The 288,358-nt window shown below is 40.9% G+C and overlaps 1 protein-coding gene across 2 annotated transcripts; it reads right to left on the bottom strand.

Annotated features, from left to right (window-relative positions):
• Positions 1-127,646: 127,646 nt before the first annotated feature.
• spop (speckle type BTB/POZ protein) lies at positions 127,647-253,118 on the bottom strand. Of its 2 annotated transcripts, none has more exons than XM_043675190.2 (11): positions 252,997-253,118; positions 210,723-210,812; positions 189,171-189,319; positions 179,751-179,872; positions 169,306-169,457; positions 165,586-165,713; positions 155,591-155,768; positions 152,186-152,241; positions 151,369-151,491; positions 142,532-142,674; positions 127,647-129,656 (listed from the first exon to the last, which is right to left on the bottom strand). In XM_043675190.2, the coding sequence occupies exons 3-11, from the start codon at positions 189,246-189,248 to the stop codon at positions 129,512-129,514; spliced, it is 1,125 nt and encodes a 374-aa protein (XP_043531125.1). In that variant the 5' UTR covers positions 189,249-189,319; positions 210,723-210,812; positions 252,997-253,118; the 3' UTR covers positions 127,647-129,511. The 2 variants fall into 2 exon arrangements, with proteins under 2 accessions (XP_043531125.1, XP_087834011.1); XM_087977885.1 differs by lacking the exon at positions 252,997-253,118 and adding an exon at positions 252,613-252,633.
• Between the last annotated feature and the right edge of the window lie 35,240 nt (positions 253,119-288,358).

The following is a 288,358-nucleotide window of genomic DNA, read 5'->3' as shown; positions in this document are numbered from 1 at the left end:
AGCCTAGAGAGTAGATCCAGGGCAAAATCAGCTGAAAGTTGTATCAAAGATGATCCATAATATAGATGATAATTGCTGTTTCAAAATATGTTTGGGATTCCACAAGAGACTGAGAAAAGATCTATCTGTACACATGCTTTCGTGCTCTGCTTCACTAACTTTCCAATCAACCCCCGCAACACTGAGCCAGACTTTGGCAGATGCTAAAATTATACAAGATGCAACAGCATCCATCACTTTGCTGTTTTCCAAGATTTGATGCTACACTTGGTTGACTTGCCAGTTGGGATGAGAGGCAATACATAAGGACACTTCTCATTCCTCTTCCCCATCATTTGCTCAGTCTATCCTTGAGGGAACTTGAATAGGAAAGCACTGCTATATTAGGACTATCTTCCTATACTTACAGTTGTGAATCTAAAGCACTAAACCCCCAGGTCATGAAGTAACACAAAATGGTTTATTTCAAATAACATAGAGGGCTGGCAGATGATTGTGATGAATTGAAGAATGTTAAGCTGTTAGAGGAATTGTATGCTGAGCATCCAATCAGCAACTGCTACATGACTTCAATGAGCATTTGCTTACAACTCACCACACTTCCCATCCTGTTTAAATGGCATTCTTCAGCAAAGACATAGAGTCATAGAGATGTGCAGCACAGAAACAGACCCTTCGGTGCAACCCGTCCATGCTGACCAGATATCCCAACCCAATCTAATCTTAACTGCCAGCACCCGGACAATATCCCACCAAACCTTTCCTATTCATATACCCATCCAAATGCCTTTTAAATGTTGCAATTGTACCAGCCTCCACCACTTCCTCTGGCAGCTCATTCCATACACGTTCCACCCTCTGCATGAAAAGGTTGCCCCTTAGGTCTCTTTTATATCTTTCCCTTCTCATCCTAGTCCAATGCCTTCTAGTTCTGGACTCCCCCACCCCAGGGAAAATACTTTGTCTATTTATCCTATCCATGCCCTTCATAATTTTGTAAACCTCTATAAGGTCACCCCTCAGCCTCCAACGCTCCAGGGAAAACAGCCCCAGCCTGTTCAGCCCCTCCCTATAGCTCAAATCCTCCAACCATGGCAGCAAACTTGTAAATCTTTTCTGAACTCTTTCAAGTTTCATAACATCTTTCAGATAGGAAGGAGACCAGAATTGCATGCAATATTCCAACAGTGGTCTAACCAATGTCCTGTAGAGCCACAATATGACCTCCCAACTCCTGTACTCAATACTCTGACCAATAAAGGAAAGCATACCAAAAGCTTTCTTCACTGTCCTATCTAACTGCGACTCCACTTTCAAGGAGCTATGAACCTGCACTCCAAGGTCTCTTTGTTCAGTACATGCTGCATATAAAACTGTAGCTCCACGCGCTTGCCATTTGATCATCTGAGGAGAAAGGGACTGCAGATGCTCAGATCAGAGTTGAGAGTGTGGTGCTGGAAAAGCACAGCAGGTCAGGCAACATCCAAAGGGCAGGAGAATCAACATTTTGGGTGTAAGAGCCTTCATCAGAACCTGACCTGTTGTGTTTTTCCAGCACCACACTCTCGACATTTGATCATCTGATACAGGTTTGTTCAGCATTACATACAGAAAATCCAGCTCCTTGGTCAAGTTCCTTCTGGAAGTATTCTATTTATTTTATTTTATCTTATTCTCTTTACTTGCTACTGAAAGGAGTTACCACACAGTTATAAGAAGCATCTGGATGAATACTTAAAATGCCAGGATTTAATTGGCTATAGACCGAGTGCAGGTAAATAGGATTACTGTAGTTTGATGTTTGTTGGCCAGCATTGATATTGTGGGCTGAAGGACTTGTTCTATGCTGCATGGCTCTATGACCCTCTACATCAATTTCCATTTATCATCTTGATGCCCACTTGTTAACTTTTCACAGGTCTTTGTAGCCTCCTTGAGTCCTCACAGTGTATATTACCATCTGGCTTTGTATCATCAGTGTAGTGATTGTAATGAGGTCAGCTTCATAGAATAGGGACTGTTAACCTGATCTAATCTGGGAGCCCTGGCTGACAGGCATAAACAGGAGTGTCAGAGGTTCTGTTCACTCTGAGGAAGACGTATCAGTATCAAGTACCATGCACAGGTAAATAAAGGGTGTCTTGGTGACCAGATATTGGCCTCTGTGGAGTTATTTCAATTAGTAATTACTCTTGTACATATACAAGATACATTACTCTTGTTCCCTCCATCCAAGTCACTGATATAGATTATATTGGCCAAGGCCTCAACACTACTCCTTGCACCATTCCACCAGTTGGAGTCTAGAGCCTTAAAATGAACCACTTTGTTCTTCATGATTGTTAACACATCCTCCGTTTTTGCAAATATACATTGTACGGCTGAACTTCCCGCAATTATTGTATTCAAAGCAAATTTACTAGAATAGAGATGACCAAACTAAGAAAGCTGAGTGCTTTTGAATGAGCAGCCTTTGTGCTTGTTTTTGGGAAGTTCTGTTTCATGTCCTGTGGGTTTGTTATTGTATGAAAAAAATACATGAACATTTATTCGGGTTCCAGGAAGATTGGAAAAAAAAACTAGCTGAGACCAGAAACAACTCTTTGCTTCCCCAAGAGTTAACTTTAAAGGTTTTTGAATAGTACTTGGTTCATTATGCAATGTTATGGACCCCATTTTAACAGCCTGTTAATTGTAGAGAAATAATGCTACCGTTTAAATCCTGGACTGAGGAGTTTCATGTGAACATGCTCATTTGTTTTTAATAATATTCAGTGTAATTTTAATTACAGAATGGCTGGAATTCTTCAGCCATCTGCAACAAGAAACATGAATAGCAATGTCATCCTAATCTGACTGGTGTCCCACATCATTCCATCAATGTTACTAGAAGGCACATAGTGCTGTAAAGGCAGAAAATAGATCAGTACTTCCCAAGTCCTTGGTGGCGTATCATTTTAGATGCGGTCTGGCTATTTTTAATTAACTCAGTTTTAGTTGTCAGCTACAATGAGCATGTGTGAAATCAATGATTTTCTTTGGAAAAAAAGAGAAGAACCTTTCACAGTCCATTTTCTATTATTGGGAGTGTGTATTTACTCAAGGACAAGACAAGATCTTGTGATGCAGTGGGTAGCATTGCTTACGATAAGCTAGGAGCTCTGAATTTGTTTCAACTCCAAAACTGAGGACCATGAAAAGTGCATGGTCCAAACAATTTATTGGCAACCTATAAATCCTTCCAGAGGCAGGCAGTAGGGGTATGAAAGTCTCCTAGTCAGCTTAACTTGTTGTGAAGTGAAGTGCCTCCAACACAGCATCTGGTGACCTGCACCAGGAAAAAGAAGATGTGGAAACTGACATAGGCATGTACTTTGGCTGGATCCTGTGTCATTGGAAAGCTCTCAGAAAAGCTCTAACTAAGTAACATTTCATGATGGTGAAATGATACAAGAAGACAAACGCACAGTTGCCATGGAGTTTTTCAGTCTTGTTGAGGTTGTGAAGGTCCTCTTTATCCTGGTCTTTAGCTGAAGTGTTAGGGTGTTCTTCCCTGGGACTTCATCAATCCCTTTGGGCGTACCTTCGTTCTAATAAAGACAGCTGGCTAATGAGGACTGACTAACAATGGCTACCCTCTGATCCTGAGCAATTGCTGATCTATCATATTTCTAGGGGTTGAAAATTTACATTGTGTTGTCACCCACACGAATCCTTCTAACCGATGACCAAGGACAGCTACTCATGGCGCCAGGATAACCGTTCCCCGTTTGTTCATCTGAAGGTTATTTGTCAGTCTTTCTAAGAACAGGATGTCTTGTTTTTCCAACATTGCATTGAAAAGACATAAGACCAGGTAAATCATAGGTGTCAATGCATTGGAATATTGGAATCTCAGTGATCCTGGTTGTTTTGGTGACCTTTCGTGTACCCTCCTTTTGTCTTTATTTGTCTTCATTGATCAGACCATTGAGTATAGGAGTTGGGACATCATGTTGAGGTTGTACAGGACATTGGTGAGGTCGCTATTGGAGTACCGTGTGCAGTTCTAATTTGATTTGATTTGTTGTAGCCACATGTACCAAAGTACAGTGAAAAGCTTTATATTCGAGCAGTACAGGCAGATCATAGCAAGCAAGGACATACAGATCATAGGGTACTTTGACATAGTGAGGCATACAAGGTTATGACTGCACAGGAGGCTCTCAAAGCAAGATCAACATTATTTGAACTTAGAGAAGTCCATCAGCAGTCTAATAACAGCAGGGAAGAAGACGTTTTTGAACCTGCTGGTGTGTTTGTTCAAGCTTCTGTATGTTCTGCCTGACAGAGGAAGTTGGAAGAGAGTAATACCAGGGTGGGAGGGGTCTTTGAGGATGTTGGCAGTCTTTCCATGACCATGACAAGTGTAAATGGCGTCAATGGATGGAAGGTTGACTTCCATGATGGTCTGGGCTGTGTGCCCAATTTTTGTAGTTTCTTACAGTCCTGGGCAGAGCAGTTGTCAAACCAGGCTGTTATACACTTGGATACAATACTTCCTATGTATCTGTGAAGATTGGTGAGGGTCCTTATGGACATGCTGAATTTCCTGAGCTGCCTGAGGAAGAAGAGGCATTGTTGTGCCTTCTTGACCATCGCATCTACGTGGGAAGTCCAGGACAGGTGGTAGGTTATCGTCACTCTGAGGGACTTGGCACTCTCCACACTCTCAACCTCCGCTCTATTAATGGAGATAAGAATGTGTTCTCTTCCTTTTTTCCTGAAGTTGATGATCAATTCTTTTGTTTTGTTGACATTGAGGGAGAGGTTGTTATCATTGCATCACATCACCAAGCACTTTATCTCCTTTCTGTATTCTGACTCATCATTGTTTGATATCCATCCGACCACAGTGGTGTCGTCAACAAACTTATAGATGGCATTCTTACAAAATTTGACCACACAGTCATGGGTATACAGGGAGTACAGCAAGGGGCTGAGAATGCATCCTTGTGGTGAGGCAGCAAGGGTTATCATAGAGGAGGTGCTGTTGTCTATCTTCACTGATTGTTGGTCAGGAAGCTGAGGATCCAGTTGCAGAGGGGGGAGCCAATTTATAGGTCCCAGAGTTTTGAGATTAGTCTGGTAGGGATTATAGTGCTGAAGGTGGAGCTGAGTAAGAACCTGACATAGGTGTGCTTGTTATCCAGCTGTTCCAGGGATGAGTGTAGGGCAGGGAAATGGCGTCCGCTGTGGACTTGTTGTGTTGGTAGGCAAATTGTAGGAGATTGAGGCAGGCTGGGAGGCTTGAGTTGATGTGGACCATGACCAGCCTCTCGAAGCTCTTCATGATTATGAAGGCCAGACTTACTGGGCAGTAGTCATTAAGGTAAATTGCATGTGCTTTCTTTGGTATTGCAATGATGGTTTCCCTGCTATAGAAAGGACATTATTAAATTGGAAAGGATTCAGAAAAGATTTGCCAGAGTTTGTGTTATAAGGAAAGGCTGGATTGTCTGGGACCTTTTCAGTGTAGTCTAGGAAGTTTACAGGAGACCTTATAGAGATTAATAAAATCATAGATAGTGTGAATAACAAAGGTCTTTTCTCTAGAATAGGGAAGTTCAAAACTAAAGGATATAACATCAAGGTGAGGAGAGAGATTTAAAAGTGCTTGAGAGGCAACTTTTACACAAAGAGAGTGTAAGGTGCAAGACTTGCGCCCATACCTCCCCCCTCACCTCCCTCCAAGGCCCCAAAGGAAACTTCCATATCCGCCACAGATTCACCTGCACCTCCACACACATCATCTATTGCATCCTCTGCACCCGATGTGGCCTCCTCTATATTGGGGAGACAGGCCGGCTACTTGCGGAGCGTTTCAGAGAACACCTCTGGGACACCCGGACCAACCAACCCAACCACCCTGTGGCTCAACACTTCAACTCCCCTTCCCACTCCACCAAGGATATGCAGGTCTTTGGACTCCTCCATCGCCAGACCACAACAACACGACGGTTGGAGGAAGAGCGCCTCATCTTCCGCCTAGGAACCCTCCAACCACAAGGGATGAACTCGGATTTCACCAGTTTCCTCATTTCCCCTCCCCCCATCTTGTCTCAGTCAAATCCATCGAATTCAGCACCGCCTTCCTAACCTGCAATCTTCTTCCTGACCTCTCCGCCCCCACCCCAGTCTGACCTATCACCCTCACCTTGACCTCTTTCCACCTATCACATTTCCGACGTCCCTCCCCCAAGTCCCTCCTCCCTACCTTTTATCTTAGCCTGCTGGACAAACTTTCCTCATTCCTGAAGAAGGGCTTATGCCTGACCTGCTGCGCTTTTCCAGCAACACATTTTCAGCTCATATATGAAATAAACCACCAGAGGAATGGTAAATGCGGGTATAGTTACAATGTTGGAACAACATTTGGATGAGTGGGACCAAAGGATCTGTTTCTGTGCTGTATGACTCTAAGACTCCATGCTAGGAAAAAGGTTGGTTCCTGGAGTGGTAATGGGGAAAGCAGCACAGTAATGGACACTGGTTCTTATCTGCTGGCCAGAATATTGAGATTTTTGCGTCACCACAGGAATGATCTTCATCAGCCAGGGCACGGGCCTTCTTCTTGTAGAGTGTGAGAAGATGAAAGTTGGGCCCACTGTCTTGGCTTTTTCTGCCCTACTGTGGGCCATTTTCTCCTGGAATGAGACAAAGGGAAGGATTGAGCAAGATGAAAATGCATTGCAATTAGATCAGAGACATGCCATCAGGGTGCAGTGGGGGGTGGAGTCGGGGAGGGGTTTGTGTATGTCTGTGTCTGTCTGAGTGTGTGTCTGTGTGTGTGTGTGTGAGTGTGGCATATGTCTACTGCCAACATCCATTGGCAGAGGGTGGTGCTTGTAGTTGCTGCCCATGCAGTGAGTCTTGAGATTTTGGTGACTGTTGTCCAAGATTGAGATCTGGAAAAGCAAGTGGTCAGCCAGATACCCACTCTGGCTTTCATGTCGGGAATTGTGACTGTCTAGCTTCTAACTGGTGCATGGGAGAATAGGGAAATGCATCTCAATGAGACAAGATTAAGGAATAATGGAATACTTATGATGCAAACAGATGTAAGTAGGTCTCTCGACACTCACAAGCGGGATTCTTGTTTCACCATCTAAAAAGAATCGCTTTTTTTCCCTCTTGACACTGAGAAACTAATTTCTACCAATCTCACTCTAATTTCACAATTGACTCACCAATTGCCCAGAATATTAAAGGTACTGATTGATGCTGCTTGATCTTTCTATTCCTTTCTCCTTCATGTCTTTATTTAAATTCTTCTTAGATTTATCCGTATTATTTATCTGAATTATTCAAGTAATTAACAAGTTATTAATTAGGTAGTATTGATCAAAGAAGTGGGCTGGTAAACTAAAGCTTTGTTATCAATAAGGAGAACTTTACTGACTCTGTTTCACATGGATGGTAGACCAGAGTAATGTCTTTCTCATGACGAAGGAAACCAGATTGTGTTACTCTTGCAAATCTTTCCATCTGTAGTATTCGGCAAAATGGTGCTGTGTTTCATTGATAATTATTGAACAAAATCTCATTTATTCTAAATTGCCTAGAGGCACATAATTAATATAAATGAATGCATTCCTGCACCAAGTCAATTTTACTGATTGATTTCACTTAGATGTAATATTTGACTCAAGAAGTGAAATTTTATTTTATTGTCCAAATCACAGCCCACAATTTCTTTCTTTTTGTAAATTAAAATGATTGATGCATATAGGTCATTTTCACTTTTTGGAAATGGACCTTCACTAGTGAAATACAAAGGAAGATGCAAATGAATCAACATGCCTGACAGCTGATTTCAGAAAGACATTTACAAAGAGATATAAACAGATTTGCTGTCCACAGTCTGAGGTTGGGAGTAATGAATAATGATACATCCAAATGAGTGGAGGAAATAACCTTCAGAACTGAAGTCAACATATTATAATTCCTACATCACTGGGGAATCCAGAGAAATGACTGTCTACTAGGAGCCATCTGGCTGCTTACATTTTCAACTCTCATCCACACCACAACACTGAAACAAAGATTAACATTACAGTAATAATTACAGACAAATATCAGCAGCAACTTCACTGCTACCATGTGCCTCGATGTTACAAAACATGAATATTCAAAACTCCATTTTGAACACTGCTTTTAAAGTGAAAAGCCGTTTTATATTGCATTTGTAACACAGCACAATGACCAACAACATTTTTAATAACATTGCATCTATTAACAAAGAAAAGTTGAAGGCATTTCATTGAACCATAATGACAAAATAAAAGAGTGTTAAAGAAGGAGGAGCTAGAAACCAAGTTCAGCAGTGAATAAGGAAGGCAAATAATATTCTAAAAATAGAGAGTTCTTGTGATAACTATACAAGGCCACATCTGGAATACTGTGAACAGTTTTGGTCCCCTTATCTCATGAAAGATGTAGTGGTCTTGGAGATAATTGAGAGATGGTTCACTAGGTTGCTCCCAGATATGGAGGGATTTTCTTATGATGAGAGGTTGAGTAGATTATGCCTGTCACCATTGAATTGTAGAAGGATGAGAGGTGAGCTTTTTGAAACGTATCAGATTCTTAGAGCACTTGACAGGGCAGAGAGGCTGTTTCTCCTTGTGTGCGAGTCTGGCACTAGACAACAGAAGCTCAGAGTAAGGGGTCATGCATTTAAGATAGAGGTAGAGATGAGGAGGAATTCTTTTCTCTCTGAGGGGAGTGAAACTTCTTCACAATTGTATTCAAGGCTGAGATAGACCGATTTTTAATCAGTAAGGGGATCAAGGGTTTAGATTAGATTAGATTAGATTACAGTGTGGAAACAGGCCCTTCGGCCCAACAAGTCCACACCGACCCGCCGAAGCGAAACCCACCCATACCCCTACATTTACCCCTTACCTTACACTACAGGCAATTTAGCATGGCCAATTCACCTGACCCTGCACATCTTTGGATGGTGGGAGGAAACCGGAGCACCTGGAGGAAACCCACGCAGACACGGGGAGAATGTGCAAACTCCACACAGTCAGTCGCCTGAGGCGGGAATTGAACCCAGGTCTCTGGCGCTGTGCAGCAGCAGTGCTAACCACTGTGCCACCGAGGGGAAAAGGTAGAAAAGTGAAGGTGAGGATTATCAGATCAGCTCTGATCCGATTGATTGGTGGAGCAGACTCAATCAGCCAAAAAGTTAACTTCTGTTGCTACACTTATGTTCATATTTGGAAAAGTGGCCGGCAATCGAGTTAAAGTGAAAGTGGTTTAAAGGGTGTCACAAAGAAGGACAGCAAGGTAGACGGGGTATTAAGAAGGGAATTTCAAAGTTTGCAACCTAGACAACTGAAGCCACAGCTACCACTGGTAGGACATAGGGGTGAGATGGAAAGGGGCCAGGAAGAATGAACAAGAAGCCACAGACCAGAGTTAAGAGGAATGCAGATTTTATGGGGTGTTGGGAGGTAGTAAGCTGTTGACTAAGATAAGGTAAGAAAGGATAACAATGGAAGGACTTAAACAAGATAAGGGTAGGGTCCACAAATGTTTTTTTCTTCATTCCCTCTATCACGTAAACCAATTCTGTTCCCAGTTGAAATCAGCTCTGTGCAAAGCCTATAATTCACTGACACAATTCTATCTGAGGGTAAGCAGTTTCCTAGTTGATCATTAGGGATTTGTTCATTGATAATAGCTTTGCCCTGGCAATTATACACCCCGTGGGAACATATCTGTAAGGCATATCTGTTCCAACATATCTGTTTGAAGTGCAGCCTCCAGTGGAGAGCAGATAAAAGTAAAAATCAATTGTCAAGGGATTTTGTCAGCTTTCTGTAAGCTATACCGGATATTAAATTGCAAGCATAAGTAAATAATGTTATTACTTAAGACAAAAATTTAAAAGGATGATTTTAATTGTGTGCTTAAGATAGGAAAGCCTGGTGGAAACTGGCCAGCTAATTACAATGAATAAGGAAATTGTTAGACTACAGGTACTGATTTGAGACATGCTCAAAGAGCAGTGAAGCATTGGCCAGGAAAAACATAACTAATTATCTTCTGGATGTAGTCTCACACCTTTCGCCGTCATTTAATTTGGCTGGATCCAAGCCCGAGTGATTCTATCACAAACTTTGCAGGGAGCAAATAGACTGATCTGTATTAAGATAAAACATATTTGTGTCAACCAGGTGGACAGGTGAGGAATGGGGAAGGTGAGGCAGAGCCTCAGCCTGAACTGGAGGGAAGGATGGACTGAGTGAGTTCAAATGGAGGGTGGAGGGTGATGAGGTTCTCCCATGAACTGACAGGGTGATGAATAGAGAGAGGGAAGTTGTTGGAGGATAGTATCTGAGGGGGATTTTGGAGAATGCTACTCAATATTCATTTGTCTTCAATTAAAATGCATCTGTTGCAAAATCTAAAGGAATTCAAAATTAATCAGCATGCACATATTAATCTAAGAGTGTCCCTACAAATGCAGCATTATTTCAAATACACCATCGTTTGGAATGCCAATAAGGCTTGAGACAGGAACAGGTTTCAAAAGTGAGTGCATGTTTGGAAATAGGTTACCTACATCCAGACTGCAAGTTAGAAGATTGCATTTATTTTTTGTAAATATGTTTATTAGCATTTTTTTTAACTTTAAAAACATATAAAATTATTGAAAACTACAATCAATAACAAATATCAGTATAATAAAAAGAAAAAAACACAAATTACAATACAACTACTGTCTACTAATTATTACCTTACCGTTTAATACAAAACCAAATCCTAATACTGTGCAAAGCAACACCAAAAAAAAGAAAAGCAAAAAAAACAAAAAAAACCCCACAAAGTACAGAACAGTTATGCCTGGCGCAAAGGTCCCAAACAGAGGAACAGGAGCATTGTACATATACCCGTATTAACTCAGGAGACCCCCTCCAGGGCCCAGCGCTTGACAAATCTAACCATCCTGGTTAAACAAGCGCCCTAGTTAAGATAACTGACAAACCTATATCCAAATAACTCAAGTAGGGCTGTCATGTTTTTTTACAAATGGTCTGTTGTGTGGTGCACCATGTTTGTAAAAAAGTCCAAGGGAATGTGCTCCATAATTAATTTCCGCCATCCCAGCAAACCCAGCAGGTTCTCAGACACCCAATTCATCAGAATATTCTTCTGTGCACAGTATGCAAGAATATCAAATAGTTTCTTCCCATTCCCATTCCGGCTGGTAAATTAGGTAGACCTAAGAGGAGAGATATCGGGTCAACTTTGACTTCAGTCCTCAATACCCTCCCTATCCCTCCCGCCACAGCGCTCCAATAGACACGGAGCCTGTGGCATGTTCAGAAGCAATGGGTAAGAGTACCTACACCTATTTTACATTGGGGCACACTGAAGATGCCCCTTTTTTAAACTTCGCCAGACGGTCTGGTGCCAGATGAGCCCTGTGCAGAACTTTTAACTGCGTAGCATATCCTATTACAGATTGAGATCTTTCGAGTATTCTCCCATATGTTCTCCCATGTTTCAGAAGAGATCTCCACTCCTAGCTCTTGCTCCCAGACCTCACATAACCGGTTAATATCCTGCCAGGCCCTGCCACCCAGCAGGGGATAGAGGGCACTAACCGAAAGGGTGCTTGTGGAACGTAGCAACAACCTCTCTGTATCGGGCTTATTGGGCTTAATGAGAAGCGTAGTCTTCTTCTGGATGAAATCCCTAACCTGAAAAAAACAGAAAAGATCTCTGCTGGGTAACCCGTATTTGCAACTCAGTTGCTCAAAAGACATCATAACCTCCCCCTCAAACAGGTCTCCCAAACTAGAAACTCCTCTTGCTGCCCATAGTTTGAACCACCATCCCTGGTCGGAACCCTGACATGCCAACTATAGGTGTAAGTCTTGGATAAGCAACCCTCACTCTGACGCATCACCCTCCATACCTTGACTGTACTAACAACAGTGGGGTTCCGGCAGTGGTCCATAACTGTCCTCAACTTATCCATGAACAACAGGCTAATAAGAGGGCACTTTGCTTGGGAGGCCTCAATATCCAGCCATATTGAGTTTGGATTGTTACCTACCCAATTGCAGACAAAGGACAGCAGGGAGCTCAATTGATACCTCCTGATGTCTGGGAAATCAATTCCTCCCCCTCCTTGAGGCAACTGCAATTTAGTAAGTTTGATGAGGGGCCGCCCAGGATGCCAGACAAAGGAACCAAACCACCCCACAAGCTTCCGCAGCGTTGACCTGGGGAACATTGTAGGGAAGATATGCATGGGATAAAGCAAACAAGGAAAAACATTCATCTTAATGAGAGATATTCAGCCCAGCCATGAAATTGGAAGAGCCTCCCATCTCTGGAGATCTCGCCTAATGTTGTTGAGCAAGTGAGTAAAATTAGTCCAAAATAACAGATCAAACTTGGTGGTAATAAAAATGCCTAGGTATCGGAACCCTGCCTGTGACCACTTAAAAGGAAATTTAGGGCCACCTTCAACATCTTGTACATCCCTAAGGTTCCCCAAAGGCATAGCCTCTGATTTTGCAAAGTTAATCTTATGTCCTGAAAAAGCCCCAAATGAATTGATACATTGTATCAAATTGGGTATGGAGGTCATTGGGTTCAACAAAAACAGAAGGACACCATCCGTATATAGTATAATTTTGTGTACGCTCAATCCCACTTCCGGAGCGGTTATGTGGACGTTCTGACGAATGGCTTCTGCCAGCAGCTCTATCACCAACGTAAACAACGACGGTGAGAGGGGGCAGCCTTGCCAACTACCCCAACCAATCGTAAAATTCCCAGACATCACCCTGTTGCTGATGACCGTGGCCAGAGGGTGGCAATATAAAACCTCCACCCACCTAGCAAAGACTCCGCCCAACCCAAACTGTTCTAAGACATAAAATAGATATGGCCATTCCACCCGGTCAAATGCTTTCTCTGCATCTAAGGAAATTATCAACCCCTGAATCGATCATTGCTGACAAACTTGGACCATATTCAGCAACCTTCTAATATTATTCGAGGACCTTTAGATTAGATTAGATTACTTTACAGTGTGGAAACAGGCCCTTCGGCCCAACAAGTCCACACCGACCCGCCGAAGCGTAACCCATCCATACCCCTACATTTACCACTTACCTAACACTATGGGCAATTTAGCATGGCCAATTCACCTGACCTGCACATCTTTGGACTGTGGGAGGAAACCGGAGCACCCGGAGGAAACCCACGCAGACACGGGGAGAACGTGCAAACTCCACACAGTCAGTTGCCTGAGGCGGGAATTGAACCCGGGTCTCTGGCATTGCGAGGCAGCAGTGCTAACCACTGTGCCACCGTGCCGCCCTACGGCCCCTTATAAAGCCTGTCTGGTCCTCTTTAATAATATGGGGCAACACCCTTTCCAATCTCAATGCCAGGATCTTGGACAGAATCTTGAAATCTGAATTTAATAGAGAGATGGGTCTGTATGAGGCACAATCCTCAGGAACCTTCCCCTTCTTAAGCATTAAGGAAATATTAGCTTCTCTCCAAGATGGTGGTAGGCATTCATGCATATAGGAGTGACTGTACATCTCCAACATCGGCCCTGACAGAATCCCTATTAACTCCTTATAAAACTCATCTGGGAGACATCAGGGCCAGGCGCTTTCCCACTCTGAAGTTGCCTAGCTGCCTCCTGTATTTTCTGAACTGTCAACAGGACATTAAGGAGAGAGGCCTGTTCCAAGGTTACCCCTGGGAGGTTCAGGTTCTTAGAAAAGGTCTCCATTTTAGCCCTCCTGTCCTTGCAACCTTTAGACCGATACAATTCAGAATAAAAGCTCCGAAAATCGTCATTAACCTTTTTAGCATCGTATGTAAGGACCCCGGCACTGTCTCTGATTGCAGTAATGGATTGGGGAGCACACTTTTTCCTCGTCAAGTACGCTAAATACTTCCCTGGCCTATCCCCATTTTCGAACAGCCTTTGTCTAGCAAAAGCAAGTTCTTTCTTTGTGTTTTGTGTCAGTATAGAATTGAAGGCAGCCCAGAGGGCCGTGATCCGCTGTAGCTTAGTCACCGAAGACGCACAAAATGTGCTGCCTCCACGGCTTTCAACCCGCATCTCAAGTAGATGCTGCTGTTCCCCCTTCTGTCATTTCTGGCTAGCCGAATAGGAAATAGCTAATCCCCTAGCAAAGGCCTTAGCAGTCTCCCATAGCATAGCCGGACTACTAGCCATGCCTGAGTTGATAGTCAAGAATTCCTGAAACTCCTTCAAAAAGTATTCCACAAATTTGGAATCCTTAAGGAGAAAAGGGTCCAAATGCCAGTGCCGCATACCTAGCCCTTCACTCTTGGCCTTAACCTCCGAATATACTGCCGTGTGATCAGAGATAGCTATATTCCCAATTTTACAACCCATAATCAAATCCAGAAGGGCCAAGTGAGCCAGAAAGAGGTCAATCCTCATGTGACATTTATGTGGGTTTGAAAAAAAGGTGAAGTCCCTGCCATTGGGTGAAGACATCTCCAAATACCCACCAGCCCCAACTCCTCGCATAAGTCAACCACCTGCTTGGCTCGCAAAGAAATAGTTGGGGGCCCACAAGGCATCCTGTCCACTGTCGGATCCAAAAGACAATTAAAATCCCCTCCCTATAATAATGTGCCGTGTTCCAAAAGCAGTCCACTTAGAGAAAGCACTAATAAAAAATTTGAGGGGATGCGCCTGAAGACAGTAGATGTTTAAAATGCCATATTCCTCCTCATGTATCAGGGCTTTAAGTATCACAAACCGTCCCTGCTCATCTTTCACCTGCTCTAATAATGTGAACGGAAGATTTTTCTGAATAAGTACTGCCACTCCCCCACCTTTAGTAGTAAAGGATGAAAAGAATACCTGGTCATAACCCCCCTGTTGTAATTTCAGGTGTTCCTCATCATCAAGATGAGTTTCCTGCAACAAAGCAATATCAACCCTTGCCTTCTTAAGGCTAGAAACAGGCGAATGACTTCCCTTAATGTTCCACGTGCACCATTTAATAAGACACTTAGCCATATCCCCTTTCAGAGACCCTTGAACCTCTCGGAGGGAGAACCCTGCTTACAAAGCACTGAGCATAAGTAAATAAAGACTCATAGAATCGAAAAACTATATATACAAAAACTACTCTATCATAACTATAAACAACTATTACTACCAAAAAACTACAAAGAAAACCAACTTTAAAACCTTGACTGGAAGACTCTTCCCCTTGCCCATAGGGGACACTCACCCTACCCATCCCCTCCTTCACAGCTCCTTCAAACCCAGACTGTGTCCCAGCCTTAGGCCAGAAAAAAAAAACGAGGAGATGATCCTTAAATCAACAGAAAAAAAGATAAAGTCAGGATGAGCACTCTACCCATCCCTGCTTCATGTCACCCCGACTTGTGACTAAAAGAGAAGCAGAACAAACAAAAAAAAGGGGGGGAGACACAACAAAGAACATCCACAAAATATCCCATCAGAAAATCCAGTTATTAAAAAAAAAGGAACAATTTTCCAAGGTCTTTTCCCCCCTTTCCAAAAAGGAAATTATTAGGGAGAAAGAAAGAATAAAATAAAGGAAGAGAAAACATGGGGAAATATAGAAAAGAGAACAAACATTAACTGTATTCTTCAGGCCAATCCGTCTATTTTAAAGCGTCCACAAAGTTTTAGCTTTATCCGCTGAGTGTACAAAATCCCATGCAAGGACTGCACAAAACACTATATAGGACAAACAGGAAGACAGCTAACGATCCGCATCCATGAACATCAACCAGCCACGAAACGACACGACCAGCTATCCCTAATAGCCACACACGCAGACAACAAGCAACATGAATTTGAATGGGACAACACTACCATTATAGGGCAAGCGAAACAAAGAACAGCCAGGGAATTCCTAGAAGCATGGCACTCACCCACAAACTCCATCAACAAACACATAGACCTGGACCCAATATACCGGCCACTACAGCGGACAGCTGAAACTGACAACCGGAAGCGGCAGGGACAGGCCACTATAAATGCTGGAGGAAACACCACAGAAGCGCTTCACAGGAGGCTCCCAAGCACTGAGGATGTCACCTAGACAGGGGACGAAATGTTTGCAACAAAAACTTCCAGCTCGGCGAACAGAACCACAGCAACGAGCACCCGAGCTACAAATCTTCTCACAAACTTTGAATTAACAAATATGTGTTCTGTAAGGTTTTAAACTAATAATTCCACCACACAAGTTGGCAGGGATGGCAAAAAAAACACCAGTATGCCTTGGCTGTTAGGCAGAGTTGTCCACAGCAGTTCTACAGAATCGCCGCCATCTTGCCGAGTCAGAAGGTTGCATTTAATTCCGCATTTTTTATTTGTTACTTTCAATCTCTGCTGTTGCTCAGAGAAAATAAAAAATAAAATTAAGAGTTGTTTACATTTATCAAAATACAACATCTATGTCAAGATTAGACAGTAAAATATGAAAATGTAGCAATTAGTGCGGTTTTTGGTGTAGATCAGTGTTTCTCAACAGAGACAAAAGCACCCCCTGAGGGCCGTTTGCCTTCCTTCGGTGGGCATTGAAGTCAAAGGAGGGCAGCAAGGGGGCAACAAACGACTTTGTAGAGAGCTTACCAATCGCTTGGAAGACTGCCATGTCCTTGAAGGACATTACTGTGTGCAGATGGATAGTCACATAACACAAGTATGTTATTTTCCTTGCACCCATGGAGGCATGCGCTCTGATTGGTTGCTGCGCTATTATTGATAGTCTTCTCTGTGAATGGCAAACCATTTGAACTCATTCATAGTTGGCACTGATTCTACTGCCGAGATCAATATCACCAAACTCGTGTCGCTTCTAGGAAGACGAAACGCAGCTTTTCAACTGTTCTACCGGGTGGCAGAATGAATGCACATTATAGCTTTGTGGGCGGCACGGTGGCACAGTGGTTAGCACTGCTGCCTCACAGCGCCAGAGACCCGGGTTCAATTCCCGCCTCAGGCGACTGACTGTATGGAGTTTGCACGTTCTCCCCGTGTCTGCGTGGGTTTCCTCCAGGTGCTCCGGTTTCCTCCCACAGTCCAAAGATGTGCAGGGTCAGGTGAATTGGCCATATTAAATTGCCCGTAGTGTTAGGTAAGGGGTAAATGTAAGGTTATGGGTGGGTTTCGCTTCGGCGGGTCGGTGTGGACTTGTTGGGCCGAAGGGCCTGTTTCCACACTGTAATCTAATCTAGTCTAATCTAATTGGCATTGACTATTTTGCTATCACAGACTAAATTTTATGCAGAGTGAGCCAAAAGTAGGTGGACAGTAAGAACAGTAGTAAATGATAACATTTATTTTTTGCTGTATATAAAATATATTTTCCATTTTCAGCACTGCAGTGTATTGCAATTTAATGTGTAATAACAGACTTTGGGGGCGTTGCATGATTTCAAGGATAAGAAGGGGGCGTTGAATATGGAAAGGTTAAGAAACACTGGTGTAGAGGACTCGTGTATATGGATATATACCTAGTTTCTATAAAGTCAATGCTCCCCACTCAGCATTTGCTAAACACCACCATATTTTCATGTCTGTTGTACGGACACATAAAACAGGCACGATTCCATTAATCATGGGGGTCTTGAATATGGAGGTGGACTGGAAAAATCAGGTTGGTGACGGATCTCAAGAAAAGGAACTTATAGATTGCTTATGAGATTTTTTTTATATAGAGTCATACAGCATAGAAATAGACCCTTCGGTCCAACACGTCCACACCACCCAAGTTTCCCAAACTAAACTAGACCAATTTGCCTACATTTGGCCCATATCATTCTAAACTTTTCCTCTTCATGAACCTGCCCAAATGTTTTTTAAATTTTGTAACTGTACCTGCATCTACCACTTCCTTTGGCAGTTCATTCCACATTCGAACCACCCTCTGTGTGAAAAGGTTGCCCCTCGGGTCCCTTTTAAATCTTCTCCTCTCACTATAAAATATTCCCTCTAATTTTGAACTCCCTACCCTAGGGAAAAGACCTTTGCTATTCATCTTATCTATGCTCTTCGCAGAACAGCTTGTGATGGAGCCCACCAGGCAGTTCACGATTTGGTGCCATGTAATGAGACAGACATGATTAGGGTGCATAAGGTAAAAGAACCCCTAGGGAGCAGTGACCATAATATGATGAATTCACTCTGCAGCTTGAGAGGGAGAAACTGGAATCAGATGTATTACAATTGAATAAAGGTAACAACAAAAGCCTGAAGGAACAGCTGGCTAGAGATATAGAATCATAGCGATGTACAACACGGAAAAGGACGCTTTGGTCTGACTTGTCCATGCCAACCAGATATTCCAACTTAATCCAATCCCATTTGCCAGCACGTGGCCCTTATCCCTCCAAACCCTTCCTATTCATATACCCATCCAAATGCTTTTTAAATGTTGCAATTGTACCAGCCTCCACCTCTTCCTCTGACAGCTCATTCTATACATGCACCATCCTCTGCGTGAAAAAGTTGCCGCTTATATCTTTCCACTCTCACTCTAAACCTATGCCCTCTAGTTCTGGACTGATGGGAACGACAGCCTAGCAGGGAAGATGGTGGAGCAACAATGGCAGGAGTTTCTGGGTGCAACTCAGGAGACACAATAGAAATTCATTCCATGGAAGAAGAAACATACTAAGGGGAGGATGAGGCTATTGGAAAATGAAGCTGGAGAAGGAGTAATGGGGAACAGAGAAATGGGGAGGAATTGACTAGGTACTTTGCATCAGTCTTCACAGTATAAGATACCAGCAGTGTCCCAGAACTTCAAGAGGGTCAGGAGATAGAGGCGAATGGAGCTGGCATCACTAACAAGAAGGTGCTGGAGAGACTCAGAGATCTGAAGGTGGATAAATCACCTGGACTTAGATGGAATACAACCCAGAGTTCTGAAGGGGATAGTGAGGAGATAGTGGAGGCATTGCTGGTGAACTTTCAAAAATCACTGAAGTCAGGGAGGGTCGTGGAGTACTGGAAAATAGCTAACAACATTAACTGGATGATGTGGAATCTGTATGGTTCAAGCTGCAGAGTATTAAAGGAAAGAGATGTTAGTGGAAGTTGCTACAGACAACCAAACAGTCATTGTGAAGTTGGGATTTGCATTAAACAGGAAATTAGAGATGCATGCAATAGGGTGTACATCAGTTATTATGGGTGACATAAATCTTCATATTGATTGGACTAACCAAACTGCTAGCAACATGATGAAGGAGGATTTCCTGAAATTAAGAGGAATGGTTTCCACGCCCAATATGTCAAGGAACAAACTAGAGAGTCAGTCTCTCTAGACTGCATATTGCGTAATGAGAGAGGATTAATTAGCAACATTGGGGAAGAATGATCACAATATGATAGAATTTTCCAATAATCTGAAACTAGGGTCCTGAACTTAAAGAAAGCTAACTTTGATGGTAGGAGGCATGCATTGGCTAGGATAAGCTGGGTCAAGGATACTGAAGGGGTTGACAGTGGAGATGCAATGGCAGACATTTAAAGAACATAAGGATGAACTTCAACAATTGTACATTCCTGTCCGATGTAACAGTGAAACAGAGAAGGTGGCTCAACCACGGATAGTTTTAAAGCCAAAGAGGAGGCATATAAATTGGTCATAAAAAGAAGCAAACCAGACATTGGGAGAAATTTAAAATTCACCAGAGAAAGACAAAGGGTTTAATTCAGAAGGTGAATATGAAATATGAAAGTAAGCTTACGGAAAACATAAAAACTTACTGCAAAAGCTGTGAAGAGAAAAAGACTGGTGAAGACAAGTTTAGATCCCTTGCAGTTAGAATCAGGTGAATTCATAAAGAATAACAAAAAGATGGCAAACCAAATACATTGGATCTTCACTAAATAGGACCCAAATAACTTTCAGGAAATGGTAGGGGACAGGCGGTCAGGCATGAAGAAAGAACTGAAGGAACTCCTTATTTGCAAGCAGTTGTATTGGGGAAATTGATGGGATTAAAACCCAATATGTCCCCAGGGCCTGAAGCTCTGCATCCCAGAGTCTTAAAGGAAGTGGCCCTAGAAATAGCAGATGCATTGGTGATCATTTTCCAGCAACTTGTAGATTCTGGAAGAGTTCCAATGGACTGGAGGGTGGCTAATGTAACCCCACTCTTTAGAAAGCAGAGAGAGAGAAAATGGAGAATTATAGGCCAGTTGCCTGACATCGATGCTGGGGAAAATGCTGGAGTCAATTTTTAACTGATCATTGGGGAAGCCATGATAGGATCGGTCCTAATCAGCATGGATTCACTAAAGGGAAATCATGCTTGACAAATCTTCTGGAATTTTTTTTGAGAATGTGATCAGTAGATCACATATTGCATGGGTAGAGAAACCACCCAGACAGGAAGCAGAGAGTTGGAATAAACAGGTCTTTTTCAGAGTGGTAGGCAGTGACAAATGGGGTGCCGCAGGGTTCAGCGCTGAGGCCCCACCTCTCCACAATATATATTAACGATTTGGACAAAGGAATTTAATGCCATATCTCCAAAGTTGCAGATGACAATGCGTGCCGTGAGGAGGATGCTAAGATGCTGCAGGGTGCCTTGGACAGACTGCCTGAGTGGGCAAATACTTAGCAACTGCAATATAATGTGGTTAAATGTGAGATTATCCACCTTGGTCACAAAAATGGGAAGGCAGATTATTATCTGAATGGTGGCACTTTAGGAAAAGATGAGATGCAACAAGACCTGTGCCACATGGTGGAGCAGTCGCTGAAGGTTGGTATGTAGGTGCAGCAGGCAATGAGGAAAGCTAATGGCATATTGGCCTTCATAGCAAGAAGATTTGAGTATCAGAGTAAGGATGTTTTTGTGCAGTTATATAGGGGCACCATGAGGCCACACCTTGAATATTGTGTGCAGTTTTGGTCTCCTAATCTGAGGAAGGACATTCTTGCTACTGAGGGAGTCCCACGAAGGTTCACCAGACTGATTCCTGGGATGGTAGGACTTGACACGTAAGGGAAGACTGGATCAAATGGGCCTGACCTCACTGGAATTTAGAAGAATGAGGGGGATCTCATAGAAACATATGAAATCCTGATAGGATTAGACAGGCTAGATGTGGGAAGAATGTTCCCCATGTTGGGGAAGTCCAGAACTAGGGGTCACAGTCTAAGAATAAGGGGTAAGCCATTCGGGACTGGAATGAGGAAGAATTTCTTCACTCCTACAAGAGGCTGTTGGGGCCGGTTCATTAGATACATTCAAGAGGGAGCTGGGCGTGGCTCTCATGGTTAAAGGGATCAATGGGATATAGAGAGAAAGCAGGAATGGGATACTAAAACTGCAGGATCAACCATGATCATATTAAATAATGATGCAGGCTCAAAGGGCCAAATGGCCTACTCCTGCACCTATTTTTGATGTTTGTATGTTTCTTTATCAGGTGAAGTGGAGGGAAGCACGCAGGCATGCAATATATAGGCAGAGAGTTAATGGCAACATAATTCCAGGTAGTTAGGAGTATTAACAGGTTAAGTACAAATAGTATGAATAGAGTGTTGACAGGCTGAAAAACTAGTCTCTGCAAGTGATCAAAAGTGTCAAATAGTGTGAATAAACAGCTGAATAGCAAGTGAAGACATGACCTATGAACTAATTAACTAAGGCAGAGAGGTATATACAAAAAAATCAAATCTTATTTTGAAGATAGGGCTTTCTTGGTCTCGTGTAGGAGAGGAAAACCACTTCCTTCTCTAACTAGAAGGGTAGTTGGTAGTTAACTAGCTATAGTTTATCGCATGTTAGCTACTACATATTACATTAATGTGATAGACAATGTTGCAGAGACTTCGAGGAGAACCAATGGTTGGGTCTCACCCCTTCAGATTCATAAACTAATCCAGCCACAGATCCACATGACAGCAACATAGTGGATGGTACTTAAGACACTGCTCTATACTAACCCTTTCATACCCATATACAACAATGAACTAAGAAAAAGTTCAGAAAACAATGAATTAAGTGTATCGACAGCTTCAGCACTTTCAACAAACCCACTTCTTTCCATTCCTAACAGACTTTGATTCATGGCTGTTTTGGAATTCCCAACTGTTTGGACCCATTGGAGTTTTCTAATGTCAGTGTTTTGTCCCGTTTCCTAATGTGACATTTCACAAATATATTTCCACCTTTAAACCAGCAGAGTTCGGACCCGAACAGGACAAACAGTACAGACTACAGATTCAAAAACACCAGCAACAGTTCTCCTTCAAGATCCTCCGCTCCACGCTTGCAGCAATGCGCCGGCACCTAACCTCTCTACAGTCAGCCCTGCCTCAGCTGAGGGCCACACTCTCTCAGAATTGCAAAGGACCCACTCTGTACTACATCCTCAGGAGAATCCATACTCTCAACAAACAGTATTTCAATTCCATCTCAAACATCAAAAACTGTAAGTACAACAAACTTTTATCTACCCACCTCCATAACCAGCGCTCCTCGAACATTCCAGAAGATTCCCCTGGCCTCGGAAACACCATTAGCCATGCGGCTGATGCAGCTACCACCCCCACGCTGATTGATGATGTCACTTCTGGCCCCATCATGGCCACTCCCACAGCCACTTCCGGCCCTCACATCATCGCTGATGCCACACGCTCAGTGACTTCCGCCACCCCTACTGCCGTGTCTGCCACCACTTCCGCCCCCACCAGGGCCACTCACCTGCATTCTGCTGACACGCCCCCCACAGACCCCACTGTAACTATCCCCACCCCCCAGAACCCCGAGGGGAACACTACCCCTGCTCATGACTCTACCCCCATTCCCCCCACCATCACACCCACTCCAGGTACTGGCTCCGACCCCACTCCCAGCTCTACACCCATACCAGCTCCCAGCTCCCAGCCCTGCCGAGTTTTCACCATCCCTCCAGACCTCCCCCTCACTGAGGACGAACGATCAGTCCTCAGCAAAGGACTCACCTTCGTCCCCCTCCGTCCACGCATCAATGAATTTAATACACGCCGTGACATCGAACAATTCTTCCATCGCCTCCGAGCTTACTTTCACAATCAGGATTCCCGCCCATCTTCCGAGGACCCCTTCGCCCACCTCCAACACACTGCACCCCCCTGGACACCCCGTGCTGGCCTATTACCTGTCCTCGACCTCTTCATTTCCAACTGCCGCTGGGACATTAACCGCCTCAACCTGTCGACCCCACTCCAACCCCTCACCCTCACAACGCGCAGCCCTCCAATCCCTCTGCTCCAATCCTGACGTCACCATCAAGCCAGCGGACAAAGGGGGCGCAGTGGTAGTCTGGCGCAATGACCTCTACATCGCTGAAGCCAAACGCCAACTCGAGGACACTTCTTCCTACCGCCCCCTTGACCATGACCCCACCCCCCATCACCAAACCATCATCTCCCAGACCATACAGAACCTCATCACCTCAGGAGATCTCCCACCCACAGCTTCCAACCTCATAGTCCGGGAACCCCGCACTGCCCGGTTCTACCTCCTTCCCAAGATCCTCAAGCCTGACCACCCTAGCCGACCCATTGTCTCAGCATGCTCCTGCCCCACTGAACTCATCTCTACCTTCCTCGACACTGTCCTATCCCCCCTAGTCCAGGAACTCCCCACATATGTTCGAGACACCACCCACGCCCTCCACCTCCTCCAAGACTTCCGTTTCCCCGGCCCCCAACGCCTCATCTTCACCATGGATATCCAATCCCTCTACACCTCCATCCGCCATGACCAGGGCCTCCAAGCCCTCCGTTTTTTCCTCTCCAGACGTTCCCAACAGTACCCCTCCACCGACACTCTCATTCGTTTGGCCGAACTGGTCCTCACCCTTAACAATTTCTCCTTTGAATCCTCCCACTTCCTCCAGACCAAAGGGGTAGCCATGGGCACATGTATGGGCACCAGCTATGCCTGTCTCTTTGTTGGCTACGTAGAGCAGTTGATCTTCCGTAATTACACCGGCACCACTCCCCACCTCTTCCTCCGCTACATTGATGACTGCATTGGGGCCACCTCGTGCTCCCGCGAGGAGGTTGAGCAATTCATCAACTTCACCAACACATTCCTGACCTTAAATTTACCTGGACCATCTCTGACACCTCCCTCCCATTCCTGGACCTCTCCATCTCCATCAGTGACGACCGACTTGACACTGACATTTTCTACAAACCCACCGACTCCCACAGCTACCTGGATTACACCTCTTCCCACCCTACCTCTTGCAAAAATGCCATCCCGTATTCCCAATTCCTCCGCCTCCGCCGTATCTGCTCCCAGGAGGAACACGCATCTCCTCCACATCCCGCACCTCCGCCCTCAGACCCCACCCCTCCAACCATAACAAGGACAGAACGCCCCTGGTGCTCACCTTCCACCCTACCAACCTTCGCATAAACCAAATCATCCGCCGACATTTCCGCCACCTCCAAACAGACCCCACCACCAGGGATATATTTCCCTCCCCACCCCTCTCCTCCTTCCGCAAAGACCGTTCCCTCCGTGACTACCTGGTCAGGTCCACGCCCCCCTACGACCCACCCTCCCATCCTGGCACTTTCCCCTGCCACTGCAGGAACTGTCAAACCTGTGCCCACACCTCCTCCCTCACCTCCATCCAAGGCCCTAAAGGAGCCTTCCACATCCATCAAAATTTTACCTGCACATCCACCAATATCATTTATTGTATCCGTTGCTCCCGATGCGGTCTCCTGCACATTGGGGAGACTGGGCGCCTCCTAGCAGAGCGCTTTAGGGAACATCTCCGAGACACCCGCACCAATCAACCAAACTGCCCCGTGGCTCAACATTTCAACTCCCCCTCCCACTCTGCCGAGGATATGGAGGTGCTGGGCCTCCTCCACCGCCGCTCCCTCACCACCAGACGCATGGAAGAAAAACGCCTCATCTTCCGCCTCGGAACACTTCAACCCCAGGGCATCAATGTGGATTTCAACAGCTTCCTCATTTCCCCTTCCCCCACCTCATCCTAGTTTCTAACCTCCAGCAACATGATCCCCTTGACTTGTCCGGACTTGTCCGACCTGCCCAGCTCCTTTTCCACCTATCCACTCCACCCTCTCCTCCCTGACCTATCACCTTCATCTCCTCCCCCACTGACCTATTGTACTCTATGCTAGTCTATCCCCACCCCCACCCTCCTCTAGCTTATCTCTCCATGCTTCAGGCTCTCTGCCTTTATTCCTGATGAAGGGCTTTTGCCCGAAACGTCGATTTTGCCTGTCCTCGGATGCTGCCTGAATTGCTGTGCTCTTCCAGCACCACTGATCCAGAATCTGGTTTCCAGCATCTGCAGTCATTGTTTTTACCTCATTTCACAAATATATACTAGCTACGCACAGGTTTCGGGTTTATATAAAAGTGGTTTCTCTCTGCTGGCAGTGGTGTCAGTTAACATCATCAACTATGAAAGAAAATAATACTGACCAGGATCTACCCAATGTTAGCAGCTATTTTTGTTTGTTAAATATAACAAGGAGCAGAGAAAATATGATGTATAGTTATATTTCCTTGACCATAAACATCAGGATTCAACAAAAGAAGCTTCTGGTACACTGAGCTGCTCACTAAGGAGAACTTGTCTGGCAAACTAAGAATTCTGGCTGACAATTGTCATTGTATCTATTTACAACCTATGGACTTGGCCATATTTCTGTTTGGTTCCCTTGAAGGGCATGAAACTCCCAGCAGTTTGTCCAGAATGTATAATACCATCCGGTCTGCTGTGATTGATGATCTCTGCAATGTGGAATTTGATCCAGCCATTGTCAAGCAGGCCAGTGAGTCCAGACAAGGCACAGAGAGTGTTGCTTCATGCCATCATGTCTATACTCCAGTGAGTGAACATTAGTAGGTTTTATTAAACATAACTGTATAATGGGATGGTGTAAGGGAATATCTTTGGAACTCGACAGACTCAGGCTTCAGTTCTGTATGATCTGACTTTATGATGATTTGGAGATGCCGGTGTTGGACTGGGGTGTACAAAGTCAAAAATCACACAACACCAGGTTATAGTCCAACAGGTTTCATTGGAAGTACACTATCACCTGATGAAGGAGCGTCGCTCCGAAAGCTAGTGTGCTTCCAATTAAACCTGTTGGACTATAACCTCGTGTTGTGTGATTTTTGACTTTATGATGACAGTGATCCTTACCCACGTGCTCAGGAGCTGTTCTTAGAGTAAGGATATGGTTAATCTTTTCGCCCACACTTCAGCCAGCAGATTGTAATATCTGCAAGGTGCCATACCATGTTTGTATGCACGGCTCAGCATGAAATACACATGTACAACTCCAACGGGAATGTGTGGGATGTTTTTCAGGTTTTGCTCCATCATACCTGCAGTCACAGGATCAGTAAATAAATTCAGGATTAGTAATCATTTCATTTTATGAAAGAGATTGTAACATTTTGTAGATATCACATTGATAGAAAGCAGTGCAAATTGACAGAGGTTTGAGCTAAGTGAGAAAGCTCAGACTGAGGTTTAACTCTTGTGTCCCTATTCTAATGAGCCCTCACTCTCACAGCCCCCCACTCCCAACTCTCTCGGCTGTCATGAAAACAATAAATACTGGAAATCACAGCAGGTCAGACAGCAGCCATGGAGAGAGAGCAAGCTAATGTTTCAAGTCCAGATGACTTCTTCAGAGCTGAAGTGAAGTGCGGAGGGGATGGCATTTATGCTGTAGTGTGGTGGGAGAGGAGGGGAAGGAAGCTGGGAGGTAGTGGAGTGTGGAGTACTGGTGGAGAAAAGATATTGATATTTCAGATTAAGCTGTCATTGACGGTTCGCTGCAACTTTACAAACCTTAAGATGGGATCACACTGAAAAAGATTTGGAGTGTACTGATTTACAAGGATATGTTACACAATGCTCTCTGTGAGAGAAGTCTTATGATGTGAAAGGACAATGGCAACCTTACCTTTTATATAGCATGGGGAGTACTCTTGGGATGTACTGTAGATGGCACACTACCTTGAATCTGAAGTATGGTACGTGGGATATTTTACATGTGTATTATACACAAAATCTGAAGTGTTTTATGTCTGGATTTTGGCATGAATCTATAAAGTACAATTTATTAGTATGTTATATATGTGTTACATTTGGACATTGCAAATAACATATCTAATTGTATATGTGGAGTTTAATTATAGCGGAAGGATATTGTGAAACTTGAAAGGGTTCAGAAAAGATTTACAAGGATGTTGCCAGGACGGTTTGAGCTATAGGGAGAGACTGAATAGGCTGGGGCTGTTTTCCCTGGAGCATTGGACACTGAGCGGTGACCTTATAGTGGTTTATAACATCATAAGGGGCATGGATAGGATAAATAGACAAGGTGGAATCCAGAGCGAGAGGGTTTAGGTTTAAGGTGAGAGGGGAAAGCTTTGAAAGGGACCTAAGGGGCAATTTTTTTCATGCAGAGGGTGGTGCGTGTATGGAATGAGCTACCAGAGGAAGTGATGGAGGCTGGTACAATTACAACATTTAAAAGGTATCTGGAGGGGTATATGATTAGGAAGAGTTTAGAGGGATATGGGCCAAGTGCTGGCAAATGGGATGAAATTGTAAGCTTGCAATGTCAGAATTTTCATCCACTGTTAAATTAATAGATGGATAACTATATCCTGCAAGCCTGACATGTCCTAATCAGAGCTCTATCTGGGCTCAGACTAAACCTTGCTTTCAATGGCAAGGTTTAGTCTGAGATGTGATAAACTGTACTTGTACCTCACAACTTTTAACCTTTGCTACTCTTTGATGTCCAATTAGAAACGGAAAGTTGAAGTCAAATAAAGCTGTTAATTAAAAGCACACTTAAAGGGACATGAACGCAATTCCATGGAAGAACATATCAAAATACAAAACTATTGAAAATTGCACGAGTCTAGTTCTTAGATTTATCACTTCTCTACATAATGAAAAGAGAAGAGTAGACAGTATGAGTTTTCTGATAACAAGTATATACCTATAGTTGGAAGATGTGAACATGTCACAGTATGGTTGGTTTGGATAATATAATCACTTGTACGAACCTGTAATGTAGACTATGTGGACACTGTTGAATAGAGATATGAGTGAGTAAATGTGTAACCTTCTGATTGGAAATTATTATCTGTAGAAATAGTTGATTGGAAGTTTGTTATCTGTAAAAACAGTATAAAAGCTTTGTTTTTGTAATATAATTTGTGCTAGTGCTATTTAATGATATGTATATCTCCCATGCATGCATGAATAAACATTTAAACAAAGAAGCCTGAATTTCATCTGGTCTAAGAGGGAATAAAGGGTTAAAATCACCTTTTATATAATATAAAGACAAGCCATTTAACCCATTAGGTTTAGGCCTATTGTTTACTTTCTGTATAATCAATAATTTGGCTATGAGACACCAATCGCTAACAGATTTAACCTGTTTAGCACTGTTGCCTCACAGCACCAGAGACCCGGGTTCAATTCCTGCCTCAGGCGACTCTCTGTGTGGAGTTTGCACATTCTCCCCGTGTCTGCGTGGGTTTCCTCCGGGTGCTCCGGTTTCCTCCCACAATCCAAAAATGTGCAGGTTAGGTGAATTGGCCATGCTAAATTGCCCGTAGTGTTAGGTGAAGGGGTAAATGTAAGGGAATGGTCTGGGTGGATTGCGCTTCGGCGGGTCGGTGTGGACTTGTTGGGCCGAAGGGCCTGTTTCCACACTGTAAGTAATCTAATCTAATCATGTCTACTTTTATCTGATATCAACACTTTCAATGCTCACCTGACATAAACTAAAATGAAATCACATATTAAGTGGTTTTGATCTGTTAGATATTCCTAGACCTGGGAATAACTGCAGATGTTATGGTCAACTGGCAAGAGAATACATTGTAATTAGTAAACACACTAACAAGCAGAAGTGGTTGATTGTTGTCAGAACTAGTGCATGTGAACCTTTGTTGGATGCTTGTATCATGTTTAGGTTCAATGAGCTTAACTTCGAAAATAGCGAAGTCTGACGTCAGAAGCCATTTGTTAAATTGATGTTTTCAAGATTTGAAATAAATTGGTGAGATTGAGGTTCTTTGAGAAAATAATTATAGATTCAGTTACTGTATTAGGGAGTATCATTGAAGCTGTTGAGATCAATGGGTTCAAGAGACAATTTAAATTGAGAAAGTGAAGAATTTGCCAAGAAAGCAGGTTCCTTCTGTGAAGGATAGAGCATTTCCTTGACCACAATCACCAAAGAAAAACCACCAGAAAGCAACCATTCCATAGTAACTTCATCCAAAGCTCCACACAATACATTACTGATCACTCATGCAATCCCTTAGTGCTTTTCCAGTTTTCTACTCTGTGCTAAGCTGGTTAGCAGCAGCATGATAGGGGAAGAGCTGTGATTTTTCTTTTATTCATTCATGGGATATGAGCGCTGCTGGCTATCTAGAATTTGGTCATATCTATCTGGTCATAGTTACCCTTGAGAAGGTGGTGGTGAGCTGCCTTCCTGAACTGGTCAGTCCTTGTGCTGTTGGTAGACCCACAATGCCTTGAGGGAGGGAACTTCAGAACTTTGACCCAACGACAATGAAAGAATGGTGACAAATGTCCAAGTCAGGATGGTCAGTGGCTTGGAGGGGAACTTGCAGGTGGTGGTTTTCCTATCTATTTGCTCCCTTATCCTCCTAGGTGGAAGTGGTCATGGGTTTGGAAAGTACTGTCTAAGGATCTTTGGTGAATTTCTGCAATGCATCTGGTAGACAGTACACACTGTTGCTACTGAGCGTTGCTGATGGAGGGAGTTGTTTTTTGTGGATGTGGTGCCAATCGAGCAGACTGCTTTGTTCTGGATGGTGTTGAGTTTCTTGAGTGTTGTTAGAGCTGCATCTATTCAGGCAAGTGGGGAGTATTCCAGCATACTCCTGACTCGTGCCTTGAAGATGGTGGACAGGCTCTGGGGAGTCAGGAGGTGAATTATTCCCTGCACTATTCCAAGCCTGTAACCTGATTTGGAGCTGTTGCATTTTAGTGTCAAGCCTAGTTGAGTTTCTGGTCAATGGTAACAGCCAGGGTGTTGATAGTGGAGGATTCAGTGATGCTAGCAAATGTCAAAAGGTGGTGGTTAGAATGCTTCTCATTGGAGATGGTCATTGCCTGGCATTTGTGTGGCACGAATTTACTTGCCATTTGTCAACACAAGCCTGGATATTGTCCAGATCTTGTTGCACTTGATCATGGACTGCTTCAGTATCTGAGGAGTCACGAATGGTGTTGGATATTGTGGAATCATTAGCAAGCATCCCCAATTCTGACCTTAAAATGAAGTGAAGGTCATTGATAAAGCAGGTTGGGCCAAGGACACTAGTGGGCGGCACGGTGGCACAGTGGTTAGCACTGCTGCCTCACAGCGCCTGAGACCCGGGTTCAATTCCCGCCTCAGGCGACTGACTGTGTGGAGTTTGCACGTTCTCCCCGTGTCTGCGTGGGTTTCCTCCGGGTGCTCCGGTTTCCTCCCACAGTCCAAAGATGTGCAGGTTAGGTGAATTGGCCATGCTAAATTGCCCGTAGTGTTAGGTAAGGGGTAAATGTAGGGGTATGGGTGGGTTTCGCTTCGGCGGGTTGGTGTGGACTTGTTGGGCCGAAGGGCCTGTTTCCACACTGTAATGTAATCTAATCTTTGAGGAACTGCTGCAGAGATGTGTGGAGCTGAGATAACTGACCTGCAACAGCCATAACCACCTTCCTTTGTGCAATGTAGGACTCCAGCCAGTGGAAAGTTTGCCCCCTGATACCCATTGATTCCAGTTTTGCAAGGGCTCCTTGATGCCACACTCAACTGAATGCAGCTTTGATGTCATGGACAGTCACTCTCATCTCCCCTCTGGAATTCAGCTGTTTTGTCCATGTTTGAACCAATGCTAAAATGAGGTCAGGAGCTGAGTAAAAACAATGACTGCAGATGCTGGAAACCAGATTCTGGATCAGTGGTGCTGGAAGAGCACAGCAGTTCAGGCAGCATCCGAAAAGCTTCGAAATCGACGTTTCGGGCAAAAGCCCTTCATCAGGAATAAAAGGAGCCCTGGCAGAACCCAAACTGGGCATCACTGAGTGGGTGTTGTTTGATAGCACTGTTGATAACACCTGCCATCACTTTACTGATGATTCAGGGTAGATTGATGGGGTGGTAATTGGTAGGATTAGGTTTGTCCTGCATTTTATTTACAGGACATACCTGGGCAATTTTCTGCATTGTCGGGTTGATGCCAGTGTTGTAACTGTACTGGAAGAGCTTGGCAAGGGGAACAGCAAGTTCTGGAGCACAAGTCTTCAATAATATTGCCAGAATGTTGGTTTTGCCCTATGCTGTGCCTTGAACCATTTGTTGATATCTCAAGGAGTGAATTGTCTTGGCTGAAGATTAGTATGTGTAATGCTGGGGCCACTGGAGGAAGCCAAGATGGATCATCCACTTGGCACTTCTGGCTGAAGACTCTTGTGAGATCTTCAGCCTTATTTCTTGTACTGATGTATTGGGCTCTTCCATCATTCAGGGTGAAGATATTTGTGAAGCCTCCTCCGCCAGTGAGTTGTTTAATTTTCCACCACCATTCATGACTGGATATGGCAAGACTGCAGAGCTTAGATCTGATCTTTGGTTATGGGATCGCTTAGCTCTGTCGATCATATGTTGTTTAGTCCTGTTTGGTAGCTTTACCTTGTATAGCCTGGTGCTGCTCCTAGAATGCCCTCCTGCACTCTCCATTGAATCAGGGTTGATTCCCTGGTTTAGTGAGAATGGTTGAGTGTGGAATATGTCAAAATACGAGGTTACAGATTGTGCTGGAGTACAATTCTGCTGCTGCTGATGGCTCGCAGTGCATCAGGATGCCCAATCTTGAGTAGCTAGATCTGTTCAAGGTCTGTTCCATTTAGCATGGTGATAGAGCTACACAACATGAGGGAGGGCATTCTCAAGGCAGGACTTTATCTTCACAAGGATTGTACAGTGATCACTCTGACCAATAGTGTCATGGACAGATGCATTTGCAGACGACAGACTGAGATCAAGTATGGTTTTCCCTCTTGTTGGTTCCCTCACCACCTGCAGCAGACGCAGTCTAGCAGCTATGTCCTTTTGAATCTGACCAGTTGCCAAGCCATTCATGGTGGCAGACATTGAAAGACCCTGTCCAGAGTATACTCAGTGCCCTTACCATCCTCAGTGCCTCCTCCAAGTGTTGTTCAACATGGAGTAACATCAACCGAGGAATGACAGTATGTGGTAAACAGCAGGAGGTTTCCTCACCCATGTTCAACCTGAAGCCATGAAGCCAGTGTATGAAATAAGGTAAATGACCCTGTGGCACAGATTGAAATTGGCAGGTATGACATGGTGGACATCACGGAGACGTGACTGCAAGGGGATCAGGATTGGGAGCTGAATACTCAAGGATATACATCATATCAAAAAGATAGGCAGGTGGGCAGAGGGGGTGCAGTTGCCTTATTAGTAAATTAGTTGCCTTATTACATTAAAACAATAGCAGGAAACAACGTAGAGTCAGATGTTATAGAATCTGTGTGGGGAGAGTTGAGGAACTGCAAAGGTAATTATGTCTAGGCCTCCAAACAGTAGTCAGGATGTGGGGTACACGATACAACATGAGATAGAAAAGGTGTGTAAGAAAGCCCAGGTTACAGTGATCATGGTGGATTTCAATATGCAAGTGGACTTGGAAAATCAGGTTGGTAGTGAATCGCAAGAAAAGGAATTTGTGGAGTGACTATGAGACAGTTTTTTGGAGCCTATCAGGGAACAGGCAATTTTGGATTTAGTGCTGTGCAATGAAACAAATTTGACAAGGGAGCTTAAGGTGAAGAACTCTTAGGAGGCAGTGACCATCATATGATAGAATTTACTGCAATTTGAAAGGGAGAAGCTTGAATCAGACATAACAGTATCATAGTTGAATAAAGGCAACTACAGAGGCATTGAGGGAGGAGCTGACCAGGACTAACTGGGGTACGAGCCGAGCAGGAAACAGCAATAGCAGGGGTTTCTGGGAGTAATTCGGGAGACAGAGCAAACATTCATCCGAGGAAAAAATTCATCACCTCTCTTCCATTCCTGGATCTCTCCATCTCCATCAACGGTGACTGACTCAACACTGACATTTTCTACAAACCCACTGACTCCCACAGCTACCTGGACTACACGTTCTCCCACCCTGCCTCCTGCAAAAAACCATACGTTATTCCCAATTCCTCCGCCTCCACTGCATCTGCTTCCAGGAGGACCAGTCCACCACAGAACACACCAGATGGCCTCCTTCTCTAAAGACTGCAATTTTCCCTCCCACGTGGTTGATGATGCCTTCCAGCACATCTCCTCAACTTCCTGCACCTCCACCCACTGACCCTACCCCTCCAACCACAACAAGGACAGAACACCCCCTGGTCCTCATCTTCCACCCGACCAACCACCATATACATCGCATCATCCTCTGCCATTTCAGCCACCTACAAACAGACCCCACCACCAAAGATATATTTCCCTCCTCTCCCCTATCCACTTTCTGTAAAGACCGTTGCCTCCACGACTTCCTCACAAGGTCTACGCCCACCACCAACCCACCCTCCTCTTCGGCAGCTTCCCCTGCCACCGCAAGAATTGCAAAACCTGCACACAAAACTCCCCCCTCACCTCCGTCCAAGGTCCCCAATGAACCTTTGACATCCATTAGAGTTTTATCTGCACTTCCACAAATGTAATTTACTGTATCCGTTGCTGCTGATGCAACCTCCTCTACATTGGGGAGACAGGATGCCTCCTCGCAGAGTGCTTTAGGGAGCATCTCCGGGACACCCGCACCAATCAACCCCACCACCCCGTGGTTGAACTCTTCAACTCCCCCTCTCACTCTGCCGAAGACATGCAGGTCCTGGGCCTCCTCCACCACCGCTCCCTCACCACCCAACACTAGAGGAAGAACGCCTCATCTTCTGCCTCGGGACACTTCAGATTTCACCAGTTTCCTCATTTCCCTTTCCCCGACCTTATCCCAGTTCCAACCTTCCAGCTCAGCACCATCCTCATGACCTGTCCCATCTGTCCACCATCCTTCCAACCTATCTGCACCAGCCTCCCCTATCACCTCCACCCCCACCTCCATCCACCTATTGCACTCTCAGCTACCTTTCCCCCAGCCCCACGCCCCTCCAATTTATCTCTCCAACCCCAAGGCTCTCAGCCTCATTCCTGATTAAGGGCTTTTGCCCAAAATGTTGATTTTCCTGCTCCTTGGATGCTGCCTGACCACACTGTTGACTCTCATCTTCACCATCTGCAGTAGTCACTTTCACCTAGAATAGAGGCATAGACAATTTTCTAAATGGGGAGAAAGGTCTAATTTCTGCTCCTGTGTCTTATGAGACTTCATGTGGTCTGGAGTCAATGTTGAGGACTCCCAAGGGCAACTCCTTGCCAACTAGAAAGCTTTGTGCTGCCACCTCTCCTGGGTCTGTCTTGCTAGTGGAAGAGGACCTAACCAGGCATGGTGATGGTGGTTATTGTCTGTAAGGTCTGATTCTGTGAGTATGACTATGTCAGGCTGTTGCTTGATGAGTCTGTGAGACAGCTCTCTGAATTTTGGCAATAGACCCCAGATGTTATTAAGGAGGACCTTGCTGGGTTTAAGGCAGTTTTTACCGTTGTCGTTTCCAGTGCCTTGGTTGATGCCAAGTGGTCTGTCCAGTTTCATTTCTTTATTGAAACTTTACAGTGATTGATGCAACTAAGCAGTTTGCTGGGCCATGTCAGAGAGCAGTTGAGTGTCAACGGCATTGGGCTAGACCAGGTGAGGATGGCAGGACATCAGTTAGAGAAATTGGTTTGTCTGACAATCGACAATTGTTTCATGGTCCTCAGTAGATTTCTAATTGTAAATATTTTTTATTGAATTCAAATTCCATCATCTGCTCTGGTGGGATTCAAACACATGTCCCCAGAACATTAGCTGAGATTGTGGATTAATTATCGAGTGTTAATACCTTAAGGCCATAGCCTCCCTCTATTTCACTGGGAAAGACTGCAGAGGTGTTGGACTATAGTCTTCAGAAGCTGTGCACCTTCAGAATGCACCAGACTCACTCTGAGCAGTGGGCTGTGCCGGCCTGCAACACTAACAGTGCTATTCGAGTGGCAGTAATGTGACTACGATTGCCTTCCATGGAATTACTGTCACTCTCTCCTCTGCCCCCACCCAACGGGCAGTACCTCAACAATCCTGATGTTGTCAGGCCGATTACTGTATCCCTGTGAGGTCCTGAATGTTTCTATGAGCTCTTGCACTTGCAGCAGATAGACAGTAGAGTTTGTGGCACAAGCTGTGCTCACATGCAACAAAGAAGGTTTCATGACATCTACCTGAGTATCCACTGAAGTAGTGAGATATTGGGTGGCTTTGAGTCAAGCACAGAGAATGCTGGAGAAACTCAGCAGGTCTGACAGAGAATGAAACAGAGTTAACGTTTCAAGTCCAGTATGACTGAAGTGTAATCCTGCTGAGTTCCTCCAGCATCCGCAGTATTTTGCCTTTATTTGGGTGGTTTTGGTTTGTGCTGGCTGATGTACCAGCCATCTGACACTGCACATCATTGGTTCTGGTAGTATCCCCATGTTACTTCCAAACTCAATACAAAGCCATTAGCTGATCTGGAACCAGACATATTGATGATCCTTGACATCAATTGTGAACTCACCTGTGCACTGCTGATTTCCCAGGTGGTTCGGCATGCATGCCATCCACATTTTTGATATGCCCACTCACAGAGTCATAGTCATAGAGTTGTGCAGCACAGAAATAGACCCTTCAGTCCAACCGGTCCATGCCAGGCATAATCCCAAACTAAATTAGTTCCACCTGCCTGCACTTGGCCCATATCACTCCAAACATTTCTTATTCATATACGTATGTAAATGTCTGTTAAACGTTGTAACTGTGCCCATCTCCTCCACTTCCTCTGGAAAGTTCATTCCACACACAAACACGTTCTGTGTAAAAAAAATTGACCCCATCTCTTTTTTATATCTTTCTCCTCTCACCTTAAAAATATGCCCCCCCGTCTTGAAATCCCCACAACCGAGGGAAAAGACACCCGCCATTCACCTTCTCCATACCTCTCATCCCTCAAAGTCCACATCGGTGTCCTCACCACTCAATCTCAGAAATGAGGCAGTTCTGAGGAGGAGTCTCTTGATCCAAAACGCCAACCTTGATTTCTCTCCACCAATGCTGCCCAACCTGCCAAACCTTTCCAGCAGTTTCTATTTTTGTCTCAGGACTGAGTTCAAATAGACAAGGTGTTTTCCCTGGGGTGGGGGAGTCCAGAACTAGAGGGCATTGGTTTAGGGTGAGAGGGGAAAAACTTACAAGGGACCTAAGGAGAAAGGTTTTCATGCATGTATGGAATGAGCTGCCAGAGGAAGTGTTGGAGGCTAGTACAATTACAGCATTTAAAGGGCATCTGGATGGGTATATGAATAGGAAGGATTTGGAGGGATATGGGCCAAGTGCTAGCAAATGGGACTAGATTACGTTAGGATACCTGATTGGCATGGACGAGTTGGACTGAAGGGTCTGACTCCGTGCTGTACATCTTTATTACTCTATGATCCAATGGAGAACTAGCACCTTTCCTCCCAGTCTTGCTGCAGCCTGGTTATGCTCAGTGACTCACTGCCCGAGGGTGCCATCTCTCAGGTATGTACAATGCCAATATCTGGGCTAGTTATGTCAGCTGATGTTTCTTCCTCCTCAGTCTGTGTCGCTTTCATCTTCCGTTGACCAAGCAGCAGTTTTCGAGAATAGATAAAGGCAAGGTTGGCATGAGGGATGCCCAGGCTGGGACAACAAGCAAGAGTTGTTTGATTATACTATTTGTAGCTGCTCCAGAATAACAAGTCGAAGGATGAGATCAGTGCTTTGAAGAAGTAGTCAGAAAGTGTGGCGCTGAAAAAGTACAGCAGGTCAGGCACCATCATTCATCGGAAGGGCTGATACCCGAAACATCGATTCTCCTGCTCCTCAGATGCTCCCTGACTGTGCTTTTCCAGCGCCACACTTTTCGACTCTGATCTCCGACATCTGCAGTCCTCACTTTCTCCTAATCACTTTGAAGAAGCATCTTGTGCTGGAGAGAAAGTGGAGCCAGTGGATGGATAGTACTTAATTTCAGAAAGTATTTGATAAGGTGTCCTATCGAAGGTTATCCTGGAAAGTCAAAGCTTGTGGTGTAGGGGCTAACACAGTGGCATGAACAAAAGCTTGGGGCAAGCTAACTGAAACAAAGGAATGAGAATGAGTGGGTCTTTTTAAGTTTGGCAGGATATCACAAGTGCCACAGGAGTCAGTGCTGGGGCCTCAACTATTTTCCAATTTATATAAATGAATTGATGAAGGGTTTCAGCCTGTAATGTTGAACTTCCTACTCCTCGATGCTGTCTGATCTGCTGTGCTCTTCCAACTGCACATCTATTGACTTGCCACCATATGTATGGAGGATCTTAATGCGTTGGAAGCAGTTCAAAAGATGTTCACTCGACTAATACCTGGCCTGAATGGGTTGCCTTATGAGGAAAAACTAGACAGGCCAGGACTTTATGTTGATTCCTGATGAAGGGCTTATGCCTGAATCATTAATTCTCCTACTCCTTGGATGCTGCCTGACCAGCTTTACTTTTCCAGCCACACAGTCTCAACTGTGGTTTCCAGCATCTGCAGTCCTCACTTTCTCCTATGTCTGTCTTCTGAAGTAGAAGAGTCAGAGGTGACTTTATTGAAACGTATAAGATCCTGAGGAAACTTGACTGAGTGGATGCTGCAAGGATGTTTCCTCTTGTGGGAGAATCTAGTTGAAAAATAAGGAGATGAGGGAATGTTTTTTCTCTCAGAGGGTTGCTGTCTTTGGAATTGCCTTCCTCAAAAGGCAATGGATCTTTATATATTTTTAAAGCAAAGGTAGATAGATTCTAGATGACCAAGTGGATGAAATATTATTGGAGGAATGTAGAGTTGAATCAGCCCTTATTGAATGGGGGAAGCAGGCTTAAAGGGCTGAGTGGCCTACACTTACTTCTTGTTTGTATGAAGACAACTTGGGATTTGTGAGGGTGCAGAAGAAACCATGTAGCGTCTGCCTCAGCAGCAGCCATTGGCATTCCATTCATTCCCAGCTGCTGCTGTCATCTACTATAGGGCAGCCTTGTCCTGCAAAAGATGGGGAAGTGAGTGTGGGGCCATGTGTCTGTTGGAGCTGAAGAGTTGACAGCGCACACAACATGTGAGATGCAAGCCTATGGCTTCAGCTGTGCCAGTAACTAATATGGTAAAACACATGGACAGGAACCTTTAGTTACAGTTGACATTCGGTGGTTGAAGGGGATGTGGCAAACTGATCAAGGTATGAGGCTTTCGGTCTATTTAATAGGATTTGACACATAAAGATTGTATGAATTCCTGTGAGGCCATTAATCTTCATTGGGCTCTGCAATCTGACTCAGGAGCTATGTGGCCCTGTGCTTCCACTAACTTCTCAATGTTTGCCCAGAATACCTCCTGACCCCATGAGGTGAATTGCCTTGCAACTGTCCCCATCCTGTACCAAGGTCTTCACTATAGCATCTGAGAACCTCTGGGCATGCTCTTGTTTCCTCCAGATTACCTCAGCTACAGGCAGTCTGGCTTTAAGAGTTTCTAGCATCACCTGAAGCAAAGGCTTCTGCTGAACCCTCTGGATCCTCCAAAGAGTGTTCAACACTTGTCTGCATGCTGCAACCACCGTAATTAGACCAGTACTAAGTTTGTGTGCTGTCTGTATCCTTGAAATGATATAAGATAATTATGCATTGCAATCCCTGCATTAGATTCTGAGCTCTGTGGAATTTAGATCCTTAGTGCAGGTAGTCAATGTGTTCAACATAACTATAGCATCATCGAATCCACACAAGGGGTAGAACTATAAATGTTTGAGTAATTTAAAGAAAAATTGAAAACTGCATTCTCCAGATTACTCAAGATATAAAAATTGAGTAAAACTGCACACTGATTTCCCGAATCATATTCTTTGAATGCATTTTTATATGTTACTTTACCACTTTTAACACGATAACTTGGCAGCAGAAATGAATAGTTACAACTGCTTCCTAACATTACTGTCATGTTACTGCATGAAACACTTGTTTCCCAGTGACTGTTAGAGGAAACCTAATGTCCTGAATAATGTCCCCTATTTCTTGTGGGATTTTACAGCTGGTGACTCATGGATGTGTGAATGGGCTTTGACTCATGTCTCATGCAATGCTGGAGCTTACCTCGCTGGCACTTTCTGCCCTCTCTCATGTATCAGAAACTCACCAGCCCTCATTAAGAACAGAAATTAGATCATAATTAGACATTTACTGCTTGCTTTGGTGTACAGTGACAGATGGTCAGGTAATTCAATTAACACAGTCTCATTACGGACTATCAGAAAAGGCACTTGAATAATGACCTTCAAAGGCCTGTCAACTACTCAGCGCAGTGATTTTGGCAGATTTCATGTTTCTGAAATGATCATTTGCAGTTTGCAACTACTGAATATAACCAAAAATCATCAGAGGCCCATCATGATCTTTTAACGATTTTCAGAAAACATATATGAAGTGGTATGCTTTTGTAGAACACTCAGGATCAGTGAGCAGACGGGTTCTGTAAGCGCAGTGGGTGGAGATCAATTCAACATCACCAACTGGTGCTCCTGCTGAGACCAGGAGTGACCAGGGATCAAATCTTCACTGCTGAAGAAGAGTTATATCAGACACAGAACATTAACTCTGACTCGCTGTCTGACTGTCTCTGTGTCTCTCTCCACCTCTGCTAGCAAACCTGCTGAACTCCTCCAGCAATTTCTGTTTTCATTTTGCATCAAATCGAGGGGTTTCATGCTCCAACATTGGTCTTGACCAACCCAGGCAGTATGAGTTAATCACAAAGTTATCTGATCACAAGATAGGGATTAATCACCTGTTAAATGTGCCATATTGCAAGCTGAAGACAGGCCAATAATGAAGTCAGTGCTCTCCATTCAACCTCCGTGTTTAAAGTTTCTGGGCTGGAATCAAGAGAAATTTGGAGACATTTGCTGATGGGGGGTATCCTATTTGATGGGTCACTCATTCCCCAATGAAATTATAAACTGTTCTGGAAAATAGAACAATGACCTATTTCATTATATTGAAACACGCCCTAATCACTGTTTTATAATACAAACTATTTAGAAATGACCTGTTAGACATCACATACTCAAACTCATTGGAAAATATACTGTAAGAGGTTTTCGTAAAAACCACTTGGTAAATCTTTCCCTTTTATCAGGCAAATCCATAGAAATTAAGTTAACTTGAGCACGTATCTTATTTTTAGTTGTTAGATGGCTAGCTCGCCTCTGATAACTGCAGCCTGTTACTCTGCATCCTGTTAAACAGATCAATTGGAATGCACTAATCCCATTATTGTCTGTCCTATAGCAAGTCAGAAAGTCTCCTGGTTGTTGAATCGTGCGCTCATTTGGGTTCTTTGGATCTTTGTGCAAGTTCATGTCCAGTTTCTCAGTTACTGTTAAACAAAGTTTACCATTGCGCTGTCCATGATGGTAAGGTCAGTGAGCAATATGCTCACTTCCACTTCTTATAGAACACCAGCACATGACTCCTAAGATCATGGTAATATCACAGCCAACCTCAAAGACTCATCTGCATATTGATTGAAGCCGGTCTCTAATGTGGTTAATTGCATTGACACAGTAAAAGAGAACAATCCTTGCTTTACTTCCTTTAGGATGCTTTACATTTCAGAGGGATTGCTGCTCTGACAGGTTGAGGAAGCTGACTCTTTCCATTCTGTATCCAGGGGAACATCTTCAAGGTCTGGCCATTCCCACTGATGTCATTTCCTGTATTTGGATGTTGCAGTCAGTGCTCCTGTGGAGCTTCCTGTCCCTGCCTGTCTAAACCCTGATTTCACAAAAGGAAACTCCAATAAAACGTACGATTGATGCAAACTGGTCTGATGCATCTTGTACACTTCAGTGTGACCAGTATGTTTATTTGCACGTATTCCTGGTTTTTAAATTTTTGTTCCTCCTTTGAGCTAACAAAGGCTTGTAGCTCCTTTCACCAATCCAGCCTATCTTAGACAATGTGGTACATAAGTACACAATGTGACAGTCTCGTCTCTCCAAATGGCCTCAATACAATGGCACCAAGCCCCTCACAAATCAGTATTTCCAAAATTACTGCTTCAAGGAATTGGTACCTGCCTAGTTCTGTGGCTGGTTTTGGGCCCCATATCTCAGGAAGGATGTACTGGCCCTGAAGTTGGTCCAGAGGTGTTTACGAGAATGATTACAAGAATAAAAGGCTTAAGATAAGAGGAATGTTTGCGGATTCTTGACCTATACTCAATGGAGTTTCGAAGTATGGAGTTTCGAGGATTCTGGACTTATACTCAATGGAGTTTCGAGGATCGAATTGAAACTTACAGAATACTGACCAGCCTGGACAGAGTGGATGTTGTGAAGATGTTTCCATCAGGAAGAGAGACTAGGACCTGACGGCACAGTAAAAGGAAGATCCTTTACAACAGAGATAAGGGGAAACTTCTTCACTCAGAGAGTGGTGAATCCATGGAATTTATTACCACAGAATGCTGGGGAGGCCAGGTCATTGAGTATATTTAAGATTGAGATGGATAGGTCCTTGAGCATCAAGGGGATCAAGGGTTACGGGCAGAAAGCGGGAGAATGAGTTTGAAAAACTTATCCAGAGAAAGTGAGGACTGCAGATGCTGGAGATCGGTCAAAAATTGTGTTGCTGGAAAAGCACAGCCGGTCAGGCAGCATCCGAGGAGCAGAAGAGTCAACATTTCGGGCATAAGCTCTTCATCAGGAATGAAAGGGTGGCCCAAGGGGGCTGAGAGATAAATGGGGGATGTGGGTGGGGCTGGGGGTAGGTAGCTGGGAGTGATAGGTAGATGAAGGTGAGGGGTTGATGGTGATAGGTTGGAGAGTGGTGTGTGGAGCAGATAAGTGGGAAGGAAGATGGACACGTTGGACAGTTCAAGAGGGTGGTGCCAAGTTGGAAGATTGGATCTGGGATAAGGTTGGGGTTGGGGAAATGAGGAAACTGGTGAAAGCGACATTGATCCAGTGTGTTTGGTGGGTCCCAAGGCAGAAGATGAGGTGTTCTTCCTCCGGGCATTGGGTGGCTAGAGTTTGGTGGTGGAGATGGCCTAGGACTTGCATGTCCTTGGCAGAGTGGGAGGGGGAGTGAAAGTGTTCAGCCACAGGGCGGTGGAGTTGTTTAGTGTGTGTGTGTCTCAGAGATGTTCTCTGAAACATTCCACAAGTTGGCGTCCTGTCTCCCCAATGTAGAGGAGACTACATTAAGAGCAATGGACACAGTAGATGATGTGTGTGGAAGTACAGGTAAATTTCTGTTGGATGTGTAAGGATCCTTTGGGGCCTTGGACGAAGGTAAGGGTGGAGGCGGGTGCAGGCTTTGCACTTCTTGTGGTGCAGGAGAAGGTGGAGGGTGGGTTGGTGGGCACTATGGACCTAACAAGGGAGTCATGGAGGGAATGGTCTCTGCAGAACACAGATAGGGGAGGGGAATATATCCCTGGTGGTGGGGTCTGTTTGTAGGTTGTGGAAATGGCAGAGAATGATGCGTTTTATCCGGAGGTTGGTGGGGTGAAAGATGAGGATCGTGGGGGTTCTGTCCTTGTTGCATTCCTCCAATCACAACAAGGACAGTGCCCCCTACCCCCCAACCTCTCCTCATCCTCCACCCCACCAGCTATGCTTTTCCAGCTCCACACTTTTTGAAAAATTTATCAGCCATGATTGAATGGCGGAACAGACTCGATGGACTGATTGGCCTAACTTCTGCTCCTATCTCTTGCAGACCATAAGACATAGGAGAAGAAATTTGGTTATTCAGCCCATTGACTCTACTTTGCCATTCAATCATGGCTGATACATTTCTCAACCCTATTGTCCCGCTTTCTCCTTGTAACCACTGATCCCTCTGTTACTCAAGAACCTATCTCTCTCAGTCTTAAGCATACTCAGTGACCTGGCCTCCACAGCCTTCTGTGGCAATGACTTCCATAGATTCACCACTCTCTGAATGAAGATGTTTCTCCATATCTCTGTTCTAAAGGGTCTTCGCTTTACTCTAAGGCTATGCCCTCGGGTCCTAGTCTCTCCTACCAATGGAAACATCATCCCAAAATCCAATTTGTCCAGGCCATTCCATATTCTATATGTTTCAATTAGATGCTCCCTCATCCTTCTGAACTCCATCCAGTATAAATCCAGAGTCCTCAAATATTCCTCATATGTTAAGCTTTTTATTCCTACAGACATTCTCGTGAACGTCCTCTGAACCTGTTCCAGGGCCAGTACATCCTTCCTGAGATATGGGGCCCAAAGCTCCCTATATGGTCTGACCAGAGCCTTATAAGACCATAAGACCATAAGACCATAAGACAAAGGAGTGGAAGTAAGGCCATTCGGCCCATCGAGTCCACTCCGCCATTCAATCATGGCTGATGCGCATTTCAGCTCCACTTACCAGCGTTCTCCCCGTAGCCCTTAATTCCTCTAGACAACAAGAATCTATCAATCTCGGCCTTGAAGACATTTAGCGTCCCGGCTTCCATTGCACTCCGTGGCAATGAATTCCACAGGCCCACCACTCTCTGGCTGAAGAAATGTCTCTGCATTTCTGTTCTGAAATGACCCCCTCTAATTCTAAGGCTGTGTCCACGGGTCCTAGTCTCCTCGTTTAACGGAAACAATTTCCTAGCATCCACCTTTTCCAAGCCATGTATTATTTTGTACGTCTCTATTAAGTCTCCCCTTAATCTTCTAAACTCCAACGAATACAATCCCAGTATCCTCAGCCGTTCCTCATATGTTAGACCTGTCATTCCAGGGATCATCCGTGTGAATCTCCGCTGGACACGTTCCAGTGCCAGTATGTCCTTCCTGAGGTGTGGGGACCAAAACTGGACACAGTACTCCAAATGGGGCCTAACCAGAGCTTTATAAAGTCTTAGTAGTACATCTCTGCTTTTATATTCCAACCATCTTGAGATAAGAGACAACATTGCATTCGCTTTCTTAATCACGGACTCAACCTGCATGTTTACCTTTAGAGAATCCTCGACTAGCACTCCCAGATCCCTTTGTGCTTTGGCTTTATTAATTTTCTCACCATTTAGAAAGTAGTCTATGCTTTTATTTTTTTTGCCAAAGTGCAAGACCTCGCACTTGCTCACGTTAAATTCCATCAGCCATTTCCTGGACCACTCTCCCAACCTGTCTAGATCCTTCTGTAGCCTCCCCACTTCCTCAGTACTACCTGCCTGTCCACCTAACTTCGTATCATCGGCAAACTTTGCTAGAATGCCCCCGGTTCCCTCATCCAAATCATTAATATATAATGCGAACAGCTGTGGCCCCAGCACCGAACCCTGCGGGACACCGCTCGTCACTGGCTGCCATTCTGAAAAAGAACCTTTTATCCCAACTCTCTGCCTTCTGTTAGACAGCCAATCCTCAATCCATCCCAGCAGCTCACCTCGAACACCATGGGCCCTCACCTTGCTCAGCAGCCTCCCGTGTGGCACCTTATCAAAGGCCTTTTGAAAGTCTAGATAGACCACATCCACTGGGTTTCCCTGGTCTAACCTACTTGTTACCTCTTCAAAAAATTCCAACAGGTTTGTCAGGCATGACCTCCCTTTACTAAATCCATGTTGACTTGTTCTAATCAGACTCTGCTCTTCGAAGAATTTAGAAACCTCATCCTTAATGATGGATTCTAGAATTTTACCAACAACCGAGGTTAAGCTGATTGGCCTATAATTTTCCATCTTTTGCCTTGATCCTTTCTTGAACAAGGGGGTTACAATAGCCATCTTCCAATCATCCGGGACCTTTCCTGACTCCAGTGACTCTTGAAAGATCTCAACCAATGCCTCTGCTATTTCCTCAGCCACCTCTCTCAGAACTCTAGGTTGTCTCCCATCGGGGCCAGGAGATTTATCAATTTTAAGACTTTTTAACTTTTCTAGTACTATCTCTTTCGTAATGGCAACCATACTCAACTCAGCCCCGTGACACCCTTTAATTTTTGGGATATTGCTCATGTCTTCCACTGTGAAAACTGACACAAAGTACTTGTTAAGTTCTCCTGCTATTTCCTTATCTCCCATCACTAGGCTTCCTGCATCAGTTTGAAGTGGCCCAATGTCTACTTTTGCCTGTCGTTTGTTTCTTATGTACTGAAAGAAACTTTTACTATTATTTCTAATATTACTGGCTAGCCTACCTTCATATTTGATCCTCTCATTTCTTATTACACTCTTTGTTATCCTCTGTTTGCTTTTGTATCCTTCCCAATCTTCTGATTTCCCACTGTTCTTAGCCACTTTATAGGATCTCTCTTTTTCTTTAATACATTTCCTGACTTCCTTTGTCAGCCAAGGTTGTCTAATCCCTCCCCGGTTAATCTTTCTTTTCTTGGGAATGAACCTCTGTACAGTGTCCTCAATTATACCTACAAACTCCTGCCATTTTTGCTCTACTGTCTTCCCGGTTAGCCTCTGCTTCCAGTCTATTTTAGTCAGTTCCTCTCTCATGCCCTCATAATTACCTTTATTCAACTGTAACACCATTACATCCGATTTTGCCTTCTCCCTTTCAAACTCCAGACTGAACTCTACCATATTATGGTCGCTACTTCCTAAGGGTTCCCTTACTTTAAGATCTTTTATAGAGTCTGGTTCATTGCAAAGCACTAGGTCCAGAATAGCCTGCTCTCTTGTGGGCTCCATGACAAGCTATTCCAAAAAGCCATCCTGTAAGCATTCCATGAATTCCCTTTCTTTAGATCCACTAGCAACATTATTTACCCAGTCCACCTGCATATTGAAGTCTCCCATGAACAATGTAACCTTGCCTTTCTGACATGCCTTCTCTATTTCCCGGTACATGTTGCATCCCTGGTCCTGACCACTGTTAGGAGGTCTATACACAACTCCAATTATGTTTTTTTTGCCTTTGTGGTTCCTCAATTCCACCCACACAGACTCCACATCATCCGACGCTATGTCATTCAATACCATAGATTTAATTTTGTTCTTAACTAACAAGGCAACCCCACCCCCTCTGCCCACCTCTCTGTCTTTTCGATAAGTTGAAAAACCATGGAGGTTTAACTGCCAGTCCTGACCCCCCTGTAACCAAGTCTCTGTGATGCCTACTACATCATAATCATTCACTATTATCTGTGCCATTAGTTCATCGGCTTTGTTATGAATGCTACGAGCATTCAGGTAAAGTGCCTTAATGCTAACTTCCTTATCATTAGAGATGTTGGAAGTCATATGTCCCAAGTTATCCTTGCTTTTTACTGTATTCTCAGTCTGCCTCAATTTTAAATCCGCCTGGAAACATGCTATCCTGCTGCTTATCTTGCCATTTACCTCCATACTCCCTGTCGCTTTCACTTTCCCTTCCCCCCAACTCAGAAGTTTAAAGTCCTACTGACCACCCTATTTATCCTCTTCGCTAGAACATTGGTACCTGATCGGTTCAGGTGGAGACCGTCCCAACGGTATAGATCCCCCCTGTTCAAAAACTGATGCCAATGCCCCATGAAGTGGAATCCCTCTTTCCCACACCAATCCCTTAGCCACGTGTTTACTTGCCTAATTTTCTTTATAGAGCCTCAGAAGTACATCACTGCTTTTATATTCTAGTCCTCTCAAAATAAATGCCATCAATGCATTTGCCTTCCTAACTACTTACTCAACCTGCAAATTTACCTTGACAGAATGCTTGAATAGAACTCCCAAGTCCCTTTGTACTTTAGACTTCTGAATGTTCTTTTCATTTAGAAAATAGTCTATGCCTCTATTCTTACTATCATTGTCTAATGGTCTTATGGTTCATTTACTTCAGGGTTTGCTCTTTTAAAATGCCATAATCGTGGCTATTTGATGCGTCAAAACCTTCCTCCTGAGTACTCACTTTTCTTACCATACCCTGTGCGCCAACCACACTTTCCAGGAAAGAAATCACATATATTTCATATCTTTCCATTGGCTTGAGGTTTGCTTCATGTGTGGAAGTTGCTGACTACACTGTCACCCCTGGAAAAGCTGGGGAAAGATGGGCAGACCTTGATCACTGGCCCAACATCCATTTCCATGATTTTCGCAGCCTCCATTGTCTGTAAAATTCCACCCAATGATAATGTCGTTAATGACATAAATTGTTTCATATCCACAAAGATAGGATCTGGTCGGCTAAAGCCGACCATTTATTTTGTTGATACTGGACAATGCAAAAATTTTAGCCTGAACAATTCCTCGAATTGAGTAGTGAGAATGTTAACACTCACTGAACCAGCAGATAAGGTCCTTCTTACTCAAAGACCTCCTCCACTGTTAATGCAGCATTACCCCAATTCCTACGCCTTGAATTTGAGTTTATGATATTTACCATGTTCTGATTCTAAGACACAAATGCTATCAACTAATTGCAATTTGTTTGGTTCAGAACTACCACTCTTGTTTCTGACTCTAAAGGTTTTTGGTTCAAATTTCACTGCAGGGCCGGAGTAGATACTTCAGTGCAGTAATGAATGGTACATGGCGTGAGCTGATCCTTTGGAATGAGGTGGTAATTTAAGTACCTATCTTCCTATTCAGGTGAATGTAAAAAAAAATCATACAGCACTTTTGGAAGTTAAGCAAGGAGCTAGTATCCTGGAATAATTAGTCCTTTAATCAACACCAGAAGTAGAATACCTGGACATTCATTCTCTTCGGTTGTTTGAATACAAAATGGCTGCTACATATACCTATGGCACAATATGGCTGTTGTCCATTGTAAGCATTTATTGGTTTTGGGGTACCTTGGAAAACTTGAGGATGTGTAAAGTGCTATATAGTGTAAGCTATTTCTTTTTTTTATTTGTGTTGCCATAAATGCAGACATAATCTTTCATCAAAATTAACAAGCATAGATGTATGGATCCAACTGTCTTTTGAACCCATTTATGTTAATTTTTCACTTATTTATTCTGGTAACTTTTCCACATTTCCTTTTTACTCAGTGTTGAATAGCTTTGACTGAATGCCCTATTTACATGCCCTTTTCATAATATTGAAGTAAGTCCTCTGAATCCATACTCAATGTGAACCTTTTACACTGTCTAATTTTATCAATCACCATGTCATTGTTTTAACATCTACTAGCTGGATTTAATTATTTTTCCTTTCTTGCAGTCATATGCTTTTTCTTCAACAATCTAAACTCTGATTCCTGGTACATTCCTGCTTAAAGATCCTTTCTACAATATTACAGATGGGATTAAAATGGGCTTCTCTCCCTCACTTTCTTGTTTTTCCCATCTTGATGGGAATAAAATTTAGTTGAGCGAGGAGATGAAAATAAACTTTTGAAACATAGTGTCATGGTGATGAACAGCCAAGAAACAGACCCTTCAGTCCAACTTGCCCATGCCGACCAGATATCCTAGATTAATCTAGTCCAATTTGCTACATTTGGTCCATATCCCTCTAAATCCTTCCTCCTCATCTACCCATCCAGGTGCTTTTTAAATGTTGTAACTGTATCAACCTCCGTCACTTCCTCTGGCAGCTCATTCTGTACACGCACCACCCTCTGAGTGAAAAATATCCTCCTTATGTGTCTGTTAAATCTTTCCCTTTAAACCTATGCCGTCTGGTTTTGGACTTCCCTAAGCTGGGGAAGAGATTTTGGCTATTCACCTTATCCATCTCCATCATGATTTTGGACATATAAAGTCTCCATAGAATTCAGAGATTTTGCTAATAATGAAAAACATTCCATTTCGACTTGGTCCATTCCTTCTCCTTTTAACAATGTTTCAGCTGAAATTGTGACAGACAACTACCATGTTGAATAAGGTAATATGTGTGGTGCAGCAATGCAGTTGCCAGGGATTAGAGAGATGGAGCTTGAAGGATTTGATGGAAATGCAACACTGTCAAATATAATGTTCGACTAGCTCATCACTTCACCATTAACAAAGATATTCAAAATGGAGAAATTCCCAATTAATTTCACACTAAGTATGATAAATATAAGTTTAATCATTGAAAAGGCTAACTACTGAGCTGTATCATTTTCCACAGAGCTTTACAAGAGGGAAATATTCTGCATATATAAGAATCTAATTTAATTTCTGCATGATCAGTGCAGCTAGAAAAGTATTAATTGTTAAAAAAAAGTCATGGTTCACATCAAGCATATAGGGCTGAGACAATTGTCTACCCAGATCACTGTCATCTGCTTCCAGCTCTGGTGTCAAGTTTAGACTCATCTACACTGTTGAATCAAAACTCTGTTTTCTGAATATTTTCACTGAGTACCTGCTCTTTGCTTGGCAACCACCTCCTCCATTTAGAAGGTGTGTTGTGGAATATTCCACGTCTGTTCCTTTAGTTTTACAATTCCAACTCCTAATTCTATTTTCTTGGTTTAACATAAAGACATTCTGCTCCATTGATTTCTTTCATGATTTTAGAAGTTGGATCACATCCTGCCTTTCGTCTTCATTATTTCCAAATGAGAAAACAGATTTATATCGCTTATCCTTTGTTCATAGCTCATTGGTTTAAGCCCTGCTTGATTAATATCATATTACAATTTTGAGTAAGGCAATTTCACAGACTGCGCACCAATATGCTCATCTAAGCTTCAACATGGCCCCTGGATGCCACCTATACACAACCATGGAATACGTAAAGGATGTACACCTGTGGACTAATTTTAGGAGCCTGAGCTTTTGAAATGAGTCTTTCTTGTCAGAAGTGTGAATTTGAAATCAGGTGTATGTTCGCCATGACTTTCTGACTACTAAGCCAAATTTATAAGCACATTACTAATTTGGCCCTTAGAAGTTCATCACTGATACTGATACAGTGCAGTGTGTTTGAACTCCTTTGCCTTCTGCTTTCAGGTCAGGCATTAAACCAAAGTCCTACCTTGTTTCTGAGGTGAGCATAAAAGATCCAATGGAGCAGTTTTAAAGAAGGGCAATGGAGCCATCTCAAATATTCTAACCAATACCTGTGCCTCAACTAGCATTACAAAAGCAGTTTAACATTGTCTCATTCATTACCTTTAGAAATGATTCATTCTGGACTGGTCTCCAACATTTGCCCTTCACAAACCTGAGACAATCCAAACTTCTGTTGCCTAGAATTAAACGTGCACTACATCCCATTCTCCAACACATTGGCTACCAGTCAAGCAATATCTTTACTTTGAAATTTCTTATTTTTGAATTGTTTCATGGCTTTGCCCCTCACTATCTCTGCAGTAGTCTCCAACTCAACAATCGTTGTATAATGAGAATGCATATGTTAATGATACAAAGACATATAAAATGATGTTACAATGACAACATAAGGTACTTCAGGAACTAACATCACTATTATCTTGCAGAAAATACAGAGTCAATTTGCATATAACAAGTTCTCACTAATGCCAAAATAACAATAATTTGTTTCTATATCACTTATATCGTGACCACAATCAGGGTTTCTTGCCTTTGTGCCTTCACTTCCCTGGCAGTTTCCATGGCTCCATCATCATCCAACTGTCCAAACCACCTTAAATCTTCACTCCCAAACCCAGAGTTTCCAGAGAAAGAGCACTTCTCAATAGCCTCACCACCAAAGCCAGCATCAGAACTTCCATTAATTTTGTCGACCAACTAAGTATCGATTAATCATCACAAAGCCCATATGATTGGTTCCATCGCAGACACTATTCACTGTACAATGAATTGTGCACAAAAATATATCTACCAATATTCTCATCTACAACCCGTACTCAGTCTGCCAGTACGAGATCTCACACCAAACAGGCACCTAGGAGAGACAAGTCAAAAAGTGTGGCACTGGAACAGCACAGCTGGTCAGGAAGCATCTGAGAAGCAGGAGAATCAACATTTCGAGAATAAGCCCTTCATCAGAAAAGAGGAAGAGATTATACTCAAAACATCGACTCTCCTGCTCCTCAGATGCTACCTGGCCGGCTGTGCTTTTCCAATGCCACACTTTTGACTTTCAAGAGACAGCTGTTGGTTTTCATAAACGATATGTATGTTGCAGTGGACAAGCTGTCTGAAAATGTACAGCTCATGACCAGTGGAATAATGGAATCCACTAGCAGTTTGATTCAGAGTCTGGAATTTATAGACACAAGTGCAAAGAGATTGTCCAATTCCAGCCAATGGCTTGTGGAACCATTTTCTGTCGAGTGGTTCAGATTTCCAGCACCTACAACATTTTGCTTTTTTGTTAATTTAGAAGACTCCTCAGTTGGCATTTCCTTAAGGTGATCAGCTCTCACTGGAATGGAGCACAGGGTAAGTGGAAGGGGGAGATCATGAACAAAGAAAATAAAATAAGGGTAACCTTAAGGTAAAGTAATGAGGATTTGAATTTCCCAGAGATTTCAACCCGGATGAAACACAATCTTGGTGCCGAGTCACATTTATTCTACATTTACCTCAGAAAGACTGATTTTAGGTTTTCAAATCCAGCTTCTGGGAGGATGGACAGTTGAGATGGAATTGAATCGAACATCAGAACTAAGGATGTTCAAGTGTGATAAATAAATTAGTATTAGCAATTATAGACAGGGAAGATATTCTCTGTTGTTCCGATTAAATCTCATTTATTTTTGCCTGCAGCTTGATTATAGTCAGTGCACACAAGCTTTGAGTTATTGGATCTCGTACAGTTTTAATGGAATGCCCTGATTTAAGACAACTGCCCGCAAATTGAAATGAAAACTGAGGGCCAAATCTTCATGACGGAAGGGTAAAAGAGAAGTCAGGACTGTTTCCAGATCCTGAACTCATCTTCAGAGGAAGTTGTTAGCTTCACACACTGTTTGTTGGGCAGTTCCATAGCCCCAGTGGGTAAGGGGTGGGGGTGAGAGCAGGGAGCTTATTTCCTTCTTTATTCACCTGCCTCCGCAGGTAGTCACAATGAGATTCTTGAAAACAAACAGTTCACTTCCTTTTCTCCCAGTCTCAAATGTAGTTACGTTCTAAAAGACAATTTAAACATTTTGTTGAATTAACAGTGTGTTTATTAAGTACTAAATGTGAGAAGAATCAGTAATGCAATACACATACAAACAGATGAGAAAAGGTGAGTCCAAAAGGTAAATGTTTATCAAATAAATCAGTACCTGAGTTGCTCACGAAGAGCGAATAGTTGGGGGTTACAGTCTTTGCAGTGGGGGGTTACTGGCAGCTTTGACATTGATTTTGAGATCCCTAGTTTAGCAGGTTTGTTGAAATTTTGCTGTTTTGATTCTTTTATCTGTGACTGAATCCCCAGCATTCAGGGTGAGAGAGAGTGCTTTTGTTGTCCTGTTTTCTTTTGTCTGGTTTACTTGTCCTCAGAGTCAGAGAATCTCTTTTATGTGCAACACTGAGGTGACCAGATGACTAACTGTGACCCTCATAGCATGCTACCACTCAAACCCAGGCTTGGACGCATGAAAACGTTCAGTCTCACTAGTACACTCCGGTAGCGATGAAACTGTCTTTTTAATCCCGATCCTGATGTATTCTTAAAAGGAAAAACACAAAATATATCTACAGTTTGGGGCATAATCTACATAACACAGGACAGAGGATTATTAGCCGTTTGTTGTCTTTATAATCACAAAATATCCCAGCCCAATCTGTTTTGATTTGCCTCTTTCCCCTTAGCAGAGTTGTTGTTTGATGTTCTCTTGGTATCTTTAGATGCAACATTCTCTCTCTCTCTCTCTCTCTCTCTCTCTAGGCTACCACTTAATTTACGTCAACAGTCATTCTGGATGTATTAATTCTCTTTTTAAAAAGTACATTTTAGAATTATAAATTAAAATTTTGACCAACTAGAAGGAATCAGGCTGGGACCAGAGGAGGCAATTCAACCATATCACAGCTGATCTTCTGCCTCAATGTCATCTTCAAGCACGATACCCATTATACCCATATCCCTTGATACCTTTAAGATCGAGAAAGCTAACCAATCTCTAACTTGAATATGCTGAATGATTGGGCTGCCACGGATCAATGGGCTGGAGAATTTCAGAGATTTGTTGGCTTCTGAGTGAAGAAATTCCTTCTCATTTCAGTCTCCAATAGCTTGTCTCTTATTCTGAGCCTATTGGCACTCCCTCAAAAGTCCCAAACAACTAGAGCAAACATCCTTCTTGCATCTGCCCTGCTGATCCCTAGAAGAACGGTTCTCCCTGTGAGCTGACGGCTGTTCTTGTATCATCTCTGTGCACCTCCTTAAAGGTCTTTGTCAAAGGGTTAATAGACACTCCTCTAAAGGGTGTTGTTTGATATTAGAATCTATCATGCTCTGTGGGAATGGGAGTGCTGTTTGAGGCAGCCTGGATGACAGGAGGATGATGATAACTTTACAAATGTTCAGGAAACAGTGCACCAACGGCAGGAAACCACCCCCATCCCCCCACCCCCCCCCTTCGCCACTTGTGGTTGCATAACAGCTGAATATTGAAAGGAGTGGAAACTCTTCCTTAAATTAATCACTTTGGATCATTACTATATCCTTAATGACCACATGGGTGCCTTTGATGATGCCCTGCCCTCAGGGGAATTCAGCAATGGTAGCAAAATCATGGTATTTCATCTTTGCAGCCTCAAATCCGTTAGGGACTGAACATGATGTTCAGATCTTTGAAGTAGAGAGTCAGTGGTCTATGAGGTATGGAGGAATTAATCTACTTGGGAAGTGCCAATAAGATCCATAGCCAATCCTTGGAAGAAGCCAGAGGTATTGATGTTCAAGGCTACAATGATCTTGACCATTATTGGCAGAGAATAGTGACCAGTGCTGCAAGGTTGCAGATCATTGGCAAGGAGGGCAGCCTTGGCTTTGACGATCAATCTGGAGAGTCACAGTTTTGCCTAACATTGGTTCCTGGTCTTCTATAGCTTTGTGCCTTCATAACTGAGGTCATAACGCCCTTCCCGTTCCTCCCCCTCATCCTCCACTAGAAGTGCCCCCAGCATCAGGGGATAGACTTAGGTGTTGTTCCCCTCATTCCAGTGGCCCCCGAATCTGACACAACCACCCTTCCTTAAAACAAAAGATTTCCCTTCAATTTAACTCATGGGGCCAAATGTAATTCTCTCCCACTGATGATATTCAGTTAGTCTGGCAGCATCTGTGGCCAGCTCTGATCTGGTCTGTTAAATGCCAAGGCAGTTCTTTGTGAAACGCATTCTTGTTTTGTGATGTTAACTAAATAGCAGGATTATTCTCCATGTGGACTAGAATGAAAAAGGATTGCAAACTGATTACATTTACTTGCAGTTCATTGTATTCTTGATCCAAGCATAGTGTTTCTTGGCCACTTACTTATGCATTTATCAATACTGAGCTGCGGTGATGAATGAAGTGCTTGTGTCGTTTCAGGAGCTGCACACTGGAGGATTGACTTCTATGTCAGAGCATCCGGCTGAAAGTCAATACATTCAGTCTTCATCATAATTACTTGTGAAGTGGAGATTTGTTCATTGGATCTTTGCAAAGCATGCAGGTTTAATGAAACAAAACATCATTGTGCTGATAATAGTTTAGAAGTTACTTTGAGCAATGCAGATTTTTGTGAAGGCGAAAACAGAGTTAATGGGTCAGAGTTGTGTTGGGGAGACAGGAAGGTAGACAGACACACTTCCTTTAAAAGGTCCTGAGTTGCCATGTATCCATTCCCAGAAGGTGGGAGTGGAATAGAGTCAGGCCTGAGGCAGTAATACCAAACCAGCACTATTGCCAAAACTCCCACTTCTGCTTACTGGGGAATCAGGCCAGTTTTAACAGTGAATGCCAGATCTTCAAACCTTGATCACTCTCAATACCCAGATATCAATCATGGTTCCTCTGTACCCCCATACCCAACCCCATAACTTCTTGTCTCTCCCAATCCCCATTGCAACTCCCTGTACCCCCATGCCACCTCCATGCCTCATCACCATGTCCTCCATTTCTATATAACCCTTCAATTCCACCTCATATCCTTCATGTTCCCAAATTTCCATGTCACTTCCATGCATCCTTTCATACTCCAGTGTCACTTCCACACCCCATCTTATTTCCCATCCCTATAACCCTTGTTGCCCCATAAGTATTCAACACTCACTCAATATCTACTATAGACACACCTTAGGAACCAGGTAAAGATTAGGAAATCTTCTAACAGTCTAATAAAGCTCTCACTCAAATATACTTGATTCCATGAACATCATTTAACATTCATCTATTTTTCTCAAATCATCTCAGGGTGCCAATCTATTATAAAAACAAGTAAAGATCTATTTCAATAACTACATAAAAGATAAGTATTCATTTAATAACTACTTAAACCTCTTAACAGAATGTGAACATAGCTCCTGAGATGTGGTCTTTTAACCATTTGAAATTCAGCCAAGCATTCCCAATAAGCACAATATAATAACAAAGCCCGGGACAAATTTGTTACAACCAGAAAAAAATTGTAAACTTCTCTTATTTCTTTTTAAACTGAACCATGTGGTCTTGCCAATCAGTGCAAGAGCAGATGGGATAATTTCTTTTCCTGAAAGCTGATAATTACCTTTTTTTCAGTTTAAAATGGATTCTGGACATTTATGTCATTTCAGATAATTAGCCTAGAAATCCTAATAATGGCAGTTTAAAAAATCTATTTAGAATACATTGTCTAACACTGAAATCACAAGAACTTTTTTTTAACTGTTTCTTAGCTTGTCAATAACAGAATTCTAGTAATGGGTGATTATTCCTCTTCTGATTCCTCATGTAAGACTGGGATTCCTTCATGGACAACTCCTCCTCTGAGAAGCCGTGGATCATTTATTTACTAATAGGGTCTGTTGGGGTTTGGGGGTAGGTTATATAACCTAGCCACCCCTACAGTGGAACTGGCAGGAGGGAAGATGATAAATACCAGTGTACCTTTAATTTCAATGTATAATTAGGTGGCTTGGGGGAGAACTTTGACTTTTTATGCTCTGTCCTCCACTACAAGTCACAAGACTAATAAGACTTTTTAAATAATTGTTGGAAAAACACATTGCAGGTTAAATATTGCTTCCTTAATTCCTTACTTTGCTGAACATAACCTATAGATTTTAGTTTCCAGGCAGAAAGCACATTAACAAATTTAACTAAGCCTTGCACATACTCAGAAAGGAACTGACAACAGCAATGTGGTTCTGGACTTGCTGAAAGAAACAGAAGTGAAAATCCAGATCATAATTTATTTGCACAATTGGACGTATCTCTTGGTTTCCTTATTCACCCTTGGGTTGTGAGTGTGACTGTCAAGGCCAGTATTTACTGCCCCATTGTAAATTCCTTTTGAGAGGACAGTAGTGATCCAGCTATCAAACTATACATAAGGGAATTGCAGGATTTTAACCAACCCAGACTGAAGGAACAGCCATTTAATTCCAAGTGAGGCTGCATGTGACTTGCAAGTGATGGTTTTCCAATGCGTTTTATGCCCTTGTCTTTCTAGCGGGACATCTTGTTGAGTTCTGAAGATGCTGTTGAAGGAGGCTGGATGAGTTGCTGCCATGAATTGTGGAGATTGTATGCATTGCTGGCACATGAACCAATGCTGGAAAGAATGAAAGTTTAAGGTGTTGGATGCAATGCTGAACAAGGAGGCTGCTTTTTGTGCAGTGGAAGAAAGGGTTTCTCCACCACTGTTTGCCTATTATTTGTCTGTATTTCCAAAAAAAGTACCAAATTACTGAGGGACTACCACATTAGATTCATCTGACTTCCTTAACGAGTTTTTTTCTCTGTTCAATTTCAAAAAACTAGAGGTCACTTAAAAATCATGAATAAACTTCAGATTGGTAACATATGGAAAGTTTTGAGCTTCAGAACAGGAAAATGGAATCACACATTTTGACCATGATTGTTCTACTTTAGGTTTGCATTTGAAAGCAGAGGCCTTCAACACAAATGTGCGAAAAAGACCTCCATTAAAGGTACATAAGTCACAAATTTCCATTGAACCAATAATGCCAAATGCCTGAGATGACAGAGTCAGTGAGATAATGTTTCCTCCAAAATCCCTCTGATTATTGCCTGCTCTGAGCAAACCGAATGCTATGTCATTGCTGGGTAGAAGTGAATCCAGTAGGTAAAGAAGGCGTACAAATAGCCTACATAATGTCCTAGCAATTTTGGGTCGGCTTTTGGTGTATTCTTCATTCTGCAGCCACTCCTACACCATTTGAACCAACACAACTTGTAAAATTGCAACCTAAAACACCCCTCTGTACACAAAAGGCTCACGGAAAGCCATCAAGCCAGCAGATCTCCCGATGCTCTCTGAAAAGGCAGGTTCCTCAGTTGTACCAAACGACCACAGAGAATTCAAAAGGACTAAAACCACATGGATCATTAACCTCAGCCTCAGCAATGAAAAATATAATTGTACATCCTGACTACACTACCCTGCAGAGTCTACCTTCCTGACATTTGATAGTTTGTGCCACAGAATTATCAGCAACATTCTGACACATTTATCAAATCACATTTTCCAGTCAGTATCCCACATTTTTATGTGGCTGCAAAGTCGGTGGCACCGTGGTATACTGGGGTTACCCTGCCAGTCCTCAACATTGACTCCAGATCCCATGAAATCTCATGATGTAAGGTCAATCAAGGAAACCTCATGTTGATTCCCATCTTTTGACAATCAATATCCCTCCATGTTGAACACGTCTGGAAGAAACACTGAGAGTTGCAAGGGCACAGGATGTAATCTGGGTGAGTAACTTCAGTGGTCATCACCAATTGGAACTTAACAACACAGCTACTGAACAAGCTGGCCAAGGCCTGAATAGGACAACTGTCTATAACAGGTGGTGAGGGAGCCAAGCAGGGAAGGGTCTACCAGACCACAACCTCATCAATCTATTTATAGTAGATTCATCTGTCCATTACAATCTTAGAACAAGTACTCACAATGCATTATGTTTATATCTTCACATTGAGAATACTGTCCAATTGTGATGTGTGGCAAGACCACTATGCCAAATGGGATAGATTCAGAATCAACTTAATCACTCAAAACTCAACTTCTTGGGGCATTGTGGGCTATCAGTTACAACAGAATTGTGTGTACCTTCTTGCCCCAGAATATTCCCCAGGTTTATCATTTCATCAAACCAGAGGAGCAATCTTGGATTAATAAAGAGTACACAACAGCACAAGAGGAGGAGTGCCAAGCACACCCAAAGATGCCATGCCAGCCTGGTGAGTCGGCAACACAGGACTACTTGTATGGCAAACACCAGAAGCAACATGAATTAGACAAAGCTAAGTGATCCCACTAGTAATGGATCAGATCAAATCTTCACAGCCCTGCCACAACTCAAAGGACCTAATTGATCTCAGGGAAGTAGAATTAAATAGAGAGAGCATTGGGTGTGTCAAATCTGTCATGATATTTACAGGCAGCTCCATGTATTTGTCCTTCCAAGCATCGTGGAAGAGTCAATTAAGAATAGATATATTTCTCTTTTGTGCCATTCCCTTATGCCATTCACTTAGTTGCCTTGTTCCAACTCAAGTACAAGTGAATGATTACTGTGGTACTTTCTTTCTCTGTAGAAAGCATCAGATTTGTCAAGTATTAGTGTCAGTGTCATGCAAAAGCTCTCCCTTTCGCTCTCTGGCAACTTCGCTGTCAAGACAACAGCAGCAAATAAATTCACTCCATTCCTGGGACACATTTAGCCAAGAGCTGACAGCATTGTGAGACATACATATGGCTCTTATAGGTGCATACTGCAAACAAAGTAAGATATATGGACACTACTAGATGGAAATTGCCATATAAGAACAAGACAAATTATGCTTGTGGTACAGAAGCTACAATTCATTTGTCTACATTTTCAGCTCAGCAAAGGAGCTTTGCCCCTCATGTTCAAATATCACTCTCATAAGAAGTAGTGAGAGGAGGGAACAAGATTTATGTGATCATATTTCTACATGACGCTGATAAATTTATCATGTACAATCATTTGCAGTTACTTACTAAATTTGATTAATTTTATACAGTTAAACTTAATTTCTTAAACATGTAATAATTTGTAAATAATGTGACAGAATAGAATTGACAGTTAGAGGAAAGTTGCTTTATTGCAAATAGCGCTAATAACTGCATGACTCCATGTAACAAAACTGGAGCTGCAAATATATGGTCAACAACATTTTGCCAATGTAATTGTTCTTGAATTAATAAATCTTCATTGGAAGATCAGCTTTGAAGTCATCGTTAACTTAAGGTTAATGTTGCAATGGCAAATGGCTAGACTATTTTAAGTGACTAATTCAAATAATTTTCAATTGAAATTAAATTTAACAGATTTAATAACTGAACCAAAGCTGGCTAATTTGGCTCCTATGTGTATGCTTCACACATATGAATCAAACTGCTGGGAAATTTCCAATATATATTAAATGAGTCTGGATAAGTGAGTCACTTAGAACGGGATCTATCTGCAGAGCTGCACTGTCTAGTAGGAGAGTATGTTGTTCTGCTGGTTTCCTCTAGCTTTCTGAAAAATTAGGACTAAATTTGGGTTTAGTTAAAACTAATTGCTACTACACATTGAACACTGATATAATCTTAGAGTGATCATAGTGATGGTTGGGATGAATACAACAATGGAGGTTGATACTTGGGAGTATTTTTATCACACACTTTATAGTCTCAGATGTTCCGATGTGTGCCAATTCTAATGCAATCAATCTTTTGCAGTCGGACCTCTGAATTTTAAACTCACTACAAATTCCCAAGAGAAATATTCAACAAAATAATAAACTTAAAAATAATTGATCCAACATGGTGAAATTAGACAAACCAAACATTGTTCACAATTCTCAATAACTGTTCTCTCCCTCCTTCTGCTCTGAAAATGATTGCATTATTACCAGAGTAGGTTTCCATGGGCACCACACCCTTTTGTACTTAGTCTAAGTCAGCTGTTATTTATTAGTGTTTTGGAAATTAACCACGCAGGTAGAAACTGAGTCTGAAACAGTCCTCCATTTAACAGTCCATTGTCATTTGGAATGGGCACTCTACCATAGTTTCCTTTCTATAACTCAGGGAGAGGATGCCAGTTCTGAAATTCAATGGTTCATTATGGCAAACTCAGTGAAAATTGAAAATTGATTCTGTTGTTTTCCCATTCTGTACATAGCAGCAGGTCACTGGGTAAAGCTGCTGAGCCACTGAAGAACCTTACCTCGACTCAATGAAAATGGTTGAAGCGACTTATGATAAGATGAACAGAAACTGGTGAAACAAAATTTTAGGCTCTTGGCTTTACTGGATCAGTTATATAATGTTGCACCCTACTTTCTCTCCTGGCATCAGCATCTGAACTTAACATCAGGTAATGGAATAAACGTCTCTTGTTCCTAATATTTTAAAGTACCAAATAAAGAATAAGATTTGGAGATGCCAATGTTGGACTGGGGTATACATAGTTAAAAATCACGTAACATCAGGTTATAGTCCAACAGGTTTAGTTGGAAATATTAATTTTCGAGCGCTGCTCACCACCTGATGAAGGAGCAGCACTCCGAAAGCTAGTGCTTCCAATTAAACCTGTTGGACTATAATCTGGGGTTGTGTGATTTTTAACTTTAAAAGAATAAGAATTGAGGTAGTTTTGCTGTAGTATTTAATGCATGAGACTTCTGAATTACCCTGTTAATGATAAGCAGTCTATTTTGGAGAAAAACACAGCATGAGGAAGTGAGAAATGGAAATTCTATACTGATGCTCTATGAACTGTTCTTCTGAAACTATATTTAAGATGCATTGTTGGGGTAGTGTAGGAGGAGCTTTACTCTCCAACTCCAGTATTCTGAACCAGCAATACTGTTTTTCAGTCTGCAGTTCTAATATCATCGATATGATAAAGTTCCAACTCATCACAAAGTAAACAAAGTGTTTATATCATAACCTTATATCCCTAAGAACTCACATCATAAGAAGTTCTCCAGTTTCCTCCCACAGTCCAAAAGATGTGCAGGTTAGGTGATTCGGGCAAGTTAAATTGACTGTAGTGTTCAGGGGTGTGTAGGTTAGGTGCATTCGTCAGGGGAAATGTAGAGCAATAGAGTAGGGGAATGAGTCTGGGTGGGTTACTCTTCGGAGGGTTGGTGTGGACTTGTTGGACCCAACGGCCTGTTTCCATACTGTGGGAAGTCTATGAAATAAAAGTCTTTGAACATTTCATAACTGAGCCTATTATTTTATTTTTAAGTGATAGAGAAACTTCTACTTTGCTAAGATCATGTTTAATTTCTGACATGAGTAGCAAAAGCTGAGAAAAGACAATGACTACTTGAACCAAGAAAGAAACTTCAAAGGTCGGGTTTGGGACCACTATTCAATATGATTCTGCTTTGACGGTTTGATAAAAACAAGAGTGTAATTTTCTGTTTGTACCATCAGTATAATAAAGACCAGATTTCCTTCGAAGGATACAAAATAGCTTAATCCAGCTCAACTTACACAAAATAATTTTTTATCCAAAACTGTTTCTTCAAATTTGTTTCAAGCTTTTTCTAAAAATATTCTGTTACTCATGCGGCTGGAATTTTATAGAAACGCAACAGCTCTGGAGTCATTTAAAATTGACAATACCTGTACAAACAAACATTGAGTTATTGACAAAAGAAATCACTGAATAAACGCTTATCATCTTAAGCTGCCAATTAATCAGAGTTTTGAATTCTTTGCACCTATGTTAACAAATGTAATCCTTTTATGGGTGTCCAGGCTCTCATCCAAGACTCATGTTGTATGCTCTGCTGAGCTTCCAGGCTTTTATAAAAGGATGTTGTGGTTGAATGTGTTTACACAGGTAAAGATAAATATTGACTCTACTTGACTGACATCTGTCTGAAGTTATAGTTTTATATTGTGATCAATTTGTCAATAGCTCAATATTTATCTGTACAAGAGTAAAACATACCAAGTCCTTAAAGCTAATGTTTCTGATACTTTAATGATCTAGCTGAAAGAAATATCAGTTTCTTTTTCAAAAGGTTACAAACGTATGTTTTCTTTTAGAGAGGTTTCACTGAGTCCTTTATTTCTAAAGGCCTTTGTGTTCTATATATGGAGTATACTGAGTGAATGGGCATGGAGTGACAGTGAGGGACCGCTGGGACTGGAATGGGGACACAAGTTGGCACAGAGTTGGCAATGAGGTCACAAACATGGCATGGGGAGTGTTGGGAATGAGGAGTGATGCAGTAGGTGGGGGTGACAGCTGGACAGCCAAAACTGTAAGCAAGCAATTTGAACAAGTTTCCTGAGAACTGCGGTAGATGTTTCCACCAGCGCACTTCAGCACTTGGCTATCCCTGTGGTCATCTTCAATCTACTTTTGGATCCAACTCCATCATTTCTTCAAGGCTCCTTGAGTGAAAATTGGGTGTGTCAGGGCATTTCTACCAAAGGCCATCTGCCAAGTTGGGAAATTTCCTGACTCCAGTTACTCACCTGGATAGCAAATAATTGAGCCTTTTTATCTCCTCATTACTTTGAAAACATTACCAGTGCAATTATAGAACATAGAACATAACAGCACAGATAGGCCCTTCAGACCTCAATGTTGCACCGACCTGTGAAACCAATCTAAAGCCTGTGTAACCTACACTATTCCACTTTCATATGTCTATCCAATGACCATTTAATTGCCCTTAAAGTTGGCGAGTCTACTACTGTTGCAGGCAGTGCGCTCCACGCCCTTACTACTCTGAGTAAAGAAACTACCTCTGACATTTGTCCTATATTTATCATCTCTCAATTTAAAGCTATGCCCCCTTGTGCTAGTCATCACCATCCAAGGAGAAAGGCTCTCACTGTCCACCCTATCTAACCCTCTGATTACCTTGTATGTCTCAATTAAGTCACCTCTCAAACTTCCTCCCTTCCAAACGAAAAAAGCCACAAGTCCCTCAGCCATTCCCCATAAGACCTTCCCTTCATACCAGGCAACATCCTAGTAAATCTCCTCTGAACCCTTTCCAAAGCTTCCACATCCTTCCTATAATGTGGTGACCAGAACTGTACGCAATACTCTAACTGCAGCCGCACTAGAGTTTTATACAGCTTCAGTATGACCTCATGGTTCCAAAACACAATCCCTCTACTAATAAAAGCTAACATACCGTTTGCCTTCATAACAACCCTATCAACCTGGGTGGCAACTTTCAGTGATCTATCTACATGGACCCTCTGCTCATCTACATTACCAAGAATCTTACCATTAGCCCAGTACTCTACATTCCTGTTGCTCTTTCCAAAGTGAATCACCTCACATTTTTCCACATTAACTCCATTTGCCACCTCTCAGCTCAGCTCTGCAGCTTGTCTATTTTCCTCTGTAACCTAAAATATCCTTCAGCACTATCCACAACTCTACTGACTTTAGTGTCATCCACAAATTTACTAACTCATCCTTCTACACCCTCATTCAGGTCATTTATAAAAATGACAATCAGCAGTGGACCCAAAACAGATGCTTGTAGCACACACTGGTAACTGAACTCCATGATGAACATTTCCCATCAACCACCACCCTCTGTCTTTCAGCAAGCCAATTTCTGATCCAAACAACTAAATCACCCTCAATCCCATGCCTCCATATTTTGTGCAGTAGCCTATCATGGGAAACCTTATCAAATGCCTTACTGAAATCCATACACACCATATCAACCACTTTACCCTCATCCACCTGTTTGGTCACCTTCTCAAAGAACTCAATAAGGTTTGTGAGGCACAACCTACCTTTCACAAAACCATGTTGACTATCCCTAATCAACTTATTCCTTTCTAAATTATTATAAATCTTATCTCTTATAACTTTTTCCAACACTTTACCCACAACCGAAGTAAGGCTCCACTGGTCTATAATTACCAGGGTTGTCTCTACTCTCCTTCTTGAACAAGGGAACAACATTTGCTATCCTCCAGTCTTCTGGCACTATTCCTGTAGACAATTATGACATTAAGATTAAAGCCAAACGCTCAGCAATGTCCTCCCCAGCTTCCCAGAGAATCCGAGGATAAAGTGCATCTTTCCCAGGGGACTTACCTATTTTTACATGTTCCAGAATTGTGAACACCTTCTCCTTATGAACCTCAATCCCATCTAGTCTAGTAGCCTATATCTCAGTATTCTCCTTGAGAACATTGTCTTTTTCTAGTGTGAATACTGAGAAACAATATTAATTTAGCACGTCTCCTATCTCCTCTGACTCCAAGCACAACTTCCCACTATTATCCTTGATTGGCCCTAATTTTACTCTAGTCATTCTTTTAATCCCAATATACCTATAGAAAGCCTTAGAGTTTTCCTTGAGCCTATCTGCCAACAACTTCTCATGCCCCCTCCTGGTTCTTCCTAACTCTTTCTTTAGGTCTTTTCTAGCTAACCTGTAACTCTCAAGCACCCTAACTGAGCCATCATATCTCATCCTAACATAAGCCTTCTTCTTCCTCTTGACAAGAGATTCAATTTCCTTAGTAAACCATGGCTCCCATGCTCAACAACTTCCTCTCTGCCTGACAGGTACATACTTATCAAGGATCCGCAGTAGCTGTTCCTTGAATAAGTTCCGCATTTCAATTGTGCCCCTCCCCTACAGTTTCCTTCCCCATCCTATGCATCCTAAATCTTGCCTAATCGCATCGCAATTGCCTTTTCCCTAGCTATAACTCTTGCCCTGGGTATATACCTATCCCCTTCCACCGCTAAAGTAAACAGAACCAAATTGTGGTCACTATCACCAAAAGGTTCACCTACCTCCAAATCTAACACCTGGCCAGGTTCATTACCCAGTACCAAATCCAATGTGGCCTCGCTCCTTGTTGGCCTGTCTACATACGGTGTCAGGAAACCCTTCTGTACATATTGGACAAAAACCGACCCATCTAAAGTACTTGAACTATAGTATTCCAAGTCAATTATTGGAAAGTTAAAGTCCCCATAACAACTACTGTGTTGTTATCACTCCTATCCAGAATCCTCTTTGCTATCTTTTCCTCTACATCTCTGGAACTATTTGGAGGCCTACAGAAAACTCTCAGGAGGATGATCTCTCCTTTCCTGTTTCTAGCCTCAGCCCATACTATCTCATTAGATGAGTCCTCAAACGTCCTTTTTGCAACTGTAATATTGTCCTTGACTAACAATGAACTCCAACTCCCCACTTCTTTGTTCTTAATGAAACATCTAAATCCTGGAACCTGCAACAGCCATTCCTGTCCCTGTTCTATCCATGTCTCCAAAATGGCCACAACATTTAAATCCCAGGTACCAACCCATGCTGCAAGTTCACCCACCTCATTCCGGATGTTCCTGGCATTGAAGTAGACACACTGTGTTATGTAACTGAAATTATACATTGAAAAATACCTGGATTGTCTGTTGAGTCTTTCATCTGTTCGAATACCATGATAGTTTCACTTCTTTACATCACTTCAGTTACATCACTGTAAATTTTTGCTATAAATTCTGTGCCTTAGAGTTGTGTCCTCCACTATCACCTGATGAAGGAGCGTCGCTCCGAGAGCTAGTGCTTCCAATTAAACCTGTTGGACTATAACCTGGTGTTGTGTGATTTTTAACTTTGTCCACCCTAGTCCAACACCAGCATCTCTAAATCATTTGCTCAGATAATGATTGTTTGGCTAACACTTCTGATTGTAAACAAAGGAAGCCATACTGAACATAATTACGTAAAAAAGCGTGTTTAGAGTTTTTATTTCATTCAATCGATAAAATGCGTACAAACACCAGATGTTGTTTAAACATTCATGATATTTCACAAAAAAAATCACTTTTTGCCTAGCAATTGATTGAAATCTGGGAAATGTTTTGCTGATATTTTCCTTGGTTTTATCCCAGTCCTCGACAGCAGTCGGCATCTTTCTGTTTGGTGTCATCCTGCTGTCCGGACTAACCAAGTGTTGTCCCTCCCTCCTCAGCAACTGCCAAGTCCTTAGAGAGAGAGAGAGAGAGAGAGAGAGGTGCTAGGTAGAGGGGGAACCACTAGAGAGAGGGAAGACATTTTCGCTGACTTCAGCTTCTGTCCTCTCATCAATTTTATTTTAAGGAGGGTAAAGTTTTCCTCATGTTTCATCCCGTTAAGTTTCCTCCTGTTTATTTTCACATGTGCTATAGACTCACTAGGGTTTGGTCTCCCCATCAAAAAATGTTACATTACATTTTCTTGTCAGCTGAAAGATATTGAACTAATTTTTACTTGGAAGAAAAAGAAAGAGTAGTCATGGGACAACAAGAGGAAAAAGCAACAGAAACGAAAACTGCAAGCACATTTTTTTGACTTCACTCTCCAGAGAATGAGCTGAGGAAAACAATTGTTGGGTGAGTCAATGTTGAGAGGGAATCTTGCTGTATTCGTGCACAGCTCAAGCTTGCACATATGTTGTTCTTGAGTGTTCACAGTCACAAACCTTTGACTTCAGGGAGAATAAATACCGGAGAGCCTCTCTATAAAAAACGTAAGACTTAACTCTAACATCATGTCTTGAGTATATATTTGAAGTTAATTATTTATTAAAGCATACTTGCATCTATATTCCTGTTCAAATTTACAAAATGATGCATTAAGTGGATGGGGAATAGAATTTTCCTACTTCAATTGAAGTGCACGTACAGTGCATGTACCTTAATCCTGTTAGGCTAATCCGAAATTCGGATAATTGATGTTCAGATAACCGAGGTTGTTCTGTATCCATGAACTATAATTAATTGTTCCAACATAATAACACCCCAGAAACACACACTTAGCAAAGGCAAATTCAGTGAAACAGATTGTCTCACGTGCAATTCTAGCAGCAGAAAGAGAACCCAAGTTTTTAGCTCGAACTGAGGGAGGAACAAAATCTTCCACATCCTGCTTCAAGACCCCAGCAATTGCTATAAGCTAAAACTAAAAATCCTGGCTCTGTGGGAGCTTGGCCCCACCCATTTAGGCTATTTTTGTAAAAAAAAAACTCCAAGGCCTCAGGCTGTTTATATTATTGGATTCACAGAGGGGTTGGCAACTCTGTTTCAACCTTTCTTCACAAAAAAAAACAAGTGAAAATACATTTCTCAAAGCCATAGAATCATCACACCTGTCCCCTCCTTAAAGAACCATGAAGATGTAAACATGGCTTCATTTTTAAAAACCTTTAGTCTTACTCTTCTAGTACACTACAATACATATATGTTACATTATTCCAAGCATGCAAACATTCACTATACAGTCCATTTCAGTCTGTTTTCTCCCAGCACCGAACACTTCTGTCTTCCTTCAGCAAAGTCGTGACAATGCGTTGGCAATTATGTTCTCTCATCCTGCTACATGTATCATTTTCAAAATGAATGCCTGCAATAAGCTCCATCTGAATGAACTGGACTTTTTATCCTTAATTTTTCTCAAAAACTTTAAGAGGTTATGAACTGTATATACAATTGTCTCAGACACACTATTGGCAATATAAATGGCGAAATGTTGCAATGCTAATCCCAAACTCTCTGTGCTGCTTCTCAATTGTGGAATATTTCTGTTGATGATTACTCAATTTTCTGGAAAAAATATCCAATAGGTCTATCTTCTCTTCATCTTCTTGTAAAAGTAACACACCAACACCCACGTTACTCACATCAATGGCGACCTTGAATGGCTTTGTGTAATTAGGTGTGGCTAACACCGGAGCAATGGTTAACACAGCTTTCAGGTTGTCAAACACCTTCTGACATCCATCCACTGAAATTTTCTGCATTTCTTCAACAAGTCAAGTCATTGAAGCAACCACACTGCTAAAATTTGGTACAAACTTCTGAAAAACACACTCAGTCCTAGGAATGGCAGTACTTCCCTCTTCATTAGTATGGAAAACTCCCCTAGAACCTTTGTTTTCACATGCTACGGAAACATTTGTCCACGTCCAAAGACATGACCCAGGAATGTGACTTGAGTTATTTATTTGTGAGTGACTTATTGTCACATTTATCTGGAAAGATACAGTGAAAAGCTTTCTGTGCCGCAATCTGCACCACTTTGAGTTACATAAAGCATAAAAAGAAATTACATAAGTAGGGTTCACCTTCTGTACAAGGGGTTTTTCAAATGCACCTCCAGGGTCTCTGCAAGGTTGTTCCAGGGCTCAAGAAGCTTAAGGCAACGCCTCCACCACAGTGATTCACCACCGTCACTGTCACTGTCATGTTGGATGCCACCACTGCCACCAATGTTGACCTTACAAGTCCACACTACAGGCTGACTGCAGCCAGGAGTACTCACACCAAACATTGTCAAAGCTGCAGCCAAAGACCCATCAAATCTACGATCTGGGCTTACCACAGCCAGAAATCTTTTTGATGGAAAATTTGACCCTTGATCCAAATGTATGTCTGTGGTCAGCACATATCTAGTAAAATATTTGAGTAACACTTCTAAAATCCCTTTAGCTGTGATACTGCATAATCGAATGCCCTCTGGAAATCTGTTCTGCTCAGCAAATACTGATTCCCACCTTTTATAGAATATAGAATCCCTACAGTGTGAAAACAGGCCACTCGGCCCAACAAGTCAATGCTAACCCTCTGAAGAGTATCCCACCCAGACTCATTCCCCACCCTACCCTATTCCCCCTGCATTTTCCATGGCTAATCCACCTAATCTGACATTCTTGGACAATTCAGCATGGCTATTTCAGCTAACCTGCACAGCTTTCAATTGTGGAGGAAACTGGAGCACCTGAAGGAAACCCACACAGACATGGGGAGAATGTGCAAACTCCACACAGTCACCTGGGGGTGGAATTGAACCTGGGTCAGTGGGACCGTGAGGCAGCAGAGCTAAACATTGAGCCACCATGCCGCCCAGGGCAGGGGTCCTATGCAATCAGTTTAGACTCTTGTAAAAGATTCCTCAAATGCAGGAAACAGTATTAAAGGTGCGGGTTTTATCACCGCGCGAAATTTCCTGATTACCTGACACGTATGTCCGGCAAAATTCAACCATTTTCTTATGCAGTCCAGACCAAACAAAAAATGGTTTTGTACTTTGGCATGAGATTTCCTTACTCCCAAATGACCTACTACCTGGTAATTCATGTGCTATCTGCAACACTTCTTTTCTATAGCCCACCGGTAATACAACTTGATGAACCTCTGCCAATTTTTCATCCACCTCAATATGGTCTCCATTTCCCCATCAAGACTTCATTTTCAAGATAGCAACATTCTGGGATACACCAAGGTTCATCTTCTGTGCATGCTTCAGTTTTCCATCTTTCTGTTGTAATCCAGCTAATTTCTCTGAAATAAAATTATTTACTTTGTTTTCCACCTTTTTGCTTTTGCTTCACAATTTGACCAAACATAGACTCTGATAATTGAACTTCAACGTTCTTATCATTACTCTTTGACTTCTTGGCCTGCTTCACCCTGTGGTCTTGTGACCTTGGTACCACACGGTCAGGAAATATCCCAGTCTTACAATAGTTTTTTTGGCAGAGATGGGAAAGTGTACCTTCAAACAGGGTATTATACAAAGGCTTACACTGGGACTTAGGAAACATGGTTTTTACTATCCAAGGTAGCTGTAGCCATTTCCTACCTACTCCAGCTTGTTTGCCAATTCCAAAAGCTTTACTCACCCTCTGTAAAACTTCCAAAGTGATTTATTCCACCCCGGGTGTTAAGTAAGTATAAGAATGACAGTTTGTAAAATTGACACAACCATCATACCATATTCCAGTATAACATCACCAGAGATGTTCCAAGATCACTCACTCCTTCTCTCACATAGAATGGAGTAGATGATCCTGAAAAATTTCTTGATACAACTCTCCAGTAAGAATCAGATTGCTTTGGTATCTCCCTGAGGAAATGTGTGTGGATCTAACTGCCCAGTTTCTGCATTAAAACGCTGCTGCAGACAAATTTCCTTGTTTGCCTACGCTGCCCTGAGATAAAGTTGTTCATTCGTGTCACTTCATTGTCACACAAAAACCAGCTCGCATGAAGTGCACTGATGCAGATGTGCACTTAAAAAGGTAGGCACAACATCGATCTGAAATCACCTGATGTCAACATTAATGAGGTTTGAGAAACTAGATTAAAAGATCGATAGTCACAGGTGAGGTGCCGGAAGACTGGAAGTTGGCTACTGTGATGCTACTGTTTAAGAAAGGTGGTAAGGACAAGCCAGGGAACTATAGACCAGTGATCAGGACATTGGTTAGGCCACTGTTGGAATATTGTGTGCAATTCTGGTCTCCTTCCTCTCAGAAAGATGTTGTGAAACTTGAAAAGGATCAGAAAAGATTTACAAGGATGTTGCCAGGGTTGGAGGATTTGAGCTAGAGGGAGAGGATGAATAGGCTGGGGCTGTTTTCCTTGAAGTGTTAGAGTTTGAGGGTGACCTTATAGAGATTTATAAAAACATGAGGGGCATGGATAGGATAAATAGGCAAAGACTTTTCCCTGGGGTGGGGGAGTCCAGAACTAGAGGGCATAGGTTTAGGGTGAGAGGGGGAAGATGTCAAAGAGACCTAAGGGGAAATTTTTAATGCAGAGGGTGGTACGTGCATGGATTGAGCTGCCAGATAAAGTGGTGGAGGCTGGTACAATTGCAACATTTAAAAGACAGCTGGATGGGTATATGAATAGGAAGGGTTTGGAGGGATATGGGCCAAGTGCTGGCAGATGGGACTAGATTGGGTTGGGATATTTAGTCGGCATGGATTAGTTGGACCGAAGGGTGTGTTTCCATGCTGTACATCTCTCTGACTATGACTCTATGTGGTGGCAGATGAGCCTTGACATTTAAAGAAATTACGTTCATGTTGAATTTAAAGAAATAATGCATCATTTTCAAATATCTTTCATATGCGGGCAGTCTTTGGTGACTATATTTGTCACAGGATAAATCACGGTGGTTGTGTTTGTGGTAGTCCCTCAGAATGCTGATGGCACGTGGCCATGGCAAGACCTTGTGCCTGGAATCTTTTGACATGACTACACAATTCTAGCTGACCAGGAAACTCACCCACTCTCACCCCCTGTCAAAGGAATATGGGATGGATTTACAAATTGATAATCAACTTATTTGATGCTATTATCATATCCTGAGGTGAAGCTGGAGTTTTGTCTCAGATTCAGCAGCACCACCTTTGTGTCAAAAAACGTCCTCCTCTCTGGGCTACCATCCAAACCGAGCATGTTCAAGCCCCCATGCACCTCAACAGGATATTGTCTCAATTAGTATATATTCCCATTGGGAATAAAGACTCCACAAGTAAAGTGATGCAACTGTGCTACCAAAGGGACTTAAGGATAGTAACGATTAACGAAATTTATGATTCACAGAAAGGGTGGTAAGCCTGGGAATTGGGTGGATTTTAGGATTCAGCAAAGGATAAAGAAATTGATATAAAAAAGAAAAAACAGAATGCAACAATAAACTGGCCAGCGGCATAAAAACAGAATGTAAAAGCTTTCATTTCATACAAAACAAAAGGGCTAGCAAAAGTAAACATGTGTGCCATAGTGAGGAGAAAGTATCATGGGAAACAAGGAACTGGCAGAGATATTAAAAGAATACCTTTCATCTGGCGAGATAGAAAAGGCAAAAATAAACATTCAGGCAATAGTGAGGAAGCAAGCATCTGATGAAAATGAGCAGCAGGAAATAGCACTGGAGAAATGAATGGATGGATCTAAAGCCTGATAATTCCCATAAAGCTCACTGACTACACCTTGAGGTTTTAAAAGAGGAGGTTGCAGAGGAAGTATAAGCATTTGTTTTGATCCATTAGAATTCTCTAACATTTAGAATAGCCCTTTAAGTTGAAAAGTCGAAAATTTCTATTCAGGAAACGAGAGTGAGTGAAGCCAGGCAATTTAAGGTCAGGTAGTCTAACATCTATCATGAGGGAGGTGTGAGCTGTTTGGATCCCTTATTTAAGGAGAGATATCATTTCACTGGAGGCAGTATGGAGAAAGTACACTAGGATGATCCCTGATGTGGAGAAATTGTCACATAGACAAAGGCTAAACAGGTTGGGACACTACTCACCTGAGTTTAAAGGAATGAGCAGTGGTCTGATTGAAACACATAGGATTCATGAAGGGTTTGACAGGGTAAATGGTAAGAGGATGTTTCGCTCATTGGAGGAACTAGGACCAAAGGATAGCCTCAGAATGAAGGGGTGCCAATTTAATACTGAGGTGAAGTGTGAATTTTTGGAACACTTTGCCATGGAGAGCTATGAGAGCAGAGATCTTGTGTATATCGAAGGTTGAGAGAGATCGATTCGTGATCAGTCAGGGAAATCAAGGATTATGAGTAAGGCCAAGAAAATGGACGTGAGGAATGTTGGATCAGCCGTGATCCTGTTGAACAGCAGAGCGGGTTCAGGGCACCGAATGGCCTACTCCTGTTCCTATTTCTTTCAGTCTTAACAGGCCGCTCAGAAAATCATAACAGCACAGATTTTGCAATCAGTGGCAAATCAGAGATGTTTACCACTGACAGCCTGAAGAGGTATGACCAAAACATGACCATAAGCTGCAGGGGAAATTTCTTCTTCCAGATGAAGCCTGAGTCCAACACCGAAGTCAATTCAGAGATGCAATAACCAATCACAGTGCCTGTGAAGGCACATTCCCATTCAGTGCTTCGATCCCAAGACAGGCCTCTTGAGGTCTGTGTTCAACTAAATGACAGGTAATCATTTCTTGATACTTTGCAAAACTATATTACATAATTAGAACTGGTCAATGTGAATGTAGAATACATTTCAACAACTGAATGCGGTCATAAAAGCAAATTACTGCGGATGCTTGAATTTGAAACCAAAAGAGAAAATGCTGGAAAATCTCAGCAGGTCTGGCAGCATCTGGAAGGAGAGTATAAATACCTCCCTATTTCTCCTTTTTTTTAGCTTTGACAAAGGGTCAGATAGACTTGAAACGTCAGCTCTTTTCTCTCCTTACAGATGCTGCTAGACCTGCTGAGATTTTTCAGCACTGACTGCTGTGAGTTGAATATAGTAATTATTACCATTGATCTGTTGGAATTCCTTCCATTTTGACTACATTCTGCTTCATATCGACAGATATAGATTGAAAGTGTTGTTGTAACATTCCAGAAATTTTCTTTTCATTACGAAGACATACTTTAATGACAGCGCCCCCTGTTAACCTGCCTCCTCTCCACCACCATGCAGCACCATGACTTGGCAGCCTTTGCATTGGATAATAAAATTTTAATGTCTTATTACAAATGCACGAGACATCTGTCTTCAAAACAGTTAGGGCACTTTGTACAGGTTAGGTTCCTTTACTTAAGGAAAGTTATAGTTGTGTAGAGAAAATGAAATAAGGAATAAAAGATTTATTGAATGGTACTTGGGATTGCCTGATGTGGTAAGATCTTGTAGATTAGCTTATTTCCTCCAGCATTTAGATAAATGAGAGATAAAAATATGTAGGGGCTTGACAGAGTAAATTAGATTAGATTACCTACAGTGTGGAAACAGGCCCTTCGGCCCAACCAGTCCATACCAACCCTCTGAAGAGTAATCCACCCAGACCCATTTCCCACTGATTAGTGCACCTAACACTACGGGCAATTTAGCATGGCCAATTCACCTGACCTGCACATCTTTTGGATTATGGGAGGAAACCAGAGCACCCGGAGGAAACCCACGCAGACACGGGGAGAATGTGCAAACTCGACACAGACAGTTGCCCGAGGCTGGAATTAAACCCAGGTCCCTGGCACTGTGAAGTAGCAGTGCTAACCACTGAGCCACCGTGCTGCCCCTAAAAACAGAACCATAACATAAATGCTGGAAGAATGTTTTGTCCAGCTGCAGAGACAAGAATTAGGGGTCAGTCACACTTAAGTAATCACTGATGTAGGACAGAGATGTGGAGAAATTCCTTTCCTCAAAGGTTTGTCAACCTTTAAAGTTTTCATGCAAGAGAGTTGGGGATGCTCAGTCATCGAGCATGTTCAAGACCGAGATTAGTAGGTATTCAAGTACTGAGGGAATCAAGGGAGATGGACTGCAGAATGGGAGGTAAAGACTGCAGGAGATAGAGAATGAGCTGAAGCATCTTCAAACTTCACCCTTTCAACCTGCATGGCAGGAGTCTAGCCAGTCAAATGAACAGGATAAAGTACAGGCTGCCATTATGAGAGATATCTGCAGGTTTACCACAGAATCTGTCTGGTTACTACTCTCCCTAAGGCTGTGCTCAGCAATGCTGATGGTCTTTTGGGGAACAATTCACAGTACTGGTATAAGTTGCTATAATTCCAGGATGGAAGGGTGATGCTGAAAAAGCACAGCAGGACAGGCAGCCTTCAAGGAACAGGAGAGTTGACATTTCAGGCAGAAGCCCTTCAACTCTCCTCTTCCTCAGATGCTGCCTGACCTGCTGTGCTTTTCCAGCACCACCCTTTTCGACTCTGACTCTCCAGTATCAGCAGTCCACACACACTCCTAAAATTCCAGGATGCCCCGGAGGCTCCTTTGCGTTGTGCTATCCATAGCCATGAAGGCAGCAGTCTGACCATTCTTTACAGCACACAGAGCTTTGATGGAAGCTGGGACATTGACTATCAGATGTTTATCATGGTCCGTTTCTCTGGAGTGCTGATGGAGGTGACTGCCTGTTCCATTTTGGAATGACTGGGCTGCAAGCTGTACGCTAACGCCTGATATTTGAACTGGGCACCTCCACACTCTTTGACATCAAAAGTCTTGCCAGAAAGCCAGCACTCAGCCAACCAAGCGGCCTTCATCCACAGTCTAGTCCATTGAGGTTCCTCAGCTCGATGCTAATTCCAGGTATACGGTTCTCAAAAAAAAACAAATGGCAGCACTAAAATATCTAATGTTTGGATTGGAATTTGGGGCATTCAATGATTCTGGTTATTTACTCATGTTGGTTGTTTTCCAATCTTGGGGCTGAAATTCTACATCAACATCAAGTTAAAACTTGCGTCACAATTGGAGCTTACAGATTAGATTAGTCATATTAACCCATTTGGCTCAAGAACAGGTGATATTCAGGTTCATATGAATCTTGACAGTTCAGCAAGAAATCCAGAGGTTTTGAGAATTGAAGAACAGCATGGTGACAATTTGAACTAAACCTTTTTCACAAGCATTTTTGTCTCTGATGTAAAACCACCACCTGAAACCACCAGGGCTGGGCATAATCATTTCTGAAAGTGGAATTGATGAAATAAATCAATACAAGTTGTAATTTCAAACAGTGGTGAATCTACCTGACATTTAAGGGGATAATCTCTTTTTCACCAAAGACACTAATGAAAAATCATTCTAGGTGGTTGCTGGGTTCAAAAAATAAATTAATCCTTGACAAAATCTGTTAGACAAACAACATTGCTAATTGAATTTGGGATAATTTTGGAATTATAAATTAGAGGGCATAATTTATTTTTGAGCGAAAATAAAGAACAAATAAAAATTTGCAAATTTGGGGGGAACTATTGCATTAACAACCTTAAGCCAAATGAATTAATTTCCTTTCAACAGAGTCATTGTCACAGCTGTGTTCTGTGAGAAAGACATGAGAAAATTTACAATAAGTTAAAGACAGGAAGCTTTCCTCATGGACTGATCTCCATGAGGAGACACAGAATCCCTACAAGTGCAGATTGAAACCATTCAGCCCATCAAGTCTGCATCACGCCTCCAAAGAGTATCCTACCCAGATTCACACCCTATCCCTGTTAACCCTACATTTACCATGGCTATATTATCTAGCCTGCACATCCTTGGACACTATGGGCAATTTAGCATTGCCAATCCACCCAACCCTCGCATCTTTGGACTCTGGGAGAAAACCGGAGCACTGGGCGGAAACCTACACAGACACAGGGAGAACGTGTAAACTCCACACAGTCACCGGAGACAGGAATCAAATCTGGGTCCCTGATGCTGTTAGAAGCAGTGCTAACCACTGAGCTGTTATGTCACCCTGGAAGACTGTTGCTTGCTCTTTGTGGCACTAAATGGAGGTGATATGGAAGCCGGATGCACATACCCAGCATGTGTAGCAAGTTAAAGAAGAATACTTTGTCCCCATCATTGAAAAGCAGCACAGTGACAGAGATGCTACCTTACACTATAATCTATTTACACCTGTTCATTTCCTTGATGTTAATAGATGAGAGCCAATTCATAATTGTACTTGTGTTCGGTGACTAGATAACGTTTATAAAGTAAATTAAAAGGTGATCTTTATAGACATGCTACAAAATTTTGTCCTAACATTGGATTGCACTTCAAAGGTATATTGCTCTGTCCAAGTAGCCCTTTTATCAATATTAGCTACCTGGACTCCAGACCACGTAGCTGAATAATTTAAAGGCCGGTGTCCAAATGTAAATATTCACCCTTTGGTACGAATCACCTTTACTTGCTGGTGGCAATACAATTCATTGTAGCACTGTACCTACTGATTGCTCTTGCTAGGCAGGCGAAGAAGCAAAAACCCAAAATGACTGGCAGCCCAAGTGCATTCAAATATTAATGTACAAGATCGCCTTGAAAATCATACCAAAAATATCAGAAACTTGGAAGGCACTTCTTGGAAAAAATGGCAAACGTAAATCATGGGTGGCTGTGTGAATGTAAAGGAATTGACCAACTTAGGCAAAAAAAAGGTGTTAATTCAGTTAAAAGGAATATTTCAAATAAAATGCACTATATCCAGTATTTGAATAGATATCCATAAGCATGACACGGAAAATTGTAGGACTTTCAGGGAACTTCCAGGGTAGTTAAATATCTGTTTAAATTGAAATAACTCCACAGAGGCCAGTATCTGTTACCACTTTGCCCTTTATTTGAACATGAAGAGTCCTTGACATGATCTAGCTTCCTCAGAGTGAACAGGATGTCGGGCATTCCTGTTTTTTTTTATTTTATTAAACAAATTACAAAACAGTTTATAAAAAACAGTTAACATTTACAGCTGTATACAACAGCAATTTTACAAGGGAGAGGAGCAGCAAAGCCAGACCCCAAACCCTACCGTTCAACCAGTTTACAGGGAGATGAGGCATTCCTGTTTATTTTTTTTTATTTTTAAAAATTTTTTTCCCCAGCACCCATGGTGTGTGTGTGTGTGTGTGTGCAGGTGTGAGACACAGTGAGAGACACAAAGTGCACGAATCTTTGTTCGATTTCCACCACCAAGTAGATAGGAAAACACCCGGGTGGCCAGTGACAAGCAGTGCCCTTCACATCAAAGGGCAATGCTGTGTGATCAAACAGTGAAGGAGAGGGCAGGGATTAAATCAAAAATAGAGTTGGAGGGGGAAATAATGCACTCCACTCCCTGCGGCACCCACCTCTCCCTGAACAGCTCCAGGGTGTTGGTGGACACCACGTGCTCCTTCTCCAAGGACACCCGAGCCCTAACGTAACCGCAGAAGAGGGGCAGGCAGTCGGCCCTAACGACCCCCTCCACGGCCCGCTGCCTCGACCTGTTGATGGCCAGTTTGGCCAGGCCCAGGAGCAGACCCACAAGGAGGTCTTCAGACCTGCCCTCCCTCCTCCGTACCGGGTGCCCGAAGATCAGGGGCGTGGGACTGAAGTGCAACCAAAAGCAGAGGAGGTGGTTTTTAAGAAAATCAAAAAGGGAGTGAAAATGCCCACACCCAATATATACATGGTCCACGCATTCCTGTTTTTTTTTAAGTGCACGAATCTTTATTCAAATTCCACCACCAGGAAGATAGGAAAACACCCGAGTGGCCAGTGACAAACACTGCCCTTCACATCAAATGGTAGTGCTGTGTGATCAAAACAGTGAAGGGGAGGGTAGGGACTAAATCAAAATAGAGTTGGAGGGAGAAATGATGTACTCCACTCCCTGCGGCGCATTCCTGTTTATTTTTTTTTTTAGGGGCCGGCAGTGATGTCCTCTTTTATTTATTTTTTTAAATTTTTTATTTTTATTTTTTTTTTAATTTTTATTTTTTCCCCACACTACCACCTCAGTGCGGTAGTGCTTATTTTATCCCCAGCACCCATGGTGTGTGTGTATATGTGTGAGACACAGTGAAAGACACAAAGTGCACGAATCTTTATTCAAATTCCACCACCAGGAAGATAGGAAAACGCCCGGGTGGCCAGTGACAAGCACTGCCCTTCACATCAAAGGGCAGTGCTGTGTGATCAAAAACAGTGAAGGGGAGGGGAGGGACTAAATCAAAATAGAGTTGGAGGGAGAAATGATGCACTCCACTCCCTGCGGCGCATTCCTGTTTATATCTGTCAGCCAGGGCTCCCTGACTGGACACTCAGGAAACTCCTATTCTATAAGGTCCCCCCTGTCTGAGCTCATTACAATCACTGCAGAACCATAGGTAATCATGATGGAAACAAGAAAAGAAAAGTGATAAGGCTTCTATTTGCAGACAATCAACTGACAGCCTTTCACTTTCTTCCACAATGTCAAATTATAAAGCTATACACCGATATCACAAACACACCTACAAAAGATGCGTGCTTTAAACAAATTCCAATTAAATGTTGAGACATGGTAATCTAAAGAAATTACACTGAATTGAGAGCTTCCTTCAAATCTATTTAATTAAATATCTTTATTTAGAAGGTGGTTTTGAACATTATCTATGCATGGAAATAGACAATCTATAGCTGGGAAAGTGAACTAAGATCCCTTGATTATCTGAAATTTCTTAGTTGAGGTTTTAAGCTGACAGTAAGTTTGACTGGTTAGACTTCCTTCGATGAAGTATAAAGGTAGCAGAATCTTTAAGAATATGCTTAAAGATGTGGTTGGATTTTCTGTAAAGATGTACTGGAATTGAGTTGAGAGTTCTTGGCACAAATTGTGGGATGACTTGCTTTAAGATCAGCTTGAACTGCGTTTCTCAAACAAACTTGGATACAGACAATAACTCATCACTTCGCAATGATTGTCGAACCACCTATGAAACAGTAAAACTTGAAGGAGATGAAAGGTGAGTGTGCCAGTGGCTTATCAATTATGTACAGGAGGAAAGTGTGGAGGGGGCTGAAGTTTTGGACTAAGTCCAGTTCAGTGTGGACCAGAATCTGATCATGTAACCCAAAAGCAAATTAAGTCGCACAGAGGGTTTGACATGAGGACAGTTGCTTAGTAGTTAAAAGATCAAAGAAGATAAGAATTCTCATCAATACCTACTATTGAAAGTGAGACCATTAAGGAGAGAGATTGATTGATCCTGGTCAGATCAAATCCATTCAATTACAGTCAACCAAAGCCTGATTGTGTAGAGGGTGACTAAATGTTTTCTGAATCACTCTGCAATATTAAGCTAATAACACGGTAGAATTTGAATTAAAATTGTGTCAGTTGTATTTCTCAATCCTGCAGGTATTACAAATAGTAATCTGTAGCACATCTAATCAAGGCAATTTCAGCCTGGGATATGTGATGAAAGCAGTAGATATCAACATTGTGTGAAAGAAAAACATTTATTGCAGTCTCATAGTTAGAGCTCTGCTTTTTGATTAGACTTAACTCCATCATTGTTATTTATTTACATTTACTTTCCCTATGTAACATGTTATTTTGAAAGGCTCCTACCCATGCTTCCTTCCTCAGCCAAACACTAAATAGTTATAGAGGATAACAGATGGCTGGTGACTTTTAAGATTGTAAATGACTCTCAGAGCTCTGATGACATCATAAAACTACTGAAGTGAAGCTTCTGTGCTTGAATATCATCACTGGAACCCTCAAGAGTGCGTTACAGCTGTAATCTTCTGGCAAACACTAATTTGTACAGTTTTTATAAGTACAGTTTTCCATTTAAGTGTCATCACTGGTACTCAGATAAAGAATTCCTGTGCCAGCTACCATTAAAAGCCATCACATTGTTTCATTCAACTTCGAATCTTGATTCAGTCATCAGGCTTATAAAAGTATTGTAGTGTATGTGTTGTAATACTGACATTGGATGGAAAGAGAATGTTTATTGAAATATAATGCATCATCTTTAACTGGCTTGTAACACTGCTACATTTTGTTTCAGTCATTCTGAGCTACATGAGGTGAAGAAACATTTGGCCGCTTTATGTAGAAAAATCTGATGGCTTCACGGCAACTAGCAACCAGTAACTAGTTCAGTTTTTACAACATATTCCCTATTGATTTCTTAGCAAAAACTATGAAGGTTAACTGGATAAAGCATAGATATAAAGTAGTAAACTTGGATTTTCATTAAAATGCCAAAGGTCATATAATTCAGGAAGCATCAGGAAGATGCATAATTTCTGGTGAGGGAATGCAGTTGAATAGAGTTGGGTACCTGGGTGTGAGAGTATCAGAGAAGGGGAACTGTGTTGATGACGACAATATTGAAGGAAGGGTTGGATTTTCTTCTGCTTTTTGAAAATAAAGCAGAAGATGGAAGACAACAACAAATTGGTTAAAAATAAGGCAAAAGGTGAGGGTGGTTAATCCTATATTATGAGGCAACCTGCTGCAACATGATAAACATTGATGAACAAATAACACTAACTTCAGAGGTGAGTTGATTGAGAGGGGAGTACTGGAAGTATCCAGGATTCAAAGAATTTGAAAGACTTTTAATAAAAATGTTTTTTTAAGTTTGAACAAGAAAGAATGCAGAACAGAAGATCCAAAAACAACGATAGGTTTGGCTTGTTTTAAGAATGGAACCACCTAAGATTTCATATATGGCCTCAATCACAGACAGACAAGGAATAAGGAATTAAGGAAGAACTGATCATCATGGATAAGGTTACAAATAATTGACACAGCCTGACTGACTAATTTGAGAACTACAACAGCAGACTGAATTAATTTGGCCTGGTTCATTCTACTGAGCTAACGAGCAAGAATTTAGCAAATATTCACTATTTGGCATGTCGTTCTGCATATTGACTTCTACTTTAGCTGCCTATATTGATCGATACGTAGGAGGTGTCAAAAAAAAACAACCACAAATGCTAGACATTTTTGAAAAACAATAGAAAATACCACAAATTGTCAACGGTTATTCTTACTTTCCCTGGGCCATCAAATTTATTCTGCAGGTCAACAACGGAATATACCCAATGTTCTTTATTAAAGCAAAGTAAACTTCAAGAAATACTGCAAAATACAAACCTATAGTGCTTACAATTACAAATGTACCCATGTACATGGACTATCCAAAGGTCATACGAGAACAGTGATCAGCCCACGCTGTCTCAACTTCCAGCCATTGATAAGACAAGCTCTTCTCGGAGATGGCAAATTGTGTTGTGGGGCAAGCTTGTATTATATCCTCTTTCCATACAAACAAGCCGGGTATTTAACTCTCACACTGTCCAGTCTCTAGCAATGATCAGTTTGACCATTGGCACAGTTTTCCATTTGCTCGCATCTCCTCGGAAAGAGTATAATCACTTTCTTTTAACAAACCGTGATCTTAGTTTTAGCTTAGTTTTTTTTTGTACAATCCAATCCAATTTATGATATTTACACAGTACGATTCCATGACAATGACCAATTCAGCTGATAAAAAGTCCACATTATTACATATAATTCACTATCTGTTTCAAACAAACCTTCAGCTTTTATAGACTTACTGTTACATTACAGTCCATTACTATTGAGTTACCATACTTGATATAAACACATACATATTCTGTCAGCAAAGCAGAGAAATAGTTTAAACCAGTGACCTTTCAAATCATTAGGTCATCACCAGGCTTCATATGTTTTCGCCTCATTTCAACTAACGTAACAAATTTTATGTGACTATCTACATAATGCAAAGCCAATGATCTCTGAAGGAAAAAAGATTGGTTGAAATCATTCAAATCCCAAAAGCTGTTGTCTGATCTTTGGTGGTTAAGTTTGCAGTTTTCTCCACTTTAAAGAGATGTGCAAATAATAGAAAAACTCTTGCTTTGAATTTTTCACGGAGCAAGTAATGAACTACAAATTGCTCTTTCTTGGTAGAAAGTTTCTCGAGCATATTAAGCATTTTATCACACAAATATTCGTGAGAATGAGAGCCTTGCATCTACAAATTATCCATATTAACAGGAGATGGATTATTTTTGCTCTATGCTGTTAATACAGATGTCAAATTTGCAGGGTGTAAAATGACAACTTTAGCAATAAAGACAGAAACACACATCAGTAATGGAAATGTCACTTGACCCAAAGTAACTCTCCTTCTCACATTGACTCTCTCATCACAGCTCTCAACGTTACTTTGAAGAACACCAATATTGACAGGAAGGATAACAAGAGTTAAAAATATGTTTGCAGCCTTCTCCAATCTCATTAAAGTAGCGTTTCCCAGCATCAGGTTTAGATTTCACTAATCACTCATTTCCAAGTATTTTCTCAAGCAATTTTTCTGTCTTCTTTTAAAAGTGGCGTACTGCATTTACATTCTCTGGACAAACAAAATATATAAGCTCTACACTGAAAAATTAGTTATTTTTATCCAATGTTTCCTGTTTACATCTTGTTCTTCTTTACATGAATATAATAAACTTAAATTACAGTGTTCAAATCATCACAAATCGACACAATGAGGATCCTTGGCATAACATTTTGGGGAAAAAAAAACTGCTGCCCAGTGAGAGAAACACACAAGAAATGCACAAGGTAGAATCAAAATTAACTTGGAAGTTAAAAAGAGAAAGGTTGATAAATTGTGTTGCTTGCTTATTTAAGATAAAAAAAAACCTCGGAAGTACATGCATCTTTCTGTGTCTCCTTATCCAGCAATGGCTTCAATGGTGTTTAAAATAAAAATCAGAAAATGTAAGTTAGAACATTTTTCCATTAGACACTTTCTAAATGCTGCGTGTTAAATATAATTAAACATTCAACATGTGCATTCATAAATGCCAGGAGCAATTCAAATTTAATTAGCATAAAGATGTGTAAATACAGGTATAAAGTACAGGGAGCTGCAGGGTGCAGAGAGAACAGCTGATGAAAACAATTTTGCCAAGTATTCCAGACATTGGTGATGCTATTTAAAGAAAAGCAAATTAAAGAGGGTCAGGACACCTGCGCAGTGCAGGCACCACAGACTTTACCGCATTAAACTGCAAGATGTGTCAAGATCCTGTCAGCTGAACATCAGGAAAACAAAGTCATCTACTTGGCTGCTTCTGATCTGTTTAAATTTCTCACCCCGCCATCAATGGCCCGCATTCCCCAACCAACACTTTCATTGCTCGTTTTGTTGATACATTGGGCGTTAAGTTCCTGGTTCAACTGATTGCTGATGGTGGTGTTAAATAAGATAAGAACCAAAGATAAGATAGCGAGTGGTTTGGTCAGGATCCTGCAGGGGATGTTTGTTCTCCTGTGTCTGCTGCATTTGTCCTTCTAGATGGTTGTGCCTTTGGAAGGTGCTGCCTGAGGATCTTTGATAAATTTCTGCAGTGGACCTTGTAGATAGTACACACTGTTGTTATTAGGCGTCAGTGGAGGGAGTTGATGTTAATTTGGTGCCAATCAAACAAGCTGCTTTGCCCTGGATGGTATCAAGTTTCACGAACGGTTTTGGAGCTACACTCAAACGGACCAGTGGAGAGCATTCCATCACACTACTGACTTGTGCCTTGTAGATGGTGGACAGGCTTTGCGAAGTCAGGGCGTGAGTTACTTGTTGCAGTATTCCTAGCCTCTGACCTGTTCTTGTGGCCACTATGCTCATATGGCGAGTCCTATTGAGTTTCTAGACAATGGTAACCCCAGGCTGTTGATGGGTGGAGGACTCATTGATGGTAACACCATTGAATATCAAGGGTGTGGTTAGATTGTTTCATATTGGAGATGGTCATAGCCTGGCATGTGTGGAAATTATTTACCCCTTGTCAGCTCAAGCATGGAAAGCGTCCAGATCTTGGAGCATTTGAATATGGACTCCTTCAGTATCTGAGAAGTCGGGTGCTGAACGTTGTACAATCATTGACAAACCTTTCCCACTTCTGATGGCAGGGAGTCATTGATGAAACAGCTGAAGATGGTTGGGCATAGGACACTAACCCTGAGGAACTCCTACAGAGATGCCCTGGAGCTGAGATGACTGACCTCCAACAGCCCCAAACATCTTCCTCTGTGCCAGGTATGACTCTAGTCAGCACAGAGTTTGCTCCCATTACCCACTGATTCAAGTTTTAGAAACTAGCAGAAAAGACAGTGGAGTAGCAATAAGATCATAAGACATAGGAGTGGAAGTAAGGCCATTCGTCCCATCGAGTCCACTCTGCCATTCAATCATGGCTGATGGGCATTTCAACTCCACTTACCCGCATTCTCCCCGTAGCCCTTAATTCCTTGTGACATCAAGAATTTATCAATCTCTGCCTTGAAGACATTTAGTGTCCCGGCCTCCACTGCACTCTGCAGCAATGAATTCCTCAGGCCCACCACTCTCTGGCTGAAGAAATGTCTCCGCATTTCTGTTCTGAACTTACCCCCTCTAATTCTCAGGCTGTGTCTAGGGGTCCTAGTCTCCTCGCCTAACGGAAACAATTTCCAAGCATCCACCCGCTCCAAGTCATGTATTATCTTGTAAGTTTCTATTAGATCTCCCCTTAATCTTCTAAACGCCAATGAATACAATCCCAGCATCCTCAGCTGTTCCTCATAGGTTAGACCTACCATTCCAGGGATCATCCGTGTGAATCTCCGCTGGACACGCTCCAGTGCCAGTATGTCCTTCCTGAGGTGTAGAGACCAAAACTAGACATAATACTCCAAATGGGGCCTAACCAGAGCTTTATAAAGTCTCAGTAGCACAACAGTGCTTTTATATTCCAACCCTCTTGAGATAAATGACAACATTGCATTCGCTTTCTTAATCACTGACTCAACCTGCATGTTTACCTTTAGAGAATCCTCGACTAGCACTTCCAGATCCCTTTGTACTTTGGCTTTATGAATTTTCTCACTGTTTAGAAAGTAGTCCATGCTTGTATTCTTTTTTCCAAAGTGCAAGACCTTGCATTTGCTCACATTGAATTCCATCAGCCATTTCCTGGACCACTCTCCCAAACTCTGGATCAGTGGTGCTGGAAGAGCACAGCAAAATCGACATTTCGGGTAAAAGCCCTTCATCAGGAATCCTGATGAAGGGCTTTTGCCCGAAACGTCGATTTTGCCTGTCCTCGGATGCTGCCTGAATTGCTGTGCTCTTCCAGCACCACTGATCCAGAATCTGGTTTCCAGCATCTGCAGTCATTGTTTTTACCTCACTCTGCCAAACTGTCTAGATCCTTCTGCAGCCTCCCCACTTCCTCAGTACTACCTGCCTGTCCACCTAACTTCGTATCATCGGCAAACTTCGCTAGAATGCCCCCAGTCCCTTCATCCAGATCATTAATATACAACATGAACAGCTGCAGCCCCAACACTGAACCCTGCGGGACACCGCTTGTCACCTGCTGCCATTCCGAAAAAGAACCTTTTATCCCAACTCTCTGCCTTCTGTCAGACAGCCAATCCTCAATCTATACCAGCAGTTCACCTCGAACACCATGGGCCCTCACCTTGCTCAGCAGCCTCCCGTGTGCCACCTTATCAAAGGCCTTTTGGAAGTCTAGATAGACCACATCCACTGGGTTTCCCTGGTCTAACCTACTTGTCACCTCTTCAAAGAATTTCAACAGGTTTGTCAGGCACGACCTCCCCTTCCTAAATCCATGTTGACCTGTTCTAATCCGATCCTGCTCTTCCAAGAATTTAGAAACCTCATCCTTAATGATGGATTCTAGAATTTTACCACAACTGAGGTTAGGCTAATTGGCCCATGATTTTCCATCTTTTGTCTTGATCCTTTCTTGAACAAGGGGGTTACAACAGCGATCTTCCAATCATCCGGGACTTTCCCTGACTCCATTGACATTTGAAAGATCTCAACCAACGCCTCCACTATTTCTTCAGCCACCTCCCTCAGAACTCTAGGATGTAGCCCATCGGGGCCAGGAGATTTATCAATTTTAAGACCTTTTAGCTTTTCTAGCACTTTCTCTTTTGCAATGGCAACCATACTCAACTCAGCCCCCTGACTCCCTTTAATTGTTTGGATATTACTCATGTCTTCCACTGTGAAGACTGACGCAAAGTACTTATTAAGTTCTCCAACTATTTCCTTATCTCCCATCACTATGCTTCCAGCATCAGTTTGAAGTGGCCCAATGTCTACTTTTGCCTGTCGTTTGTTTCTTATGTATTGAAAGAATTATTACTGGCTAGCCTACTTTCATATTTGATCCTCTCCTTCCTGATTTCTCTCTTTGTTATCCTCTGTTTGTTTTTGTATCCTTCCCAATCTTCTGATTTCCCAGTGCTCTTGGCCACTTTATAGGATCTCTCTTTTTCTTTAATATATTTCCTGACTTCCTTTGTCAGCCATGGCTGTCTAATCCCTCCCCGGATAATGTCTCTTTTCTTGGGGATGAACCTCTGTACAGTGTCCTCAATTATACCCTCAAACTCCTGCCATTTTTGCTCTACTGTCTTCCCCGCTAGGCTCTGCTTCCAGTCTATTTTTGTCAGTTCCTCTCTCATGCCCTCATAATTACCTTTATTTAACTGTAACACTATTACATCTGATTTTGCCTTCTCTCTTTCAAACTTTCTTGGGGTAACTGGGGAGACACAGCAGAAATTCATCCCAAGGAGAAGAAACGTTCTAAGGGGAGAACGGGGCAATCATGGCTGACAGAGGATGTCAGGGACAGCAGAAAAACAAAAGAAAGAGCATACAATAAATGAAGATTAGTGGGAAGCCAGAGGATTGAGAAGCCTTTAAAAACCAGCAGAGAACAACTGAAAAAAAAAAGGTGAGAAGATGAAAGCTAACTAGGTAATATAAAAGAAAATTGCAAGGGATACCTTTTAGATATCTAAAAGGCAACAGAGATATGAGTGGACATTGAACCACTGGGAAACAAGGCTGGAGAAGTAATAATGGGGAACAAAACAATGGCAAAGAAATTGAACAGATATTTTGCATCAGTTTTCACAGCAGAAGACCCCAACAGTATACCAGAAGCAAGAGAGTCAAGGGGCAGAGGTGAATAGTGGCCATCACTGAGAAGGTGCTGGAGAAGCTAAGAGATGTGAAGGTGGAAAATCACCTGGACCAGAACTCCAAAGTTCTGAAGGTGATAGCTGAGGAGATTGTGGAGGCATTGGTGGTGATCTTTCAGGAATCACTGGTGTCAGGAAGAGACCCAAAGAACTGGAAAATGGTTGACAAACATCTCTGTTTAAGGAGGGAGGGATGCAGAATACATGAAACTGTAGGCCAGTTAGCCTGACCTCAGTCAATGTTAAGATTTTAGTACCCATTATAAAGGGTGAGTATGCAGAATTCTTGGAAGTGCATGGTAAAATTGTGTAGAGTCAGCATGGCTTTGTCAAGGGGAGGTCATGCCTGACAAATCTGTTAGAATTCTTTGGAGGAGGTAATGAGCAAGTTAGACAAAGGACAAGCCAACGGACATGACATTAATGGACTTCCAGAAGGCTTTTCACAAGGTGCTGCCTGGAAGGCTGCTAAATAAGAGCCCATGACGTTCAATACAAGCTACTGACAATGTTTAGAGGATTGGTCGACTGACAGAAAGCAGATACCATGGATAAACGGGTACTTTTCAGGCTGGCAGCCATGACTCGTGGAGTTCCACAGGGACCCATATTGGGACCACAACTAGTCTCATTATAGATTAATGATCTGGATTAACCAACTGAGGACATTGTTGCTAAGGTTGCAGATGACAAAGACAGGCAGAGGGACAGGAAAGCAAGAAAGCTGCAAAAGTGGATAGGCTAGGAGAGTGGACACAAAAAACTGGCAGATGGAATACATTATTGGAAAGTGTGGTTATGCACTTTGGTAGCAAGGACAGAGGTAGAGGTTATCCTGTAAACAGGTAAATGCTTTAGAAGTTTGAAGCACAAAGAACTTAAGTGCATCCTGAACTAGGACTCTTAGGTTTAGTTGGCAACTAGGAAGGCAAATGCAATGTTAGCATTCATTTCAAGAAGGCTAGGATGCAAGAGCAGAGATATACTGTTGAGGTTCTAAAGGGATCTGGTCAGACTACATTTGGAATACTGTGAGCAGTTTTGGGCTTCGTACATAAGGAAGGATATGCTGGCACTGAAGGGGTTCAGAGGAGGTTTGCAGGAATGATCTAGAGATGAAAGGCTTGTCATATGAGCAACGGTTGAGGACTCTGGGTCTGTACCTGATTGAGGTTAGGAGGAGGAGGTGGGATCTGACAGAAACTTACAGAATACGCAGAGGCCTGGATGGAGTGGATGAGGAGAAGATGTTTCCACCAAATTCCATATACTGGGATGTCTCATTTTTCCCCCCCTACTCTAGTAGGAGAGACTAGGACCTAAGGGCACAGCCTCAGAGTAAGGCTTGACCTTTAGGACTGAGATGAGGAAGAATTTCTTCAGCCAGAGGGTGGTGATCCTGTACAACTCACTGCTGCAGCAGTCGGTGGAGGCCAAATCATTGAATGTATTTAAGACAGAGATAGGTTCTTCATTGGTAAGAGAAGCAAGGGTTATGGAGAAAAGCTGGGAGAAATATACCAGCCATGATTGAATAGTGGAGAAGACTTGGTGGGCTAAATGGCCTAATTCTGCTCTTATCTCTTATGGACTTATGCCACAAGTTTGATATTATTAAAAACTCAGTATTTAAATATTTATTAAAACTAAATATTAGCAAACAGTTCCTTTTGGATTTTTTTATTGTGAAATTTCATTTCTTTTATTCAAAGATGAGCTCCAAATGTGTTTCCCAATGGAAAATTATATTAAATGATCAATTTGGATTTCCAGAATCAGCTCAGCATATTTCATGAACAGTAATACAGAGCCATTGCATTGTGAGTATATGATCTCTAAGAAATTTAAGCAAATATATTCCATCTAAATTGTAGCGTTGGGTTCTCTACCAAACCTTATTTTGGAACAGTTTTCTGGTAGACCTGTGCTTATGTTTTCAGTAGTTTGCCCAAAAAGCAGGAGTGATCCCATGATGTTGCAACCCTTGGCCCAGCAAGGTCAGGATGCAGTTCCTGAATCCATCACAGTGGAACAGGGAATTGAATTCTGCACTGTTGACACCAGTCATGATCCACCATCTATCCAGCAAATTTAGTTAACTGTTTCCCACAATGCCCCACCTCACTAACTAATCAGGATTGTTGTGGCAATACACACATTTACTTGCATGTTGTTCTCAGAGTTCTGAATAGTAATGATGGTGGCTCATCACATGGCTGGCCAGAAATCTTTGTTTTTCTGTTTACCATTGATGTTTGCTGTTAGGATTTGAAAGTTGGTTTTCAACCTTTATGATAGGCCCATTTCAGGCGCAAGCCCTTCATCAGGAATGAGGCTCGTTTCGGGCATAAGCCCTTCATCAGGAATTAGGCATTTCTCATGAAGGGCTTATGCCCGAAACGTCAACTCTCCTGCTCCTCAGATGCTGTCTGACTAGCTGTGCTTTTCCAGCACCACACTCTTCGACTCTCAACCTTTATGGCTGTGTTGCAAATATACCTTCCCGAGCTGTTACGTCCTGGAGTGGCACTTGAACCTGGAGCTTCTAGTTCTGACGTAAAAGCACTACCCATTCAATCATCACATCAACACATTGGCTTCAGGTTTTGCACATGGACCATGGAGATCCATACATTGGAAGAAAAACAGGGAATATTGCCCGTTAGAAAGCTCCTTTATGAAGTGCTGGACTCTACAATAAACAGGATTATCACCCATCTGGTTAAGATAAGGCAACGTTGATTGAACACGTTACTCAGAAACTTATACAATGAAAACCAGACAATTTGTCTTTAGATATAGAAGTCATTGTATGTCAGATGATGTGAAGAATTGAAGCCAAATCAGAAAACTCTCAAGAAAACGGACAGCCCCAAAAATCTGACCACTCAAGAGCAACTCTAACGTGTGAAAATGAATGGTTACATGGGCTCTGTAACTTGAGCTGCAAATAAGCACAGAATTCCTTTGCTTGTACTCAAGGGAAAGAAAGATCAAATACAAATCTCGAAAAGTCAAAAAGTGAACAAATAATTGATAATGCATTTCTCAAAGGCTAGAGATGAGGTGTCCAGAAAATATTTCTATTAAAAATGGCACTCACATTTTAACACTTCCGATATTTCACTTCTCAGTGAGTTTTAACATTAAAAATGAACAAGAAAATAACCCCTTTTTCATCTAAACCACCATGCCATCAGCTCCCAGTAATGACCAGAGCAGTCACTGTCACATCCCTTACCCCAACCCCAGGTCACATTGACACAACTGCCTGTAAAAGCCAGCTCTCAGAGTGCCTTAAACTTTCATGGAAACATTCTTATTCTCTAACCATCCCAGTAAAGCTAATATTCTTTCAACCTTCTCCCCTATTTCAAACTGTCATATTTCAAGGGGCAATGGCCTAGTGGTATTATCATTGAATTGTTAATCCAAATAACTTTCTGGGTTCAAACTCCACCACAACAGATGGTGGAATTTGAATTCCATGAATACCTGGAATGAAGAACCCAATGGTGACCATGCATCCAGTGTCAGTAACACCCATCTGATTCATTAATGTCCTTTAGGGAAGGAAACTGCCAGCCTTACCTGGTCTGGCCTACAGGGGATTCCTGACCAACAACAATGTGGTCGACTCTCAACTACCTTCTGGGCAAATTAGGGATGGGTAATAAATGCTGCCTAGTCAGCAACACCCTCATCTTATGAATAAAGAAAAAAACCCGATGAAAAATAAGAAACAAAATGGAATTGATTTTATGATTTGGACTTCAGGTGCATGTTTATGCTCCTGATAATGGCACTTTAAAACCTTTTTCTCTTGAATAAATAATCAAAAACAAACTATATTGTCTATCTTCCATTATACGATTTTCTGACGCACACCAACGTCTAGCAAAAGCGCATTACTGGTAGCTACCTAAATACATAATAACTACTTCGCCTGTATCTTGAGAGTTATTTGAAAGTAGGATCTGACTCCTGCCTGACAGCTGTATGTCACCTTGCACAGAAGGGGGTGGCGAGGTGGGTGCAGGGGGGAATGCATGATTTATTTGGACTGAGGGATAGATTGCTAATATTGGCAGAAAGATAGAATTTCTTCTCATATTATTCTTGTCTCACAGCTTGGGCTGATTAGTGTGAACTCACACTCACCACAGAAATGCTAGGTGATGACCATCTCAAGAGAGAATCTAACCACTTCCCCTTACATTCAATAAAATTCTCATCACTGAATCCCACTTATCAACATCCTGGGGTTACCATTGACCAGAAACAGAAATGGACTAGACATATAAGTACATTGCCTACAAGAGCAGGGTAGAAGCTGGCAACTTTCGTGGTGAAAACGTAATTCCTGTCTCCTCAGTGTTTATTTCACACATAGAGTGAAAATCAAGAAAGTAGGAGTACTTTATACTTTCCCCGAGTGGAGGCAGCTTTGACAACAGTCAGAAGACTTAACCACATCCACGATTGATTTGCTGTCCCATCTATCATCTTAAACGTTCACTCTCTCCATTGTCAATGTGCAGTGGCAGCAGTGCGTACTATCTACATGATGCATTGCAGCAACTCATCAAGATTCTTAAGACAACACCTTCCAAACCTACGATCTCTGACACCAAAAAGGACAAGGGGACGAAATGCAACCACCTCCAAATTCCCCTCCATGCAACACACCATCTTGACTTGGAACAGTCAACATGCATCCAGTGTCGCTGAGTCAAATCCTGGAACCCCTTTTCTATCCGCACTGTAGGTGCACCTGTAGCCCGGAACTCCCATTCTAACAGCACTGTGGGTGTACCAATAGCCTGGAACTCCCATTCTAACAGCACTGAGAGTGTACCAATAGCCTGGAACTCCCATTCTAACAGCACTGTGAGTGTACCAATAGCCTGGAATTCCCTTTTAAGACCATAAGACATAGGAGTGGAAGTAAGGCCATTCGGCCCATCGAGTCCACTCTGCCATTCAATCATGGCTGATGGGCATTTCAACTCCACTTACCTGCATTCTCCCCGTAGCCCTAAATTCTTGATGTCACAAGGAATTAATCAATCTCTGCCTTGAAGACATTTAGTGTCCCGGCCTCCACTGCACTCTGCGGCAATGAATTCCACAGGCCCACCACTCTCTGGCTGAAGAAATGTCTCCGCATTTCTGTTCTGAATTTACCCCCTCTAATTCTAAGGCTGTGTCTAGGGGTCCTAGTCTCCTCACCTAACGGAAACAATTTCCTAGCGTCTACCCTTTCCAAGCCATGTATTATCTTGTAAGTTTCTATTAGATCTCTCCTTAATCTTCTAAACTCCAATGAATACAATCCCAGCATCCTCAGCCGTTCCTCATATGTTAGACCTACCATTCCAGGGATCATCCGTGTGAATCTCCGCTGGACACGCTCCAGTGCCAGTATGTCCTTCCTGAGGTGTGGGGACCAAAACTGGACACAGTACTCCAAATGGGGCCTAACCAGAGCTTTATAAAGTCTCAGTAGCACAACGGTGCTTTTATATTCCAACCCTCTTGAGATAAATGACAAAACAAATTGCACTGTCAACGCACCTGCACCCAGAGGACTGAAATGGTCCAAGGCAGGTTCTCAACTGTAATTAAAGATGGCCAATAAGTACTGGTCTACTCAGCAATACCCTCATCTCATGAAAGAATGAAAAAAAATAAATTAAAGTGCACTTCTGACCAAGCATTAAATTGACTGCTTCCACTTAACTACTTTTGGACTAAAACCCATTTGTCTGGGGTATGTGCTGGTAAAATACATAAAATGTATCATGATTGGGTAAGATTGAAAGAGGAGAGCTTTCATATTCTATTTATTTCCAATCACTTGCTTGTTTCTCATATGCCTAGGGCAAAGTACAAAGTGATTTTTTTTCCCCAGAGTCATAAAACCAAGGGACCAACTTATGAACTCCTGATTCTTCCAATATTCCTGCTATTTAAATCCACAGCAACTGTACATACATCAACAACAATACGTTATATGCATCCATTGAGCTTTGACTTTTGCATGCAAACAAAATGTTGGATTTCCGAGGCCCATCTTGTACCAACTCTTGGCAACATGAAATGTTGATGGATGCTAACTGTGTGCGAAGACAGTAGCAACTACCATGACCAACTTCTTTTGCCAAAAATTGAGACAGGAGAAGTCAATGCTATCATTTTTATACTCCATCCAATATCGTATTTGTCCAAAAGACTAGCAAGCGGAACAATAGCAACAGTGATCAAACCATCTGGGCAGGATGATCTAATTTATAAAATATTTCAGGGGATTAGCTCCAATCAAAACACGACTGTGGATTCACGGATGCAAAGACAGAAACAATTCACAGCTCATTGCTTTACTTTACTGAGGTAGTGTCCCTTATGTAGAAGCATATCAATGGTGCTTTACGTAGGTGTGAGAAAACCTGAAGCCTGATACATAATTCCCATTTCCGAAGCTAGAAGAGCTCCACAATAGTGTGTAGGCATACGGCTCGGGGTTCAATTTTCTATGAAAACTTCTATAACTAATGCTTCAGATAGCATTTGAAAAAAAAGGTTGTAAAACGCAACATAAAATTGCAGGTTCTGTATCCCGATTTAAGGAGTGACGTAAATGGCCTAGAAGAGATGTACCAGATTGACACCTGGAACGAGTGGGTTGTTTCATGAGGAAGGGTTAGATAGGATGAAACTGGTTTTAGCAGAGTGCAGGTTGATTTGATTGAAGTGTATAAGATCCTGACAAAGTAGGTGTTGAAAGGATGTTCTCTCTTCTGGGACAGTTCAGAATATGGGATCACTGACAAAAAGTTAAGTCAGAGAGGAGAGAACTTTTTTTTCCTCAAGAGGCATGTGTAACTTTGGAATTCCCTGCCTGAAAAGGCAGTGAAGGTGGGATCAGCGAATAGTTTTGTGGCAGCGGGTGCTTTTCCTGTTAGTGTCCTAGGCTCAATTTTAATCTCAATCTTTAACTCCATCATTAAAGTCAGAAGTGAATATGTTCAAAAATGACTGCACAATGTTCAGCTCTTTTTACCATTCAGGATGGAAATAGTCCATGTATCAAGACTTGGAAAACATCCAGGAATGGGGTGATAAATGTTTGAACCACAAAAGTCAACATAATGATCAACTCCATCATGAGAGGAATCTTACTATTGCTCCTTGATGTTCAATGACATTACTGTTACTTAATTGCTCACTATAACATCTTAAGGATTATCATAGACTAAAAACTGAACTAGACCCACCACATAAATACAGTGACTATAAACAGCTCAGAGAGAGTAATTCTGCAGCAGGTTCCTGTCTCCTGGCTCCTCAATATCCATCCATCATTTACAAGTCACAAATCAGGATTGCCTCAATGAGGGGAGCGCCAAGAACACCCAAAAAGCTTAATACCATCCAGGACAAAGCAGTTTACTTGATTGGCACCATCGTGCATTCTTTACCCAAGTGATGCTCAGTGGGTACTGTGTCTCATGTACAAGATGCACTGCAGTAACTCACCGAAGCTCCTCCAATAGTACCTTCAAAACCTGCAAACTCTTAGAAGGGGCAAGGGATTAAGATGCACGGGAGCAACATCACTGGCGAGTTCTCCTCGAAGATACACACCATCCTGATCTGGAACTATGTTCTCATTCATAAGTTTCTCTTGAACAAGATCATGCCTACAGCACTTCAAGTATCCCCCTAGCCCACAAACTGCAGCAGTTCAAGAAGGCAGCTCAGTACCAATTTCTCTTGGACAATTAGAGATATGCAATATTTGGTGAGCTAGCCAGCAAGACCAACATCTCATGTATGAATGATAAAAAGATAAATAGATCTCATTTGGCAAGGGAATCAAAAAGTGTATCAGGGTAGATGGGATCATGGAATTCAAAACCAAACCAGATTTTTACATTTTTATCATTCATACATAGGATATCAGTCTTGCTGGGTAAAAGTGAGGACTGCAGATGCTGGAGGTGAGAGTCCAGAGTGTGGTGCTGGAAAAGCACTGTAGAGCAGGCAGCATCCAAGGAGCAGGAAAATCGACGTTTCAGGCAAAAGCCCTATCAATCTTGCTGGCTAGCTCAGCAAATATTGCATACCCCTAACTGTCCAGATCATATCTTATTGAATAGCAGAGAAAACGTTAAGGGGCCAAATGGCTTACTTTTGCTCCGAGAATGCGTCTCTAACCTATTTACTGTGGTGGTTTTCCACTGGAGACTAAGGTTATTTGCTCTGATTAAGATGGGTAGGTGAATTGTTTCTGCTGCTCTTGTATATTGCAGTGATCAAATTAATAGGGATCAAGTGAGTGTCAGCAAAAGTGGGTACTGCAGATACTGGAGATCAGAGTCAAGAATAGAGTGATGCTGGAAAAGCACAGCAGGTGAGGCAGCTTCCGAGGAGCAGTAAAATCAAGAGCTTTTGCCCAAAACATTGATTTTCTTGCTCTTCGGATGCTGCTTGACCTGTTGTGCTTTTCTAGCACCACTCTAATCAAGTGAGTGCAGTCTGGCAGCGTTCCACCAGTTCTTCCTTCCTGAGGAAAATATTCTCTCTTTCAACCCCTTCATTAACATTGAGATCAATATTAGCACTGTGGGAACATGGAACCTGAGAGTTTGCATTATTTTTAACACCTGTTATCGAAACAAACACTATAGACCTAAACATATGGTCTCTGTGCTAATGGCCAGCATTGACTGGTGAATGTAGAAGTCCAGAAAGATAGCAAAGGTCATCATCCTGACAACATGCGAGAAACCTACTTCTATTGAAGTGGAGGGGAAGACAGTGCAGTAAAGATGCTACTCTTGAAGAGCTTTTTTCAACAAGTAATCTTTATAGCATTCAAATTAAATATGGCATGTTATCAACACACAAGATCTTGTATGCAACCGTACTTCAACCAAATGAAACTAAAGCTTTATTTATAAAGTGCTGAAGTTCTGAAGGAGGATCACTGGATTCAAAACCTTAACCCTATTTCTCTCTCCACTGATGATGCCAAACATACAGAGCTTCTCCAGCAATCTCTATTTGTTTCAGATTTCCAGTATCTGCAGTTGTTTTGTTTCACCTCTAATACCATTGTTTTGCAGCACACTTGTCTTGATTTTTGCCCTGCACCGAGGTACCTGTAGACATCTCACTCTGACTAAGTGCATTACCATGAGCTTACATGTCTTGGCCATGGGAAAAGATTTGCATTTACCTAACATTTTACCATGTGTTTCAGGGCATCTCATCACACATCTCATTCAGATAATTACTTTGAAATGACTTATGCCAATAATGCAGAAGCTATTTTCTGTAAAGGATGATCTTAAAGCAATGAGAGATGCATGACCTGCTCACCCGCTTTCAGGTATGAGTGGAATGAGGGTGGAGGGTTGGAATCTTAGTCAGTTTATGTAGTGAACTCTTAAATTTCTTAAATAGTTCCATCACATCTTTACCATCCATTTGAAGGGGTAGAAGATATCTTGGGTTAAGGATAATTCTGCAGCAGGTTCCTGTCTCCTGGCTCCTCAATATCCATCCATCATTTACAAGTCACAAATCAGGATTGCCTCAATGAGGGGAGCGCCAAGAACACCCAAAAAGCTTAATACCATCCAGGACAAAGCAGTTTACTTGATTGGCACCATCTGCAGGATAACACTCCTCCTGACACAGTAGCTGTTCAATAGCTGCTCAAACTGAACAGTGGGACTTGAAAGGATAACCTCTACACCCAGCGAGTTATACAATCCAATTGCATCGTCACATCTGACCAGCATGGATGGGGTAATACCTTTTTGCTCTGGGAAAATGGGAGAAACTGGTGGGGATAGAGGGGAAGCAGTTTTTAGACAAAGTGTTTCATCGACTGCTCGGACGCTGTAATACACATGGCTCTTGGTTGTAAAACAACGCAAGTGCAAAGATAATGCCTTTGTTTGCCCCTGCAGCATGCCCGCTGTGAAGCAAGATGAATGATGAATGAAAATGCCAACTGTTCTTTCAGGTGGCAAGCTCTGCCTCTCTGTGTGGTATAGTGCTCTCCTATTTGTATAATAATTCATTTACCCATGACTGTGTTCATGAGGTTATGACAGTATATAAACTAAATACAAGAACATATAGAGGACTGCAAAAGCATTGCTTGTAACTGAAAAAAATTGTTTGCAATGGGAACATTTGGGATACTGTATATTGCATTTATATTCAGATTTACTGACAAATTCTAAATAACCAAATCTCTCCTACGATCATACGTGAAACTACCCGATTTATGATACAATTTCAAAGGGAAATACTTTCTCAATTACATTATTGAAGATATATAATATGACTTATTGAATATAAATGCAAGAGCTGCCAATCATGGGGAATTAAACAATTTTCCATTCACAGTCTTCACTGGTTAGGTGTATTTTGTCTACCACCTCAATACAGTACCTCATCCAGGCAGCTATGTGGCATTTCTACTTTCCAAAGTTGCGAGAGGCTGCAGACTTACCACTGAAATGTAGATAGTGCTCTCGGGCTGATAAGAAAATGGGTTGACACTACCAAGAGCTTTTACAGCTGGCTGATTTTCTCATGTTGCCCTCATTAGACTACAGAACCTGACACTTTATTTTTGTCTTGGCATGTGGGCATTACTGGCAAAGTCAACATTTGCTATCTATTCCTAATCACCCTTGAACTGAGGGGCATGCTAAGCAATTTTGAAGGACAATTAATATTGGGATTCAGTCCAAAACTGTGTGGGTTGAATGGAATGGCCATGCTAAACTATCTATATTGAATGCGCAGACGAGGTGGTTTAGCCATGGTAAATGTAAGATTACAGGGATAGGGTGGGACACTCTACAGAGGGTCTGTGCAGACTCAATGGATCAAATGCCTTCTTTCTGCACTGTAAGGAATCTATGATTCTATGCCAGACTCAGTAATGACGTCAATTTTTTTCTGCCTCTAAAGGACATTAGTACATAAAGTATTGTGGTCGCTATTGTGGAGACTAGCTTTGTGTTCCAGATTTATTAATTAGTTTCAAACCAGCTGTCACAGTGGGACTCTACACAGGCCTGGACATCTGAAGTACTGCTCCAGTGACATTACCACTCTGCCGCCATTTCCTCACAATCAACCCTGAATCTCAAGCAGCTTCAGAACTGGAAGATTGAGAGAGTCACTTCAATTGTCAGTCTAGTAGCTTCAAATGAACAGCCATGAACAAAGGAGATCACATTAACTTCATTCAACTGATCAAATTGTACAAGGATGTGTGCTGAGGCAAACTATTCAAACTGAAGAAAATCAGCTGCCTATCGAAGCTGCTGAGTGTGTTCTTCGCTACATGGTGACAGGATCGAAAGGTTCAGCCATAACAAGGAAATATCTTGAGGCACAGTGGGTTCAAATACGATTGCTATCTGGCACATTTTTCTCTTTGCTGCTATCCATTGTCTCCAGTTCATCTATGGCTATTTACATAGCAGAAACGTATGGGCGGCACGGTGGTACAGTGGTTAGCACTACTGCCTCACAGCGCCAGAGACCTGGGTTCAATTCCCTCCTCAGGCGACTGACTGTGTGGAGTTTGCACATTCTCCCCGTGTCTGCATGGGCTTCCTCCGGGTGCTCCGGTTTCCTCCCACAGTCTAAAAATGTGCAGGTCAGGTGAATTGACCATGCTAAATTGCCCGTAGTGTATGGGACAGGGGTAAAATGTAGGGGAATGGGTCTGGGTGGGTTTGCGCGTCGGTGTGGACTTGTTGGGCCAAAGGGCCTGTTCCCACACTGTAAGTAATCTAATCTAATCTAATCTAATGACAAGAAGCTCTTCAGCCTCGCTCATCCGATATCCAAGACAGGAGTGCTCCTAGTCATCATCGGAGGGTTGCTCTACACTGATGAGGTCATAGCTGGAAATGTGTTGCTGGAAAAGCGCAGCAGGTCAGGCAGCATCCAGGGAACAGGAGAATCGACGTTTCGGGCATAAGCCCTTCAGAAATTCCTGAAGAAGGGCTTATGCCCGAAACATCGATTCTCCTGTTCCCTGGATGCTGCCTGACCTGCTGCACTTTTCCAGCAACACATTTCCAGCTCTGATCTCCAGCATCTGCAGACCTCACTTTCTCCTCACTGATGAGGTCATACCAACAGCCAATACGGAGGAAGATTTTCAGCAGCAAATGGACAGACTATCATGTCTGTGAAGAGACTGAGTTGACTTTTAGCATAATGGAGACAAATCTCACAGCCTAGACTATCATGTTCAATAAATCAGCACTGACTAGGGATGCTGGAGGTTGTTGCTGTGACGATACTGTTGTAGAGAGTTGTCGTCACAGTGGGGATAAAATGTCTCTTTCAGACAGACAGCGGGTAAACAGCCTCGGGCTCCCCCTGGGTGTTTTTTTTTAAAGTAAGACAAAAGCATTACGTGTGAGTGGATTCAAGCTCACACAGACTCAAAAGGAGTTTGGATTTGCTATCAGTGAGTTGAGGTCTCTGCTGTTAGAGTGAAGTCTTCAATCGAAATACTTCCTCTTAAAAAAAAAAATCAAAAGGGCAGATTGCTTTTTTCAGTTTTCTTTGTACTGGACTGGAGAGAGACAGCATGTGAGACTTATAACACTGTTGCGGTATTGCTTTTGCCAAGAAAAGAGTGTAGAGAAAACAAAGGCCAATAAATCCTACACCTTCACAACAGATTGAGGGGGGGGGGGGGGGGGGGGGGGGGGGGAGTTGCTGATGGAGAGGATACTTCAAACCGAGTAATACCCAAAATCCTACAAGTCAATCGATAATATTCCAACATCAAACTTCCCAGTCTCCATTAAGCAGTCTATTTTCAGTTGCTGGTGATGGAGAATCTAATCAACTGTTGTACTACATTGTTTTTACCCAATGACTGCAGATGCTGGAAACCAGATTCGGGCAAAAGCCACGTCGATTTTGCTGCTCCTCGGATGCTGCCTGAACTGCTGTGCTCTTCCAGCGCCACTAATCCCGAATGTTGTACTACATTGCCAAGAACTGCAATCAATCACATGCACAATCCCAAGAGTTGAAAAGATGCTAGATTTGTCTGGGATGCAGCTGTAGTACTGAATTACTTCAAAATAATGGCTTGTATTTGATTTGAATTTTGTTGGCATTTGAAACATGTAGCACAGTCTCTATTGATTGCAAAGGTTAAACATGGGGAATTGGGATGAACAGTGGGAAGAATTCTGATGAAAATAATGCAAATGAAAAAGCTGAAGGCAGCTGGTTCTTTATACTCAGTGCACAAATGTGTAAGTCACCAACTTTTGCAACTTGAAGTCTACAACGACATTTGGAAGAATGGCACTGAGTGTGCAGCTTGGTCAAATGAGTGTGCTTTGGAGTTGGGTGAAAACGGAGTTGGGGAGACAGGAAGTAGGTGAAACTGAAAGACTGAGTGAGATGCTCAGTCTCAGTCCAGGCAGCTCCAAAAGGTAATGCTGCCCCAATGGAAATAGCCAATTATTAACTGGTACCTGCAGAGTATTATCTTACAGTTTTTAAAACACATCAGCTTAAATTAGCTTTGGGGCAGCACAGTGCAACAGTGGTTAGCACTGCAGCCTCACAGCACCAGGGTCCCAGGTTCGATTCCAGCCTCGGGCGACTGCCTGTGCAGAGTTTGCACATTCTCCCAGTGTCTGCGTGAGTTTTCTCTGGGTGCTCCGGTTTCCTCCCACAGTCCATAGATGTGCAAGCCAGGTGAATTGGCCATGCTAAATTGCCCATAGTGTTAGGTGCATTAGTCAGAGGGTCTGGGTTGGTTACTCTTTGGAGGGTTGGTATGGACTAGTTGGGCCAAAGGGCCTGTTTCCACACTGTAGGGAATCTAATATAATCTAAAGGGACCTCAATTAGGATAGAAGTGTTTGAAATGAAGGTCAGTCTCTAGCTTAACTAAATTTTCTTAAAGGGAGTAACTAACTTAATCTAGAGAGAAATGAGGAGAGATCTCAGACCCATGGTGTGCTCCTCTTGCATGATGTGGGAAACAAGGGATGCTTCCAGTATCTCTGATAGCTACATGTATAAGTAGCATATCCATCTGCAGCTACTGGTTAACAGCTTTCAGAGCTGGAGCTGTGGGTGGACTCACTGTGGAGCACCTACAATGACGTGAATGTTGTGGTCAGCACATTTAGAAGATGGCCACATTGCAGGTGAGATTTACACAGGCAGAAAGGGAATGGGTGACCATTAGATAGAATAAAAGGCTCAGGAAGGAAGTGCAGGAAACACGGTGGTCATCTACCACTTAAGCAGATAGACCACTTTACTGTTGGATGTCTGGCCCCTCAGGGGAAAGCAGCATCACCCAAGTTCTCCAGCATGGGTGGCTCTGCTGGACAGAATTGGAGGAAAACAAGCCACAGGGCTATAGCTATAGGGGATTCAACAATAAGGGGTTACAGGTAAGCTTTTCTGTGGCTGCAGACGTGAATCCAGAATGGTATGTTGCCTCTCTGGTGCCAGTGTCAGGAGTGTCACAGAGCAGCTAAGGGGCATTCTGGGCCAGGTGAGTGAACAGCCGGTGGTCGTGGCACACATAGGTATCAACGACATGGGTAAACAGAGGGATGAGGAGCTGCAAACTGAATGTAGGGAGTTAGGAGATTATTTAAAATCCAGGACCTCAAACAGAGCAATCCCAGGATTAATCCCCATGCTAGCAACAGCAGGAATAACAGGATAGATCAGTTGGACATGTGGTTGGAGAACTAGTCTACCAGGGAGGGGTTTCCATTGTTGAGGCATTGGGACTATTTCTGGGGAAGGTGGGACCTGTCCAAGCCTGACAGGTTGCACCTGGGCAGAGCTTGGACAAATACCCTCAAGGGTTTTTGCTCGCTCTGCTGGTGAGATTTTAAACTAACCAAAGTATAGGTTTAGATGGGTCAGATTCAGATCAGGAAATGGGAAGTTAAGCATTAGTTAGTGATGTAGTCAGTGACTCGGATTGACAAATTCAGAAATTAAACAGTGTCCAGCAAAGGAAATAGATGGGCTTGAGCTGTTTCTAATTCAATGCAAGGAGTATCACAAACGAGGCAGATTATCCACAGACACTGAAGTAAACAACAGCACAATGTTATGGCTATTATGGAAACCTTACTACAAATGTAAACTTGACAGCTCAATATCCCTGGAGAGTTTTCAGACAGGATAGAGTGGGTGACAGAAAAAAGATGAGAGGGGTAGCAGTATTTATTGAAGAATTAATTATAATTGAGAGAAGCAGAATGTCCTAACCAGGTTGCTTTATGGGTTGAGCTTTGGATTAAAAATGGGCAGTCACACTACTAAGAGAATACTACAGATTCCCAGAGAGTGGGAGGAAGATACATATATGTAGACAAACGTCTACCTGCAGTTAGAAGACGGCAATAAATAGGAGATTTTAACAGTCCCAATATCAACTGGGTTTCAAATAACAAAGGGGCCTTAAGTGTGAAATATTCATCAGTTGTGTCCAGGGAAATGATTTAAAACAGTACGTGACAAGCCCAACGAGAGGAGATGCAATTTTGGATTTAGTTTTGAGAAGTGAAGATGGGCAAGTGGCTGAAGTACCAGCAGGTGACTATATCCGAGACAGTGACCACAACTCGGTCATGTTTAGTATTATTATGGTAAGGAGACAGAGAGAAACCAGGAGTAAAAGGGTGGGGGGAGGCAAATCTTACAAAAGGGAGAAGCGACTTGGCTGAGGTGGACTGGACAGGACTGCGAAAGGGTAACTCAGTGATAGATCAGTGGGAGGCACTAAAAAAAGTGAAATCCCCAGGGCAGAAAACAGACATGTTCCTCCAAAAATAAGAATGGTACTGCCAAATCTAGACCCCACCCCACCCCCCAATGGTTATCTCGAAAAATACTGGGGAAGATGGTTACAAAAAATAACAGTGTAGAGCCTTGGGGAGTATAGAAAGCCTAAGTTACTCACATTGCAACAATATTTAGATAGCTGATCCAGTCAGTTTCTGCTGAATCATAACCTCCAGGATGTTGATGCTAATGCCATGGAATGTCAACAAGTAGTAGTTATTGAGAAGACGGAAATGGAGAAAGGTATTACCTGCCACTTGTATGGTACAAGTGTTACTTACCAATTACTAGCTCAAGCCTGAATGTTGTCCAGGTGTTGCTGCATACGGACACAGGCAACTTCAGTCTTGGAGGAATTTCAAACATGCACCACTTGTGTCTATATCAATGAACATCCCCACTTCCAACCTTCTCCCAAATGAAAGTCACTGAAGGAGCTGAAAATAGAGGAAATCCTGAGGATGCCGTGATGCCATGGGAGTGAACATTGATTTCCAACATTTCACAGTCTTCCATTGTGCCAGATATGATAACAACTAGAAGAGATTCTTCACCCCACCCCAGCCCTCTCCTGATTACCATTAACTCCTGCTTTTCTTGGGGTTAAATGCTTGCCCTCACATTAAAATAGCAGTCACCCTCACCTCTGGAGGTCAGCTCTATTGTTTCTCCCCAATAAACCGACAAATAGTTTAGACAGCGCCAAATTGGGGACTGCAAGAGAAGATCCAAACCATTAAAGAAACTTACAAAATAACAATGAAAGCAGATACAAATGTAAACAAATGTCATTTCTAAAGAAACCACAGATAAAGTTCAGCTCTGTTTGGATTAATGTTATATTGAGATCAGGAGCTTAGCAGCCCTGGCAGGACTGAAACTGATCTGTGACCTGGTTATTGCTGAGCAAGTGCCACATGATATCGCTGTCTACAACCCTGCCAATACTTTGCTGATGGTTACTTTTCCTAATCTTTCAAGTGTCTGCAGGATGGGAGGTGGTAGAGTGTTGACCTACAATGGAAGACTTTACAGATAGCCTTCAGAGACAACCTTGACCAACTCTCTCCCAAAGGGGGAGCTTTGTACTGCATGAACTGCACTTGAGCTATAAACAGTCTGGACTGGCTGGGTGGGGCAACATTAAAATGACACTGGTAGGGTTGGGAATGCCACGTGCCTGAATAATGGCAACTGTTACATACTCCATAATACCAATGAACACTTCCTGGGGTAGCACCACAGCAAATCTAGTGATATGTTGGGGTAGAGATTGACTGATTGTGCATTGTCCTGTAATTCATAATTTTAAACTGGGATTTACAAAAAGCCCAGAAAAAACTGTTGTTTTAATATTCAAGTGCTTAGTAGTTAATGTCACTAGGTTAGAAATACTGACAAAGTGTTAAATTGCAACATGGCCAATGGTAAAACAAAGCCCAAATGTATCAACATCGTTGTTATCACAAAATAACCATTATCCTTCAGGAAGTGCCATTTAACCCAGTTGCAACTCTTGTTCCATACTGTACTTCTGGCCTGCTGTAGTTGTCATACTTGCGGCCTTTAATATCCTCTAAGTGACCATTCAAGCCACTCAGCGCTGTGCAAAGTTTAATAAGAAATTAAGACACATTACTGATGGCGAACATTGTAATCAGAATGGGATTAATTTCAACTCAGTCAACTCTGCAATGTCTTCCTCACTAATTCAGAAGCAGTCTAATATTGTTAGATTCTGAATTATAGACATCAGCAAACATCCCATCACAAATTTTCCTGACTTGATCACATATTGAAATTCTTTCAGTGTTGCACTTGTCTATCCAGTTGCATTGCAGGAGCCACTGTACTGAAATAGCTCAAGGAAAGACTATTCACTATATTTTCAGTGCTTTGTAGAATTAGATGGGGGCGATGTGGATAAGCACAGTTAGATCAGTTGTTAAATGCCTAGAATGTAGATCCAATCAATCAACACCAACAGCATGGGGTTCAAACCCCTTTCCAGCTGAGATTTGCTCAGTGCCTGCCTCTGCATCCTACCCAGTAGTAAAACCAGAGAAAAGCACATTAATGTATAGGTAAATAATTACCAAGAGACCTCCCTTCAGGTATAGAACTGCAGAGTTAAAAGTGAATGCAGACCTACCTATAACCTCAAAACTTTGAACACAAATAAAAGTGGCATCTATGAGCAAATTTAAGAATCAAAGTCTTTCAATAACTGGAGAAACTCAGCTGGTATGACAGCATCTGTGGAGAGAAAGAATCAACAGTTCAGGTTGTGACCTTTGCTGCCAGAGCTGCTGAGTTTCTCCAGCTATTTCTGTTTTTGTTTCAGATTTCCAGCACCTGCCCTTTTTAAAAAAAAAATGTCTGTTCCTTTATGCCCTGACAGCATCTTGTCTCTACGACTACCATTTCCAGAACAGATGTTTCTCTTAATGAATTCTTTGGGTAATCAATTTTCCTGGCAGCTATGCATCTCAACATATTGTAACCTATGTAACAAACTTCCAGTTTTAAAAATTAGCACACTTTTATTGACAGACATCAGCTAGACCAGATGTACAAAAATAACTAGCTGTCTGCAGACATATCAAGTGGTACCAAAATTCTTATAGTACTTAAGATCAAAAAATTAAACAGTAGACAGTAACTGACAAGTACAAGAGGATCAGAGACAGAGCAATCATAATCATTGCCAAAGTAGTTAAGCTATTTTAGTAGATACTTACTTTATTAAAATAACAAGCCAAATTTTGGTAATAAATTTTGATAATCAGAGATTACATAATAGTGCCAGAAACATTAAAGACTTTCAAAGGAGTGGGCCACCTTGTGGTGAAGCAGATTACACCTCTAAGTGTTGCGCTTTGTTCATTTAATTGGCAAGTAAATGGATGACAGATGTGATTCAACGCAGAGAAATGTGAAGGACGAAGCACAATAAAAAAGTGTAATTTAAATGGTTAAATTCATGAAATTGGAAAAATCTTCGATAGATGGATCCCTATAGATGCAATTATGGCTTAAGTCAGGGTTACAGAATGATTTTTCAAGAACAAGCTTAAAGATGCTATTAAGAAATTACTCAACTGTATTCTTTTCCTGTTATCAGCATACAGCCACTAACTTGGTGACTAATGAACGCCATGCCAGTGATTAAATAATGGAATAAGCCATCTTCCATTATTTTAGTCATCTCCAATGGCAATGGGTAAGAATTGTATTGAACTAAGTCATACAAATCCTACTAGGTCCAAGGGTTCAGATTCAGCTTATAGTTCTGTACTGACAGAATCCCTCGGCGAAAAATTCAATTACAGAAAATAATGAAACTAGGGAGTTATTTATTATCGCTTAAGCCCCAAACACAATCGAGTTTTAATGATGACTGGATCAGTCTTTATGTTCAAAAGGATTACTGACATGAGTAGTTCACATATGAAGAACAGTCACTTGTAAAACTGACCCAGTAGGTGGTGATTTACAAAAGTGTGAAAAACTGGGGCGGGTGTAGAAAATGGTGCTCAGTGAGGTCAATCTGTTGAGTTTCACTGTGATTTTTGAACGAAGACCCCCTTGTCTAGGAGAGTCTATAATAATGTGAATCAGTTAGATTTCCACATGACCGATCAACCGCTGTCCTCCAGTTTCTTTCAGTTGAAGCATGCAGCTCTCTAGTATTCAATTGACAACAGCATTAGGTTATGGGGATTGTGAAAGAGGAAAGAGAGACATACCGGATAGAGGATTTATTGGGATTGTAACCACATGTACGATTTATGGGCAGAGGAGATTTTGAATTTAATCAACTCAAATTAATGTATTCTAAATTATTCATACAAGTGTTATCTATTTTCCAGCACAGACTAATCCCCTGCACTCAATTTAAATAGTGCTAATTATATTCAAATTAATGCCATAGTCCTATTGATTTTTTTTCATGAAAATGAACAGGAATTTTAATAAAATTGCTGAGGACTTCAAAACCACTGATGTTTTCATTTACTAGGTGTATTAATTTACTTTTCAAAATGTGTCACCAAATAAGAAAGGCTGTGAATGTACTGATTACAGTTTGTTTTTGAGCACTTCTACTTACCTACCACATTAAATACTCTTAGGGACCCAAAGCTTACAAATTAAAAGACATTTAAAAACCCTACAGATAAAAATAGGCCAAATTTTGAAAAAGAAATAAGCAAAGCTTAAATCAAATAGCTGTCCACTCAGTCAAATGTGGAAACCTGGGAATTGCTATCAGGGATGTTCTTGCTCCTCCAGAAACACTTTTACAACAGAATCTCAAGATTCAACCATTCAACTACATAGAATCGTGCAAATTTGCTGTCACTGAATAATTGTAAACATTGGCTAAACTCACCAAAGTAGTTGGGGCTTCTGCATTCCGGTGTAAATTAAGTTTAAATGAAGTGCTAAGTCTTCATTTAGGCCAACACCACCTCTGGCATTGAAAATTAACCTTTGCATTGCATCAAATTTTAATTACTGTTGGAAATTTAACAACTTTTGTTTTTTTTTGTTTTATCATCTTTACCTCTCACTTGCATTACAAACCGAGGCACAGAATGCTCAGCTACCTAATGCTATAAAGTATTCAAATCAGGAATAACCAGGAAAGAGTCATCATCATTAATGTAGACCAATGAATGTGATGATGATGAAGTGCACTTTCCAAGTTAGATAGACCTCATCACTTCCTGGTGGTCTATCTGTAACCCAATATCAGCATTGATGAGTGTGTTTAGGAACGTGTCTGATGTTCCTAACTCTTACACTTGCAAGAAGTGAGACCAGCTGCAGCTCATTTGACCACATGACAGCTTTGGAGCTGTGGATGGACTCACTGTTGAGCATCCGCGATGCTGAGGAGGTCGAGGATAGCACATTTAGTGAACTGGTCACACCGCTGAGGGAATTGCTGAGGGAGGCAGTGAATGGGTGACTAAAAGACAGAAAGAGAGTAGGAAGGCAGTGCAGGTGTCCCCTGCGGTCATCTCCCTCCAAAACAGGTATACCATTTTGGATACTGTTGGGGGAGATGGCTCACCAGGAGAGGGCAGCAGTTGTCAAGATCATGGCACCATGGCAGACACTGCTGTACAGAAGACAGGAAAAACACTCGTAGGGCCATAGTCATAGAGGATTCCACTGTGAGGGGAGTAGATAGGCGGTTCTGTGGTTGAAAACGGGATTCCAGGATGGTATGTTGCCTCCCAGGTGCTCAGGTCAGGGATGTTACCAATCGGCTGCAGAGCATTCTAAAAGGGGAGGGTGAACAGCCAGTTGTCTTATGCATACAGACACCAATGATATAAGTAGAAAACGAGATGAAGCCCTGAAAGAATAATTCAGGGAGCTAGGAGAGAAGCTAAAGGGGAGGACCTCAAAAGGTAGTGATCTCGGGATTACGATCAGTGCCACATGCTAGAAATGAAAAAATAGGTAGGATGAACACGTTGACAGGGTTGTCAAGAAGACAGTGTTTTAGCTTTTATTAACAGAGGGATCGAGTTCAAGAACCATGAGGTTATGCTACAGCTGTACAAAACTGTAGTGCGGCCAGAGTATTGTGTACAGTTCTGATCACTGCATTATAAAGGAGGATGTGGAAGCTTTGGAAAGGGTGCAGAGGAGATTTACTAGGAAGTTGCCTATATGGAGGGAAGGTCTTTCGAGGAAAGGCTGAGGGACTTGAGGCTGTTTTCGTTAGAGAGAAGGTTGAGAATTGACTTAATAGACACATAAGATAATCAGAAGGTTAGATAGGGTGAACAGGGAGAGCCTTTTTCCAAGAATGGTGACGGCGAACACGAGGGGGCATAGCTTTAAATTGAGGGGTGATAGATATAGGACAGATGTCAGAGATAGTTTCTTTACTCAGAGTAGCAAGGGTATGGAATGCTTTGCCTGCAATGGTAGTAGATTTGCCAACTTTAAGTACATTTAAGTCGTCATTGGTTGAGCATATGGAAGTACATGGAATAGTGTAGGTTAGATGGACTTCAGATTGGTATGACAGGTCGGTGCAACATCCAGGGCCGAAGGGCCTGTACTGCACTGTAATGTTCTATGTTCTACATGTGGCTTGAGAGATGGTGTAGGAGGGAGGGGTTCAGATTTGTTGGACAGTGGGACCGGTTCTGGGGAAGGTGGGACTAATACAAGACGGATGGTCTACATCTGGACCAGATTGGAACCAATGTCCTTGGGGGGAGTTTTTGCTACCGCTGTTGGGGAGGTTTTAAACAAATGTGGCAGGGGACTGGGAACCAGATGAGAAAATAAGTAGGCAGTGAGGTGGAGACTGGAGACCGCAAGAATCATGAAGAGAGCATGAAGAGAGAGTAGGCAGGGAGCAGATAAGTGCAAAAGAACTGGTGACCTGAAATGCATCTACTTTAATGCAAGGAGGATAGTGTGTAAGGCAGATGAACTTAGGGCTTGGATTAGTGCCTGGGAGTATGACGTTACTGCAATCATAGAGACTTGGTTTTTTTTAGATTTAGATTACTTACAGTATGGAAACAGGCCCTTCAGCCCAACAAGTCCACACCGACCCGCTGAAGTGCAACCCACCCCTACCTTTACCCCTTCACCTAACACCAGGGGCAATTTAGCATGGCCAATTCACCTAACCTGCACATCTTTGGACTGTGGGAGGAAACCGGAGCACCCGGAGAAAACCCATGCAGACACGGGGAGAATGTGCAAACTCCATACAGTCTGTCGCCTGAGGCGGGAATTGAACCCAGGTCTCTGGCGCTGTGAGGCAGCAGTGCTAACCATTGTGCCACGGTGCTGTCCAGGTTGAAGGAAGGGAATGGTGATTGGCAACTAAATGTTCCAGGATATAGATGCTTCAGACAGGACAGGGAGGGAAGTAAAAGGGGGGGGGGGGGGGGGTGGAGTTGCATTTTTGGTCAGGGATGATATCACTGCTGTGCTAAAGGAGGTCACTATGAAGGTCTTGGGTAGTGAGGTCTTGGTAGAGCTGAGAAATAAGAAGGGTGCAGTTACATTGTTGGGGCTGTATTACAGACCTCCCAACAGGTAGAACAAATAGGTAAACAGATTATGGAAAGACGTAGAGGCAACAGGGTAGTGGTGATGGGAGATTTTAATTTTACCAATATTGACTGGGATACACTTAGCATCAGAGGTCTGGATGGGGTAGAATTTGTAAGAAGTGTCCAGGAGAGTTTTCTAGAGCAGTAAGTCAATAGTCCGACAAGGAAAGGGGCCATATTGGACCTGGTACTGGGGAACAAACCAGGACAGGTGGTAGAGGTTGCGGTGGGAGATTTCTTTGGCTACAGTGACCACAATTCTGTAGTTTTAGAATACTCGTAGATAAAGAAGAGATGGTCCTAAGGGAAGAGTACTAAACTGGTACAAGGCCAATTATATCAAAATTAGGCAGGAGCTCGGAAATGTGGATTGGACACATTGAAGGGAAGTCCACATTTGAGATGTGGGAGGCTTTCAAAGATAGGTTAAAGATAGAGCGGGATAAGCATGTCCCGTTGAAGGCAAAGGATAGGAAGGGCAAGATTCGTGAACCGTGGATGACAGGAGAAATTGTACGACTAACCAAGAGTAAAAGGGAAGCGTATATAAAGTCCCGGCAGCTAAGAACAGAACAGACCCTGGAGGAATATTGGAAGAGTAGGACAAGTCTTAAACAAGGAATCAAGTGGGCTAAAAGGGGTCATGAAATAGCTTTAGCAAGCACAATTTAAGGAGAATCCCAAAGCATTTTATTCTTATATAAGAAGCAAGCAGATAACTAGAGAAAAGATTAGTCCACTAAAGGATAATGAAGGAAGGCTGTATGTCGAATCTGAGAGAATGGGTGAGATTCTGGATGATTACTTTGAATCAGTGTTCACTCAGGAGAGGAACATGATGAATGTTGAGATCAGAAATAGAAGTTTGATAAGTCTGGATCACGTCGACACAAGTAGAGAAGATGTGTTGGGTATACTAGAGGTTATTAAGGTTGACAAATTCCCAGGACCGGATGGGATCTATCCCAGGTTGCTGAGGGAGGCAAGAGAGGAAATAGCTGGGGCCCTGACAGATATCTTTGTGGCATCCTTAAATACAGGTGAGGTGCTGGAGGACTGGAAGGTTGCTCATGTTGTCATCCCGTACAAGGAGGGTACTAGGGATATTCCGGGTAACTACTGACCAGTGAGCCTGACTTCAGTGGTGGGAAAGTTGCTGGAGAGGGTACTGAGGGATAGGATCTATTTATATTTAGAAAAGAATGGGCTTATCAGTGATAGGCAGCATGGTTTTGTGCAGGGGAGATCATGCCTTACCAACTTAATAGAGTTCTTTGAGGAAGTGACCAAGTTGATAGATGAAGCAAGGGCTGTTGATGTCATATACATGGACTTTAGTAAGGCATTTGATAAGGTTCCCCATGGTAGACTAATGGAGGTGAAGTCACATGGTGTACAGGGTGTTCTAGCTAGGTGGATAAAGAATTGGTTGAGCAACAGGAGACAGAGTAGTAGTTGAAGGGAGTTTCTTGAAATGGAGAAAGTGACCAGTGGTGTTCCACAGGAGTCAGTGTTGGGGCCACTGTTGTTTGTAATATACATAAATGATCTGGAAGAGGGCCTGTTGGTATGATCAGCAAGTTTGCAGATGACATGAAGATTGGTGGAGTAGCAGAAAGCATAAGGGACTGTCAGAGAATACAGGAGGATATAGACAGACTGGATAGTTGGGCGGAAAAATGGCAGATGGATTTCAATCCAGCCAAATGTGAGGTGATGCATTTAGGCAAGACTAATTCTAGAGCGAATTATACAATGAATAGAAGAGCCTTGGGAAAGGTTGATGGGCAGAGAGGTCTGGAAGTGCAGGTCCATTGTACCCTGAAGGTTGCTGCACAGGTGAATAGAGTGGTCAAGAAGGCATATAGTATGCTTGCCTTCATTGGACGGAGTATTGAGTATAACAGCTGGCAAGTCATGTTAAAATTGTACAAGGCATTGGTTTGGCCATGTTTAGAATACTGTGTATAGTTCTGGTTGCCACATTACCAAAAGGATGTGGACGCCTTGGAGAGAGTGCAGTGAAGGTTTGAGGATTTTGCCTGGTATGGAAGGTGCTAGCTATGAAGAGAGGTTGAGTTTTATTAGAAAAAAGGAGATTGGGGGGGACCTGATTGAGGTCTACAAAATCATGAAGGGTATAGACAGGGTGGATAGAGACAAGCTTTCATCCCAGGGTGAAGGATTGAATAACAAGAGGTCACGCTTTCAAGGTGAGGGGTGAAAAGTTTAAGGGGGATACACGCGGCAAGTTCTTCACACAGAGGATGGTGGGCGTCTGGAATGAGTTGCTAGCAGAGGTGGTAGAGGCAGGCATGGGTAGATTCATTTAAGATATGTCTGGACAGATGCACGAGTAGGTGGGGAGCAGAGGGATACAAATGCTTAGGAATTGACCGACCGGTTTAGACCCTACATTCGGATCGACTCAGGCTTGGAGGGCCGAAGGGCCTGTTCCTGGGCTGTAAATTTTCTTTGTTTTTATTAAAGGTATTCACTATGCTTGTTGAAATGGGTGTAATGCAGCCTTGATTCTTATGTTTAATCTTGGATTCATACCTGAATTCACTACTTCTTCATTTGGTCTATTGAGGAAGAGAGCACGTAACTGAAGGAAAAAGGAAAATAGGGGGTGGGAAGGGAATAAAATGAGAGACAGAGCAAGATCAAGTCAAACTATTTGAGGGTCTCATGTTTTTTGTCTTTGTGCTAAAGCTTCAAGAATATCCATCTTCAAATAGTATCTGACACACAAGTTTGCAGCAAATTCACATATCAGTGTCTAATTCAAAGTCACAGGACCACAATTTATAATACAGAAAACAAGTTGCTATTCATGGGTAAGAATTTATTTGTATCCAAGTGTCACGAACAGTTATATCTTCAATAATACCTTAGTATAGTGAACTTTGCTTTGAGCGTACAGAAAAATCATTTTGCCTCATTTTGGTATATTGTAAGCCAAAGGCATCCTGAACATTAACTACATTTTGAAACTTTGGTTCTATTTATCTTCATTGGTTATTCATGGACAGTAATAATTAGTAGTAAATTGACACTGCTCAGCTGTGTTTCTGTATTCCTGAATTAGAATTTTGATCTTATTTAAAAAGTAGGAGGCACCAGCCTGTGATTTTCTGTAGTTTGTGGATCCAGCTTACTGCTGATGAGAGCAGTTCAATAAAGATGACCAAGTATCACATTAGCATCATGATAGAGCAGAGGCTAGTTTCTTTTTTTCCCAATTGGATCTCTTTTTCAATTGGATTTCATGATAGATTTATAATAAGATAGACAACTTGACAGCATAAAAGTTATTTTTGTTTCAGAAAGTAGCATTAGAGAAAGATTTACTAGAAGGTGATCAAAATTGGGAAATAAACAAACCAAGGTACACAACACTCCAAAACGACAGGTAGAATTGAAGCAGTAGCCCTGATTGTAACCGACAACATGGGTACAATAGTGAAAAAGGATCGTCTCAAAAGATCACAATATAGAATCAGCACAAGCGGAGACTGGAACTAACAAAGGTCAGAAACGGTGGTGACAGTAATTTATAGAAACTCTTACCAGTTATGATACCGCTGATCAAAATATTAAGTAAGAAATAATAGGAAAGTGTAACAAAGGGAATGAAGTAGTTAAAGGGTATTACAACGGCAATAAAAAATTAGAGCTTGAATCTGCACAACTAAAATTTAGGGAAGACAGTCAGGTCAATACGTGCAGAATACCTTTTGCTGCAATTTCCTAGAGTGATATGTAACCACTAGAGGTAAAGCCATATTTGACCGAGCATTATGTAATGAAACAGGGTTAATTAGCAATCTCACTAAATGATCATGAAGAAGTGATCATAACACAACTGAATTCTGTGTTAAGTTTGAGAGCAACATACAGGTCAAAATGTTAAATGCAAACAAAGCCAATTCCGTGAACGTGAGTAGAGCTGATTGGGTAAACAGAAATTTGGGTAAACAGCTTTTAATGAATAGTGAATCATTTAAAAAATGTTTCATAACATGTTCAACAAAATACATCCCATTAGCTCAGCAATAGATATCCATCTGTGGTTACTAGGGCAGATAAAGGCAGTATTAGCTTGAAAATAGAGACTTATATTATTGAAAGTGCAGTAAATTTCTGGACGTAAACAATGCTAGGTGACCAATAAATTGATTAAAAAGCAGGCAATGTAAAGCAGGCAAGATAAAAAAAAACAGTTCTTGAGAGCTTGTTATAAGTGAAATAGCTAAAGTAAATATTAGTTCTGTTGAAGTAGAGACGGGGGAATTTCCCTTGGAAAATGGTGAACAAATATTTTGCCTCTCTTCACAGTAAAAGACTGGAATTAACAATTACAAAAGGTGATACTATGAGTGACGAATTAAAATGTAATAGGCATCAGTAAAATATTACTACAACACCTTCATGGTCTGAAAGCCAAATTCCTAGGATCTGATGGCCTATATTCAAGGGAACTTAAAGAGGTAACTAAAGAGATATTGAATATATTTGTTAGAATTTCCAAATTTCCCTAGCTTGTAAAATAGCTTTAAATTATACGCTGGCAAAGGTAACACTGTTATTCAAAAAGAGAACAGGAAATTACAGACTAATATATCAAACAAAGAACTGAGGATGCTGAAACTTTGGAACAAAAACAAATGGCTGGAGAAACTCTCAGGAGGTCTGGCAGCATCTGTCGAGAGAAAAGAATGTTAATTCTTCAAGCACCCAGTGACCACTGACCAGTTAGCCTGACATTAGTTCTTAGAATAACAAACTATTTTTTAAGGTAGGTTTTAATAATCAAAGTTCATATGGCTTGAGGAAATTCCAACCACAGTGTCAAGCCAATTGAACTGGTCTTTTGTCTCTGTAGTCAAGCACAAAATTGGAGCTTAGATTAACTGGCACTCCTCGAATTGAAAAATGGATTGAGAATTACTGGAGGTTAGAACCTCCCACAAATAGTAGCAAGTTTCTCAAGCAAAACCTTTACCTTCTCATATTACCTGCGAATTCTTCCCCTGTCACCTGAATGTGGTAATGTATTTCTTTGGGGGGGGGGGGGGGGGGGGGGGGAGATCAGTTCTCAGCAATCCTGGTCTCTTGAACAGAAACTACGTTGGTGCTGCCAGACTAGACTTCAATTTTTCACTCATAACTACTGTCTCATCTTTTGCTATTGCTCCAGAGCAAACCTGCAGCAAAATATGTACACTGGACTGCCCAAAATGTCAGGGCCTCTCACACTACTGTGTACCTTGAGCTCAAAGGATTGCAAGCACTATGTGAGGGGCCAGTTCAGTTGCAGGAGTTACCAGCAAGATGTTATATTAAAAAGTTTCAGTTTTACTCCAATCTTTTTTTTAAGTCGAGTGTTTAATCCCTTAGCCCTCCACTCTCCAAAAGCAGTCAAACTAGTCACCGAAGCAGGGAGTTTAGTTGAGGGCCATACCTTCCAGCTTTAATATGGGTTTCAAGGTGGACTCAGTTTGTGTGTCACCATAACTTACCAAAGGAAAGACTTACACATGGTTCTTGTGTGTTTACAATCCTGATTTCCACCAATGCAGGCTGAAAATGTGATGCAACCAAGCATACAAGAAAGCATACTCTTCATTCACACACTTTGGCTGTCACACTTTTGGCTTCCTTTTAAAGTTTTGGTTTCCATTTCTAAGGTCACATTTGTATTATAGCTAGTACAGCAAAAGATCACTTGATTTGTTTCTGGGTCTTCCTGTCATAAGAGTCATAGTAAAATGGGCCTGTACTAACTGGAATTCAGAAAAACAAGCAGTGTAATTAAAATATACAAGTTTCTGAAAGTCTTGGCAGGTAGACAGAGGCTCTAGCCCCTGGCTGGAGAATCTGAAACATGGAGATATCTCAGGATAGGGGCTGATCATTTAGGTTTGTGATGAAGAGAAATTAACTCTTAAGAGTTGTGATTATTTGGAATTCTCTACCTTGGAAGGTTGCGGATGTCTGATCATTGAATGTATTTTAAGGCTGAGACAAATTTTTGATCTCTTCTCCAAACTGCATTTCATGGAATAAGTGAGCAAGTGAACCTGAGGCAGAAGAGTAGCTATGGTCATATTGAGTGAGGTAGCTTGCTATGATGATTATCTCATATTTCTTATATTAGCAACTCTCATACTGACAACTCCAGCACCCCACCAAGTAGCTTCACTTCATAGGGAAGCACAGGGAAGATCCAGAGGCTATTTGGCGATAGGAATAGAGTCACATGTATCCTAGCATATTTCAATAAAGATAGCAACCAAAAGCTTTTATTTTCTTCTTCCCATCCCAAGATAAATTGCAGTATGTATGTTACAAACAGGCTGCCATCAAGAATTGAACATCAACATTGTTTTCTAATCATTTACCTGGTGATTAAATCATAAGGATCTCCACTGGAATTTATACAGCTTGCTGGAATACAGGACCATGGATGGCAAGTGTCCCCCCCACACCCTTATCTGGCTCAAGTGATCATTCATGCAACAGAATCTGCCCTACTGTAGGACGAGATCACAATTAAAGATCCATAACCTCAAATCCACATAGAAACATTTTAGAGAACAGCAATTATAACTGATTCTCACAGTTTCAAAATCCATGAAGCCAATTATAACTCTCCAATGCTCCTTGTGACTGAGAGTAGATAATTCGAGACACATTAGTCATCTGCAGTCCACATGTCTACCCACTGCATCACACTGTATATTTAGTCACTTGGTTTTTGCAAAACCCACAAAAGCTAGTTTAGATTCATGAAGTTGTAGAAGTGGCAGAATGCAACCTTCGCTTGAACTAAGGTGACTGAAATAAGTAACAATTTTGGAGAGATCATTTTCACAAAAAGAAATTGCCAGACTAGTTTACCAGTATATCTATTAGCAATTGGACCATAGGTGAAATCTTTCACATGTAAAAGCTAATTTTCCCAATATTGGGGCAAGTCCAGAACTAGGGGATCACAGTCTTAGAATAAGGGGTAAAGTCAGTCAGGAATGTGAGGAGGAAGAATTTTTTCAATTGAGCTGTGAACTTGTGGAATTCTCAACCACAGCAAGCAATTGGGCCAGTTGTTAGATATATTCAAGAGGGACTGGATGTGGTCCTTGCAGCTAAATGGATCTGGGCTATGGAGGGAAAGTGGGAGTGAGGTACTAAGAGTGAGTACTAAGGTACTAAGATTATCAGTCACAATCATATTGAATGGTGGTGCAGGCTCAAAGGGCTGAATGGCCACCCCTACACTTTTTTTTCCATGTTTCTACATAAATTTTCTGCTAGCACTATCAATTTGTTAGCATCATTTTATTTACTGAAAAGGCAAAAACTCTCCCCTCTGGTTTAATACATTTGTGTTTTAAGGACAAGTTGAATAACCAGGTAAAGGAAAAATGTCACTGTTTGTCTAAATGGTTATAAATTAAGAACTTTAGCCCAAACTCAAACATAGGCAGTAAAAACCATATTGGTTAAGGAACTGTGTCCAATTTCTTGAGAACACTGAAGAGAAGTGAGGGGTGTAAAATAATAGTTATTCATAACTTTTGGATTCCTCAGACTAAAACAAAATCAAAGTCAGTTTGAAGTTGCCAAAGTAGTGATAAACTTCATTGGTCCTTCCCTTTAGACTACATAATGTACAAAAATAGTGTTGTTTAAATTATACATGATTATATATTATACCTATACATTAAGGCTTTCCATAAGCCTCTCACTGAGCTGATACAAACATCTTTACTCAAGTACTCGGTGCAGTGGCAGATGTCTATGGTAGTTAAGAGGCACACCCAAGCTTGATGGTACAATAGAGATATGCAGTGAAAATAACTGATCTTCTAGTCTTTTTTGTAATGTTAATTGAGTGCATTATTTAAATTGCTTTCAGCAACAAAACATGTAATGATCATTCACCAACATGGTTTTAATTTAGACAATTGTCACTAAAATGCACAGGCAATAATGGTTAGGTAGTCCTTTTCATCTGACCTGAAAATGAATCAGATTGCAAGATAACACCAGAATCTAGATGCATATCCTGTAAAACTCATACTTGCCCTCAGTCAAAAAGGATTTGTTCTCATCACATTGGTTAGAATATTGACTGTGATGCATTAGATTAAACAACGATAAGACTATGGAAAGATGACAAAACTTTTGATTGGCTGAGAACTAGTGTAAAATTCACACAGTTCGCACTTAGTCTGATCAGAGCTGTTACTGTGAAACAAGAGATTCACAGACGAACAGAAAATCAAAAAGTATTAAAAATTCATACCTATACTGTAATAGCAGACATGAAAAGGGTATGCATGCATTTAATTCACACAGCATTTCTAGGTGAGGAGTCCACTCACTCATTAAAACAGTCAACTCCTTTAGAATCATGTGGAAATCTAATCCTGACCGGCAAGTCATGACCTTGCCCTAACTGGTAAACTGCCAACACTCATGTTATTGAGAGCTGCACTGAATGAAGTTAGATTTGTCAGTGGACAAGTATGAATAAAACTCGAGTCTGCATTGACTTCAAATTACACTTTCCTCAGTGACATATGCTCTGCAGAGTTTTGTTATAGAGTTCTCCTTATGAGCCCAGACTATGGAATTTGGGAAGCTCTAATTGAGCAATAATTTTAGGAGGTATCTTATTTTGATATAAATACATTAATGGTTTAAACAATATCTCCTGCACTCCTTGAGGTTTAACAGAAATTCCTTCAACAGGATTTTTTCTTCGATCTGAGCACTACATTTGCAGTCAACTCTGAACAAAATATTAAAACCTTTATGAAGCTCAAAAGCCAGGGTAGATTTTTGTTTCAGTTCCCCCTTTTCCAGACGCTATTCCAAAGAACATAAAATCAGCGGCTGTGATGTGCCACTTCCAGAGACGCAAGATCCCACAATATTTAAGAGGTCATCTACTATTTCAAAGCTTGAGGGCCAAACTGTAACATTTGAATAGAAAATGATGTGCACAAAACATTTCTTTACACCTGTGAAGTCATTTTTAAAAAACGTTGTGAAGTTTTCAGCAGATTATCAATAGTCATAACAGAATATATTTTCCTAAAATTTCCAGCCTTGCTTGTATTAAGCAGGTTCCAAATGTGGGGTACTTCAAATGTTCTTTTCATAGTTCCTCCTTTTGTTTAAATACTGTTCCTCAGTGATAAACTATAATTGTCTGGCCTGTTTCCACAATTAGGCCAATGACATTCCACTACAAATGTCAATTCCACGATCACAGCTCATACTTTCAAAGTTTGTCTGAACATCCTCCAATTGAATATTAAGCTGACAAGGTTCTTATTCAACCCCTGACGATAACCAAGTGCTACCCTAAGTATTAATCTTCATCCTGGTTAAGTCAGTCTGAAACCATGAAATTTGCAAATGCTATATTTCAATCAAAACCTGTAAGCCCGTATCTGCCAATCAGAATTTACATGTCGCGACTTCATTAGCTCACATCCTTATGAATTTCAGTGATGTAGATTCTTTTAACTGTACTGTTGTTGCCCAAAACTGTCTTCTCCAATGCACTGTTTATACTAAACCTATGCAACACCCTGCTCAAAGTACATTTCTATTAAAAATCTGTCCCAAACTTATGCCATGCTGTTCCCACTGATCAATCACTTCAGAACTCTCACTGCTTTCCTAACCTACAATAACAAATCCAAAATCAACAACTTCTTGCAGGCCTGCCCGTATACTTCTGTTCTTATAAGTTTGAACTTTCATCCACCATTGCTTGTCAAACTGCCTCAGGAGTCAGTGCTGGACCCATTATTGTTTGTTATCTAGATTAACGATTTGGATGAGAGTATACAAGGCATGATTAGTAAGTTTTCAGATGACACTAAAATAGGTGGCACCATGGACAATGAGGAAGGTTATCAGAAAATGCAGTAGGACATCAGCTGGGGAAGTGGGCCGATAAATGGCAAAAGCAGCTTAATATAGCTAAGTGTGAGGTCTTGCATTTTGGAAAGTCAAATCAAGGTAGGAGTCTCAGTGAATGGAAGGGCCTTAAAGAGTGTAGTGGAACAGATGGACCTTGGAGTTCAGCTACACAGTTCTCGGAAAGCAGAGTCCCAGGTAGACAGGACAGTGAAGACCGCTTTTGGCACACTGACCTTTATCAGTCAGGATACTGAGTATGGAGGTTGGGAGGTTATGTTGCAGTTGTACAGGACATTCCTGAGGCTGCACTTGAGCTATTTGTTTTGGTCAACTTGCTTTACAATGGATGGTATTAAACTGGAATAGGTGCAGAAGATATTGCCAGCACTCAACAGTGCATTAATAGAGAGAGAGTGGACTAGCTAGGACTTTTTCTTTCGAGAATACGAGACTGGGTGGGTTGGGGGTGGGAGTTGGGGGAAGAGAAGAATCTTATAGAAGAGCATAAAATCATGAGGGGCATGGATAGAGTGAATGCACTGTCTTTTGTCCGGGGGTGGTAAGCATATAGAATGAGCTTCCAATAAAGTGGTTGAGGCAGGTCCGTTAACATTTAAAAAGGCATTTGTACAAATACATAGAAAGGAAAAGTTGAGGGGGATATTGCCAGAGTGCAGGGAAATGAGATTAGCATGGATGGGCACCTTGGTTGTTATGGCCAAATGGCCTGTCTCTGTGCTGTAGGACTCTATGACCGACAGTAATGGCAAAGCTTGGAGTGACCCTGGTCAGAAACTATGTAGATCCTTCTTCAAGCCACTGTACCTTACTTTTTTCACTGGTCATCGTTAAAAGCTTGTACAAGGCTTTTTTTTCCCCCCCTTTGAATCATACTTTGGCATCTCATCTGTAAGATCTGCAAGTGCATGGCATCCATTTCTTCCACAAAACTTCATAAGAAATTTTATTTTAAAGCTTTTTTAAAATAGTTGTTGCCTGTTCCAGTATACATTCATCTAATTTGTCTACATTAAAACCCATTGTTTCCTAACAACACTTCATTGGTCCAGTACTGTAAACATTTCAGTGGTCACCCAACTAAGTGGTAATTAGCATTCAAAACTTTTCCTTCTTAGAATAGAATAGAATGTCTTTAGATTAGATTAGATTCCCTACAGTATGGAAACAGGCCCTTTGGCCCAACAAGTCCACACTGACCCGCTGAACAGCAACCCACCCCGACCCATTCCACTACACCTGACACTATGGGCAATTTAGCATGGCCAATTCACATGACCTGCACATCTTTGGATTGTGGGAGGAAACCCACGCAGACACCGGGAGAATATGCAAACTCCACACAGACAGTCGCTCAAGGCGGGAATCAAACCCGGGTCCCTGGTGCTGAGGGGCAGCAGTACTAATCACTGAACCACCATGCCATATAAACGCATTTGGCAGAAATCATAGAACAGATCAATAGTGGAGAGGTGGGACTGGAACTTCTGACGTGTCATCCATAAAATCTACTACAAAACCTTCATAACACTTCATGCTCAATCAATGCATTTGATTGGGCAATATAAGGTGTTTAAATTGTGATTTCAACTCAATCCAAATAGAAGATAAAAACAAAATCTGAAACAATCAGCAAACCACTTCTAAAATAAAATAGAATAGCCATAACATTATATTAGTTCAGAGTTATTTACAAGCAGCTATTAATTGTGTGTAAAAACACAGAACAGTCTTTGTTACTGGTTTTTGATGGCCATGCAAACTTTCATCCAGAAGTTGGCTAGAGATCAAAAACATCTAGTTGACCTTTTTCTTCATTAGTCCCATGGACTTAAAACTTCACCTGCTCTCAGGTAGAGAAGCTAATCCTTTAAAATTTACTTGGTCTGTGAGTGCAGCAGTTCATCATCTCCTGTCCAAGGAACTTGGATAAGCAAATTGTTTTCCATGAAGTTAATGGCAGGCACTTCCCATGGAACGTACAGCTTGTTCACATAAATTAATAGTTATATTTCACTAGGACTTCCAATGCTCATAAATGGACTTTTCTGATCCATAGAAGTCTTTCAAACACCTTTGGAGCATCTTCCTGAAGCTTTAACTATATTTTAAATCAAATTAGAAAGCAATATCCCCTGATGAGCTAATGTAACAATATTATGCATTGGATTTTGTATGACAAAGATACTAATTGAGAAAATGTACTCTGTATGACAGTATATCACAGCATCCTTCATAAAGTGTCTACTTAAGTGGGCTAAAATTCAGCTTCTAGGAATAGATATGAAAGTTATTTCTTTCAAAAGCACAGATTCTGAAAGAGCCAAATTGCTCCCAAACATGTATACTATCAATTCTAACATATTTCATTTTAAGAAAGGATCTGTGTATTAGATTTGCACTCACAGTCAAGACAGCATCTACAATAGCAAACACATGACTAGAATGTCTGTAGATGTTCAGTTTCTCACGTTAACTTCAGGAAATCAATAGAAACCTCAAAATTGATAAGCATTTTCTAACTCCAATCATCTGTCATAGTTAGAACAACCTAAAAGATGTTTCACAGAAACACAAAACTCCATTGCAAGAGTTAGTCATCGCTAAGTTTACAGCCTCTGACCTACTCTTAACCAAAGAATTGGTATGCTGTTTCTGACAATGATTAATTCCAGGTTGATGGTTGGAGACTCAGCAACAATACTGCTTCATGACATTTTAAAAAATGGTTAGATTCCCTCATTTCAGATTGTCACTGCCTGACACGTGTTGGTGTTATTTGCTGCTGATTAGGTAAAGTCCTACAGCCATCCAGGTTTGGCTACATGTTATAATGAATCACTTCAGTATCAGAGGAACTGTTAATTGTATTGAACATCAATGGTTGAAGAGATAGCCCAGGAACTATTGAATGATGTCCCGGGGCTGAAATGGTTTATCTCCAGCAACCATCACTCTTCGTTGCATTCCACCAATCTATTAAAAGGCTTTCAGCTGATTCTGACTTCGAAGGATTCCTTGAGAATAAACACTTCCTTGACGCCAACAGCAGTCAATAGACAGACAATAGGTGCAGGAGTAGGCCATTCTGCCCTTCGAGCCTGCACCACCATTCAATATGATCATGGCTGATCATCCTTAATCAGTATCCTGTTCCTGCCTTATCTCCATAACCCTTGATTCCACAATCCTTGAGAGCTCTATCCAACTCTTTCTTAATTGAATCCAGAGACTGGGCCTCCATTGCCCTCTGGGGCACAGCATTCCACACAGCCACCACTCTCTGGGTGAAGAAGTTTCTCCTCATCTCTGTCCTAAATGGTCTACCCCGTATTTTTAAGCTGTATCCTCTGGTTCGGCACTCACCCATCAGCGGAAACATGTTTCCTGCCTCCAGAGTGTCCAATCCTTTAATAATCTTCTATGTCTCAATCAGATCCCCTCTCAGTCTTCTAAACTCAAGGGTATACAAGCCCAGTCGCTCCAGTCTTTCAGTGTAAGGTAATCCCTCCATTCCAGGAATTGACCTCATGAACCTACGCTGCACTCCCTCAATAGCCAGAATGTCTTTCCTCAAATTTGGAGACCAGAACTGCACACAGTACTCCAGGTGTGGTCTCACCAGGGCCCTGTACAGCTGCAAAAGAACCTCTTTGCTTCTATACTCAATCCCTCTTGTTATGAAGGCCAGCATGCTATTAGCCTACTTCACTACCTGCTGTACCTGCATGCTTACCTTCATTGACTGGTGTACAAGAACACCCAGATCTCTCTGTACTGCCCCTTTACCTAAATTGATTCCACTTAGGTAGTAATCTGTCTTCCTGTTCTTGCCACCAAAGTGGATAACCATACATTTATCCACATTAAACTGCATCTTCCATGCATCTGACCACTCACCTAACTTGTCCAGGTCACCCTGTAATCTCCTAACATCCTCATCACATTTCACTTTGCCACCCAGCTTAGTCAGTCACAGCTCACCTCTGAAGACCTAGTTTGGACCAAGGCTGCAACTCATCAGGCCTAAGTGCCCCTTGCAGAACCAAACTAAGCAGGTTGCTAGCAGATAAGTACCCTGTTAGCCAGTCAACAACATCTTTGTATCATGCTAGAATCATAGAATCCTGACATTGCGCAAAGTCTCTATTCAGCCCAAAGAGTCTGCTTTGACCTTCCAAAGAGCATCCCACCCAGATGCAGACCCCTACCTTATCCCTGTGGGACATTAGGTGGGTTGGCAATGTTGAGTTGTCCCTAACTGCACCTCTCTGGACTGTGGGAGGAAATCAGAGCACCCAACGGAAACCCTCATAGACATGGGGAGAACATGCAAACTTCACACAGTCACTGAGGCTGGAATTGAACCTGGGTGCCTGACACTGTGAAGCAGCCGCGCTAACCACCAAGCAACCATGTTTGCTGGGGTAATTGGCTGGCTTAGACTGTCCATAATTTTTAAAATTATGGACAGAACATAAGATGAGATGTGCTGGTACAGTAGCTCTAGCATGGGTGACAGGTTACTTTAGAATGCAAGTTTTATTGGTCCAAAGTCTTTGTAGCAGAGTGTCTTCAGCTGTTTCTTGCTACCACGTGCAGTGTATCAAATTAGCTAAAGAGTGGCACTGGAGACTTCATAGGGAGACCTAAAATGATTCAACTGAAAGACTACAGTTTAGCATTTTCTAACAGTACACTCCAGTGTCAGCTTGGAAAGTGAACCCAAACTGTGTCTCTCAAATAGAAATGCAATTGCTGGACAGGAACTGAACATTTTTAAACATACTTATAACTAATACAAATCAGAGGAAGTTGTGATCTGAAAGGTGACCTTTAAAGGTACACGAGATATTAGATGACAAACCAATAAAACTAAACCATACTATAACGGTAGAAAATAGAATAATTTGCAGTCATTTTAGAATAAAGCACTAGGCACATAAATGAAAAGAAAATTTAATATTTGACAATGGTTAATATACTAAATTAGATTACTTAGTGTGGAAACAGGCCTTTCGGCCCAACAAGTCCACACCGACCCGCCGAAGCGCAACCCACCCAGACCCATTCCCCTACATTTACCCCTTCACCAAACACTACGAGCAATTTAACTTGGCCAATTCACCTTCCCTGCACATTTTTGGACTGTGGGAGGAAACCGGAGCACCCGGAGGAAACCCACGCAGACACGGGGAGAACGTGCAAACTCCACACAGAGAGTGGCCTGAGGCGGGAACTGAACCTGGGTCTCTAGCGCTGCGAGGCAGCAGTGCTAACCACTGTGCCACCGTGCCGCCCACCTTGACTTCCCTGACTTCCAAAGTAAGCAAGCAAATCAGGGATTTTAATCTGAATTGTTTATCTTCACTTCATTATATTGCCAACTGATTGAAAAGGCATATTGGCAACTCAACCTCAGTTCACAAAATTGCTTGAGCAATTTGATTGCCCGGTTTCTGTTGATGACAGGCTCAGGATTCATATCTTTAAAAGGAATTGAGAAATTTCTTTGAATGGTATCCCAATTCCTCTTTCTTTTTCCCCATTTATACTTACTGAAATGATTGCTTTCAGTTCATTCATGTTTATTTAATTGGATAAGGTGATTTGCAACTGGGTCAGTAAACTTGCTATCACTAATTTCTGGACAAAGATGCCAATGTCTCAAGGCTTCACACTCAAGATAATTTGAAATGGGTGATTCGTAGGATGGAAACTAAATACACATACTTCAATTAAATAGATAGTAATAGTCAACATATAAAAAGTGTAGATGAATTAGGAAAGCTAAATTATTCATAGCTGTTAACCAACAGTGCATCTGATTTATCTCTCCATATTCAGCTAATTCTCCACAGTTCATCAATACCACCAAGTTGAATTGCTATGTCAAGTATCTTCTACATCAAATGTGAAATCCATAGTATAGAAATATAATCTTTGTAATCCCTTTTTAATAATCTCTAATGGTAACACTTCTCTTTAAAATATTAGTTAAGAAATTATGACGTAGGTGGACACACATGGAATCACAATCTTAAGTGTTTCATGAAGGAACAACCCTGCTCGCCATTAATACAGCACAGAATTCAGCTTGACATTTAAGCTGTGCGATAAAGCTTAACATCACATTTTTAAAGCTAACCATGTGCTGTCCCTGGATTTGCACTTTGACTCCTTTGAAAGTAATTTGATAGGTTTACCTTTCAGCAGGTCCTGGGCTCAATGCCGGTTTCAAAATTATACACTCACAGCTTTGATTGAATTTCTTGAACGTCTTCTTTAGGTTTACTGAAAGAGCAAATGCATCTCCATCCTCTGACTTTTGATGTTAAGTCTTGGGATATCAAATCAAGTTATAACTTTTCAAATGTTTACATGTAAAATATGCAGAGTTATGTTAAAGTTTAATTATGGTTTACAATGCTCTTTGCAAGAGTTTTATCATTGCAAATAGTTTAAGAAAATATAGAATTACTACCAATATAAACTTACGAGGAAGTTGAGTGTCAATAAATTAGCAAACGGTACACATTATGTGGTCAAGTAATGCCTCCCAGCCCAAAAGGAAATTACTAATATCTAATTTGCTACACCAGGCATTTTGAGTATTATACAATTACATACAAAGTTTCTTTAAAATCTACTAGAACTGAAAACTACTTGGCGCTGTAAATATTCAGCTTACCCAAGTTAGAAATTTTAGGTTTCTTGCTTTCATCAATATCCATGAAATGATCACTAAAAGAACCATATCTATCTTTATTTTTCTAGATCTACACCAATTGCCTTTGTTATATTTAGCTTTATCAGTTTAATTGAGACCATTTAAAAAAAATTTGACAAGACTTTTCATGTTCTGGTTTTGTCTATTAAGTGGGCACTGGAAGGATTTTCAACTTTTAACCATCCTAATAAAAATGTCCAGGCTGAAAGAGACCAATTTCATCCAGCACTCATGTTCAAGTATTGCATGAGATGTAGCGTATGTCTGAAAAGCTTTAGATAGCATTGCATTACAAATACAAAAATATTCAAAAGCAAATTTGGAGAGCTCTATCAAGTAACAGAGCATCAAAGGTGGGAGTGTTTGAAGAAGCAGTGTAGTATGATGGAATGAATAAGCTGGTAGATAAAAGGATAAATATATAGGTGACATACTTTAATATATCAACCTATCAACAAATCATTTTGCTATGTTCACATGAGCAACAAAAGCAGACCATACAGTTTATAGTTTCAGGAATGTAAAGCTATGCTGCCATCAGCTGTGATGTACAGAGTACAGCTTTGACTTAAAATAAAGTGCCACAATGCAAACTCAACCACAACTTTTCAGTCCGACTTTTCTTAGACTGCACCATCTTACTTTGGAGAGGGAACAAAAGGGAGCAAAACAATAGCACGAGGAGAATACAGGCCTGTTCAACCCCTGTTTAAAAACAGAAAATAAACCTAGAATTTTAAATTTTTGATAGCACAGCCAGAAACTATGCCCAAGTTTCAGAATTAAAAATAAGGGTTGCAAGGATTGTTTGCAGCATCCATTCTCATTCAAAACATTTGTAAAATTCAGATTTCAACCTTGGTAACAGGACAACGCAAGAGTTCACTTTAATCATAAATCTCAAAAGGAGATCAGTCTTTTCATATAAGTGAGATTTCCTCAAAGCATAACACAACAAACACTATTGAATCAAATCAAAATAGCAGACTTTGCTCCAATAAATAAGTTTGGAAAAAAATTCAATATAAATTCTGTTAAGTGACTGACTCTTCAAAAATAATTTCTGCACAAAATTTATTCACTAAACAAAAGCTAAATTTGCTGTCAAAACCATACAATTAATCAATATATCACAATATATTTTCTGGGGAAAAGGATTTCCTCTGAAGAGGAAATACAGAAAAGGCATTTCAATACAAAATAGTATTTTACTTATAATTTCCAAAGAAAAATTTGGGACTTAACCATTTCAAATTATGTTTCCCCACTTCAGAAAAGCAATGAATCAAAGGAAGTAATGCAACCTGGGAACAAGTTGCTACAAATTAACCTTTTCTTTCTCGGGTAGAAATAGTTGAATGTGTTTGACAAAAGCTTGAATTCAACAGCTGAAGTAGGACTGTTTTTTTTTATCCCCCCCAGTGAACAAGAAAACATGATCATCAATTCTCGTTCCGTTTGTTAACCCAACCAAGAAAAATGCCCAATACATTTTTCATACATTCTACACATGAAACTTCAGCTATCATCTGAAAACACATTTACAAAGCCATAGCTCTTATGTATCTAAACATAGTTCAGCTTAGAATGCTAGGAGCACAAGGGTAAAGTCTAAACTGAATGGTTTCTTTCCATGCTTTTAAAATTTGACCCAAATTTGTGTGGATTCATTTTTTCCATGTAAATTTTTTTATTATAATGATATTACAAGTGCTACTTAAACAGTTCTCTTTTGACTGCTGTTGCAAACTTTGGGTCAGATGCGGCTAACGACATTAACGTACTTGCATTTTCAGTGGAGGGACAAAAGAAGTCCATTGGCATCTACCGCATCCACAGCCTGAGTATTTCTCTCCTCCTCCATTTAGAGGTTGTCCATTTGACTCTAGATGCCCCTATCCATTTTCTTGTGCTGACAGAAGCTGGCTTCAAGTTCACGAAATGAAGTAGATGAAGTAGTGCAAGTTAAACGGCTACCTTTTTCTTTCCCCCCCAACTCCCACCCACATAATGAAAGCTTCTGAGCCAACATCTAAAAACATCTGTTAAAAAACAGCGGGAATCCGTTCAGCCAGGTCTAGGGGGCACAAGACAATGCAGCAAAAGTTTGTGGTTTGTTTTTCTCCCCAAAGTGCTTAGTGCAGAAGGGTCATTAGCACACCAAGCACGGTCGTTCCCATGGCGGGAAGCGCGTCAGAAAGCTTCATACATTGCATTGTGCAACATTGTGATCGGGTCAGTGCTGTAAAAATGATGCGCTCCATTTTCTAAATGTCACTTTAGGACTGCTTGAGCCGTTTGCGGGGAGGACCAAGGAAAGGGCATTGAGCTGATGCTAGTGATCGGTAAGCTTCAGCCACCAGATGAGGGTGGGACAAAACCATAGATTTCCAGCCAGATGTTTCCATTACGTCAGATGCATGGCTATAAAGATGAAAGAAAAATAAGCAAATTATACACACAATTTCATAAGAGGTCAATGTAGTAAAGGCCATTGTAAAGACAAGATATCCTTTTTTCAGTACTTTGCTCTAACTTAAACTGTCGGTTTCTCTCCCCCATATGCCCAAAATAATTCATACATTTGCATGATGAATTTCAAAGAATCATAATTGTTTTAACAAAATGCCATTTGTCAACTACAGAACTGGACAATACATTCAAAATAAAACCACTTGACTTTACTAATTTGCCAATATCCTATTATGTCCAAGTGGAAAAGAAAAAGAACACAAACATAATACATAACAAAAGTGCCTATCATTTTATATATGCAACTTTAAAAGATAATAAGCATTAACAGGTTGCAAACAGCTGTTTATGTCCATCGGATTGCTATGCAGAATACCTTAATTTCACCTAAATGATGTTAACAAGAGCTCGTAAGCGCTTCTGGCAATTATAGTAATTTATTTGTATGTGACAATAAACATTCACTCATTCATATCTTCTAAGCAGATGAGAAAGCCCCTTTACATCTGATAATTTTTAACCATTACAGACTTAAAATAGAAGACAAACAGTTTAATGATAAGTTTGCGTATCTCAATCACAGAATGGTACAATAGAGGAGGCAACAATTCTGTCTGTTGTGTCCGTGCCCAAATCTCCGCGCTCTCTGCTAGTTCCACTTGCCCAGCACTTCCCTATAAGCCTACCAATTTTTTTTCCAGATAGACATCCATTTCCTTTTTGAAAACCAAAACTGAAATCCATTCACCACAAGCTCTCACAGTGCATTCCAGATCACAATTATACGCTGCAAAAAAAAAGCTTCTCTTGTTGCTTTTGGTTCATTTATTCTTTAAATAGCTGTCCTCTGAAAAATGAAAAACATCTATAGTGCCAGACCACACAAGATTTTTAACATGATTGATAAATCTCCTCTCAACCATCTTTTCTCAAAGGAGAATAGCCCTTCTACAATCTATTCATACAACTAAACTCTCTCATCCCTGAAAACATTGAGCAAATATCTTGATCTCCTCCAATGGCTTCACAGCCTTTCTAAAGTACGGTGCTCAAAATTGGAATATAAACATGCTTAAGGCAGAAATAAAGTGTCTTATAAATGCTCACCATAATTTCCTTGTTAACCCAAGTCTTACAATACAATGATCACTGACCTCAAAATGTTCTCGTCAACACCTGACCTAATTTACGTCTCATCTGCCAGAAGATCCAGCAATGCATCTTTCCTTCTGGGGTCAGAAATATACTGATCAAAAATTCCCCAGAATACATTTCAAACGCTTCTACCCATACGGCCTTTATACTATTACTATTCTAGTCTACATTACATATAAAAATACGTTATAAATATTATGCATTTACACTAGTCTAATTTCCTTGCAAATTTGTTCCTTTCCATAATTTACCCAAAGAATACACTTACTTAAGTAATGGTGCCTCTTTTTATTTTAAAGATGTAACCAAATAGAATTTACTCTGGATTCTTCCAGGTCAGCCATTTTCAACAGGGGCCCATCATGTCCTATTCCCTTTTTGCTATCTGCATTTGCTGCTCAAAAGTATTATTTGTCACGTCTTGGACATTTACATTACGAGCAACACATTGCTAATTTATGCTTGATTGCATTCCCTTACCCTAACATCTATTACTTTAGTTGTATTGGACCCTTCCAATTCTTTGTGCGCCTTCATTTTCCTCTTGAAATGTTACATCCTGGCACCTAGTTCTCTGGCAAGTTATTTTAAACTCGTCCTAATTGTGCTAATGAGAAAAATGGATCCAGTTCTGTTCAGTTGTTTCATGCTCTACAGGTCCAAACTACTTCAAAAGTCATCTTAATATTGCAAGAACTAATGCCTTCCTTTCTTAATTCAAAAATACACCTATCCCTTCCAAATCCTGTACTTATATGCATTCAGCATGAGGTTATCCAAAATGTTAGTACGTCTACTCTTTAACATTTCATTCTAATAAAATTAGACCCAGGATATCAAGTTGATTTACCTCCAAATACTGAACACAGTTACATTTTTAAAATAACATGTAATACCAACTTAATCATTTATCAATTTAACCTCACTTTATAACAGATCAATTTAAATTAAATAAAGCTCAACATGAGTACACACACCGCAAGTGACTACTCCACCTGAAATCTCACTTCAATACTTTTATTCTCATACAGTTCAGATTGTCAGTGCAAAGCCACTCCCACTCCAACCCAATCCAATCCCAGGCATCTTTGTTGTCGTTCTGCTCATGGGTCTCTCCTTTTGTGCTGCTCTTCTCCACTTATGGGCTTCTTTATACAACACTGCCTCCTGCTCCGTTGCCTTTCCTTTGAACTCAAATTTCAGCTGCCTGGAGTCAGGCTCCACTTACATGTTTCCTCACATCAGTCTACCACTCAACATCCTTCATGGAGTCTCAGTAATGCCCCACGAATGATAACATTATTCATTCTCCGACACCAGAAGTGAGGTCATGAATCAATAAATTGAAATACAACATAAAGAAGCATTTCTATCTCAACCTCAAATTAAATGTTTTAATAAGAGTCCACACAATCTGCTTTTAAAATAACAGAATGAATTAAAAATTTGAATAAAGAGTAAACAATGATGGAAGACAAATATACTCCAGCATACTAAAAGGTTTACAAAAATGAAAAATGTTGTTATCTTTAATTTTTCTTTCACCAAAATTCAGTGGAATCTTCAATAGGCTGTTATTAAATTAAGTTTGACTTTTAGAAGAGGACACAAACATTCCAAACTGTCTAATTTGAATTAAATATCATGCCACATTAACATGGGAACTCAGTGAATTAACACAATTATCATTAGTGAAATTATTAAATTCACAGGAGGCATCAATTTGATTCAGTAGTTTCCACTTGAAGAGAGGGCTCTCTTGTGGTAGAGATAGAGTCCCTACCCCTCAACTGGGAGGCCCAGGTTCCAGTCCCAGCTGCTCCAGGGGTGTGTCATAACATCTGAACAGGTCAACTAAAAAAATAGCTCAAGTTTAAAAAAAAGCATATTTCTTTAAATTCCATTCTAGTTAGAAGACAACTCCAGCAATTGAGCAGAAAGTCTAGGTTGTGTTGTTGGACATGACATTAAACCCAGCCTCAACTTGCTACATTAGAGATTCAGGTTTATACTGAAAGTCCCAAAGCATTTTCCCCTCAAGACTATCAAATAATTAACCAGCCATTCATCTCATAACTATGTGGTATTTTGCACTGTTGTTAAATGGCTGCCACACTTCTCCTTAATTGCCAATTTATTTAATGAGAATACTTTAGACATGTGTGAAAGACATGATCAGATGTTGTATGTGTAATTGTACACTTCTCACTGGAATGCTTGTGGCCCAACCTGGTTTCACCGATATTGAAACCTATTGCATAGCAAGCTAGGGAAATGATTGCTGGGTCACGTGCTGATATATTTGCATCATCGATCATTACAGGTGAGGTGCCTTAAATGAGCATTGGCTAACATGGCGCCACTATTCAAGGAAGGTGGTAAAGAAAAGCCAGGCAACTATAGATCGGTGAGCCTGACATCAGTGGTGGCCAAATTGTTGGGAGGGAATCCTGAGGGACAAGATTTACAAGTATTTGTAAAGGCAAGGGCTGATTAGGGATAGTCAACATGGCTTTGTGCGTGCAAAATCATGTCTCACTATCTTGATTGTTATTTCTCGGAAAAAACTCAGAGGATTGATGAGGGCAGAGCGGTGGACGTGATCTATATGGACTTCAGCAATGCATTCAACAAGGTTCCTTATGGTGGCCTGGTTAGCAAGGTTAAATCACAGGGAATTCAGGAGAACGAGCCATTTGGATACAGAACTGGCTCGAAGATAAAAGAGAGGGTGATGGAGGGTTGCCTTTCAGACTGAAGGCCTGTGACCAGTGGTATGCCACAAGGTTCGGTGCTGGGTTCACTGTTTTTTGTCATTTATGTAAATGATTTAGATGTGAACATAGGAGGTATAGTTACTAAGTTTGCAGATGACACCAAAATCGGAGATGCTGTGGACAGCGAAGGTTACCTCAGAATACAACAAGATTTTGAGCAGATGGGCCAATGGGCTGAGGAGTAATTTAGATATATGTGAGGTGCTGCATTTTGAAAAGGCAAATCAGAAAAGGACTTACACACAATGGTAAAGTACTGGGGAGTGTTGCTGAATAAAGAGACCTTGAAATACAGGTGCATAGTTCCTCAAATGTTGCAGGCAGATAGGATAGTGAAGACGACATTTGGTATGCTTTCCTTTATTGGTCAGACTATAGAGTTAGGAGGTCATGCTGCGGCTGTATAGGACACTGGTTAGAGAACTGTTGGAATGTTGTTTGCAATTCTGGTCTCTATCTAAAGGATGTTGTGAAACTTGGAAGGGTTCAGCCAAGATTTACAAGGATGTTGCCAAGGTTGGAGGATTTAAGCTATAGGGAGAGGCTGAATAGGCTAGGGCTGTTTTCCCTGGAGCATTGGAGGCTAAGGGGTGACCTTAGAGGTTTATAAAATCATGAGTGGCATGGATAGGGTAAATAGACAAGGAAAAAGTGAGGTCTGCAGATGCTGGAGATCAAAGTTGAAACTTTATTGCTGGAACAGCACAGCAGGTCAGGCAGCATCCAGGGAACAGGAGATTCGACTATTCGGGCACAGGCCCTTCTTCAGGAATGAGCAGAGAGTGTTCAGCAGGAGAAGATAAAAGGTAGGGAGGAGGGACTTGGAGGAGGGGCGTTGGAAATGTGATAGGTGGAAAGAGGTCAAGGTGAGGGTGATAGGTCGGAGTAGGATGGAGGCGGAGAGGTCAAGAAGAAGACTGCAGGTCAGGAAGGCGGTGCCGGGCTGGAGGGATTCGGCTGAGACAAGGTGGGGGGAGGGGGGATGAAGAAACTGGTGAAGTCCAAGTTCATCCCCTGTGGTTGGAGGGTTCCCAGTCGGAAGATAAGATGCTCCTCCTCCGACCGTCGCGTTGTTGTGGTTTGGCGGTGGATGAGTCCAATGACCTGCATATCCTCGGTGGAGTGGGAGGGGGAGTTGAAATGCTGTGCTACAGGGTGGTTGGGTTGGTTCATCCGGGTGGCCCAGAGGTGCTCTCTGAATCGCTCCGCAAGTAGGCGGCCTGTCTCCCCAATATAGAGGAGGCCACACCGGCTGCAGCAGATGCAGTAGATGATGTGGGTGGAGGTGCAGGTGAATCTGTGGCGGATATGGAAGTTTCCTTTGGGGCCTTGGAGGGAGGTGAGGGGGGAGGTGTGGGCGCAAGTCTTGCACCTCCTGTGGTTGCAAGGGAAGGTGCCGGGAGTGGAGGTTGGGTCGGTGGGGGGTGTGGATCTGACAAGGGAGTCGCGGAGGGAGTGGTCTCTACGGAAAGCTGATAGGGGAGGGGAGGGAAATATATCCTTGGTGCTGAGGTCTGTTTGGAGGTGGCGGAAGTGACGGCGGATGATGCGCTGTACATGGAGATTGGTGGGGTGGTAGGTGAGGACCAGTGGGGTTCTGTCCTGGTGGCGGTTGGAGGGGCGGGGCTCAAGGGCGGAGGAGCGGGAAGTGGAGGAGATGCGGTGGAGGGCACCGTCGACCACGTCGGGGGGGAAATTGCGGTCCTTGAAGAAGGAGGCCATCTGTGTTGTACTTATTTTGAACTGGTCCTCCTGGGAGCAGATGCGGCGGAGACGAAGGAATTGGACAAGGTTAAATAGACAAGGTCTTTTCCCTGGGGTGGGGGAGTCCAGAACTAGAGGGCACAGGTTTAGGGTGAGGGGAGAAAAGTTTAAAAGGGACCTAAAGGGCAGAGTTTTCGTGCAGATGGTGGTGCATGAATGAATGAGCTGCCAGGAAGTAGTGGAGGCTGGTACAATTACAACATTGAAAAAGGCATCTGGATGAGTACATGATAGAAAGGGTTTGGAGAGAAATGGGCCAAATGCTGGCAAATGGGACTAGATTAGTTTAGGATATCTTGTCGGCATGGACGAGTTGGATTGAAGGGCCATTTCCATGCTGTACATCTCTATGACTGTGATTCTAAATCTATGACCTCATAAGGCTAGCTGCAACTACTTTCAAAATTACTGAACTTTTTACCATAAATACTAGCCCATCTTAGATATTCCCACTAAATATTTGAAAACTCTAATTTCAAAAAAAGCATAAACTTCTTCCCAGATACAAAGTTCCAAACACACAAAAGCCACTTCAAATAACATATGACACATTCCACATGACAGGTTCTGCAACTTTTTTTCTAAATACCAAATGCTGGTGGGGGCACTGGAAACACACTGTAGCTCGTAGAGTACCTCCTAGACATATTCCAGTTCTATTCTGGCCAGCATAGGGTCACTGGTAGCATGGATAGCCTATTCCAAAATATTCAGTTGATTGCTTACTGCACTCAGTTAGAAAATGTGCTTCCATTAAAAGACAGACCAATATCAAGAAACCTGGACTTTGTTCTTATAGGCTTTAAAGTTGCCCCTCAGCATTGCATATCACAGTATAACCCTCCTTATATTTACATTTCATAAAAGGAAATGGTTTCAATCAACACAAGCCTTTAGGGCCTTCTCCCCACGTGTAACAAATTTCCACAAGTCCCAATCACAGGCAAGTGGCCATGCCAAGGTACCTGGATAAACTGATGTAGCCAAACACAATCAATGGCTCCGAAAGAAACAAAAGGCAGCCTCTTTTTTCATGGAACTCAGCACAAAATCAAAATCAATGTCAAAATTATTCAAGGAGATGTTTGTCAGTGTTTCACAAAATGTGAAAACTACTACCATGGATTTCATTTTGTTATCTCTTCTGCAAAAATCTATAAACAATGCGTCCCAGCATACTCAACACTCAGTCTTCCATTTTGCATGTAATCTGATCAATCTCAGCAGTAAATTAGGTGTGCTTGACCTTTTAGAGTCATAGCGTCAGATTTATAGCATGATAACAGACCCTTCGGTCCAACCCATCCATGCCGACCAGATATCCCGACCCAATCTAGTCCCACGTGCCAGCACCCGGCCCATAACCCTACAAACCCTCCCAATTCATATACCCATCCAAATGCCTCTTAAATGTTGCAATTGTACTAGCCTCCACCACTTCCTCTCACAGCTCATTCCACACACGTACCACCCTTTGCTTGAAAAAGTTGCCCCTTAGATCTCTCATATCTTTCCCCCCTCACCCTAAACCTACGCCCTCTAATTCTGGACTCCCCCACCCCAGGTAAAAGACTTTGTCTATTTATCCTATCCATGCCCCTCATGTTTTTGTGAACCTCTAAGGTCACCCCTCAGCCTCAGATGCTCCAGGGAATACAGCCCCAGCCTGTTCAGCCTCTCCCTATAGCTCAAATCTTCCAACCCTGGCAACATCCTTGTAAATCTTTTCTAACCCTTTCAAGTTTCACATCGTTCTGATAGGAAGGAGACCAGAATTACATGCAATTTTCCAACAGTGGCCTAACCAATGTCCTGTACAGCCGCAACATGACCTCACAATTCCTGTACTCCATACTCGACCAATAAAGGAAAGCATACCAAACGCTTTCTTCGCTATTCTATCTACCTGCAACTCCACTTTCAAGGAGCTATGAATCTGCACTCCAAGGTCTCTTTATTCAGCAACACTCCCTTGGACCTTACCATTAAGTATATAAGTCCTGCGAAGATTTGTTTTCCCAAAATGCAGTATCTCACATTTATCCGAATTAAACTCCATCTGCCACTTCTCAGCCCATTGGCCCATTTGATCAAGATCCCCGTTGTAATCTGAGTAACCTTCTTCGCTGTCCACTGCATCACCAATTTGGTGTCAACTACTAACTATACCTCTTATGCTCACATCCAAATCATTTATATAAATGACGAAAAATAGTGGACCCAGCACCGAGCCTTGTAGCACTCCGCTGATCACAGGCCTCCAGTCTGAAAAACCCTCCACCAACACCTTCTGTCTCCTTTGAGCCAGTTCTGTATCCAAATGGTTCTCCCTGTATTCCAAGAGATCTAACCTTGCTAATCAGTCTTCCATGAGGAACCTTGTCGAACACTTTACTAAAATCTATATAGATCACATCTACCACTCTGCCCTCATCAATTCTCTTTGTTACTTCTTCAAAAAAACTCAATCAAGTTTGATATGATTTCCCACGTACAAAGCCATGTTGACTATCCCTAATCAGTCCTTATTAATAGGAACCAATAAGACTTTCTAATTTAAAGGAAAAATTACCATAGCCTAGATGGTTTGAGAAGGACCTTGCCCATCCCTTCGTTAGGCTGTCAAACTTTAATACAAAACAGTTTACAAAGCTACAGATTCTCCCTTGATCAAGATAAACATTGGCTGGTGTTCAAAGGTGTGAATACCAGACCAGGTATTGGTGAAAACAGACACGTGCTGGTTCTGTATTGAGAAGTCATGAATGTTGTTGAACATCATGTAATCATCTAGAAATATCCTCAATTCTAAGCTTATGATGGAAGGAAAGTCTTGATGAAGCAGCTGATGCTTGCACTTATGACATTACCCATTACTTTACTAGTGTTGCGACTGATAGTAAGTGACTGGATTAGATCTGTGTGTGAATAGGTATTTATTTAATGACTACCATTATAGGCACTAATTTATAAAATTAATATTCAAACGTAAACAGTCTTGCCCCAAACAAAGTATCAGTTTCTTTCTGTAAAGGGTTGGTTTATGTTCACATTAGGCAGTCCCTTGGGATCCAGTAGAAGTCATTTCCACTTCACTGAATAGACTCCAAGAGATCACTGAAATTCAAAACCAAGCTGTACACAATGCCCCATATAGGGTTGATGATGCTTGAAGGGTCATATGGAGATGAGCTGTTAGGTGACTTTTTTGACATCTACAATTTCTCAACATACTTGACTGTTGAATGGACCTCTGAAATTTTAAATTTAATGTTGAACTCACTCTGTGCACCTTCTCTGCAGCAGTAGCACTGCACTCTTCGCTCTAATGTTGAATGCATTTTGTATGGTACAATCTGCCTGTACTGCACAAAACCAAAACTTTTCACCATATTTAGGTAAACAACAATAATCATCTCAATTTTGTGTCTGTGTGCTCACAAAGTCTCTCAATCTGGCCAGTGCCTTGCCAAATGAACCTTCATATTGATCAATCATACACCAGGCACTGGCATGAGTAGTGGGAATGTTCAGCCTTTTTTTGGATGCTATGAGGACTTTCCAGAAGTGTCAATATCCTCAGACTTTCATTACACGTAGAAGTTCCAGGTAGAGCAGTTGCTTTCAAGATTAGTGTCAAACCATTTGAATGAATAGCAAGTCTTACCCAGCTTAGCTGACTTTGAGTGATTAATACCACAATGCTGGGCATACTGGCTCAAAGGACACTGCTGTTACGTCTGCATTTTATGTCAACAAATTTGGAGGATCTTGTGAAGATGGAGCTAGTGACAGTTCTCCAATTTTTCCAAATACCTACTGTATGTTGTCCAAGTTTTCAAGGCATACAAGAGCACGTGTACTACTGCTGTCCAGTAAATAATGGCTCTAGTCCTCAGAGGTTTGAGGTCCTATTCTTCAAATACTTTGTTGGCCATTTGTTGGGCTGGTGTATTATAATTTTATATACTAGCAACATTTCAGGGTTGAAAATAATGTTACATTGCAGCACAGCTACCTCACTTGGTAAAGACAAAATATGTAGCAATTCATAGTTTTTTAAAATAATTATCAGTCTCCATTAATGTCAAGTTCCTGTAGAAAAACTGCAACAACATATACCTAATGGCTGTAATTTTATGCGAACCACAGGTATCACTCAATATTAAACTCCATTAAATTTCCAGCATAGCATCAAAGTTTTTCCTTGTATGAAGAGGCTCTCATTAACATCAGAATTTCATTGCTCCCTCGATTGTGTTCCAAAGTCAGATGATCACAGTAGTACTTTAAAATGGAATTTATACTTCTTTGAGAATCCTTCATTACTGGGCAATTTTCAGCCATGCAATACAAGAACCCATGACTCAAGTTGATTTTTGAGAAGTCCTAATTATCCCCAATGTAGAGTTTGAAGGAAAACTGGCTAAGAATCGTTGATTTCTAATCAGGTATTCTGATTTTTTGCCTACAGGACAGAAAACATCAGAAGGTAGATCTACTTAAAATTGCAATCGAGAACATAGTCTCTTCAATCGTGTTGAACAGAGTAAGGTTCGAGTGTATTTTATGGCATTCTAACAAAACCAGATGGTTGCAAAATGCAGTAACAGATTAGTGATCACAGCGTAAAAGCTAAACAAACTTTGAAAAATACCCAAAGTCCAGATTTTACATTCTATTCTCGACAAAAAGAAAAATCAGACAAATTTAAAAATGGGCTACTTTAAATAAGTTTATCTGCATGATTTTTAACTGCTTGAATTTTTCTATTTATCACTTGAGACATCCTAACCCTCACCTACCTTTGGCACTTAGTCCGCGCTGTAGTGCTCTATATTGAACTCATGTACACTTTACTATCCCCAACTAATATGTGACCAACAAATACTGAAATCTAATCAACAAAACCTAATCTGCAGGTCACAAACCATGCAGCTGAAAGCATTACTTTTGAAAACTCAACTGCAAATCCCTTAAACCTCCATTACAGCATAATTTAATGCACAAAAAAGTGAAAGCATTGCTTTTTCACATCACTTGCTAATATGGAATTTTCATATTATGTCAAGATCGTTATGAAACTGCATTGCAATCAGTAACATGAATCCCTTTAAAACATTCAGCAATACTCAGCATCAGCATCCCAAATAAATTAGTGCACAATTTTAATGTGAGAAATAGACAAGAAGTAAATGGAGAAAAAAGTGCATATTCTTAAGGGCATCAGTCATACTTAGATCTTAAAATCCTGCTGGATTTAAAGATAGATTTGTATTTCTAAACTAAATGGGATCGAACAGATAAACTTGTACCAAAAAAGGATAGTTTGATCCAAGCAGGGAAATCCAATGACAGCCAATCTAATGCTAGACAGTCATCAAGCCAGTCAAGAGATATGAAATACAAAACTTTTCATCCAAATACATTTCTCACCGAAAGATCCTCCTGTGCTCTGTACAACACCAAGTATTTTACTGCTCCTCATTGCCATCAAACCTCATACTGAAGTGGAATTATTAAAAGAAACCATGAGCAGTCATTTCACTCCCATTTCCAACAAACATAAAAGAAAAATGCTCCAATTATTCTTCAGATCCATTCTGCATCTCATCCCAGAAGAAGAATCTTCACCGCTGAAAATCCTTCTTAACCTATTTATAAAAAGCACCACTAAGTTATATTCCATGCTGTTTTATAACCACTTTTACCCAATGCTACTCCAGGCACATATTAAAAAAGTGGGTAAATGTTCCAATTTCTAAAAGCACAGCATTTTAATAAACGCTTAAGTTACTAGTTTATTTGTGTCTTGCTTACTGGATGGTTTGATTGTTTTAGAGGGTAATGACTAGAACTGAAATCTTAGTTAAACATCACACACCAGGTTATAGTTCAATAGGTTTATTTGAAAGTACAGGTAGACAACCCTTTATCTGAAATCCCGAAATCCAAAAAGCGTCGAAGTCCGAAAGTTTTTTTTGCGAAGTTTTCTTTCAGGCCTCAATTCTGTCTCAAAGCTCGTTTTACTCAGTGAGTCTGCTCCTCCGATAAGACTTTTAAAAATTTCACCATCAAATCGTCACTTATTCTGAAATTCGAAAAATTCTGAATTCCGAAAACCAGCTGATCCCGAACATTTCGGATAAAGGACTGTGTACCTGTACAAGCTTTGAGAGCACTGTTCCTTAATCAGGTAGCTAGTGGGGCAGAATCATAGGACACAGCATTTATAATAAAAGATCAAAGTGTCATACAGGCGATGGAAAAAAATATGACATTTGATACCTGGTCCAGATTGCCCCCTAACTATATGTTTGTTATCTAATTTTTTGTTTTCTCAGAACCATTTATTTCTTAACCTGTAAAACTTCTATCAATAACACATACAAAGATTTTAAGCAATGCCTCAGTAGAATTTTCCCTATCTTCTGATGTCTGGGTAAGCTTGAAATTCTGTTGATACTTTTTAGACACTGCAGTTTTTAAACATTAATTTAAGTAACCTATAAATCATGACTACAAACTCTTCAGAAATGGTGCTCAAAATTTGGGGAGAAGAATAATGCTTTGAATCAGAGGATAACAATTTGAAACTTCCAAGGATTTGCAGCTAAACTTCGTGGAATGATAACAATCAACTTTTACTTGAAATTTTGAAACAAAAAACAAAAAACATAAAGCCACATGGCAGAAAAAGGCAATATCGACATCAAGAACTTGCAATTTTACAAAGGCATTTGGTACTCCATGTTTGTCTTTTTGAGCTCACAAAGGTTCACAAAAGGAGAACAAGACTTTTCTCCATTTTGAGCACTCTATGCCAACATCAAAACATTTAAATGGCAACTAAAATTTACTTAGCCTTGACCTCAGAAGTTTAACACTAGCTGAACCTAGTGAGATTTTACATCACACACTGACAACTTTTATGGCCAAAGATGACAGTCTAGTTATTGTAAACTATGAGCCATCTGCAGCTGGGACATCCAACATTCATTTCATCCAAGACTCAAGAGAGAAGCAGCCTGAACTCAGAGTACGGGGATGACAGGGTATGGTATTGACCTTGTGACAGTTGACCAAAATTGAAATTTCAACTTTGCAATAGCACTGAACTTTAGTACTCACTAGTTTATGAAGTCTACTGCTTGAGTTTTGAGTTGATCTGCACTGTGTAGATCTGCCAGAATTAAAATTTCTGCAGCATTTTCCACAGACAAATTGCTGCAAAGAGCATCCTCACACATCACCTTCAAACGCTCCAGAGCATACTGAAACAATAGAGTTTGCATCATTTAGAAACAAAAGACCAGGCAAGTTTTAAAAATCATATTGCCATTTGTAAAATACATTCAATTGAAAACAAAAATCACAGCACACCCTTTATCTTAGTCAGACCCAAGCTACATTCACACTTCAAACTGAAGTTCTGAATCTAGATTTTGCAATTCCTAAATGCACACTTGTCAGTACAATCGGAGATTTGTTTTGAGGCAATGATTACCTGACCTGATTAAAAGTCAAATACAATTTCTAAGTTCTTTTGCTTTATGATTGTTGCATTGAACTTCAGGTGACAGAGAAAGCTGGGATGGGATATTGCACGGATTGTCTGAACCTGGGTACTGAAGCAGCGGGAGAAGAGAGTGAACCGGGTGACAGAAGCAGGCGAGTCAAACACTTGAGGACAAATTGTGCAAACACAAGAGACAACTCAAGTAAGGAAGTGGTGAGCAAGCAAGAATCGGAATTTGGAGCAGCCACTCCAACAATGACATCTACTGGGTCAAGCAAATTGACTTTCAATTGAAGTCCCAGTGAAAAGTGCACATACCAGCCCCATTATATCTGTAACACTAAAGCAGAACATTGAAAAAGATGACTTAAAACACGGTCTTACTAGAACCTTCAAAATAATTTTTAGAACTGGAGCTGGTGTCACCTAGTATCTATGACAAACCAACCCAAGTTAATTTGAGAACAGGTATAAACCTTTAACCTCAATCTATTTTATCATTATGATTGATCTTTGACCAAACCCCAACTGACCATTTTTGTTCCATACTGATTAGTGATACAGGGTAACAAAAGTCTATCATAGCTTTAAATTAATAATTTATCTAGTACCAATCACCATTTGTGGAAGTGTTTTAAACTTCTACCATACATTCTATGAACATGATGTTTTTTTAATTTTTCCTTCCAAAAGGTTTGGCTCTAGTTCATGCTTGTGAGTCTTAAACTTCACAACAGCACCGTCTCTCTTAATCAACACATTTTCCCACAATATCTTGAAAACTTTAAACATTAACTCATATGCCTTAAAAGTTCAGTATTCCAAGAAATGCAATTCTAGTTTGTGTCTCATCTCATATGTTAAAGCAACATGGGCTGCAGTGACCAATTGTACAAAATAACAGAACTTCCCCAACATTGTATTCTGATGGCGGTCTTGAAAGACACAAAGGAAACTGCTTTCTAAAGCATCATTTCAAAATATCAGAAGAACGTCTGGAGTATTGTGAAACGGAAACTTCTCGCTTCAAGTACCACATTTACTGCCTTAGCAAAATAGAGTTTGTTAAAATGCAAATGATTGAGACCAGCAAGTTAATAAAACTGTCAAGGAATTGGAAGTGAGTAATGCATCAAGTAGCAAAAATAAAAATTCTATTTTAAAATTTATTAATGTGACCAGATAGAAAAGGCATTTATTAATAGTTTATTATTTTTGCACCAGATGGCAATGTGGTGCAAAATGTGCCATTTCAATTAGGATCACACTGCCTGGAATCAGAAACTTTGAAGTGGTTAAGAAGTGGGCAAATTCATTATCCTCTAACGGTTAAACCCTGACATTGTCATGCAAGTTTAAAAAGCACTCAAAAGTAACAGGAAAACAACCAAGCCATAATTTCGAAAAATAGCCAGATGGCTTAAAAGGTTCATCATTCATTCATCTAATATGTCAGAAATAGATAATATTTTTCTTGTTTGTATTTGAAGTAAACTGTTCTAAAAGATCTAATGTATAACAATGCAGCAGAACTTGAGATCTCATGTTCTTGTTTCACATAGCCAGCCTATGCATAAGAAGCAAAGACCTTTTTGAAGTCACCACACATGATTTAATCAAGAAGATTACTCATAAGAATTGCTAGGATTTCGTAATTGTGATTTGGAATGATAATTATCTTAAGTAAATTTAACTTGAATACACTACATCCAAAAGGTACACCAGCTTAAATTCCTGGTATACATTAGGGAGGAAGGGGATCAATTTGTTCAGAGGGGCTGCCTTCTTCTGTGAAACAATGAAAGTTTTAACAAAATATAGGCCATCTATAATGCAACAAATCAAAAGTTTTTGGTGATCTAACATTAACAATTAAGCACCTTATTTTGGATATAATACTGGTTAGATTAATACATTGGGTAACATACAAGTCAGAGATGAGCCTATGAACAAATCTCTTAACTAGCACCACAACTTGACAATTATGACAAGGAATCAAGTATTAATCAAATAAAATCTGGATTTAAAGATGTCACAGTGCCTTGAAAATATGTTTAAAAATTGGCACTCAAACACATTCAAGGAATAGAATTACTCATGGGTGCGCGTATGCCCGCTGAGCTGGGAAGTTGATTTGCAGATGTTTCGTCCCCTGCCTAGGTGACATCTTCAGTGCTTTGGAGCCTCCTATGAAGCGCTGCTGTACTCTCTCTTCTGGAATTTATTTTGTTCCATTCCTGCTTGCTTCCGGTTGTAGTGGCCGGTATATTGGGTCTAGGTAAATGCGCTTATTGATAAGAGCCCGTTATGAGTGCCATGCTTCCAGGAATGCTCTGGCTGTCCTCTGTTTAGCTTGTCCTATGATCATTGATTTGTCCCAGTTGAATGTGTGGTTCCTGTCATCTGTGTATAGCTACTAGGAACAATTGGTCATGACATTTAGTGCTAGTTGGTATTCATGGATTAGTTTCTGCCTGTTTGCTCTAGTGTTTTGTGCAGTCTTTGCATGGAGTCCTCTAAATTACATCAGTCTTGCACATGATGGGTATTGAGTCCTTTGCCCTGGTGAGTTGTTGTCTGAGCCTAGCTGCTGATTTATGGGCTGTCATGAATTCTAATGGTCAGAAGTCTGGCGGTCAGTTCAGAGACTTTTTTTATGTAAGGTAGCATGGCTAGTGAGTTAGGTCATTGCATGTCCTTGTCACAATGTTTGCCTGTTAGGCATCTAGGGTCCATTGACCTGGACCCAATGTGCTTGCTGATAGAGTCCGTGGAGGAGTGCTATGCTTCGAGGAATTCCACAGAGTATTCACCAAGAACGGATATCTCTGCAACCTCATCTGCAGATGCCTACCAGATAAACAATGTGACAAGGACATGCCATGACCTAACTCACTAGCCATGCTATCTCTGAAACGACAGCCAGACTTCTCCGACCAATGGGATTCATGACAGCCCATAAACAGAGAGCCACTCTCAGACAACAACTCATCAGAACAAAAGTCCTTACACCCATCATGTGCAAGACAACTGTAATTTACAGGATTCCATGCAAAGACTACACAAACAGACAACTAACAATTCGCATCCACGAACACCAACTTGCTACTAAACACAATGATCCGTTATCCCTAGTAACCACACACAGACGACAGGGACCAAAAATTCAACTGGGACAACACAATGATCATAGGACAAGCTAAACATAGGACAGCTAGAGAATTCCTAGAATCATGGCACTCATCCACGGACTAACACGCGCATTTACCAGGACAGAATATACCAGTCACTACAACAAACAACAGGAACTGGCAGCTGGAAGCAGCAGGAATGAAACCAAATAAATTCCAGAAGACACAGTACAGCAGCGCTTCACAGAAGGCTCCAAATCACTGAAGATGCCACCTAGACAGGGGACAAAATGTCTGCAAATCAACACGTGGGTTACGAATGCCTGATAAAAAGTGACCTCAGTAAAGCCTATTTCAAAAAACTGAGTTACATACAATGGTCCGTACTAACAAGCAGGCGGACTACTTTGCTTGACGCTCAAAATACTGTATTCAGTGGGTCGTTGGCCCGAGGGAGAACAACGCCACGCTATCATAGAACATAGCTAGAACATAGAACAATACAGTACAGAACAGGTCCTTCGACCCACGATGTTGTGCCGAACATTTGTCCTAGCTTAAGCACCCATCCATGTACCTATCCAATTGCTGCTTAAAGGTCGCCAATGATTCTGACTCTGCCACTCCCACAGGCAGCGCATTCCATGCCCCCACCACTCTCTGGGTAAAGAACCCACCCCTGACATCTCCCCTATACCTTCCATCCTTCACCTTAAATTTATGTCCCCTTGTAACACTCTGTTGTACCCGGGGAAAAAGTTTCTGACTGTCTATCTATTCCTCTGATCATCTTATAAACCTCTATCAAGTCACCCCTCATCCTTCACCGTTCCAATGAGAAAAGGCCTAGCACTCTCAACCTATCCTCGTACAACCTATTCTCCATTCCAGGCAACATCCTGGTAAATCTTCTCCGCACTCTCTCCAAAGCTTCCACATCTTTCCGAAAGTGAGGCACACAGTACTCAAAATGTGGCCTAACCAACGTCCTGTACAGCTGCGACATCACTTCACGACTCTTGAATTCAATCCCTCTGCTAATGAACGCTAACACACCATAGGCCTTCTTACAAGCTCTATCCACCTGAGTGGCAACTTTCAAAGGTCTATGAACATAGACCCCAAGTTCTCTCTGCTCCTCCACCTTACTAAGAAGCCTACCGTTAACTCTGTATTCCGCATTCTTACTTGTCCTTCCAAAATGGATAACCTCACACTTGACAGGGTTGAACTCCATCTGCCACTCCTCAGCCCAACTCTGCATCATATCTAAGTCTCTTTGCAGCCGACAATAGCCCTCCTCACTATCCACAACTCCACCAATCTTCGTATCATCTGCAAATTTACTTACCCACCCTTCAACTCCCTCTTCCAAGTCATTAATAAAAATTACAAACAGCAGAGGACCCAGAACTGATCCCTGCGGAACTCCACTTGTAACTGGGATCCAGGCTGAATATTTACCATCTACCACCACTCTCTGACTTCAACCGGTTAGCCAGTTCTCTATCCAATTGGCCAAACTTCCCACTATCCCATGCCTCCTGACTTTCCGCATAAGCCTACCATGGGGAACCTTATCAAATGCCTTACTAAAATCCATGTACACTACATCCACTGCTCTACCCTCATCCACATGCTTGGTCACCTCCTCAAAGAATTCAATAAGACTTGTAAGGCAAGACCTACCCCTCACAAATCCGTGCTGGCTGTCCCTAATCAAGCAGTGTCTTTCCAGATACTCATAAATCCTATCCCTCAGTACCCTTTCCATTACTTTGCCTACCACCGAAGTAAGACTAACTGGCCTGTAATTCCCGGGGTTATCCCTATTCCCTTTTTTGAACAGGGGCACAACATTCACCACTCTCCAGTCCCCTGGTACCACCCCTGTTGACAGTGAAGACGAAAAGATCATTGCCAACGGCTCTGCAATTTCCTCTCTTGCTTCCCACATAATCCTAGGACATATCCCGTCAGGCCCGGGGGACTTGTCTATCCTCAAGTTGTTCAAAATGCCCAACACATCTTCCTTCCTAACAAGTACCTCTTCTAGCTTACCAGTCCGTTTCACACTCTCCTCTTCAACAATTCGGTCCCTCTGGTTTTTAAATACTGAAGAAAAGTACTCATTCAAGACCTCTCCTATCTCTTCCGACTCAATACACAGTCTCCCACTACCGTCCTTGATCGGACCTACCCTCGTTCTCGTCATTCTCATGTTTCTCACATACGCATAAAATGCCTTGGGGTTATCCTTAATTCTATCCGCCAAAGATTTTTCCTGCCCTCTCATAGCTCTCCTAATCCCTTTCTTCAGCTCCCTTCTGGCTATACTGTATCTCTCCACTGCTCTGTCTGAACCTTGTTTCCTCAACCTTATGTAAGCCTCCTTCTTCCTCTTTACAAGACATTCAACCTCCCTCGTCAATCAAGGTTCCCTCACACGACCATCTCTTTCCTGCCTGACAGGTACATACATATCAAGGACATGTCGTATCTGTTCCTTGAAAAAGCTCCACATTTCCACGACATCGTTCCCTGACAGCCTATGCTCCCAACTTATGCTCCTCAGATCCTGACTTACAGCATCGTATTTACCTTTTCCCCAATTGTAAAACTTACCCTATCATTGTCATTTTAAGTCGGATCACATAAACATTGTTGAGTGCGTTGTGTTATGACTTGAATTTTTGTGTGTTTACACCCTCGTAATCATGGCTTCAAAGTGTAAATCCAATGCATGTGGTGGTGATGCATCGGAGAAAAGGAAAACTATCACGACTGAAATGAAAATGGAAATAATAAAGCAATCAAAGAGTTGAAACTCCAACAAACATTAGAAAAGCGTTTGGCTACAGTCAGTAAACGATCGAGACAATTATAAAGGACAAGAGGAGAGTAATGGAGCATGTACAAGGCTCTGTCCCAACGAAAGTGATAATTATCACTAAAACGCAGTGGCTTAATGATCAAAATGGAAAGGCGATTGGTAGTTTGGTTAGAGGATCAAAATCAGCATAATATTCCTATTAGCCTTGGCTTAGTGCAAGAAAAGGCTTGAAGCCTTTTCAATGATTTAAAAGCTACACGTACAGCAAGTGAAGGTGCTTGCGATGAAGAATTTGTTGAGAGTAGGGGTTAGTTCAAAGGGAAGGTAAAGTTACACAATATTAAAGTGCAAGGTGAAGCAGTGAGTGCCAATGTAAGTGCTGCAAGAGTTTCCTGAAACGTTGAAAAAAAATTGAAGGGGGAGGTTCTGTGCCTGAGCAAGTATTTAATGTAGACAAGACATGGAAAAAAAATGACTGAAAGGACATACATTTCAAAAGGGGAAAAAAGCTGCTCCAGGGCATAAGACATCCAAGGATAGGTTAACATTACTGCTTGGTGGTAACACATGTGGAGATTGCGAGTTTAAGCCTATGCTTGTGTATCGCTCCCTAAATCAGAGGACACTTTGTTGAATCAAGGTATGTCCTCCTGTTTGGAAGGCAAACACAAAGGCTTAAGTAACAAAAGCTCCCTTTGAAAACTGGTTCCTGAATGTTTTTGCTCCTGCTGCTGAATACTATCACTTGGCCAAGAAAATTCCTTTCAAAATTCTCCTTGTACTTGACAATGCCCCCGGACATCCAAATATTGAGATGACCTTCACCCCTAACGTAAAGGTAGTCTTATTACCACCCAAAACCACATAATTACTTCAGCCAATGGATCAGGGAATCATAGCTTCCTTTAAAAAAGGTTATTATTTACACCAGACCTTCTTACAAACAATCAGGGCTACCCAAGATGTCGCAAATGACCTTAAAAGGAGTTCTGGAGGAATTACATCTATGATGGCATCAAAAACGTTGAAGATTCTTGGGAAGAAGTGAAGAACCAACATGAAAGGAATCTGGAATTGAAGTTATTGTCACGTGTACCGAGTCACAGTGAGAAGCTTTGCCTTGCGAGCAATACAGGCAAATTACATAGTTAAATAGCATAGATAAGTAAATTACAGGTAAACAGCAGCAAAACAAAAACAGGAGGTACAGGAGAATGTTAAGAGTCTGAGAGACCATTCAGTATTCTAACAACAGTAGGGTAGAAACTGTTTTGAAATCGGCTGGAGTGTGTTCAGGCTTCTGTACCTTCTCCCCGATGGTAGAAGTTGTAGAAAAGCATTGCCAGGGTGGGATGGATCTTTTAGAATGCTGGCAGCCTTTCCTTGACAGCGGGCCTGGTAGCTGGTTTCTGTGGATGGATGGTTGGCCTTTGTGATTGTCCGGGTCAATTGTACCCCAATTCGCAGATGGTTTTAAAGAGTTCACAACTGAGGACATTGTCAAAGCCAGGCAAGCTGTGGTTGGTATTGGTAATAAATCAAATGCAGTTAGACATCAAAGGAGATGATGTCTTAGACTTGCTTGAATCCCATGCCAAAGAACTTACCAATGAGGATCTTATGGAACTGGAGCAGCAGATGATAGCAGGAGGAAAAAGGCTGGGACCAAGAAACCCCAGAACCCAATACGTTTTGGCAAAGGAGTTAGCTGAAGCCTTTCGCCTCATTGAAACAGGGATGGCAAAGATAGAGCAGCAAGATCCTAATTCAGAGAGAGGTTCACCAAAATTTATGGACAGTTATTAATGGCCTCAGTTGTTACAAGGCCATTTATAATGAGAAAAGGAAAAGATCTGTTCAAGCCACCCTTGATGTTTACTTTAAAGGAACTGACTTCAGAATCAGACCCCGACTCTCCTGCAGCCGCAGCAGGCCCATCCCCTCACGCACCAGCCCCATTACCCAATTAATAAAGTCATTTTAATTATTAATTCAGGCCCCTTCCGGTATGCATGGCATCGATTGGAACGAGTGTAAGTATTAACCTTTAATCATTATCTTTTCAATCTAAACAGTTTAAGATAGGTTTCTTTAATCTTTTAAGTACCTATACACACATTGAATATTATACTGTAGCTACATTTCTTACTATATTATTATTTTAAAGTTTTTTTTGGTAAAATATATACTATATACTAAGACAAACATTTAACTAACTGACGCTAGATGTGAACCGTACATAACTATTCCCACTTGCATACAAATTCAACTTACGAACAGACTTAAGAACTGAACTCGTTCATAACCCAGGGACTTCCTGTACTCATTCTGACAAATGAAGATCTGCTCACAAACATTAAGTTTTGAAGTAGGTACAGATACCAGTGATGAATAACTTCCAGTATTCTAATTTCAACTTAACTGAAGCTACTTTTGTTCACTAGTTAACTACTGACTCGCATTAGTTTCTTGCTTTCTCACTCACCTTATCAGCTGCTGCAAGCAAGTCATCCGCCATTTTGTCAAGATTTGGTGCCTTTCCCGTATAAATAAAACACATCATTTCCTTAAAGACTTCAGGCTCCACATCATTAATTTCTACTCGATTCTGTGGAAAATGAGAGGGGGTGGAGATTTTTGAATTAAAATCTTGTGATTGTTGCTCATTGTCCACATTTCTTTTATAACACCTTTAAAAAGAAAAAAAAAAGGGCATTCTGGAAGCATGAAACATGACTTCTGTCCTTTGTAATTACACTTTTACACAATGAATACTATTTGTTCTGTTGTTCCACAACATTTCCCAGGTACACGTCATCACTCCAACATTAAAAACAAATCTGCTACATAAAATAAAAAGCTTTTTGACTTTCAATCAAAATCTGCAAAGGACATGAAACACTTCTGTGTTAAATTGTGCCTCAAACCCCAGAAAAAAAGTTTAAAGGAAGGAAGGATTAAAAAGGAAAAATATTTTGCATGCACCATTATGCAATCTTCTGGGGAGCTAAGACATGCAGCACAGCAATCCACAGCATAATGGATCCGCAGTCTGCGCACAGGCTGAGCTAATGTCAAAAATGAAGTCAAAGCACAAGGTTACTCAATGTGGTAACTCATCACAGCAGGTTTCAAACCTGCACTTTCAAACTATCTTAGCGCAAATGGAGCTTTAAAATTATATACAATCAAAATGTTTTCTCTTCCGTTGACTGCAGCACAGTTAATAACATTGAGCATGCACTAAATGGATTACAATGTTAGTTATTTCTGATTACAAAGTACATATTATACATACATACCTTTTTACTTTCTTCCATTTCATGCTCAAACATAGCACTGAAGACTGGGGATCGAGCTAAAAGTAAAGATATTTGTTTTAACTTTAACTGTTCTAATTTAAGCATTAAGGCTCCAATTATCTACCTGTGATTGACTACACCAAATGAAGTTGCTTAAATATTTACAGTGAAAGTAGTAAACAAATGCAACACCTAGGTAAATAAACTTATGCACATTCGCTTTGCAGAACTTTAAAGTTCAAAATCTGAAGAAAGATTTAGACTGCCACTTGATATTGAATCCTTCACATTATATTTGAATGTAAAGGATTTGTTATAATCAATCACTAAGCATCAGAGTATTGAACAAACCACATGATAAGGTGTGTGAGGGTCAAAATGTTTTAAGCATAAATTCCAACTGAAGGAACAATGCCAATTAAGAACTAAAACACACAATACTGAATCAAGCCGATGAATTACACAGTCTTCATGTCTGATCTTACATGAGATAATACAGCTAGGTTATCAATACTAAGGCTAAATAAGTCTGGTAGCTCTCAGCCAGATCAAAATCTCTAATAGTGCATAGCACTAATCCATCATATCTCTCTCTTCAGATACCATACTCTAAGAGGGAATTAATTATCATGGATTTCAATTTAATTGGTCCAAAATTATGCTTAGTAAAGCACTGCAGTGACTTTTGCAATATGGTTGATCAGAAAACTCTTGCACTTCCAATACATCTGATGAAAAGTGGTAAGAATTGGTTGGCTAATAATCAATCTGCCTGGCAACATTGCAATGGCTATGGAAAGTATGCTCAAGTGACAGTCCTCCAGTATGTCCCTAATATGCATACTTATAAAGGAGAAAACTACATTTGAGAATAAACATTTACAGGCAATTTTTCAGAGAGATCAGGAGATTAAAGTCATCAAATGAAATAGCAAATGGCTTGCTTTTAGTTTAAATTAATTGAAATCCTGAAGCCCTGCACACACACACTTTACTATGGAGTTTGGCCATCAGATATTACCACTAGCAAATAACTTTGTGCTCACATTTATACTGTTTGTACAAACTAACCAGCAAACTGGAATGGCACCCATTTAACCAAATGCTGACCATCTATCCAAAAATAGCTTTTATTCATATGGCTGGGGAAGTAATCATACCTCATTATGGAGGTTTAACAGTTCCAGATGCCGTACTGTGTAGTGTTCAGATACAACCCGGAAAGCACGTCCCAGAGCAGAAGTGCAGTATGTGGACAATAGGTTGCCTTGGATGCCCACAGACCCAATTTGAGCTGGACCTCATGTACCTATTATGCAGCGAGTGCGAAATCCTCACTAGTCAGTCCTTCAGTGATTGAGTGTTGTGCAAGCTTTCAGTCTTCCACAGAAAATTGACTTGATCAATCGGGTTAATTACCAGCTGGTGGTTGGTGATATATGCAGTCACTCACTCAAGTGATGTGACAGCAAAAGGTGGGGTTGCTGTCAGTGTGTGTTCCAGCAAGAAACACAAGATTTCACATGGGTGTGAGACTTTTTTCTCAGGATCTGTTTCAGGGGAATGCTTCACTTGCTATCAGCCAGTGGTGCTGTAAGAAGGATTTATCTTTCCCAACACAGTGAATGCCAGGAAGTTCAAATAATATCGTAGTACAGAAAAATACTCCCAATTAATTATTTTGGCTTCCTGCAGGGAATATTTAAGAAGTCATGAAGTAGCATTTTGCTGTTGGTTTGACCAGGACAGATAAAGCACAGCATAGCATGTTGGGGGGGTCTTCTAGCAGAGTGGTAGTATCCCTAACTCTGAGCCTGGAACACAAGTTCAAGTTCCACCTGGTCCAGGGGTGTGTCATAACATCTCTGCACAGGTTGATTCTGTGTCAGGTAGGACCTGCCAGTTTCTCCAAAAGATTCGCTTTCATCCTGAACTTAGCTCTGATTTTTTAGATGTGCTTCTGATCAAGAGTGAAGTGAAGGTATTTTGGTTTTGGGTTATAGGTGAGTGGCTGGCCCCACAACTGGACATAGAGTTTTTCCCTAGTCCTAAGAGTTATGTAGATGGTGGAAACAACAGTCCTGACACGTTTATATGGTCTTCAGTAAAGCAGGTTTTCTGTCCTGAAAAAAAGTGTGATTTAATGCTGCCAAGGAGGTATTGAATTTTGGCCACCAGGCTCCTGGTATCAGCAAGGAGAAAGTAAAGACTGCAGATGCTGGAGACCAGAGTTGAAATGTGTGGTGCTGGAAAAGCACAGCCGGTCAGACAACATCTGAGCAGCAGGATGAAGAGCTCATGCTCAAAACGTCGACTCTCCTGCTTCTTAGATGCTGCCTGACTGGCTGTAATTTTCCAGTGCAATGCTTTTCAGCTACTGGTGTCAGCAGCTAACACCACATGTGAGCGTGCCTCAAAGCCAAAACCACACATGGGGGCACCTCACCATTAACACCAGAAGAGGTAGCCATGATGTGGAGGTGTTGGAGTGGGGTGGACAAAGTCAGAAGTTACACAACACCAAGTTGTAGACCAACAGGTTTATTTAAAATTACAAGCTTTTGGAGTGCTACTCCTTCATCAGGTGAAGTGCAGGCTTGTGATTTTAAATGAACCTGTCGGACTACAACCGGGTATTGTGAGACTTCTGACTTTGACCAGAAAAGAGAACAACTGCCAGACTGGACTTCCACAGATTATGCAAAACATGAATAATGCAAAGCAGCCTATCACACACAATTCTACTGCAAAGTTAGCAAATGGGTGTTCTACATGGAATTTACTTACATTCAGTTGTACAACTGAAATAATTGAAAGGAGCCCATGAGCATATGTTTCAGAGGAAGATTTAATATGACATACAATATACCTCTGGAGCACAAGGATAAAGTTGGTAAGTGCATTTAGTTCCATCAAAAGTCAATGGCTGTGGCTCAAAGCTATTTGGAAAATTATGAACATAATGAAGGATTTAATTTGCTTTGACTAACAAGGAGTATCTAAATAATATAGCATATAATGCTTGATAAAACACTTCCACCAAGAATTGTTTGACTAAATCATTGCTGCATGAGTTGATCCTATACAACTCATTTCTACCCTTGGTAAATGAATTCTTGATTCCATTTTAATTGCATGCAGGAAACGCAAACAAAGGGTTTTTATAACCCAAAAGCCAATTTTGACCAATTGCCACACGCAAAACACATTTTTCTTTCACATGCTGATCTAAAATGTGACATTCTTTGCCTTTACGTCAGATTATCAGAATCCTGCGTTTTTTTTAAATGGTGGAAGATCAAAAAACAACAAAACATTTGATACATTTTGTATGAAAAGAGACATTTGATACAAATTTTACATATATTTTTATTAAAAGCTCTGGACGTTAAGAATGTTCCAAACCTGCAAGGATTGCTTTGTGTGCTTGGAACTCTTGTCCAGCGACACAAAGACAACAATCTGTAAACCTAGAGTTTTCCCATAATCCTCCAAGTTCATCTGCTAAGCGACATTCAGGAACTTTCACCATATTCATGGTGTTCTGGCCTGATATATTCACAGAATCCTGGACCACACTCACCTAGAGTGTAAAAAAATACAAACCCATTATGTTGCACCAATACACAGTTACTGATACCAGATTAAGTACCAATCAGCATTACTTAAAATAAATGCAGCTCCACCAGTGCTAAATTAGTGCCAAATTGTAAAAAGCATAAACTTTGCACAAAAATTATAAGCAGTCAGGGTGCACACATAAAATACAAGTTAAAAGGGCACAGAAAAATTACAATGCATTTCTTACTTTGATAATTTATCGATTTGTTGAAATGCCATTTTTCTTATAAATTCAAACGTCAATATAAGAGTATGCCCCATAGCATTACTGACATGGCCTTCAAAATTTATTCAACTTTGAAAGCAATTGAAAAAGCAATGTGCACATTACAAAAACAGTATGATTTTGACTTCAAGTAATTTCCAATCGAAATGACTAAACATTTTTATGGCCTTTCAAAAAGTGATTTATTGTATAATTCTCAGCTTAATTTCCAGCTCATGCAGATACTAGTTTAAACAGCTTTCAGTAAATTCATTCAAAATGTCAGTGATAAGAAAACAGTGAAGAATTACAAAAATATCTTTTGAATAAAGAGCAGAATTTTATTCTGGCATGGCTCATCGAATGAAAGGCATACTATTCTAATGTATACATTCAACAACTGGAATGGAAGGATTAAAATAATCACTTCTAAATTTGCATATATGGCAAACAATCATCTTTATTTATGAAAATGAACCATAAACACTTAGGGCAAGGAACAATCAAGTATACTTTCCATCACAGAAGGTTAATGATACTTATGTGCAATGATTGTATATAGCTTGGCTTTGTGCAGATATTATAACAGTACTGATTTGAACCTTGTTAGCTAGTGGATATTTTTGGCTAGGGAATTGACAATATTATGGAATGTATGCCATGTGTTTAAAATGGTGTAGAACTTAGTCAAGATGTGAAATTTTGGGCAAATATGGTCACAAGTGCAAAAATAAAGCTTCTTTCACTTTGACATAGCTGACGTCTGATGCTGTGGCTTTCTCCACTCTGAATTCTGCAAAAATGGCTGAATATAACTTACTACTATCTGCCAAGAATATGGTTCAAGATTAAGAAAGAGCTGCAGAAGTTCTGAATGGAAAGGCTAATTTTGTTTTATAATAATGGCCAATCAAAACATGAAAATATAAATTCACACATCTTTACAAAACCAGTCTTCAAAAGCTATATAACAGTTCAATCTCTAATAGTGAAAGATTATTTTAAAAAATTGATTCAAGTTACAAGAGATTTAAGATGTCAAAAACAGGGAAAAATAATTAGATGAAATTGCTATCGACTAACACCCGCTGTGAAGTATACTGGCATCTATACGCAAGTCAGAACACAATACAGTATAAAATATCCGTTAAGTATAAGTGAACATTCACATTTTGGATCCATAAAATTAACAGAAAAACAGGGTCATGTTCGCAAGTATAAGGCTTCGTAAGTTGGATGCTGGTAAATCTGGGTCGCGTGTAAGACAATCTAGGCTGCTATACTGATACTGTCAATAGACAGAGTTGCTCGCTTTTAAAACACAACTTTTGTGTAAGTCACAGAACACCAGGTTAGACTTCAACAGGTTTATTTGAAATGTATAAGTTGCACATAAGTTGAAATGTACAAGCTTTTGGAGCACAGGCCCTTCATCAACCTGGTGTGGTAGGAATTGACAAAGTCAGAAGTCATAAGTGTCAAGCTTCTGCACTCAGGTGTAGCAGCACTAGCCAAGTAAAAATGCTTTGCACCTTTGGGAAACTCAAACATAAATGCATCTTTAGTAAACACTATTCCAACTTTGGTTTAACATTTCATGGTTCAAAGTAATTTCAACCACTTTTCCTCCATGAACTATTTAGAAAGAGAACAAAAACTGCATTTGGAAAATTATCCTCAATTATACAGACACTTTACCCCAAGATCTATGAATGGCTTCACCATCAAGCAGGCCAGGATGCTGACATATAAAAAGAAACATTGCCATCAATTGTTTTCGCAAAGGTTTCTGTGGAAATTGTTTTAAGGAAGTCACAACTTACATATCCCTGCTGGTTCATCAAAAAAGTGCGTTCCAATTGTACTAATACTACAAATCAACCTTGTAAAATAGTTAAAATATGCATAAAAATTACTACAGACTTTTCTGAAACAATGTTCGTTGAAAACATTTTAAACAAATCCAGGAATATTCATTCTAAATTCACATGGATGTGTATGAACCTGAACTCGGAAGGTGACCTTTAGATGGTATACATGCTACACACAAAAAAAAAGTACAATGCATTGAAACAAAACTGAATTGAACCTGGTTCATACAACTTATACATTCAAAAAAATAATCAAGGATACCTCAAACTGTTTTTCAATCAGTTATAAGTAAACCTGTAAGTAAAACACACTGATAAAGTTCTGGCTCAGTTGCTAGTCCACTTACCTGAAATGAAAAATCAAGTTCCAACACAAAATTGGAACATAACCAAGAAATGAGTAAGAACACCACTACTGGAGGTGCCATTTGTATATGGGATGTTCGATGGAGACCCTGTCTGCCATCTCAAGTGGTCTTAAAGTCCCATAACACGGTTTCAAAGATCTTCAAGGGACTTATCCCAATATACTGGCAAATACAACTAATCCATCATTCAATATCACAGACGGGTTCTCTCCTTATCACTGCGCAACTATGGGAGTAGCTGGCTGTTTTTAAATTGGCTGCCTGGTTTCCTGCATCACAACAACCTTCACCATAAAGCGCTTTAGGATGTCAGAGTATGCAAAGGACATACAGAAAAGGCAAATCTGTTTTACTAAAAATGTTTTCAGATTTAACATTCTAGTACAAGGAAGTTTAATACTAAAGTCTATGTGTGATAGCCTTTCAAAATAATACTGAAGAATTTAAACAGAAAGCAGGTGAAAACTCCCATCATTATTGAGATTGCTAAATGCCCCATTTATTTATTACATTTATAGGATAAAGAGATGTTGAGGAATCTCTGTACAGACTACATTCTTTGGAGCGATGTCAAAAGGGTGCTACATCTTAGTCTATTCTGCAGGCAAACAAATAACATGTGGTTACGTAATGATAATAAGAATGACTCTTGTGCTTCATTTACAACTAGCTTTATCTTGTTTGATAAAGTAGTACAATTTTTAGTTGTTTCAAAAAAAATATAGGTGGGCCTTTATATTTCAGATTCAGTCATTTCTGCAACGATACCCTAAAAAAGTTAGGGTTCAAACAAAGCTATATTCTCTTTTCCCACCCCCATACTCTAAGTGAAGCTTTTTTTAAAAAAAACATTGCAAGATTCATGAGAAATAGACAAGACCTAAATTTCTTCGATTCTGCCTCAATTCATACTTCATATTCAGTAATTTGTTGTAATTCAACTTGCCCTATTAATAAGAACACAACATTATTTTCTGCAACTGCCAACTTTAATCCACATTCAAGGGCAAATTGTGAACAGAGGTCATGACTATGTCAATGAGAAGCTTTTGTATCTTTATGATGTTATATTCATGGCATTGTGACTGAACAGGAAACTCAGTCACCAGAAGCATTCAAATTGATGGAGAGAAATTTTGGATAGTCAATCACAACTTCAAGTTAGCAAGGCATCAGGACTGCATCCAAAGAGACTGATGGAAACAAGTGTGGAAATTACACACTACTGGCCACAAACTTAGGGGAGGTGCCAGAAAGTGGAAACTTGTAGACAGCATGCCCTTATTCAAAAAAACTTGGAGTAAGCCCAGCAATTGCAAGCTCATTGAATTGCTGTCATAGAAAGATTTTGCAATTATTCGGTATAGAATTAGTCAAATGGAAAACTGTTGTTTAGGAACAACCAACATATGATTTTCCCTGGGCAAATTTGTTTGACTAACTTGGGAGTTTCTTTGAAGAACTAACACAAAGTGTTAATGAGGGTAATGCTCTTAAGGTGGTGCATATGGACTTTCAAAATACATTCACTGCAGTGCCACACATCAGGTCTGCAAAAAAAAAATTTAGCTCAAGAATTAAATGACAACAACAATTTATACAAAATTGACTGAGTGAAAGGAAACAGAATATTGGTCAGTCAATAGCTTTCAGGCTAAAGGAAGGTTTGCAGTGGGGAAGCTTCCCAGGAATTGATATTGGGACCCTTGCTTCCCTGACATAATAATGATCCAGATCCTGGTATGAAGGAGAAAAGTTCAACATTTGTGGATAGTACAAAAATAACAAGCATTATAAACTGATAAGAATAGTGCACAACTCTGAAAGGATGTAAGTAAATTTGTGGATTAGGCACATTGGAAGCAGATGAAATTCAACGTGAAGAACTTGGACAGACAATATAAAATAGGGGCTACAATACTTAAAGGATTGCAGGAGCAACGAGATCTGGGTGTATGTGTGAATAGATCACTGAAGGTGGCAGAACAGGTGGAGAGAACAGTTAATAAAGCATAATCATGGTCTGCATTAGAGGTAGAGCAAGGAGGTAATGATGAACTTATGAGATACTGGTTAGACCTTGCTAGCTGGAGCATTAAATGCAGCTCTGGATGTCACACTATAGAAAGAATCTGAACGCACTGAGTAGGTAGATGGTATTTACAAAAAGTGTTCCAGGAATGAGAAACTTCAGTACAATTAAAGATTGGGGAGCTTGGGCTGTTCTCCTTGGAGAGAAGGCAGCTAAGAGATCTAACAGAAGTTTTCAATATCACGAGGGGTCTACGCATTCCCAATCAAGAACACGGTGCTATAGATTTAAAATGAGCTATAAACGTACCAAGTGTGATGTAAGAAAAAGACTTACATAAACTAATTCCGGTCTCAAATGCACTGCCTGGAAGTGGGCTTAGAGGTAGATCCAGCTGAGATATTCTATAGAAGATTGGATAATCTTTTGAACAAAAACAATGAGAAAGGGTATAGGGAAAAGGCAACCAATGGCACTGGGTATTAATACTTTGGAGAGCCAATATAGACACGCGAGTTGAACTCACCCGCACTGTAACAATTCGGTGATCCTGTTATTCTAAAAGGATGAGAGGAAAGCGTAGCACTAATATTTGATAGCAGTGAGGTACAGGTAGTAGATAGGGTGTATTGAAAGCTGCAAACAGGTGGAGAAGAACAAGGAGGAAAGATTTACTTTTGAGCACAGTCACACAGGATATTTGTGATTTTCCAAACAGGACTTTTGGTACTATGGCAGAAATCTGATTGGAGAGATTTAAGCATGGAGATCCAAGGAAGACAGGAACAACTTGGGATTGGGTTTGGAAAAGAAACAGATTGGCAAAGTCAAGAAATGTCAATAGTGAAAACAACCAATGCTGGAGATCATGGTGGGTCAGATGGCACGCATAGAGGGAGAGCAAGCTAACATTTTGAGTAGAGACTCAAAATGTTAGCTTGCTCTCTCCCCATGGGTGCTGTCTGACCCGCTGTGATCTCCAGTATTGGTTGCTTTCAGTACAGATTCAAGCAAAGAAATAGTTTGCTCCAAGAAATGTCAATGCTGGAGATCCAAAATGAAAAAGTGATTCAGAAATTTGGCAAGTCTGGCACCATTTGTCGATAAAGAATCAGAGTTAGCATCAAGTCCAATGTGGCTCTTCTTCAGAATGCTGTTCCGAAATGAAGGCACCAAATGAGATGGTTCCATATGCAACCTCTCAAAAACAAAAGACATAAGCAAACTAAAATATGAGTCACAAAGATTGACAAATTTAACTGCATTTATTTCAATGCAAAAGGCCTGACAAGAATGCAGAATGGTTGGAAACATAGGACTGGGACATCACAGCTAATACAGAAACGCAGCTCAGGGAGGGGGAGGACTGGGAGCTTAATAGTTCATGTCACACATGACATACGAAGAATAGAAAGAGGGGCAAGAGAGGAGGGGGATGCAGCATTATTGGTTACGATTATATGATGGCTATACTTAAGAAGAACATCTAATGACGTTGTATGGGTAGAACTGAGAAATAGGAAAGGGATAATCACCTTATTGAGATTGTACATCAACAATGGGGAAGCAGTTTGGGGCCAGTGATCATAAACAGTGATAGAAACAGTTAGACCTGATCTAAAAGTTAAAGTTCAAAATTGGAAGGCAGCCAATTTTGATGGTATTAGGCATGAAGTTTCAAAAGTGGTTTGGGAGAGGCTATTCACAGATAAAGGGACAGTGGTGAAAGTGAGAGGCCTTAAAAATGAGGTTTACAAGTGTTCAAAGATGGCATGTTCCTGTTAGTATGAACAGGTGTAGGTAGGTGTAGGGAATTCTGGATGACTTTTGGAAATCTGCATTCAATTCTGGTCTCCCTGAAAGAGGAAATATGATGTTAAATTTGAAAAAGACTGTAGAAAATATTTACAAGGATGTTGCTGGGGTTCGAGGGTCTGAGCTACAGGGAAAGGCTGAATAGGCTCCCTGGAGCGTCAGAGGCTGAGGTGACCATAGGGGTTTATAAAAGCATAGGGGCATGAATAGGGTAAATAGCCAAGGTGTTTTTCCCAGGGTGCGGGGAGCCCAAAACTAGACGGCATAGGTTTAATATGAGAGGAGAAAGATTTAAAAGGGACCTCAGGGACAACCCTTCTCACAGAGGGTACCGCGTGTATGGAATTAGCCGACAAAGGAGGTGGTGGAGGATGGTACAATTACAACATTTAATAGGCATCAAAAGTTTAGAATGATATGGTCCAAATGCTGGCAAATGGGACTAGATGAATTTAGGATATCTGGTTGACATGGATGTTTTGGACTAAATGGGCGGCACAGTGGCTCAGTGGTTAGTACTGCTGCCTCACAGCGCAAGGGACCCAGGTTCGATTCCCACCTTGGACGACTGTCTGTGTGGAATTTGCACATTCTCCGCATGTCTACGTGGGTTTCTTTTGGATGCTCTGGTTTCCTTCCATAATCCAAAGATGTGCAGGTCAGGTAAATTGACCATGCTAAATTGCCCAGAGTTTTCGGTGCATTAGTCAGGGGCAAATATAGGATAGGGGAATGGGTCAGGGTGGGTTGCTCTTCGGAAGGTCGATGTGGACTTGTTGGGCCGAAAGGCCTGTTTCCATACTGTAGAGAATCTAATCCAAATTATTTTCATGCTGTGTAATTCTATGCCTGTGATAAACATCAGCAGGGACTGGATTAGAAACTACCTGCACAAGTTTGCCCAAAATTGGACACTAGCTTCTTCCTTCAAAATTACTAATCACTATTTCATTACAACATTGCCATAAAGTCAAATATGACTCCAACAGAATACTCTCCCTATCCAATTCATTGTATAATCCAATGAGGCGTTGACTTTTTGCCAATTTAAGGACAGATTAAGAATCAGTATTCTCTCATTACTAAACTTTAATGCCAATTCAAAGATAAGGATGCATTGTAAAAGCTATTTATATATCTGTTAGCATAAAAAGCACTAGTAGTGCGTAAATCACAAAAAACTTAATGTAATTCTTCAAATCAGTAAGTGAAAAGTGAGATTATCTAGCATGTTACCGGGATTGACAGGTTTGAATTATAAAATATGTTAGGCTCTTAATTTCCTTCTCAATTTGTATAAAAACTGCAAATTAGTTCTTTAATATAGCATTTAAAATCATGAAATGTTTCTGCTGCAATAATCGCAATATTTTCTGAAATGCTGATATATACCCCAGACATAGCTTATATTACCTAAACTAAAGTGAGTTCATTTGACTTAGTACATGTATGGAATGAGCTGCCAGAGGAAGTGATGGAGGCTAGTACAGTTGCGACATTTAAAAAGGCATCTCGATGGGTATATGAATAGGAAGGGTTTGGCGGGATATGGGGCGGATGCTGGCAGGTGGGACTAGATTAGGTTGGGATACCTGCTTGGTATGGACGAGTTGGACCGGAGGGTCTGTTTCCGTGCTGTATGGCTAAGACTATGATTTTACCAAACAATTTAAATAATTAACATTAATTTAAATTTTAGTCACAGATGATAAGTGTATGCTGTCTGGTATCTAAACTCAGTGGTTACTTGATGCTAATATTGCTGAATCATTTAATATTCTGTCACGTACATCATTTAGATTTAGCCAAGATGCATGCACATACTTCAACACAATACAGTACACTGGGAATATTAAAGATTTTCCATAACTGTACAGCAAAGCAGTGTTATCCAGCACTTCACAAACTAGAACAGTCCTCCCACCAAAATCTTCAACCGAATGCAGCAATTTCTGCTCTGTTGCTAGGTTGCAAAATGCAGTATTCCTGATCACAACCACCTGAAGCATTTAAGTATTAAAACTATGCAGGCATTTGTTTACAACTTACAAGTGATGCTCAAGCCCTTACAAGGGCTTTATGGCTCAAAACCAAGGATCAAATCAAATCAAAATTTAAGTCCTTACTGGAACTCTGCTTTCACAAACAGTTCGCAGTAACGACAAAATTTGTTTTGAATATTGACAGCACGGAACCAGAATCATGTTTCAACATTTGTTCATTATACTGGTTTACAAATAGCCAAGTTACTATATAAAATCATAATGTCAGTCTGACATGACTTAAGTACCATCTGAAATTAGTGCCTTGAATAGCTGAGTTATTAACCACTGGGTTAACTGGCATTTTCAATTTACCAGCACTATCTGGTTATGGTGCACACTGGCTAACACAATGTTTACAGTAATAATAAATAAGCTATAGCATAATGCTCTTAGAACAGTTCTAAGAGACAGATATACATTCGGTTTCGACTCTGAGTGATCAACAGCAACAACCCATACTTATATGGTTCCTTTAATGCAGCAAAGCATCCCAAGATGCTTTACAGATTTGTAAACATCTGTCACCAAATCTCATAAGGAGAAATTAGGGTAAATGACTAAAAGCTTGGTGAAAGTAAGCTGAACGAAATGTCTTCAAAAGATGAAAGAAAATGAGGTGGGAAGGTTAAAGGAGAACATTCCAGCATTTAGTGCTAGGACAGCTGTAGGTCCAGCTTTTTGCCAATTTAAGGACAGATTAAGAATCAGTATTCTCTCATTACTAAACTTTAATGCCAATTCAAAGATAAGGATGCATTGTAAAAGCTATTTATATATCTGTTAGCATAAAAAGCACTAGTAGTGCATAAATCACAAAAAACTTAATGTAATTCTTCAAATCAGTAAGTGAAAAGTGACTGGAATTGTCAAAATCAGCGATGTTTAAGGCGGCCAGGACTGAGAAAGCAGTTATTGAAAGGCTGGAAGAGATCCAGGATAAGGAGCGGCAAAACTAAGGACAGATGAAAAGCTTAAAATTGAGGTTTTGTTTAACGAAGCACCAATGTAGATAGCTCAGTAAGTACAGAGGTGATGGGACTCAGTTTAGGACTACCTCAAGGTCAGCTATTTCAGCAATTCTATATTCACAAAAGGCACAGACCACCATATAATAGAGTGGTTCACAGGAGAGATCCAACAATAATAAACTGATTAAGTCCAGAAGAAAGCAAAAAAAGCACAACTATTAACTATTCTTTACTGGGAGTAACTAGATAAGAAGTGAACATCTAAGTTGTTTATTTTGATAAATTACCATGTTTACCATCATTGATCGCAAAATAATCTATCCAACATACTATTTCCGATTTATTATTAATCTCTCAACAACAGCTCATTGTTATCAGTCTGTTACTTAAGAGGATTAATTTGGTTTGCTGCTTCTAAAATGTAGTAACCATGTTAAGGCTGCTTAAGTCATAAGCACATTCATTAAGAACTTACTTCACAGAACAATGTGAGTTTGTCATCAGGAAGGAGCCCATTGGCTTCATCTAGTAGAAAATCTCTTCTAATAAATTTCTTGAAACCCCAATCTTTTCCTTGTACAAACCGATAAGCACGCTGGCTCTCTGTAATAAAAAATACACCCATTCTTAGTTTAAGTTGTAATTCTGTAAAGTAGATCAACTCGAGAAAGAGACTGCTAACCTTTTATTGTTTTCGAACAGCTTTAGCCACCTGAATTCTATTGTGCACCTGGGTATGGTCACATTATACAAGTGAATTCTAGAAGATAGTAAAATGGGCTGACCCAATAGAACTAAGCTGATTGCATTCTGTGGATGATAAAATTCAAATATGGCCTTTAGGAGTAGGTATTTTAAAATCAGAATTTCTAGTACATCAGCAAACACCTCTACAAAACTGTTAGTCTGCTATGTACTTTACAGAAATAAAGAAATAAAATCCTAACAAACATTCTTTCCTTTCTCAAAAAAAAGCAATATAAATGTAGTGACATAAAGGTCATTTTCTTAATGTCAAGTTTATTAAAATTCTGCTGTATGTATTAAAATCTCTTAACTTCTTAAAAACAAACTCTTAATTAGTAAATTAGATTATAACTAAGTCTGTATCAGAGCTTATGAACTAAGGTATGCGAACTAGGTATGAAATTAACCCTGTAAATTGAATAATTACATTTTTATTGTAATCAAAACAACCATTTCACAGTTCAGACAATCAACTTCAGCTGGAGCTAAATTACAAACAATGGTTTTGCTTATTTATACCAAATTATTAATATTAGCTTCATTTTAAAAAAAGGAACAGAGACACCAATAGTTAACGCAAAGAACTTTCACTTCTCAAAGCTAGTTTCAAGTTCAGCTCTAAGTTTTCAGAGTGGCTTTAAGTTTTTAAAGTTATTCACGCGATGTGGAAGTCATTGGTTAGACCAACACTCAATACTCATCCCCAGTTGTCCAGAGGGTTATTCGGAGTCACATATGGGGCCAGGACAAGAGTTTTCTTCCCTAAAACGACATTAGTACACTGGATGGACTTTGCAGACAATGATTCCATGATCTTCATCAGACTCAAATTTATTGAATTCAAACCTGACCATCTACCATGGTCAGAATTGAACCCGAGTCTCAAGAACATTCCCTGGGTCTCCAGATTAATAATCTAGCGATAATACCACTAAGCCATTGCCTCTTCCACATAATAAGACCTTATATGAAATAAATTAAAGCGGTCTTAATCTATTGTCCAGTGCATATGAACTTAGTGCAAAATTACTATTGCGTTGCTGTTAAGTGTTTCTAAGAGATAGATATGGGCGATTTAGAATATGAACACGTTAAGACTAGTGAAAGAGTTGCCCCCTTGTAAATGAAAATAGATCTTAGATTTTTGCCAAAGCCAAATGTGCTTGATACTAATACCACATGATAAAAATCAAGTTTCATTTCACAGTTCTAATGCCAAAATTTAATACGTTTCTTATACATTATGCAAAGATTAAGAATATCCATGAAGAGGAGGAAGAGCAATGGAAGTATTTGTGTTAAATAAAATATTGACCACAACTGCACTGCGCAATACTGCATTTATTAGAAAGTAGTAAGGCCCAAGCCACTACACCCCAACAAGCATTTAAAACTGTTGTATAAGATATGAAAAAAAGTCCATGTAAATCTTCTGCAGTATACTAGAGGCTACTTTACTCAGGTCAAATAGCTAAAGTAATGAAGTTGTGATTGAGTTGCAATAATGAGGTGGTAAATGAAACTTGTTAAATGCTTCAATAGCATACAACTAAATCATGATATTGTACATAGATATAAAATCACTGGTGATGATTATGGCTTTAAAATTGCCTAAAAACTGAAAGGACAACTTGTTCTATCAAATAAAAATGATGAAATAAAACAAACGCAATTTAAAATAGGTTCTTCAGCTTTTAAGAGGGGAAAAGACAAATTAATGTTTTGTATGAAGGATTATTATTAATTCTCTACCTAATATGCTAGCCTCTCCTTTCTTTCCCAGATAGCGATACATCTACCATATATCCTTAACATTTTCTATTTAAAGATTCAAGCTGCTTGGCTTTTAAATTGTCAATCGCTTGAACTGTTCAATCGGGCAATTTCTTCAGGCACTGATTACCTTAAGATAAACCTTCTATCATTTATATTTATGGAACTTAAATCTTGTTGAAGAGAAATAAACATACACTGTGAAGGGTTTCCGTTTCACACATGAGGACAAATGCAAGAATGCTTAATTTCAAAAGATCACAAAAACTTATTAGACAGGAAAAATGTGCTTTGTCCCTTTTGTAGCATAAATCATTGTGATCATCTAAAATATAGTCCTTTGTCAGTGCCCTATGAGCACATGATGTAAAGCTTCAGCAGCATGTCCTCTCTTCTCAGTAATAAATCACCTTGTGGAAACGAAGCATGACAGAGGGAAACTTGTGATCTCTTAGCTCATCACCTGGGAGCCATTCATGAAATTTGCATGCAGGTCCTTGGCTTAGCCATTCTATTTTATTTTAAATATGCTTTCAAATTATTCAAAGGCATGCTTTCCTTGTTCAATTTTAAGTGAGCAGGATTTCCATTTCTTCAGTGTTGATGGGTAGATAGAAAAATAATCTTTACTGTGGTCCAAATGGGACTAGTAAAATGCATGCAGGAAAGAGCAAAAATGTTACATTTCTTTAACAGATGAGAATGTCTTTCTCTAATCTTCCTTCTAATCTTTCCAGAACCAAGAAAGGTTGAGGTAACTGCCCTATAGCATTTAGAAAGCAGACTTGGCATCATGTTTGCGATATCATGAGGCTTATACAACCAGGTAAGCCTGTAAGGGGTTGTGGAGCTTACAGCTACAATCCTGCAAAGGCAGCTGAAGTTAGAAGACCAAACATTAGTGGGTTCTTCCTAAGAATTATTAGAAGAGGCAATGACACTGACGCTAACAGCAGGATCACTAGGCACCCATTAATTTCTTCTAATGACTGATTCCAAAGACTGGATTCCTCATGAATATAAACTTTTGCTTGAGCCATATATCTTGGCTGAGCATTTTTTGATTCTACTAGAGTGAAGGCTAATGGAATATTATTTTCTCGCCTTGTTACTGCAGGTGTGGAAACGATGTAATTTTTTTTTTTTAAAAGTGTCTAGGCCTTAACTGAAAGCATTTTAACTTGGACATAAATGCAAAATTTCAGAAAATCCATTTACAAAAATAAAAGCACATGAAATGACAATTGTTTTCTCATATTTTTAGTAGTGGAGGGGGAGGAAGTATATTTTTTCCTCTATATTGCAGGTGATATTATATGAGAACAATCCTTGGATGAGAAGTTTATTCAAGGAATCAAACCTGAGCAGAGTAAGTGAATTCCAAATAAATGCCACTTTAAAAACGTAATCCATTAGTCTGCAAATTGTAAAACTGAGGAAAGGTGTTAAAGACTCCAGCCTCAACTGAGAGATAATCTGGACCATTTCATACTTCCAGCTTGTAGTTGACAGGGATTTTGTTTCAAAAAGGGGCTGTCAGATCAGGGGAAATGAAGTCGAGAAAAGGGAAGCATTGGTCATAAATTGTTGCTCTTTTACACCCAGTTTGCACAACTGAATTGTGCTGCATTTAAAAGCGGAGCCTGTTTCTGAAGCATACTGTCACTTCACTTACCCATTGCCTTAGTTTCTTCACCTTTTGCGTTCAGAATGGAGAATTTAAATTTTGCTCTGACTTCACTTTTTGGACAGCTGACTAGCAGCAGGTAGAGTGATAGGTAATCTTTACTTTCCTCATCTAAACCCTTAGGGTTCACTCGGAGGCACCTTAAATATACATAAAAATGAAATATGTTAAAAATAAAATGAATGAATTACATACAGGCTGAAAAAAAATTAAGAGCATTTTAGATGCAGAATTGGGCTGTCTCAGATGTTCTTCCTCTTTATAACTTTCCTCTTCTTACCATAACTGTAGCTAGTTACTACATATGTAAAGATCACTTGTAAAAAGGATGATCTCTATCTCAATTATGTTCAATAATGCTAATACTTAAGAGTTGCTGTGGTGTCCTTCAGGCCATAATACACCATTTTTTTTTTAAAACTACCCTTCCCAAAATATTTAATGTAGAAACTGTCTCCAATATTGCTACAAATGACAAGCCAACAAATGTTACTATATTTCAAATATACTCAACTCTAGCTCCCACTCATCTTGTAAGTGATAGCATTTTACAATGCACTTTCCATACTTACCATTCTCTTTCCCCTCCTCCCCTGCATAGCACACCCCCCTAACTATTACGCTGCACATGGAGATGTGGGAACATTTCATGAATAGGGGTGAGGGCAAGTTGCTTTTCAACTTGTTTGAACTGAAAAGTGTGACAACTCTTCACGAGCATTAAGTAATTTGCTCTTCTAATTCACATGCTCAACAAACGCTTTTTCTCCACCACTCTCCCCAACCATTTTGTGCCCACTACCCTCATTTCATCACCTCCTCAACCATGGTCTAATTCTTCATCAGTAACAAAACAGATTACATTGCTTTTAAATACCTGTATGTTATTATAGTCATCAAGTTAAAAAGCACTTAGAGTGAATCAAACAAAAAGAAACTTGCTTGCCAAATTCAAAATTAAAAAAAGTAACCACTTCAAATGTCATGAAAACATAATTGTTCACTTGCCCCTATAGTCACGAGTTGGCAAGAAGTACAAGCAACACATTCATTTTAATCAAAGTGCTGGATACTCCTTAAAAGACAAAGCAGCTTTGGAAAATAGCTAAAATTAAAGTACAGGCAGTTCAGGTACAATATGCATTTTGTAAATACAATTCAGCTATAACACAATGTGAATAGCGGAGCTTCGTTTATAAAGCACACCCCCCCCCCCCCTCGCTGTTATGAAATTGTGTCCCATTACCAGCTGGCTGTGATTTATTCTGCTTGCGCATCTATTGTGCCAGGTTGTCAGCTGTGTTACTTGCTTAGATCTGCAACTAAGGTAGGGGAATCAAACATTGGAAAACTTTGGCTGGAATGCTCAGTGGCATCATACAGTGTTGGAGGGTAGGAGTCCAGAGAGAGAAGCAGGGCAATGCAGGGGTGCAGAGAGTGAGAGTGAGAGTGAGAGAGAGTGTGAGAGAGAGTGTGAGAGAGAGAGAGAGAGAGTGTGTGAGAGAGAGAGAGAGAGAGAGAGTGTGAGAGAGAGAGAGAGAGTGTGTGAGAGAGAGAGAGAGTGAGAAAGAGAGAGAGTGAGAGAGAGAAAGAGAGAGTGTGAGAGAGAGAGAGAGAGAGTGTGAGAGAGAGAGAGAGAGTGTGAGAGAGAGAGAGAGTGTGAGAGAGAGAGAGAGAGTGTGAGAGAGAGAGAGTGCGAGAGAGAGAGAGTGCGAGAGAGAGAGTGCGAGAGAGAGAGAGTGCGAGAGAGAGAGAGTGAGAGAGAGAGTGCGAGAGAGAGAGTGAGAGAGAGAGAGTGTGAGAGAGAGAGTGTGAGAGAGAGAGTGTGAGAGAGAGAGTGTGAGAGAGAGAGTGTGAGAGAGAGAGTGTGAGAGAGAGAGTGTGAGAGAGAGCGAGCGCGAAGATACAGTTACAGCAATGTCCAGAGAGTGTTGGAGAGTAAGCAGGGCCTTTTATGAAGCAGAGGTTCAGTTGCTGACTATTTGATGCTTCAAAACACTGATTTTGAGTGTGCGTGCATGTGAGAGAGAGGGAGGAAATGTGTGAAACTAAGGACAGACCATTGGCGACTCACCCCACCCATCCCTGAGATATGCCTAATCCAAATTTGCCAAGCCTCCATTGAACTTGGGGGGCGGGGAATGAGAAAGTCTTGCCCCTCATTCTCTCTCAAACCTGAGAAGTAGGATAATCTCCAGCCATTCACAGCTTTCAGCTGCCCTTTTTAAAAAAAAAAAATTACTCATGCCAAAATAAAACTTTCAGAAGTTTCACAAAGTTTAATAGCAGACAGCCAGGTTCTGGATAAACTTCACTCCACAAGGAGCCGGGAATACAACAATACATTGGGAAACTCCGCTTGTAACAACTTGCCATTTCTGTAACCGACCAGAAATGGGCTGTTCCGCTAAACTGGAGTGCCTAAGCCGGTTTTTCCAATTAACCCCATTACTTCCATTGTGCGATTTTCTATGACATGACATCGCATATGAACGCAATTATCATGTTATAGGAGAATTACCTGTATTTGCCAATGTATAATATGGAAGAACTGTACAGCTTTGACGTCTATACTTCGACTGAACACTTAAAATGTTAACATGCTGAATACTAGTAAATACTAATGGATTCTGGAGTCTTGGTACATTTGAACCAAATTATATTTCCCTTAAATTGGATTTTGAAGACAACTTAATGATGGATAACTTGTTACAACATAATTTGTTTCTTCTCATTAATTAATGGTCCATTTAGAACATTCTTGCAGCTTTTTCAGAATCTTTCACGGTTTGAAGTTAATTGCTGCATTACTAAATGCTTTACCATCACTGAAGGTGAAAGATCATGCCTAAAGGAATGCAATGACTGAAGATGATCTTGACTGAGATATCACGGTCCTGTTCAACACATCTCTGGAATTTATTATTTTCAACTCTATACTATTGTCAAAAAAGTATCTGCCCCTCAAATGTGAAAGTTTTTCTTTATGCAAGCAGCACCTACCAGTGACAGATCACACACACTTCTTGAAGCTGAGCAGACTAAGTCAGCTACACCTGTGCACTTTTAATCACCATTAATGACTGTGTTTTGCACGTAGCATATATTACAAAAGGTGAACTTGTTGCTTGGAACACAGCAAAAACTTTTAGTGGTAGAGTGTGTACCTTTGAGCCAGGAAGAGCCATGGGGCCAAGTCCCATCTGCTCCAGGCATGTCTCATAACACCTCTAAGCAAGTTGTTTAGGAGATATCTAAACTTGGTTCAGAAATAGATCAAAGCACCATCAAATGGTTTGGGTTGCACTAGATCAATTCTTGTAAATTACAGTTTGGAGCACCGTGGATCCATTCATTTCATTTGAAAGAAAACATTCCATATTTTAAATTGGAGAGAGGAAAAGATAAAACTTCAGTTGCTGGGAATATGAAATAAGCATAGAATACCAGAATTTTATTGTATGCCTTTTAGCACTTAGAAAGAGAAAAGGTGCACTTTTTTAGATTCCAAAAGGGTGGAACCCAAAACATTGGCAAACTTTGCCCTTACCAAATGCTAATACACACCCCATCTATTTCCAATGCTCATTTCCCCCCTCTTATTTCCTATCCATCCCATTCTCAATAAGAGGAGTGGGGAAGGGGAAGGAGAAGGAGAGATGAAGAACGTGGAATCATTTTCACTCTAGGGAATTACCATCACATAACAACTGCATTCAATCATTCTGCAGCTGTTTCTATGTTTTAGAGTTGATTTTGATACTGCTCGGATAGTCCATAAAATTACATGCACCCCAACAATCAGAAATTCATGATTGAGAGTACTTTTAACATCAACAATGTTGTATTTATGCCTCCCTGCTTGCTAGATCCAAATTTCACCACCCTCCCCTAAGTCCCAGATTTGCTGTGAACTCCAAACATACCAAAAATAGAGTTCTCTATATTATGACCTGTAGGTCAAAAGTTGTGAGAGAGAGGAAGGAGGAAAAAAAGAAAGATGAGGCGCAAGGGAATTAGCTCCATTCCTCTAAAAAGAAAAATTAATTCTTCAGGGAATCCATTTTATATTGGTTATGTTCTTATAAACCACCAGTAAGACAATGTGTTGCACTAATGGTGTATAACATTTAGATGTACCACACCATGAGCCACGTAACTCCCTTGAGTTCATTATGCTAAATACTTCAGGATTTTAAAACTAATATATTACAAATATTGACAGAAACAAAATGGAGTTTTTAAAAAGTACCTAATTTATAAAGTACCTTCAATAGGAACACTTTTCAAAGATAATGTTTAAATATCGGAATTGTTTCTTCCCTTATAAACAAAGGTTTTTTTAATTCATTCATGAGCTGAGGAGGTCACTGGCTAGGCCATCCTTAATTGACCAGAGGGCAGTTCAGAGTCAACTACATTGCTATGGGTCTGGAGTCAAGCATAGGCCAGACTAGATAAGGGTGGCAGTTTCCTTCCCAAAAAGGACATCAGTGAACCAGATGACTTTTTAAATGGTTATCATTAGACCCTTATTTTCAGATTTTTATTGGATTCAAATCCAAGATTCAAATCACACTTCCTAGAACATTATCTGGGCCTCTGATTTAACAGTCCAGCAATACCACCATTAAGTCACTACCAAATAAATTAAAACTGTTATTCATAATTTTAACTTCAAAAGTAGAGTACTGACGAGATCACTGATGGTATAAGTTTAAAGATAAAACTGACATCATTAATGTTAGTGTGTTTACTCATCTTGTTATGCAAGTAACTTTCCCAAAAGCAAATCTCCATTTAAAACACCAATATAGTTTAAAATTTATTAAATAAAATCAAAATAGTTGCAAAAATACTTGGCTCAAATCTTTGGATCGGCGTCAGAATTCCTTTTCCCAAACCAGATCAGAAAAAAAAATTGCACATTTACAATTGGCGATAACCAGTTATTCTTGTGCCCAATTTCGAATCAGCACAAATTTGGTATCCAAGACAAAAAATATAGTTTAAAAATTATTCTGATAATACAATACAAAAACACCACAAACACACTTAGCTTTTCATTTGTACCATATTCAGCACATATCTCCTATAGATAAGATATAGAGATTTAAACTTTTCATAATGGTAATTTCCAAATTTTCTAATGCACAAAATATTTTATACCATAACTTTGCAGTTTGAGATAAAAATTACAATATCTATTCAATACAAGGATTATTCCCTCAACACCCAAAATAAAAATTAGGGAGGAAATAGCACAGGATACATTTGTTCATGGGATGTGTGCATCACTAGCTTGACCAGCAATAATTGCGCATCCCTAAATAAACAGAAGTCAAAACGACAGTTACGTGTCTGGAGTCACATGTAGGCCAGATAAGGTAAAGATGGTAGAACTCCTTCTTAAAGATTGGTAAACCAGATTTTTTTTATTTTAAAAAAAAACAAGCAACTGTTGCTACAGAGTTATTAAGCCAGCCAGTCGCTGAATTCAAATTTCGCCACCTGCCAGGATGGGACTTGAAGCCATATCCCCAGAATTTTGGCAAATGATTAAGGATTACTCATCAAGTGACATTACACCATCTCTTCCCCTACAGATAAGACAAACCTCCAAACAGTTTAGAGTTTATTCGATCAGGAATGGGAAGATAAGAGTCTTGATCTGTGGGATACAATATTAAATTATAGCCTGGAACTGTGCACTTGGGTGAAACCTTTGGAAGGAATGGGTGTAAGAATTTGCCATTGGCTCTGCTGACATCAGCACTAAGGCCCATTTCTTCAACAGGTGCCCTCATTAACAGCCAGTTAGATTAACAGTATGAAACAGTCAGGGAGCAGATCTCAAGTACAACACCAAGCGGAGTGGACTGGGAGACCTTGCCCCTACTCCTGTTGCCCTAAATACAGCATAACAATGTCACTTACCTCTTGGATCTGGTCCTCCATGTCTCCTTACAATAATAAAAATTCTCAAGTTTCCTCCATAAACTTTAAAAACCCCAACCGCGTGTGTTGTGAAAGATTAAAATTAACTTCAAAACATTTGTTTGCAACAGATCTAAACTACATTGACAATTTGTAACTGAAAGATCAACCCAGTCATCCACTCCTAATTACTACCTAACGTTCCTTAACAGCAGCGCATGTGCAACAGTACTTGTTGTATAAATAATATTGGATTTGGGTCAAGATGTATGATGCTCTGGACAGCACCAAGTATCATAGAACATGAATCTATCAAGGTGCATTACCTTCAGAGAGAATAAACGGTTTTGCTTTCTTTTTAAAAACTGCATCTTTCTTCCTCTCTCACACCATCAGGTTACTAGGGCTTCTTCAGGAATACAGAGGAACAAAGTTTGTGAGAAGATTTGTAGCTTGGGTGCTCGTTGTTGTGGTTCTGTTCGCCGAGCTGGGAATTTGTGTTGCAGACGTTTCGTCCCTTGTCTAGGTGACATCCTCAGTGCTTGGGAGCCTCCTGTGAAGCGCTTCTGTGATCTTTCCTCCGGCATTTGTAGTGGTTTGAATCTGCCGCTTCCGGTTGTCAGTTCCAGCTGTCCGTTGCGGTTGTCGGTATGTTAGGTCCAGATCGATGTGCTTATTGATTGAATCTGTGGATGAATGCCATGCCTCTAGGAATTCCCTGGCTGTTCTCTGTTTGGCTTGTCCTATAATAGTAGTGTTGTCCCAGTCGAATTCATGTTGCTTGTCATGACAACACTACTATTATAGGACAAGCCAAACAGAGAACAGCCAGGGAATTCCTAGAGGCATGGCATTCATCCACAGATTCAATCAATAAACACATCGATCTGGACCCAATATACCGACCACTGCAACGGACAGCTGGAACTGACAACCGGAAGCGGCAAATTCAAACCACTACAAATGCCGGAGGAAAGATCACAGAAGCGCTTCACAGGAGGCTCCCAAGCACTGAGGATGTCACCTAGACAAGGGACGAAACGTCTGCAACACAAATTCCCAGCTCGGCGAACAGAACCACAACATACAGAGGAACCTCGATTATCCAAACAAGATGGGCGAGCACTATTTTGTTCTGATAACTGCTTATTCGGTTAATCGATTTGATGCCTCTCCTCTGGGGCTAGGAGTTTTCTATTAAAGTCTGCTCCCCTTTCCAGACACTAGGCAGCAGCACAGCACGCCTGGGCCCCAACTGCCCTACCGCACCCCACCCCCCCACCCACCCCCAATTCTGTTCCCAATCCTATCCAACACTGACCCTGCCTGCCCCCCAAGCGTGTCCAAAACCGCCCCCAGCCCGCTCCCCAATCCCGTCCAACACCACCTTCACCCTCAAAACCACACCCCCATCTGTCCCCAGCACTGCACACCGGGGAAGGAGGGTTTAGGGGACATACCTGTGCAGAACCCCAGGGAAAATGTGGCAAGAGCGACAGGGCGAGCGAGAGGGGACAGCAGTCATTTAGAGAGGGTGCCTACGCTCCCATCAGTCCAGGACTGTTCTTGGCAGCACTTTTAATCATTGTAAACAAAAGACACATGCAGAAAGTCTTTGATGTAATGTTTCTGTTGGGACCTCAAGGTCACCTTCGGATGATCAGATTTTCGGATAATTGGTATTCGGATAATCGAAGCTCCTCTGTATTTTTAAATTTTGCTCAAAAGAGAAGTGATTTTCCTGTCGCCTCATCACAAAAGTCCTGAAAGCAGTTTCTAACTGTTCACAATATACCGAATTGCAAATTCTCTATTCTTGGAGTCAGGAATCATAGAGTCATAGAGATGTACAGCATGGAAACAGACCATTCGGAACAACCCGCTCATGCCGACCAGATATCCCAACCCAATCTAGTCCCACCTGCCAGCACCTGGCCCATATCCCTTCAAACCCTTCCTATTCATATACCCATCCAGATGCCTCTTAAATGTTGCAATTGTACTAGCCTCCACCACTTCCTCTGGCAACTCATTCCATACCCATACCACCCACTGCGCGAAAAAGTTCCCCTTGGGCCTCTTTTACATCTTTCCCCTCTCACCCTAAATCTATGCCCTCTAGTTCTGGACTCCCGGACCCAAAGGAAAATACTTTGTCTATTTACCCTATCCATGCCCCTCAAAGTTTTGCAAACCTCTTGGATTTTTGTTTGAAAAACTGAAAATAGTTCCCTAATTAGTAAACAGAATGAATGACATCCAATAAGTTCACACCTATAACGAAGACATAATCCTGCATTTGAGCTTTAAACAAAACATGTTCAAAACTATATTAAACTAAAGTGTATTCAAAATTGTAGCTCTGGAAAAGGCCACCATAACTTCCTACGGTCAAGTTAATTGTTCCCTTCAACCGCAATCCAAATACTTATTTTACCTTGCAATGAAATTATATCCAATGTTTGAAACATAGAAGTACCAACGACCACCGCAAGCATGAACATGACTCCAAATAAACGTCAGAAATATTTGATGCTTACAAAGGTATTAAACTATGAGATTTTTAGTGGTCTGTACAACTCAAGTAAAAACACATTAGATTAGATTACTTACAGTATGGAAACAGGCCCTTCGGCCCAACAAGCCCACACCGCCCCGAAGCGCAACCCACCCATACCCCTACATTTACCCCTTACCTAACACTACAGGCAATTTAGCATGGCCAATTCACCTGACTTGCACATCTTTGGACTGTTGGAGGAAACCGGAGCACCCGGAGGAAACCCACGCAGAAACGGGGAGAACGTGCAAACTCCACACAGTCAGTCGCCTGAGGCGGGAATTGAACCCGGGTCTCTGGCGCTGTGAGGCAGCAGTGCTAACCACTGTGCCACCGTGCCGCCCATTCTATTAATGCTATGGTCTAGATGGAAAAGAGAGTCCTTTAGCTTCCTCTTAACGGAGAGCAGAAGGTAAGAAAGTAAAGAAATAAATGTTAAAATCTTTTGTAGAGCAAGAAAATTAAAAAGTCATAACAAAACTGTTGTTTGGAAGGAACAAGGAGAATTTTTTTTTAAAAAATGTATTAGTTATTCCTAATTTTAGCCCTTTGTCCTGATTAAGGGTTTGCATGGGTTCTTTATGGAACTGTTTAATTTATTTCAATTAATCCTAAATATCACCCAGTCTATGGAAACCAACTAGAGAAATAAAAGTGCTCAACTCCCCCTCAACATTGGAAGGTACTTAATTAGTTAGCACCTATTATATGAACCTATAACAACAAAATGCTGGCCAACAAATGCCAAGAATTGAAACAGCCAGCTTGCAGCTGAAAAATTCAAAATATTTATTAATAGGTCATGAAGCAAAATAGTCTAATACAGAGGAACCTCGATTATCCAAACAAGATGGGCGGGCACTATCTCGTTTGGATAATTGATTATTCCATTAATTGATTCAATGCCCCCCCTCCAGGGCTCAGTGTTCTGAAGTTTCTGTTTTCCTTGCTCTGCCTGTGTTGTTCCCTCTCCCTGTCTCAGGGTTTGTTTCTGAGTAGATACACACTTGCGTGTAAGGGACCTGCAGCATTGCTGAAGCCTCCCCACCACAACATCAGTTCAATGGATTAACTGAACGAACACTTGCTAAGTCCACTCCCCGTTCAGGAGACTAGGCAGCAACACATCACGTGCGAGCCCTTGTCTGGCCCGTCTGGCCCATCCAAACCCCACCCCCCCACAAGCCTGTCCAAACCCAACTCCGCCCCCCTTCCTCCCTCACACAACCAAACCCAGCCCCCATCCGCTCACCCCACCCATCCCCTGCCTCTCCGGGTCAGCCGGACAGGACACCAACAACAACACTGCTGCTGCCTTTGGAGTGGGGTGAATCTCAAAACAGAGCAAAGATGTCCGGACTGTTCTCAGCAGCATTTCAATAAACCAAGTTTATTTTTCCTCATTGTAAACAAAAGATGTAATCAGTGTTAGAAACACCTCTTTGAGGCAATGTTTCTATCGGGACCTTGAGATCTTCTTTAGATAATCCGAAATTCAGATAATTGATATTCGGATAATTGAGGTTCCTCTGTATTAAGAAATGAGACAATTTGCTGGGTTTTAAATATCCAACTGGTGACTGATCTCCTGAATTTACCTATAATTCAAATATATTCTTCCAATTTAAATGGTCGCAAGGTACCACAAGGTTGTCATGGGAGGATTATATACAAGGTTCAAGGGGAATTTTGAAATTTTGATTATGTCCTGTACCTAATTATTGCATGGAAATTTTAGAAATAGATGCCAGAGTTTCCACAGCCTTCAAAAGGGACTTCTGGTTCACGGGCAATGTAATGGATTAGGTCAAATGTATCAAATCACAAATTCATTTCTCTACATGCTTCACTGAGCTTTTCAATCATCTTGCCTTTCCCAAAACTGCATAAGCAAATCCCCATAAATGCAAAATTTATCAGAGAGCTCCACACTCACCACTTTAATTTATCATTTGCTCCAGATGAGAAAGTCGAACTCTTGATAACTTCTCCCATTTCTTCTCTGCAGAAACTGAAGTTGTTGATAGTCCACATGTAAGAGAACTTCACTACTTTTATCTAACAGAAAAAGAAACAAATCCTTAATTATTGCAAAAACAACTGATGACATAACTACAAAGAACAGTAGATCCATGTTTTACTTTAAGAATGCATGAGAGCTGAGAATTGAAAGGATCTGGAATCCAATATGAAAAGTTTTTCAATGGCTGTTCAGGAGTAAATCTAATTCCTGTTCTTAAAATTCGCTAAATAACAAACCAACTGGCATCAAATATAGATAACAAAAAATTTGAATACCACCCAACTGTTACTGGAAATTTCAAATTCTTGTATTCTGTGCTGTTAATTATCTTGCGCAATCTATTGCAGATAACTTTACAGAATCTGTATTTTAAGAATTAAGAATAGGAAGTGATCAAACCAAAACAAAATTCTTGAGACTTATGTCCGTAGGGGTTGGAGAAAATATGTCACCTGGTTGAGGAATTTAAAACATGGGGTCAGTTTCAGACCAAGGGATTGACCGTTTTAAGGCTACTTGGTTGTGATATAAATGAAATAGGGAGAATGTTGAATGGATGATTAGTAAACTTACGGATGACAAAGATTGGCCAGGTGGTTAACAGTGAGGAAAAAAATCTTAGGTTAAAAGAAGATATAGACAGCTTGGTCAAATGGGAAATCAGTGGCAGATGGGATTTAATTCTGACAAATGTAAGTGATCCACTTGGGAATTAATAAGACAAGTAATTAATGAACAGTAGGACACAAAGCTTGGAACACAGGAATCTTGGACTGCTGACCACAGACCACTGAAGGCAACACAACAGGTTAATGTAGCCTACAGATCACTGATCTAGCATAGATTTTAGGAGCAGTGAGGTTACGTTGCAGCCGTACAAAAAACAACTTTGGTTAGGCCACAGCTGGAGTACTCTGTATGGTTCTGGTTTATGCAACCATATACTTCCTATAGTGCGATAGAGCAGGTGCAGACGAAATTCATCAGGATGTTACCAGACTTGGAGCATACCAGCTATAAAAACAGGCTGAACATACTCAGGCTCTTTACAGCAAAGAAGGCTGCAGAAGACCTGACAGAGGTGTATAAGATTATGAGGGGCATAGATATAGAGAAATAGAAAGCAGGATCAATGAAAAGGAGGCATAATTTTACAGCGAGGGGAGAAGTTGGCAGGGGATTCAAAGAAAAATGTATTCACCCACAGGATGGGAGGGGAAAATCTAGAATGCATTGCATGGAAGGACAACAGAGACAGGGAACCTTAACTATTAAAAAGGTACACGGATGAGTACTTGAAATGTCATAAGATTCAAGGCCATGGGCCAAATGCTGGAAAGTGGGATCAATATAGGCAGATTAATACAGACTCAACGTGCCAAAGACACTGTTTTGTGCTACACAACTGTTAATAGAAGGCTCTTGTGCAATCCTAGCTGTGATTCATTCTTCAGTCAATATCATTAAAAGTAATTCACTGGTCAATTAGCATTTTGCTGTTTGCAATATTGTTGATGCAGAATGGTGGATATTGTTGTTCATGTAACCATCATTAAAATTCAAAAAAATTCAATTTGCAAAGTATCCTGAAATATCAATGTATTATAGCAGCATATAAAAATAAGGGGCAATTACTTCATGAAGTGCAGGATTCATCTTCAGCACTGCAAGTTTATTTATAGTTTACAGAGTCATAGAATTACAGATCATGGAAACAGACCCTTCAGTCCAACTCATCCATTCTAACCAGATATCCTATATTCACCTAGTTCTGTTTGCCAGCAGTTGGCCCACATCATTCTAAACCTCTCCTATTCCTGTGTCTATCCAGGTGTCTTTAAATGTTACAGCCAGCCTCCACCACTTCCTCTGACAGCTCACTTCATACATGCACCATCCTCTGCATGAAAACATTGATCCTTGGGTCCCTTTTGAATTTTTCCCGTCTCACCTTAAACGTACCCCCTCTCAGTTTGGACTTCCTTACTCTGGGAAAAAGACCTTAGCTATTCAGCCTATCCATGCCCCTCATGCTTTTATAAACTTCTATGAAGGTCTTCTCACAGGGTCCGATGCTACAGGGAAAATAACCACAGCCTATTTCAGCTTCTCACTATAGCTCAAACTTTCCAACCCTGGCAACATCCTTGTAAGAGACCAGAATTGAATGCAGTATTCCAAAAGTGGCCGAACCAAAGACCTGCACAGCTGCAACGTTACATCCCAACTCCTATATTTGATTCACTGACCAATGAAGGCAAGCATGTCAAATGCTTTTAACATCCTGTCTACCTGCGACTCCACTTTCAAGGAACTACGCGCCTCCACCAAGATGTCCAATTGTTTGGTAACACTCCCCAGGACACTACCATTAACTGTGTAAGTTTGCCTTTCCAAAATTCAACATCTCACATTTATTTAAATTCAAATCCCTCTGCCACGCCTTGGCTTACTGGCCCATCTGATCAAAGTCCCATAGTACTCAAATAACCACCTTCACTCTCTACTATACCACTAATTTTGGTGTCATCTGCAAATTTAGTAACCATCCTTATATTCACATCCAAATCATTTATATAAGTGGACCCAGCACCAATCTTTGTGACACACCTCTGTTCATAGGCCTTCAGTCTGAAAAACAACTGGTCTAACCCAACTAACCAGTCTACTCTGCAGAACCTCGTCAAACACCTTCTGGAAATCCATCTAGACAACATCCACCACTCTACCTTCAATTTTTTTTTGTCACTTCTTCAAAAAACTTAATCAAGTTACTGAGACAATTTCTCAAAGCACAAAGCTATGTTGACACTGCTTAATCAGTCCTTGCCTTTCCAAATGCATGTTAATCCTGTCCCTCAGAATCCCCTCCAACAACTTAGCCACCACTAACATCAGGCTTACCAGTCTATAGTCCCATGGCTTTCCTTTACAGCCTATTTTAAATAATAGCACAGCATTAGCCAACCTCCAGTTTTCCAGCACCCTTACCTGTGGCTATCAAATGATGCAAATAGCAAGGGGCCCATCAATCTCTTTCCTAGCTTCATACAAAGTTCTGGGAAACAGCTGATCAGGTCCCAGGGATTTATCCACTTCTTTTCATTTTAAGACACCCTGCCCCTCCTCTTCTGAAGTTTGGGCACTTTCCAAGATATCACTGTTTCTTTCCCCAAGTTCTCTAGCTTCCATACCTTTTTCACGATAAACGCTGATGCAAATACTTGTTTACTATCTCACCCATCTCCTATGGTTTCACACATAGATGGCCTGGTTGATCGTAAAGAGGTCATTTTCTCTCCCTAAACGTATTTGTAGAATCTTTTTGGATTCTCTTTAACCCTATTTGCCAAAGGCATTTCATGTCCCCCTTTTTCCCTCTGATTTCCCTCAAGTATACTCCTACTGCCATTATACTCAAGGGATTCACTCAACCCCAGCTGTCCATACATAACATCTCCCTCCTCCTTTTCCTTGACAGATCCTCAATTTCTCTAGTCATCCAGAATTCCCTACACTTACCAGCTCTGCCCTTCGCACTAACAAGAACATACTGGCGAGAAACTCACTACCTCATTTCTAAAGGCCTCCCATTTTCCAACTGTCCCTTTATCTGTGAATAGCCTCTCCCAAGCCACTTTTGAAACTTCTAGCCTAACACTATCAAAGTTGGCCTTCCTCCAATTTGGAACATTTAGATCAGATTTTCCATCACTTTTAAAATTAATAGAATTATGATCACTGACCCCAAAGCACTTTCCCACTAACACCTCAGGCACTTGCCCCTACCTTATTTCCCAAGTGAAGGACAGTAGTTGCTCCTTCTCTCGTAGGTACATCCACATACTAGATTAAAAAATTTACTTGTGCACTTAAATTCCTCTTCATCCAAGTCCTTAACACTATGGCAGTTCTAGCCTCTACTTGGAAAGTTAAAATCCCCTACCATTGCAACATTATTCTTACAGATATCGGCGATCTCCTTACAGATTTGCTTCCCAACTTCCTGCTGTCTCTGGGGGAGCGGGGGGGGGGGGTACAATACATTCCCAAAAGGTGGTCATCTCTTTCCTCTTTTCTCAGTTTCACCTATATTACTTCACTGGATGTTCTCCCAGGAATATCCTCCCTCAGTACAGCCATCAGGTTATCCTTAACCAAAAGTGCTGCTTCCCCCTCCTCCCATGTCCCCCTTTCTATTCATCCTATTGCATCTATACCCTGAAATATTAAGCTGCCAGTCCTGCCCCTCCCTGAGCCACACTTCTGTAATAGCTATGATATCCCAGTTACTTGTTCCCAACCATGCTCTGAGCTCATTTGCCTTGTCAGGTCTCTTGCACTGAAATAAATGCAGTTAAGTTTAATCAATCTTCCCTCATTCTTTGCTATTCTCTTGCCTGCCTTGACTATTTAACTTGCTCCTCTTCTGTATTGTACCAGCCTGGAGATTTCTCTTTTGTCACACTCTTTTTGGGTATGCCCCCATACTCCCTTACTAGTTTAAAACCTCCTGGAGTCGCACAAGCAAATCTCCCCACCAGGACATTGGCCCCCTTCCAATTCAGGTACAACCTGTCCTCCTTACACAGGTCACTTCTACCCCAGAAGAGATCCCGTTGATCCTAAAATGTGAATCCTGGTCCCTTGCATCAATACTTCAGCCAAGCATTCATCTGCCCTATCTTCCTATTTCTACTCGCACTAGCACATGGCACCAGGAGCAATGCAGAAATTGCTATCCTTGAAGACCTATTTTTTAACCTTCTACCTAATTTTCTATATTGTACCTGCAGAACCTCATCCCCTTCCCTTACTATGCCATTGGTACTAACATGTACAATGACCTTCTGCTGGTCACACTCCCCTTTGACAATATTCTGCATCCTTGACCCTGACACCAGGGAGGCAACACACCATTCTGATGTCTCGTTGTCAGTCACAGAAACATCGGTCTATGCCCCTCACAACAGAGAGTCCCTTATCACAATCGATTGCTTGGAACCTGACATACACATTACAGTACAGTCAGTCAGTCTCTGTACTGTTCAAGACTCTGTGCTTTTCTCAGCAAGTACACTATTCACAGTATTTGTTGCCTCCCACAGAACTTACTACACTTGACAATTCATCATTGGGTAGCATTTGACAAGAGTACGGCATCAAGGAGCACGAAGCAAACTTAAGTCAGAGAATCAGTGGGAAATCTCCACTGGTTTGAGTCATATCTAGCATACAGGAATATAGTATAATTGTTGAAGATCAATCTCAGTCCTAGGGCATAACTGCAGGAGTTCCTCAGGGTAGTGTCCTAGACTCAACCATCTGTAGCTGCTTCAACAATGACCAATATGTCATAAGCTCAGAAGTAGGGATGCTCACTGAGGACTGTGCACTACTCTCAATCACTCAAGATACCAAAGCAATGCATATTCATGTACAGCAAGACCTGAATAACATTTCTGCTTCGACCGCACAGATTAAACAAGAAAATCTAATCACTGTCCCTTACTGTTCAATGGCATTTCCATTACTGAATTCCCACCAAGATCCTGGGGTGAATTTTGATCAGAACCTGAACCGGACCAGTCATTTAAAAAACAGCAGCTATAAGGGCAGGTTTAAAAAAGAGCTAGGAATTCTGTAGTGAACAACTGACCTCCGAACTGCCCCCTGCTTGTCCACCACCTACAAATCACAAGTCAAGAGCGTGACAGAATATTTTCCACTTGTCGGAATAGATTCAGCTCCAAAACAAAAAGTTTGACACGCCCCAGAAAAAAGCAGCCTACTTGGTTAGCATCCCACCTTCCATAATCACTTCCTCCAACAACAATGGCAGCAGTAGCATGTACCACTAACAAGATGCACTGTAATAATTCACCCAAGGCTTCTATGATATCACCTTCTAAATCAATGAGATTTACTACTCAAAAGGGCAGAGGCAGCAGATCCCTCCAAGTTGCTCACCATCCTGATGTGGAACTATATCACAGGTCCTTCACTGTCATGGAGCCAAAATCCTGGAATGCCCTTCCTAACAACACTCAACATCTACATCCAAAGACAGCAGCAGTTCAAGACAATAGCTCACCATCAGTTTGTCAAGGATAATTAAGGATGGCAATATAACTTAGCAAGGAGCATTCAAATCCCATGAATGGAAATAAAAGAAACAATCCTATAATAACCTTCTTATCAAGCCATAACACACATTTTCAAAAATTCTACATGTGTAACAAATATTTGAAGACATTTATTTCTTGAAATAAACATTTCAAAAACAGAAGACTATACACTTTAGACTCATTTGTAAACAATTTCTTAGCTATTTGAGGAATAAAATCTGTACTGAAAATTGATCTGGTATTTGAAACATCCAGTCTCTGGGTGCTACAGGGGATTCACACAAAAGGGATAGTACTGTAGCCTAATTATCATTTGACAGCCTTTACTACTTAGTCCATAAGTCATAAACTTTGCATTGAAATTTTAATGTAACTATTAGATTACTTATACTGCAGCAGAGATACTGAGATTTGAAACAAGGTATAAGTCAAGCTAGTTTTATTTCAGAAATAAAAATTACTGAGAAATTCTATATCAAATATTTGCCATTTTATTTTAATATATCCTAAAAATAGTAAATTGCTTCAATAATGTATTATGCATGCTTAAGCATTAACTTAAAAATACTTGTAGAATTTAAAGCACTAGGTAGCTTTATACCTGTTAATGGACAAAAGAAAGCCTCTCCAATAAGTCAACTAGCTACAAAAATAAGTGCAAGGTAGCAAAACGGGGCCTTTAGTTCATGAGCCTTGGTAATCCAGTTCTTTTAGCATGACTTTTTAATTTAAGACCTGTGAATTTCGAAGTCCTCAAAGTTTGATAAAGCTGCACAAGATCTGTTTGGTTTACCAACAGATTACTCCTAAATCAAAACATGAAACATCAAACAAATGCTGATAATGACCAAACTTGAAATCTTTGAAAACAACAACATGGATTTAAACATCATACACAGAGCCATGAAAGACACACATTTGTGTGGTCAATAAATCCCACACACTTGAACACCCTGTAATAAAAGCTTTGATTTTGAAAGTTTATAGCTCTTGCAGATAGTATGAAAATACTCAAATTTTCAACTGCTGCTCAACATGGTCAGGCATTTGTTATTGGTCTGTTCGCCAAGCTGGTAGGCTTGTTGGCAGCCATTTTCTCCCCTTTCTAGATGACATCTTCAGGGCTGTGTTGGCTCCTGTGAAATGTTGTTGTGCTGTTCTGCTTTGAATTTATGTGGCTCTGTTTGAGCTGTTTCCAGTTGGTGCCAGTTCCGGTTTTGGTTTTCTATTGCAGCTGTTTTTAACTCGGGTCCAGGTCAATGTGTTTGTTGATGGAGTCCAAGGATGAGTATAATGTTTCCAGTAATTCCCTTGCTCTTTGTTTAGCCTGTCCTAGTATCGTTGCGTTGTCCCAGTCAAATTCAGTTCTTGTTGTCCATGTGTATGGATACCAGGGAGATTTAGTTGTGTCGCCTGTTTGCGAGTTGGTGTTGATGGATACAGATCCATAGCTTTACAGGAGCCAATACAGCACTCCTGTCACCTAGAAAGGGGACGAAACATCTGCCAACAAAACCTACCAGCTCAGTGAACTGACCAATCAGCTCCCAAGCTACAGATCTTCACAAAAACTTTAAATGATCAGGCATAAAACTCTTCAAGTCTACTAAGGTGGAAAAATAGTCAGGCCGCATAGAGAGAGAACGTAAAGATTGGAATTTGACATGGCAGCAAACTGAGCCAGACAAATCAGCACATTAAATATTATTCCTAATCAGCAATGGCACTGGAGTTTATTTCTCAGCCACTATTCAAGTCACTGAGGACCCATGGACAAGGATGTTAAATATTGCATCAAAGCAAAGGAAGAGGTTTACAAAGATGCCAAAACAAAAGTTGCAAGCCAGAGAATTGCAAAAACTTTAGAATTCAAAAGGAGGACCAAGAAACCGATAGAGAGAACACAATATTTGAATATAAAATAGCACAAAACAAAAAAATGGGTTGTTAAAGCTTCTATAGGTATGTAAAAAGGAAAAAGATCAAAGAAATGCAAGCCTATTACAGGCAAAAACATGAAAATTGACAGTTGGAAATAAAAAAAAGACAGGAGCCAAATAAGTTGTGTGCGCTTTCCTGTTCTGAACGCAGGTACAAGTCTCTCCAAAATAATGATGATCCAAGAGTTGAGTAAAAGAATGGAACTGAAAGAAATTAGTATTAGCAAAATATTAGTATTGAGAAATTAGAGGCTGAGGGGTGCACAATTCCAAAGACCTGATGCCCCTCAGCCTGCAGTATTGAAAGAGATGACAGATGGCAAATGCATGGAAATATTTCGAAAATTCTAATAATTCTGCAAAAATACCGGCAGATTAGAAAATTACAAATACAACCATGCTGCTACAAATCAAATAGCTTGACCTCACGAGTGAGGGAAATACCAGAATCTATTATAAAGCATGTAATTACTGGATATTTCAAAAATAATTACCTAATTGGACGGAGTCAAGAGAAACATATGGAGAGGAAATATGATATTACATCCACTTTGGGAGGAGAAATGAAGATGCAGTGTATTTCTTATGTGGTGAAAGACTGTAAAGTCTTGCGATGAATAAAGGACACTGAGATCTCTTTGGACAAGTAACCAAATGCCAGCACGCACGGACACAAATTCAGAAGGCAACATTATGTTAGCATTATTGCCATAAGATTTGAGTTCAGAAGCAAATAAGTTTTTTTTTCCTCCATTGTGGAACATTTATAAAAACCTGCATCTGGAGTACTGCATGCAATTGAATCCCCCTGCCTAAGGGAAGATACATTTGGCATATAGGTTTCTAATTACTAATTAGAAAGATTATGGGAATAGCGTTGAAATGTGGCATTGAGGTAGCTGATCTGTCAGCTTGGCACAGTAGGCTCAAGGGGCTAAAGGATCTACTCCAGCTCCTATAATCAAGTTTGGCTGTAATGCTATTCTCAGTTAACAGACATTTATTAAATAATGTCCCCACACATGAAGAACAGAAATCCATCAAGGATTTCAAGGAAATCCATCACACTAAATCTCAGCCAGGAGTCAGCACCTCTAAAAAATGAAGTGAGAAAAATTATGCATAACTTTTGAAAAGTATAATTTGGAGACCAAAGCTTTTTACAAAATAGGCATAACCAGCTGGCTAGTGCCAATATACATTTTTTAATGTTTCTTCCATACCAAAAGAATGCAGAAAAGAACTGTTCATAAGGACCAGCCTACCTGTGTATAGCACCAGCTCTCTGCCACAGGTCCACTTGACATTTCAGCTGGGGGTGGAGGACTTGGTACCCTTGACATCGCCAGCTTAACTATTCTTCAGGTTTTCTCAAGGCAGATGAAAAGAGTTCTGTAGAAACCTTATCCTGTTACTGTAAAAAGGTGAACACAGTTGTTAAAGGGAGTTTGCATTTTTGGTCATTTTGCCTGATGCAACCAAATTATCATAGTACTCCTGAAATTCATTTTAGAGATTGAAGAAATATTGTCAAAAGAAAACAATTTACAATATTACATGATTAATTAACATACCAGGTATTTCACTTTGTAAGAATTTACAACATATTTACTATATCCATCTCAGCTGAGAAATTCTACAGCATTCATTAAGCTGATAACATCAGGGGTTAGACAAGCCCACTGGAAGTTAATTTTAGTTGAATTAACAGAAAAACTAGTTGAGCCTCATTTTCCAGAGCTGTTTCAAATGCAGTTGCGAACTGTTGGATGCCTACACCTTTGTTATACAACTACCATTCATTATCCAGCAAAGAGACTTAAGCAAAACGTATTTGCTCACCATCAGAAAATGGGATAGAAAGGTAACTAGTAGTACATTCTTAATACTGGGTATGCAGTAAAAGTGCATAAAGATTAGATTATTAGATTACTTTAGTGTGGAAACAGGCCCTTCGGCCCAACAAGTCCACACCGACCCGCCGAAGTGCAAACCACCCATATCCCTATATTTACCCCTTACCTAACACTACGGACAATTTAGCATTGCCAATTCACCTGACCTGCACATTTTTGGACTGTGGGAGGAAACCGGAGCACCCGGAGGAAACCCACGCAGACACGGGGAGAATGTGCAAACTCCACACAATTGTGGCCTGTTACAGATCCACATCATTCTTTCAGTAGGATTTTAAAAAGACACCAAGAGGTAGATAGAAGGATTACTTTTGGTTGTATTTGGGATTTCTCTATCAACAACCATTGTCACAAGATGCTGAGCATGTGAAATACTAACAAAGATCAGCACACAGAATTACTCTGCCCATGGAGTAGACTGAAGACACAAAGTCTATTCATCTAATAATAGAGGAAAACAGACTACCACTGCGCTACAATGCATCAGAGACTTGTTTGGCATTAAGCATCTGCAAAGGTAGGTTGTCTAACATAGCACAATATGCAGCTTGAACAAATAAGTAAATATTATTTATTGGGAATTTGTAGAACTATAAATATTCAACACAAATAACTGCATAATTAGTGTAAATCATCAAGGTTGGTATCCCAATGAGATCAAGGCACCAACATCTCATTGAAACAGTCAAAAGCAGACAGGTACAGATTTGATGATGATCAGAAAGCACATGCAGACTTCAAAATTAGCTATCAAAGTTTCACGCTCTTTTCACTGAACTACAAGCTGATATTTTGAAGAGCCAATACAATATTCTGGCAAATCCTGTTCATTAATTTCTTACAAATCTAGAGAAGTAGTAAAAACAAGAAATATGCTGCAAACTACAATATAATGCAACTGTCAAAGAGGATCAATGCAGGCTGTAGATTTCTCGCTTATCTCAGAGATTGAGGTACCATAGCACCTGATAAACCAAAATGAGGTCACAACACCAAGCTACAGAATCAATTCCTCTTGAACTCCCCACCCCGCCCATAAAACCCATTTATCATTTGAAAAGGCTGATAAGTCAAGATAGGTAGTAATTGCAGTGTACTTTATTGCCAAGTATGCCAAAAGTTACTTTATAACTACCACAGCGGCTAGCATATAGAACTGTCAAGCAAGAATACTCTCCATTTCAAATACAAAAATGTTAGAGGGAATAAACATGCACATTATTGAAGCACTTGGATCTATTTTTAATTCCGCACAGGGTATTGTGGCCAACACAGTTGTAGCAATTGCTACAACTCTGTTCTTTTTAAAAATGCTGCAGCCTAATTGTTGATGGAGGTCAACTGATTCTTATCAAAAGTAAAAAAGGGAATGGCAAGACCAAGAAATCTTTTATTAAATTTTATAATATCAAAATAATTCAGAAAAGCAAAGCTCAGAGAAATGAGATAAGACTTGGAAAACAAGCAAAGTTTGTCAAGGTGAAAGTTTAACAGTATAATACCAAACAACTATTGAATGACATTGAAGAATATGGCATGCATAACAGGGGAATCAAGGGAATACAAAATTCGAGCAATAGCATCACTGTACAAAAGCCTGACAATGAAAACGTTTATATACATCTTCCACCCGTGAATTTTGGTAATGACGAGCAACATTTAAAAGTAAAATACACTTGGTCCTCAGCTAGATTAATAATTCAAACTTCTTTTCCAACAGCACTGAGTGCGGAGATGTTTGCCTCAACTTAGGGTAGCAATTGCACTCATGTTTGAAAAACAGAAGTTGCAGTACACCTCAATGTGTTCCTGAGAACAGCACATTGATTTTCCTGCTATTGTAATCCTTAATGTGGCAAGGACTAATAGTGATACCATTTAGGCCAGTTGTCCACAACTTGCATGGATGTTCATCTGTAAGGATGTAGGATCTCAGAATGTGGATTTAAATGAGAAAGTTGGACAGAAATACTAACCCTCTTTCTTGGAGATCCGTTAACCTGAGCGATCTGGGTAGCATGGTGGCTCAGTGGTTAGCACTGCTGCCTCACAGAGCAAAGGAACTGGTTTTAATTTCACTCTCAGGCAACAGTCTGTGTGGAGTTTGCCTATTCTCCCAGTGTCTGCGTGGGTTTCCTCTGGATGTACTCCCACAGTCCAAAGATGTGTAGGTTCGGTGGATTGGCCATAGGAAGTGCAGGATTACAGGGGTAGGGTAGGAGGGTAGGTCGGTACAGTTGCAACAGGACAAAAGTCCTGCTTCCACAGTAAGGAATCTGTGATTGTACGACTCTAAGCTCTACTAGAAGCAGGAAAGATAAGATAATGCAGTCCTTTTTGACAAAGGCCATTTTAACAATGCAGCCTGAAACCTGTTGGTTCTTGGGGTCTGACATTCCAACCTCATCCTAACTCTTACATCCCTCTAAACATTTCTTCAGTTCCACCAATTTTGGAGAGAACATTTGATGAGGAGAAAATACAAGAAAACCCTCAATTTCAAGAAGAGCCAAGGAGGAAAAGGGGAGGGTGGCTTTAATATCCATGGGACAAACCAAGCAGACAGGAAGATTAGTCAAAGACAAGGCTAGAACGAACAGTCAACAACAGTTGTGAAGCAATGGTAAAACTTGTGATGTTATCATTCAGCAGTTTGCATTCTCTCAAACCCAATTAGTTTGCTGGCTTTTGAATTACAATACATTTAGTCTGGGACTATACTCCTTTTAACATCAAGGCCACTTTTCCACTTTTGGCTGTGCCAATTATACCATAATGCAGATACATAAATGGGGTCTTTTGTTCTTTTCTGATACCTTAAGTATCAGCATTCATTTTTGTCAAGGATTTATCAAATACTATATACCAATCCACTGCTCTTCCTCCACACTGCAATGACTGACAGATATCTGGCTCCAGTTTATTCCTGAGCAAACTTCTGTTGCTTGTGGATTTTATGGGTTTTTTTTCAACTTCATTAGCTTTCTTTCCTATTACAGAGAGTCTACACCTCCTGAGTTTTCACAGTTTTGACAATATCCTCCATTAGAGTACCTTCAAATAACTTCTAGACTTTAATTTCCTTCATTTACAGACTTGGACAACTGCTCATTGATGACTCATGCAGAGTTCACCTTTCCAAAATCATTGCACCACCACTGCACTTCAATACTTAATACCATGACCATCTATTTTGTATGGCATCTTTACTATCATCAGATTCAATACCATAGTTTTTAAGCATTTTCATTCTGTTGCTACTCTGAATGACAGTAAGTTTTCTCCCCCTTTTCAATACTATTTGTTTGACCTTCTACAAGACATTCTATTTGAGTCATAGAGATGTACAACATGGAAACAGACCCTTCGGTCCAACCCGCCCATGCCGACCAGATATCCCAACCCAATCTAGTCCCACCTGCCGGCACCCGGCCCATATCCCTCCAAACCCTTTCAATTCATATACCCATCCAAACCTCTTAAATGTTACAATTGTACCAGTCTCCACCACATCCTCTGGTAGCTCATTTCACACATGTACCACCCACTGCGTGAAAAGGTTGCCCCTTAGGTCTCTTTTATATCTTTTCCCTCTCACCCTAAACCTACGCCCTCTAGTTCTGGACTCCCTGACCCCAGGGAAAAGACTTTGTCTATTTACCCTATCCATGCCTCTCAATGTTGTAAACCTCTAAGGTCACCCCTCAGCCACTGATGCGCCAGGGAAAACAGCCCCAGCCTGTTCAGCCTCTCCCTATAGCTCAAATCTACTATTGTTATGCCTTTTATCACTTCTTCACCTTCCAGCACTATCCTCCCAACTCAAAACTTTTCTTGCATTCTTGCCTCATTTCTGTTCTGATACATAAGCTTACAGCTTCACACTTTTTTTTTGGTTCCTGCAATGGGCTTATCAAAGCACTCAGAACTAGCTAATTAGCTGCATCAAGCCCCATCTCATTCAAATCAGCCTTCTTGCTCATTGCACCCACTGGAAACAAACTTTGCCCATCTTATGTAACACATTGCTTCCCACTACTGATCTGTGGACTTTATCAGAGCAGTTATCAGCACCCCTCTATGCATTTCCCTCCAACCCCAGAATGTGTTCCCTTGTTACAAAGGCTATTCCACAAACCTATTGATGATGGCATTGACATCACAGCCTTGAGAGAAAGTTGGCAAAGGTGATGACACCAGATTTCTTCACCACCTCCCTCCCACCCCATCACCAGGCTGCATCCTTCACCATTCACCTTGTCATGATCAACATGGTGACACTGTGGTATTTAACACAGGATCAGTTTGGCATTACCTCTACTCCTCTGGTGGATCTCACCTTACTCCACACTCATGCTGCTTTCAAACTAATTTTGGACTGCCTTAATTACAGTGAAATCTTTATTACTGTGATTTCTTCATTGCTTTCCTTCCCAAGGCTCTGCACTAGAAGATTTCTTAACCGTGTCAATTTCAAACTATCTCAACTCATTATGTTCTCGTTCTTCTGGGTTCATTGCACTTTTAATATTAAACATTACCTCCATGTAATTTCCTCATAATATGGAAGTTGTCCTATTCATTCTTGCCATCAAGTGATCGCATTAGTCTGCTTCAATCACAGTTGAGGCCCTCTAAGATCATTTTCTTATGTCACTTACCATCAATACCCCAACCCTATCTCATGTATTAAAAAAAATCTTTTGCCTTATACTTCTAGATTCTGCCTTTAAAGTCCAAACCATTTAGCCTTTGGCCCTCCATTTGTCAATATTTTCACAGTTAATTTACTCAATTGCCACCTTCACTTTGGTTATCAGTGTCTAAATAAAACCATTATCCTTGGTCCCTCCCTCATCCAAATGCCTTCATCTCTATTCACTTGAGGATTGCAGAGGTCGAAGTGGACAGTCAATCAACTGTCAGATCTGACTGGACCAAAGTATAAATAATGTCTTGCTTACATCAGTTAAAACTGCTCGCTGTTCCAGAATCATTCTGGAATGCAAAGATAACCCAGCTTCTTTTCTCTATTGCAATCTATCTTCTTAAATCCCTCCTCTTACTGCCAGCCTACTTGCAAGTGCAAGTAGTTCATCGACTTTCATGCCATTAAGATTGAAAAAAGGATTCCAATCCCCACTTGAAACTCAGTTCATATTGCCACTGCCTCTACTCCTTTCAGAACAGATAAGATTAAATTTGTGTACTCATAGCATTAGTGTCACAGTTAATCCCAAAGTGAACTTCCAACCTCAAATCATGCCATTACCAAGACTACATACTTCCACCACTGGAACTTTACCCAACTTCATCCTCTTAGCTCTCATTGAAATCCTCATACATGACTTCATTACTTGAAGATTTGACCAGTCCAAAACACTCCAACCAGATATTTCACATTGTACCAAACTTGAGGTCATCCACAATTCAGATGCCAACTCAATTGCCTACTCTCTACCCCAATTTTCTCCTTTGAAGTGAATCTTTAAAGCCCACTTTGGAATAAGTTTTAATCATATGACATTTTTCATGCAATTCCATGCCATACTTTATTTTTTTAAATTCCTGTGAAGCATCTCAAAACATTTAATTACTTTAACTGCACTATACCATTGTTCTTATGAAGAGACCGCAACAAATCTCTAGGTAACAACTCTTACTTTACTCTGCTAATCTGACCTTTTAATTCCCACCCTCTGCCTCCCTTCTCCCAACCATAATCAGAATCAGAAGGCAACTTGCCATTTAACATGCTCTTATTTTTTGTCAATGGAACCTAAAACTCAGTAAATATCAGTTCTTCCCTTACTTCAAAAACATTCAACTGAGTTAGTCAGACCTAGTTTGTTTTTAACTAAGCAATTACCAGTTCTTTCTGATTTGCTCACATTTGTGCTTGTCCTCAGTTATTGTATTCTTAAGGGCAGGTTCTTCCATCTATGGGGCAGTTTCCCTACAACTGACAAACCAACAGGCCTATGGTTAACTAACTTAACCCTCCCTTCCTAAATAACAGTAACACAATTTTCCAGTCTAACAGCACAATTCTCAAAACAAAAAAAAGAAGCCTGAAAGATTATCAGTGTGTCTAAAATTTCATCTACTTCCTTTAATACCCTGTGGTGGAAATCATTAGGCCTTGGAGATTTATTTACCTATTCTAAGACCTATTATTTCCACCAGTAATTTTTATAAAGTTATATTGACTGAAGTTCCTCCCTTTGATTTATTTTTAATATTTCATCTATCTTGAAGACTGTACCCTCTTTCTCTAAATAAGATGCAAAATATTTAATAACTCTCCCATTATCTTGTTAAATGTTTATATCAAAATTATGCAGGAGGTTAAAGCACAATATAAAATCTGGATTGTTAAGATTTTGAATCTAAGTGCTGACTTTGCATGGCAGCAATTAATGTACAAATTAATTCTAAGTAGTTAAAGATAGAAGCATTTATAGCTGTTTGAATACATGGAACTCCTTTTCCCCCCCTCTCCCCCCAATCAAATAGAGTGCGTCAGAGGACAGCTAAGAGTCAACCACATTGCAATAGGTATGCAATCACATGTACAGTACAAATTGTTGGAGTCAACCGTCTCAACCCAGGACATCTTCAGCAACTTTAATGGCTTGCTTTCCATAAGCTGAGAAATGATTAGGTTCACTAATGATTGCACAACGTTGAACATCATTCACAACAACTCAGACAAGGAAAAGGCTTGTGTCCATTTTCAGCAAGATCCAGACAACAACTAAGCTCAGGCTAGTAACATTCAGGTCCCACAGGTGCGAGGCAATAATCATCTCCACTAAGAGAATCTAACCATCGTCCCTGAAATAAAAGGCAATATCATCACTAAATCTCCAACTTCCACAATCCTGGAGGTTACCCCACTGACCAGAACTGATGCAGCCACAAAAATAATACAGCCAGTGGACCAGGTCAAAAGCTTGAAATTCTGCGGCAAACTTATTTACTCCCCCCTCAAACTGTGTATACCACATTTAGAACACAAGTCAGACCTGTGGTCCAATTACACCAATAAGTGCAGTTCCAATAAGAAACTCAATACCACAAAGCCGCCCACTGATTCACACCCAACTCACCTGTACACAGTTGCATCTGTGTGCACCATGTACATGCCATCCTCGAGGGGATAGGGGAACAGACTCACCATGGATACCAAACATTGCCAATACTGTTCCTCTCCTATGTAGCACAAGGGTCCATGCTATCAGACTGGACAAGTCATAAGAAGAAACAAAAACGATGGGTCTGGCCTCATGAGTACATGGATCTGCAAGCAGTGAATTTGCAGGTAACAAGAATAATATGCAACTGCAAAAACTCTACAAGAATGCCCTTGAGAACACCTTCCAAATTGATTACATTTACGGCATAGAAAGACAAAAACAGCTGTGCATGAGAACATCATTACCTACAAGTTCCCAAGCCAACACCATCCTGAATTGAAACTACATGACCTTTTTTATAGAATTTGGATCTTTCCCAACAGCATTGTGATTGTACCTACAACAGGTGTACAATCAGGCTTATGCCCGAAACGTCAATTCTCCTGTTCCCTAGATGCTGCCTGACCTGCTGCGCTTTTCCAGCAACACATTTTCAGCTCTGATCTCCAGCATCTGCAGACCTCACTTTCTCCTATGTATAATGAACAAGACAGCAAGACTGCCAGAACAAAAAAAACACAAGGTCAACATAAAAACAATACGATTGAAAGCCTTAAAAGTCCATGCATACAAAAATGAAACCCTCACCACACAAAAATATCCTCACCACCTCCTGCTCTAAAACAATTTAAGTCTTCCAGACCCAGTAGCTTCAAAGAACTGAAAGTTCAAAGGTTGTATACAATTGGAAAAGAAAATAAAGATAGAAACTATCAAGAGCTTTGTAGATGTGTTTCAAGGAATACATGAAGTTCCTGAATTTCCTCACTGTCTTAGTCAAAAAAATTTACATTATAGGAAGCTGAGAGGGAATGAATGAATGCAAAAATAAACTCATACTCCTAAATAGACCAGAAAAATAATGCATTACCATTTTTCCCTGTTGGTGCATATAAGGCAGCAAAGTTTGTCCCAGCACAAAGAATATGAAGAGTTCAGATGCATCTATCTAGTGAGTATCTTTTTATACTAATGGTTATTGAATAACCTGATTTTGACAACATTTTGAAAAGTGTTCCCAGCAATCTAAAAATGAAGGCCTGAAACGCAGTGCTACCCAAGCTGACAAATGTAAAATAAAAAATAAACTGAACACTGGAGGAAAATCAGCATCTGTGGAGATAGAAACACTGAGTCCAGTATGACTCTTCTCTATAGCTGCTAGACCTACTGAATTTCTGCAGTATTCCTGGTGTTTGTTTCAGATTTCCAGCATTGGCAGTACTTAGCTATTATCCAAACGTAAAATGCAGGACAGATCTCTGAACAATCTCAACATCTCATGATGCAATATGCACCTTGCGTCTTGACTGTAAGCTGAATCTAACCCAAAGTGAATGTCAGCTCACTGAAATCAACTGAGGTGTATTACAAGCTGCGAATGTCTATCTATATTAATGATGTGAAGGTGTTGGACTGAGGTGGACAAAGTCAAACATGATATTGCACCAGGTTATAGTCCAACAGGTTTATTTGAAACCGCAAGCTTTCGGAGACCGGCTCCTTCCTCAGGCAGAGAGCTGGCACTCCAAAAACTTGCAGTTTCAAACAAATCTGTTAGACTGCAACCCGGTGTCATGCGATTTTTTACTCTATTTGCATTAGTATATTTCTTAGAAATATGGGACATTTATAACAAAACATAATTTCAACTTTAATGCAATGCTCTGGAAGGAGAATTAGACCTAAACTATTTATCAAATGAGTAATAGTTGACCTTAAGTAAAACTCTTGTATGTGTTTTGGCCAAAAATAATCCAAACCTCATTCGACTGACCATTTACTGATCATTGAAGTCAAACTCATCCTGGTGCTGTTCAGCTCATGCAAGTCAACATGCACTCTAGTTATCACATCAAATGGCATGCGCATTGTGTTCTCGCCACTACCATCCTCTAACATGACACATGGAGATGCTGGCGTTGGACTGGGGTGGACAAAGTCAGAAGTCACACAACACAAGGGAGTCATGAGCTTTCGAAGCACTGCTCCTTTGTAAGGTTCCTTCAGCTGAGAAAGGAGCAGCACTCTGAAAGCTTTTGATTTCAAATAAACCTGACGGACTATAACTTGGTGTTGTGCGATTTTTGAACATGATACATGGCATTAAAATATATCAGCAGGTACCCAGCTCAGTTCATAAAAGTTGCTGAGAATGCACAAGACATAATTCTGCAGCATCTCCAGAATTCAAGATAATAGAGAAAGCTCTCTACATAGCTTGGGAAATTCCAAAAAAATGAAACACATACAGAGCAAAGACTACTATATGGTCACAGTCAGAAAATGAAATAGTGAAATAGGTCTACGAAAATCACCAAAATCAACTTTAGTTTCTCACTGATCTTTCCGAATTCTCACCTTCAAACAAGCAAAATTATGCATTGCAAAGTTTTAGGCCAGCCCTGGATGATGCAATAGGTCTATTAGCAGATACAAATTTGTACTGCAATGGAGACCAAGATTTCATGGTAACTCCCAGCTGAACTCGATGATAGATTATCGGATTTCAGAAGCTTATAATGAAACATTGACAAAAGAATTAACATACATTGGCCTTTTTTAGAGGAACATGGATGACACTCAAGGGTTTTGACATGTCAATCAAATGGTGAGGAAGAGATTCTATGATTTTATGAATAAGTTGAGAAAGAAAACAGTTATGAAGACAACAGGCTATGAATGGAGTAGCTTCGTCATTGTGCTGTCATCTGTGCCTACTGGGGCAAAGCTTAAGCCAACACTGATATTTGAGAGAGAAAAACAATCCCAAAGCAGCAATTCCCAAAAGGAGTTCTGTTCACCTTCAAAGAGAGGCAGAAAGCAGAAGAACCAAGTGGGAGGGTGAGAGGAAGGGTAGAAAATATAGTCCAGTAACTTTGGATTTTCCAAAGACAAAAAAAAACAAAGAAATAAAATCTTAAATATAGGTAAGCAGAAAATCGGAGAAGTATGCCAATTGGCCCTTCAACCCACTTTGCCATTCAATATAATGGCTGATCATCCGATTCAGTATCTTTTCTCTCCCCGTATCCTTTGAACCTTTAGCACCACAAACTAACTCCTTGTAAACAATGTTTTGGCCTCAAGTGATTTCTGTGTCAAAGAATTCTACAGGCTCACCATTGTGTGTGAAGAAATGTCTCCTTAGCTCTCGACTAAATGTTCTATCCCATATTCTTTAGACTGTGATCCCCGATTCTGGACTCCATAAACCATAGGAGCAAAAATTAGGCCATTCAGCCCATAGAGTCTGCTCTGCCATTCAATCAGAACTGATAAGTCTCAACTCCGTTCTCTCGCTTTCTCCCCGTAATCCTTGATCCCCTTGATAATCAAGAACCTATCTATCTCAGCCTTAAAAATACTCAATGACCTGGCCTCCACAGCTTTCTGCTGCAATGGATTCCATACATTCAGTACTCTCTGGCAGAAGTTTCTTCTTATTTCCGTTCTAAAAGGTCTTCCCTTTACTCTGAGGCTGTGGCCTCGGGTCCTAGTCTCTCCTACCAATGAAAACATCTTGCCAACATCAACTCTATCCAGGGCATTCAGTATGTTTTAATTAGATCACCCTCATCCTTCTAAACTCCATCAAATATTAGCCCAGAATCCTCAAATATTCCTCATATGTTAAGCTTTTCACTCCTGGGAGCATTCTCCTGAATCTCGTCTTGACACCCTTCAGGCCAGTTCCTCCTTCCTGATATGGGGCACAAGACTGCACACAATACTCCAAATGTGGTCTGACCAGAGCCTTATAGAGCCTCTGAAGTACATCCCTGCTTTTATATTCAAGTCCTTTTTATGCCATCGTTGCATTTGCCATCCTAACAGCTGACTCAACCTGCACGTTTACAGAGACTCCATGGTCAACAGGGGACATCCTTCCTATAATCTAGTACTGTCAGAATTTTATAACTTTCTAGGAAATTCTCCCTCATTTATCTCAACTTCAATTAATACAGTTGTAATGTTCATATGTCAGTCCTGCCATCCCAGGAATCAATCTGGTAAACCTTTGTTGTACTCGCTCCATCCTCAGATTAAAAATGCAATGTACCAGGTGCAGTCTCTTCGACAGCCTTTACAATGTTTTCATCTGGGACATCAAGGTATCACACCTTGTCAATAATGTTCCTGAAGGTGGATCTCAAAAGTGCGATTTTGCAGCCTTGTTCAACCACAGGATGACTGTCTGCCACTCAAGGGCATTAGGAGAAAAAGTGGAAAGACTAGATGAGTGGAAGAGAAGAAATTCACCACAGGTAGCAGCATATGAACTCCAACCTTCGCAAACCCTGGGGAGGTTTAGGATTAAATCAGAATGGAGATTGTGAAATGTTTCAAGAAAGTTGAGCTATCCAAAGTATAGATTCATAAAGTGCACAAAAGGCACTTCTGCCCATTGACTCTACACCAACAATAACTAAATGGGGACTAATCCCAATTTCCTGCACTTGTCCCATATACCTCAATGTTATGATATCTGAAGTGATCATCCAAATTTTTAAGGTTGTAAGGTTTCCAGCCTGCACTACCTTCTCAACCAGACTCCCAACAGCCACTGAGGCAGAAAATATTTTTTTCCCAAATCCGCTCTGAATCTCCAACCCCTTAACGAAAAGTGTATGCCCTCTTGTAACTGACCCCTCAACCAAGAAGAGCAGTTGCTCTCTACTCACCTTGTCCACACTCCAAGTTTTATACACCAACAACCGTGTTCCCCTTTAGTCTCTTCTACTCTAAATAAAACAATCCAAGCCTATCTAAGCTCAGTTTCTCCATCCCTGGCAATATCCTGGTGACCATCCTCTGTACCCCCTCTAGTGTTATGACATCCTTCCTGTACTGAGGTAATCAAAACCGTACACACTAAGGCCGAGGCCTAAAGCTCTGTACAACGCTAACATTACCTACTTCCTATACTCTATGCTACAACTAATAAAAGGAAGTGTCCCGTATGCCGTCTTAATAATCCTATTCACATGCTCTACCAACTTCAGGGATCAGTGAATAATTACACTAAGATCCCTGTGTTCTTCTAGTCTCCTGCCATTCATTAAGTACTCCCTCATTTTGTTGTTTCTTCCAAACCGCTTCACCTCGCACTTATCAGAATTAAATACCAACTGCCACTGGTCTGCCCATCTGACCAACCCATCTATCTTCCTTTAACCCAGAACCATTTTCTTCTATATCAACCACTCTATCAATCTTGGTGTCACTTGCAAATTTGTATATTCACCTATATCATTTGTATACATTACAAACAATAAGAGTCCCAGTACTAATCCTTGTGGTACACTACTGAACACCAGCCTCCAGTCATTCGAACAGCCTTCTATCACTAATCTTTTAAGTCTTATTATTAAGCCAGTTTCTGATCAATCTCTCCAAGTTTCCCTCAATTCCATGTGCTTTAACCTTCTCAAATTGATCTCCCATGTGGGACCTTGTCAAAAATTTGAATGACCTTGAATTCAAATCCATTTATAAACAACCCTAACTTTGAGTTAGAGAGATACAATTTGGATAGTTACCCAGGAAGTGTTGAACGGCTAAAGACCATGTTAACTCCTAAGTAATGGTACAACACCCATCCTGGGCCCGCTCAATCTCCAACTCCTCATCGACGTTATGACTACACCCCATCACCCATTCTAATAAATGCTATCTCACCGATTCACAGGACTCTCTATACCTCTCAGTCAACCACCACCTTTGCTCCCTCACCCACATGCCAACCCACCCAATTACCCATCTGCCAACCACCACATAATCCCACCTACCACTTTACCAATTATCCCCCTACGACTCTACCCCCTCACCTACCTGCTATACTACCCTCTTTCTAATTTGATATTTTTACCCCTCAGCCACTTGCTGCCAAACTCCCTTACCAGCTGATAGCATTAGTCCCTTACCCATCGTATACACTGTCATGACCACATGTGAAAGTTCTGCATCACCTATAGACATAACTTTAATTCCAACATATACTTTCTTTTCAAAAGAGCGCTAAGATGGCCATTTTGACAGTGGATGGAAATTCAGTAGCTGTCTGTAAAGAAATCCTGGAATGTTACACCTGTACAAAGATAGGGAAACTTTGAACAGAAAGTCAAAAACTAAAGAGACAAGCAGAGGCTAATTCCTAAACTGCGACTCAGCTATCTGCTGCAGCAGGTTTGTGCTTTTACCCTTCCAGGGAAAACTGAGGGGTTAAAAATGATTTTCAACCTTGGTTTGTGTGTCAGTGACCGAACATTATAGTGTGTTTGGTTAAATTGGCTCCTTTTAAAACATAAATGTTGCAACCAACCAGAGAGGTGGGTGACTGGCCAATTAATCCCGCCTCATCCAGCAGTTTAACTATAACAAATTGAGGAAATTACCTCATGGACCAATCATAACACCACTGTCGCCCCTCTCCGATATACCTTACACACCCCTCTACTGCCCGTAACTTTGGGTATTTAAACTGGCCTTTGACTGATTTATGCTGGCACCATTAAGTAAGGGCATGTATGGCTTTCACGTAGGATTCTTCACACCAGTCCCTGCAGAGATTCCCACTCCTGGTGAGTTCAGCACCATCCTCCATTGGAAGCTGAGCCACTAACTTCTCAGAGGGGTAACTGGTAATTCTCTTGTTAAATCAGAGTTGGACTCCACCCCAGATTAGAGGGTTTAGTTCATCAGATGTATCAGAAAAACAGCCTCTTGTTTTATCGATTTGCCTCATCTCAAATGGTGCACTGAGATGAACCTGGCTCTCAATGCCAACAAATAAAGGAATTCATTATTGACTTTCGGCAGGATGTATTTTAACCTTCTCAAATCAGTCTCCCATGTGGGACCTTGTCAAAAACTTTGCTAAAATCCATATAAACCACATCAACTAAATTTCCCTCGTCCACACGATAACGTTTCAGAAAACTAAAATTTGTTAGGCATGACTTCCCTCTGACAAAACCATTGTAATGTTAAAAGATTAAATTGTACTCTCTCTCTGGACATTAATGTAATGTCAAAGCATTAAACTATGCATCTTTCTCCAAGAAGCTGAACATTCTGAAAGTGTATGGTGGGATGACATTCTGTCTCAAAGACAGCATGCAGGAATTTAGATGACTATCAACTGTAATCCACACTTCATTTGGGCTGCCATTTATTACCATTCTACTGCTATTGTCAAGCTCTCATTCAGTCCCTTCCATTCAGAAATGCTTTCATAGCCATCACCCAGCCAATCAAATTCATTTGCAAGATCATCCCCCGATACTGAAGTATATCACACGGACATCGTGCAGGGAAGTAGCAAAGCCAGAACTTGTTTGAAGAGCCACCCTGAAGCCAAGACATCACACCCACATTGTCTTGGGTAATCACAGAGTCAGGTAATTATTTGCATAACAATTCCCCAGGACTAGGGCATTTACATTATCTCTGAGGATGACCTCATCCTACCATTATTGTATCTGGGGTAACATGTGGTTATAGAGGTGGGAGTGGCTGGAGTACCTGTGAGCATTACCAACTGACCTGTATAAAGGGGATGTGTTTCCTTTGTTCAGGGCCTCTTGACTGGACTTTGCACGTGTGTCAAAGGGGTCACCTAGCTTGTACAGGCTTTAATAAACTTAACTGTCAGCAGAAGTTGGAGTGGGCGAATTGCACCTAGTGTGTGAAACCTCAGGAAAAGAACCTAACACCAATGTTGACTATCCCTAATTAACCAATGCCTATCCAATTGGCTATTAATTTGCTCCTTCATAATTTTTTTTAATTAGTTTCCCTACCACTGACCAAGACTCTAATTTCCTGATTCAGCTCTACCACTCTTCTTGAAAAGTGGAACCACATTAGCCATCCTCCAGTTCTCTGGCTCTTCCCCCGTGGCCAGAGAGGAATTAAAAATTTGAATCACAGGCCCTGCAATTTTCTGCCTCGTCTCCCACAGCAGCCTGGAATGCAATTCATTCGGGCCAGAGGTTCAGTCCGTCTTTAAGCCCGACAGAGCCTCCACTTCCTCCTCATTTCCTATTTCAAACTGTGAAAGTTCCTCATGGCCCCTTTTCCCAAATTCTGTACCTATGTCCTCCTCTTCCAGAGTGAAGACTGAAGAGAAATATTCATTGAACGTCCTTCCAATATCCTGTGGCTTCTCACACAGTTTGCCCTTCTGGTCCCAAAGGGGCCCTACTCTTCCCCAGTTAACCTCTTGTGATAGTTGGTTAGCTCATAACTCTTAAAAATCAAATAAAAACCCGGGGGGAGGGGTGGGCGGCAGAACAACAGCGCTTCACAGAAATCGCATTAATGATGTTACCCAGTATGGTAATGAAACGTCTGCAGGATAACCAAACAGCTCAGCAAGCTAACCAACTACCTCAGCCACAACCAGAGCTACAGATCTTTGCGAAAATCTTAATAATCTACTGCCTTTAGTGTATTTTAAAAATGTCCTAGGATTCTCCCTAATTCTGTTTACAAGTCATTTTGCATGACCCCTTTTTTACTCTAATTGTTTTCTTAAGTTCCCTCCTGCACTTCCCATATTCCACTCAGCACGTAGCTGAATTGCTCCCTTTGGAGTTGCTAAAAGCCCTACTCCTCTTCCTTACCCAGTCCTGAATTGTCCTGACATCCAGGGTGCTCTTAATTTATTGCTCCGACATTTCTCTCCAAGGATACATGTTGGATCTGTACTCTCCCCAGCTCCTTTTTGAATGCCCCCCACTGCAGACTTACCCGCAAAGAGCTGATCCCAGTCAACTGTGGTCAGATCCTGCTTCATTTTAATAAGATCTGCTTTCTCCTAGCCCTATCATTTGTTAGGCCATCCTTTTCTTTACCCAGAACAAATTTGAACAGTATCACGTAGTGGTTGCTATTACTAAAATGTTACCCCACTGCCAATTCCAACACTTGCCAGGCTTCTTTCCTTAGAACCAGATCCAACACTGCGCTATCCCTTATTGGAACCCTTCCATATCTTCTCTCCTTACTGCAGTAATTGACTCCTTAGTCAATTGTGCTACATCACTACCCTTTCTATACCCTCCTCTGTATCGCCTCAACATCCCATACCCCAGAATGTTGAGTTGCCAGTCCTGATCTTCTCTCAACCGTGTTTCTGTGATGGCCACAATATCATATTTACTTGTGTCAGTCAACACTATTAACTCAACAGTCTTACCTATTACACTTGTAACATCAACATAAAAACCATTCAGCCTTGCCTTACTTTACTGACACTCAACATGGCTGAAATTGATGTGCTTCCATTGCTGTAGCATGATGTCTCTTTTTCATCAATATTCTATCACCCCACACCCCCCAGACTAGTTTAAACTCCTCCCACTAGCACTAACATCCTTGCAGGTAGGTTTGCTAATCAGAGTGCGATTCAGGTGAACACCATCCCATTTGTACATGTCCCACCTTCCCCAAATTCAGTCCCAGTGAACCAGGAACCTAAAACCCTTCCTCTTGCACTAACTTTCGAGCTACACATTCATCTGCCCCAATTTCCTATTTCTATACTCACTTGCACACTTGATGGAAAAAACTGATTACTCATGGACTGATATGGTCAATGATGGCATTTTTGCTGATAAATTACACCATGAATTAAGATGATCAGGAGGAGTTATTTGGTTCAAAGGTCAAGGAGGAAGGTAATTTTAATGGATTTTCATTACACATTCTTTATGTTCTGCTGTTAAGCAGTATGCTTAAAAACTGAATGAAATTGTGTAAATTTGAATATGGCTTTGTTTTTGAGGAATTTCATTTCTGTATTTAACACTCAATCTTCAGAGGTTATTTTTTTTAAAATTACAACTCAAGAATGAAAATACTTTGACTTTTGTGGGCAGGGTTGGTAAGACGAATCTCTGGCCTAGTAATTCTGTAAACAGTGAGATACGGGGAGGTGAGCTTCAATTCATTGAAAATATTTCTCATCCACAAGCAGATTCCTTACTTTCTGACTAAAAAACTAGCCTAAAAAAAACTTTTACATGAGCTTAGACAGTAATTTTGCTACATTGCCCATTTTCAGAAACATGCACATATCACAGATCTCTTAAAAACGTATTCATTGCTACTACACTTAAAGGAAGCTTTTACTACTTTTTTTTTAAAAAAAACATTAAGGCTTGTAATTGGATTCAATATGATCTGCACTTACCAACCTGGTTCAGAGGTGAAGTCAAGCAGTTACCAAGCCAAGTTAGCTTTCCAAACTGGAGAGAGAGTAATCTAATAATTGACAATAAATTTGTAACCAAGTAGGATTTAGTTCTTGTCAAGTTTGGAATAGTACAGATGACTCTTAAGACACAAGCACCAGTAGGATGGCATATCAGAGTACTTTAGGAGAGCTTTGGTTCTTCTGTTAGTGATCGCACATCCCTTATAAATCAACTGCCCTTTATGTTGTGTCACCTACAGTAAAAATTCTACACTACCAGCGCCTCTGCATTGGATTCCCTCCAATTTGCTTCAGACTACTGACAAACTACTGATCAGGTCAAACACAGGTAGTCGTGGTATAATGCAGGTTTCGGCAGCGCAATTTGGCTATAACGTTGCTAAAGAATTAGGGAACAGTATTTTGGAGATCACTTACCTCCATTGACAATAGCCCGATTTCAGTGAGGATCGGTGCATGCACTTTGTCCTGCGCATGCACCAATGGGCGCGCCGAAATCTCCGCCCCATTCTGCATGTGTTAGTGTTCTTGCCATTCTGTGCATGCTGGAGGAGAAAGTGAGGACTGCAGATGCTGGAGATCAGAGCTAAAAATCTGTTGCTGGAAAAGCGCAGCAGGTCAGGCAGCATCCAAGGAACAGGAGAATCGACGTTTCGGGCATAAGCCCTTCCATTCTGTGCATGCTCCCATGCCTGCGCACATGCGATATTGGTGCTGGTCTTCGTACCGCTCTGTGAATGAGCGATGAGTGCCCCAGTTTTCATGTCATGCTGTGCATGTGCCAATGCCAGCTGCCAACAGAGCAGCTGAGAGAGGCACTGTATAGAGAGTAGCTTTCTTACATTTTTAAAGTGTATTGGGATAACTTTTTGTTTTGTTAATAAATAGGATTTTAACCTTCATTCAGGCTGCGCTATACTTTGCATTACACTTTTGGGCGAGGTTTGAGCAATCGTTAGTGATGCTTTTTGCCAACCTAATTTTTCCCATAGGCCCCATTATTTGTATTAAGCGAGGTTTTGTTTGAACGCAACTACTGAGTTATAGGAGAACTAGCACACTGAATTAATTGACAAGGTTGAGGAATTATGTATTAAGGATAAAATGAACATTAAATATGTAAAATGACGACAGAAACTTTTTTTTTTAAATCTACTACCTGCTCAACTTGCAGTTAGAGTTGGCTAGTCAAAAGGTTAATGCATGTACCAGGACTACTTTCACTTATTTTCTCTCAGAGCCAGTTGAGAATTGAAACCTTTCTCTAAGGGCAAGACTCCAATGTCTCTTTTCCTTCCCTCCCTCTTCATGAAAGTTGAATTGCATGATAACACTTGGACAGACATAACATGCAAATATAATTATCCCTCAATTTTCCATTTTGAATACACTAGTGGGGATTGTACACAATAAGTCTTCCTGGTATATCAAAAACATTATTTGGAAGTCAAGAAACAAAACCTACCATCTACAAACCAGACATACATGTTACTGAGAAACTATTTTAAACCTAATCCAGTTTCATTTTTTGGAATGTATGATTTTAACAACTTGATTGCTAAAGTTTGCCTACTGCCATATTCCTCTACAGCAACAAGAACTCACCTTTGCTTCACTTTTTGCCAGTTGAATAATTGATGGCTCCAAATTTGCACTGGATGCTTCTTGCTCACTCTCCGAAAGATTGTAGTAAAACTTTCTACATCTTAAACACTCCTGATAATGACATCAGAAATGCTAGTTTAAATGTATACTTGACAATTTTTTAATTGCAATTATTTTCAATAATTTCAATTGACAATTTTAACTGCTTCGTGCTCAACTCCCTATCATTTAAACCTGCTACTTATTTTCCACTTGTCAGTAAATAAACCATTGGAGAATGGCTACACAAGAATTGAAATTGCAGTACTAACATACAAACTGGAGAATGCCATTCAACCAGTTGAGCCTTGCTCCACTATATGGTTGATCAGAACCTTAACTCAATTTACTCCATACTCCTAATATCACCAGCAAATAATGTATCACAGTTTTGAAACATTCAATTAATCCAGCATTAATGCCTTTTTGAGGAGTCAGTTCCATACTTGCACAACTCTTTGAAGTAATGTGCCCTAAGTTCACTCTAAACTTCTAAGCCCCAATCTTAAAACTGGTGTGCTAAGAGACATAGCTCATCTATTAAATCATTTTCACTACCTCAATTAGAACTTAATTATCGCAACACAGAACTGCAAACCAATTTTATCTACTTTGTACTTTCATTTTTTTTTAAGCTTTGGTATCATTCGAGTGAATGTACCTTTGAGGTCTGGAATCAAAAAAGTGAACTCCAGATGCAGCTTACCCAAGTGTCAATAAAATTCCCAACTTGTGTTCCAAACCCTTGCAATAGACAAGCAACAGGCTATTAGAATTTTTGATTGTATTCAATATTTTGCTAAGCTGTAATCTAATAGCTAATGCTTGCTACTAAATTGCACAACATAAAGGAGGGGGGGGGGGGGGGGGGGGAAGAGAGAAGAGAGAGAGAGAGATTGATTTTTATCCGCCCTTAATCCTGACAAAATAAAAAAGATGGAGAATGGTTTTAAAAATGTTAGTTTAAAATCATTAGGAACAACTTACCAGGTAAACGACAGAGACTTCGGTTACATTTTTCTTTTTAGGTCAAGGTATATGTCAGTATACTAAATTAACAAGGATTTTTTTTCAGACAAAGCACCAGTCCTAATTGTCTATAGTGAGATTCATTCTCAGTTGTAGAACAAATGTGGCAATTCTTTGACACCTGTAGGCAGATTGCCAGCAAGTTCCTTTTTCACTAAGCTAATACAAAAGCAATGCAAATCATTCAGGGCTTTCGGATGTCAAACCTCCGAGACATTATCTGTCAAAAGTGATTACTGATTTTGTAGCAAATCTCAACTCAATTTCTACCTTTCATGACAAATTGCCACATTTTCTGAAGCAATATTGATAGTCAAAAACTTGCCAATGTTTTTCCAAAAATTCCTTGGCTGGTGTTTGAGTCACATGTAATAAAACATGGAAACATTCAGTAATGTGCTTTCAGAATGGCAGAGTGCTGCATGAGAAGCCTGCATATCTGCTAAGTGGGTGACTATCGGAAAAAGGAAACAGGAGACAAATATAGCTTAAAATTTCAAACACCGATTTGTGGTACCTTTGGTACCATGAGTAGAGTCAAATAAAAATACATCCATCTGCACTCTACATTACAGATTAAAGTGAACTTCCAAAACACCTTTACAAGAGAGTCACAATCCAATAACCAATTCACAACCCAATTACAGGTGTACAGGTAATCAGGTTGGTATGTTAAAAGCAATCAGGTTGATATGTTAAAAGCACAAATGCAACCTGTGTATGAATATATGCACCTTGGACTTCATTAACCACTTGATACTCAAATAGAATGAGATGATTTTTATTGCACTGAAAAACACTCACCTTTCTTAATTTATTACAGTCTCTCTGTACTTCAATACCACGGAGTACTGCAGGAAACCTTTTAACCGCAAAATTCAGTTATAATCATTCCTGTAAAAAAAAATTTAAAAGTTGCTGAAAAACTTGCCTCATTTTATTTTTATTTAAAACAGTGCTTCCATTTTACTTTTAATAGTATTAGAAATTTGGCATTAGTCGTACTAGATATCAACTTAAGAAAACCAGAATGTGTGAATTTTGACAATATTTAGTAAGTACAAAAATTATTTGGAGGGAAAAAAACTTCACTTTTCAACACGGTTTCTCCGCCTTCTTGGTCACCAAACCATCTGTAACCAAAAGTCAACTTGCATCGGACCACAAGGCAGTCAAGGCTACTTTGATAGCAGCCACCATCAAGGACCCTAAAGGGTCAGCTTTAAGTTGGATTTTAACTCAGGCTTTCCTCCCTCTTTTTTTCTGCTGAAATAGCAGCACAAAACAGTGACGCAATCCTAATGACTGCTACTACTTAAGTTGGTGTATCCCAGAAAATGCCAATTTGGCAAGTGATGGTTTTATGGCACAGTAGAATTGTCCCCATCTCTGGCTCAGAGAATCCAGATTCAAATCTCACTTGCTCCAGAAATGAGACATGTAAATGCTTGAACAAGTTAATTAAAATATGTACATCTGCAAATCCAAGATATGTGTGATGAAATTCAAACTTGACATTTGTCTGTTCGTCATTTTAAAAACCCAGAGAAATATCAAATGTTCAATGCTTTTAACACCCAAAACAAGAAACCTACAATTTAAGCCCAACTGTCAACTGAAGAAATTGTCATTATGTTTGCTTTATGCAATCTAAAAATACAAATCATACAGAGGATGAAAGAGTTTATCTTAAAGAAAAAAGATGCTTTCTCTTGCCAGGTTTTTCTTTCAAGTCACGACAGAAGGAAAACAGGTAATCCAGGTAATTACAAGTCAGTGAGCCTGACATCAAAGGTGGGAAGCTGTTGGAGAAGAAACTGAGAGACAGGATTTATTCACATTTGGAAGTGAACAGATTGTTAAGTGAGGGGTTTATGCAGGAAAGGTCACGTCTCACCAACCTGATTGAGTTTTTATGAGGTGGTGACAAGAATGATTGATGAGGGAAGGGCAGTGGATATTGTCTACATGGATTTTAATACAGCATCTGGTATGGCACCTCACAGCAAACTGGTAGACTCTCATGGGATCCAGGGTGAGCTGGCTCGATGGATACAAAACTGGCATGGTTATAGAAAAGTATAGCAGTGAAAGTGTACTTTTTGGAATAGAGATCTCTAATGGTGTACCACAGGGATCACTGGTGTGTTTGTAATACGCAAAATGAAGCAAAATGTAGGTTGTCCGATTAGTAGGTTTGCAGATGACATTAAAATTAACAGAGTTGCAGGTAGTGAGGAGGATTGTCAAAGGATACAGCAGGATATAAATCAATTACAGATTTTGGGCAGAGAAATAACAAATGGAATTTAATCCAGACAAATGTGAGGTGATGCATTTTGAAAGATCAAAGTTAAGTGTGAATTACACAATAAGTAGCAGAACCCTAAGGAGTAGTGACAGAGGGATCTGGTATACAGGTTCACATATCCCCAAAGTGGCAACACAGATAGATAAGGGGGCTAAGAAGGCATCAAGTATAAAAGTTGGCAAGTTATGTTATGTTATGTATAAAACTTTAGTTAGGCCACATTTGGAATAATGCATACAATTGTGCCACACTACCAGAAGGACATGGATGCTTTGGAGAGGGTGCAGAGAAGGTTTACCAGGACGTTGCCTTTTCTTGAAGGCTTTGGTGACGAGGAGACATTGGATAAACTCGGACTGTTTTCACTGGAAAGACAAAGGCTGAGGAGCGACCTGATGGAGGTTTACAAATTGATGAGGGGCACAAACAGGGTGAACAGTCAGAGGCTTTTCCCCAGGGTGGGAAGGTCAACTACAAGAAGGCACAGGTTCAAGTTTAGGGGAAAAGTGTGGGAAAAAAAGTTTTCATAGAGGGTGGTGGATGCCTGGAACGCACAGCAGGCACATTAACTACAGTTAAGAAGCATCTTGACAGACACGAATGAGGCAAACAGAAGAATAAAAACTATATACGGGTAATAGGTAGTGAGTCTAAATAAGGATTAGGAATCAGCACAACCCTGGTGGGCCAAAGGCCCTGCTCCTGTGATGTTATTGACATGTGGTGGTGAACTAGTTACAAAAAAAAAAGCCAACAACTCAAACAGATTCTACCTGAAGGTCCATGAAAATCAACAGGAATAAACAGTTTCAGAAGGGGTCAAGAACGTGAAGAATACAAACTTTCAACAGCTGCAAACAAGTCTACTGCACTGTTCCTGCAACAACATTCTAATCAGTTTGAGATTCATGCCTTCCCGTTCTTTAGTTCTCATGCTGTCCTTGGAGATTGTCTACAAAGTTAACTTTGTGAATGTACTACTTTCAGTGAGACTTCATTATAGATGCCATCATATTCTTTATTACAACTAATCCACAACTCGCTCCTTGCAAGCATCAGGTCCACCGTTTATACAACACCTCATTTTCAGTTAATAAGTAGTACAGGAACAAATGGATGACCTTGCTTATGTTTATTTTTGGTATCAAAGTAACACAGCTGCTTGCAGCATTTCAACTGCTATCAGAGCAGTTGGTACCTCATGGGCTATGTATGTTTTACAGCCCGTCATTTGTGTAATTTCTCTGGAGTTTTTAAATCTCAATTTTCAATCATTTCACTAGAAGCAACAGCTCAAGCTGCCACCACTGCAGCAGAAACTCTTTACTGCCTTTGAACCAAAATTATTCTTCACCTTGGTGCCTGGTCTCAGATCATATCAACTATTCAACAAAAAAGATTTTTTGACAGCCAAGCCTTATCCCATCTCAAATCTTCAGTCACTGGATAGTAATTTATATCAATTGAAAACCCTAGTTACAATGCTCAGTTCAAATCAGAAAACTAGAAGGACCTTCATATGTTCCTTGGCTTGCACAGCAGCACAACAAAATACAAGACATCAGTGCAAAGGATTAAATTTTGCAGTTAGAATCAAAGAGAGACAAGACATCTGGCCATTTTGTCTCTACCAAATAGGTATCTCAATTACTTGTATTTACTTGCTCCTTCCTCAGGGCCCCATAAATTCCAGTGTTCAAATTCTAATTATCTTTTGAAATATAACTCTGTGCACACAATCTTCTCAAATCCCTGTCAGGTTGTTTGCCCATTATCCCGAAATTGTGCCCATCTTACACCTTCTACCAGCAGAAACAGTTTCTCTCCAGGTGTTCCAACGAAACTACGGAAATAACTCCTTTAATCTTCTTCCTCTAAGGAGGACTCTAATCTCCCTCCTATCATAAAGGATAGTGTGAAACTTGAAAGGGTTCAGAAAAGACTTACAAGGATGTTGCCAAGTTTGGAGGGTTTGAACTATGGGGGAAAGAGATTGAATAGACTGGGGCTATTTTCCCAGTAGCAGTGGAAGCTGAGGGGTGACATATAAAGGTTTATAAATTCATGAGGGGCACGGATAGGGTTAATACACAAGGTCTTTTCCCTGGGGTGGGTGTGTCCAGAACTAGAGGTCATGGGTTTAGGGTGAGGGGGAAGATATAAAAGGGATCGAAGGGGCAACATTTTCACTCAGAGGGTGGTGCATGTATGGAATGAGCTGCCAGAGGAAGTAGAGACAGCTGGTGTAATTGCAACATTTAAAAGGCATCTGGATGGATGTAGGCCAGGTGCTGGAAAATGGGACTAGATTACTTTGGGATATCTGGTCAGCATGGACAAGTTAGACTGAAGGGTCAATTTCCATGCTACACATCTCTATGACTCTCTAATACCATTCTAAAGAATCGCATCTGTATCTCTCCTTGGTCTGAGAAAATATACAAGGTATAAACTGGTAGGAAATGAGTTAAGTTTTGAGTCTTGTGAAACAAGAAGTTCAGCTGAGCATGACTCCGATCAGCTAAGAACTTGCAGTTAACAATGGGGTGCTAGTTAACAAGGTGGGAAAGCGTTCATTATGTACAGTCATTTAACAATATTGGAAGCAAGGTCAGTTTAACAAGATGAAAAGTATTCATTATGTGAAGCCAGTTAAGGTTAAGAACATTCAATGTGTAACAGCAGATGGCTTAATCTTTACTCTTGACACTTATTGAGTGACTGACTGTTACAATCAGCATGTATGTTGCCTTATCTGAATGTTCCTCCCCCTAAAATGACTATATATAATTTATTAAGAAACTGCTCTTGCAGAGAAGACCATAAACTCTTGTTCATGTGCACAAGGGTCACTGTTCACATGCCCTCTCTCCAGGGCCTGGAATAAAGATGAAGGAGGTAAATCTCTACTGTGTCTGAGCATTTTGTTTCGACTGAGGGGGCAAAACGGGACAATAGGTCTTCCACAGATTTGGATAGTACTCAAGGCCTTGCCCAGCAATTCATAAAAGATGTACCATGTTTTCACATTATCACATTATCCCTGTTTTTATACTACATAGGTCTATTTCTAAAGCCACAGATGCCATAGGTTCAACAGATTTCCTTTCTTTTAAAACTGAAAGGATAACAATGTGAAACCTGGTTGTTACTGCAATTCTTCATGGTAAAAGGGACAAAACATTTAAACATTTTTACGTGAACATGACCACACTGCTAGAAAGAACATGCACACTTGACCAATTAGTGGCACTGTAACTATTAATCAAGTGAAACATCCTACCCAACAGAAATCATTTCAAACAATGTAGTAACTATTTTTAATTTTGCATTCAAATGCCTGCCTACATTATATGCTTAAATCTTGGAATAGGGTTTGACCCCCATGAAAGATCTGTTTGAGGCATGATGGCAGATCCCTGCAAATATGCCAAGCTCAGGTTTCTAACCTAGCTTAGAATTTAATGTACCAAAGGGTAGTCGAAACTTCACTGCGCTAAGATTTCCATGATATTTCAATGATATAAAAATGTCTCAACACCCAAATTTCAAACATGGAGCAATGGATCACCCGTAAACAAAATAAAAGAGATTCTTAATTTACATCATGCAAACTAACTTTAGCTTTCCAGCTTCATTAGAACAAGAAAAAAATACAGCACAGGAACAGGCTCTTCGGCCCTCCAAGCCTGGGCCAATCCAGATCCTATCTAAATCTGTTGCCTATTTTCTAAGGATCTGTCTCTCTCTGCTCCCTGGCCATTCACGTATCGGTCTAGAAAACATACACTTTCCAGGTGGATGTGCCATGAGTCCATGTAATTTATAATATATTTCTTTTAAAATCTGCTTGAAGAAATAATCACTTTTCATACCTTTCCCTGCATCTACTTTGTTGTTCATGATTAGATTAAACTAGATTCCCTACAGTGTGGAAACAAGTTCTTCAGCTCAACAAGTCCACACTGACCCTCTGAAGAGTAACCCACAAAGACCCATGACCCTCTGACTAATACACCTAACATCTAGCATGGCCAAGTCACCTGACTGGCACATCTTTGGACATTGTTACAGACAAATGCTACAGGAAGTGTCATGCCTTCAGTTCACTTTGCAGAAATCACAAAAGGCCAAAGTAACTGCAACTCATACAAGACAAAGATTCTAAACAAAAAAAAACTTTCCTGCAAACACTGCAAGCCCACTCCTAGAAAGTCAAAGTTTTAATCCAGCAAACTTTTCAAAAACCAATGACTTGTTAACAAAACACTACATCTTCCAGAACAAATCACCAGAAAGCCATGAGCTAAGACCAGAATTGGGGACTCACTGAACAAGAGGTCAGGCTAATTTCAAGTTTTAAGCCACGATCTGACGATATGAAATTAGTCTTTTAGAGCCAAGTAAATTGACCCTTATTTATTTACCACTATAACATTATAAATAGATACTTGAAGCTGAATAGTTAATAATTTGTTGAAAAATATTAAATACTTTTAAATTTGTCAGCAGACAAGCATGTTTACATCAGGGAAAAAAATAAATTTACTTTTACTCCTGAACAGGTTCCTTCTCAAAGCATTATTGAAATGGTTCACACCCACTATCAGTTCCTAAAGATTTTCCTCAGTCCCTGCAAAGTTAACAAATAAAATCACTGAACCAGAGCTTTTGAAACAAAAATTGGAATTTGACAAATATAACTCAGTTTTGAAAAATGGCACCAGTCTAATTTTGAAAATAATAACTAGTCTAATTTTGAATTAATAGCCATTCATTCATTTCTAATACATTACAACACTTTGGAAAGAATCCTGAAATCCAAAGTTTACTCCATATTTTTCTTTGATTTGGCTGTGGTTGTAACAGTTGTCACACCCTAACACCCATACTTAGTGAAAACATAGTATGTTACATATTCAGCTCAGAAACAATAGAGGGTCCAATTAAATATCCATGTTATGTCTCAATGAGAAAGCATACTGTAGAAAGGACAGTAGTGGAATTCAGGTTGGAGTTCTCTTCACCAATAGGACTCCAAAACAGCAAATATGCCCCAACTATAGATATTAAATAAAATTCATCCCAAAGAGATGCTTTATAACCTGATAAACTGGATTCAAAACCAAATGCCAACCGTACATTATGGAGTTAGAATTCAAAGTTTAATATGATCATCACCTAATTATTAAAACTTTCAACAGATTCTCAGGTTATACAAATCAAATTTACTTTGTTGAGCAAAATAAGATATTAGTTATTCTATTAGGGAAGGATGCAGGAATAACCATTTTATTAAAATGAAGAGTCTTCTTACCCTTAAAATAAGTATAAACTTCAAAGTACAAGTTCGATTTTCTTCAGTATGCAGTTAACACCACAACAGAAACTTAGATAAAGATGCATCAAAAGGATTGTGGGACTTCTGTTCCATTTTGATTTACTTTCAAGGAGCACTTACAACAACTGTTTAATCAGGATTGAGTGTAGAACCACAGCATCTTAACATTAGGAGTAATAATTATTTTTGACAAACGTTGAGATACAAAATCTTTTGAAAATCTCCATTAAAATAAATGAGTACAATAATTATACTCAGCTTAAGTCCATTGAAAAATTCATTAGGGAATTTAAAATAAACTTGACCTAAAGAGTGGCAAGACCATGAAATTCACCATCATGGACGACATGTAAATAGTATAGAATTATATAACAAGAGCAGGACTTTTACACTTTCAATGGCAAGGTCCTGGGGAGTGTTGCTGTACAAAGAGACCTTAGAGTGCAGGTCCATAGCTCCTTAAAAGTGAAGGCGCAGGTAGGTAGGATAGTGAAGGAGGGATTTGGTATACTTTCCTTTACTGGTCAGAGCATAGAGCACAGGAGTTGGAAGGTCATATTGCGGCTATACAGGACATTGGTTAGGCCAGTGTTGGAATATTGCATGCAATTCTGGTCTCCTTATTGTAAGGATGTTATTAAACTTGAAAAGGCTCAAAAAAAATTTGCAAGGATGTTGCCAAGGTTGGAGGATTTGAGCTATAGGGAAGAGGTTGAATAGGCTGGCGCTGTTTTGCACTGGAGCATCGGAGGTTGAGGGGTGACCTTATAGAGGTTTACAAAATGATGAGGGGCATGGATAGAATAAATAGACAAGGTTTTTTTCCCCCCGGGTGGGGGAGTCCAGAACTAGAGGCATAGGTTCAGGGCAAGGGGGGAAAGATGTAAAAGTGACCTAAAGCGCAACTTTTTCCACACAGAGGGTGGTGTGTGTATGGAATGAACTGCCAGAGGAAGTGGAGGCTGGTACAATTACAGCATTTAAAAGACATCTGGATGAGTATATGAATAGGAGGGGTTTAGAGGGATATGGGCCAAGTGCTGGAAAATGGGACTAGATTAGGTTAGGATATCAGGTTGGTATGGACGAATTTGACTAAAGGGTCTGTTTCGATGCTGTACATCTGACTCCAAGAAGCATGAGGAGATGACAATAGATGGTTAGGACGCTAGATTTAGATAAGAAAATCTCAGCGTCGGCTTGAATATAGCATAACACATGAACTATTTGGGTCAAATGGCTTGCATCAACTTTATTATAGAACAGTGTAAAAATATCCACTTGTCATAATTCTAAGGGGCTCAGAAGTTCTTCATTTTTATTTGAATGAATTCAGAGTCAAATGAACCAATTACAGACCCAAGTCATTTTCAGCAGTCAGGTTTATTGTCCACCCACTGCATGAAAACATCCCTCGAAATAAATTTTACATCACATCTTTCCAGGTCATAGAGTCATAGAGAGATGTGTAAACAGAGGAAAAAAGTCCATTATGTCATACAATGCAATGAGCCTTGACCATTCTGCTTCACAAACCAGGATTATTCCACTGGCCTTCCTTAATATATTTTGCATAACCTTTCAGGCCTCTAAGCATAAGAAACATTGTGTTACAGCTCTCAACTCCATGCATGTGTAATGATAACTGTTGAATCTCACTAACAACTTTGCCCTTGCTGACGCACAAAACAAAGCACAAGCAACAGTACAAAACCGATACACCCCTAACCTTGACCTTGACAAATAAATTCAGTTGTAACACTAGAAGAAAAGTCAACATGCATCTTGCTACTCTATATGCTGCTCTTTAAGTTAGTTATTTCATTTTGTAAATCACAAAAGGTGTGCTATACTTAATTAAATGGCTCACTAAATATCACTGACTTAAAATCGCACCACAAATTTACTTCTTCAGCATTAATTTCAAAATCTACACAAGCATAATGAATCAAAAAGTTTACTGCTCACTTAATAAAATTTCAGCTTAAATTTTTGAAGTAATAAATTTAGGTGCATTCAAATAAATTAATCCAGCAATAGACATTTCCCAATATGGTAGTAGGATATTCCAAAAGTGCTTTTAAGTACTTGAGCAGGTCAAGTTCTTTTCAAAGAAGTGCTGCACCTGTTGCACTGTAGATGAACTGTACACTTTAGTGTTCCACAAAGTAGTGATATAAAAGCAAAACATTGTACATGCTGTAGGTTATCAAATAATGACAGATAGGAAAAAGAATAGATGGGGCTTTTTAAGAGCGACAGGCTGACTGGACAAGGACTGCAAGAATCAGTGCTTGAACCCTAGCTATTCTATACAGGACAAAGCAACAGAATTAGGCCATTCAGCCCTTCAAGTCTTCTCCGCCATTCAATCATGGCTGATATATTTTCTCAATCCCCATTCTCCTGCCTTCTACCTGTAACTCTTAATCTCCTTAATATACGCATGACCTAAAAGAGGGAACCAAATGCAACATTTCCAAGTTTGCTGACAACAAAATGGGATTGAGATTTGAGGAGTATGAAAGGAGCTTAAAAGGGATTTAAACTAGTCGAATGGATAAACACATGACAGATGCATTACAATGTGCTAAATATGAAGTTATACAGTGAAAAACAGAAAGGCAGAGTATTGGGAAGAGAGTGGACATACAAAAGGGACCTGGGTACCCTTGTACACCAGTGAATGAAGATAGACAGGGAGATGCAATTAGGAGTGCAAATGGTATATTAGTGTTCATTGAAAGTGGAGTTTTGTTCAAAAGTAGGGACATCTTATGGCTGTTACACAGGGCCTTGGTGGGACCTGGAGTACTGAGGACAGTTTTTGTCTCTCTAAGAAAGGGTATATTTTCCATAGTAGTAGTACAGTGAAGATTCACTAAACTGACACCAGGAATGGCCGGAGATGTCCTTTGAGGACAGAGGGGTTTGACTGGGCCTACAGCCTATCTTCAATAGAGAGTTTTGAAGAATGAAAGGGCTATTTAGGACCAAGATGAGGAAATACTCACTTAAAAGTAAACCTGGCATTTCCACTGATGCTACATTCGCCAGTGCTGCACATGACTTCCACCTTAGACTTGGTGCTTAAGTGTGGTATTAAAACCAATGACTTTCATATTTAGAGGCCTACATCTTTGTTAAAGCTTCATATTTGCACAGAAAGCAAAATTTGACAATTTCCTTGCAATCTTACTAGTTTAAAACAAAACTCAAAATTCTACAAAGTTCACCATTGTACCATAGCAGAAGATTTCTACTTTAAAACACAAGTCCAAAACGAATTATACAGAAAAATGGATATTTAAGCTTCATATTTCGGGGGATCTCTTTTTATAGAAGTACCCAAACTCATAAGGATTCTATTTGAATAAATTACACAACAGCATGGAGTTTGCACATTCTCCCAATGTTTGCATGGGCTTCCCCCTACATTCCAAAAAATGTGAATGTTAGGTGAATTGACCATGGGGAACATAGGGTTACAGAGATAGGGTAGGGGTTGGGTCTGGGTGGGACACTCAGTTGGTGAGTACTTGATGGGCTGAATGGCCTTTTTCCACACCTTAGAGATTCTATGATTAGTCTGTTCCTTTGTGCAAAGCAAAATTTTATAGATTTCTGACATTTGCAGTAACAACAGAATAAGCTGGAGATGGTCAGTAAGGCCAGTAGAACATGAGAAGAAAGAAAATAAAAGGTGCAGATCAACATGTTCATCAGAACATTACTCTTCTCTCCAAAGATGCTGAAAGATCTGCAGAGTACTTACTGCATACACTGTTTTTAGCTCCACTTTCCTTACTTTTCCCTAGCATCATGGACCCTTTTGTTGCCTCAGGTATTTATGCAAAACTTTTTGAAAGTTATTAATGGATCAGCTTCCTGTGTTTCCAGGCAGAGTATTCACATTTTGAAACCACAACAGTTAAAAAAATATGAAAAATAAATAAAGCTAAAACATTATTAAATAGCACAAATATCCCTCATAGATCAACAAAGAACATAGCTGCAGATTTTTTCCCCTCTTCCCTTTCCATTCCATCCCCAATATTACTTAAGAATCCACTGGATGTCATGTAGTTTGATCTTGAGAATACACTGCAGAATGGAACTTAATGAAGTCCAATCAGGTAGCAACATCCAGGGGGCACAGACACATAAATGTCAGTGCAAAACTTGTCTAATGCAAGGCCAGAGCATCAGTATATAGCAAATTTACTGCTTCATAGGAGATTAACTAAATTTATATTCTAAACAATGCTTTCTAATGAGACAACATTTTACACAACGGAAAAATTATTTTATTTTCTCATGACTTTGATACCAAGTTTTACAGTTCTCGCATATAGTCAGGCATTAGAAAATTTGGAACCTGAAGAATTAAACAACTCTTCTTCCCCAAGAAGAAACAACAATTTTCCATCATTTGTCTTTCCAACATAGACAAATCAGACATAAAATGACATCAATACTCTTCAGTACACTGCTAAGACATTGTACCAAATGACATTAAAATGTTTTAGATGATTGAAATAGATAAAATAACGACTTGTTTGCAAAGCATGCCAATTTAAATGTCTTTGTAATGTAAATATAGATTTAACACTAACAGGCCAAGATCACAACTAAGCAAGGGTATTTATGTAGACATTTAACATTTTAAAAAACTACACATTGGTACAGTAGTAGCATCCCACAGAGATCAATACTGAAGATCAGTTTCTTACTTGGCATGCTTGGTGTTGTTACAACTAGTCCCTGAGTGAAGTCCCCCAATTTTTTGTGGATAACCCAAATGGATGGATGAACTGACTCCCCTTCATTGCTTACCAGTTGCTTGCAACAAGGTTAATTTACAAAGGATCCGCACCCTTGTAAATACTTTCGCCCAGACCAAATGAATTTGTTATAAAAGGAATTAATGTAATCAGACTTTGAGTTTACAATGAAATGAATTTATTAGTTACTAAATAGAAGAATAAATAATACAACAAAATGCAAACTTGTTTATAAACGGAGTCCAAAACAAAACTTTTAAAAAATACACAGATCAGTTTCCAAGTACATAATGAAGATTAGATAGTAGAAAATTGCAGCTATTGCATTAGCTTGTATAGGGAGCATTCATGTTATTAAGTGAGCAGTCAATTATGAGATCCTTGGCTTTGCAGGTTGACCAAAACTATTTTGCCATAATGGCTGGTTGAGAGCACTCGAGTGACAGTCTTTGTTTTATTTTGAAAAAAAATAACAGTGTAGGGATGTTGAATAGCAGTTCTCAAACTGATGTTCACAGCTCAGAGACCCACAAAAATCAAGGGACCAGCGTATATCAAGCCACTAAAATCCAGGGACTAGCGGATGCAGTTTTGAACTAATCTTTTGTATATACTCCGAGAAGGGTAATACACAAATGTCTTAGCAGGAAGGCATCTACTGCAGACAGAAGGGTGGACAGTCAGCCTATCACCTGCCCTTCATTTAAAACAAAACAATGGACTGTGGATGCTTCAAATCAAATTGCTGGAAAACCTCAGCAGGTCTGGCATCATCTACGGAGAGAAAACAAGGTTTACATTGAGTCGATAGACCTGGGAGGCTGACTTCAGTGATGGATAGGTTATTGGAGGCAATTCTGAAAGATAGGATTTACAGGTATTGAGAGAGGCAAGGAATGATTAGGGATAGTCAGCATGATTTTCCACAAGGGAAATCTTGTCTCACAAAATTGACTGACTTTTTTGAGGAAGCAACCAAGATGATTGATGAGGGCAGAGAGGTAGACACTGTTTATTTGGACTTTAGTAATGCTTTCGACGAGGTTCTGCATGGTAGACTAAAGTTAGATCATAGACTTCACGACGAGCTTGTCAACTGGATACAAAACTGGCTTAACCGCAGGAGACAGAGGGTGGCAGCGGAGGTTTGTTTTTCAGATTGGAGGCCTGTTACTAGCAGTGTTCCATAGGGAACAGTGCTGGATCCACTTTGGTTTGTCATTTATATAAATGATTTAGATGAGAAAATAGAAGGCTTGTTAGTAAATTTGCGGATGACAACAAAATTGGCGGTATAGTGGACACTGAAGAACGCTACCTAAGATTAGAAAAAAGATCTTGATCATTTGGGTCAATAGGTTGAGAAGTGGCAGATGGGGTTTAACTTAGACGTGAGTTATTGCATTTTGGTACATTAGGTAAGGGCAGGACTCAACTAAACGTAGGGCCTTAGCTGGTGTTATAGAACAGAGATGTCAGGATTTAGGTACATAATTCTTTGAAGTTTGCATCGTATTTTGACTGGGTGGTTAAGGCATTTAGCACACTTGCCCATCATTGCTCAGATCTTTTTGAGTGTAGGAGTTGTCGTCATGTTCAGGTTGTACAGGACATTTGAGAGGCCTCTTCTGGAGTATAGTGTGCAGTTCTGGTCGTCCTGATATAGGGAGGATATTATTAAGCTGGAAGGGTTCAGAAAAGATTTACCAGGATGCCAGGAATGAAGGGTTTGAGTTATAAGTACAGGCTGAATAAGCTGAGACTTTTTCCACTGGAGCATAGCAGGTTGAGGGGATGACCTCAAAAGGTTTATAATATCATGAGGCAGAAAGATAAGGTGAATAGGAGGCGTATTTTCCCTAGGTTGGGGGATTCCAAAACTAGGTGACATACTTTAAAAGTGAGAGGAGACAGATCTAAACAAGACACGAGGGGCTTCTGTTTTCTTTTTACAGAGTGGTTCATGTAGAATGAAATTCCAGTGGAAATGTTAGATGTGGGTACAGTTACAACATTTAAAGAACATAGGAATAAGTACATGAATAAGAAAAGTTTGGAGGGATATGGGCCAAGTGCAGGCAGATGGGATTAGTTTAGTTTGGGATTATGGTCAGCATGGACTGGTTGGACCAAAAAGTGTATGACTTTTGATCCTTCTTCAGTGTTCTAAAGAAGGACCCAAAACATGAACTCCACTTTCTCTCCACAGATGCCGCCATACCAGCAATTTCTGATTTTATTATCTCTTCATGAGTCTGTTTGAAACTCTCCTGATGTTACACGAGTATGACATTCTATGGGCTCACAAAAGGACTCTTTCAGACAGTTACTGAGTTTACATCTGTAGTCAGTTTTTCACTCTGGCAGTCCTCTTTTAAAAAAACACATGATGGAATATGTCCATAATACAATGGACCATAGTTCCACAATCTTCATAAGTGGAAAAACAGGAATACTTGTGTTCATCCTTACTGACCTATGTTTTGGGTTTAAATGCAAAGAAAAAACAGCAAGGCACAGGTTAATACATTGGACATATAAAGTTTGACATAATTAGTCCAAAATAAATTTTAAAAATAGCGACCGAAGGGTCTGTTTCCATGCTGTACATCTCTATGACTCTATAATGAAAGAGGGGCAAATGGATGGGGAATTCATGATCAAGGCAATTGAGGAAAATAAGTCTCTACAGCTTGTACGCTCATTAATAATAAAAATCTAAGATGCAAACAGCAGACAGACACAAAAAGCATAATATAAAAGGCACACAGGGTTAAACAACCTGAACTGTGCTCAGACGAACTAGAAGGAAAATGAACCTTCTAGCTCAGCAAGCAAACCTACATCCAGAATAGTATGAGGTGACTAAAGATTAATACGATGGAGGGCTCAAAACATACTGACAGATTAGGAATGAAGTAACTAGCCCCTAGCAGCAGCCAATAAAAGGATATCAAAATTCCAATTAAGCTGTATAAAAACATATCTGTTAAGAAATGTGTCTCTGGGTTTGGATATCTGATCAGCATGGACGGGTTAGACCAAAGGGTCTGTTTCCATGCTGTACATCTCTATGACTCTAAATGACAGAATGAAGAAACTGCTCAAAAGGCCACAAATGCAAAGTTGATTGAGATGATTAAAAAGGGTAATGAATACTTAATTAGAAAGTAAACACATTCAGGGATTAAGGAGCAAAGGACAGAGCTCCATGGTGAGCAAAACAGAGCAAGCTTAGAAGACTAATAACCTACTATAACTCTACCTTATCTTCCTTACTAATTAAATGTTAAAAAGCTTTAAAACCTGTCTCTCATGTAGAAAAACTGGTTGTGTTCCAGTGACAACTGCAGTCTATCAATTTGAGCCAGTAATTAAGTCAATCTGGTCAAGATCTTCAAATCAGAAAAATCCAACTCCTTTTTGATTTAACCACCTTCCCTTAACAGGCTTTGCATGCAATTCAATCAATTAGAGAACATGAGTGATTTACTGGAGGGTGATTTACAGATGGAAAAATAGGACTGATTTAGTGATGGGGAGAGGGGAGCAGAAGGAGGAGTGCTTCAGGTGTGTATTTCCAAACGTCTAAAGAAAAAAGGCAAAACAGAAACAAGATTATCAAAACCAGCATTCAACTCCCACTTGCTCCAGGAGGTATGTAATAACAGTTTGATTAAATCAAGGGGATCTTGCAGTGCAGTGGAACAATACCTACCTCTGAGCCAGGAAGCCTGAATTCAAGTCCCACCTGCTTCAGACAGGTGTTGTAACATGCTTGAACAGGTTGATTGGAAATATCTATGGAATCTTGATGAAACATCACCTCAAGTATTTTGGGGTTCTTGCAGCACAATGGTAATATTGCTGACTCTGAGCCAGGAAGCACAGGATCACGTCCCACCTGCTCCAGATGTTGGTAACACCTCTGAACAAACTGATTAGTAAGTATTTCCCAACTTCTAAACTGGAGCCCTAGGATTATGGTTGCACCCCCTAAAGGTGGGTCAGAGTATGTCTGAACAGATTGATTACGGAAAAATTAAAATCAGCGTTTTCATGAGGCTGTCAAACTTATGCAGTGAAACAGCACTAACTTGCCAAGGTGGACTCATAAACTCAGAAGTCAAAAACATAGGAAAGACTCTTCAGTCCATCAAGTCTAGAACAAAAACCTTCCAACTATTCTCGTTCCATTTTTAAGCACTCAGCTCACAGCATTGTATCCATTAGCATGGCAAATGTATAACTAAATACTACTTAGGAGGGTTTCTGCATCTACCACCGTCACAGACTAAATAGGAGCAAGAGAATGACAGGCTGGCCAAAGTAATTAATTTCCTTTGTAACCAATCAATTTGTGACAAATCTTGTGTGCACACTTTACAAATTCCATCATACCAGGGGTCCCCTTGTGGCACAGAGGTAGAGTCCCTGGCCTCTGGACTGGAGATCCAGGTTCAAGTCCCAGCTGCTACAGAGGTGGATAATAACATTTCTGAACAGGCTGATTAGAAAAATAAGTTTAAAAAAAAAATCCTACATACTTTGGAGAGGCAGTAGCCTAATGGTATTACCAATGGATTGTTAATCCAGAATCCTGCCACAGCTGATGGAAGTTGAATTCAATAAAATGATGGCCATGAAACCATTATTGATCGTCAGAAAAAACCCATTTGGTATGAAAATCTTAATTGTTTTTGAAAACATTTATGGGTTGTGGACAATTTTTATTAAAAATTTGCTTACTTAAAAACTAACTAGTATTTTATAAGATTGGTTTAGAAATACACATTTGTACAGAAAGTGAACTGGATAAATAAATGCAAATAAATGCCTTTATAACATACACTTTGACAGATTCTGCAAGCAGGTTATGAATAGACAACCACGGTCAAAGTAGAGTATTCCTTAACTGACACTATATATTACTGTCAGCTTTAACTGTTGCTTATTCAAATCAACAAAGTTACTTCAGACTTGCTTTAAACTACATAATACATTTTGCAGTCAATGCCAGATAGGCTGTCAGAACAGAATTTGCAGTTAATATAATTTGCAGTGATGGAAAAGATTTGCATGCCAGTGAAAAATGCAGTATTCCCTTATTAACTGCAAAATGCATTCTATATTTCCTCTCAAAAATATTGTAGGCAAAAATAGTTTCTATCTTTGCTTGCGTACACAGGACATAATTTTAAAGTTTACAAGCAAGTCAATGTACTAAACATTGGAGACAAACAATAATAAACTTCAGTGGGACGTGACCAGGCACAGGTCAGATTAAATTTAACAGGAAAATGTGTGGAAAAATGCTTTAGTCAGTAAAATTAGGAGAGACGATATGAACTAAATACTACAATTTTGCAGGAATGAGACAACAAGAATATACATGCACATAAATCTTTGAAGGGGAAAGAATAAATTTAAAAAACAATGCATAAGATTCTAGACTTGATAAATGGGAAAAAAGAGAACAGTAATGCAGCCTTTATAAAATACAAGTCAAACCTCAGTTGGAATAATGTTCAATATTGGGCATGACATTTTTGGAAGGAGGAAACCTCTGAGGATACAGAAGAAATTTACTCAACTGGCATGAAAAGGCAAGGGACATCAGGTTTCAGTGGAACCTGGAAGAGCTGGGAATGCATACTTATTAACGAGAAGGTTAAGAGGAGATCGCTTAGGAGGTTTTTTTAAAAATCACATGCCTTGATGGTGCAGGTAGAGAGAGGCTGTTTACGTAGAATGCACCACGTGAAAAAATGGTGGTGGAAGCAGATTCAACATTAACCAAAGAGAATTAAGTGCTTGAAGGGAAAAATGGCAATGGAGGAGTTCAGGAGAGTGGAACTAATTAGAAAACTCCACCAAACATCCAATAGAGACAATAGATCAAACAGCTTTATCCTTTACTGCATCATCCAATGATTCCTTGAAGGTTATAGAACTGTTCAGCCCTTTGCATCAGTGCTGGGGCAATCCAGAGTAACACCTCTCTCCTACTTTCCTCTCACAGATCTGCATTTCCACTGTATCAAATAGCTATCAACACTTTTCCCTGAAAAGGTGCATTTCTTTCTGACCCAAATACTCTTGGTAGTAAAACATTTCATGTTCCAGCAACTATACAGAATGATAAGCTATATATACACACTAAGTAGTTCTCCAGTAATAACATTATAATTGAACCTGATCATTTCCTTGTTTGACTTTCACATTTGTGCACTTTACTGCACATAATATTGAACACAATCTTTGTTTTTCTTGGCACAATGCCACTACTGCTATCTAGACGGAGATGAGGCAACTCAATACAGACCAAACCTTGCAACCTCATAAGACCACAAGATATATCAGACTTAGGTCATTCAGCCCATCAAGTCCACCATTCGATCATGACTGATGTTTGAGACCCATTCTCCTGCCTTCTCCCTGTAACATGACCCCATTGCTAATCAAGAAACTGACTTAACTACACAATGACTTGTACTCCACAACCTTCTGCATGGGGTTCCACAGATTGACCACCCTCTAGCTGAAGAAATTCCTCATCTCCGTTCTATTGTGTCAACCCATCATTGAGGCTGTGCCCTTGGTTCCTAGTCTCTGCTATTTGTGAAAATACCTTCTCAACATCCGCTCCATTCAGGCCTCTCACTATTTGTGAAGTTTCAATAAGGTACCTCACACCCAACAACCCCCCCCACCAACCTTCAAACATTGCTTGTTACATCCATAAATTAATCAAGTTGTTGTCCTGTTTCCCCCTTCAATCAAAGCAAAATGTTCAATAACACAGTATAGTTTTAACTCCTCCATCTCCACATGATATACATTGAAGGTAGTTTGCTACAGACAGCCAAGTATGGCAAACCACACAGTAGCACGTCCCCAGTGTTACAAAAAGCCAATCTCATGCCTCCAAGTTGAGTCTCACGATATGGTGAAAAACAAAACAACCCGACCGATCCAAACTGAGAAGTTTCTTACATGTGAAGATTTGAGGAGAACAGTCAGGCTGAGAACATGTATAAGGGAGAAGCAGGCAGGGAAAGAGTTAAATTTTGAGTTCTGTGAAACAAGAATTTCAGTTGAGCATGACTCAGATCAGATAAGAACTTGCAGTGCTGGAGGCAAGGGTAATGGTTTAACAAGGTGGCAAAGCATTATGTAGAGCCATCTAACAAGATGAGTTAGCATTCAGTATGTAACGTCAGTTACTAAGGTGAGCAATATTCATTTTGTGAAACCAGTTATTCATTCTAACAGCAGATGGATTAATCCTTACTGTTAATTGTTGATTATAACGGTCACTCAATTAATATGAATGTTGTCTTATCTGGATGCTCCACCTTGCAAATTGACTATATAGTTCATTGAGAAACTACTCGTCCAGAGAAGACTGTGAACTCATGTCCCTGTCCACATGGGCCAACGTTCTCTCTCCCTCCAGGGATGAAGGGGGTAAAACTACACTGTCTGAGCATTTTGCTTCGACAGTGGGGGTGGGGGGAGAAATGGGCCGACAAACTGAGAAAGTGAGTCATATTAAACAGAACACCCCAGACACTAAATTAATAGGGTAGCTTCCACAATATATACAATAAATCTGGCTGAGCTACGTTTTGGACCAAAAGCAAATAAATCCAGCAACCAGCTAGAGGTCAGCTATTGTCAGAGCTGCATGAAGTTGTTACAAAAAGTCCTCTCTCTGCACTGTTTCTATAGAGGAATACAGTCGCCTTCACATCAAGAATGAAGCAGATCACAGAAGGGGAGGGGACAGAAAGTGTGCACTATAGAGATTCATAACATTCCTTGCATTTTTAGTATCTAATGAAGCTCAAATCAAGTCATTCCACTTTACAGTCAAGACTACCAATGTATTAGAATAAAGTTCCACTTGTTGGTTTAAAAGAAATCAGTGGGTACATCTGGAGTCATTATTCAACCTGATCAGGTGCAATACAGATTAATTCACCTTATACAACATCATCTCATTCCAATTTCCTCTACAATTATGCTGGGCCTTCACTCTGATTTACACCGAGTAAGCCAAACAACTTTAGGCTAATGATCCAGCTGCAGGGAAAATTTAGCCTCAACAATCAAAATTGTCACGCAGCACAGTTCCATTTCAGTGGAAGCAGTTCCATGGCACTGCTCATACATGATATCAATTGCCATAAAACATTATAGCTTACCTGCCCCAAGAGTAGTATATCCAAATATTAAACATAGTTTCAAGCTTTATCCAAATGATGAGAGAGAAATGACATCAGTGCCTCTTGTTGTGTGCTCTCCTATTCAATGCTTTTTTTTCCTGAATTGCTAATAAAGACCATTCTATTCTTAAAAAGCGCAATATCCTCAGTTTTTCCCCCAATCACACTGAATTTAGCAAGTATCTAGGCAAACTCTATGATCAGAGAACAGATTAATCAATGCTGTTTACTTTGACCACTGCAAAAAAATGGCCTAAACTGTCCAGACGGTTTCCCTCTTCAAAGAGAAATTATATTTCTCATTCTGTGCAGTACACAAAATTAATAAGTTCCTCAAACCACCCCCCAGTAAAAAAAATTACTTCCAAATATGAATCTTCCAGCCCAGAAATCAAAATCAAAGTATAACCAGTTACATCAGGATTACATTAGGATCACTAGAAGGGTGTGATTAAAAAAAAATGAAAATATTACAGCAGCTTAGACTCATGCAAGAGACAGATGCACAATATCAGGTGTGGAGTTGCATTCAATATTTATAGCACTCAACTTACAGTACAGTGTGGAAAAGTTCAACCAAATTGATTCATAACTAGCTGATTTAGGGTTGCAGACAAGAAAAAAAGCTTGATGCACCCAAGTCTGTGTATTTAACACCAATTTGACATAGCTCTTGGTTACATGTGGCTCCAGCTGCATGATAATTTAATACTCAAAATGATTACTACAACCAAAAACAACTTTCAAAATGCATTTGTACTCCAATGGCTGGTGGGTCCTGGCCAGACAGAACCTAGTTTACACTAGCTGGTTCCTGCCAAGTAGGAGCTATAAATGCGTCATTCGGGAAAGAATATTGCGCATACCTACATTTATAGAGATCATTCCCAAGGAAGAATCCCTGCTTTCTTAACATACAAATTACTTTCAGTACACCCAAGCCCCCAAAAGCTTAGAAACATTCTTAGCGTTGGCTATCTAAATTGGATATGCCAAATTATCAAGCAGGCAGTATTGACAGTTTTACAAATATGTGCAAAAGTCGAAGATCATCCGCACATAGCAGACCCTCAAAAGGCAAACAAAGATGGTGACCACCCACACTAATTGTTTACTTTTGTACTTGGCATAAAAATGAATCCACCATTTTGTCATGCAGCAGTAAAGATGTTCAGAACACTGACACTTCTTGCAAGGAGTCTAAGTTAGAAGTCATTGTACATGCCCCATTATGAAACAGAACATACAGAGTATGATCTAAGCTTTTAGCCAATAGTCTGATGAACTGTCAATGGCCTGAAATATTAACAGTTTGTCTCCACAGGGCTGCCTGCCCTGAATAGATTTTTTTAAAATATCAAACTTTTATTTGTTGCTAACAGGATTAATATGTCACTTGGTCTACAATTTCATTTTCTCCAAGCTACCACTACTTTCTTTTGTGTCATTTTCCCTCCTCTACATAGCATCCTCGTGGTCCAAGGGTTTCTCACCACACACCCAAAACACCATCACAAAAGGGATGGGGGAAGGAGGCATATTCAGAACTACCCTGGCCAGTAAGGGCACTGAATCCACTCTATTGATGTTATTCTGCACCACACAGTAGTGAATTAGTGAAATGAGACAAACCACCACTTCTACTTATTACTACCACCATCAAATTCAAATCAATTTGTCATAAAACATCAGTTCCCTTGTACGCTATTAAGTCAACAGTTAAACTAAACGCTGTTTTGTAATCTTGTTAGATACCTTTTTACAATATGGTTATACAAGGAAACTACATTGGAGGGGAATTTTAAGTTTGTTTACAAATTAGGTTTATTAAAATTACTCAAAACAATAAGTACACTGTTCTCAGCACATGCATGGTCCCGTGCATTTTTTATTTGCATGCGAGGTGGCCTTCACTGGCTGGGATAAAATTTATTCCCCTTGAAAAGGTTGTGTTGAGCTGAATTCTTAAACCGCTGCAGTCTATATGCTATAGGTCGACCCTCAATGCTGGTATGGAGGGAATTCCAGGATTTTGAACAAGCAACACTGAACGAAGAGGGTTAGATTTCCAAGAAAGAATGGGGAGTGGTTTGGAAGGGAATGTTCAGATCATGGTGCTCCCATGTATCTGCTGCATTTGTCCTTCTACATAGCAGTGGCCATGGGTTTGGAAGGTGGTGCTCAAGGAACCTTGCAGTATAACTTGTAGACAGTACACATTACTGCTAATGAACATTGGTGTTGGAGGGATTGGATGTTTGTGAATGTGGTACAAATCAAATGGGGTGTTTGTCCTGGATGGTGTCAAGCTTCTTGAAACTTATTGAAATGCGCACACCCAGACAAATGGCAAGTATTCCAACACACTGACTTGTGCCTTGCAGACGATTGGACAAGGTTTGAGGAGTCAGAAGTCAACTTACTCACTGCAGGATTCCTAGCCTCTGACCTGCACTTGTAGCTACTAGTCATACGGCTCGTCCAGTTGAGATCAGTTTCTGGTCAATGGGATTCAGAGATGCTAAACATTGAACATCAAGGAATGATAGTTAGATTTTCTCCTGCTGGAAGGGGTCATTGCCTGGCATTTGCTGTAGTACAAATATTACTTAGCACCTGTCAGCCTAAGCTTTGACTAATGTCTAGGTTTGGCTGCATCAGGACATGGACTGCTTCATTGTCCGAGTCATCGTGAATGGTGCTGAACATCGCGCAATCAGCAAACATTCCCATTTTTGACTTTATGATGGAGGGAAGGTCATTGATGAAGCAGCTGAAGATGGTTGGGCAAAGGAAATACAAATGGACAGGAAGTGAGCTTTGAGAACATTGTGACTGCACGAACTGCTGCAGTTTAATGTTTAACACCTTACTGGGATTCTCATTGGTTTTCGCAATTTATTGAACAAAAAAAAACATATGTTTTTCTTAAAAACAAATTATAGTATTTTTTTTTAATCAGTAAAAGGTATTGAGACATCAATTAAGTGAAGTAAAATTGTGAAAACTGGATAAAATCTCAATAACATATGAATGTACATTTGCAAGATTGCAATATTTACTCTTTCCAAACTTCTTAAAACCTTTCTCACTGAGTACAAGTAACATCAAGTTGTAAAGACTGAAAATTGCCAACTGGAGGTAACAATGCAAAATTAGAAGAGATACTAAATGTTAAATTCTTTCAGAGATGTGGAAAAATATCTAAAATAATAAAAGCAAAAGACATAGGGACAGAAGTACGCCATTCAGTACATCAAGTCTGTTCCAACATTCAATAAAATCATGGCTGGTTGGAGTTGAGGATTATCCACTTTCCCGCCTTTGCCCCATTACCCTCAATCCGCTTACTAATTTAAAATATCTACCTCAGCCCTGAACGTACTTAATGACCCAGCCTCAAGAGCCTTTGCAGTAAAGAATTCCACAGATTCATTACCCTCAGAAAAAAGTCGTAAGAACCAAAAGTAAGAGTAGGCAATTCAACCCCTTCAGCCTGCACAACGCTTTAAACACAATCACAGTTAATCTCATCTCAGCCCCACTTTCCTGCCCACTCCCTATAACCTGGAGCTAATTAAACATCTGTCTATGTCTTCCTCAAATATCCATTGCATTCTGGGGTAGTGAATTCCAGAGACTCTCAATCCAGAGAGAAATAATTCTTCCTCAACTGTTTTAAGTCTAACACTCTTAGCCTAAAACAACAACCTCTCATTCTATATTGCCTCAAAAGGAAAAACATTCACATTACATCAACTTTGGCAATTGCCTTTAGCATCTTATGCACCTCGATTAGAGATACCATCATGCGTTTTAAATAGGCAAACCCTTTGAGATTATACTCTGGTCCTACATTCTCCTAAAAGAGGAAAACAACCTCGTTACTTCTACACTTAAGCACCACCACTCCCCACCCACCCCCATCCCAAAAGAATCTGATCCAAGCTTTAATAAAGTCTCATTTTTCTAAACTCCAATGAGTACAGGCTCAACCTACTCAAACTCTTCAAAAGAAGATCTGCAATCATCCTGATTTACCTTCTCTGAACTGCCTCCAATGGTAGGATTTCTTTCCTTAGTTTAAAGGCGCTCTACACTATTCACAATATTGCAGGTATGGTCTGAGAAATGCCATTTATAGTTTTCAAAAGAACTTTATTTTTATACTCCATTCCCTTTGAAGTAAAGGCCAACAATCCATTTGCCTTTCCTGCTACCCATTGAGCTTGGATGCTAGCTTTTTGAGAGTCATGCACATTTCTGCAGTCTTTCCCCAATTAAGTAATATTCAGCTACTAAAGTGCATAAACTTACATTTTCCCCCCACCTGCCAAGCTTTTGCCCCTCCATTGGCTCTGATATCCTCACTACTTATACTCACACCTTATTTTATATATGGGAGAAAGCTAAATATTAGGATTCAAGAACTGCCAGCACCAAAATGTTCAATGATATGAATTTCTTTTACACTTTTTTTATTTGCACTTTATTGAAGGAAAAGATTTACCATATCTATACTATTTAAAAGACAACATACCCAAGATTTTTTAACCCACCTTTCCTGCAAAAAAGCTCTTTAACTATGCTTCACAACTCAAGCACTACCAAAATGGAAATCAGTCATCATCTTAATGTCTGCACATTTTCCAATGCAATTTTGCTTCTAGAATGGTCAGAGAAGAAATGGGTGGAACATGATCTCAGGGAAGGGAGTGTCAGTCAAATTTCTAAGTCTAGTTGTAGTATTAAGATACAATCAATCCCAGAATTTTGAGAAAGGCAAGAGAACAAAGTGCTGAAGTATTGACAAATATCTTTGGTCCCAGAGGTCTGGAGAATAGCTTCTTGTCCCATTGTTCAAGAAGGGTAGTAGAGATAATCGAGGAAATTATGGGCCTGTGAGCACGTTGGTGGACAAGACCTATGTACAATTAGTAGCAAGTGGATTTATTAGATTAGAGTCCCTACAGTGTGGAAACAGGCCCTTCAGCCCAACAAGTCCACACCGACCCTCCGAAGAGCAACCCTACCCAGACCCATTTCCCTCTGACTAATGCACCTAACACTATGGGCAATTTAACTTGGCCAATTCACCCAACCTGCACATCTTTGGACTGTGGGAGGAAACCGGAGCACCTGGGAGGAAACTCACGGACATAGGGAGAATGTGCAAACTCCACTCAGACAGTCGCAAGAGGCCGAAATCGAACCTGGGACCCTGGTGCTGTGCAGCAGCAGTGCTAACCACTGAGCCACCGTGCCGCCCCAAAGTTAGTGATAGATAGCATGGTCATGCCTCACTAAGTTGATTGAGTTTTTTGAGGAGATGACAAAGATGATTAACGAGGGAAAAGCAGTTGATGTTGTCCACATGGACTTCAGTAAAGTCTTTGACAAGGTCCCTCATGGCAGACTAGTACAAAAGGTGAATTCAAATGGTATTAGGGTGAGCATGCAAGATGGATACAGAACTGGCCTAGCCATAGGAGGTGGAGAGTAGCAATGGAAGGATGCTTTTTGGAATAGAGGGTTGTGACTAGTGGTGTTCCACAGGGATCAGTGCTGGGACCTCTGCTGCTTGTGGGCTCCATACATTTGGAGGAAAACATACCTGATCTAATTTCCAGACAATGTAAAGACTTTGTATTTGAGTTGCAGATAGAGAAGAGGATTTTCAGAGGATACAGCAAGATATAGATCAATTAAAGGCATGCGCAGAAAAATGGCAAATGGAGCTTAATCCAGATAAATATGAGGTGATGCATTTTGGAAGGTCAAGTATGGGTGAAAATTATATAGTGAATGGCAAAACCCTAAGGAGTATTAATATGCAGAAGAATCTGGGTGTGCAGGTCCACAGATCACTGAAGTTGGAAGCGCAAGTAGAAAAATAGTTAAAAAGACCTAAGGCATGCTCGCCTTCATTGGTATATAAGGACAGATAGGCTTTGCTACAGCTTTATAAAACTTTAGTTACAGGAGACTTGTAATACTGCGTGCAGTTCTAGCCTCAGTACTTCTTAGAAGGATGTATAGAAAGGTTTACTAGAATGTTGCCGATATGGGGGATTTTGGCTATGTATAACCTTGAAGAAAAGTTGGGTAGAATGGATTTGTGTTCACTGAAATACTGAAATGCAGTAGGTTGAGCGGCGACCTGAAAGAATTGTAAATGATTGTGAATGGCATGGATAGAGTAGAAAGTACTAGCTGGGGGCAGTGGGGGGGTGGGGGAAAATGAGTTTAAAAAATGTGTAAGGCAGGAAGCGTAGCCTTACAAGGCAGTGCTGGATGTCTTGAAATGCATACAAGTAGATAAATCCCCAGGACCTGATCAGATGTAGCCTACAATTCTATGGCAAGAAATGCGATTGCTTCTTACTGAAATATTTGTATCATCAATAGTTGTTGTGGTTCTGTTCGCCGAGCTGGAAGTTTTTATTGCAAACGTTTCGTCCCATGGCTAGGCGACATCATCAGTGCTTGGGAGCCTCCTGCGAAGCGCTTCTTTGATGTTTCCTCCGGTGTTTATAGTGGTCTGTCCCTGCCGCTTCCGGTTGTCAGTTTCAGCTGTCCGCTGTAGTGGTTGGTATATTGGGTCCAGGTCGATGTGTTTGTTGATGGAGTTTGTGGATGAATGCCATGCCTCTAGGAATTCCCTGGCTGTTCTCTGTCTGGCTTGCCCTATGATAGTAGTGTTGACCCAGTCGAATTCATGTTGCTTGTTGTCTGCGTGTGTGGCTACTAAGGATAGCTGGTCGTGTCGTTTCGTGGCTAGTTGATGTTCATGTCTGCGGATTGTTAGCTGTCTTCCTGTTTGTCCTATATAGTGTTTTGTGCAGTCCTTGCATGGCATTTTGTACACTACATTAGTTTTGCTCATGTTGGGTATCGGGTCCTTCGTTCTGGTGAGTTGTTGTCTGAGCCACAAGGATCGGTGCTGGGTTCACTACTTTTTGCCATTTAAATTAATTATTTAGATGTTAGCATAAGAGGTACAGTTAGTAAGTTTGCAGATGACACCAAAATTGGAGGTGTAGTACACAGCGAAGGTTACCTCAGATTACAAAGGGATCTTGATCAGTTAGGCCAATGGGCTTAGAAGTGGCAGATGGGAGTTTAATTCAGATAAATGTGAGGTACTGCATTTTGGTAAAGCAAATCTTAGCAGGACTTATACACTTAATGGTAAGGTCAGAGGGAGCGTTCCTGAACAAAGAGACCTTGGAGTGCAGGTTCATAGCTCCTTGAAAGTGGAGACCCAGGTAGATAGGATAGTGAAGGCACCGTTTGATATGCTTTCTTTTATTGGTCAGAGTATAGAGTACAGGAGTTAGGAAGTCATGTTGCAGCTATACAGGACAATGGATAGGCCACTTTTGGAATATTGCCTGCAATTCTGGTCTCCTTCCTATCGGAAAGATGTTGTGAAACTTGAAAGGGTTTAGAAAAGATTTACAAGGATGTTGCCAGGGTTGAAGGATTTGAACGATAGGGAGAGGCTGAACAGGATGGGGCCATTTTCCCTCGAGTGTCGGTGGCTAAGGGGTGACCTTATAGAGGTTTAGAAAATCAATGAGGGGCATGGATAGGATAAGTAGACAAAGTCTTTTCCCTGGGATGGGGAAGCCCAGGACTAGCGGGCATAGGTGTAGGGCAAGAGGGGAAAGATATAAAAGATACCTAAGGGGCAACTTATACACACAAGGGGTGATACATGTATGGAATGAGGTGCCACAGGAAATGTGGAGGCTGGTACAATTGCACCATTTAAAATGCATTTGGATGTGTATATGAATTGGAAAGGTTTGGAGGGATATGGGCCAGGTGCTGGCAGATGGGACTAGATTGGTTTGGGATATCTGGTCGGCATGGATGGTTTGGACTGAAGGGTCTGTTTCCGTGCTGTACATCTCTATGAGTGCCTGGAACACACTGCCAGAGGTGGTGGTAGAGGCAGATACAGTTGCAGCATTCATGAAACACCCGGATGGATACATGAATAGGAAGGGAAGAGAGGGATATGGATCCTGCAAGTGAAGAGTGTTTTCATATGGTAGGGCAAAATGTGTCAGTGCAGGCTTTTGTTTTAGAGATGGGGACTGTTCCTGTGCTGCATTGTTCTTGGTCACCATTTCAGTCAAAACATATTCAGCTAATTGTAGTCCAAGAATTCTTTGCTTGAATCATTCAATGGATGCAGCTATACATCTTGGTATTTATTCAAAAGTCTAGACAAGAAATGTTATAATCTACTTGTAATGTTAAAAATTCCTTGCTTAATTCTAAATCATTTGTTGAATAAGTATATATTTCATTTAGTCAACAATAATAATATTTAAGTCTGAGGCTCTGAATATTTTTTTTAAAAAATGCCCGAGAGCCAAACATGCACGAGTATTTTCAAAGTCACAGAACTTTATGTCAAACCAACAGAGCCTGTAATTTGCATTTTCAGACTGAAACATCAACTCATACATGAGCGAAAATCAGAATTGAGGTTGGAAGGAAAGGCATTTCAAGCAAAGAACTTCACTTTACTCCACCATGGAATTCTTTTCACACACAGGACATGAATAATGTTAAAAAACATTGGTTTGATTTTTTTTTTTAAACCATTATTTCACTGTTACAGATCTACCTTAAAGATTTTGTTTAGCTATAAATTGACTAATCTTAAAATCCAATCTAAAATCGGTTTGTCCCTAAAAATATTCATTGTCTATTTCTTTCATTTAATCTCAACTTATGTTCTTACCACTTCAGACATACAATGCATAATTTTCTACAATTTACAAACTGCAGTTCTCTCTATAAGCTTTGACTGAATAATAAAAAAGTTCATAGTAATATGTTTTTGTCTGTGAAATGGGAATAAAGTACAGGTAAATAGCCCAGTAATGCAGAAAGACTAATCATTGAGAACCTACCCGTGCTACTTAATTTAGATCAACTGTCACAGTAAAATAATTCATTTCAAAAGCCTTGTGCAATACAATAAGGCTAATAGCGCATTTAGAAACAGTGCTGTCACATTTGATTCTGCCACATCTTGCGGACTTGCCCTCCAGCAGCAGTTTCAACTGTTGTACCAATACTAGATATACACTTCAAACAGATGGCTGGGAGTGTACTGCAGGCTCTTATACAATTATGGGGTTCAGATGCATCATAAACCACAGGAGTGAAACTGGAGAAGTTTATTAATATAATTTGAACTCAGACAATTGCATCATAATTTCTAATGCACGCCAAACCATCTGGCCTTTATATACACAAGTTTGGTTTTAAAACCAATGATTTCCTTCCCTTGTGTAAAAGATCCATAAAGGCTTTCACCACACAGTGGAAAAGATGTCATAATGGTACCTACAATGAAATAACACAATACAAAGCAAGGAACATTATTTTCTTTATTTTCATTGCTTTAAATCACACCCCAACGCTACTTGGATATATAATCACAGGTCATGCTTTGATGCTGAGTAAAGTCCAAGAAGTGCCGACTAAACAGCAACATGCAATTATTTCACAACATAGCCTACAGGGTTCAAGAAAGCAATGTATCATTAAACTTTCAAGGGAAACAAAGGATGGGAAATAAACACCAGACTTTGCAGGAGACAGTGTATGGATTCATTTGAAAATGGTAATAATTTGAATACAATCGGGTGGTGTATTAGTAAACTTCCAAATATACTTCCTTTCAATATTCCAACATAATTTTCACTATCTAATCTTTGCTCACAATTATGTGTTGTGACATTTTATGTATCAAAACACCAGTCATGCACTCAAAGCAAAATTTTAAACAAGGAAAGTTCCTAGTTTTAGGCAGTACTCTTTTCTCTTTGTCTTGCAAGTCCTTAAACTCAGTATTGGTTCATAACTATGTTCCAGATACAGGTTGTTCTGCTTTAACACACATTTCATCAGCATGAACTGGCTATAAAGCTATTGACAAATTGTGGATGTTGCTTGGATAATACTTTTGCCAGAAATGTTGATTCTCCTGCTCCTCGGATGCTGCCTGACCTGCTGTGCTTTTCCAGCACCACACTCTCGACTCTGATCTCCAGTCCTCACTTTCACCTAATGCAAACCTTCTGTTGAACAGGTGCAGCAATTTTCTACTAGCAATCTTCTACAATAGAAGATTCTATAATAGTTTTCAATAATGCAGTTTTCACATTATAGCAGAACGACCTGTAGTGCTGTGGAAATACCTTAAGGCCCCAAACTGCCAATGTAATCACCATTGTTTTGTTGGCAAAGTAGCTAATTTGTGTACCACTAGGTCACAGTAAGACAAAAATATAAACTGATCAGATTTTAAAATAGTGGTTACGGCGATACTAATTTTGCCAGGAGAACAAAACTCCCCGCTTCTTATTCTTACTTAAAATTTCCTGCCTTACTGTCTCTCATCTGGCCATTCCATTGCCCTACACAGCATCAAACACTTTTCCAACTTCATCCTTCTGCATAATAGTTCCACAGTATGGCTTTCTCCTGGTTTGATAAACCAGGATAGAATCTTTTGAAAGGCATGTTTCTCCTTTCTTCCTAAACATTGCCGATGCAGGCAGAAGTTTCATTCTTCGTTGCCACATATTATCTTGCTGCTTTCTATCAGAAATGTTTGACATTATCAGGTCATATTCTACAAACCCACAACTTGACTTCCCCTAAGGCTCTGCTACACTGTCCAACTTCCAGTCAGATAGTAACAAAGTCAATTTTCATCTACCATATATATTTGTATAAAGGTTGAGTTTCTAACTCAAGAAAATCAAAAAAATAGGGAATTAATATATAAGGGGTCAAAATCCACTCTCTCCTAACACCGTTATCCAACAGTTGCCAAGCCAGTGTCTATTCCTGACAAGTCTGCCTCCCAAAGCACAGAAAAGGAACAAAAAATTTGATTTATTTCAAATGCAAAATCTTCCGTGTTCTCCACAAACCATCCAGGGCTGACTTTGAAATTTGCAATGCCTAATTATCTAGCCTGTTTCAGGGTGAAGATTCAAATAGACCTGCAAGAAACAGAGCACAGATATTTTATGCAACTTAGGCTTTCTTGATCTATGTCTTTTACTACACCAAAATCCAAATTATGCAACAATCGACACCGACAACACAACCCAAACTTCAGTCACTCTACCAAACCCCATTACATCCTCATGCCTGAATAAAAATTCTCATCCTCATTTTCTCATCTCCATGTCTTGTCATAACTAGGACCCGTGGACACAGCCTTAGAATTAGAGGGGGTAAATTCAAAACAGAAATGCGGAGACATTTCTTCAGCCAGAGAGCGGTGGGCCTGTGGAATTCATTGCCGCAGAGTGCAGTGGAGGCTGGGACGCTAAATGTCTTCAAGGCAGAAATTGATAATTCCTTGTGACATAAAGAATTTAAGGGCTACGGGGAGTTGAAATGCCCATCAGCCATGATTGAATGGCGGAGTGGACTCGATGGGCCGAATGGCCTTACTTCCGCTCCTATGTCTTATGGTCTTATAACCTATTATAACCTGGAACATCACCCTTCCTCAGCTTTGTAAAATATGTGCATTTATGCTGTTTGGACACTACAAAACAATTCCCAAGCAGTGAATGACTTCTGAAATGTAGCCACCATTGCTTTGTAAGCAAAGTAGCACAACTAGGGCACAATAAGACAAAAATATAAACTGATCTTTTTTTTAAAAAAAATAGTGGTTACAGAGATATTAATTTTGCTGGGACAACGGAACCCCTCGCTTCATCTTCCAAACATTTTGTAGGATCTTTTACATCAAGCTGAATTGGGAGACTGTGTTTAGCAAATAATCTGGAAAACAGCAACTCTGACAACAGAGATCTTCCGTAGTTCTACACTGAAGTGAGAACCAAGATTGCAACCCTAAACAAAGAGTGGAACTTGAATCTACAACATTTTGATTCATAAGACACAGTGCCAACCACTAAAAAAAAGTTAAGATCATAAAGCATCCTTCTGCATAAGGCATACCATGGTCATTTAGTTCAGTCTTTCATTTTTCAAGCGTAAAGCAATTATAATCAAGACAGTGAATGAACAGGTCAGTATGTGGAAGTGCTTAAAAAGTGAAATCACTAAACAAATATTTTTGCAAAGTGCATTTCTAAAGATGCATGTCACAGAACCATTTATTGAAACTCTTACCTATAGGAACAGCTCAATTTTGACTCTGGTTGCTCCTTTAGTCAATCTCAATATAAAGTATTTGCACAAAATTTCAACTTTAAAATCATTGTGGAAATAAGTTACCAAAGCCAGTAGCTTGTTCAGCAGCTGCAAAATATCTAGGCAGATTCTCAACAAACTGCTGTCCAGATCAACACAACATGGCACTGCCAAATGTTTTGGCTACTTCAGTCAGCAAATTTGACTTTTCCTTGCAGGGTAATGCACTGCATGCTGAATTAAGGATGGAAACTAGCTAGAATAGATATAACATCCATGGACAAATTTGAAGGTGGCGCCAACAAATATGCAATATTTTGAGATTTCTGCCTAAATTTCTTCCTTAATTCTAAAAGGCGATCCAGTATTTTTAGAGGGCAAATTAGGTTAAAGATTAAGGTTTATTGACGAAGGAAAAGCTTGAGTCAAGAGAAAGCTCAAATTATTAAAAATGAAAAGTAATAGTTCCCAAAGATATTTGAAAAGGGAAAAAAATGCTCAAGTGAACATCGGTCCTGTAGAAAGCAAACCTGGGAAATTAGTCATTGAAAACAGGAAAGCCAGAAAAGTTAGCTATTTGGCATCAATCTTCACTGTGGAAGATACAAGAAACATCCCAAAAACAGATATAGATCAGGAAATGGAAGTGAGGAAAATTAGAAGTGATATAGGCAAGTTGTTGGAGCTGGACTGACAAGTCGCTAGGTCTTGATGGACATCATCCAAGCCTGTTAAAAGAAGTGGCGGCTCAGAGTTGATTGATCAATATCGGTTTTAACATTTCCAAAAGTTCTCTAGATTTAGGAAATGTTCTATCACCTAACAAAACAGTGAATTAACTCTTTTTAAATAAAGGAAGGGGTGGTTAGCTGAAAGCAGGAAAGCAGGCCAGTTAGCTTAACTTTTTATTATTCATGGAACGTGGGCAGCAATGGCTCAGCCAGCATTTACTGCTCATCCCTGATTGCCCTTAAGATGGTGGTGAATAGTCGTCTTCAACTGCTGCAGTCCACTTTCCGTTGATAGACCCACAATGCTGTCAAGGAGGGAGCTCCAGGAGCCAGGACACTGAAGGAATGGCAAACTATCTCCAAGTCAGGATGGTAAGCAATTTGGAGGGGAATTTGCTAGAGGTGATGTTCCCACATATCTGCTATCTTTGTCCTTCTAGACTGTAATAGTTTGGGGTAATAGTAGGTGCTGTTTAAGGAGCCTTGGTAAATTTCTGCAGTGCATCGTGTAGTTGGTACACCCTGCTGCTAATGAGTGATGGTGGTGATGGGATTGAACGTTGTGAATGTGCTTCGAGTGTTGTCAGAGTTGCAATTATCCCAGAAAGTGAGGAGTAGTTCACTACATGTCAGACTTGGGTCTGGTAGATGGTGGACAGGTTTGGAGGAATCCTGAGGGGAGTTACTCACTGCAAGATTCCTGGCTTCTATCCTATTTAATCAGGATATGTAAATGTCTAGCTGCATTCAGTATCTGATCAATGGATGTTGACTAGAATGTTGATCTTTCATAAGCAAGGTGTTAGAAACTATTGTTAAAAAGTTATTCCAGCAGGTCACTTCGAAGCATTTAAGTTAATAAAGCAGGATCAGGCTTTGTGAAAGCAAAGTGTTTATCAAACGTATTTATTAAAGTTATTTGAGGAAGTAGCATGTTATGGAATAAATAGGGAACCAGTATGGATGTACAGTACCTGGACTTACAGTCATAGAGATGTACAGCACAGAAACAGATCCTTCAGTCCAACTCGTCCATGCCGACCAGATATCCTAACCTAATCTAGTCCCATTTGCTAGCACGTGGCTCATATCTCTCTAAATCCTTCCTATTCATACACCCATCCAGAGGTCTTAAATGCTGTAAATGATACCAGCCTCCACCACTTCCTCTGGCACTCATTCCATACACTCATCACCCTGTGTGTAAAAAAAGTTGCCTCTTAGGTCATTTTTACATCTTTCCCCTCTCACCCTCCTAGCCCTCTAGTTGGGGACACCCCCACCCCAAAGAAAAGGCTTGTCTATTTACCCTATCTATGCCACTCATGATTTTATAAACCTCAAAAAGGTCACTCCTCAGCCTTCAACGATCCAGGGGAAAACAGCCCCAGCCTATTCAGCCTCTCCCTATAGCTCAAATCCTCTAACCCTGGCAACATCTTTGTAAATCTTTTCTGAACCCTTTCAAAATCTCACAGTATCCTTCCAACAGGAAGGAGACGAGAATTGCATGCAGTTTTCCAAAAGTGGCCTAACCAATGCCCTGGACAGCCCTCCCAATTCCTATACTCAATGATCTGACCAATAAAGGCTGGCATACCAAACGCCTTCTTGACTATCCTATCTACCTGCGACTCTGCTTTCAAGGAACTAAGAATCTGCTCTCCAAAGTCTCTTTGTTCAGCAAAACTTTCCAGGACCTTACCATTAAAAGGTGTGCAAGTCCTGCTCTAACATGCTTTTCCAAAATACAGCACCTCACATTTATCCAAATTAAACTCCATCTGCCACTCCTCAGCCCACTGGCCTATTTGATCGAGATCCTGGTAATCGGCAAGGTAACCTTCTTCGCTGTCCACTGCATCACCAATTCTGGTGTCATCTGCAAACTTACTACTTTACCTTTTATGCTCACATCCAAATTTAGATAAATGACAAAAAGCAGTGGACCAGCACCAATCCTTGTGGCACACCATTGGTTCTAGAAGGTATGTGATAAATGCTATATCAAAAATAACTGCAGAAAATTGTAAAAGATGTCCCAAGTTGCTTGTTGCAAGGACTCGTGCTGGGCCTCATCTTTTTACAGTTTTTATAAATGGCTTGGTTAACAGGACCAAACAAATGGTTACTAAAATTTGCTGATGACACCAAAATAAGCCAGTTGTGAGCAGGACTCAAAGAAATAAAGGGATATAGGTTATGTGAGTGGACAAAGATTTGGCAAAAGAGTATAATGTTGTAAAATATGGAACATTTCATTTTGGCATAAAGAATAAGAAAAACAGTATCCAAATGGTTAGAGATAGCAAAGGCCAGAGATGCAAGGAGATTGGAGTTTCCAGGTGCATTAATCATAAAAGGTTGAACCTCATGCTAACAAGTTAATAGGATGTTAACATTTATTGCAAGGGGGACTGAATACTAAAATAGGGTGGTTTTGCTTTAGATATATGGGTTGTTTGTGAGACCACATGCGGACTACCACATTTAGTCTTGGTTTCCTATTTAACGTGTAAATAAATGTACTGGATACATTTCAGAAAATATTTTGCAGACTAACACCTGGAATGGGTAGGGTATCTTGTGAAGATAGTTTTGACAAGTTAGGTTTGCATCTACTGGAGCTTAGAAAGGTGAAAGGCAGACGGAACAGGATTAGGCTGCTCCTTATTTGTATGTTCACATTTACTCTACTGGGCAGTGGATAAACACACAGCATTTCTGTATCCATACCTGCTAAACCAAGCATACAGGGGAAAACTGGCCTGAAAATTATTATTTTGAACATCACAATGTGGTGATGCCAATTCATAAGGGCAATACTCAATGATGGCAGCAAAATTCCCAGAGTTCCCATTTATGGAGCAAAAAATTAAATTACAATTTTGATAAACATAGGATTCCAAAAAGGTCTTTCAATCACAAGTGCAAAGAAGGGAAAGACTAAGTTGCTAATGCAGGTATATGAGCAAATTAAAATTTCAAATCAGAGAACTGGTCAGTATCAGATTGTGTCAGATCTGGGTTTCTTTGGGTTACAATTTGCATTAATTTATAGCACCCTTCTGTATCTGGACATTAACGTATAATGTTTTTGCTGCTAAGTTCCCCAGGTTGGTGCAGCAGCTTGTTCACAGCATCTACTTCACAAACTTTCCAGCTATATATGTTAAAAATAATGAGAGTTCTGTATTACCAGTTTGAGAGATGAAGTGTGAATGCCTTTTAGTTATATCATTAAAGTGACTTACACCCTTCGACCTTTCTCACCCAAATTACAATGTCCTTAAAATAGACTGCATCACAGTCATGAGAAAAAAAAGTCAATGTAAGGATATCATAGCTCCAAAAAAAACAACTGAATGCAGATTCGATCCTAAGATTGATTCAGTTGGCACATTTGTGGTTGAGAATGTCATTTGAACTTCTTAATTAGATTATATAATCATATTAAACATAAAAAGTAATGTTACCACCCTATCAACCACAGCATAAAATAATCTTAAATTTAATCTACCCGTACTTATAATCAAGTAATTTCAACCCTAGAATAAATTTCTCTCCCCTTCAATCTTGCATATGACAAATTTTCTCTCAGAATCCCAGCTGACTGCAAGTACAGATTACTGCAGCACTTGTTATAGACCAGTACAATAGAGTTATTATTCAGAGGAAAATACATGTAGTACACTGGGAATTCTTTTGAAGGGGTGAAGATTCTGAAAAATTGACACCAGCAAACTCACCATAACACCTTAAAAAAAATACTTAATCACCATGTCCAGGGAATTAATTAGCGCTGAAAATCTGTTGCTGGAAAAGCGCAGCAGGTCAGGCAGCATCCAAGGAACAGGAGAATCGACATTTCAGGCATAAGCCCTTTCAGGCATAAGGCACACTTTCCTCATTCCTGAAGAAGGGCTTATGCCCAAAATGTCGATTCTCCTGTTCCTTGGATGCTGCCTGACCTGCTGCACTTTTCCAGCAACACATTTTCAGCTCTTATCTCCAGCATCTGCAGTCCTCACTTTCTCCAGGGAATTAATTATGCCTGCATTTCTATACTTTCTTTTAAAAGAAAAACAGTACTTTCAATTCAAAGCTGATCAATTATCTGACTCATTTTCCAACACTACTCAGGTTATGTTGAAAAAAGGTATATTGGTATATATAAAACAGCTGTCACGCCAATGTCGAGAAGACAGCTACGATAAGGTAAAAAGATGATTTATTTATGATGGCAAGTATATGAAGTTGCATTGGAGTCAAGGAGAGCTTCCTTTCTTCTCATCATAACCAACAGCCAAATGCCTAAGAACTTGAACACAACAATGACAACGAGCTTGCACATTAAGGTTGACAGGACACAAGTATACACACATTAACCAGTCAGATTAAATGCTGTACTCTCTCAAAATATTTAACTTTTACATCTTTATTGTATGTACACTTTTGCCAAATCAACATGTTTTAAGAATATTGATATAATCAAAATTTGTATTCTGGTCTATATTTTTGAAGCAATAAGTACAGATAATTATGGGTTTCGGAACTAATTTAAAGGTAAAAACCAAGGGTATTTATTAAAATCATAGAGACATATCAGTACTTAATGTTATCCTGCTATTACACTGAGCCCTCTCAATGCCAAGTCTGGCCATCATATAGAAGATTTACCATCAGGGCTCCAATAGTCAAATAAAATGCATGTTCTTATGGTTTTGAGTGTGGTGCATGATATGGTTACTATGTTACCACAATGTTTCTAATGCTGTTCTCCTTGAAGGGAGCTCTCAATTTCTTACATACATTTGTTTAAGAGAGTGATTCAATGTCTTGTTTAAACTGATGACTTAACTTAAAAATGGCCACTGCTAGCAAAAAGGTTATTGAAGCCTGTCAAAGTTTGCACTAGTGTTAAATGATGGAGGGTGACATTGTCATCAAAAGGCAGATCTTCCATCAGACATTGCATTTCATGTTTTGGAACTTGGTACATAATATTGAAAAATTGTCTAACGTACAAGGAATAATCCACCTTAAACATAAGAGGAAGCACAGAAGAATATACCAAAGGGTAGTGATGCCAAAACACATCATTCTTTTGATACCTTAAGTTTCGATTCATCACATTGATTATTGAGCTGGATTACAGTCTGTTTCAATACAGATCAAACTGGCACACCACACAGAAAAGAATGGTTGCTAGACATTACACACAGGTTTTGTTATACAAAACCAGTCCATTGGATAAATTATCCCGTGACAATCAGCAAAACAACCACATTCAGCTCAAAAGACTAACAAGACATAGGATAGTAGAAAACAAATATTAAACACAAAGTCAGGCCAGTCAAATCAATTCAAATCTCACTGTTACATAACAGCAACAGCTGTACTACCTAGAACTAACATGAATGGACAAACTTGCATTACATAACTATCTGCCACAACTGGGAAGACAAAAAAATACTCTCACCCCGAGAGGAAGCTAAATCATCATGGTAAAATAACATCACTGAAATACAGAAACCCCCAGTTGCTTCGTCATCAAGAGAACTAGAAGATGCTTCAACACCACTGATTTTAAGCATGGTAGATTTATAAACTAAACATCAATATTCCCAGCTGAAAAAAAATGTGACTCAGAGGAGACAATACGTGACAGATGTGCCATGTTGGGAAGTCAAACAGCATTGGCAAAAAGGAAAGAAAAGCAGCAAGAGGGAAAGCAATAATCTAAAGACTTCTTCATCTGGCCACTTCCATCATATTTGTGAAGTACGGTAGCAACAATTGAACATTCAAACATTCTCCATGCTGCAGCATGGCAATATTCCTGAACTGGTTTGGAATTTAAACCATCATTAATAATGATAAATGATTGCTACATCCTTAACAGACTGACTCATACTCTGATAAATCCACTGGACATTACAAAATGTTGTTGATGTGACCCCAAACAGCGATTGTGATTGACAGGCTGTTCCCCCCAATAGCAAGTAACATAGCCAGTCCAATCCTATTTTTGATCACAAGTCACAGAGACTTTGCAGCAAGACATCAGTCAGGTACAGAAACCTAATGGACCAGCTATCTTAGCACAAACCAGGAACTAAATCCAGAATTCTCTTTTTCTCTTTGAAGTAAGGTCATACTGGGCAGTGCATTTATCACTGAATCACATGGGAGACAAACCTCACATTTTAAGCAACGGTTCTAAGTGGATTTTAAATGTAATCATGAATCAATGGTTTTATATGCAATGCTTCATTGTTTATAAGAAAAACAAAGTCAAGGCTCTCTAAAACATTAAGTGCTTATGTCAGTGTTCATAATTCTGTATAAAATCTAATATTTTAAATTAGCACAGAATCAAGGATATTAAACCATTCAAAATGCAGTTGGATACTAGGCAATGGCAACAGGAGAGGAATGAAATTTTCTGGAACAAGTGATCCTTCCTTATTCACTGTTCTTCAGTTTCTATATTTAAAAGAAAAACACTCTCAGGCAGGACAAAGAAAAAGGAAATCGATAACCAATGCTTTGAAAGTGACAGATTATTACCATCCAATCATGTGGTTTCACCTTCTACAAAAATTAAAGCTTCCATAATATAGTGGCATTCCTTTTCTCATTCCAATATTAGACTGGTGATAAAATGGCAGCTAGTGACTAGTGAAGATCTGCAGGAGTCAGTGTTGGGACTACAACAATAAACATTTTACATTAACGAAGGAATGAGGGCATTGTTACTAAATTTTGCAGATGACACAAAGCTAGGTGGAGGGACAGGTAGTGTTGAGGAAGCAGGAAAGCTGCAGAATGACTTGGACAGGCTAGGAGAATGGGCAAAAAATGGCAGATGGAATAAAGTGTAGGATAGTGTCAGGCCATGCACTCTGGTAGGAAGAATTATATTTATTTTGTAAACTGGGAAGGCTTCACAGGAACTTGGGAGTCCTCGTACAATATTCTCTCAAGGTTAACATGCAGGTTCAGCTGGCAATTAGGAAAGCAAATATAATGTTAGCATGAACTTTGAGAGGACTACAATACAACAGCAGGAACTGCCGTGGCTGTTTAAGGAAATATTGAGAAGCTTTTGCCCCCATATCGAAGGAATGATGTGCTTGCACTGGATGCAGTCTAGAGGAGGTTTACAAGAATGATCCTAGAGATGCAAGACTTTTGATATATGAAGAATGGTTGAGGTGTGTGGATCTGTATTTGATGGAGCTTAGCGGGTAAGAATGTGGAGAAATCTCAATAAAACTTAGAATACTGATGGGCCTGGATAGAGTGAATGTGGAGAAGACGTTTCCCCACTAGAAGAGACTAGGACCTGAGGGCACAGCTTCAAGACTGAAGGAGAGCCTTGAGATGAGGAGGAATTTCTTCAGCAAGAGGGTGTTAAATCAGTGGCACTCAAAGCTACAGAAGGCTATGGAGGCCAAGTCATTGATTTATTTAAGACAAGGTAGAAACATTCTTGATTAGTAAGAGGACCAAAAGATTATGAGGAGAAGGCAGGAGAATGGGGTTGAGAAATGTATCAGCAATGACCAAATGGTGGAACAGATGTAATAAGCTAAATGGCTTAATTCTGTTCCTATGCCTTATGGTCTGATAATTTCTATTAGTTTCCAAATCTCATATATACTGTTGATATTCATCACAAATAACAAGGTAAAGCTGCTTATATTCACCTAAATTTAATACTTGGCCAGAATTTTTTTTCTTAGGAATCGTGGAGAATATGATCAATTCCCAAAAAATGGCTGACCAGGACTCAACAAGTGAGTTTGAGCAGAAACAACATTCATCGAAACACTCAGCTCAGAATCTCAAAAGCATCAGGCGCTGCAAAAGCAGCAGACGAAATCACTTCATCTTACATAAGAGTACCCAGTGTTACTTTTGTTCCAACTCAGTAACAGAGTATAAAAAAAATAGCATGAAGACAGCAACCAAACAAAGTGTGATTTATTTTCAGAACTGCATTAGGTGAAACTTAAAAAGTGAACTATTTTGGCTCAGAGACAAAAGTTTCAGATAGAAAGAGTAAGAATAAGAGTGGGGAATGATGGAAAAAAGGTATATTGATTTTTAAAATTGAATTACTTTTAACAGAAATACTTCACACCAATAAAGAATTGCAGTATATTTAATATCAGAGGAGGGATGGTTTAGCTCAAATTCAACCATTCACTGCAATGAAGATGCTTGCAAATCTAACATATAAGTGGAAGTGCTGTATCTGACAACTGAGAAGTTCCAAAGTCAGGAGTCTTTGCTGTGTGAAAACATCCATTTATATATTTAAAAAACTGGTCTATCTCTCTCAATATTGTTTGCCAGGCAGAAGCTGTCCTGTATTCACACTCTTACCTCCTAAGATTTTTCACAGCTTGTCACCAGGTCAACCCTCACTCTTCACATATTTTGCTGTCCCCCTCCTCAACAAGTCTTATAAATCTAACAATCATAAAAATACTCTGATAACACAATTTCACAAATGACTTTGTAATGTTACACTCGGAAATAATAGCACAGCAGCAATCATTTCCTTAACAGCTACAAGTATTACATCAACACTACTGCATAAGCCAAGGCCTGCCAAATCCTCTGCCTCAGTTCATCCATCCTTACCATTTCCCAAGAATCTAGTAAATTGCAGAGGGGTACAGTTATATGACTGCAACTGACCAGCAAGATTACAATTAGAAAGTGACAGCCCTAACAGTGGCCATGAACTCAAGGCTGAAAGTAACAGGACACCAATTGTCAATGTGGAGGCTCAAAGTGAAACTCACCAGGTTTTTTTTGGTAGATAGAAGGCAAAGAAAGACCCTTGCATTCCTACAGTTAAAACCATCTGGAACTATGATGGGGAGCTGCTGTGACATCACAGGAGTGACCTCAGGAGTCACAGGAAGGATTCACCATCCCCAATTCGAGTAAAAAAAACTGCGTCAAATGCACTTCAAACAACAATGGCGAGACAAGCAGGGCGACTTAGTATCACCAGACAAAACTTTGTACCATCAACTCAGGGGAAGCCCCCTACTTACCCCAAACCCTCAGGGATTTAAACCAACTAGACAGACGCTGAAGTGCTGCCGTTCATCTTTTGCTTTTTGAAAAAAGAAAGAGGCAAATAAATCTACTTTTGAAAACAAAAATCTCTGCATTGGCAGAAAACGCTTCCAACTCCGATCCAGTCACCGCCCGGTGTCCGGGAGACAGGGAGCGGTGGAGGTGGGATTTGGGTCGGATTCAGCGACGAGCTGAAAGTTTATGAGGGATGAAGGTTGTCGGCGCGGCCTGCGGGACTGCAGCAGCCTGCGGGAGGGGGAGGCGACATCCCAGCCCCTTCACTGCCGCTGCCTAACCCACCCCCGTCACTTCATCTGCTTCCTTATTCCCTCTTTTTAAAAAAGGAAACAAACAATTACCTGTTTTCGTCCGACCTTGTTCTCGCCGACAGTCTCCAGCAGTATTGCTGCGCTCTCCGCCACTACCACCATCCCCCTTCCCTCCTCCTCCTCTCACCGCAACCGGGACTCGACGAGTTAAACCAGCGGCTCAACTCCCATCCGGGCCTCGCACTGCTCCCTCCGCCCCCCCCCCCCCCAACACGCCGGAAATGACGTCGCGCGCACCGGCTCAGCCAGTCGCATTGGCATCAAGCGCATGCGTACTGTCGTCGGTGTGCACTTTGAAAGGAGGGGCCGCCATCATTAATACAGGCAGAAAGTAACGCTGCAAATCAAGCGAAGTTGCAAATTTCATGGGCTTTCACAATGTTGCATGTGTTTACACAAAATAGTTGTTCGCAACAGAGGTGATATAGGATCGCAGATGCAGTTTCAAATGAAGACCATTCCGCCCACTGTGTCCAACTTCTCCAATCTATCTTCACAACATCTATTTCCCAGAAACATTCTCATAAACCTCCTCTGTACTCTCTCCAATGTCTTCACACTTTTCTTACAGTTTGGAAGCAGAGTACACATTACTTCAGCTGATATCTTATAAAAACAGAAAAAGCTGGCGAACAGCACTCTGGCAGCATCAGTAAAGAGAAAAATAGTTAACATTTTGAGTCGAGTGACCTTCAGAGCTGAAAACAGCTGGGAAATATATGCTGATGACGGTAGGGGATTGGTGACCCAGTAAATAAGTAGAATATGTGGAAACAGTGCCTAGAGAGGGGAGAAAAAGGACACATGGGAACAGGAGTACGCCGTGCAGGCCCTCAATTCTGCTCCGCCATTCAATTATGGTTGATTCATGATTAACCTGTATCCCTACTTCATATACTATCTTGGACCCATATCGCTTAATGTCCTGACTGAATAAAAAATTGTCTCAGATTTAAATTTAACAGTTCAATTATCATTGACTGCCATTTCAGGAAGAGTGTTCCAAACCTCCATTGTTCAAGTTAAAGTACTTTCTAACATCTCTCCTATATGGCCTGACCCTCGTTCTTTTCCTGATGAAGGCTCTATTCCTGATGAAGGGCTTTTGCCCGAAACGTCGATTTTCCTGCTCCTCGGTTGCTGCCTGAACTGCTGTGCTTTTCCAGCACCACTCTAATCTAGAATCTCGTTCTTAGACCATACTCCCTGGTTGTAGAATCTTCAAACTGTTGAAATATTTCATCTTTATCTAACCTGAGTTTCCCTGTTGATATCCTGAAGACCTCGGTTAGATCACTCCCTAACTTTCTAAATTCTAGAGTATAAAGGCCTAATTTATCTAATTTCTCCTCATAACTTAAACACTTATGTCTGGGTATCATCCTTGTACCCCCTCCAGATTTCAAAAAAACATTGTTCCTAAGGTGTCATGTCCAGATCTGCTCTCTGTGCCAGAAAGTTTGGTTTCAGACATTTTGTCACTATACTAGGTAGTATCATCAATGAGCCTCCAGAAAAGAACTGGTGGTATGGCCCACTTTTTATTTATGTGTTTCAGGCTCCTTGGGTTGGTGATGTCATTACCTGTAGTGATGTCAGTTCTGTTTTGATGTCATTTCCTGTTCTTTTTCTTGGGGGGGGATGGATGGGAGATGGGATCCAAGTTAACATCTTTGTTGATAGAGTTCCAGTTGGAGTGCCATGCTTCCAGGAATTAAATTAGATTAGATTCCCTACAGTGTGGAAACAGCCCTTCGGCCCAACCAGTCCACACCAACCCTCCGAAGAGTAACCCACCCAGACCCATTTCCCTCTGAATGATGTACCAAACACTATGGGCAATTTCGCATGGCCAATTCACCTGGCCCGCACATCTTTGGATTGTGGGAGGAAACCCGCTCAGACACAGGGAGAATGTGCAAACTCCACACAGACAGTCACCCGAGGCTGGAATCGAACCTAGGACCCTGGTGCAGTGAGGCAGCAGTGCTAACCACCGAGTTATCTCGGTTTGGCTTGTCCTAGGATGGATGTGTTGTCCCAGTCGAAGTTGTGTCCTTCCTCAGCTGTGTGTAAAAATACTAGTGAGAGTGGGTCATGTCTTTTTGTGGCTGGTTGATGTTCATTTATTCTGGTGGCTACATTTCTGCCTGTTTGTCCATTGCAGCATTTGTTACAGTTCTTGCAAGGTATTTTTTAAATGACATTAGTTTTGCTTGTTGTCTGTATAGGGTCTTTCAAGTTTATTCGCTGCTGTTTTAGTGTGTTGGTGGATTTGTGGGCTACTATGGTGCCAAGGGGTCTGAGAAGTCTGGCAGCTGTTCCAAGATGTCTTTAATGTAGGGGAGAGTGGCTAGAGCTTCTGGACGTGTTATGTCTGCTTGTTTGGGTTTGTTTCTGAGAAATTGGTGAACTGTGTTCATTGAGTACCCATTCATTTTGAATACAGTCTATAGGTGATTTTCCTCAGCTCTTTGTAGTTCCTCTGTGCTGTAATGTGTGGTGGTTCATTGAAATAATGTTCTAGTTCAGCTCCATTTGTGAGTGTCGGGATGATTGCTTCTGTTGTTCAGTATTTGGTCCGTATGTGTTGTTTTCCTGTAGGTGCTGCTTTGAAGTTACCCATTGGCTGTTCGCTCTACTGTGACATCTAGGAATGGCAGCTTAGAGTCATAGAGATGTACAGCATGGAAATAGACCCTTCGGTCCAACTCGTCCATGCCAACCAGATATCCCAATTCACTCTAGTCTCACCTGCCAAAACCCAGCTCATATCCCTCCAAACTCTTCCTCTTCATATATCCATCCAGATGCCTTTTAAATGTTGCATTTGTACTAGCTTCCACACTTCCTCTGGCAGCTCAATCAATACACGTACTACCCTCTGCGTGAAAGAGTTGCCCCTTAGGTCTCTTTTATATCTTTCCCTTCTCACCCTAAACCCTTTCCCTCTAGTTCTGGACTCCCCCACTTCAGGGAAAAAACTTTGTCTATTTATCCTATCCATTCCCCTCATGATTTTATAAACCTCTATGAGATCACCCTCAGCCTCCAATGCTCCAGGAAAAACAGCCCTAGCTTATTCAACCTCTCCCTATAGCTCAAATCCACCAACCCTGGCAATATCCTTATAAATCTTTTCTGAACCCTTTCGAGTTTCACAACATCTTTCCGATTGGAAAGAGACCAGAAGGTGTATGTGTTTTTGGTTCTTCTAATAGTGTAGTTAGTGTTTCCTTGGCCAGGTTAATGTCGATAGATGTGAATGGGGCTGTTACATCAAAGGAGATCATAAAAGTTGGATCCATCTGGGTTCATTTATTGGATGTCGGTCTTATTTATTTCTTCAGATTTTTGAAGTTTTTTGAGTAGGGCTGTGCTTCGGTTCTCTAGTTGTGGAATTGGGTCTATTGCCACTTGTTGGTAAATATTGGTATCTGCAAGTAGTGCATTCGCTTTCTCAATGTAGTCTCTTTGATTTAAAATGACCGTCAAGCCAAAGACACATACACCAAACACCACCAACTTCATCAACAAGGACAATATATTCAAGCCAGAGGACCTATGCCTTACCACCCAATTCACCTTTAACAACAAAACCTATAGACAAACAAACAGAACACCCATGGGATCTCCATTATCAGGGTGGTTAGCAGAAGCAGTAATGCAGAGATTCAAACAAACAGCTCTGCCAACCATCCAACCCAAACTTTGGGTCCACTATATGGATGACACATTTGTCATCATCACTAAATGAAACAAATTAAAGGAAACCTTCAGGACCGTCAATAATACCCTTGTTGGCATAAAATTCACTAAAGAGGAGGAAAACACCAAAAACTGCTATTCGTAGATATCGCAGTAGAGGGAACAGCCAGTGGGGAACTTCAAACCAGTGTCTACAGGAAAACAATACATACAGACCAAATACTGAACAACATAAGCAATCATCCCGACACCCACAAACGGAGTTGAATTAGAACATTGTTTCAATGAGCCACCACACATTGCAGCACAGAGGAACTACAAAGAGCAGAGGAAAATCACTGAGACAGCGTATTCAAAAAGAACAGGTAACCAACGAACACAGTCCACCAACGTCTCAGTGACAAACCCAAACAAGCAGACAAAATGCTAGCCAATTACTTATCTATGTTACTTAACTCTGTGGTCTGTCTGTATCACTTTTCACTGTGCCTCAGATCCATTCAATTCAATACATCAAAGACATTTCGGAAATAACTGTCAGACTATTCAGACCCTTTGGCATCATGGTAGCCTACAAATCCACCAATACATTAAAACAGCAGCTAATGAACTTGAAAGACTCTATCCAGACAACAAGCAAAACTTATGTAATTTAAAAAATACCTTGCAAGAACTGTAACAAACGCTGCATTAAACAAACAGGCAGAAACTTGGTCACCAGAATAAATTAATTTCAACTAGCCACAAAAAGACATGACCCACCCTCATTAGTATCTTTACACACAGCTGAGGAAGGAAACCACTTCGACTGGGACAACACATCTATCCTAAGACAAGCCAAACAGAGACACACATAAGAATTCCTGGAAGCATCGCACTCCAATCAGAACTATGGCAACAAACACACTTACTTGGATCCCATCTAAAACCCCCACCCCACCAAACCTCAGAGAAAAAGAATAGGGAATGACATCACCACAGGAAATGACATCACTAACCCAAGGAAACCTAAACACATAAATAAAAAGTGGGCCATACCACCAGTGCTTCATCCAGAGGCTCACTGATGATGTTACCTAGTATGGTGACAAGACGTCTAAACACGAACCTTCTAGCTCAGTGAGCAAACTTACATCCAGAACCTCAACCTAAGCTACAAATCTTCTCAAACCTCACTATCTGCTCACGGTGGTCAAAGTGGGGTCTAACTCGGATTTGGTATAATTGAAGCATTATGTCTGCATCCCTGTACTCCAGCCCTTTAGATATGAAGACCAGCATTTCATTACCCTTTTTGACTATTTTCTGCACCTGTTTGTGGTGTTTTAAACAATTATGTACCTGAATCCCCAAATCTCATTGGACATCCACTTTAGTTAGTTTATTATGCCCTTACCCATATTGTTAATGAATATTGTGAAAAATTGAGGCCCCAATACAGATCCCTGCAGGAGAAAGTGAGGTCTGCAGATGCTGGAGATCAGAGCTGAAAATGTGTTGCTGGAAAAGCGCAGCAGGTCAGGCAGCATCCAGGTAACAGGAGAATCGACGTTTCGGGCATAAGCCCTTCTTCAGGAATGAGGAAAATGTGTCCAGCAGGCTAAGATAAAAGGTAGGGAGGAGGGACTTGGGGGAGGGGCGTCGGAAATGCGATAGGTGGAAAGAGGTCAAGGTGAGGGTGATAGGTCAGACTGGGGTGGGGGCGGAGGGGTCAGGAAGAAGATTGCAGGTTAGGAAGGCGGTGCTGAGTTCAATGGATTTGACTGAGACAAGGTGGGGGGAGGGGAAATGAGGAAACTGGTGAAATCCGAGTTCATCCCTTGTGGTTGGAGGGTTCCTAGGCGGAAGATGAGGCGCTCTTCCTCCAACTGTCGTGTTGTTGTGGTCTGGCGATGGAGGAGTCCAAAGACCTGCATATCCTTGGTGGAGTGGGAGGGGGAGTGGAAGTGTTGAGCCACAGGATGGTTGGGTTGGTTGGTCCGGGTGTCCCAGAGGTGTTCTCTGAAACGCTCCGCAAGTAGCCGGCCTGTCTCCCCAATATAGAGGAGGCCACATCGGGTGCAGAGGATGCAATAGATGATGTGTGTGGAGGTGCAGGTGAATTTGTGGCGGATATGGAAGTTTCCTTTGGGGCCTTGGAGGGAGGTGAGGGGGGAAGTGTGGGCGCAAGTCTTGCACCTCCTGCGGTGGGGATGGCGTTTTTACAGGGGGCAGGGTGGGAGGAGGAACGCCATCCCATTCTCCCAATTCATTCGTCTCCGCCGCATCTGCTCCCAGGAGGACCAGTTCCAAAAACGTACAACCCAGATGGCCTCCTTCTTCAAGGACCGCAATTTTCCCCCCTGACGTGGTCGACGATGCCCTCCACCGCATCTCTTCCACTTCCCGCTCCTCCGCCCTTGAGCCCCGCCCCTCCAACCGCCCAGAACCCCACTGGTCCTCACCTACGACCCCACCAATCTCCATGTACAGCGCATCATCCGCCGTCATTTCCGCCACCTCCAAACGGACCCCACCACCAAGGATATATTTCCCTGCCCTCCCCTATCAGCATTCCGTAAAGACCACTCCCTCCGTGACTACCTCATCAGATCCACACCCCCCACCAACCCAACCTCCACTCCCGGCACCTTCCCCTGCAACCGCAGGAGGTACAAGACTTGCGCCCACACCTCCCCCCTCACCTCCCTCCAAGGCCCCAAAGGAAACTTCCATATCCGCCACAATTCACCTGCACCTCCACACACATCATCTATTGCATCCTCTGCACCCGATGTGGCCTCCTCTATATTGGGGAGACAGGCCGCCTACTTGCGGAGCGTTTCAGAGAACACCTCTGGGACACCCGGACCAACCAACCCAACCACCCTGTGGCTCAACACTTCAACTCCCCCTCCCACTCCACCAAGGATATGCAGGTCTTTGGACTCCTCCATCGCCAGACCACAACAACACAACGGTTGGAGGAAGAGCGCCTCATCTTCCGCCTAGGAACCCTCCAACCACAAGGGATGAACTCGGATTTCACCAGTTTCCTCATTTCCCCTCCCCCCACCTTGTCTCAGTCAAATCCATCGAACTCAGCACCGCCTTCCTAACCTGCAATCTTCTTCCTGACCCCTCCGCCCCCACCCCAGTCTGACCTATCATCCTCACCTTGACCTCTTTCCACCTATCGCATTTCCGACTCCCCTCCCCCAAGTCCCTCCTCCCTACCTTTTATCTTAGCCTGCTGGACACACTTTCCTCATTCCTGAAGAAGGGCTTCTTCCCAAAACGTCGATTCTCCTGTTCCCTGGATGCTGCCTGACCTGCTGCGCTTTTCCAGCAACACATTTTCAGATCCCTGCAGGACACCACTAGTCACAGCCAGCCAGTTTGAGTACTTAAAGTTATTCAAACTCTGTTTCATGCCACTCAACCAATTTACTATTCATGTCAGTAATTTATCCTCACTTCCGTGAGTGTCCACCTTAGCTAACAGCCTCATGTCTGGGACTTTATCAATAGCTTCTGGAAATCTATATAAACAACATCCATCAATTTACTCTGTCGACCATTTTTGTAACCTCTTTAAAACAATCTATAAGGCTTGTCAGGCATGACCTATGAATCTATGCTGACTCTCCCTAACTAACTGAAATATTTCAAGGTGATTAGTTTCTCTACTACATTTCCCCATTACAGATGTTAGGCTGACTGGTCTGCAATTCCCTGGTTTCCCTCTGACACCCTCCTTAAAAAGCAGAGTAACATGAGCAAATTTCCAAACCAGAGGTACAACTCCAGAATCCAGGAAGCTCTTAAAGATTATAGTTAGGGCATTAGCAATGTTCGCTCCTATTCCTTTAACACCTATGAATGGGGAATTGTCACTCTTCAGTTCCATTAATTTCCCCATTATTGATCATTTCTTTAAGCTAATTTTATTCAGACACTGTTCCTGATCCTCGGTTAGTTGCTTTGGGATTTCTGGCAAGCTAATCTCCTTTGCTGCTGTAAATATTGAAGCAAAATAATTGTTCAGCATGACTGCCATTTCTCCATGATCATTGACAATATCCCCACTCTAAACCTTCAGTGTGCCAATCGTACTCTTAACCACCATTTTTGCTTTACAGTAGAATCTTGATTATCCAAACGAGACGGACAGGGAGTATTTTGCTCGGATAATTGATTGTTCGGATAACCGATCTGATCATAAACAAGTGGTAATTTATGAGCGCCGGTTACCCAAACATTTCTCGGTTATCCAGCATTGCATACCATAATGCCATTTAACCGATAACTGATCTATTGTAAACAAGCAGTAATTTGGTGCCAGTTATCAAACATTTCTCAGTTATCCGGCAACATATGCCATAATACTATTTAAATGATAAATGAATGCTGAGTTGCCAAATGCCATTTCACAGGACCTTGAGATCTTGTTCGGATAATCCAAAATTCGGATAATTGATGTTCAGATAATCAAAGTTGTACTGTGTATATATTACTGTAAAATTTCTTCTGATTGTCATTTAGATCCCTTTGCAAGTTTCCTTTCATCATCCTTTTAGCCACTCTTCTAAGGGACAAATATTCGTGTTCTATATATAATGCTGATGAAAAGTTAAGAGGGACATTGATGCTGAATGGGTACTAATGCAAAGTTCGAATGGTTGAAAATGGGTTAGCTGTGCTGGGAGCATGAGAACATGACCACGTTGTTTAGGAATGGCCATTTGAAAACATCTGATGTGAGATGAGCAAACGGAGTAACTTTTTGTGGTATTTTCTGTTCAGTCAAAAATTCAACAAGTTTGGTGCCTTCAGAGTGCTGTTGCAAAGAATGTTCTCTTTGCCAGAAAATATCAGTTGGTGTAGATGTTCCTTAAAAATGCAACATCTGAGCATACTTGTCTGCTTTCAGAACACAATGGCAGAGAACAATAAGGAGCAGACTTAAACTGGAAGACCCAGAAATTAAGTGACCTTCACTCCCTTAGTGAAGGACATGTTCACCACCCTTAATATGATTTTCTGTACTAGAGGAGGTAAAACCAGAGGGTTTACCCAATCTGAGTACTATTTCTGGGACCTTGTTTTTGTTCCCATTTAAGTTATACACAGACACAAAAACATTATACTGCAAATTGAAAAACAAGCTCATTTTGAAATATCTTGTGCAAATCAGCAAAGTAACAGATCTGACGGCAGTACTGTTACGCTTCCAACTTAATGAAATCTGGACACTCTTGCACATTTTGTGCTGAAGTAAATGAAACATGTGGTAAACTGGATCCATATTTTTGTGCATTGCATAAAACTGTCAAGAACATACAGGTTGTAAACATACTGCTTTCTTATCCAAATGCACCCACATACCCTCCCTCATCCCACCATCCAGTGTTAGCATTTTCATCATTTGGAATGTATTACCAGGGAGAGTTTCTTTTCACAATTCTTCTTTATGACAGAGTTTATCAATAATTATGTCAGAGAATATTTGATTCTTTTCTTTCATTAGAATGGCCATAATCAAGGCACTCATGGAGTCATAGAGTCATAGAGTCACAGCACAGATACAGACCCTTCACTCCAACTCATCCATGCCGACCAGATATCCCAACCCGATCTAGTCCCACCTGCCAGCACCCTGCCCATATCCCTCCAAAACCGTCCTATTCATACACCCATCCAGACACCTTTTAAATGTTGCAATTGTACTAGCCTCCACCACTTCCTCTGGCAGCCCATTCCACACAGGCACAACCTTCTGTGTGAAAAAGTTGCCCTTAGGTATCTTCCATATCTTTCCCCTCTCACCTGAAACCTGTGCCCTCTAGTTCTGGACTCCCCCACCCCAGGGAAAAGACCTTGTCGATTTACCCTATCCATGCCCCTCATGATTTTATGAACCTCTGTAAGTCACCCCTCAGCCTCCGACGTTCCAGGGAAAACAGCCCTCGTCTATTCAACCTCTCCCTTTAGCTAAAATCCTCCAACCCTGGCAACATCCAAGTAAGTATTTTCTGAACCCTTTTAAGTTTCACAACATCCTTGCGATAGGAAGGAGGCCAAAATTGCACGCAATATTCCAACAGAGGCCTAACCAATATCCTGAACATCCGCAACATGACCTCCCAACTCCTGTACTCAATACTTGCTCAATAAAGAAAAGCACACCAAATGCCTTCTTCACTATCCTATCTACCTATGATTCTACTTTCAAGAAGCTACGAACCTGCACTCCGAAGTCTCTTTGTTCAGCAACACTCTCTAGGAATAAGTCCTGCTAAGATTTGCTTTCCCAAAATGCAGTACCTCGCACTTATCTGAATTAAACTCTATCTGCCACTCCTCAGCCATTGGCCCATCTGATCAAGATCCTGTTGCAATCCAAAGTAACCTTCTTCCCTGTCCACTACGTCTCCAATTTTGATTTCATCTGCAAACTTACAAACTATACCTCTTATGCTCCATTCAAATCATTTATGTAAATGATGAAAAGTAGTGGGCTGAGCACCGATCCTTGTGGCACCCCACTGGTAACAGGCCTCCTGTCTGAAAAACAACCCTCCACCACAACCCTCTATCTTCTTTCTTTGAGCCAGTTCTGTATCCAAATGGCTAGTTCTTCCTGTATTCGATGAGATCTATCCTTGCTAACCAGTCTCCCATGGGGAACCTTGTCGAACGCCTTACTAAAGTCCATATAGATCACGTCTACCACTCTGCCATTATCAATCATTTTTGTTACTCCTTCAAAACATTTCAAGGTTTGCATGGAAATAAAATACAGTACGTGATTTTCAAAATCCTTGCAAATATCTTCGAAGCCAACATGATAAAAGTGGAACTTATGCAGTTCAGTCACTGTAAGCCAATTTCATTACTTATATGTCAACAAATTCAAAATTGTACTGTATTTGTTCAGCCATTTAACTTCATTGAATAAGACTAGTACTTACTTGTAAAATTGAATTTAGCAGAACAAATGAAATGGTTTAGCTGAAAAATAATCTTTCCACTCCTCTAGGGAATAGTAATTAGAAGCTATGATAACCATGTAAAATATATTATTATTATTTGGGAACTTGGAGTTAACGTATGGCCATTTATTTTTAGATCTGTGGAAGGTAACTTTTTTGAAAACAAGTTAGAAAATTATTTGAAATCATCATCTAAATACATCATTTTCAAGAAAGCAAACGAAAACTTTTAAGTTTAGCAAGATATCTGTGGAGTTAGTCTGTAAAGTGTTTATAATGCTGGATTCTATCACATACAGAAAATAAATGATCAGGGCCCACTTATAGGTTCAGAGGAATCAGATTTCAGTTCATAATAACACTTAGGAGGACAATTTGTTTATTTTATTGAAATCTCCAGACCATGAAAGTTTCTCCAGATTGTGAAGGTTTGTCAGAACAGAGTGTTTGACTCCTGGCTGTCAGAACTAAAGCGAATTCCTCGAAGGACCTCTGAACTGGAAAGAAGACTCACGGCCATCAAAAGGTCAGCTGGGTAGAAGATCTTTAAAAAATTGTTAGGAGCAATACTCCACTGGGATTGAGTGCGTGCAAAGGATATTGTAAACGTAATTAACTTTACACTAGAGGCATGTGCCTGACCCAAAAACAAATTCAACTTCTTTTTCCCACTTCTTCATAAAAGAAATTAAGGCCAAACTTTCCCTGGCATCGGACACATTTATATTTCTGAATAGTGCTGAAAAAGTGTTGTAATTTTGCCAAACTATCATTGCTGTACTGATTTCAGCTTCCACTTTTAATTTTCGAAAGAGGATTCATAATGTTCATGCAATCTAAAAGTACCTTAGCTATTCTCATGTGCACTGGCTCTCGAGCATTGCTTGTAATGTCAGATTAATGTATTATTAAAACCTAAACCATATCAACTATTGAGAATGTATTCTAATACCAGGATATCACAAACAATAATTGGTAGAGAAAAAGGCCTTTAACAATTGCGAATCAATCCTCAGAAAACAGACTTTGCTTGTTGCATCACACACCCTTACAAGTCTATTCATTGATGCATTGATTATCTTTGTATCTCAACACACTGAGTTTAAGCAAAGTGTGACTAGAATCTGAGTTTACTTCGAATTTTTAAAACTTAGGGTATACATTTTACCAGAGTGAAAATGAACTACTGTTATTCAACTTTCATGTGTTGACTTTAATTCCACGGACCAAAGATGGTCTTAAATAGAACAGTTCCTGGATTAGTGGTGCTGGAAGAGCACAGCAATTCAGGCAGCATCCGAGGACAGGCAAAATGATTTTGCCTGTCCTCGGATGCTGCCTGAATTGCTGTGCTCTTCCAGCACCACTAATCCAGAATCTGGTTTCCAGCATCTGCAGTCATTGTTTTTACCTTGTTAAATAGAACAGTACTGACCTAAAATAGCTGTGCTTGCTCACCTAACAAGTTCAGGCAATTCTTGTGGAATATACAAAACTGAATTATTTAGAATTAGTGTTTTTAATCAAGATGCACTGAAGCTCAGTGAGGTGTCAAGAAATTTGCAGCTATTGTTTCACTCACAGTTGTATGATAGATCCATATTGGAAGATGAAAGTTTGCTTTCAAGTTGTTTAGTTTGAAATGAAATAATGATACAGATACTAGAATCTCCAAAAGACTATATCAACAGCAGGTTCTAGGGAAGAGAGACTGAAAGCAACATGTGCTGATAACAGCAACACTCCTGGAAGTTCTTCCCTCTCTCTCTCCTTCTCTCTCTCTCCCTCTCTCTCTCTATCTAACTTGCAGAAACAAGTGCTGGTGAAATGCAACTTGGAAAGATTAGCATTCACTGAAAACTCAAGATCTGCAAACTTCATCACTGAAGAACAAATAGGACAACCAGATAAATAGTTAGACTCGGGTCTTTCCATCCTCATAACCCAGGGACTCTTAAGATCTATAAACTTTTTTGTCTTTACTTTGTTATCTTTATAGGTACACCTCTCCCCCTTCCTTGAAAACTTGTTATCTGTATGTGTGTTTGAAGTTGCATTTTATTGTTTTTGGGGGTACAGAAGGTAATAAAATAGTTGCACACAATAAAACTTTAGAATTTATTCTCCTTCATTTTTGATCTAGTTAATGAATTCTAATTGAAGAGTGATAGCTAAAAAACAAGAAAACAATCAAATTTGTGACGGACAGAGATTGAGTTAATAAAGAAGGGAGCTGTGAACCCTCCTGACCAGGTCATGACAAAATGCTATTTGGAAGACATGATGTTAAGAGGAATTTCTCACAGGGTCCTTTGTCAAAAGGTCTATTCTGCATCCAACTTGTAGAATCATAGAATTGGAATAACACAGAAGCGGCCATTTAACCCATCATGGGAACAAGTCAGCTAGTCACAATCCTGAACCTTTCCCAGGGGCCAGGAAAATCTTTTTTCATGTAATTGTCCAATTCCCTTTTGAAAAAAAAATTTGGTCAAATTAATTTTTCAAGCATCAAAGGACATTGCTCCTCTTCTTTTCTGCAATTTATTTTAACAACATAATAGGCCGTTTGCTTGGTCAGTGGAATGTTTTCTTCCTCTGCTTTCCCCAAAACATTGTTCCTTATTTGTAATATTTTCAAGGATTTCAAATATCAAATGAAAGTTCTGCTTGGCCACTCTGAGCCTGATACCAGGAAACAGTCAGCATTGATACAGAAATAACTCCTACTTTGATTTTCTCGGTGAACAGTGTTATAACATTTTGGTCCATAATTGTATTGTTTAAACTAGAATTTTTTTAATCAATTAAATATTTACATTGTTAGGTTTCGTTTGATTTGTAAGTTTAATTTCCAAGACTTTATGCCATCTTAACTTGCTATGAGCTGTTTGACCTTAATTCAGATTGAGAATATTGACTGGGATCTTACATGGATCTGAGTGACCAGGGCTATGATGCGATTTGTTACAGAATTGGACAAGAAGTGCAATGAGACATATAGCAATGTCAGGAGTATGTTGCTTCAATCTTAATGCATTTGATAAACAGTATGGTGAATTTCTTACAAGATAGCAGCTAGTTGCCACAGAAGGGGGAATTATTGCTTGATCAATGCCTTGTTAAAAGCTTGCACACTTTATTAATATGCAGCTTCCTATCTTACCAAACACGGCAAAAAAACCAGGAAATTGAACAATCTCAACATGTACATCAGAGCAGGTACCCAGTGACTTCAACTCGCCATTGACTACAACCAGTCCCATGTTTCTCAGTATCAAACAACATCTCAGGTCACATTCCAGGGGCACCAGTCTCACACACACCCTTATCTAAAATCATTGGCATTCGACATTTGTAAACCCCACACAATCATGATAGTACCTTTCTGATACATTTGCAAGCTGCTTAGGAACCATAGACTTGCATTACAGGGCACTCCAGCACATTGCATTAAAAGACTGCTGCGGAACACACATCTAGCTCATGGATTGGACCAGGCTTCATCTTACAGCTGCTCACTAATCATTTACCTGAATTTCTTTGCCTTTCCTCACTGTGTCAATCACCACAGTCACACAGCCAGGCAGCTTGCTTTGTTGGTCAGCAGTCCTCAGACTAGGAGGAGCCTTTATCTTGTTGTACTGCAGCATATTATGTCAATCTCACACCCACATCATGTACCAGCAGCTAACATAGCAAACCCTGCACTTGCAGCAAGCAGGCAGTCATGTCTCAAAGTCTTAAGGGAGTAGTCATCAATGAAGTCCATGGAGGCACCCATCAGTCAGAGCTCCTGACACAGTAAGTCAAAGGCACCTCTGATACCAGTTCAGTCAGTACATTTGCAGCCAATGTTTCCATACCTCTGAAGTCCTGCAGCTCCATAGTGGCCAGTCGTGGGGCTAAGACTAACATGGTGGAGGAGATGGAGGAGACAGCCACCAGTCAAGAGTCTGGCACTTTTCTTTCAGGGGCCTGGTTGGGACAAAAGGGCATATTGCCATGGGAATGAAACTTGGGAACCGAATCTTTGGAATTGAGGGCTGCAAACTGCAAGGAAGGGAGGATAACAATTCTAAAGGGGAGCAATAATATCTACAATGGGTTAATAGAGTACAGCATGGATGGGAAGGGGATCTATGTGGAAGTGAGGGGCGAGTGGGTTCTTCCACAGTCAGAAATAGCCTGATTCCAAAGGAAAGGACAGTGCATGACCACACCTGCATTGTCACCTCATATGCCAGGGATTGGGTTGGGAAAGGTAAGCAGGTGTTAGCTCATGTAGGTATTTGAGTTTGGACTCTGGAAGGTCTAACACCGTGGGGTACATGGGAAGGGCCATGAGGAAAGGGACCTGGATGTTTGGAGTTTCACTGAGATGCAGAGGTGGAACTTTGATCATTGGCCATAGAACACCCACTGACACCTTCTCTCATGCTCCAAAATGCAATGACACAAAGAGAAAGAAACTGGTGCAACCACAGTTGAAGTTGGCTGGATATATACCTCAACTTGTGAGGGAGGGGTCTGTGAGATCCACTAATGTGGATCTTTGAAAGTAAGTAGCTCGACAGAAAGATGCATGCACTGTACGGGGCACAAACTTGCAGGCCCAATAATTCCTGGCAATGCGAATGTATTGTCTTCATGTTTGCCAAGCATCTCCCCAACCTAGACATCACTGACCACTTCATTCACAATGTGGAGGTGCCATCGTTGGACTGGGGTGGACAAAGTCAGAAATCCCTCAACGCCAGGTTATAGTCCAACAGGTTTATTTGCAACCACAAGCTTTCAGAGCATAGCTCCTTTGTCACCTGAAATGAGACAGAAGCACACAGGACACAGAATTGATGGACAGAGAGATCAAAAGATCATACAAATAGTGTGGGTAGAGTATCAAATAATAATCTTTGCAGGTGACCAAGGGTGTTAGATGGTGATAGTAAAGTGTCAAGAGTTGAATAACAACCGAAGGGATGATTTATAACACAATTAAATGAGGCAGGGAGACAATGACAAAAAATTAAAAATAAGCTGGTGCTGGAGATCTGCTTAGATGAGAAGGAATGCAACAGACACCCTTCCATATCTTTCTCTCACTCTCTATGTCTGTGTCTTCATAACTGTTTCCAGTTCCAATCTACATGCTAGCCTCTCCCCATTTTCATAATAGATCTGTGAGCCACGTACAGCATGGTTCTGTACTTCAATGCTGCATTTTGGGTTGCACATTGCTGCTGCCAAGACATTGTGCACAAAGGGGTAGTGACCTATCTAATGGATTGAAACAGGGTGCATCTCAGGGCTCATCACCTGCTCATTTAGTGTTCAATAGTTTTGTGCCTATTTGGATGCTTGCAATATCTCTGCCTTGCCTTACCTTTAAACACCATGCCCCTGAGCCAAAGCTCAAAGATCATAATACTTCTGCCTTGAATTTTTTTTAAAATCGCAGATATAAAGCCAGACAGCTTGCCATCGTTGTCAGCAGTGATCAGACGATGAATGGACATGTTGCTATATGGTATCTTGCTACATCAATCTCACAGTCGCACTACACACTGGCAGCCTGTGCAACAATTACACTGCATGTGCTTCAAATAACCATGTACAAAATCATAATCAGTATCATCAGTTAGGTCCAGGGTCACAGTCTTCAGTAATGGGTCCCTAACCAATAAGTGAAGGGCATTGTCTGCTTTTAGTCCATGGGTGTGGACATGGTCCATCAGCCATTTGAGGAGGTCAGAGAGCCTATAGCTCTGCAGTTTAGCGAGTGTGTCCTGGCCAATCCCACAGGTCCAATATAGCCAGTATGGGGAGTCACAGCAAGTCAGTCAAAGAGCTGCACAGGGCCTCAGTCAATCATCAGCTGAGACAGTCTGTCCAAGTCAGTTAGGGGTTTGGACCACAGTCAGTCCTGAATGTCAGTTAAATGACAAAGTCAAGGTTAATTATCAAGAGACTACTGCCACATTAGAGAGGCCTGGAGAGTCAATTGTGGGGATTACAGATAGCATGCTGGGATGAGAGGAGTCAACAATTATGATAGGGGGAGGGTTAGTCATCAATGGTTATAAACACCCTGACTTCAGCAGAGGCACAGTGGATCACAATGGTTACCTGCCCTTAGCCTCATCCCATCTGTCTAAGGAAGTGCTACTCTTTCCTCACGCTCAATGTCACCTACAGCTTTGAACCAGAGGCCATTGCCCCAGGACAAGCAGTCAGCATTTCATAGATGAGAAAGTATTACTTCACTCAGAGGTGGTGAGATGGTGAATCTTTGGAATTCTTTACTCTGGAGGTCTGTTTAAGCTCAATCATTGAGCAAATTCAAGACAGAAATTGATTGAGCTTTAGAAACCAATATATCAAAAGATATAGATAGATAGACTAATATAGATAAACTGGAGAGTTGGGTGGAAAAGTGGCAGATGGTTTTCAATCCAGAAAAATGTGAGGTGATGCATTTAGGCAAGACTAATTCTAGAGTGAATTATACAGTGAACGGAAGAGCCTTGGGGAAAGTTGATGGACAGAGAGATCTGGGTGTGCAGGTCCATTGTACCCTGAAGGTTGCTGCACAGGTGGATAGAGTGGTAAAGAAGGCATATAGTATGCTTGCCTTCATTGGATGGGGTATTGAGTATAAGAGCTGGCAAGTCATGTTAAAATTGTACGAGACATTGGTTCAGCCGCATTTAGAATACTGTGTACAGTTCTGATCGCCACATTACCAAAAGAATATGGACGCTTTGGAGAGGGCGCAGAGAAGGTTTACGAGGATGTTGCCTGGTATGGAAGGTGCTAGCTATGAAGAGAGGTTGAGTAGGTTAGGTTCATTTTCATTAGAAAAAAGGAGATTGAAGGGGGACCTGATTGAGGATTACAAAATCATGAAGGGTATAGACAGGGTGGATAGAGACAAAATTTTTCCCAGGGTGAAGGATTCAATAAAGAGAGGTCATGCTTTCAAGGTGAGAGGGGGAAAATTTAAGGGAGATACAGTGGTAAGTACTTCACACAGAGTGTGGTGGGCGTTTGGAACGCGTTGCCAGCAGAGGTGGTGGAGGCAGGCACGGTAGATTCATTTAAGATGCATCTGGACAAATGCATGAGTAGGTGGGGAGCAGAGGGATACAGTTGCTTTGGAATTGACTGACAGGTTTAGACCGTACATTTGGATCGGCTCAGGCTTGGAGGGCCGAAGGGCCTGTTCCTGGGTTGTAAGTGTTCTTTGGTCTTTGTTCTTTATATGGAGACAGTGTAGGAAAATGGCATTAAGGGAGATGATCTAACTGGATGGTGGAGCAGGCTCAACAGGTTGAATAGCCCATTCTGCGCTTTCATTAGCAATGTAACCTGCGGCAGCCCAGAAAAAGTCCAAGCCAAAAGCCTTCAGAGTTGTAATAAACTTTAATTTGCTTGTCGTGGAGAGGAGCTGGTCACCAGGCTGAAGACAATGTAAGGGTATTGTTGTCCCTCTGGGGAAGTATAATGTTTCAAGCATTCTTTTTCTATTAAGTAATGGCTTATACATAAAGCTGGAAGGATATGAGTGCATGCAAGTACTTTTCTTCCTGGCCCTTGAACAACATTCCTGTTTCCCAAGACGATTCATGTTAAACTCAAAGCATTCACTCTGTTTCTCTCTCCAGAGCCGCTGCCAGACCTGCTGCATTTCTTCAGCTGTTTCTGCTTTCATTTCAGCATCCACAGTATTGTACTTTTATTACAATTATACCTCCCCCACCCCCAGCACGCACACACACACACACACCTTTTTGTAATCATAGCTCCACTGAAATCCATTCATTGGTCATATTTTCAAAATACGTATTTTCATGTAGATACCTGCTTCAAATGGGGGCTTCTACTATTCATCCAAGGCAGATAGTGAAATATGAAACTAGATATAAATTTTTTTTATGATAAGTTGGTTTATTTACAGAATTCGCCATTACAATTGTCTGTCTTCCACTCACTGTCTCAGATTTGTAGCAGTCTCTCTTAGTACAATTTTGAAGAAACCAATTGAAACCAAATCAAACCAAATTTAAAATGTGAGAATCCCTCAAAGGGCTGCTTCTATTTATTTGCTCTAAGTACCTAATTTAAAAAAACCCTTCATCTATGCATTTTGACAATATGATTAACAGATTATTAAATGCAGAACTGTCGGAGAATGGAGTAGTGTCCAAATTGCATGGAAATCACACCAAACCTGAAAAAGGGTCACTAGACCTAAAACGTTAACTCTGATTTCTCTCCATAAATGCTGCCAGACCTGTTAAGATTTATTTGAAATCAGACACATCTGACTTCTGCCTTGTTTCCAATTCCACTGTTTTCCATCTCTGCCAACAACTGCAGTACGTAAGTATGTACTCACACAGTCCTGACCATAAATCAGCCCTTTCTCTAGTCCTATTTACGAGCAATTGAACATAGAGGTTAAAGGTCCACATTTGGTTGCTTTAATCCTGTCTCCTATTTTGAAGAGAAGATTCAAATTTACCATCTTTCAGTCATCTGTCACATCTTTCTACCTGCATTTTTTGTTACAAACAGTAGTATTTTCCATTTCGTGTCGGTCAGATTCCTAGTTCACCTCCAAGGCACTAGCTTCAGTTTTACTTGACAGTGTTAGCCCGTTGTTCAATTAATAACACTTTCATCTATAAGCTTGAAAGTTATATTGCAAATCCAATCCCAAGACTTTAACACAAAAATCAAAATGCTGTTAGAGATGTCATCATTTGGATAGATTATTAAAATACAGATCTGTTTGCGTTTTCAGATGAACATGAAAGTTTATGCAGCATAATTTTGAAGAAGAACAAGGGAGTTATTACTAATGTCCTTGTCAATACTTACCCTCAATCAACAACCTAAATAACACAAACTGGTTTTTATCATAGACAATAACAGAAATTGTTGGAAAGGTTAAGCAGATGTGGCAGCATCTGTGAATTAAATTGAATTGAATTGAATTGATTGTCACGTGTACCGAGGCACACTGAAAAGCTTTGTCTTGCGAGCAATACAGGCAGATCACAGAGTTAAGTAGCAAAGATAAATAAATAATAGGTAAACAGCGCCAAAAACAAAATCACAGATACAGGCAAATGTTAAGAGTTTGTGTTTCCATTCAGTATTCTAACTACAGTAGGGTAGAAACTGTTTCGAACCAGCTGGTGTGTGTGTTCAGGCCTCTGTACCTTCTCCCTGATGGTAGAGGTTGTAGAAAAGCATTGCCAGGGTGGGATGGATCTTTGAGAATGCTGGCGGCCTTTCCTTGACAGTGGGTCTGGGAGATAGACTCTATAGATGGGAGGTTGGCCTTTGTGATTGTCCGGGCCGAGTTCACCACTCTCTGTAATTTTCTCCGATCTTGAATGGTACAGTAGCCATACCAGGTAGTGGTACATCCAGACATAATGCTCTCGATGGCACACCTACAAATGTTGGCAAGGGTATTCACCGTCATGCCAAATTTTCTCAGCTGCGTGAGGAAGAAGAGACGTTGTTGGGCCTTTGTAACCAGTGTCTCCACATGAAAAGTCAAGAAAGCTTGTTGTGGATGACCACTCCGAGGAGCTTGACACTCTCCACACATTCCACCTCTGTGCTGTTAATGTGTAGAGGGCATAAATTACATCCCGCCAAAAGTCAATAATGAGTTCCTTGGTTTTGCCAGCATTGAGAGCTGGGTTGTTCTCAATGCACCATTTTTCCAGGTCTTCCATCTCCCATCTATAGTCTGTTTCATCGCCATCTGAGATTCGACCGACTATGATGGTGTCATCAGCGAACTTGTAAATTGCATTAGTCTGGTATTTGGTGACGCAGTCATGGATATACAGTGAGTACAGTGGGGGGCTCCAGTGTTGAGCGTTAGTGAGGATGAAGTATTGTCCCCAATCTTCATTGATTGTGGCCTGTGGGTCAGGAAACTGAGGATCCAATTGCAGAGAGTGGGGCTTAGTCCAAGATCACTAAGTTTAGTAATCAGTCACAAGGGGATAATAGTTTTGAAGGCTGAACTGTTATCAATGAGAAGGATTCTTACGTAACTGTTCTCGGTGTCAAGATGTTCTACGGAGGAGTGAAGGGCAGGTGATATGGCATCTCACGTGGATCTGTTGGTTTGATAGGCAAATTGGAGAAATCAGAATTGAAGAGAAGTCAAAATTAATGTTTCATGTCCAGTCAATCTTCCTGATGTTGCTGTTTGCACCAGATTGCTATATGCAAATTGTTTAGTGCCTTTCCTGCATTAAAACAGTGACAACATTTCAAAAGTAGTTCATTATCTGTAAACTACTTTAGAAAGCTTCCATTAGCTCATCTAGCCAACCTTCCTTTGGAGTCAAGATTAGAGGGGAGCTGGAAATGAACAGCAGGTCAGGCAGCATCCGAGGAGCAGAAAAATCGACATTTCGGGCAGGAGCCCTTCATCAGGAATGAGGCTGGATGCCTCGGGGGTGGAGAGATAAATGGGAGAGGGGTGGGGCTGGGGAGAAGGTAGCTGGGAGTGCAACAGGTGGATGGAGGAAGGGGTAAAGGTGATGGGTCAGGAGGAGAGTGGAGTAGATAGGTGGGAAGGAAGATTGATAGGTAGGAGAGATCATGAGGATGGTGCTGAGCTGGAAGTTTGGAACTGGGATAAGGTGGGAAACTGGTGAAGTCCACATTGATGCCCTGGGGTTGAAGGGTTCCGAGACGGAAGATGAGGCGTTCTTCCTCCAGACATCGGGTGGTGAGGGAGCGGCAGTGAAGGAGGCCCAGTACCTGCATGTTCTCGGCAGAGTGGGAGGGGTGTTGAAATGTTCGGCCACTGGGCGGTGGGGTTGATTGGTGTGGGTGTCACGCAGACGTTCCCTGAAGCGCTCTGCGATGGGGCGTCCAGTCTCCCCAGTGTAGAGGAGACCGCATCAGGAGTAACAGATACAATAAATGACATTGGTGGAAGTGCAGATGAAACTTTGGTGCATGTGGAAGGCTCCTTTGCGGCCTTGGATGGAGGTGAGGGAGGAGGTGTGGGTACAATGTTTGGAATTCCTGCAGTGGCAGGGAAAGGTGCCAGGAGGGGAGGGTGGGTTGTTGGGAGGGCTTGCACGTTCCCAGATCGTCACAGAGGGAACGGTCTTTGCAGAAAGTGGATAAGGGTGGGGAGGGAAATATATCCCTGGTGGTGGGGTCTGTTTGTAGGTGGTGGAAATGTCAGCGGATGATGCGGTTTATGCGGAGGTTGGTGGGGTGGAAGGTGAGGACCAGGGGTTTCTGTCCTTGTTGCGTTTGGAGGTGTGGGATTTGAGAGCAGAGGTGCAGGACGTGGATGAGATGCGTTGGAGGGCATCTTCAACCATGTGGGAGGGGAAATAATGGTCTTTAAAGAAGGAGGCCATCTGGTGTGTTCTGTGGTGGAACTAGTCCTCCTGGGAGCAGATACGGCAGAGGTACAGGAATTGGGAATATGGGACAGCATTTTTGCAGGAGGTAGGGTGGAGGAGGTGTAATCCAGGTTGCTGTGGGAGTCGGTGGGTTTGTAAAAATGTCGGTGTTGAGTTCGCCATCGTTGATGGACTCGGAGAGGTCTAGGAAGGGGAGGGAGGTGTCAGAGATGGTCCAGGTGAATTTAAGGTTGGGGTGAAATGTGTTGGTGAAATTGAACTGCTGAACCTCCTTGTGAGAGCACAAGGTGGCACCGATGCAGTCATCAATGTAGCGGAGGAAGAGGTGGGGAGTGGTGCCGGTGTAACTATGGAAGCTGGACTGTTCTACATAGCCTACCAAGAGACAGGCACAGCTAAGGCCCATGCGGGTGCCCATGGCTACCCCTTTTGTCTGGAGGAAGTGGGAGGATTCAAAAGAGAAATTGTTGAGGGTGAGGACCAGTTCAGCCAAACGAATAAATGTGTCAATGGAAGGGTATGGGTAGGGACGTTGGGAGAGGAAGAAACGGAGGGCTTGGAGGCCCTGGTCATGGCAGATGTAGGTATGGAGGGACTAGATGTCCATGGTGATGATGAGACATTGGGGGGCTGGGGAAACGGAAGTCTTGGAGGAGGTGGAGGGCGTGAGTGGTGTCTCGAACATATGTGGGGAGTTGCTGGACTGGGGGGATACGATAGTACCGAAGTAGGTGGAGATGAGTTTGGTGGAGCAGGAGCAGGCTGAGACAGTGGGTCGGCCGGGGTGGTCAGGCTTGTGGATCTTGGGAAGGAGGTAGAATCGGGCAGTGCGTGGTTCCTGAACTATGAGGTTGGAAGCTGTGGAAGGGAGAGTTCCTGAGGTGTTGAGGTTGTGTATGGTCTGGGAGATGATGGTTTGGTGATGGTGGGTGAGTCATGGTCGAGGTGGCAGTAGGAGGAGGTATTTTCATGTTGGCGTCTGGCTTCAGCAGTGTAAAGGTTGGTGCACCAACTACCACTGCACCCCCTTTGTTCACTAATTTGATGGTGAGGTCAGGATTTGAGCAGAGGGAGTGGAGAGCTGAATGTTGTGAGGGTGAGAGGTTGAAGTGGGGGAGGTGGGTAGAAAGGTTGAGGCGGTTGGAAATAAAGAGATGGAGGGTGCCCAGGTGGATGGAGTGTTTTGGAGGTGGGTGAAGGGGTCCTCGGAGGGTGGGCGGGAGTCCTGATTGAAAATATAAGCTTGGAGGCAGAGGCGACGGAAGTATGGTTCGACGTCACGATGTGTATTGAATTCGTTGATGTGTGGACAGAGGGGGATGAAGATAAGGCATTTGCTGAGGACTGATCATTCATCCTCAGTGAAGGGGAGGTCTGGGGGGATGGTGAAAACCCAGCAGGGCTGGGAGTTAGGACCTGGTGTAGGGCTGGAACTGGGAGTGGGGGCGGAGCCTGTAACTGAAGTGGCGTAGTGGTAGGGGGAATGGGGGTGGAGTGATTTGCAGAGGTGATGTTCCCCTCAGGGTGCTGGGGGGCGGGGAATGTGACAACGGGATCTGTGGGGTGGGGGGCGTGCCAGCGAATGGAGGTAAGTGGCGTTGGTGGGGGTGGAAGTGGTGGTGAAGATGGCAGTAGGAGGGAGCAGATGTTGTGGGACGCATGACATCAGTGATGTCGTAGGGTGCGGAAGTGATGAAACGCGTGGTGTGGATGACATCATTAGGGACATCGGGGGGTGATGTGGGGGCGGAAGTGATGTTAGAGGGGGCGGAAGTGGCTGCGGTGGCAGCAACAGGGAGGTGGCAACCGTGGGGTGGGCTCTTTCTCACCTTAACCCAGAACTGACACCTGTTTTTGGTTTCTTTCCTCTCTACCCTCATGCCTTCGCTGAACTCATCATGTCCATGAGGCTAAGCTCCTATGCTTTTGATCCTATTTCCTCCAAAATGGATGTAATTTCTTCATTTTAGACAATATTGTAAGAGGTCTCTCTCTCTCTTCCCAGGAGCAGGGGATTCCACATTTCCAGCTTAATCTCTTCATCAGGAATGAGGCGGTGTACCAAGGGGGCTGAGAGATAGATGGGGGGAGTGGGTTGGGATGGGGGGAAGGTGGCTGTGAATGTGATACGTAGATGAAGGTGGAGAAGGTGATAGGTCAGAGAGGAGGGTGGAGTGGATAGGTGAGAAGGAAGACGGACAGGTAAGACTGTTCAAGAAGGCGGTGCCGAGTTGGAAGGTTGGATCTGGGATAAGGTAGGAGGAGGGAAAATGGGGAAACTGGTGAAATCCACATTGATCCCATGTGGTTGGAGGGTCCCAGGCGGAAGATGAGGGGTTCTTCCTCTATGCGTCGGACAGTGAGAGTTTGGTGGTGGAGGAGGCCCAAGACTTGCATGCCCTTGGTGAGGTGGGAGAGGGAGATAAAGTGTTCATCTTAAGGGCAGTGTGGTTATTATTTAGTGCGTGTGTCCCGGATATGGTTTCTGAAACATTCTGCAAGTTGGCATCCTGTCTCCCAAATGTAGAGGAGACAACATCGGAAGCAACGGACATAGTAGATGACTTGTGTGGAAGCACAGGTAAATCTCTGTCAGACGTGTAAGGATCCTTTGGGCCTTGGACGGAGGTGAGGGGAGAGATGTGGGCGCAGGTTTTGCACCTCTTGTGGTGGAAGAGAAAGGTGCTGGGAGTGGAGAGTGGGTTGGTCGGGGGCGTGGACCTAACAAGGGAGTTGCAGAAGGAATGGTCTCTGTGAAACGCAGATAGGGGTGGGGAGGGAAATATATCCCTGGTGCTGGGGTCTGTTTGTAGGTGGTGGAAATGGTGGAGGATGATATGATGCATGTGGAGGTTGGTGGGGTGGAAGGTGAAGACGAGGAGAGTTCTGTCTTTGTTGTGGTTGGAGGAGTGGGGTTCAAGGGCAGAGGTGTGGGGTGGAGGAGATGTGCTGGAAGTCAACCACGTGGGAGGGGAAATTGCGGTCTTTCAAGATGGAGGCCATCTGGGATGTTCTATGGTGGAATTAGTCCTCCTGGGAGCAGATATGGTGGAGGCAGAGGAATTGGGAGTAAGGGATAGTGTTTTTACAGGAGGCAGGGTGGGAGAAGCTGTGGGAGTCCATGGATTTGTAGATGTCTGTGTTAAGTTGGTCACTGGAAATAGAGATGGCAAGGTCCAGGAAGGGGAGGGAGGTGTCTGAGATGGTCCAGGTGAATTTGAGGTCAGGGTGGAAGATGGTCATGAAGTTGATAAACTGTTCAATCTCCTCGTGGGGGCACAAAGTGGCGCCGATATAGTCATTGATGTAATGGAGGAAAAGTTGGGGAATGGTGCCGGTGTAGCTGCGGAAGATGGACTGTTCCACGTACCCGATGAAGAGGCAAGCATTTCTGGGGCCCGTGCAGGGTGCCCATGGCTACTTCTTTGGTCTGGAGGAAGTGGGAGGATTCAAAGATGAAATTGTTGAGGGTGAGGACCAGTTTAGCCTGTCGAATGAGGGTGTCAGTGCAAGACTACTGGTTGGGTTGACGTGTGCATCCATCACGAACACCTTCCACTCCAATCCCAATTCCTCTGTCTCCACCACAATTCCACCATAGAACATCCCAGATGGCATCAAAGACTGCAATTTTCCCCTCCCACATGGTCAACAATGCCCTCCAGTGTATCTCCTCCACTTCCCATACCTCCACCCTTGAACTCCACCTCTCCAATTGCAACAAGGACAGAACCCCCCCAGTCCTCACCTTCCACCCCCATCAACCTCTGGATACTTCCCGTCATCATTTGCCATTTCTGCCACCTACAGTCTGACCCCACCACCAGGGATATATTTCCCTCCCCACTCCTATCTGCATTTCGGAGAAACCATTCCTTCTGCGACTCCCTTGTTAGGTCCACACCCCCTCCACCACCAAACTCTGGATGAAGAACACCTGGAGGAAGAATGCCTCATCTTCTGCCTCGAGACCGTCCAACTACACAGGATCAATGTGGATTTAATTAGTTTCCACATCTCTCCTACCCCCACATTGTCCCAAAACCAACCTTCCAACTCGGCACTGCCCTCTTGAATTGTCCTACCGGTCCATCTTCCTTCCCACCTATCTGCTCCACCCTCCTCTCTGACAAATCTAGTCCCATCTTTCCTGGAACTGAATTTCCAATCAGGGTTTTACGCTTGCCACAGCCCTCAATTCATCAACATCACAAATGAATCTGATACGACTGTGACAGAGGGAAACTTTCTCTTTTTGTCCTTCTCAACTTGCCTGCAGTCTTTTTGACACAATTACCATACTATCCTCCTGCAGTGCCTCTCCATTAATATCCATCTGGCTGGGACTGTATTCACATTCTTATCTCTCTAATCTTGGCCAAAGAAGCAATTGCAATAATTTTGGTTCCTGTTCTCACACTGTTGCCCCTGGTGTCCCCCAAGGATCTGTCCTTGGTCCTAACCCATTTTTCTTCTACATGTTACCCCTTGGGGACAGCATCTGAAAGCACTGCATTTGGTTTTCACATGGGCACTGATGTCATCCAGCTCGCCATAATTTCAATTGACTTCTCCAGTGTTGCTAAATTATCAGAGCTGAAAATGTGTTGCTGGAAAAGCGCAGCAGGTCAGGCAGCATCCAAGGAGCAGGAGAATCGACGTTTCAGGCATGAGCCCTTCTTCAAAAATCCTGAAGAAGGGCTCATGCCTGAAACGTTGATTCTCCTGCTCCTTGGATGCTGCCTGACCTGCTGCACTTTTCCAGCAACACATTTTTAGCTCTGATCTCCAGCATCTGCAGTCCTCACTTTCTCCCTTGCTAAATTATCAGGCAACTTACCTTACATCCAGCACCGGATGTGCAGAAATTTCCTCCAATTATATATTGCAAAGACTAAAGCCATTTTTTCTCATTTGCTCTCAGTTTTATTCCCTAAATAACTTTTATTTCTCTGGGAAGAGACTGAGAGGAAACCATTCTTTCACAACTTAGAGATCATATCAAATCCTGAGATAAGTTTTCAACCTTCTCCAAGACAACTATTCAGCCCAATCTCAGCTCATCATCTGCCAAAGCTGTCTGTCATCTCTAGACCTGATTATTCCAACTTGTTCTACCTCCATAAACTTGAGATCATTTGAAATTCTGCAGCTTTGCTCCAATCCACATCAATCCCATTCTTGTATCATCCCCTGTGCTTGCTGACCTACATTCTCATCCTCGTTTTCAAATCCATCCAAGGCCTTTCCCTTCCTTCTTTCTGTATGTAATATCTCCCAACTCTAATGCCCTCGAAGATATCTGCTCTTCTCTAGTCTTGACCTCATTGTCAATCATAACTGCTCTGCCATTAGTGGCTGTGCTTTTGTTGTCTAAATGCTAAGCTTTGGAATACCCTCCCTACGCACCTCTCTACTTCTCTATCTCATTTTTCTCCTTTGAGACACTCTCTAAAAGCTGATATCTCCTTTTTGTGGCTCACTGTCATACCTCTTTTTCATAATGATCTGATGCATGGCCTTGGGATATTTAATTATATGAAAGTGCTATATAAATATTAATTGTTTCTGAGAACATGACATTTGTCTTTTACCCACGTGTCTGTTTGTCTTTTGAATACTATTGCAGGCAATTAGTAATGATCTCTTTTGGGTGCTTTGAGATTTCACAGTAAAAAATAGATCTCCAATTGAATATGTAAAGATTCACTTTATTGTTCTCTGCTGCACTTGACAGCTCCTGAGAACCCAGATTCTATGCTTTCTTTAAGATTAAAAATCACACAAAATCAGGCTATAGTCCAACAACTTTAATTAGAAGTACCAGCTTTCAGAGCACTACCCCTTCATCAGGTAACGAGCGAGGCAGGCTAAAAGATACTGAGTTATAAAAGACTTAACAGCAATCTAGGTTTGTGGAATATATCATTTTAATTGCATGATATTGTGATCTTTTGCTATAAATTCTGTGTCTTATGATCCTGCTCCATTAGTTAACCGACGAAGGAGCAACATTCCGAAAGCTAGTTCTTCCAAATAAACCTGTTGTACTATAACCTGGTGTTGTATGGTTTTTAAACTTTGTCCATCCCAGTCCAACACCGGCACCTCCACATCTTTTTAAAGATTATTCGGGGTTCTGCTTGGGTCTGTCACCTAACGTTATGTGACAATGTGGCCATAGTTATCAAACAACTGGTCGCTCTGTAATAGGAAGGATATTATTAAAATGGAGAGGGTTCAGAAAAGATTTACCAGGATGTTGCTGGAACTGGAGAGTTTGAGTTTATAAAAATAGACTGGAAAGGCTGGGACTATTTTCACTGGAGCATTGGAGGTTGAGGGGGTGACCTTTACTGAGGTTTATAAAATTGCAAGAAGCATGAACTATTTAAATGGAGTGAGTCTCCAAAAATGTGCAATGCAGAAGGATCTAGGTGTTCTTGTGCATGAAACACAAAAATGCAACATACAGCGGCAGCAAGTAATTGTGAAGGCAAATGTAATGTTGACACTTACTATAATGGATTTGGAGTTAAACAATAGGGAACTGTGCAGGGTTTTGCTGACCCTACAGCTGAAGTGCTGTGTATTTTTTTGGTCACAATATTTTTTAAAAATACTAGCTTTGGAGGCAGGTCAAAAGATATTCACTAAGCTGATTTCTGTGATAAGGCCATAGAATGATGCAACACATGAACAGGCCCATGTCGGCACTGACCATGATGTCATTCTACTTCATTCAAGCTAATCCCACCTGCCTGCACATGGTCCATATCCCTCTATTCCCTGCCTGATCATATGTTTGTCTAAATGCATATTAAACATTGCTATCATATCTGCTTCTACCACCTATCCTGGCAACATGTTCCAGGCAACTACCACCCTTTGTGTAAAACTCTTGCCTCACACATCTTCTTTAAACTTTTTTCCTTTCACCTTAAACCTACGCTCCCTAGAATTTGACATTTTCACCCTGGGAAAAAGACACCACCTACAAGCCCTCTCCATGCCTCTCATAACTTTATAGTTGAAAGCGTTAACTTAACGAGGACGGCTAAACAGGTTAGGCCTTTATTCATTCCAGATTAGAAGAATATAGAATAAACCTACTGAAACACACAAGATCCTGTTGGGGCTTGACAGGGTAGATGTTGAGAAGATGTTTCCATTAGTCAAGGAATCATGAACTAAGGGCCATAGTTACAGAATAAGGGAACATACATTTAAAACTGAGATGTGAGACAGTGATACAGGTTAGCTAGGATTACAAAGAGATCTTAGTTGGTGGGTCAGTGGGCTGGGGGGGGTGGCAGATGGAGTTTGATTTGGATGAATGTGAGATATTGCATTTTGGTAAAGCAAAGGCAAGAGTTATACAATTAAGAGTAGGCCCTTGGGTAATCTTATAGAGCAGAGAGACCTAGGGGTTCAGGTACATAATTCTTTGAAGTTTGTTTCACATATAGATAGGCTGGTTAAGAAGACATTTAGCACGCATGCTTTCATTGCTCGGACCTTTGAGTGCAGGAGTTGGGACGTTTTATTGAGATTGTACAGGACGTTGGTGAGGCCCCTTCTGGAGTACTGTGTCCAGTTCTGGTCACCCTGTTATAGGAAGGATGTTATTAAGCTGGAGAGAATTCAGAAGAGATTTACCAGGATGTTGCTGGGAATGGAAGGTTTGAGTTATAAGGAGAGGTGGATGGGCTGGGACTTTTCTTACTGGAGCATAAGAGGTTGATAAGTTACCTTATTAAGGTTTATAAAATCATGAGGGGTATAGATAAGCTGAATGGCAAGTGTTTTTTTCTCTAGGGTGGGGAATTTCAAGACAACGGAGCAAAAGTTTGAAGGTGAGAGGAGAAAGCTTTTAAAAACCTATGAGGGGCAATTTTTTTACACAGAGTGTTTCATGTGTGGAATGAACTGCCAGAGGAAGTGGTGAATGTGGATACAGTTACAATGTTTAAAAACACCTAGATTAGTATGTGAATAAGGAATGTTTGGAGGGATATGGGCCAGGAGCAGACAGGTGGAACTAGTTTAGTTTGGGATTGTGGTTAGCATAGACAGTTTGGACCGAAGGCTCTGTTTCCATGCTGTATGACTCTATGACTATAATTACAGATATTCTATTTATCACCAGGGTTTGATTAGAACAGTTGGCTCAATGGCTAAGATACAGTTCAGAGTAACATCAAAAGCACAGCTTTGATTCCAAATCCAACTGAAGCAGACTTTCTAATCCTGAAAGTAGAAAGTAATGGCAAACCATCACTGACAAAAACTACCAAAAAAAAAACAAAATGGAGCATCAGTGGCTGTTGATCCAAGGATGTGCCCTTGGGCAGAGTAGGCATTGTTCTTGTTAATGCCACCTACAACTGTAGAAACTTGTTAAATTTTTTTTTTAGATTAGAATCTCTAACAGTAAGGAAACAAGCCATTTGGCCCAACAAGTCCACACTGACTCTCCAAAGAGTAACCCACCCAGACCCATTCTCCTATCCTATATTTACCCCTGACTGACGCACCTAATACTATGGGCAATTTAGTATGGCTAATTCTCCTGACTTGCACATTTTTAGATTGTGGGATGAAACTGGAGCACCCGGAGGAAACCACACAGACAAAGGGAGAATGTGCAAGCTCCCCACAGACAGTTGCCCAAAGCAGGGATCGAACCCAGCGCTAACCACTGAGCCCCAAACATGTATTACAATGGATAAGAAGAAAGAAAAACATGAATGCTTTTTTCTTGCTGATAAATGGTAGCAAAAAAGCATCACGAGTGAAATAAAGGAAACAAAATGACCTTGATCTAACCAATGTTCAATTATGTCTTTAATTTTTATCCTTCCCAAACCGATGAAAATTAATTCCAATTTGTTTTGCCGGACTGTTTGTTTACTGATTTTAAAAAAAGGAAATGTTTTTGAACTCAACAGAAGCTTGTTTTGTAGGATACATCTGAACGTTGTCCTTGTCTCCCTGAGAGGCGGTGCCATATGGACAGATGGAATGAAGTTATTTCGGCTCCACCAGCTGCTGCAAATCCTTATTGAGCTCAGTTCGGCCAGTTTTTTATCCAGTTCCCTGTAGACAACATCATGCAGCAGAAGAAAAACAATCTGAAATTTGGCACAAACTAGAATCTTATCTGCATTTTGGCAAACGCACGTTTCAGTCGGCCAACTGCAATTCAGCCAGGGAAACAGCAACACGATTAGCCAGCTGAAAAGTAAGACATGTGGATACAGTAAGCACTCATATTACAAATACAGATGCTTACCCTTTGTACATCACTAACATCGACACCGTCACTCAGCCATAAGAACGGATGATATAGGGATTAATGCATCAGACAGGGATAATCAAAGGTGGGGATAGAACACTCAGCTCAGAATGAATTGAGGTATATTGTCAAGTTGTCAACATGAGATAAGTTGGAGTATCTCTGATGATGGTATATCTTGCCTGAGAGATTCTGATGTTGCCAGTAGACAGAAAGTGAAACGCTTTTTCTCCAGTAACATTATCTGTGCCTCAGTGAAAAACATTATTGTGTTGAACATATCATTTTGGTAAACATTGAGCTCCATACTAATGGGTTTGAAAAATATCAAGTCAGGAAGTATGCAACCTAAAACCTGAGATGGGCACTTACTGCTTGTAAGGGACTGAAATAAAATTAGATTTTCTCAACAAATGATATCATACCTAACTATGATAGGGTTTTATTCTATTTCTTTTTGGTAACCCATTCATTTTGATGTCTTTTGTTGAATTTTGCTTTCGTCAGTGTCTGACAGTCACCTTCCTTCCTAATTAAGAATATTGGTAACGTGTTTCAGATTCCATGTTACCTTATAAAGGTTTCCAAAATTATGAGGGGCATGGATAGGGTAAATAGGCAAAGTCTTTTCCCTGGGGTCGGGGAGTCCAGAATTAGAGGGCATATGTTTAGGGTGAAAGGGGAAAGATATAAAAGAGACCTACGGGGCAACGTTTTCACACAGAGGGTGATACGTGTATGGAATGAGCTGCCAGAGGAAGTGGTGGAGGCTGGTACAATTGTAACATTTAAGAAGCATTTGGATGGGTATATGAATAGGAAGGGTTTGGAGGGATATGAGCCAAGTGGGACGAGATTGGGTTGGGATATCTGGTCAGCATGGACAGGTTGGACCGAAGGGTCTGTTTCCATGCTGTACATCTCTATGACTCTATGACTATGACCACAAAGAGATATCAGTTAAGCTTGGAGTGACGAGTGATCTGATGTTGCCTCTATGAGAATGGACAGCATCATCTCTCCTTTACAGTTATTCCAAATCCCATTGCCTGAATCAATTGTGGAGTATCAAAACTTGATTCATTTTCCCACTGCTCAGTGAAATAAAGCAATGGAGCTTTAGCCTCCACATTTCACCAGACCATTTCCAATATGATTTCAATTTTCTAGATTTTAATGTGCAGTATGATAATTTGGGGATGAGAAAATTGGGAAACATGTTCCACTCAATAGTAATGGTAACTAACACACTTACAAAGCACATAAGTCATGACCTCACAAAAAATCAGGAAGGAGAAGTATGGACTAAAGCTCTAAGACCATCCTCATGCTTCATACATAAGTGTGTAAAATGTTAATCCATGAATTCACCATGATAGTTCCTACATTCTTTTCTGCAAAAACCCAAGGCTACAAAATCTTGCACTTCTTATTATTACATATTTTATCAGTTTGGATTTTTAATTTGAAAGAAAGATTCGCATTTATGTCCACAATCTCAGAATGCTCCAAAGTGCTTTACAATCAATGAAATACTTTGGAATGTTGTCACAATTGTAAAAATAGGAAATGTAACAGTCGATTTGTGGACAGAATACCTCACAAACAACAATTGATCACGGTGAGCTAATTTGTTTCTTGGTGAAGTTGATTCTGATAATCCAGGACATTCGACCTCAGACCTTCGGGTGACCATCCTCCAAGGCGGACTTTGGGATGGGCAGCAGCGAAAAGTGGCCAAGCAGAGGCTGATAGCTAAGTTCCGTACCCATAGGGAGGGCCTCAACCAGGATCTTGGGTTCATGTCACACTGCAGGTGACCACCATTGCACTATACACACACACACACACGCACACACACACACACAGGCACTCCTATACACACACATACACACAGACACACATATACACAGACATGCACACAGACACTCACACACACCCTTACAAACACACACACACTCCCACACTCACACAGGCATCCTCTCAGAGACTTAAACCACTCTGCACTCATGCACACACATATACACTCTCTCTCACAGACACTCACAACCACCCACCCCAGACACACACACATACTCCCACACTCACACATGCACCCCCTCACAGACTTAAGACACTCTATATTCACTACACACACATATACACTCTCTCTCACACTCACAACCCCCAACCCAGACAGATAGACATACACAGACAGACACAAAGACCCACATGCACACATATATTTTGTGGGGTGAATTTGTACTTGCAGAGTTACATTGTACTTTGCTCAAAAACTACATGAATTCATGTAAAACTCTATTATCTCACTTTTTAGATTAGAATCATTCTAAACATCAGGTCATAGACAGAGAACACAGGGGGCTAACACCTTCAACATATTGTCTAGCTAACACTAATTGTTACAGTTAACTTGAGAATGCAACTTTTAAAAAAAGGTTTTGTGATTTACACATGAAAGAATTGAAACTATCATGGTATTCGAACAGATGAAAGGCTCAACAGACAATCAAGGTATTTTTCAATGTATAATTTCAGTTACATCACCCTGTAGATTTTTGCTATAAATTCTGTGCCTTACAGTTGTGTCCTCCACTACCACCTGATGAAGGAGTGGTGCTCCGAAAGCTAGTGCTTCCAATTAAACCAGTTGGACTATAACCTGGTGTTGTGTGATTTTTAACTTTGTATCCCTCAGTCCAACACTGGCATCTCCAAATCATGACTGATAATTATTGGTTAGGACACTATGAAGATATTCCCTGCTGTTAAGACCATAAGACCATAAGACCATAAGACATAGGAGTGGAAGTAAGGCCATTCGGCCCATCGAGTCCACTCCGCCATTCAATCATGGCTGATGCGCATTTCAGCTCCACTTACCAGCGTTCTCCCCGTAGCCCTTAATTCCTCGAGACAACAAGAATCTATCAATCTCGGCCTTGAAGACATTTAGCGTCCCGGCTTCCACTGCACTCCGTGGCAATGAATTCCACAGGCCCACCACTCTCTGGCTGAAGAAATGTCTCCGCATTTCTGTTCTGAAATGACCCCCTCTAATTCTAAGGCTGTGTCCACGGGTCCTAGTCTCCTCGTTTAACTGAAACAATTTCCTAGCATCCACCTTTTCCAAGCCATGTATTATTTTGTACGTCTCTATTAAGTCTCCCCTTAATCTTCTAAACTCCAATGAATACAATCCTAGTATCCTCAGCCGTTCCTCATATGTTAGACCTGTCATTCCAGGGATCATCCGTGTGAATCTCCGCTGGACACGTTCCAGTGCCAGTATGTCCTTCCTGAGGTGTGGGGACCAAAACTGGACACAGTACTCCAAATGAGGCCTAACCAGAGCTTTATAAAATAGTTCTTCAAAATAGTGCCATGAATCTTTTACGTCCAGCTCAGAGGACAGACAGAGCTTTGGTTTGACATCAAGACCAAAAGACAGTATCTTCAAAAGTGCAGCAGTCCCTCAGTATTGTTGCAGATTGTCAGATGGGATTATATTTAAGCTACTGAGCATAAGATCTTCATACAGCAATAGTCAATTTAGGATTTTATGTACATAGAGAGCAAACTATATGACATCTCTTGATGATCGCTTTCATCCCTGTGACTAGTGTGGCATAGAGTCATACAGCACAGAAACAGGTCCTTCAGTCCAACCAGTCAACAATAATCCCAAACTAAACTAGTCCCATCTGCCTGCACTTGGCCCATATCCCTCCAAACATTTCTTATTCGTGTATTTATCTGAATGTCTTTTAAACATTGTAGCTGTTCCACCCTTCCTCTGGAAGTTATTCTACACACCAACCATTTTCTGTGTTTAAAAAAATTGCCCCCATGTCTTTTTTAAATCTTTCTCTTCTCACCTTAAAGAAATACCCCTTATTCTTGAAATCCCCCACCCTAGGGAAAAGGCACCTGCTATTCATCTTATTTATATCCCTCATGATTTTATAAACACCTTGAGACTGTGG

Source organism: Chiloscyllium plagiosum, unplaced genomic scaffold (genome assembly GCF_037043375.1).
Source record: "Chiloscyllium plagiosum isolate Xiang-an unplaced genomic scaffold, Cpla_swu_hap1 HiC_scaffold_32, whole genome shotgun sequence".
Lineage (NCBI taxonomy): Eukaryota > Metazoa > Chordata > Chondrichthyes > Orectolobiformes > Hemiscylliidae > Chiloscyllium > Chiloscyllium plagiosum.
This window is presented reverse-complemented; position numbering and strand designations above follow the sequence as displayed.

Excerpts from the sequence above, each read along its gene's own strand:
- spop (XM_043675190.2), bottom strand. The coding sequence starts at position 189,248 with ATGTCAAGGGTACCAAGTCCTCCACCCCCAGCTGAAATGTCAAGTGGA. Across the intron at positions 155,769-165,585 it reads AACTCACATTGTTCTGTGAA|GTGAGTGTGGTCCAGGATTC; the intron begins GTAAGTTCTTAA and ends TTTACACTCTAG. Across the intron at positions 152,242-155,590 it reads ACACAAAGCAATCCTTGCAG|CTCGATCCCCAGTCTTCAGT; the intron begins GTTTGGAACATT and ends CTTTACTTTTAG.